Source organism: Colius striatus, chromosome 2 (assembly GCF_028858725.1).
Source record: "Colius striatus isolate bColStr4 chromosome 2, bColStr4.1.hap1, whole genome shotgun sequence".
In the NCBI taxonomy this organism is placed as follows: Eukaryota; Metazoa; Chordata; class Aves; order Coliiformes; family Coliidae; genus Colius; species Colius striatus.
This window is the reverse complement of record NC_084760.1, coordinates 239,404-527,761: the sequence shown is the minus strand read 5'-3', so window position 1 is coordinate 527,761 and position 288,358 is coordinate 239,404. Positions and strand designations below refer to the sequence as shown.

The 288,358-nt window shown below is 44.9% G+C and overlaps 4 protein-coding genes across 14 annotated transcripts; 3 read left to right on the top strand and 1 right to left on the bottom strand.

Moving 5' to 3' along the window:
* The first annotated feature begins 13,616 nt into the window (after window positions 1-13,616).
* PRDM1 (PR/SET domain 1) lies at window positions 13,617-35,615 on the top strand. 2 transcript variants are annotated; one of them, XM_061989777.1, is made up of 7 exons: window positions 13,617-13,674; window positions 15,069-15,317; window positions 22,359-22,478; window positions 25,647-25,899; window positions 32,945-34,047; window positions 34,356-34,484; window positions 34,816-35,615. In XM_061989777.1, the coding sequence occupies exons 2-7, from the start codon at window positions 15,135-15,137 to the stop codon at window positions 35,389-35,391; spliced, it is 2,364 nt and encodes a 787-aa protein (XP_061845761.1). In that variant the 5' UTR covers window positions 13,617-13,674; window positions 15,069-15,134; the 3' UTR covers window positions 35,392-35,615. The 2 variants fall into 2 exon arrangements, with proteins under 2 accessions (XP_061845761.1, XP_061845760.1); XM_061989776.1 differs by lacking the exon at window positions 13,617-13,674 and having other exon boundaries at window positions 15,036-15,317.
* Window positions 35,616-65,191: 29,576 nt separating this feature from the next.
* On the bottom strand, window positions 65,192-146,340 carry ATG5 (autophagy related 5). 8 transcript variants are annotated; one of them, XM_061991188.1, is made up of 9 exons: window positions 146,241-146,340; window positions 144,524-144,684; window positions 139,879-140,006; window positions 131,937-131,987; window positions 131,400-131,478; window positions 123,937-124,099; window positions 108,316-108,410; window positions 89,613-89,730; window positions 65,192-67,506 (listed from the first exon to the last, which is right to left on the bottom strand). In XM_061991188.1, exons 2-9 carry the CDS (start codon window positions 144,629-144,631, stop codon window positions 67,370-67,372), a joined length of 879 nt encoding a protein of 292 aa, XP_061847172.1. In that variant the 5' UTR covers window positions 144,632-144,684; window positions 146,241-146,340; the 3' UTR covers window positions 65,192-67,369. The 8 variants fall into 8 exon arrangements, 7 of the variants coding, with proteins under 7 accessions (XP_061847172.1, XP_061847176.1, XP_061847175.1 ...); XM_061991192.1 differs by lacking the exon at window positions 146,241-146,340 and adding an exon at window positions 145,656-146,096; XM_061991191.1 differs by lacking the exon at window positions 146,241-146,340 and adding an exon at window positions 145,542-145,633.
* Window positions 146,174-266,052, top strand: CRYBG1 (crystallin beta-gamma domain containing 1). Of its 2 annotated transcripts, XM_061991185.1 has the most exons (23): window positions 146,174-148,569; window positions 197,641-197,770; window positions 222,070-223,556; window positions 228,862-230,287; window positions 230,372-230,548; window positions 234,782-234,829; window positions 234,951-235,069; window positions 236,378-236,540; window positions 237,534-237,673; window positions 240,768-240,894; window positions 241,206-241,241; window positions 241,647-241,783; window positions 242,042-242,168; window positions 242,260-242,405; window positions 248,524-248,650; window positions 248,829-248,861; window positions 250,579-250,688; window positions 250,946-251,075; window positions 254,757-254,896; window positions 257,225-257,348; window positions 258,494-258,652; window positions 260,708-260,870; window positions 264,581-266,052. In XM_061991185.1, the coding sequence occupies exons 2-23, from the start codon at window positions 197,735-197,737 to the stop codon at window positions 264,667-264,669; spliced, it is 5,244 nt and encodes a 1,747-aa protein (XP_061847169.1). In that variant the 5' UTR covers window positions 146,174-148,569; window positions 197,641-197,734; the 3' UTR covers window positions 264,670-266,052. The 2 variants fall into 2 exon arrangements, with proteins under 2 accessions (XP_061847169.1, XP_061847170.1); XM_061991186.1 differs by lacking the exons at window positions 146,174-148,569; window positions 197,641-197,770 and adding an exon at window positions 220,809-220,886.
* Window positions 266,053-267,549: 1,497 nt separating this feature from the next.
* On the top strand, window positions 267,550-272,966 carry LOC133624970 (sperm-associated antigen 4 protein-like). Of its 2 annotated transcripts, XM_061990768.1 has the most exons (8): window positions 267,550-267,632; window positions 267,811-267,886; window positions 268,627-268,706; window positions 269,787-269,862; window positions 270,160-270,275; window positions 270,744-270,911; window positions 271,272-271,361; window positions 272,050-272,966. In XM_061990768.1, exons 4-8 carry the CDS (start codon window positions 269,811-269,813, stop codon window positions 272,179-272,181), a joined length of 558 nt encoding a protein of 185 aa, XP_061846752.1. In that variant the 5' UTR covers window positions 267,550-267,632; window positions 267,811-267,886; window positions 268,627-268,706; window positions 269,787-269,810; the 3' UTR covers window positions 272,182-272,966. The 2 variants fall into 2 exon arrangements, with proteins under 2 accessions (XP_061846752.1, XP_061846751.1); XM_061990767.1 differs by lacking the exons at window positions 267,550-267,632; window positions 267,811-267,886; window positions 268,627-268,706 and adding an exon at window positions 269,297-269,340.
* Window positions 272,967-288,358: the final 15,392 nt, after the last annotated feature.

Genomic DNA, 288,358 nt, shown 5'->3' with positions numbered 1-288,358 from the left:
TTCCTGAGCACTCAGAAAGTTTACTCTGTATCCCAGAATAAACTGAACAGAGAAGTGATAGAGAAGTTCGGGGCGGGGGGGTTGTTGGCTTAGAAGAAAAGAGTATAGGATGGTTTTAATACTTCAGAGTCTTCCCACACAGATTTCCAGTGATGCTTTGAAGACAACTGTGTGTCTGCAAAGGCTTTGAGCCTCCCCGGAAGATGTGGCCTGTCTTGTGTGCAGATCTGAGCGAAGCGTTTGTAGAAAGGAAGTGGCTGTCCTGTACTGGGGGCTGAGAGGAAAGGAAGACATTAGGGCTGATTGCAAGCTTCCCGTACTCCCTGTTGCCTGATTTGTGTGCACATAGTGCTGGTAATCTTAGGTGAGGAGTATGCTGGGATAGACTGCTGCAAGTTAATCTTTGAAGAAAGTATTTTCTTTTTAAATGTTATAATTTGGTGACAAGATGAGTCACTTGAGGATCTGGTTTTATCACAGCAAACTACTGCAATTAGATAGTCACCTGTTTGTTTTGTTTAATCTTGACAGTGATGAAAAACAACAGCATCAGCATTCGTGTCGTCTCCTTTGCCATTTCAGATGCAGTGTAAGAAAAGGAGCACCTCGTGTAAAGGTGCTGGTACAGGAACATCCTTTCTGTCTTTGTCAAACCCTGTCATGCTGTATAATTAATACCATTCCAGTGCACTGGCACGAGCTGCTCAGAGAGGAAATGCAGGCCGAGGAGACAGGGTTTCAGGCTATGCATGTGCTTGGTATCTGATTTGTGTGTGGTGGCAATACTCTCACACAAAGGAGGATGTTCAATAACGTGCCCCTAAAATTAATCCCAGGGGACTGATCTCTAATATAGGCAGGGCTGGTAGCATCACCTGTGGCTACAACAGACAGACCGCTGGTATGAGGAGATCCCACTTCTAGGTGCTCATAAATCTACCAGATTCCAAACATGTGGCTTGGTAGTTTCTTACCTTTTGCTTTCTTGAGGCTGTGTTTTCCCACAAAGTCTGTCCTGCCGTTTAGAAGAACCTGACTATGTCACAAACCCTGTGGCTAACACTGACTGTGATGGCTCACCTTTTGGAATGTAGCCTCCACCAAGACAGACCCCCTGTTTTGAGCACAAGTTGGCATGACAGGTTCTGTGGCCCAGGGGAGGGCAGTGTATGTGGCAGGGGAGGGCAGTGGCATTGGTTGTCGGGGATGCTCCAATACTGTCCCTCTGCCAGGAGCCTCTTCCCAGATCCTGGATCCGCACTAGGGCCTCACTTGCATCAGGTCTCTGTCAGAGTCAGACCAGGATGCACATCAGTCAGGTCCCAGCTCCATCCCTGCCCTGCAGCATTGCTTTTGAGGTGGAAGCCAGCCTACAGGACTGGCAGAGCAGCCCCCACAGCAGCTGTAGGAGGGCATCACAGCTTGCCTCAGCGAGTGAGCTTTAGAACCGAGTGCCTGAGCTGAGAGCGTGCCTACTGCAAACCATCCCGAGGCTACAGAGTCATCCAAAGGAGCTGTTGTTAAAAGCTTGTGGACAAGAGCTGAACCTGAGGGGATTATGAAAGAGGAGAGACTGTGTCTGGAGATCAGCAGTGTCAGGGAGGAGGGAAACTGAGAGTAAGGTTGGTACAAGACTGAGGGATTTATCTTTATGGGTTATTGTAGATGAAGACGAGCAAGCTTGGTGTTAAAAGCGGGTGGGATGTAAGCCAGCTCTGATCCAAAAGCTGCCTGACTGCATTAGCATGGTGCTAAGCCCAAGCTAATATATCCGGCTTCTCACCAGGGCTTATTAGCTCGGGCTCAGTGCCACACTAACATAGTCATAGGCCTTCCAGTTGGCTTGACACCGTGTCTGCTCAACGTGTGGACTGAGCTCACCGCTACGTGCCTGCAGAGGAAGCACCAGGAGGTGCCCAGAGACTTGACTACATCACGCTGCAGCCCAGGCTGCAGAGGCCAGGCCTGCTAGTCAGCAGGAAAGGGCACACAGGGATGGAGAGGCTAGCACATTTGTGTAGTTAGGTGGGGAAGGAAGTGCAGAGCGGATGAAGAACCAGGAGGGACTGAAACTGGCTTGATGAGAAGACTTGGCACTTGGAGCCTGCGTGTGGGAGTGGAAAATGGGAGTGACTGGAAAGGGAAACTACAAGAGGGGTCAGGAGGAACAAGGTGAGGACTTGCTAGGCAAGGAAACTAATCACAAGTCTGAGGTGAGGTCTGGAAGACGGGCTGAGACAGGAAGAGAGGAGGAACAAATGTCACACCAAACCTGGCATGAAACTGAGATGCCTGGGACCAGTCATTGCTCTGCTTCCGGCATGTCACTCGGGGAAACCCACCAGCAGAGAGTCCTGTCTCTTCCAGGGCTTGTGCCAGCCTTGCTAAAACCAGCCACGTGTGTTCTGAGCCAGGTCTGCTGCCTTCCCCGCAGAGGGCTGCCCATGGCGGGGCAGAGCATCCCAGCCCTGCCGTGATCCCTGTGGGCATCACACTGCAAGCATCTCTTGCATCTTCCATTCGTGGTTTCAAAAGCCAGTACAGAAACTGTTGAAGAACATTACTAAACTCACAAACTCAAGTTCTCCAGAGTTTAGGTTGTTTGCCTAACCCCAATTTGATCCTCTTATGCATTATGATACAGCCTTTAATTACTCATTTAATTACTGTTTTTTTCTGCTGGTTACTTGCCTCATTCAGGCATCAGACAAGCTTGCAAGGGGAGATGAATTGGGATGGCGTAATAAATGTTATCTTTAAGACAGCTCTTCCCCCCCATCTCATTTGCTGCAGCATAAGGAAGTAAAAGGGCTGTGGTACGAAGAAGTGTTGCTCTGCTTGGGGCAGGTGCACTTTGCTCCGGGGAACCAGGTACCATTTCTGCCCGTGAGTTAAGATTCACGCCAGTTCACCTCAGCAAAGCCTTTTGCAGGTGGCCATTACTTTTGACATTGTCCTGGGTGCCTGATGCGAAGTCCTGCACAACACAGAGCCACCGGAGTAGCCAGAAAGAGAAATGCTTTGAACGTGGGAAGTCACACACTGTGCTGAGTACCTCAGGTGCTCCACATCCCCAGATTCACCTACGCTGCTGATGTCTCCGTGGCCCTTCTGCAGAGCGACAGCAGCAATAACAGCTTCATCAGCATACGGGGAAGGTGTTGTGAAAATCACATTAGTCATTATTTGATATTTGTGAGGTGTTCAGGTGTTGTGACGAGCAGAGTGGAAAAACACAAGACAAAATTGGTTTGTCTGCCATTTGTACAGTCTGTGGTCAGAGTAAGGCTCTGGGCTGTCCAGGGAGAAAGAGTCACATCTGGAAAAAAATGACCTTTTTAGTCAGCACTCGTCTGTGTGAACACTGAAGGAGGAAGAGATCTGGTGGGAAAAGCGGTGTGTGATGTGCCAGGAGCGCAGAACTGAGTTTGGGAGTGCGGTTCTACGCCTGGCACCTCCTGCCGTTGGAAACAGGGCCTGATCCTGCACCCATGCTTTCTCCATTTGTTGTTGCCTTGGAGCATGTATCTCACTGCAAGGCACAGCTTCTTATGTGAGGCCGTTGTCTTGCAAATCTGGTGGTTCGCTTTTACAGAACTTTGACTCAGCTTCAAGGAAGGAGGAATGAAGAAGCAGAAGAGTGAACTTCTGGAAGCTGAAACCCTCCTTTCCCTGTGTTTGAGCAATCTGTGCTCTTATGAAACCTTTTGAAATCTCATTTGCTGATGTCTTTCTGACCCCCAAAATTATTCTTGTGCAAATGTTGACACCCAGCAGAGATGAAATCATTGACTTAGGAAAACATATTTAGCTTATCAGAAACTGCAGGATTCCAACAGTACACCAGCAACACCAGCCTCTATTTTTGGGGGGGGGGGGGTCCTGTCTTTTTTCCCCTCTCTCTCGCTTCTAATTGTTTGTGGTTAGTTGGCAGATGGCATTGTGAATCAGGTTATGCGTATCTGAAGGAGCAGAGTGGTTTTTTCAGTTCATATAAACCCAAATCCATGTCATATGCCAAACTGGTTTTATTTTCTGGTTGTCTTCTTCTGCTCGTGAATTTTCTGTGTACTTACGATTTTGATAGGTTTGCTAATTTCATGTTGACAGTTTTAATTGCACACTCCAAGAGTGTATAAGCAGAACAAGAAGTAGATATGTTTTCCAGTTGAGTTCAGGCTGTGTGTAAGTTTTCTGTGTGGGCTGGACTGTGTAGTTCACTGAAATCAAAGGACAACAAAGTTTCTCCACTGACCATCTGAAATCAGTTAGTCATCGACTGTTGTTCTTTTGATGGTACTGACACTAAATTTCTTTGATTTGATTGCTGAAGGAAAGTGATCTGAGAGTGGATGGGGAAACCATCAGAAAAGATCTCAGGCGTTGGCCTCCTGTATCATGCCAGGAGATAGCAGGCAGGGCAAAAGGAACAATTGCTATCCACTTATTCGTGGACATCTGTAAAGCCAGAAGATGCATTTAAACCTGATTTTACGTCTTAGATTTGTAGGGTCACAAAGTAATTCCAGAAGGGAGAACGTGGCGTTTGCTGTGTGTAGAAGGAGGAAGCTGCCCTCTAATAAACTAGTGAAAAACCAAGATGCTCTTGTTGGTCTAAAAGTGACAACTTTTGAGTTCTGCTGGTGAGGTGTGAGGTTTGGGGGGGGGTTTGTGTTTTACATGAAAGGTGTGGCTGGATGTTCATGATCCCTGTGATAAAAGCAGTAAAAACTGGTGCGGAAGGCTCTTGTGCAATAGTGTAATTTACCTTTATTTTAAACTGGCTTACACATTTTAATACGTTATGACAATCAGAATTATCGGGCCACCAGGCGGAGGGGAGTTTGTTTTGTTAATTGCTCTTGTTAAGCCTAATTACAGAACGGGGTGGAGTGGATGCAAGGAGGGGAGGGAGGGAGGGAGGGAGGGAGGAATCTGCTAGCGAGAGGCAACTGTGGAGTCCTGGGAGCAGGGCAGGCAGTGCGTGTTGGGGAGCGAGCGTGCGGGTGTGTGTGCGTGTGTGTGTGTGTGTGTACGGGTGTGAGAGGGAATGACAGGCTTCCCATATGGACTAAAACCCTGAGATGCATGAGCTGGAGGTGGGGAACCCGTGCCGTGTGGACACGTGAAGGTAGGGATGAACAAAGAACTGGGCTCTGTTTTGCTTTATGAATGAACTCCTGGGGTTTTTTGGGGGGGAGTGGTGGCACATGAAGCAGATGACTGACTTTGCTGTTATTTTATGAAGTCTGCTGTTAGATTGACTGTTGGGATGGTTTGATGATGTGACGTGCCACCCTTTGATGCCACGGGTTGCCGGCACAAGGTGTCCGTACGTAGCCCTGGGTTGGGGATCCTGGACACCTCTGTGCTGTTCTCCTTCTTCCCGGTGACTGCAGCAGAGCTGTGCTGCCCACGACCTGCGTGATTTGGCCAGGCTTTGCAATGGGAAGCACAGAGCCCAGGAGCCGCTCGGCCCTGCGTTCCTCCTGCTTGTTTGTGTGCCCGCATGGCGCGGCTGGCAGCGCCTGACCCGCTTTGTCAGCCCCTGCGCCCCTCGCCTCGGCAGCCGCCGGGACACGGCTTTCTGATAAGGCAGTTCTGAGCCAGCGACACCCAAAGCAAGTGATTATATATAACAAATCTGTGCTCTTCTCTGGGGTATGTTACCTGACTTGTTTGCTGCCAAGGTGGTTGTACTGTTTTGGCTGCTGGGTGGAGGGAGGAGACTGGGACAGCAGAGGAGTCACGCTTTTGTTGTGCTTAATTATAATGTAGGCTTTTAATAAAACCTTTTAGTGACATGAATTAAATGGCACTGCAATCCTGCACAGGAAGAAAAATGCTACTGCTGCTGTAGCTGACAGCTGAGTGGTTGGATGGCCGGCGTGGGTCTGGGGCTCAGAAGCCTTTTTCTCTGCTGGCTGGAGATACTGCTGGGTAAATGTGTTTACTTTTCCCGTAGTATTTATACTAGTTAATGTGTCGCACTAGATAAATCTACTTCCTGAGTCCATCTTTCAGCTTGCTCCCTTCCCTCCCGATTGACAAATGGTTTGAGTTTGACACCGTTTTATCAGCGGAGCGCCTGCTGGGTGCTGCATGCCCGCTTGTATCGGGAAAAGTGAATTATCTGCGGGATTCTGTTGCCATCCCACTAGCAGTTGGCAGGCCTTCCTATACGAACTGATTTAGATTTCAGCAAGGGGAGGCTGTTGTCTTTCTCCGCAAAGCCCCGTTGTCGCTCTCCAGGAAAACAAAAGATCCCAGAGCTTTCTGCACCGCAATCTGCCGCTGTCCCACTTTCAAGGAGGTGTTTTGTTTGTTGCGGCAGCTTCCTATCTTAAAATGGTAACCCGGGCGGACATGTGCGCTGCCTGAAACCTCCTGTCTCCAGGGCTTTGTGTGCACTTAGGGGAAAATGCATTGTTATGCGGTAGGCTCCGGTGTGATTTAAACTTGGTTTAAAGATTACAGAGCAAAAGGGAAAGGCATCGACATCTTCAGCAGTGGTAGTTTGATGAGGAATAGCTGTCAGGAGAAGAACTACTGACTTACCTCAAGTGGGCTGCAAATGCATTAGGGATACATTAATATTAATAGCAGAATAGACATTTCCTGTATTCCTTTGACATCTTCCACCACGCTCGTTTTTTTCCCCCTTTTCTTTTTTTTTTTGTTTTAAGAGCACCTTGGAGTGCAGTTTTAACACTTATTCAAGTTAATACAGGGATGATAAGCTAAAGTTAAACAGGAGGAGCCCCCTGAGTGTGTGGGGTCGATCTCTAGGAGTCTGGAATTTGGTGCTGTGCTTTAGAGAAAGGTTGTGGTAAACTCTGGGGTGAGGCTTTCAGGGCAGTTTGCAAAACGGGTCTTCTAGGTACGACTGTGACCAGAAGGAATTGCTGTCAGAAGAATTGGTTCTGTGAGGGTCACTATCACAGGGTTAGTGACTGGGTGGATGTCTCAGGTGGATGCAGTAGGGGTTTGTTCACAAGTTCAGGGGTGAAAAAAAAAAGGAAACCCAAACCATTCCTGAGTTTACAAACACATTGTGAGGTTGGCTGAACAGCTCAGTTTGAAAAGAAAACAGATCCAAGGTAATTTTTGCTTGGTTTTGGTCTTTTTAAGTCCTGCGATGCACGTTTTCGTGCTTCAGCTCTGTCACCGGCAGGCTTCCAGGATTTCTTCAAACCAACAAAAGGGACATTTAAGACAAACACCAAATATCTTTGAGATGTAAAGTAAAGCCAAGAATATTGTCGAGCACCTGGAGGGAACGTGCAACTGTGATGACCATGTCTCAGGGTCCTGCACAACACATCACATCACAAGTTCACTCCCTGAGCCCTTTAACTAAGGGAGCTCGTGGCAGGGACTTGCTTTTCCTGGTAAACACAGCTAAATGTCCCAGTCCCTAAGATGTCGAAAGAAGAAAGATAAGCCCTCACAAAGCACCCAGTCTGGCAAGACCAGTGATGCAGCAGCAGCAGCTACCACCGCAGAAGCACACAGGAGTTTGGCAGCTCTTACTGATAGGGCAATTTGAATTGCCTGTGTGCGTCTGCTCTACTTGTTGAGCCTAATGAAAAGTACAGTTTAATCACTGGTGTGCCAAATTGACCATGATTAGCTGTTATTGCAGATTAGTGCATTGTCTGGGGCTCCAGAATTATTGATCCGGGTGCTGTGCTCTGGTGTTTTCTGTGCCCTCTATCGTAACCTCTTCTTAATGCTTAGGGGAGGGAAGCAGGAAAGGAGAGTAGGAGGGAAGAAGTCCAGATGGGAAGAAAACAGGTCCTGAAAAGACCACATAGGAACTAGGTCAGGTACTCTGGAGATTAAAGAAGCATGCTTCATCCCTGGACGCAGGAGGCAGGACAAGTAGCATACAATTACGAGGAATTAGAACGGCAACAAGTAGTGCAGATTTATCAGCTTTAATTGTCTATTGTCAGGACAGAGCCCTTCTTGTAGATCAGGCGGCTGCCAATGCTTTAATACCTCTAATGGACTCTCTATTGTGGGATTATCTCTCCTAAGGACAATGTCTTTCTTAAAACTAGTTGTTTTGGGAGAGGGAGGGGAAAAAAAAGAAAAGGGAAGAAAAAAAGCAGTATCTGCAGCCCTTGCCCCTTTTTTCTGTCTGGTTTGTCACATTCTGCAGGAAGTAGCTGAGAGCCCAGTGTTGCTCTTCTGTCAGCAGCCTATTCCTTCAGGGGAACTGATAGATACCTATTGAACATTAACCCCCTTTGCTCCACCTTCCCCAACGAGCTCCTCCAGAAACAATAGCTGGTTGATAAAGAGCAGATAAGCAAGGACACCCGGCTTAAGAATCTCTCTGCTATCTTTATTTTAAAAGCTTTCCTGGGTTTTGCAAAGTAAACATTACAACATTTAAAGAAGGATAAGGTGTCAACTATTTAATGAGAAGTTGTGTTTAATAGCAGAGGAATTCTTCCCTCCCCCAGCCAACACACAGGTATGAAAAGACTGTTATTTCACCACCCTGGGGTAGGAAAGGTGGAGAAATGACAGCTCTGCTCTTGGAAGCTTAAAAAGTGGTCCTTGGGCCCACCCCTGCCAGATTCCCTAATCAGCTCGAAACACACAGTCACTATTTCAAATCCTTTGGTCCTGGATGCAGGGTAGTGGCGTTGCTGGATCTGTGATAATCTGTGGGTAAATATTTTCGTTTCCACCATATGTGCTTTGTCATGGTGTGTAGCTGTTGTTTCTGTTAATCTGTTTTGAAACGCACTCCCTCTGCGGCCGGTTCTTTGTCTGAGAAGAGTGGTGTGGTTCCACCCATGGAACCCGCAGCCCTTCTGCTGTGTGCATCAGCTCCACAAGACTTGGTCAGTCTGGAGAGTGAAATGCAAACTGCCTTGTGCAGGAGCAGAGTCCAAGGTGTCACCATGGTTCGTGTCGCTGTGACTTACCAGGAGGGCTCAGGAGAGAATATCCCAAACAGTGTCGTGACTGTCCAGCTGCGAAGAGACACAAAAGTGGCACGAACCCAGCTAATTTGGCATGGCTTTGTTATTTCAGATTGTTGTGAGCTGCTTGTTGGGCTGATGTCTTTGAAATACTTACAGGAGCGAGCCTTCTAGTGTGTCATCCCATCCCTCTGCCACAAGAATCTGGAAATCAGACTATTTGAAGGAAAATGTCCCAAAGCACACCTTTTTTTTTTCCAGTCCTCTGTCTCCAGTAAGGTTGGAAAGTGGTCGGAATGGGTTGGCCTGTTTTTGTTCATTTTCCTCAGACTCAGTTGCTATGGCCAGAATGTCCAAAAGTCTGTGTTTGGGATGTGGAAGGTGCATTGTTGTGCTCGGGTTTTCTTGTATGGTAGAGACTTGGGTTGGCAGAAACATGCAAAGACAACCGGCTGTCATCCCTACCTTTCCCACCGTGGCTCACAAGTGTGAAGGGAGTAATCAAGAGAGGAACATCTGTGGTCTTGGCTGAGGCATTTCCCTTCTTGGACAAGGAAATGGCTCCTTAGGTTTAGTCCAGACCCTGAGGTCTGCTGCCTTTTCCTACAATGAAAACAAGTGCAGTGACAAAGCCTCTGCTGCTGCTGCTTCCTCAATACCTTCACCCCAGCTTGCTTCCTGGGAAACACGAGCGAGCAGCTTCAGACTGTTTTGCCTTTGTTGCTCAGCTGCATTGGCAGCAGAGAAGCCCAACGTCTCCCAGTGACTTCTTGCCCTCCTGACAGCAGGCCCAGACAGCCTCAGCTCCTTCTCAAACTCAAGCCTCAACAAGAGGAAGCGGCTGAGGCTTAATTCTCACTTGTGTGTGCTGCAAGAATGTGTGGGGTTTTTTTCCATTGGAGAAGGGCTATTTTGGCTTGCTCCTAAGTCATCTGAGCAGTATTTTCATAAGGCCTAGGTGGAAACAAAAAGGGATATGGTATTTTGGTGTGACTCCTTTTTTGTTTTCCCCTCTCTTTTTAAGGAAAAACAACAGAAATCAAGAGAGATGTTGAGGCTTTCACTAGGCAGTAGCTGAGGGTGCAGCCAAAAGATGTCCTCTTGCTGCTGCAGAGCAGAGACAAAAATAAACGTAAAGGCATTTGGAAGTGCTACGAGGGAATGACCAGGGTGCTGTGTAATTAAAGGCAGTCCCTGAAAGCTGCATGTATTAATTCAAAAGCCTCCTAGCTACAACATACGCCACCCCAAATGCCCTTGCAAAAACCTTCATGTAGATTCAAGTGCAGTTTTAATTTCTGTCCTCGTAGGCAACACCGTGCTGAAGTAGTCTAGGGGCATATAAAGCCTCTGAGATCTTATCTGAAGCCTATAGGCTGTGTTTTGCAAAGGTCAGGCCAGTCTGTGAGAAGACTGTAACTGGCCTTGTTGCACAGTCACTAAAGCATGCTGGGCCTCTCTCTCGCTCTCTTTTTTTGATCTGACAGCAACTGTGTTTTCAGAAACGTGGCCCCAAAACACGAGTGTATCTCAGCAGAACTTGAAAGCAAGTCCTTCCTTTGAGTTCGATTTTGCAGTTGGCTCTTAAAAGATGTGCAGTCGTGCAGCTACATCATGTACCTTCTCCGAGTAATGACCACAACTGGTCCCCAAATGTTTACCAGCACAAGGATGCCTACATGCAGGAAGTGGGAAATGGGGGTGGGTCTGGTAGTTACCCTTGATGTGGTCAATCTGCCACTGACCTTGTTTGGGTAAGGGGAAGGGGAGGATGTGAAAATGAGACTCCGCTTTAATCTCTTGTGTGCATTTTATCTCCCCTCCAACTTTCGAAAGAAGTTTCATCTATTAGAGCCAGCTCCCTTCCCTCCTTCTTCCCCTCACAACTACAGCAGGCGTGGGGAGAACAGCAGCAGCAGCGCGGCGGCAGCTGAGGCCGAGCGGCTCGGGCTTGTTGTTGAGCTGAAGTGGTGATAGCATCAAAGGAAATGGATGGGGATTTCTGAGATCAGAGCTGTTAGGGCCATTCATGATTTGTTGCCAGGCTGAAAGCTGCTGCAGAGAGAGCTGCCTGAGAAATGCTGATTAATACAGTAATTGAGGTTTTCTATGAGCGAGAAGGAAAAAATGAAAATATGACTAAAAATGTTCGTTTTGAAATGAGCAACATTTTGAGATTGCAGATTCCAGACAATACAGGCTACTGGCATGAAAGATTGCTATAAAAGAGCAGAAAACTTCTGGTGGAGCATGGCATCTCTTTATGTTTCTGTATTAAGGAGGAAGGTCACAAGGTCAGCCTGTGTATGTCTTTAATGGCAGAGTTTCCTCTGCGATTCCCACTTTAGCTTGCTTTCTTAACGATTTTTTTGCCGTCTCTTCTTTCTCGATAGACTCAGTTCTAGCCCAGTTCGGGCACCGTTAGGCTGGACCCGCACGCCAGCCGAATCCGTTCTCCCTCCCGCGCCAGGGTAGTGCCGGGCTCAGCTTCACGGACACACCTGGAGCCAATTTCAGGATAGCCTCGGAGTGTGCCACAGAGCTGTTTGAAGTCCACAGGCTTCACAGGCTGCGCTCGCCTCCCCGGGTTTGGGGGAGAGAGCCACGCTGGCCTGGGATATTGGCATCCTCCTGCTGTCTTGACGAGTATTTCACTCACATCTGATCTAATCTCTGTTTCCTCTCCTTCAGCCTTGAAAGGCAGGTTTGCTTTTCCTCCTGCTCTGCTTCACATGAAGATCAGCCCCCGAAGGAGGGTTTTTCCCTGCTCCCCCTCCCCATTTTTTTTCTTCTTTCTTTCTTTTTTTCTGCTCTTTCAAGCTAACAGGGAAGTGAAAAGCTCTGAAACAGCTGCCTCTCAGAGTGAGACTATTTTTCGGTAAAATAATCACCTTCAGTATGACTACATTGTTTTTCTGTTCTATGTGGTGTGACTCAGCACCAGTTAATTAACCCAATCAAGTAGGCCGGATTTCTCTCCCTTAATGAATGGTTCTTCCTACTTCAGAGCCTTCCTAGACCTTATTTTGGATGTGCCTCAGTTTTACTGGGTATATCCAATTACATTTATATCCTCCTGCCCCGTGCTCGGGCCACCTCTCTTGTGGAATTACGCTGCGGTGGAAGTTAAGCCAGGACACTCACTTGCAAGGAGTTGCCCTACTTATGTGTGCAGCCACGAGCCCTCCTGCCTTAGCGCATACAGAAGGTCTTTACACAGATCTACTATTCTCAGCACCGCAGACCGAAAATGGCAAGTAATCCTTCCCACACGTCTTTTTATCAGAGGGAGGAGGAGCAGGTTAAGGGAAAGGGATGTGTGTACACCCATCAGAGAGATGGACGGGCGCTTGATTGCATAAACCTCGCTTCCCCCCCCCCCCCACCGCTTTCTCCTTTTTTCCTGTGAAGAAACAAGTAACACCCAGATTACCCCAAAATAAAAGCGCGCCCGGGTGTGTTTAGAAGAAATGTGAAACTAGCTGCTGTGTGAAGTGCCAGGAAAGCGACGAGAAACGTGCTTGCAGATGTGTGAGGAGGACAAGTTGCCTCGCAGTGAGGCAGCTAGCGTTGGTGCCGGGCTGTAGATGGCTATAAATGGAATTGTGCATCACCGTTCCTCCGAGCCCGAGGACGCCTCGCTGAAGAGACAGGACCACTGAAGGAAGTAAGGCATCTGGTTGTTTTGTAATGAGAAGCAGGAATGCTCTTAATAATAAACAAACAGGACATTGTATGCCATCATCACAGGATGTCCTTCCTTCAGCCGGCACGCTGGCTCGGCTCGGAGGGAAAAGAAATGGGGCGCGGGGTCCGCTAGTTGCTATCCCAATCGTCCTGCCATCCCTAACGGGAGCTCACGTACTGCCCCGCGCAGCATCGGCCGCGTTTCCCTCGGTGCAAGCGGCATCGCCCGTGGGCACGCTGCCCGCCCTGCCCCACGCTCCGAGCTTCCCCGCCGCGGCTGGGGAAGGAACGTTTCCCTAAAGGAAGAAGCAAAGGTGTTTTCCCTAATTCCTTTTACAAGCAGTGATTCGAAAAGAGACTCTGGAGGGGGATGAAGTCGAAACCCAGGAGCGGGCAGATCGCTCAGATGTATCCAATGAAGCACTCCCGTCATTGTTAAGGTGTGGGAGTCGGCGCTTTAAGGCGGGTTTCAATCGGTATCTCGGAACCCGTTCTCTCTTAGTCAAACTGAGGGAGAACGAAAGCGGGCACACGTGTCGGCCCTTGGAGCTTAAAATAGCGCGAAAATCAGGTTTCTAGTAAGAAGAGCCCGCGGCGCGCTTGTGGCGAGGCGCGGGGGGCCGGGCTCGGGCAGCGCGCAGCCCACCCGGCCGTGCCGCGGCGGTCGGGAGCAGAACCAAGCGCGCAGCCCAGCGGGGCCGGCGGCGTGCGCGGCCCTGGGGGCGCAGGTAGGCGCCGCGAGGCGGGGGGGAGCGAGGGCGGGCGAGGGGCCGGGCCGCGGGCGGGCCGAGGCGGGGCGGCGCGGCCGTGGCTGTGGCTGGGGCAGGCGGCCCCCCAGCGTTTCCCAGAGGCAGAGCAGGGCTCGGCGCGGCAGCACCTGTCTGAGCGGGGGCGGAGCTGCAGGGGAGCGGCGGCTGGAGGTGTGAGTCAGTCTCCCGGGGACCCAGCCGCTGGAAGGAAGGAGGAATGTTTACTGGGTAGAGATGAGCCAGGTCTGCCGCCGACGGTGGGCTCCGGTGTGGAAGCGCTCGCGGACTGAGCCCCGGTAAGGAGCGCGGGGCGCCGCGCCGCCTCCCCTCGCCCCCCTCACCCCCGGGATCCTCCTTCTGGCTCTCCGCGGCCGCGCCGGCGCCCGGAGGACGAAGCAGAAGTTTTCCTGGTCGCGTCCGGCGGGTCGGGTGCGCGGCTCCGGTCGGCGGTAACCCTCGCCCCGTTCCCGCAGCCCGGGCTTCGCGCCGTGCCCCCTCCGAGGCGGCCGCGGCTGCAGCGGGCCGGGGCGCGGGGGCTGCGGCCGGGGCGGCGGTGAGCGGGCGGCTCCGGGGGCTTCTCCGTTAGCCCCGAGGGAGCCCGGCCGCCTCTCCGTCGGAACACCGTGCTTTCTCAGCCTCGGCGTTTCGCTTTTTTTTCCCCGAGGAGGGGTGTGCGTGTTACGGGAGCCGCGTATCCGAAAAGAAGGAACGAGGGGATTTTGCGCCGGGTTTGAGCGTCATTCCCAGCTACCGGCGCGGGCACAGATTTTGGTCCTTCGAGAGCACTGTGGAAAGAGCCCGACGGAGCAGCTGTTTGGGGATGGGTTTGGTAACAGTGCTTCTGTCCTGAACAGACAGAGGGGCTGAAGGACTTGGTGGAATTGTCCTGAGACACTCTCTCCAGTGCTTTGAGATTCTCAGGGGTTCTCGGGAATACCACCAAAACCAAAAGGGATAGGAAGAACCCTTTTTTAACGAAAAGATTTGTTCCCCCCGTTTCTCTTCATTTTTGGCCCCCGAGAACGTGCTGCGGCGCTTTGTGCGGGGCTGCTGCTGCTCCAGGGATGCTGGCAGGATGTCGGCTTTCTCAGCCTTCCATGCCAAAGGATAAGGGGACGTCAGGAGGAGGCGGGGGGGCCAGGTTGTTTTGAAAGTTGTTTGTGTGTTGAAAGCCGGTGGGAAAGTTCAGGCTTCCCCATTTGGAAGAGGCAAGGCTGGGTTCCGCTCTTCCAGCATGCGCTTTCCATTTTTAGCTTCATTCAGACGCAGACAGCAGCTCCTTTCCTCTTCCTCTCCTTGTTTGTGACACTTTTCTGAGGCAGCTTTTCCACAGGCGACTAAGTGGTCTCGCGGCCCTGACCCCACATTTTCTTCAGCATGGAAGGTTTTTTTTCCTCTCTGAGGCACTGAGGAAGGGGGTCTGAAAAAGGTAAAAGGGTTGTCAGCACAAGGATTTTTTCCCCCTCTTTGTTTTTGTCCCCTCCTCGGTACTACTGAGGCTGGCGTTTTAAGGCACTGCTTCAGTCAGAGCAGCTTCGTTTACACTGCTTTTTGGCTATTACTCAACTGTACCAACTATCCTGCATACGCTTTTAAAGTGTCACAGACTACTGTATTAGTCACGCTGTCTCAACGGAAACCACAACACTGAAGGACAATGAGGATTAAAGGCTGTTTTCTTATTTTCCAGGCTGCTACGCAGTGTAGCTCGGACGCTGTGAGTTTCAAGAATCTGGTGAAAGGGAGAGAGTGGACAATGAAAATGGACATGGAGGATGCTGACATGACTCTGTGGACTGAAGCTGATTTTGAAGAGAAGTGCACGTACATTGTAAACGATCACCCATTGGATCCCAGTGCCGACGGAGGCACCCTAACTCAGGCAGAGGCTTCTTTGCCAAGGAACTTGACTTTCAAATATGCATCCAACTGCAAAGAGGTAAGCGGCAATGCTCTGGGGAAGGTTGGAGTCAGACAAGCCAAATCGCAGCGCTTTGGAAAGTGTGTGCTCACCCTGGCTTCCATTCTTTTAACAAACACACACACCCCCTCACCACCACACAACAACAAATGCTGCCTGCTGGCTTTTCGGACAGGACCCTTTTAAGAGACTGGTCATCTGTGGTGTGATGTCCTCGCTGGGAATCACAGCCAGCCTGTCCCTGGAACTGGTTCCGTGCCAATTTGCAAATGGTTAAGTTTTCACACAATTTGAACAGCATAAGCATATTTAAACTGTCGGGTAGTTCCCTGTGCCAGCTTCGAGACTGCTGTTTGCCAGGACCATTCATTGCCTCTGGCTCAGAGATTAAAGTGCCTCAGTTGTCCAATAAATAGCTTTAAAAAAAAAAAAAGCAGAGGAGGGGAAAAAAAACACACACCAAATTCCTGGAAATGTGCTTAATTGCTTCTTTTTGTTTTCCCTTTGGTTATGAAATTGCTTTATTCTTTTTGTGAGCTTGCTGTATTCTTGACTTCCTAAATTCTTAAAAACTCCGGTCAAGGAAGTGATGGCAGAACCGTAGCAAGCTTGATACAAGAGTGGCCATGGCTTAAATTAACCTTTGTTTATCTGGGACAGTATCTTCACTGGTAGCTAGCTGCGCGAGTCTGTCCTATCCTTGTCCCTGGAGTGGGTACATTCTTTGTTGTTGTTTCAGAAGGGCTGGAAAGAAATGAGCCCGGATGAGCAATTTGGTTTTGTGTTTACTCCTTCATATAGAGTAGCTATTATAGCTAGGTGTGATGTTCGGCAGGGTAATAACCCAAGGGATAACCCTTCATTTCTCCTTGTGCTGAGACTTGTGGTATAGCAGCTATTACCTGTGCTTCTGCTTTGGCTAAACACACTGACCACAGAGCTGAAAAGAAGAGGCACACTCATCCGTGCCTATCAAATATTTCCTTCCGAAGTAGGTACTTGTTTAATCCTGCGTACGGAAATAAGGCCGGACCTCCAGCTGGAGGGTGTTGTCACTGTGGAATTTAGTTTGGCAGTGCCTAACACAGTGCCTAGTAGGTTTGGTAAGAGGTTAAAGCTAAATTCTCCTTAAAATCACTCTTCCCATCTGCCCTGCCCTGCCCCGCAGAAGTTTGGCAAAGGAAGGACACGCTTCAGAAAAGAAGCGCGGAACCTCGTTTTGTGTTCCTGCGTTATCAGATGAGTCCGGCTTGGGCTGTGGGGGGGAAGGTGAAGCTGTGACTCCGCTGTGTGGTGTGGTAGGATTTCTTGGTTGAAGGATGAGCTTGCAGCAGCACGAGGGCTCGGGACGGTCCTTGGCAGCCGGCTGGTGATTGATTGTCTGCTCAGGCTGCTTGCTCACTCTGCCCCTGTTCAGTCCCGCTGCTGCTGCTGTGGGACTGCTGTCCGAGATGCTTCCAGAATTGCCAGCGCTGTGTTTGGAAACACCGAGGTGTAATTTCCTTACACTGTGAGCTCAGTCCAGTGAATCTGGGTAGGAGGATTGCTGCCATCGCTGTGTAAGGGGTGGGGGGGAGAAAAAAGTGCTTGAAAGAATCCTGGTTCTTCCTTGTAAAATGTGACCCGTGCAGCTCCCAGCTAGTGGGAATCTGCATATAGGACATCCTTCTTTTATTCTCCAGAGTTCTCCCTGGTCTTTTATGTGCTCTGAATATCACCTACTGTAAGGAGCAATAGGAGCTGTCGGAACCTGACTGTTTTAATCAGGTAGCTCTGACAGGAAGGGACCATCGTGTCCTTGTTTTTCTCCCCACCTTCTGTGACAAGCCCTGTGAGCATAGGAGCAGGTCACTGGTTTGCTGCCTGTCTGCAGGGTGAGATGGTTGGGAACGGTGTGCTCCGCTTGCCTTCTGGCAGCTTTGGACGTGAAGCGTTTTTGCCTGCCTGCCTGCCTGCCGAGTTTGGTTTTGTTTGGTGGGGTCAGGACTGGGTGCGTCTTGCCCTTGCACATCGGTGCTCGTGGGGTCAGCGAGGGGGCCTGGTGCTGGCTCTGAGCTCATGGAAAACCGCCGGAGCCCTGGCAGCTCGACAGGGTGGGTTTTTTTTTTCCCCTTGCGAAAGGATGAGGTAAAGCTTCGGGGGATGCATGCGTGTGTGTTTGCCAGTGGGTTTCAGATGTGAGCTGTCTTCATTGTTCACTTTCGGGAGAGCTGTGGCTTCATCTGGATGAGAGTCCTAAATGCTGAGTCAGTTTATTGACAAAAACATCTATAATACATGGCTTGTGAAATCCTAACGCTGTCATGATTAGATCATGAGATCCCAGTGCTGTCATGATTGGTATTGTATCTCCACTCGGAGAAGGAAAAGTACCGCCTGCCTGCCTGGGAGGGAGGAAGTGCAGCCGCTGGTGTTTGGGGAGGGTTGCCTTCTGTGTTTCTTTTCCTTGCACGCTTTGTCAAGCGAGCAGCTCCTCTTTAAAGGTTTATTGAATGTGCAATGGAGCCCATGACACGTCACAGTCTTGTTTATTCTTGGATCCTGATCGGGGATTTTTCTGAAGGACCCATTTTTCATGATGAGTTTACGGTATGCGTCAGCGTTTTGAAAAATGAGTTACTACTGCTTGCAACATTTCAGGCTGCTAGATTTACATGAGGTCATTTATTTCTATGTGTGAACTATTTATCCTTTCCTCCAGTGTCAGCAATTGACAAGAAAAGGATGAAACGCGGTGCCAGAATGGGGCTTTAGAAGGCCACATGTGAATGATTTTTCACGCAGACATTTAAAAGCACTTTTTGTTTTTCCCTTTGGTCTCACTCCTTAAAGCTTGAACGGCCCTTCTTGACAGAAAGTGACAGTCTCATCTGCTGACTTGAATATTGCTGGTGCCTCATACTGGTCCATGAGCTTGACAGAGAGAAACCTATCTCAGCAAACACACTACTTGTTGCATTTCTCTGATGGGGTGTTTTGTAGAGTCAGACCCTGGACTGGTGACTTTGGCAGCAGTGAATTTGAGCTGTTACCAAGCGTGCCTCGCTGGCCTCAGGCACTTGCTCTCCCCTGCTGCCTCTATTTCTTGTATGTGGGGTCACTGAGAAGGCAGTCTGAAAGCATTTCATGTAATGGCATCTCTTTTAGAAACCTGGTCACTGAATGAAAGGGTGAAATTTCCCTCGGCTTGTGTAACTGTGGTTAAATGAATAGATGGGTGTTATTCCAGGGCAGCACGATGGCCTTCTTTAGCATTTGCAGAGTGCTGCTGCCTCACTGAGCCCAGTAAGAGCTCGTTCGGTGGTTTTAAAGCAGTTCAGTGGTCTCATCACAAGACACCCTCCCCTTGCAGCATTACCAGGGGCCCGCGCTTACTTCCAGCGCCCGCTCCCCAGACGGAGATGTCAGACTCTTGGTCTTTCCGAGCGCCTTTTGCTGTCAAACGTGGAAGCGGAGCCTGCCCATGCCTTGTCCGGAGGCTGCGGGAAGCGCCCCGCGGGCCGCGCCTGCCGGGCCCCACGCGTGCCCGGCCCCGGCCGCGGCCCCCGCCGCCGCATTAGGACCCTGGTCAGTTCCAGGCCCGCTGCCGCCGCCGCCCCGGGCCGCTCCGGGCCCCGGCCCCGCGCCCGCCCGCCCGCCGCCGCGGACGGGCTCAGCCCGGAGCCGCCGCTCTCGCAGCCGGGCTGTGCCCGCCGGCCCGGCCCGGAGCCGCCGCTCTCGCAGCCGGGCTGTGCCCGCCGGCCCGGCCCGGAGCCGCCGCTCTCGCAGCCGGGCTGTGCCCGCCGGCCCGGCCCGGAGCCGCCGCTCTCGCAGCCGGGCTGTGCCCGCCGGCCCGGCCCGGAGCCGCCGCTCTCGCAGCCGGGCTGTGCCCGCCGGCCCTGCCCGGAGCCGCCGCTCTCGCAGCCGGGCTGTGCCCGCCGGCCCTGCCCGGAGCCGCCGCTCTCGCAGCCGGGCTGTGCCCGCCGGCCCTGCCCGGAGCCGCCGCTCTCGCAGCCGGGCTGTGCCCGCCGGCCCTGCCCGGAGCCGCCGCTCTCGCAGCCGGGCTGTGCCCGCCGGCCCTGCCCGGAGCCGCCGCTCTCGCAGCCGGGCTGTGCCCGCCGGCCCTGCCCGGAGCCGCCGCTCTCGCAGCCGGGCTGTGCCCGCCGGCCCGGAGCCGCCGCAGCGCCGGCAGGTCGCGGCCCGTCCCGCTCGGAGCGGGGGGCGCGGGCCGGCTCAGCCGGGGCTCGGCAGGAGCCACCCGCCGCGCACGGGACCGGCCGTGCCGCCTCGGCTGGCGTTCGGCTTCGGCTAGAAATGCCGTTTCATTGAAGGGAAGGAGGCGGCGGCGTCCCGCGGGCAAGGGGTCGGAGGCCGGAGCGTCGCAGCGGGAGGAGGTCGGTGTGTGCGGAGGGCTGCGAGCAGCGCCCGGGCCCTGCGGCTCGGCTCGGCGGCGGGCGCGGGGCCGCGGGCTCCGTGCGGGCAGCGCTCAGGGGAGGCCGCGCCGCGGGGCTCGGCGCCGGGGGACACCTGCTGGACACCAGCCCGAAATGCCTCTGCCGCGGCTCTGGGCGCCCGCGGGCGGCTTCCCCCTCTGCTCTGCGCACGGGGCTCCTTCGCCGTTTCGCCTGCAAGCCCTCGGCGGCTCCGTATAGCGTGGTTTCTTGTCAAGTCGGTCACCCTAAGCTGCCGCGGGGCAGGATCGCCTTTGGGCTGCAGCGAGGGGGCGGCCGGCAGCCTGCAGCCAGCCTGCTGGGACGCTGCTGGCACCCCTGTCCTGGGATGGGACCCCTCCTGGGCCGCAGCAGCAACCGAGGCTGAGAATTGCTGGCCAGAAAGCTGCCCCTCGGTTAAAAGCCGTCTGGACAGCCTTAGTGTGCTTCAGCAAAAGTTCAGTGCTGGCACACACGGATGTGCAGAACATCCTCTGCCAAAATAGCCTTTTGCTGGGTACAGGATGAGAAATCGTATCTGTGCTCAGCTGTGCCAGGAGCGAAGCAAACGCTGCCTGTAAGGTGGATACAGAGAAGCGTCTGCTGTGTCAGAGACACCAGCTCAGGGAGCGTTTCAGGTTGAGTAGTTCGAGGAGTGATTTCTAGAGATTCTGAGAATTTCATTAAAGTTGTTTTAATTAAGGGCGAGATATTTTAAAACCATGAAAAAACACTCGAGCTGCCATGCGGTAAAACTGGTAGGGTGTGCTGTAGCTTGGTTGTGAACTTTTCATGAGAGGGCAGATGGATGTAAATGAAGATATATAGGGAAGATGAGAAGAACATCTGCCTTTTTCAGCTCTCTATGAGAAATGTACAGGCAAGACAAAAATAAACCTGAGCTTGTTTCAGCTTGTGGTAGGTGTAGGAAGGTTTCTGGAAGTCCCTTTTCTCTCCCTTCGGTCCAGATGCACACAGATCAATGGAGCATTTAACTACCCCTACTGCTGACGTTTAGGGATTGTTTTTTTGTAGTGTGCTGAAACGCATGTTGAAACGCAGACAAGCACAAACAGCCACCACGAACACCCAGCAATCTGTTTCCGGGTGGATTACCTCCTTGGTTCCATGGCTGATGTTAGTCCCCTTTATTTTGACACTTAAGCTGGGCGTTAGCTGTTGCTGGGGCTTTTTGTTTTGGCCAGTACACAGGAAAGTGTTTCTCTTCTCTGTCTCCCTCCCTCTCGCCCACCGAGGGTGATAGAACAGAAGAAGATGTAGCATGGGAGAATCATAGGGCTTAGCTCATTGGTGAGATGCTCTCTGCAGTCCGGGGTTTTTGCTGTCCTTTGCTGCGGAGGAGCGTTACACTGAAGGAGCTGCTCGCTGAAGTGAGCTGTCTGCAGGGTCTGATGAGTGCTGATCTGCTCGGGTAAGAACGCCGGTTCCTCGCAGGGTACAGACAGCAGTAATCCCAGCTCTCAGTGTTTGTCAGCTGCTCCTGCCGTTCCTGAAACCCCGCGAGCAAGAAGCCAGGCAGCGCGTTGTGTGAAGGGATGTGGTTAATACACTTTGTCATGAAAGTTTGGTTGTAGTACCAAATCAAGGGGCTTTTTGCCTGCCTTTTCCTTCCCCCCCCCTCCTCGACTATCTGAGCAGCTGAATCAATCTTGCGAAGACTTGGGGTTTTTGGTTTACAAAATGGTTGGGTTTCAGACATTGTTTGGCTACGTTAAATTGAAGAAGATGGGGTGAGGAACAGAGAGAGACAAAACCAATAACTCAGCAGTGTTTTGCAAAGGGTTACTCCAAGGCACGTTCTTCTGAATAATGATGAATTGCTTCCTGATTTGTGGTCAGTGACTTTTTTTCTTGTGTGTGTGTAATTACTGTCAAGAAGGAAGCTGAACAACTAGAATACATTTCTTAGACCTAGCATAGTGGAGCATTTTCATCAAAACCCTTACGCCTTTTTGACCAAACCCACTTGACATGTGTTACCGGAACTGCTGCCTTCTTTCTATAAAGGAGGGTGACCTGTGAGTACATGTCCCAAACCCATTTCATGCTCTGCTTTGTATGCCACTGTATGCCGTTGAGAGACTTGTAGGTCATCTCTTTTTTTTGTTGTTGTTCTCCTTTTAGCTATCAGGACGGGTGTGGAGCGGAGAAGGTGGGAGTGGGGGGCAGGTTTCGTTTTGATCTGGAGGAGCAGTCATTCCAGTTCCTGACTTATTAGAAGAGCGAGCTCTGTAGTGGTGAAGTGATTGATAGCTATTTAATATTTTTGTGTGCCAGAACTAGGCTTTTGGAGGCTGCCTTTGATAGGAGAAATAGCTTCTGATGGTATTTGACAGTGTCTGTACATTTTGCTTACTGTTTGCTCTTGTAAATGTGCTTCCACAAAACACATTTTCCAGGCAGCATTGGTCTTTGGCTTCCATATGTTGCAGTAAGATGCTGGTATCCAGCAGAGCCGGTCACATCGCATCCAGCACGCTTACTGGCCTGTTGCTGGTTTGCTGACCTGCCACTGAAAACTTCTCTCACTGTTTGCTTTACCTTGTTGAGTTCAGGGGACAGGGACGAGGAAGGGAGGCTTGTCTGTTTCTGCTGGCGATGGACTGATCCTGTGCTGCTCTTCTCGTAGGTCACTGGAGTTCTAAGCAAAGAGTACATCCCGAAAGGAACGCGCTTCGGACCCCTGGTAGGAGAGATCTACACCAGCGATACGGTTCCCAAGAATGCAAACAGAAAATACTTTTGGCGGGTAAGCAGGAAAAAACAGCACCATGCTGCTGCAGTGAGCAGATCACTAAATGAGTGCAGCTGAGAAGCTGGGTCACTTCCTGCTTCAGACCTGCACCAGTGCAGGGGGCAGCTGCCGTGTGCTGCCGGGCACCAACACAGCCGGTGGGGTGAACGCAGCCCAGTGAAAGCCTGGCTGTCTTGGATGTAGGGGCTGTGTGGGTGGAGAGAGGAGAGGAGACACGCACAGCTCTTCTTGACTCTGTCTTCCAAAACAGATCAGTGCTTGATTCTGTAAAGAAATAGTTCTGCTACTTGCTGTAGGGGCAGGTTTTCATAGAATCACAGCATGGTAGGGGCTGGAAGGGACCTCTAGAGATAATCCAGTGCAACCCCCCTGCCAAAGCAGGTCCCACCTAGATCAAATCACACAGGAACGTGTCCAGACGGGTTTGGAAACCTCCCGAGAAGGAGCCTCCACACCCTCCATGGGCAGCCTGGGCCAGAGCTCCCTCACCTCACACTGAAAGAGGTTTTCCTCTGGGATTATGATACATTTTGTGGCATTTTTTCCCCCCGGGTTTTGGATAGAACTGCTGTAACAATTCTGCCGTGGTGCTCTTCAGCATGTACCATTCAAATCACAGGCTTTTCAAATCACAGGCTTTTCTAGTCCACTTTAGAAAGTGTTAAAAGAGCAGCCCGTGGATCTTAATGGAGGGAAAATTAGTGGCAGACAAACACTAGACGTAATGCCTAATTTGTATTCTGTAGTACAAGCTGGAAGGGAGCACCAGCCAATTTGTTTTGGCTTGGGAAGTGTGTGCTGGGGAATATGCTTCCAGTGTATCAGTTGACATAATCCTCAGTTTCCTTTACAGACCCATTATTAATTATTAGAGAACACTCCTTCAGCCCCCTCTCCTTCCATAGATTTGTTTTGCTGCCTTCTAGCCATTTAGGTTGTGTCTAAATCGCAGGATTTGGGAGTATATCCAAGCCTCTATGCCTCGGTGTCGGCCTGCCTTAGCAATATCCCAACCTCATTTCCAGGTGAAACACAGGGCAAGCACCAGCCTTCCCCACACTCCTCTCTTCCTACCCAATTGCATCACTTTGGTTTGCTCAGACCGTCTCTGTGCGATGCAACGTGGCGTTGCACCGTGGTTATTCACCTGAGCGTTTCCACAAACGGGCAGCTGTTTCAGGAGGCAACAAAAGTGGGGGGGTTCAACTGAATTCTTTTGGGTGCTTGTGCCCAGGCATAGGAGGAGAGCAGTACTGGCCCTAGCACTGCTGGTTGTTAGTGTCAGCTAACACTGGGAAGAGGGGCTGCTAACCATCTTGCAGGACTCCATCTATCTGTTGCAGCGAGAAAGGTGACATCGTTCTCATGATGTGACTTTAAGCCTTAATGCAGAGGGATCCTCAGAAACAGTATCCTGGGAGCCATCGAGCACCGCTGAGTTCCCTGTTGCAGTCTCTCGACTCGCTCGAGACAGGCTGCTGCACCCAGAACGAGTTCCTTCCTAGGGGTCTGACACAGGCTTACATGTGCAAAGGAAATTGCGGGAGATGACTTCCCACACGTTATTAAAGGCATCCCGGGCTTGCTGGCAGGAGCAGGAACATCTGCAGGGCGCGGGGGACGCTGCCTGCGCTGCGCTGCCTGTGCTGCGGGCCCGGCACTGCTGGGAACCGCGCCGTGACTCAGCACAGCCGGGCTCGCCTTCCCCGCACCCGGGGGAGCCTCAGCCCCCGGCGGGCACCGCAGCGGTGCAGGGGCGGCGGGGGAAGCGGCGGGCGCCCGGAGCCGTAGCCCCGCGTTCCTGGAAGTTTGCGAGCCGGGGTGAGCAGAGAAACCCGAAGGCTCCTCTTGATGCAGCACAGCTCGCCCCGCTCTCTTCTTCCATTTTCTCATAACAAACACACCGCAAAATCTCTCGCAAGCCGCTTTGATGAGGCCACATGTATTTCCCCCTTCTCAGTTTACAGGAAGTTACTCTTAAAGAAAGTGATTCTGGTGTTTACGGCCCGCGTTAAAGGGCCAGGCTGCCTCGCCCCTCCGCCTGCCGCTCGCCGGGGAGCGGAGCAGAGGGCCCGGTCTGGTCCCGGCGGGTGCCGGCAGCCAGGTAGGTGCTAGAGACAGTGGCCGAACACAGAGGCAGGACTGCTCTGTGAGTGCTTTCCCCCTGAGGTGCGCTCTGTCCCCCTTCAGAAAGGCATTTCCTGCTCAGTGAGGTGTGTTGTTGCTGCTGCTGCAAGCTGCTTCAAGGGCTGGCTTCTGCCTGGTCATCTGTTTTGTGACACCCAGGAAAACCTTTTCATCCAGCACCAAGCCTCTCCCCTCACCAAGAGTAAGGGATGTGCCTTTAACAAGCACATTTCCTGGTTTGTTTGTTTGTTTGTTTCTGTTCTTACCACTTTAGTAGCTTTGTCAGGGATTGGGAATTCTTTCCCCCCCTAAGCAGTTTCCAGATTCATCTTTTCTTTCCCTTCTGTAGACAAGCCAGAACATGTCCCTCAGTAGGAAAAGTGACTTCTCATGGGCTGGCTCCTCTCCAGGTCTTGGTTAAGCTATGGCAGGTGAAGTTCATCTTTGCCTCACCCAGTCTTTCTACAAAAGGGTTACAGTCCAACTATGAGCAAGTGTTGCTTTAGGACTCTGGGGGGGGTGGAGGTTGTTTGCATAGTTTAAACCTTTGGGTGGAGGTGGTAGGAAACTGCAAGTACAGAGGCCATAGAAAAAGGCGAGAAAGGCTCTGACGTAGCACAGCCGGTTTATACACAGGTGACTCAAAGCATTAATGCAAGCATGCACTCAGACCTGCAGTCATTAGCATCACTCACTTGTTGATCATAGCACCAGGAAAAGGACTCTTAAGGTAGACGGTTCACGCAAGGAGAGTACTCTGCATTCCAGACTCTGAGTCCGATTCCTACATGCAGAGGCACGGGGTAAGCAGGGGAAGAGGTGCCTGCTGAGTTGCCTCTGAATACACAGCTCCCTTCCTAACACATAGTTGGGAACGGGGGTTCCAACTCGGACTCTTACTTCATTTAAATCAGCTCATTAAAAAAAGGGAAAAGGCAGCTTATTGTTTTCCCCCTCCAGGCTCTGCACACGTGTTGCCTCTCGTGTGTGTGTGTGTGTATGTGTATATTCATAAACACTTCCTCTCTATTCCAGATCTATTCAAGTGGTGAGCTTCACCACTTCATTGATGGATTTAACGAGGACAAGAGCAACTGGATGCGTTATGTAAACCCCGGCTACTCTGTTCAGGAACAGAACTTGGCTGCTTGTCAGAATGGAATGAACATCTACTTCTACACCATCAAGCCCATCCCTGCCAACCAAGAGCTGCTTGTGTGGTATTGCCGGGACTTTGCAGAGAGGCTGCACTATCCCTCCTCCAGAGAGCTGACAATGATGAACCTCAGTAAGTGGATTACAGCATAAACAAGGAATGCTAGTAATGTCTCTTCTGCTCTTCTTCTAATAATAAGTTGTGTAATTACACAGCTGCATCATCTGTTGTGTCACAGCAGGTAGCTTGGAGTGGAAAAGGGGAATTAAAAACCCCAGCACAACAGATTGAGTTCCCCACGCCTGTTCAAATGGGAACAGATTATAAACAAATCCCAGCAGTTTCTGGTTTTACAGTCTTGAGTCTTATCTGATGAGATGACAGCCTGAATATACCTCTGCCCTCAGAACTGTAGGTGTTGGCTCACTCTCAGGCTTCCCAAGTCCAGATCTTGCAGTGTGTTGAGTTTGGTGGCATAAACTGAAGGCTGTCCAGTTGTGCTCTCAAATGCCCTCAGTGTACCAGGAAGTGGCGGTATGCCATGACTCTGTCTAGGTTTGTGACAGAGTATGTGTTGTCCGCATCGTGCCCTTTGAGCCTTGCATCTAACGCTCGCTTATCTTACGGGAGCAAATCTCCTGTGGTCTTCTCATCTGGCTACTTGGTTTTTAAGCGCAGTGTATTTTGTCCCTGGCTGTATTTGGCAGCTTTCGTTTTCTGTTCAGAAATAGTAGCACTGGTAGCAGGGGGAAGAGACATTTCCAGGGCCTTATCTCTCTGGTCCTCTGTGGTTTGTGACCATTTCCAGCCTGAGAGCTTAACTCGTAGCTTAATCACCGCCTATCACCTCGCCCAAAGCTCCTTGAAGAAAGGGAGAGGTTCTCGCTGATGCCTTATCCAGCTCTTAGGCTGCATCCTCTCCTGCTGCTCTCTCTGGTCTTTTAAGGAATCACAGAATCATAGACTGGTAGGGGTTGGGAGGGACTTCTAGAGATCATCCAGTCCAGCCACCCTGCCAGAGCAGATCTCACGGATTCTGTCATCTTTGCACATGTGTCATTTCACCACTCGCTGAGCAGTTTTTGTTCCCTGGTGTGATGAGCTGTTGGCTTTTCAGTGGGACCTGCAGGTGAGACAAGACAACAGCAGTGAGGAGTTACTAAAGATCCAGCCAGAGTCATTTGGACACACTAGCCAGGAGGATACACAAACACAGCCTACATCTGCTGGCATATTAGGTTGCCTTGCAGAAGTAGTGAGGAATGTATTTGTAAAGTCTCAACTAATTTCCTAGTTATTCTTAGGTCAAAACTGGAGGTGTCTGGGCACATGCAGAACAATCCATTTTAGTAAAAGATGAGTCAATATATGGATTTACAGAACTGTCGTTCTCGCTTCTTAAGCTCAGCCCTAGTGTTCAAAAGAGAACACTTTCGAGAGGCTGAGATCAAAATATCTCTGCTTCTTTTTAGAGATAATTCCATCTAAGCCATTTTTACAGGTTTTGTTAGCCTCTCCCGTCTCAAGAAAACAGCAGCTGAGCAAAAAGTCTCACTTCTTCTGCCTTTGTCCCTCATCTTTGTGGCAAGCAGGTTCACCCTAAAGCCTGCAGTTGGGCCAGAAGCTCTGCAGGTGCCACAAGGGTTGAAGTTTTTTAAAGTTTCCGTGTCCTTTCCTGAAAAAGACGGGAGGAAAACCCAGAGGTCTCCCAAGGATGCTTATTTGCTGGACGCCCTGTAACAACAGCACAAGCAGGGATGATTCTTCCAGCGTTAGTACTTGAACCCGATGAGTTTAAAGTGAACGTCAGCACTGCTCAGTTTTCTTCTTCCTCTTCCTTCCAGGCCACTTCTGCTAGTTGAATCTAAAATTAGTGGGCTTCCTGCAGCCTCTCTGTCGCAGGCCTGGCCAGGGTGTCCTCCCACTGTGTTTGCACTGGGAGTAAAGTGCCCAGAGCACTGGCATCCTGCACCTGCAGCAGACGTGGGGCTTTCCCCCATCAAAACTGCTTGACACAGTCGGAGGGAACCTGTGCAGGTCACCTCTGCCTGCTGGAAAGTCAGGCAAGCCCTCTCCAGCAAAATGCATTGCCAGTAATTTGGTGTTTAAAGTCACACAGCTTGCCCCAGAGGAACAGCCCAGCAGCACCACCTCTCCCAGCTCCTAGCTGCTGGTTTTGACACCCTCCGAAGGCGAGGGAAGGAGCGTTGGGGTCCAGGTCCCACAGCAGGCCGATGTCAGGGCTGTGTCTCGCTGGGTTTGCTCCCTGCACCGCGTCCCGGCTGTGCAAAGCGTGCCAGTGCCTGCGGGAGGCTCTGCAGCAGCCGTGCCTTGGCTGGGTGCCTGGCCCAGCACAGGAGACACACACCTACAGAGAACTTCCACTCTTGCCAACTTAAAATATAGGTAGCTGCTTTAGGTGCCTCAGGGGTTTGGGGATCACGGTCTTGGAGTTCAGCACCTCAGTTCCTCTTTAAGCACCTGAGCGGGATGGGCCTCTGGGGAAAAAATGTATCAGGGAATTTTCTGGCTTTATTTCCTGTAATTAGTGGCCTCAAAAATGAGAGAACTACCACTTTAGAGCATAAATATATTTACACATCCACACACAACATCTACTTGCCTCTGTAACAGCAAACTTTCAAATTAAAGGCAACTTCTCCGGCGTTAGTTCATTTGTGCCGTAGGAGGAAAGCAGGTTCAAGACAACAATTAGGCACGTACTTAGTTACGGGGTTAACGCTGTCCTCTGTGTTTTCTGCAAGCGGGGCGAGCGCAGCTACGTAACTTGGAGTGGATGTTGAAGTGCCTGCGAGGAGTTGCACAATAGTGGTAGAGGCAGGACTCCGCCTTATCCTGGTGGTGGAAACTCGTTTGAAACGATCCTCTTCTCTCTTTCCTGCCTGTTTTGAGGCCACTGATGCTGTTTGCTGTCTAGATTTTGAGATACCTCACCTTCAGATGGTGCCAGTGACCAGTAAACGGTTTTAAAATGTGTGATGGCACGAGATTTCTGCTGTGTGAAAACATCCTGCTCAGCCCCGTTCCTCCGGGCCCTCAGACTCTGCGTGTGGATTAGCAAACAGACCGAGGAGATTGGCTTCAAGGGTCCCGCCTAGCTCAGCATTTCATGCCCACCTCATCACGGAGGGTTGTTTTGGGATGGAGAGTGGAGAAGGCTAACAGTGCCTTTTTTGTTATAAGTAAACCCCCAAACAATTGTATTGACTCAGGACATGACTATTTGATAATAGCGTTCGTGTGATGCAACCTCCTGCCGCCCGTGTGGGTTCGTGTCCTCAGTCAGGTACTGGCAGGTGACATCTTCCCTTGGCCAGGCTTCAGGGAAAAAAGGTAGAGCTGGGGGAAGGCGAGCGGCCTGTTCACAAAACATTTGGCTGTCTTTTTGTTTCAGGTTTAACGAGGCGGCATTTGAAATCCTCCTGGTTCTCTGTGAAGATTTTTTAGTGCTTGTTTCTTAGACCTGCTTTATTCTTGTCTTCTTCCTGCTGGCCATTACACGCTGGCCATCGGCTCAGCCCCGCTGCTCGCTTTCCCTTTTGTTTGTAGGCAGTTTCACTTTCTGGTTGTGGAGCTTTTTCTGTTTGGATTGAGAGGAAACATCTGCACTGGCTTAAAAAAAAACATGCCTCCTGGAATCTTCAGAAGGGCTCAGGGGAATGATTTTGAAATGATAGGAAAAGTTGTCTTCGTACAACCAGAATTTGGGTGCTGCAGTTGGCTCGCTATTGAGGATGATTTGAAGGCTGCCTTAAAGACCTTCTCTGAGCAAAACGTTTTCAGGGGCATGTCACCCTGCCGTGGACACGTTCAGAAAACAGATGATCAAATTATGTACTTGTAAGTGTTGGTCTCCGTTCACATTTTGAGTGGGAACACTTTCTGTTTTGCCTGCTTCACAACTTCGAGGTTCTCTTTCTACTAGCAGAGCTGGTACTTAATTTAGACCGAAAATGTGAATCGGCACAATTCAGCTGCGCCGCTCGGGGTGCTCAGCACCACCTCGCTCCTGAAATTACTACTGAGGTTACTGTCTGCCTGCAACCGTTTTTCAAGTCTTTAGGAAAAAAAAAAGATTCACGTTTTTGTGAAGTGTTTCCCAGGCCCCATCTCGGAGCAAAGTGGGGAGAGCAGAGCCTACAGCTCTGCAGCAGTCTGTAGCTGGAACGGTGACAGCCCCTCGCTCCAGTTGTAGTCATACTTAAAAGTAACAGAGGTTTTGTCCCTTTTCCTCTTGCACACACTCACTGATCTCAGATCTGAGCAAATAATCTGTTGGCCTCGGTTAGAAGTGGATCAGGCTGCTAAAGAGGCACGTCTTGGGGGGGTTCTTTCTTTTTTCCTCCTCTCCCCTCAGATCAGTAACTTACAAATGCAGCTGCGCTGTTCTTGTTTTGTCATGAACCTCTTTGTGTCTGACTACAAGAACCCGACAGACCTTGGAAGGGTTTGTGGCTGTATGTAGTGTATGCACAGGTAAGGGGGTGGGAGGGAGAGATGCGTTTCAAGAGCGGGAGGGAGGCGTTGTGATCGGTAACTTTAACTTTGACATGTGGCTCCTTCAAGAGCAAAAAGACACGTTGTAAACCCCTCAGTCAGCTTCAGCCCTGGTTTAAATCCACGTTCGGTGTAAAGCCTAGGAGCCTCTCCTCGGCCCCCAACATTGCCTTATTTTACACAGCACCGACTGTGTAAAATGTTTGTTTGTGGTTTTATCTCTCTGGTGTTCCCAGGCATCCTTTGTGCTCGGGTAACGGGGGAAAAAGCCAAGAGAGGGTTTATGGACAGCCTGTGAGCAAAAGGCAGCTGTCACAGCTAGCCCTGAAAAATAATCCCCGAGTCCTGCAACTTGTGTCTGCACGTGGGGATTGGTGGTGGGGAAGGCTTCGCTGAGGAGGCTTTGAAGGGAAGGAAAGAGCAATTCTCTCTAGTCTGTCAGGTGGGGACAGGGGCCTGTTGCACAGGGGGAGTTCTGTTCTGTCTGTGAGCATCCTTTCTGGCGCGAGGCACGTCCGTCCTCTTGCCACGTGGGACCTGGTGCCAGCGGGCGCTGCAGCTCCGGCCCAGCAGCCTCGCTCGCTCTGTCACGGGTCCAGCAGCGCCAGCCCTTCTCCTTCCTCTTCCCATCCCCCCGCCCCTGCATTTTGTTTCTTTAAAAGAGAAAAGTGTCGATTTGAACTTCCTGCTCGACAGACCCCACTGAGAAACTGATACGGGCCCGATAAGCTGGTATTTATTTATCCTCTCTGCTACGAGGCTTCACTAGTCCCACTTCCCCCTCGTCCAGCTTTCAGTGCTTCCCAGTCGAGCTACTTCCCGATGCTGATAGGGTCACCGGGAATGTTTGCTCTGAGACGCTGTTGTGATGACAGGCAGCTGATAAGAAGGTCTAGATGATGTTATCCACAATGCCATTGTGGATCTTCGTGAGCCTGTAGGGCCTGTACGTTATACCTGTAAATCTGGGTGGACATTTAGAAAGCGCACAGACAAAACGACCCAAGGAAGCAGGTGATTTTTACTGCCAGGTGTTAGTTTATTTTTGAAACAGCTCTGTCATAAACTGGAACACTGAGAGAAGCAACTGGGAAGCTGTCTGCACGTGTGTGCGTGCCTGCTGTACAGCACGCCCTGCGTTTTGAACGGAGCCTTTTAATTCAACGTAACTCTCTTCAGTTGCATCTCGTCGCTGCTTGAAAACACACCAGCCGCCCGTGTAGCTCAAACTAGAACTGCTTGGGACTGGTTTGAAAAAGGATGCTGCTGTAGCTGTGGGTTGCTGTGAGTAGGAGCACGCTTTGAAAGCAGCTGCTTTCTTGGATACGTGTAGTAAATGTCTGTTTCTTTGCCTTATAGGGTAATGTTGCCTAATGGTAGATTCCGTCACGGTAGTGAATAGCGAACCAAAGAATCTGCGTTGAAAGTAGCGTGGCTATTGCCTCTTCCCACCTTCCTCACTGGGTCTAGCTGGTCCTCCAAAAACCAGAAGTAACTGTTTCTCATCTCAGTCGGTGAAGTAAGAGCAGTCAGTGACAAAAGCAGAAACTTGGCTGAAGGGCTGTGATCCGTTCGAGTCACGTACCTGTCGGTGTTGGCTTGTGCCTCCCGATGGAAAACCTTGCACATAGCTAACCACAAATGTGAAACCTGTAATAAAATGTCCTACAAGTCATCATTTCAGGATTATGTAACTATTAGCTTTGGGAGATTAGATAAAAGCAGGCTTCTTTTCCTATGGAAGACACCTTTCAGTATAGTGTTTGCATTAGGTTCTGTCCAGATAACAAGGTAGAGTGTTTGAGTACAAATGAGCTGAGTGCCGAGCCGGATGGATGCTAGCTTCAGTTTCCTTCTAAATAACAGATTCCTTTCCCCCCACCCCCCCTTTTTTGGGTTTTTTTTTCAAAGTACATTTCAACTTAAGCTGGAGCCAACCAGTCTTGCTTTCTTTTGCTTTGCTTCAGCATTTTTTTTATAAAGTACAGCTGTAAGCAGAGGAGTTTTGCATAGACTGAATGCCACAGAAATCTGCTGTAAATAGTCTGCTTTGTTGTAGATGTTCCTAAGCAGTATATTTAATGAGTAATGATCTGTTTACTGATGGAGAATACCTTCTCTTTGAAGGAGGCTTTCATCCTAGCCAGCCATGGCTTTTTTGGTACTGTAAGTAATTGAACTGGCTGGTGAAGTGACTGCTGCGGTTTGGCAAAAGCTGATTTGTCATGCCTTGTTATTTTACTGAGGAGCGTTTCTGGGAGCTTGCCTTCTGCAGAGTCCTTCTGTGAAACCTGCGTGAGGAACAAACGCTCGTTACCGCGTGCGTTGGAAATGCTGCTTGAGCTGGCGCTGGGCAGCGAGCAGAGACGTGCGGGTGTCAGGCAAAGGAAGGCGCAGTCGCATTGCAGAGTGGGGACTGGCACCCATCCAGGTCTGCACGCACTGGCTGCTATCCCTCACATTAACAGTGCTGCTTTTTTAATTGACACTCAATACCAGCAAGCATTTCTTTGCTCAGGAATTAGTTCTTTGGCCAGTGAAGCGATTGCTCATCTCTGAGAGTGGCCTTTCCTTCCCGCTGAACCTGTAGGAGTTAGACTGTGTTTTGAAAGGAGATGATGACAGCAGCGTATCTAATTACCTTGTCTTTGTATTTCAGCACAAACCCATGTTAATCCAAAGCAGCACAGTGCCGATAAAGATGAGCTCTATCAGAAGAGCATCCCAAAGAAGGAGCACAGTGTGAAAGAAATCCTGAAAATGGAGTCCCATCCTCCGAAAGAAAAAGACTTCTTCCAGACCAACATTTCACCACTTACTCCAGAAAAAGACTTGGATGACTTGCGTAAGAACTATAGCCCCGAGAGGTGTTTCTTCCCTCGAGTTGTCTACCCGATCCGACCTCACATTCCAGAAGACTATCTGAAAGCTTCGCTAGCATACGGGATGGACAGACCCAGCTACCTTATTCACTCGCCCATCCAGGCGTCTACTACGCCGAGTCCTTCCGGGAGGAGCAGCCCAGACCAAAGTTTAAAAAGTTCAAGCCCTCACAGCAGCCCAGGGGTCACGGTTTCACCTCTGGCACCCACTTCCCAGGAGCACAGGGAGCCGTACCCTTACTCGAACGGATCGTATGGCTCGGAAGGGTTGGGGTCTTACCCTGGATATGCACCCCCTGGCCACCTCCCGCCTGCCTTCCTACCGTCCTATAACCCCCACTACTCCAAATTCCTGTTACCTCCATTCAACATGAGCTGTAGTAACCTGAGCGCTTTGAACAACATCAACGGCATCAACAATTTCAATCTCTTCCCAAGGATGTATCCTCTTTATGGCAGCCTGCTCAGCGGGGGCAGCCACCACATGCTGAACCCCACCGCGCTCCCCAGCTCGTTGCCCAGCGAAGGGGGCCGTCGGTTGCTGCAGCCCGATCACCCGCGAGACTTCCTCATACCAGCACCCAACAGTGCCTTCTCCATCACGGGCGCTGCTGCCAGCATGAAGGACAAGCCCTGCAGCCCCACCAGCGGGTCACCCACCGCTGGCACAGCAGCCAGCTCGGAACACATAATGCAACCTAAACCTACCTCAGTGGTGTTGGCTGCCACCGGCAGCGAGGAAGCCGTGAATCTCATCAAAAGCAAGAGGAATGTGACCGGCTACAAGACCCTCCCGTACCCACTGAAGAAGCAGAACGGGAAGATCAAGTACGAATGCAACGTTTGCTCCAAGACCTTTGGCCAGCTCTCCAATCTGAAGGTAGGCAGCGGAGAAAGAGACGCAGCGGAGAATGAGACACGAGCCCTCTTGGACGGCTCTGGTTTCTCCCTGTGGGTTATCTGGGAAAAGCAGGGGCAGGCCTCCCTTGCTTGTGAGGCTGTTTATCAGTCCGGGCTTACTGCAGCAGGAAGCTGGGTTGTAAAGGCAGTGCAGTGCTTTAACACTGACGCCACCTAATTAACTAGATAACATTGTGTTTTGGCAGTGTCAGTCTTCCCCTGGCTTTAGGAAACATCTGAAAGCGCTTTTGTTGCAGCGCAATTGTTAATGGCTTTGTTCCTCCCTAGGTGCACCTCCGAGTACACAGCGGGGAGAGGCCCTTCAAATGCCAGACGTGCAACAAGGGCTTCACGCAGCTGGCTCACCTCCAGAAGCACTACCTGGTGCACACGGGAGAGAAGCCCCACGAGTGTCAGGTACGTAACACACCGCAGAGACGACCTCCCTGGGCGGCCACGGGCACGGCCGTGCGTGTGCGGGAGGGCTGGGGCGCAGCGGGGCTGCCGCTGGCCTGCACAGCGCCTCCCGCCCCGCACGGCTCTGCCATCGGCCCTGCACCAGATGCTGCTCTGCAGTATTCCAGTAAAAGCGGTGGGCATTTTTCTTTCTTTCTTTCCCCTGTGTGAGAAAGCACAAAGATGTAAGAGGCTGCTGCTTCATCCTGCCGTCTCCTCCAAGGTGTCTGCGATGTAAACCATAAAATCCCGTCCCGTTCACTCCCTGTTTCTCTGCCACCCCCCACATTAGGTTTGTCACAAACGGTTCAGCAGCACCAGCAATCTCAAAACCCATCTGCGGCTCCACTCTGGAGAGAAGCCTTACCAGTGCAAGCTCTGCCCAGCCAAATTCACCCAGTTTGTGCACCTGAAGCTGCACAAGCGTCTCCACACCCGGGAACGTCCCCACAAATGCATCCACTGCCACAAGAGCTACATTCACCTCTGCAGCCTCCAGGTCCACCTGAAGGGCAACTGCCCCGTGGCGCCTGCCTCCGGGCTCTCCATGGAGGACCTGAACCGGATCAACGAGGAGATCGAGAAGTTCGACATCAGTGACAATGCCGACAAGCTGGAAGAAGTGGAGGACAATATCGACTTAACGTCCATCGTGGAGAAGGATATACTGACCATGCTCAGGAGGGAAATGGAAGGAGCTAATCTGAAAGTGTCTCTGCAGAGGAACCTGGGAAATGGACTTCTCTCCTCAGGATGCAACCTTTACGAGTCGTCAGATATGTCAGTTATGAAGTTGCCTCACGGTCACCCACTACCTCTGTTACCTGTAAAGGTCAAGCAAGAAACAGTTGAACCAATGGACCCTTAAGACTTTTTGGCAAAGCGATTTTGCTTTTTTATTTATGACTTGGCAAGTCAGGGTGCCTGTAGCAGTTGCTTGTACATAGTTTCAATGCTGCAAAGCAATCTTGGCTTACAGTAGTTTCCCTACGCTCTCCAGCTGAAAGAAGGAACTCCAAAGTTACTGTTTTCTCAGGGCATAAGAAGAGGCAAAGGACTGTGCGTTGCCTCGCCAGTTACTAAGAGACAATCTTCTATCCATAATTATTTTTTCAATGATAGTACTTCATAATTTATTATGCAATTAATCATTCTAAAAGCAATAATTAGGAAAATGTTTACAATGACTGGAAAATTCATTGTAATTTTTACTTTAAATGTGTTTTTTTGTTGTTGTTTTATGGCCATTCTTTGTAGATATATTTTTTTTTTCTGCACATCTGTTTTAAGAACCTAAGATTGGGGTTTTGGTAAATGTGGTTTGTGTACCGATCTCTTTTAAACAAACGTGGCTTTTCCTATTGCCAAAGTTGGACATTCGACATGCAGAATCCGAGACGTTTGACACACACACACACACACACAACCCAGAGCTGTGTGCTGTTCTGTGCAGATCACCCCACTGAGAATTGGAAAGGAGGGAAAAAAACCCTCAAAAAAAACAAACCAAAAAAACCCCAGCAACCAGAGTAGCAGCAAAGCAGGGAAGAAACTGCTGCTCCTGCCTGTGTGAGGAGAGAGGTTCTTCTTCCCCCTGCAGCTCTACCTGGCGTGGCGGTGGCACAGCACACACCTACCTGCCATGCACCATACCACAGGATTTCAGGAAACAGCTCCAGCCCCACACACGTTGTCCTGTAACTTGATAACCAAAGGAATGCATCAGCTTAAAGCGGCTCTTCCAGAACAAATTCTCACATTCTTTTGTTTCCAAAAGCAGTTTAAAAGCAAACACACAAATATTCTTCATATTCTGCCCAAAAGGAGAGTTTTGGCAGACTCCTTTCTTTTTTTTTGGCCAGAGCTTTCCAGGGATTACAAAAACCCCCAAGACGGTCAGATTCCCTGAGAAAGAAGGGGTTTGGTTTTACTTGTATTATTCTCTCCCACTTTGCCTGGGTAGAAGTGGGGAACACAGTCCTTTCCTGGCACATACATCTTTTGTTTTTCCTTGTTTTTTTTCCCTTGCTTCCTGTACGACTCAGATTTTTCTCAGTATTTGTACATTTTGTGGTTAATTTAATTAAAGGAGAAAAGGGCATTGCAAAGTTGTTGAACAACAATTACCTCAGTGCTTGTGTCCAGTGGTGCAGACAATGCTGTTTTATCTAAATGCTTTGCTACTTTAGAGAAGAAACCAAAATGTGCACAGGGAAAGATAGAATGCACGTCCTTTTATCTTTTTGTTTTGCTAAGCCCAAAGATGATACGGTGACGTTTCGAGGTGTAGCAAAGAATACATGTATATTTATAGATATATTTATACCACTATACTATATATGTATATGTATATATATTTATACCACTTAAGTTGTGAGCCAAACCATGTAATAAAACCTATTTTTCATCTAAGTGTGAAAATGAGATGTTATCCAGTTGTGCACGTCCCCCGTGGCCCGAGGCACAGGGTCGTGCTGGGCCAGGCCCGCGCTGCCACAGCCCCCCGGCCGCCCACCCGGGGCCCCCCCAGGGACAGGGCTGTGCCCCTGCACCGGGACGGGGAAGGAGGTGGCTGCTCGGTGGACGCACACCCGGGAAACGTGACCGAAAGAACTGGAAGAGAAGCTAAACAGGCCCCGGGCGGGGTGTGCTCAGGCAGGGCAGCGCAGGAGGGGAGGGAGGTGGGAGAGCCCCTGCCCCGCTGGCTTCACCCTGCCGTTATCGAGGTGCACAGCCAACTCACCACAGTATAGGTAGCATTATCACACCTCTGCTGCACGTGTATCTTTTTGTCAGGCCGTAGTCTTACAGCTTTTACGGCAGCCCGCTTCAGCAATCCGGCATTCGGTCGTCCTTTTGCTGGTTTTTCTCAGCGAACCTCTTTTTAATGCCTTCTGTTAAAAACCAAACGATCCTGAAACACGAGTGTCCCAACACAGCTTTTGAAGGACTAGAGTTCGTTACATTTCCGCTCCCGCGAATTGTGAGGCTGACATCTTTTAAATGTAGCAATAGTTCATGGACATAGCACGTACTCGTAGGATAAACCAAAGCATCACTACCCTGTCGCTGGACACACACTTCCCTATTACTTGCCTGTAGTGCTTTCTTGTATTTCATACAGACTTTACAGGAATTTATATGCATCAGCTTTAAGAGTTGTTACTTCTCTTTACTGTTTCCCCCTTCCCCTCTTAGAAGTTTTACATGTGAATGTAGCAACAATCAACAGTGTTTTGGGGTATTTTTTTGTCTCTCTCTTAAGAAAGACTGACCAAAGTTAACAGGCTTTTTACTTTGCTAGAACAACAAACTTATGTTTACGTATTGGTTTACATCATTATTTATGTGCAAATTGTCAAATGTAAATTAAATATAAGTGTTCATTGCTTTACCATGCTTCCCTTGTCTTCACTGTCTCCGCACCTCCCGCCCGCAGCCCGGGGATACCATGTCCCCAGCAGGGCTGAGCCTGCCTTGCTGGGCTCCGAGGTTCCCGGGTGAAAGCTGCCAGCAGCAAAGCCGGGGCTGCGTGCCCTGGCTTGGTTCAGTACAGAGCACGCGTCACTTTTAGCCGAGACCTTTAAAAAGAAGAAAGGGGGATTTTTTAAAAAGGAAACGCAGCGTTTTCAGTGTTTCAGTGAAAATACGTGAATGCCATCATCCGCCTCACAGATCTGTGAGCGGGGCTCTCAGTTACATTTTTCCAAATGATTGTCATTTCTGCCCCGAAACCCTAACCACCGGGACCACAACGACACTCAGTGTCAGCCCGAGCCCACTCAGCCCCGGGCCGGCGTGGTGGGAACCGCACTCAAAACAAACGCGGGTCTGGGCTTGCTGCTCGCAGAGGAGCTGCAAACGCAAACTAAATCCAGGAGAAGGTCAAGTGTCTGCTCCCCCCCTCACCACACACCTCGGCCAAGAAAACAACAGCAGGCCGGGATGGCCCGGAGAGCTAATCCAACATTTGCTACTTCCATCACTGGCCGTGGGATCTAAACCAGAGAGGCCATGTGCTGCCCTGCCCTACCTGCCCGCTCAGGCAAGCGTGTTGCTGCTCATATTGAGACGCTCAGCGCTGCGCGATGTTTTAAAAGCGTTCCACTGTCCTCTTAAAATATTCATTTAAACATCTGTCCAAAGAATTTGAAATACTGCCAGCACCGAACTGTGGAGTTAAGAAAACCAGAGCCCCGTTGTCATAAACGTGCCAAATGCAGCATGTTCTATTCCTATCTTCAACAGAGCAATTGCTGTAATCATTTTCTTTCAGAAACCCGTAGGATCAGCGTTACCGCCATAAATCACACTCCATTACTTGGCGCAGCGCTGCGCTGCAGAGTTATGTCCCGGGGACACTTGTAAGCTTTAGAAGATGTTTAATAAAACATATTACATAAAAAGACAATGCACGTTACAGATCAGAGCCTGGCCAGGAGGCCGGGCCCGGCCGCTGCTGCCTGGGATCCTGGCAGCCCCCCGGCCGGCTGGAGCCGTGTGTGGCGACCGCGGGGCTCAGCCACGGCACCGCCGCCAACGGCGACCGAAACGGCCTCAGCGAGGTGCAATAGGAGTGAGGGGCGAGAAGCTCGTTGTTCTGGGTGCCGCCACAGCTCTGAGCCCTGCCAGGCTGCAGGCTCCTGGTACAGGTGGGGTCGCTGCCGGCCGTGCTGCCCGCAGCAGGAGAGCGCTGGGGGACCAAGAGTCGTGCGGCCAAGGTGACGTGCACTTCCGCGCCAGGGCTTTGCCAGCTGAGGCATCTGATGGGGCAAACTACAGAACCTCAGAATGGTGGGGGTGGGAGGGCCCTGCAGAGCTCCTCCAGCCCAAGCCCCTGCTAAAGCAGGTTCCCTTCGCCCAGAGGGCACAGGAACGTGTCCTGGTGGGTTGGGAAGCCTCCCGAGAAGGAGCCTCCACACCCTCCCTGGGCAGCCTGGGCCAGGGCTCCCTCCCCTCAGCACCAAAGCAGTTTTTCCTCCAGTTCCAGTGGAACTCCCTGTGTTCCAGCTTGTGTCCGTTATCCTTTGTCCTGTCACTGGGTGCTACTGGAATTACAGCTGAGAGAGACTCAAGCACAGATTAACGAGGATGTGTCTTGGTTGGTTTCTACAGCCCCACATCTCTCAGCTGGGTGCTGGGGAGACACCGCTACTTCCCAGTGCGGGCAACTACGACCTTGAGTTCAAAAACCGGAGCAGTGACTCACCAAGGGGCTCATACAGCCCTTCGGATTCGAATCAGCAGCTGCCGGTGCGCGGCTGCTTCCCAACACGAGCTGGGACCGCGCTCCGCACAGGACACAGCCCAAAACCTGCGCTGTCATTCAGAGCGAAATAGCTGTGGCTGTAATTAAAAGCAGCCAGGAAACGCTCGGCTAATTACTGCGTGAGCCGGGGCTGAGTGGATGTGGTGGGGCCCAGGAATGTGCCTGTCACACGGCAGGTATCTGCAAAACACAAACCTTCACGGTGGCCACAGGAAAAAACTCACCGAGAGCACGGCGGCAGCTGCCGTGGCACCCAGAGGGAGAGTTCCCTGCTCTGGGAGGGACTGGCAGGGAAAAGGCAGCTGCCTGGGCTGGGAGCAGCACATGGAAGTGCTGGCAAATCGCTGATGTGCACAACCATCGAGGCCACGTTTGCACTGACTGCAGGAGCTCTCAGCATTCGGCACGACTCTGCTCAGCTGTGAGAGACTGGGGCAGATTCTCCACAATCACAGCCGTGGCCAAAGGGAAGAGGACTCTTGCTGAGCCTCTGCTGCCTCGCTGCCTACTTTGGATGCAAAGTTGTATTCTTGTCCCATGCTAGAGGGGTCGGATGTCAATTGTTGAGAGGTGCACACAAGCAGACATTGCCTTCTACCTCAAAGCCAAGCTTCCTTACCTCCACCACGGCAGTTTGCAGCTTGGCACAAGTCAAATGGCAACTGGGAAACCCCAGCACAGTGAGGACGAGGTGATGCTTTCACTCTCAGGCAGCACAGGCTCAGCTGGCTTGGGCTGTCCGGCTCCGGAAACTTCAGCCTGCACGAGCTCACACAGGAAAGGCACCTGAGACGTAGCCTGGCTCCTGAAGTGCTGCCTCTCATCCCATGCTGATGTTCTCATCCCATGCTGATGTTATCCTCCTACTCACTGTAAAATCCAGCTCAGCACCATCTCACAGGGCAGGGCAACGCAGCCCGGTGCACCAGACAGAGCCCTTCAGAGGCACCCGCCAGCCATCACATCTGGCCACAAACTGCTCTCTGGAGCTGGGGCTGAGCAGGCTGGCTGCCCTGAGAGGTCAGCTCTGTCCAGAGCAGGATCCCAGCCGCGGGGCGAGCAGCTGGGGCCACTGTGTGGGGAGCACACAGCCCGAGGAGGAGACCCCTCCCCACAGGGACCCCAGCGGGCAGGGGAAAGCCCAGGACAGGGCGTGCAGGAACGCAGGGCTCAGGGCAGCAAGCTGTGCCCAGGGCACGGCCAGGGGCTGGTGCCTGTACTGGGGAGGGGATCTCTGGGACAACGGGCCGGGCACCCAGAGCCGTCGGTGCTGGCACGGACCAGCAGCCGGGCGCCTCGGTGGCACATGGGTCCTGCCCTCCTCCGCCCCGGCTGTGCGGGAACGTGGTTGGGATGCCAAAACACTTAGGTAGGTGTGACCAAATAGCCCTACTGAAGGGAGCCAAACCGGAATGACTTCTTTATTGTGCAATGATTAATAATGGCCTTCATCTCTTTTTTTCTGTCCCCATTAATTGTGAATAGGCAAGTCCTCGATCATTTCCTTATCCGAGGGCCGAGTGAGATTCCTTACAGCATTCCTGCCTCAAAGTGGCTGTGCTGTCCAGAGGAGAAGCCATTCCTGACACATGGAAACCACAGGCAGCAAAATCAAAGGCTGACAACCTCTGTCTGCGTTCCCCAGGGCCGAGGGCTCGGACGTCACAACCTGATGCCGGGCTCAGGCTCCGGGACACCCCAGCGTTCCTGCCCTCACTAGATGGGTCCCACGTGGTAAATCCTACCTGAAATGATCCAAGCAGAGAGAAGTTTTGGGCAGGAAGAATCCCAAAAGGGATTTGTTGGATATCTCATGGTTCCCAGGTTCCCTATAGCCTTCCCACGGCAAAACTTGCTGCGTGAGGCCCCCGCAAACCGCAGGAAACCTGCCTTGTGGAAAACTGCCCTGTGCAGTCACATGGATCTTGTGGTAGCTGTTTCAAAGGACAGGTCCTGTGTGCCTTCACAGGCAAGACCTGCTCATCTGTGCTGCCTCAGAGCCCCGTGCAGATGTCCTTCAGCGAGCAGGGAAGGTTTGGTTCCTCCTGGCCGCAGCGGGCCGTGCCCCGAGCTGCGGGCTGGGTGGTGTCCCCACAGGGTCTCGCTGCGCTCCCAACCGGCTGTGAAAAACACCAAAGTTAAAAACGTCGTAGAAACTGCAGCCAGGTGCGAAAGGGAGCCAGGATACATGAAAAGTGACAATTTACCTGTTTAATAAGCCGTTTCAAGTTGGTTGGGTGTTCGAGAGGGAGCACGCGCTGCCGCTCAGAGTCATTCAGAGAAGATTGTCTGCATGTGTGTGTGTTTTTAATGAGACCAGAGGGTGCAGGAGGTGCCTCCTTTTCTAACCTATATTGCAGCAATTTGAGCATGTCTGTAGCTGTGGGTGTTACGTGCTTTCTACTCTGAGTGGTAAGTTTCAGTTTGATTCTGCTCTCGAGAGCTGCGGGGACAGTTTGCACTCGCCTTATCAATGCGGAATCCAAACAACTTCACGGTGCGCCCGGCCCCCTGACACTGCAAACTGAGAAAATCTGCCTTCAGCACAGAAAACCGAGTGAGGTGACAACCAGAGGGCATTTTCTCACCACAGCATCCCAGCCTACCAGATCAGCGGGGCTGTAAGCTGCCCTCAAGAGCCACAACCTTGGCCCTGCCCTGAGAGGCCCCCTGGACCCCGAGGAGCAGAGCTGGGACCCCAGGGCTGGGGCTCTTTTCTGCCATCCCCATTGCCCTAAAACCCTGCACCACCTCCTCCGATGCACCACCTCCTCCTTGCAGGGATGCTCCAGCACTGGGGGCCTGGCTTGGCCACCACAAGCTGGGAAGCTGCAGGAGGGGCTTGTCCGTCCCCCTTCCTGCCTGGGCAATCCTGGCCCCGAGCCACTGACCAAAATTGTGCCCATAATTAGCAAGGGAAGGGCAGGGCAGGTACTTCCATGGCCCTTGGGAAGCAGGTCTAGTTTGGCTCCCAAGACTCGTGGCCCCACAGCACTCGCTGTGCCCAGCCGGGTGGCTGGTTGCCAGATGAGTGCCGCTGTCTTCACAAACCACCCGTCTTTTGGACTACACTGCTGGTCCCACCTTCCCCAGGACCACCTCCTTCATCCATGCCCCTCCTGCCTAGGGGTCCTCTGTGGCCACCAGCCCCACAGCAGCAGCCCTGGGATTCCATCACCCTTGAGAACAAGCCTGTTCCCCACAGACAGAGTCCCTGCAGCAGCCTCAGCACTTGCTGCTGACACCTGCCCCTCTGCATCCGGAGCCACTCGGCGCAGTTCTCCTGGGGTGCCCGGGTTCCTCTCGCCCTTCTCGGCTGCCAGGCACCACAGTTCCCTGGGAGCACACAGCAGCTACGACCAACACACAGGCTGCTCTGCTTTTGGTGCCTCCATTAACTGGTAGCGAGGTCTGGAACGAGTCAGTTGACCTTCCCATACGACACCTGACTCATTGGTAGAGTAGGTACAAGGCTTGTTCAAGTTGTGGTGTGAGACTAATACTTGTACCGTGTTTTGAGAGGCTCTGTTACATGTAACAGCATGTCATTTTGTTGTTCATAGACAGAGCTATCTGCAGGACCGTAACATTCAGGAGTCCTCGCTTCTGGGCTACAGCTACCCTGAAAGCAACAAAAACTCTCCCTGCCCCGAAGAGCTTACGAACGAGGCACCATCAGAACCCCAGAAAACCACACTGGCAAGGCGCAGAGCTCAAATTTCCATTTTCTCTCAGCGATTTCCCACGAGGGATTGCATGTGAGAGCACACAACAGAGAGTCAGATCACGCCCGGTTTGGTTGCTCTGGCATGCCATTTGGCAATACAAGAATGACATAAATTAAAGTGAAACCTCTTCACCTCAGCCTAAGTGAAAATGTGAAGAGCAAGGGCAGGGGGGTGAGGAGGAAGGGGGGATATTGATCCGTATCTACTCAACAGTCAGACCAGTGGTGTGGTGGCAACAAAAGACATGCCTTTGCTTTTTCAGTAACTAATAATCTATAGAGAACCATTTCCCTTTCTGCTGTTGAGATAACACATTTGCCACCTCAGCTGCATGCAAATAATTCGTGCCTCTGCTTAACTAATTTACGTCTCTGGTGCAGACAGAAGGGCAGCAACCTCCCGCCACCACCGACCCGCCTGCAGCGCCGAGGAGGGAGCCAGCTCACCCAGAACTTTCTGAGACGTTCAAATGGCCAGAGGACAACCGCACCAAATGCTCTGCAGGAGAGACACGGCTTTGTGAGATTAAGTGGGATATTTCGGCCGGTCTTCGGGCCCGCCTCTGACCCACATGTGGGCTGCAGGCTGGAACTGACATTATCCAAAGAAAAGCATTTGATACCTCTGTACATAGACCACAGCTGGTCAACAACTCATCCCAGATTTAAACACAATATATTAGCTCTCATCTGGTGCCAGAAGTACTACACGTTATTAAAAGCCCAGGCCCCAAGAAGAGGCTGAGACTGAGCGGGCCTTCACTTCACATCGCTTGGAAACAAACGGGTACCGTGTCAGACACGTCTGTGTCTGATGGAACCTTGTTCCAGCAGGAGGCTGGCGCTGCTCTCGCTCGCGTGCACACACCTCTCCCCCCGCACCACACAAGGCTGCAACGGCAGGCACCAAAGCCTTACGAAGCGCGAGCATCACGCCTGTCTGCACTTAAAGCTTCAGGAGGAGCCCCTGCCCGCAGGACCGCACCTGGGCTTGCCCACAGGACTTGCACCTCGCTCAGCGCACAAGGTGGGAGCTGCCTGACCCGCAGGGAGAGGGCAGGGATGCCATCCCTCTCCTCCCCTCTCCACACAGCAATTTGGGCTCTTACCCCACTCTCCAGCTGGGGCCAGCTGCTTCTCGTTGCGTCTGGTGGGCCCATCAGTGGGTGTCTGAAGGCTTCACCTGTGTCATTCAGCGTCTGCGAGGCAGAGTAAGGCGGTACCTGTGTGCACAACAAAGAAAACCCCTCACTAAATGGGAGCTGCAAGTCAAATATTACTGTTAGGTGCCTAGACCTTCCAGGGCAGTTCATCGCAGCTGAGGTGCTGTCTGACTGCAGCACAGCTCATCCCAGCTTCAGAGGTTCCTGGGAATCCCCGGCACCTCCAATCCCAGCACCTAAGCCCAGCGAGTACTGCCCCTCGCAGGCTGTGACCTTTTGGGTGAAGTGACTTTCTCCACGCTATGCACAACTTTTTGGGGTGACTGCCAGTGACACGCACGTTTTCCCCAGGCAGCACCCAGCTCCCTGTCTGAGACAGCCCCTCCACCTACCCCATCTCTTTCGCTGCGCTGTCTGTCCCGCAGCACGGCAGCAGGAGGCAGCAGGGCCAGCGTTTGCCAAGGATCCAGCTGCCAGCTCTGCTGCCGTGGCACCGGTACCAGGAGAAGCCTGTCACCCACAGTGCAGGCTGGCACGGGTGGGTAGTGAGCCCCATGCTCCTTCTTTCTTGTCCTCTCCTTCTCAGTGCCCAGCTCCATCCTTTTGCCTTCTGGGTGAGCATGTCTGGGGCTGCCAGCTCGCTGCTCGTGCTGCCAGCCCTGCCAGCACGCTGGCCATGGGGAAGGTGGGCAATGGCTTCTTCATTCCCCAGAGCCAGACCTCCTGGCGGAGGGAAGCACCGAAACTCCGCCTTTTCTTTGGAAAACCGGGTGCCACCTAAGTGAGAGGGACCCATGCAACTCAGGGCAAGGGTGAGAGAGAACACTAAGAGGGAAGAAAAAGGAAGAACATCTTTTCACAGTCTGTAGATGCAAAGCGAAACTATTTTGATAGATTCAGCTCTCCCGTGTTGAAAGGCCCAGAATTTCTCATCTCTGACCTTACTCTGAGGCACGAAATTTCACCCATGACTCGACAAACTACAGCATCCACAGTGCTTTGTGGCTCCTCAGAAGCCTGCTGCCACCCTGCCAAAGCTCATCTTCAGTGTTTTGCTGGGCTGATATTGCCAAATTACTCCCTTCTTTAGGGTTTTCCATAATTTGACACATCTTACTTTGCTAATGCTTCTCCCTGGAGCTGAAAAACCAGCCATCATTAGCTGGTGCTCTCATTAGCACTCTGACATCTCCATGGCTCGATATGGGCAGTCAGGGAAGGAAATAACTGGATCCACGCTAGCAAAGGGTCCCCTTTAGTGGTAAGTGATCGCCACTGGGAAAATCACTAAGCTGCTAATGGACACAAAACTCATGTGCCTTCAGCCTTGTCACTTAGCTCAGAGGGCAGATTCAGCTGGGCAGTCTGATTTCGGACAGTCTTCATCTACAACCCACAGCACAGTGGAGATTTAAATCGAGATTGGTTTATGCAAAGCATTACAAATGAAGAGAACTGTTTAAGTCTGATCTTATGTAAGCTCCGTCTTATGCTTGGCTTACTGTAGTTAGCTCAAAGGGTTAATAATTCTATATACTGCCTTTGAAATGATGCAGTGCTTTTGCTCTAGTCTGCTTTAGTAAAAGAACCATCTAGCTAGACAGAGGAAGGAATCAGTAAATGTTTCGGTCTGGACCAAGCATCTTTCAAAAGGAAATGAGGGGAAGGCTGTGGATGTGTCTTCCTGGGCTTCAGTAAGGCCTTCAACACAGACTCCCACAGCATCCTCCTGGAGAAACTGTCTGCCCAGGGCTTGGATGGACCTACTCTGAGATGGGTGGAAAAGTGGCTGATGGCCAGCCCCAGAGAGTCATAGTTAATGCAGTTGTTGGCTGGTCACCAGTGGGGTTCCCCAGGGCTCAGTGCTGGGGCCTGCTCTGTTTAACATCTGTTTCAATGATCTGGATGAGGGGATTGAGTGCAGCCTCAGTCAGTTTGTGGACGACACCAAGCTGAGCAGATGGATACACCTGCTTAGGGAGGAAGGCTCTGCAGAGGGACCTGGACAGGCTGGAGCCATGGGCCAAGGCCAATGCGATAAGGTTTAACAAGGCCAAGTGCTGGGTGCTGCACTTGGGCCACACCGACCCCGCGTAGTGCTACAGGCTTGGGGCAGAGGGGCTGGAAAGGCCCTGGAGGTGTTAGCCAACCGTGGCTGAACATGAGCCAGCAGTGTGCCCAGGTGGCCAAGAAGGCCAAGGGCATCCCAGCCTGTATCAGAAATAGTGTGTCCAGCAGGACCAGGGCAGGGATTGTCCCCTTGTACTGGGCCCTGGTGAGGCCACACCTCCAATACTGTGTCCAGTTCTGGGCCCATCACTACAAGAAGGACACTGAGGTGCTGGAGTGTGTCCAGAGACAGGCAACAAAGCTGGGGAAGGGTCTGGAGAACAAGGAGCGGCTGAGGGAGCTGGGGATGTTTAGCTTAGAGAGGAGGAGGCTGAGAGGACACATGATCTGCAACTACCTGGAAGGTCTCTTCCAACTGTAACAATTCTCTGATTCTCTGATTCTATGAAATGAGTTATCTCAACGAAGTTGCAGAGGGGTTGAAAGGAGTAGATGACAGTAGTTTGTATCATACAAGGAAACAATCAAGGATTAAAAATCCATTATTCTGGGATTACTGTATGAATTTTCTTCCTAGCATTATGAAAGGTTTCTGTTTCCTTGTTGACAGATCATCTTTGATGTTGTCTAAATATGTAGTACCTCACCTGCTCACTGTCACCGTTGTTACACCCTTTGATTCAGGGGAGATAAGAAGACATGTCAAGAAAAGAGGTGGCAGATGTATCACCTCTTCATGCCTAGTATGTTGTCTGCTGGAGTTGATGCTCAGGCACTTTGGATATGTTTCCTGCTTACTTCTCCCTTTCACTCTAGACAATTTCTTCTTTTTTGTCTCTGTATCATCTCGCTCCTATATGCTTTGCCCTGCTTCGGGGGTAACTAAGACACCCCTCTAGAATGGTTTTCAAAAGCCAAGAATGGTAAAGATAAGAAAGAAAGAAAACAAAAGACAAGCTTGATGCTTTGGGGACCTCTTGTCCTTGTACACGTGGGAACTAGATTGTATTTGTCTCCTCCCCTTGGTCTGAAGAGAGAGAGAGGCAGCATTAGTAACACAGAGCACATCTCTCTCCGAGCTCACTGTGGCTTTTAAATCATCGAGAGCAAATGGCAAATTCACCTTTCATCTCCTTTTGAAACCTAAGTTAGGCCTGACTGGTAACCAGTGAAATTAAACTGGTTGTTGCTGTTTAACTTCTCTGTGCTATTTCCCCACATGAATTAGTCATGATCAACGCCACTTGGCAGTTGTCCTCACAGAAAAAAAACCAAAACAGAACTGAGAGAAGGGTTAAGCACTCCCATACAATTTACCCAATAAATTTGTCATACCCCTTATATAGAGTTGTCCCTCCTGTTCTGCCTGTTCCCTAACATATCTGGCAGTTTGAACAATGTTGGCAATATTTGAGCAATTAGGCATTCCAAGTGGAAAGGTTAATATACCTTACCCTCAAACGCAGGGTGTGTTTTGTCTTGTGCCTTCAACCACCCTTGATGAGCATCAATTGCACAACAGCCATGCAGTAGGAAGGTCTTGTTTCCATTTCAGCATGGCCAATGTTGCTTTGGTTTCACAAAAGGCCAGTAGTCCAGTGGCTAGGATGAGGCAAACTTACCTTGAGTGCTAGCTATCGAGGCAGATCGCAAAGAGGGAACATCATTGCTGTTACCACTTTCTGAGAGTTAAGTGCTTTGGTCATACTGACACTGGTGCAAAACCAGGGCAAAGATAACCCAAAAAAGAAAACCTGACAGGAGGTTGTAGTGAGGTGGGGGTGTAATGACTGAGAGGACAAGAGGAAACAGACTCAAGTTGCCCCAGGGGAGGCTTAGATTGGACATTAGGAAGAAGTTTTTCCCTGAGAGGGTTGTCAGACACTGGCACAGGCTGCTCAGGAAGGTGGTGGAGTCCTCATCCCTGGAGATATGTCAGCTGAGGTGCTGACATGGGTTAGTGATGGGCTTGGCAGTGTGAGGTGAGTGATTCGACTCGATGATCTTAAAGGTCTTTTCCAACCAAAACGATTCTATGATTTTAAAACGCTGTGATGGAACCTGGAGTAGGACTGCTCAAGGAGACGTGATATTTGTGACTTATTCCCTCCTGTTTCGGCTGAGCAGCACTGGGATCTCAGTTCCTTTTTTTTTCACCAGTTCTTGGAGACAGAAAGACATTATTTGTTTGTGGTCCAAGTCCGGCAGGAAGATCTGGCCAGGACTGGGCAAGGCTGGAGAAGTCCTGAAGCCTTGTGCTGGGTGGGATCTGCAAGATCACAGTCTATCAAGACAGGAATGAAACCACCTTCCAAGCCAGCCAGCTCAGGAGAAAACATCCTCAGCCCAAACTCAGCTGAGGCTGGGGAGCAAGTGCGAATGGCAAACAATGGCCCTGCAGAGGAGAGCCCCAGGTAGCTGGGAGGCCGGTGGCTGCTGGACTGGTTGCCATGGGCCTCCTGGGCCGGCAGCTGGCATACCCCCAGCCAAGCCTGCCTGCCCTGCCCCATGGGGATGCTCAGCTGCCTACTCAGGACCTGGCTCCGTAAGACAAAAACAAACCTAAGCAGCAGAGAAGGAAGTTCAGCAGGTCACAGCCACGACTAGTGCTGCCCATCCACCCTGACCCTCCACAGCAGGCCTGGAGGGCTGCTGGATGAAGGAGGTCAGGTCCGAGACACCCTGCTCCCCAGAGGCCTGAATGGGCCTGGCTGACCCCATCTGTGTTGGGTGCTCCTGCAAGGGCCCCCACACCTCACCGGGGTCTCTGATGCAGCAGCCCTGTACCGGTAAAGAACTGCTGAGAGCTGGGCACTCGGCCTCTCCACTTGTGGCTGGTGGTATTTCCCCGTCTGGGGCGATGCTGATGTTCATTATGAAGCTTTGGCAGAGAAAGAGAGACATGTTGTAACCATTAGCAGACCACGTTTAGAATTTACCTCAGTAAAGGACAAAGGATAACTCAGCTTGATGGGGGTTTTTTTGTGCAAGTCCAGGTCTACACTTTCCATTGTAACAGCAGTCTGAGCCTTCACCATTGTCTTCCTCTGACCCAGAAACATTTGATTGTGAAAATAATGTTAGTTAGAAAATAATGGAACTGATAAGTCATTGCAGGCACATGTGTGTCTCATTACACATCAGTTCGGTTTCACTATATATTTTACACTATGTAACATAAATTTCACTATGCGCCACAAGTATTTCAATATGTGACGGTCAGAAAGTGGCAGTTTACACTAAAAGTTTCAGTATGTGGTAGGATATTTCAAATACTATAAATTCTCCTTTTAAATGAAATGCACTGTGTAGATTAGTGAGAAATGCAGTTGTTTTAGTCTGCCCAATGTGGTTTTCTCCCAGAACAGCGCTGAGCACTGCGCTGTGCAGTTGCTCTGTTTATCCTTATCATGCACAGTAATGGGTGATTAAGTGGAAAGTCGTGAAACACACACTGCACAGGGCTCAGACAACCCAAGTTCTGTCTCTTGGCTCTTTTCTCTCAACTCGGCTTGTACCACATTAGCAAAACCACCGTGTTTACGAAGGCCGTATGAACTAACAAAACAAGCTTCCTTTTCCTTGGCCTGGGGTTTTGAAAATGAACTCTCCTTCAGCAAGTAAAATCCGAGACCTGAAATGGCCTGGAAGGGTGAACTGTCAAAGCAATAAGCAGGTTTGCCAAGGGCCTGCACCAGACCACCGTTCCACGCAGCCAGCCACCGTTCCAGCCGGCTCCGGCAGCAGAGGAGCCTGTGCTGCCAGCACTGCAGTGCTGCCCATGGCCCTGAACCTGTTCACCAGCTGACTGCACAAGCGTGGTGCTCACCCGGCCTTTTGCCAGCACGCCCCTGCTCGGTGGCTGGAAAGGGCTGTCCATGGCAATACTACTGCACCGAAAAGCTCTGCCATGAGGTACCAGGTCATCGTGTTTTCACACGCGGTGTCCTTCAGCACCAGAGGTACGGATTACCTCTGAAAGGCATTTGCCATGAATCAAGAGCGTATCAAAAGCAGTGACACAGCCAAGGAACATCTGCAGCAAGGACCATCGGCTGCGACCTCAGTCAAAGCCACACCAACGCCTCCAGACCGGCGCAGTAAAGCAACTTCCCCACATCCAGCACCTACCATCAGAAAGGCAGAAAGAACAAACATTCAGCTAAATTGTGGCGATGAGTTCTCTCTTGCTCGTTCTCATCTCCTCTAAACACAAGCTACACCAAGAACAGCCCCATGCAAAGTTCTATTTTATTCAAAGCACCGTCCCAGCAGAGAGCATGAGGCAACGCTGAACTCCAGCCCAGGAGAGGAACACCAGCCCCTCCTCTGGCTTCCACCCCTCCAGGTATCACCACACATAATCTTTTAGCAGTTTTCAGTGGACTATTTAAAAAATGCTAATGATCTGTACTGAAGCTCAGTGTTTAGAAGAACTGGAGGCCTCACCTAACCCATCCTGCACTCAGGAGACAAAGGGTGACCCTGCACCGGCGTGACTCTGGACAAGCCACTTACAGTGTTACACAGGCCCTGGATTAATTAGGAATTGGGTCTTTTAACGTAACTCCTTGCCCCATGGCAGGCCTAGCAGACCTCATTGGCTCCCTGCCAAATAGTTCAAGCACCTATTAACCAAGGAAAAAGTAAAGAGCTTGGATTGGAACGTCCTGGATTTCAGCCCAGCGGTTTCAAATCTCCTAACCCGCAAGAGCAGCTTATCTGTGTTTGGAGGTCAAAGACCTCAACAAAGCCCTGTTAACAGGTGCACACTGGCACAAACTCAAACGTTCAGCTCTTCAGATTACAGGGATTCCTTGGTTCCTCACAAGTGCAGCAAAGAGGGTGACCAAAGTGGCCAGTAACACACTCGGGGCTGGCCTGAGTCTGCTTAACCTAATTTATTTCCCAAACCACGTCACCATGAGCCAGAACCCAATGCACTCAGCACACAGCTTGGCTACCCTCCTCTTCCAAAACTCAAATCCAAGGCCTACAGTACTACTTGTTTGTAGTCTCAACCTGCCAGGCAGGCCACAAAGCAAGGCTTGTGAGCTGCATCAGGTGTTCCCCAAGGACTGGGTGGAAGGGGGTGGGAATGTTTGTGTCAGATGTGAGGCATGGGGAGAGCCCGGAGGGCAGTGATCACTGCTTTTGTCCCAGGCAGGAGCTGGATGCAATGGGGGCTGCCTTCCTGTGCCCAGCCTGAAATCTCAAACCACGTCTCCCCATGATTCTCCTCTGAGGCAGCTTGAGAGCAGCCCTGCTGCCTGCCCCAGCGTCCCTGCATTAGGTGGGACGAAACATGGGCTCGTCCCTTTGTTCAATAGGATCATTTGGGATGAGACAGAGTTTTTAAGTGCATGTCTGCTTTTCAGCATGACCAAACCTCAGCTATTCCTGTTTGAGGAAAGAAGAGACAACAGTGTGAACTTTCCCATATTCCTATGGTAGATCTGGGCTGAGATATATATACCAAACTGGTGTTTATGCCCTAGATTCCACTGCCAATACTGCCAACAAAAGCTAAACTACAGTGATTTTCCTGTAGTTGGGTTGCTAGTCCAACAAGTTTGGAAGGAGGGAAATATATTACATAAATCCTTCAATCCTCCTCCTAAGCACTGTCAGGCTGTAATTTTAGCTTAGTCTCACTCCTGATCACATATAATTGACGTTGAGCCATTCTTGAGCCATCATGAAAGTTACATGACCCAAGCTGTTGCGTTACTTTCACTGGCTCGTCCTGTCCAAAGTTTTCAGCATTTCTTGACCAAAAAAGCCAAACAGCAACACAAGTTCACAGAGTACATACCCGCTCGTTTATCAAACCCGAACCTTCCCGTTTGACCCAATTAAGTTTCGCTTGCAGGCTGACACAGATGATTTCAGGAAGAGAAATTGCAGCTTATCTTGCGGTGTTGGCTGTTGTGATTTCAGAAGCAGATGGCATTGGCTTGCAGACCGTAGTTTCGTGTGCACCCATAACATTTAGCAGAGGACTTTTCCATCTTTGCTAACCGAAGAAGCAGGACCATTTGCAGTGTGTACTTGAGCTGCTGAGTTTCCGTTGTTTTGAATATGACCTACCTTTTCTCCTCTTTACTCAGCTATGGCTGAAGCTAATATCTGTTGATCAAAATCCTTCTGTTTTGAATCAACGCGTCTCCATCTATGCAAATCTGAGAGGGGAAATGCTCACAAGGCAGTTCATATTCCTGAGAGCTGAAGCATTCCTGCGGAACATCTCTGCCACGTCCGTGTTTCATGGGCATTTCTGTTTGAAGTCAACTTCTACAGCTTTTCACACAGAAAATTTTCATCAGCCTCATTTCCTCCAGCTTTAGCAGCAAAACAGAACCATCAGCATGTAATAGGCAAGAACCTTGTAAAGTGACACCTGAAAGAGAAAAAACTTGATAAAAAGGTTGTCTTGGCATGATGTGAAAGTTTTCCACATCAGCAGCTTCCTGCATTCTTTTCTGCTGATCTTCAAATCAGCCTTTCTTCCCTTGTTAAAAAGCCCAACAAATATTGGTGCTTCTTTCAGGTCTGATTCGTGACAACCGAAGATCTCAACAACACACTGTGACAAACGCTATTCTGTGGATCTTAAAAGAAGGAGAAAGACCGGTTAGATAAAACTTTCTCATTCGTTGCTGCCAAGTCTCTGCCTCTAACTGATGTTCTCTGAGGGACAGGGGGAGCAGCTTTCCTTCGCTGGTAAGGGTGCTTCAGCATTTCGGTGGGAAAAAGGGATGTCCCAGCCTCCTGACACCCACCCTTTAGATATTTGTCAATGTTAATAAGATCCCACCTCAGTCTCCTCTTCTCCAGACTAAACAGCCCCAGGTCCCGCAGCCTTTCCTCATAAGGAAGATGCTCCAGTCCCCTGATCATCTTGGTGGCCCTGTGCTGGCCTCTCTCCAGCACTTCCCTGTCCCTCTGGAGCTGAGGAGCCCAGAACTGGACACAGGACTCCAGATGAGGCCTCACCAGGGCAAAGGAGAGAGGGAGCAGAACCTCCCTTGACCTGCTGCCCACACTCTTCTTGATGCCCCCAGGCTGCCGTTGGCTTCTTGCCCACGAGGGCACGTTGCTGGCTCATGGTCAGTTTATTATCAACCAGCCCTCCCAGGTCTCTCTCTGCAGAGCTGCTCTCCAGCAGGTCACCCCCAGCCTGTGCTGGTGCATGGGGTTGTTCCTCCCCAGCTGCAGGACTCTGCCCTTGTCCTTGTTGAACCTCAGGAGGTTCCTCTGTGCCCAACTCTGCAGCCGGTCGAGATCCCGCTGAATGGCAGCACAGCCTCTGGGGAATCAGCCAGTGCTCCCAGTTTGGTGCCAGCAGGAAACTTGCTGAGGGTCACTCTGTCCCCCTCACCCAGGTCGTTGATGAAGATGTTGAACCAGAGTGGTCCCAGAACTGATATTGTTTACAAGGACAGTGAAGGCCCCCAGCTCTCCTCTGCAAAATGCTCCATAAATAGACAAAAGCTACAGAGGAGACCCAGCAGTGAATTTTGTAGCTTAAGCAAGATGGGCAGTGAAAAGGAACAGCTTGTTGGTTGAAAGGAGGGCTGTGAGAACTCTCCTGCAGTAGCACAATGCATTTTACCTTCTGGACAACTGCAGAGGATGAGCACATTTCTTGTTTAATACTGGATTTCCATACCTAGGTATCTGCTTAGTTCCCATTTGCTGTGAGCACAGCACAACACTGAGGACAACACAAACGTCACTCTACTGTAGTAACAGAAAACAGCAGCCAAAAGGAGGGCAGCACAGAAAAGTGTACTGTAACCAGCAGCTGTCTCCTCAGCTGGTGTGTCTAACAATTTCCTCCTGTTTTATGTTTTAATTTTTGAATTTAACAGTCTGTTGTTTTCGCAGAGCTGTCAGATCCAAAGAGTGGAACAGATCAAACCCAAACAACTTACTCACAGAGGCATCAGGGTATGCTGCAATCCTGGGATGTGTTTAGGAACCTGAAGAGCTGGAAAGGGGTTCTGCTATACAGGGCTGTGCCTGGGATCATGGCCTTTGGAAAGGATGTTGCTCAAAAGGCACAAACCAGTGCTGGTGTAAGGGGACCTCACTGGCCTGGACAAATTCCAAACCATCACAGCTCATGTAGAAACAGTAAAAAACAAGTGTTAAGAGTACTCTGAATTCACTCTCAACAGGTGTCATCACAGATCAGATTCACATCTTCTCCGAAAGCTGAATTTACATTTCTCTCTCATCTGCTTCTTCTATGGAAATAACAAAACAAGCCACCAAAACGACGTTCAGGAATCAACCCAGGCCCTCTTTGCGCTCCCACCAGGCACATGCTGAACCCTGGGTGGCAGGGCAGGGAAGCCACGCTGTCTCATTCAGACAGCAGTACCCCAGACCATACTGAAAGCAGTTGTTTCCATCTGCCACACACAACCTAGAAACCTGAAAATAGCTCTGCTAGTAGAAAAGTTAATATAGCAGTGAGCAAGCAGAAGCAATCTACTTGTGTCCTTCACAAATGGTCACAATGTTCTGGAGATGCCACAAGTATGGTTCACTGCTCTGCTAGGCCTGGCAGGGTGGATGTTTGGTATTGGTGTCCACACTGAGTAGTGTATCAAGCAGCAGGTAGCAGAAAACAGAAGCTGATAAAATGCTGACCCACTACAAAAACGACTCCCTTCTTTCCTTTTGGTCTGCATTTGAAAGGCTATTAGACTAGTCAAGTTTTCCCTCTCTTTTGAGGAAAATCTGGTACTTAACTCCTTGCAGAACGATAACTGCTTTGAGATCATGAAGTGTCTTGTGGAAGCAGCCACCACAGATAATAAACACTGAATTCAGGATAGGACTTCAGCAGGTACAAACATCAGTTTTAGTAGTGCAGGTCAGCTGCAGTTCAGCCCATAAAATCCCCAGACATTTACCTGGTCGCTGTTATTGAGATTACTGACCACTATCAATAAGAGCAAGGGAGTCACTCCAGCAATGCACCAGCACTGCCCCTCATTCCTATACATTTGCCTTTTAAGATGCTGCATCCACATGCCTGCACCATTTATCCCCCTTTTCAACAGGACCACAGTGCTGGGTGGGGAGGAGAAGAGAACGTAGCTGTAGGCAGCACTCCTGTAGCCATTTAAGCCCTAACTGTTTGATAAAACCAGGCCAAGTTCAACTGCTTTACGACCAACTTGTGCAAAACGCTCCAGGAAAAGCAAAGTGTTATTATCTGAAGGCACAACTTAACCTTTGAACAGCATGACAATTTTCTTCTTAACCATAAATACAGGGCTACATAGACCCATTCCCATCTTCCATAGACTGGTGATCAGCTATGGATGTTGTGTCTTCATCAAAAGGACAACTGAGCAGATCCTCAGTCTTTGTGAAGTACTGAGAAGTATGCATGCTAAAGAGGGAACCAGGCAACCCTTCTTCAAAAGACATGAAGTCTGGGATATGGTCTGGCATAGACTCTGGATGCACCCAAACTCTCAGCCACCCAAGCCAATCCTCAGCAGTTAAGACTCAGTCCCATATAGAGGAGACAGAGCTCAGATTAAGTGGCAAAGAGCAAGGTGCTGGTTTAGCAGGACCTGCAGAATTTTAAATTAAAGAGGAGATCACACACTTTTCTAAGAAAAAAAAGGGTCTCGGTAGCAAATGCATAAAGCAAAGCTCTCATGTTTGCTAGAAGAGATTTTAGCTGAAAAAAATCTGCAGTTACTAAACTTGTCACAGGATTCCCCACGAGTTTCTCAATAACTGGGAAGTGGACTGGCTAGGAGCAGATGGGCTAGGCAGCCACTCTCTCATTGTTAAACTAACTGGGGTGTCTCAAGATCCCCACTTAAGATAACAAACTAACTCTTGTGGTCTGATCCTGTTGAAATATTTTGGAAGTTCTCTGTTTCTGAGGTCCAAGGAATTCTTTTATTCCGCTTAACAAGAGAGGCAAAGCCAGGAGTTCCGCATGACGAATCCCCACATAACCACCCTCCGAGTCGGATCAGCGAGCAGCCTTGTCAGACTGCAAGAGTCATCCATCCCTTCTTATTTACAGGGAGCTGCATTTGCCAGACACTCTATTTTCCAGAAGGGAAAGTAAGATCCAGAACCTCCAATGCCAGGAGTGCCACCTCCCCCTAACCGCACACGCTAACCTCAGCCTTATCAAAGCAGTCAGGGAAATCTCAGGGTGCTGCGCTGTGTTGGTTCAAAACAAACTAAGCCAAGCAAAAGATTTTTAAAGTTTTATTTATGGGATGTGAAAAGGCTGCCTTCCAGTCTCCAAACCATAGTGCTAAATACCAGAGACACTGTGCAAGGGGCGCCGCTATTATTCAGAAAACACTTGTGTGCTTTCGGGACACTAATTGCCTTTAATGTTTTTGTTAAACACACAAATAAGCACAGTTGTTTGTTGCTGCTTCAAATGAAGCCAGAAAGAGAACAAAAGGCACTCAACTGAACCAATTTAGGTTTATAAACGTATTAATTTTAAGAGCGCTATGTGTACACTTAAAAATGAATTTAAAGCAGTCAACCTCTGCAGTACGATGCCCGGTTTCACTGTATCTAAATATCCATAAACCCAGATGCAAGTTGTCACAGGCACTTCTTTGGAGAGCATGTGAAGTTAAAAGTCAATGTTTCCTATTAATTAATAATCGTTTTCAGCTGTTTTGGCAAGTGATTAAAACAAAGTGTCTGCCTTTAATGTTACAGTATAAAAGTTTTCCTCTTCAGAGGCCTAAGTGCCAAGTGGGAATTGCATTTGCAGGAAGGTGCCATACGTGACTGCTTGGAACCTTTGTGAGCAAATGAGACGAACAGATATTGTACCTGACAGCACAACGATTTCCATACTGCGCCCACGGCAACGGGACACCGAGCAGCCTCGGAGGAGCATCAGATGTGAGAATCCACACACCGCTTCTCGTGCCAGTGCAGTGCCACGCTGTGAGAGCCATGCCACAAAGAACCACCCATACGGGCTGCACGTCATTTACCCAACTGTGGCACCCCGAGAATTCAATATCACAGGCCCTTGGAACTCTGCACTGTAAAGTATGACCAAGCCTGTCCCTTCCGAGCTCCAAACCAGCACCCAGATCTCACTGACAGGCTCGCTCGATGCATCAGCACTCAACATAACCACAGTTCTGACCAGCACCTGCTCCACAGCAGGATGAAACTCCACTTTGAGAGGGTCCTTCTGCTGTAGGTAGATTTCTAAACACTGCCTTTTATTCCCAAACCTCTACCAACTCATTCCCCCAGTAAAACATCAGTAACAGCTGTCCTGGAAAGTGAATTTCCACACCCCTGCAGAGGAAGGACAGCAGATTTCACCACACAAGCTGAGAAACTGCTTGCCAAGTGGAAGTCACTGATGTTAACATAAGCATTAGTAAGATCACCAGTTACCTTCCCTACCTGAACACCAGACAACTCACTGAGAAACTTCCCTGCTGCACCAGGAAGCTTGTGAAGTAGTGAAAGGGGCAGGATTTGAGGTCCTCTCTTTCTGGTACGTCATGGGAGTTGCTGCTAGCTCCTCCCAGCTCTTGGCTCTAGTTTTAAAACCTTTTAAGATGTTCTTCATTTGTTGAGGCAGGATTTGTTTTTTAGACTAAATATCTTACTTTCTCTCTGCAAGGCAATGAATTCAGATAAAGCCTCAGACTGTGATAGGCAAACAACAATGCATCTCTGCTTATGGAGTGTACTAGTGACAGAAATCAGAAGCAGCAGACTCAGGCTTAGGTCAGCCCTCATTTTGGGGAAGGAGATTTTTTCCACCGGTGCAACACCCTCACTACACAACCTGAATGGCAGAGGGATACTCCAGTGCTTCAGGCAAACAGTAACCCACCAAAACAATCAGAAAGACAGCACAAGATTAATCCTGTCTCATTGCACAGTGAAATCAAAACCCCAGCCGCTGATTTGCTTCAAATCATCAGCACCAATGCTGGCCAATTAAATGTCCTAAGGTGACTTCAAACTCCTGAAAACCCTGGTCGATACGAGTGACAAAGTCACTCAGAAGAAACCCTGCAGGTAACGATGAACACTCAGTCATTATTATTGGGTCAAGACACACATGTGGTTACAGAGCATCCGGCAAACCCACGGTACGTATTCATCCTCACGTTCTCCCTCCCTGGCCAATGCTCTCAGAGACATGAGTAACCTGTTTACCCTGAGACAACAGCAGCTAAAATTCCCCTATCTCGAGGCAGCTCTGGAAAGCTCACAGCTTGGTGGTAAACAAACCACATGGCAACCGTGGCACATGTCCATACGTTGAGATGTTCAGGATCTTCTCCTTTATCAACGGTATCTGCACTGATCTCAGCGAAGCACCTGAGAAGACATGAGGATCACAGCAGAACACTTAAGTATGTTTCAGCTCATTTCAAGTGTGTATTACAGTAAAGATGAGGAGTGTGGTTTTATCCCACCCAGATAATACCTCACAGCAAAGAGCCGCTTGCTGACACTGCACACTCGATGCCTTTGATTTCTTCAGCATCTTCTAACAGGCATTTTTTTTTCCCTTGGACTCTCGAGTCTCCTGACACCATCACATTGTTTTGGAACGGGAGCTGCGTGTGGCTTTGGAGCACAGTAACCGCCTGCAGCGACTGAGCAGGCACGGCAGCGGGAGGGAAGCGGTGTGACAGGCCTCTTCCACACCACCTTGCCCGAGTTTGCTTTTTGGAAGTATACAGAAAGGTGATCACGCAGAGACAGCAAAGCAAGTGTGGACAAAGGTAGGTGTCAGCCTTTGTAGATCTGCTGACTTGAGTGCCAGTTTTTAAAGACAGCGTACGTTACCTTGCTGGAAGCTTGCATGTTATCCCAGACCAGGTCTCTGTTAGAGGTGTAGCTCAAAAACCTGAAAGGCCTAAACTTCAGAGCCCTCTGAAACGATAGCTGAAGAACTGATCAGCACTGTCAGGAGCTATGGTTTACCTGCCCCATTGTTCAAAGCATGCAACGCCACAAGGAAGGGCCGCGTTAGGGAAAATCGTGGCGTCTAGTGTGGGGAAGGAGGGATGGAAGGGCACAAGTAGGCAGGCTTCAGAGAACTGATTTTTTTTTCCCCACCGAACTCAACATGATTATGGAGGCCACAGAGGATACAGCTCCCGCTGCACCTCCCCAGGGAAGCCAACTGCAGCAGAACTCTTGAGCACAGTAAAGTTTCAGCAAGAGATAAAGACCAAATAGTTCCTCTTATTGGCATATTAATTAAAACCACACAATATATTTCAAGGAAATTGTAAGCTGACCCATTAGGATTGTGCCCTCTTACCACTGAAATAATGCAATGCACAGCCAGAAGTAGGGCATCGCTAATTTCACTAAAAGCTGACACGATTTCTTAGTGAAGGGCGTCTGAGCAATAAATGGAGCTAATTTTTTAAATTGCCATTATGCTATTGTTCTACTGATTTCCTCAACAGCTGTCGAGTATAAATTTATATACAATAAAACAAAACTGGGCCGTTTTCATAAGGGAACAGATCTCCCAAACTGGCAGCAAAACTGCCTGGGTGGTTCAGCAAAAACATGCCTCAGCAGAGCGGCAGAAGTCCTTGTGTGTCTTCCTCTCAAAGGGTGTCAAGATGTAAAGTGCAGAAATGCTGATGATTAAAAATGACACGTCCTCTTTCTACTGCCTATATAGCCTATATTTTTCTACGACTAAACCCGATGTAATGGAATCTTAATCTGACTGGAAAACGAAACAGGAGAGGCTTTTGGCCAAAACTGGGTTTGGTATTTATTACACATGTTGAAAATGTCTTCTGCTGCTCTGTATGGAACAGTCATACCAGTATAAAGTAAAACTTCAGAACCATGAAACAGTGATTTTCATGTCACAAAGGTCCTCAAGTGACCCCAGGATCCATTGTCTGAATACAAAAGCACTGCCCATGATTCTGTTTTCCACAACATATTAAAGCAGTGACAAGGAGTACCTGTGTAAACGTCACCATTTTGGGCAGGGCCTCCTGATGCCTGGGATCTGCTGCAGAGGAAGAAGCTCTGAAGCAGTGTTTGTGAAGAAAGGCAACATGCTAAATCAGCACAGCTAAGCACACCCTGCCAAGCACCCTGCTCACTCCAAAGGGAAGGCAGCAGGCAGCCACAGCAGACGGTGACATCAGAGGTGCCAGACATTTCACTTCACAGGTGAAAGCCAGTTCGTGGAAAGGATGGAAAGCTGTAGGGTGATGACTGAATGAGAAACCTGGGTGAGATCAAGAATCCAGCTCTGTCATTTCACTCCCCGCAAAGTATTTTGAGCCCCACCTTCACTGTTTTAAATTCTTCTCATTTCTCTCTCCCTCCTCTGCACATTTTTGTCTGTTTTCCTGCAGGGCCACCCAGTTGGTGGCAACAACCAGCAGAAATGAAATCAAACCTCAGATGTCGAAGGAGAAGCTGTGCAAGAAGGGTCACAGAGTGCTCCCAGAGATCAGGGTTTTAGTCACACTCGCTGTGCAGTTACTGACAGCAGGCCTGCAAAGGAGAGATGGGCGCTGGAGAGCAGGAAGCAGGGCCAGCTTCATCCCAGCCAGCTCAGGTCAAGGATTAGCTAAGGAAAGAGAGGCTGCAAATTAAAGAAGAGTTTGCAAGTAAAGGACAGAGCTCCTATGATAAAATTGTTGCAGTGGAAACAGTGAACAAGCTGTACAACTTCCTGGGTCATGCCAGCACCTCAGGGCTCAAGGGCCTCCCAATGGCCTGAGCTCTGCCTCCCATTGGCCTTGTGCAGACTTGGATCAACTTTAAAATGAAGGGACACCACTAATTTCACTAATTCTGAACCACGGAAAAAATCCATTGAGGGGTGTGTACATGTGACTGATGGAAATCAAAGCTCTTGAGGTGCAGATGACTTTAATTACAGCTAGAAGAGCACGTAAGGTGCAACTTTCATCCAGACAGTTTCCATTCTGATCCTGAATTCTGTAGTAATGAAAACACTCGTTGAGTGCCAGCTTCTAGCTGAAAGAACTACAAGTTGTCTGGTTTACAGCACTTGGGACACTACTGACCCTAAGCAACGAAATCTCAATGTAGACAAGGAGAAATCGCATCCTGGTGTGAAATAAGACATCAGCAGCTTTTCCAAGTGCGTTCTCTTTGCATGCCTTTGACTGGCAGGAACCCACAGAAGGCAGAGGTTCAGGGAAGAATGACGCTTCTCTTCTTCCCCCGCCACCACCTGGTTTTCTTTGAACAGGGATGCAACTTCCTCTAGTTTTGAAGACGTGCATGTCAACTTGCCAGATGCATCTGAGCAAGTCTCACAAGCAATTTGCCAAACTCTGGCAGACACACACTCGGTCACGTCGGGCTTTAGGCTTCCCACTGTACGACACTCACAACTACCACGAACACCCAGATGAGAATGTAACGCGAATTAGTAACTAAATCACACACGTGTTCCCACAACATATTCATTTTCTTGTATCTGTTGACCTATATTACCGAAAGGATGCAAGGATTAAAGCTTCAAGCATCCTCGGTGGAAAGTGCTATTTTAAAATGACGCATTTTGGCAGTTTCAAGAGCAGTAAAGTCAAGCTCCTCCAACCTCCAGCCCTAACACGGCGCTTGACTGCCTCCCTTCCTACCCTAAGTGGTTTTTATCCATAGAAATACAACTAAAACCACGTGGAAAAACCATGCCTTTAAACTTCATATAATTGCTAGTTATTTTATACATATTAAAACCTGAACTACACAAAACTTCATGTACCTGTCTGCATAGCTGTGTTTGAAAGTTTTGTTTTCTTTAATCTGCTGTTTAGAGAGAAACTGGTGTTTCATTTCACAGTTAAAAGAACTTAATTACCTGAATCATGGAGACACGAAAGGCAAGGAAAGAAAACATTTCTGTCACTTTAAGCATCTCTTCCATAGCCTGATTTGATAGTATAACTTGAAAGTACAGAAATCTGAAATCTACTTCTGAGCATTTGAAACTTCACATCCTCTTACCTCTGTCTCAAGAGAGATTACTCAGGTTTAGCGTGACATTTTCAAATGTCACCGTCTCCGCCTCAAAACCAAAAGTTTTAACACAGAATAGACACCTACCTGCTTTAATTCAGAAGTCCATTCTACACGTGATGTGATATTCTAAGAACCTCTGTGCTTATCCTTTCTCACCCTGAAGAAAGGGGAAAAAAACCCAACATATCACTTCAGGAATCTGTTTCCTGTCCAAATAATCAGGAACTGCCAAAATCAATGGCTACAGTAACTTTCCAAAAGTCTTTTTATTCTGATATAGCCACAAATTTTGAGTCAAAACCACTTTTTGCCAGGGAATATTTACCCTGAAATAGACCTCTGTAATATCACAGAATCATAGAATGGTAGGGTTGGAAGGGACATTTACAGATCATCCAGTCCAACCCCCATATCAAGAGAAAACATTTTTTTTTCTAATTAAAGACAGAGTAATTTTGGTTTTCCTGGATGGTCAAAGTCAGGAATAGTGGTAGTACCTGCCAGACATCCACTCGATGCCCACACTTCATCCATTTGCAGCACCAGAACAAAGGCATCCACGGGAGCCCTCATGGCCACTAACACAGCTCTTCTTCTGGTGTAATTTGAAAATCATCTGTATTAATATTAGATTTATACAAGTAGTCAAGCTACTGCTGAATTTGCAAGCCAACTAACACCTAGGTTCTTTGAAGAGTTTAAAATCATGACTATAAAAATGTTAAATTTGGACAGTACTTACGACAGAGGTTAATCTATTGTTTTCTTGTCCAGTTCCTTGATTTGGTAAATGATCACTTGCAAGCTGTGAAACTTGCTGAAAACATTGTCTAGAGTGAATAGTCATTTGTAGGTCCTGTGAGTCTTTTAAGAGTGTGCTAATACTCGTGCAGCCAAGATGCAGATTTCCCTAAATATCGAAACTGAAAAAGCAGCATTGTTGTCAGTGCCGTAAGCAAGCTGTTACTCAGACATCACTCACCAGGTAAAGCAAGTGCATCAAAAAAAGAGAGCATCGTTATTATCCAGGACAGAAATAATACTGTAAACGATGATCAAGAGTCTTCACCAGCTGATAGGGAGAGCAGAGCATGCAGGAACACAGAATGGAAAGGAGTTTCCCAGCCATTGAGTCCCAGTGACTGCTACCACAGGCAACCAACTCTTGCCCTTTTCATAACTTAACCTTTGTATTGGCTTGCTCCACGGCTCTCAAAACCCATAGTGGAGAAGTAACTGGGTTTGCAGTAGCTCAGTAGTTTTCCCTTCTCTAAGTTCACACTACATGTTCCTGTGCCTCCCTTGTCCTTAGGATCTGTTATGTCCTTGCACTCCTGCAGGATTTCCCAGGCACCCAGCAGTATTTACACTTCTGACACTAAGGCAGCACAGCCTCTACATCAGCCTGAATCTGTCCTCTCTGCACAGTGGTGTGCAGACCCTCCCACAACAGCCCACGTGAGAACCGCTGCCCCTGCAGGAAAACATCCCCCTTTTCCTAACTTTTCAGTATCTAAGGGGAACAGAGGGTTGCAGGTGCTTCAGCAGTGCAACACAGCTTTGTACAAGCTCTACTCATACCCCAGCAGCAATCCTTCTCCTTAAGTCACTGTGCCCACTCTCTCTCTTCAGTTCCACATCTTTTCCCATTCTCCATTTGTCAAAGTTACCAAGCCCTCAGCTGTCCAGTTTAATGTTCTTCCCTGGTGCAGCAACATCACCTGGCTTTTTACTAGCAAGCATTTATTTCATGTAGGATGCTCCCTCCCTCCTGCCCCCAAGAAAGAATGGAAATTAATTCAAAACTCTAGTGACATATTTCTAGCACTTAATGAAAAGGCATTGTGTGCTGACTGACAGCGGGCTGGGACACAGCCAGTGGCACCAAAGAAATAAATAGAAAACTCACTCTTTTCACTGAGCATCCAAAAAAAGGAGGCAGCTACTGCCAAACAACATGAAATACAGTGAAGACAGCAACAAGCTCTGCATTTTGCTCTTTTTTAAACAAGGATTTAACTTGCTCACCAGATACCCTTAAATTCTAAATGCAGAGGAGTGTGCCTGCACGTACTTGGATCTTTTCCTATCACTGAAGTTTAGTGAGCACTGTTAGATTGTGACCCACAAAGACCAAATATTTTATTTCCAGAAGTTACAGCATTTCAAAGTGAAGGATTTAATTAACCCACAACACACCTTCTGTTGCCACTGTTATTCACACAACAAGTAAAAGAAACTACAAAAATGTGACTTAAATCACCGCTTCATTTCTGTGATGATGTGCTTCTGTTTAGATACATCACCCAACCAGCTCTTTGAGAAGGTCCCACTTATTAATTAATTAAATGTTTTTGTCGCTCCACAACAAAGACCCTTATTTAACCAGAAATAAAGGCAGACTCGAACTTTATTTCATTTTAAAATAAATGTTAAATAGTTAAATTAAGAGGAAACAGTGTAATTTAAAGCCAAGCTATTCCTTTGTTCCATGCTTGGCCTTAAAAGCTGGATTTACCTGCAAATACAGGCAGGAGAACACAGTATACTTAAAACGCTGGTGTAGAATACATTGAAACAGGCAGCGATTTACCCCAGCTTACCTTAGAACAAAGGAAACACCACCTTTATGTTTTTTAGAACATACAGCCTCTTACCCTGATTAATGCAAAAATCGTCCCTTCAAAAGATGTTTCTTCCTCATTTTAATATGAAGACTCTACAAAATATTTGCTTTATCCATTGGCAGGACTTTGAACTCCTCCAGAATATTTAGATGTGTCTGCCTAAGGAAGTTTATAAATGCCAATCCAACACTGTAACAGAAATTCCAAACAGAACTGGAAATTAGAATAACTCAACCAAATCATCCCACTATAAGAATATTGTATTTCAATTCTGCACAAACACACATCAGCAAGGCTTGTTTCGTTTCAGAAACTCTTCGTGATCTGCAGAATGCAGCAGAGGTTTATTTCATTATTACCTTGTCCTTCCCACTTCCTTCACATTTCCTCACTTACATCTGCCTTTGACTTTGCTTGTCCGTCCTCAGGGCTTTTTCTAGCCTCGGTTTTGTCCTCACACCAGGAGATCCATCCCCTCTTACTACTTACAGAGGTTCGTGTTTGCCGGATTGATTTTCATTTTCTTCTTTTTCAGATGCAGTTAAGCACCCTACCACAAAGGGAGCAGGAAAGGGACAGGGATAGCACCGGGAGCTACCGCAACATGCTCAAGCAAAGACTTGGAGCAGGAGTTTCAACAGTTACTACTTTGGAAAGAAAAATGTCATGCTTTCTTTACATTTGATAATATTTGACATATTTGACTACCACGAACAGAGCCCCGTGTCACAAACGGCCACAAACTGCAGACAGAGCAATACAGCAGAGCTTGATGGATTCGGCGTTACACGGAAAACAGCAGAGTCCTAGTAGCAGCTGCGATGGTAACAAACATTTAGAAGTCTAAAAATACATCTGCTAAACTAAGGAAATATCTGTGCAATGAGATTAGAAGCTTCCAATTTTCAGACGGATCGCTCTGGGACCACAGCAGAAAACTAAACTCAGATGTAAGGAAGCATTAGCTTTGGAAAAGCCTCAGCTTTCCGAAACCCAGAGTTATTGAAAAGCAATGCATCTGTTCATCATTCCACGATTTAACTGTTTCCGAGTCCATGGGAATAAGCAGCAGGATACAATCGCTTGCAACATCCGTTTATTTTATTTTAAAACTTCTTAAACTAAATTAAGAAAATATTCTTACAGAAAGAAAATTTGGATGAGCACAAAGAAATGCCACGGCACATCCCGAGGCGCTGCTTGCCCAAGGAAACCGGTCTGAATAATAAACATACCGCAGTATTCAGTGACAGCATACAAATCAAGAGTATTTGTGAATTACTGAGTCGTGCATGTTTTCAAATGACAAAACATGCTCACGGGGTTGGGATTTCGTTTAAAATCTCTCACTGCTTGTTATCAAAGTTAAAAGATCATTTGCATACCAATACGCATACTGTAAACATGAACTTCTCATTAAGGAAAGATGGGTTTACAGTAATTTGATCTTTTACAAAAAGCTATTGGTAACTGAATCTCTCAGTGTCTAACTTTCTAGAAAATTAAACCAATGTTTCCACTCTCAAAGCTGAAACGCTACCGCTTTAGGAAACAACCCTGTTTATTTGTTAATCAGAAGTACAATCAAGTGGCTCTTTCCATTTGCTCTTCGGCTGACGGTTTCAGCTTCATAATATTTTACAAGAAAACAGCAGACTCGCAGAGGTCCTGTAAATTCTTTCATATCGCAACTGATTTAATTACAGCGGTGGAGAAAAGCAGCGGTGATGCAAAATAAGATCAGCCCAATTGCCCTTATCTGACGACAGGATCTCCCTTCCTGTTTGGCTTGCAGCAGTGAGGACTTCTTGCTTGGTTTCTTTCGGTTTTTTGTTGCTTTTTTTTCTGGTCAGGTTGTCTCTGTCAAAACGACAGAAGCAAGAAGCTGACGTGCCCTTATAATCCCAGCTCAAGAACAATCCTCATACCAATACAGCCGAGTTTCAATCAGTAGGTCGAGGAATGATAGTAATGTGGAGAAAATTATCTGGATAGCTCATATGTTCGCTTAGCCACTGTATGGGTGTTTCCAGCATTGGCTCAATTCCATGAATCATCACTTGAGTCTTCTGCTCTCCATCTAATTCAAATAAAAAAAAGAAACAACCAAGAAACCACTAGTACAGCATTCAAAGTTCACAGAAAGATTAAACATTTACTTACACTTAATTTATGGCAGATTTAATTGGTGTTATGGAGTTTAACATTTAACAGAACAAAAAGCAGGAAATGTTGGTATGGAGAAAGCTGAGATTTCTATCATCTCAAACAGAAACTTTCAGTGAAATTAATTCCAAGAAAAAAAATGGTGTTAAAATGAAACTGAATGGAAGTGCTACTCTTCTTTATTAGTTACAAGGATTTTCTTCCCCGCAGTGGTCACAGCCTGGCGTCGATGCAGTTAAGGCATATCCATCGTGCCCAGCTACAGGACGTACGGATTTTACACAGATCATTGTACAGATGTGGAGCTTCCTAAAAGGTACTAATCAAGTTGTATTCTTGACACTGTGATCTCCTGGAAGAGCTGGGCTACCTGTAAAATGTCACACATGTAACACTCACGAAGTGATTTCGTTTTGCTAAGAAATCATTTCGGTCTCCAGCAATATTTCAGAGTTACTCCGAAGGCTGAGCTGGCACCAGCTTTTTCTCAGTTTCATCTCTTGGAAAAGCAAAGTTAGCAAATGATTCCCAGTATGATGAGAATATTTTCTAAGAATATTTCAACTCTTTTTATTTATACTTGTCCCGGAGGATGCAAATACTTTGATCCTTTGATTCAAATGATGGGAACCAGTTAAGGCAACCGACATAACTGTCATGAAATGAACCAAAAAAAAAACCCCAAACCAAAGAGAAGATTTATTTCAGAGCCTTGAGATGAGAAGAGCATCTGAAATATGCTCTGAATAATGGCTGGGGGGGGGAAAAAAAAGCAGGCGGTGACCTTTTACTGTTTTTATGCTATAGTCTGGCATCTCACATGGACCTACCACAGTGAAATCCACATTCAGTGCTCAAAATATTACTGTCTTCTCTAATTGGCATTTCATGCCCCCCTCAACTGACTGTATCACAGAACGAACCACCAAGCTCGCCCAGAGTTGCATGGAAGAGAGCAGAACCAAGAAGAGAAGACACCACTACAGGCTCTTTCATTCAGCTACCCTAGCCGTAGCATAATTCACATTTTATAACATCAATAAATCTTATTTGTTTGATAATCAAAATGATTTGACAGCTGTTTGAAGAAGATCGTATTATAACAGGGTATCCATGCCAGCAAAGGCTAAATTAGACGAGGAAGAATCATCCTTGGATGAGCTATTGACTTTATGCTAGCAATAATTCTTCCTGCAGAAGCAGACAGTTATGTTTGCCTATCAAAGCATTATATATTAGTTACATGTTACCTACATATGGGTACCTACGCTCTTTACAAACCGTTGATTGACTATATAAAGCTTGATTCTCTAAACAGCACATCGTACATGTTTTCACACTAAATTAAGGACAGACAATTGCTGGTTGCTGGTTTTGTTGCAGACAGGTCAGAAGAATGCAGCGCATCCTTTAAAAAAACAAACTAGTATTTCCAACCAAAGCAGGTATTAACCAGGTTGAAACATCACAAGTCAGAATGTCAAGACCATAAACTCCAACAGAAAAGATCTCAGAAACCAAGTTTTTACACTGAGAGGGTGACGGAACATCTGAACACACTAAAATCTACCGATGGTATTCCATAAATTGGCCACAGAGTTGGTGACTGCCCAATGCCACTTAGTTTTCAGAAACAACTAACTTGCACACACGGACAAACGCTTTTTTGGCATCAGTACTGTGCCAGCCACCTATACATACCTGACTCTTCTTAGCAAAAACTTGCACCAAAAACGTGCACTAATAGCTTTAGAACCTCAGTGTCATTTCCTTGCGACTGGTGGAAAGGCTTACAAGTGATGAACACTTCCTCTGGCTCTGCATTTACTGAGTGACAGAAATTTCTGGATGTGTGTGTGCCATGGGTACTAACTTGATGCTTCTTGCTTAAAAAACCGACGTGCAGGATATGCAGTCAACCTGTGCATCCCCATTCCCTGCTCCCTACCCAGCTCTGTCCCTTTCTCATATTGATCTTTTGTTCTATTTCCTCAGCCAACTGAGAAAGTCTCAGAGGCCAATGGAGAATTTACAGTTTAATTAAAGCCTAAATCTCTGCATTAGCATTGTTTGTGTTTTAGCATTAGCTCTGACAAAGCATCACCTCTCCTTAATTCCTGTTCCCCTTGAGGCATGCCTAAAGAGATCTTATCTACCAATTCTGTATTTACTGCAGCCTTCTTTCACAAAATCCATTGTTTTTACTTTAGCATTCTTCCCTCCTTTTGTTACTAAGAACCATAAACTCTTGCTTAAGTCACATCTACCCAGGCTTTCCTCCAGTTTCATGTTTTTATAGTTTCCCCATTTTGAACCAGGTATAGAGTCTCTCTCCTATTGATGGCTGCTCCGCTTTCCACAGCAAAAAGTAAACAGCAAATACACTAAAAAAGAAAAAATACTGTAAAACATTCTTTTTTCCACATCAGCTGCCTGATTCACATCCACTGTTACCACTGTCATCTGAGCGCTGGATCTGGACACACCAAGTGCTATTTATTCTCTTCTCCCCCACCCCTTATTCTATGATAAAGTCTTTTTGAGACTGACAAAACGCCTCTGTAAAAATGTACAAGTTGCCAAACACAACATGTACTTAAATGAGTGGTATAAGATTTAAGTGACTTAATTACAAAGAAGATTCATGCCATTCTATGTCACTGGACAAGGCCTGTAAAAATTAGGCCAAATAACTCTCCTCATTGGTGGCATATGGGGTCCAGACCTGATACTGTTACTGTCAACACTTATTTTACAATATTCAGCAATGTCGTAAAAACCCCAAGACTTCCTCAAAACCCAGGAGTTCAGATTTTCCAGTCACCTCACTGACTTCTTTTTTCCCTTCTAAAATCACAACAGAGCTGGTTACACACGTTAACCATGGCACGGTTAAAGAGGGTCTCTTTTGCTTTCTTTCAAGCTAATCTCGGGAAGAAGATAAAGTAGAAATATTATAAAAGCTTAGCAAGATGTTTCACAGGAAATGTTTACGTGTGTACACACTGACTAGTCCCTTAAAATCAGAGTACTTTTGAATAGCTGAAACAATGCACAAATGATACCATTTTGGCATTTACAAGAAAAACCCTCTCAAACCCAACTGGTTATCTCCTGTCAGAGTGATGGTCCCAGGATTAAATGCTTTTTCTTTGCTTTCCTTGGGGAAATCCATGAACACAGAAGGCATTCCAGTCCCCGAAAGTCACTGGTACCAAGTGATAAGCACAGATTATAACTCCATCTCCAGAAGGCAGATAACAGCGCTCACATGCTGTGTATTAAGACGTGTTTGAGGTATTGCAGATCATTTAATTTAGACACTAACTCAAAGGCTGCAACACTTGAAGTAGGTAGGTACCTGACCTGGGCTAATGAATCACACCATGTCAAGTCACAAGTCTTCCAACATAAAAACAAAGAAAGAAAAAGAGAGAAAGCGGCAGCTCTGAAGTGAAAGGTTTGGGAAAGGTCTGCTGCTCTGTCATCTATGAGGTGCCTCAGTGTTCCTGATCAGGAAAACGCCTCGATCCAGCCAAAGGAAGTATTGGGAAAGCACTCTCTTTTGCAGACAGGCATCTGCTGGGAGGAGGCAAGAGACAGTGGCTGTTGCATCTCAGCTGAGTCCTTGGGGCAGCTGCTCAAAGCACTCCTCAACCTGAGGCAACTCGAGTCCATTCTCCCTTCTTTAAGGAGGATGCCCTAACTACTACAACATTTGCTGTTTCCAATCCCAAGCTTCCTCTAAATATCCTCAGTGTTCAAGAATCAGTGAGACATAGAGAAAAAACAAGAGAAAACCTGCAGTCTTCAGAAAAGATAGATGTGTGATGTCATGGTATCACATGGTAAGATTTTCTGTGTCCTTTCGCTATATAATTTATTGCTTGCAAAGTAATAAATAATAATTTAAAAAACCCAAATAATTTAATCAGCTTACTCATCATCAGTTTGGATTGTTACATGTACTCCTAACACTACTTAAGTACATTTTTCTACTGAATTATCCTTTTTTCAATGTAGAAAGAATTACAGATGGAGGGAAAAGATTGCTTCTGCAATAGGTTTAATGGCCTCAGAGCAGTACAGCGACAGGGCACTACTTCTGGTACAGGTACGCATTTCAGCTATTTTTCACTGATTCACACAACGCTCACTAATGCCGCAGCTGCATGTTCCCTTTCACCTACACAGGATCAGCTTCTCCAGCCAGACTACATCTGTGATACACCACTTAAAATTCTTTAGTGAGATGAGACACCTCCCTTCTGATTTGTGTCCTCTAGCAACCACCTGTCAGAGCAGTTTAGCTGATGTACGTTTGAAAGTGTTAAAATATGCATTTTTTTGAGTGAGTTTAATATTGAAAATGTTTAGGTGTTCCCTAACTTCTCAGTGTAAAAACTTGATGATATATTGGACCACAATCAGCAAGACACACTGTTCAGCAGCCTCTGACCAAAAGCAAGAACATACAAAAACTTCCTCAAAACCGACTCTGAAATAGCCATGCCACAACAAAAGGTTCCTCTGACCTCAAATTTAGAAGCTGACATGTGACATGAAAGCACAAGATTGACTTTTCCTTCCTGCCTACTTTCCCCCCCAAGCCCTGGGGAAAGTCACTGATGCTGATTTCAGCTGAAGAACTTGCACACAGAAATATATGGTCAATGCATCATTCAGAACAAGCCTTTTTTTCTCAAAGTGATCCTGTATCTGGAATAGATTTTGTTCCAAACACAAGATGTGGTTTGGAGAATAAGAATTTCAGTTCCTGGATATAATCCAACTGCCCAATATAAATGTAAATAACCAGCTAGATCTGGTTAACTGGCAGCAGCAAGAACACATCTCTCGTATTAACCACTGGCAGTAGTGCGAGTTCCGTTGCTCAAACAGAAGGTCATGGTTTTCCTCAATATTTGTTCTCAGGTCTGAATATTCTTGATATCTACACATATATCCTAGTGAGCTTTTAAATATGGCAAGTCCCTGGCCTCAAAGATAACTAGTGGTAAATACAATCCACAGCTTCGTGTTTTGCTTAAAGATCTCTTTTAAAGGGCATGTGAATTTTTCACAGGTTTACTGAATGACTCCTTACTGATAAGGGGACAAGAGTGTTTAAAACCTATCTTTTTTTGACTCATTTTTTGACTTATTTTGACTGATTTCTAAAAAACTGTTTTCCAAAACACCAGTTCAAAACATCAGTCTCTGCATCCTGGAGTGTTCTGCCATTCACATTAAGTGTCTCAATTTCAACCTTACAGTGCTTTGACGCCCCTCTTACCAGAGCCCCTCATTTAAACTGCTTACTGCTTCTTAGTCCAAAATGCAAGGACAGAACTAGACCCTGATCAGCCTACAAAGCCAGGCAAACTCTACTGTGACACTGCCATGAAATCCATATCCACTGATTTAGCTTTAATTACTGATGTATTTCTTTACATGGTTTTGACACAGGCCAGTTGGATGAGCTCTACTTGATCTTTTCATGGCATTAACATCTATTTGAGTTTAGATATTTGTGTCTTACAGGAGAAGAAAAAGGTTTCTCTGTCACAGTTCTTAGTATGATTAGATTCCCTGGATTATACTCCAGCATAGTCCTAGCTTTCTCTATCCCCAAAATGAAAGCAGATGAATATGTAACTTTATCATCTACATTAAGTATCATTAATTAGTGAGATGAAATCAAATACTTGGCATCACCCCTATTCATCATTTTCTTGTCCATGCAATGGTTCCACTCTCAGTGGCTGGACTCGATGACCTTTAAGGTCTTTTCCAACTGAAACGATTCTATGATTACTTCCTGTCATCATCTACCTCAACTCTATCCTCAGGTTAGATTAGTCTGGTTTCTGAAACATAATAAAACACGTGGCTTGAACTAATCACCACAAGCACAAGTTTATTACACTTTGGAGCAGCAGTATGTAAACAAACTGGAAACTTTTTTTCCATTTCACTGAAAAAGTTCTTAAGAGAAACTGCATTTGGCCTCAAACACCAGCAAGTGCAGATGGCCCGAGCAGACTATTTCTAACAATTCTCTGTGAGGTCCCAAACAGTTCACACTGACAGCAATGCCATCTAAGATAACTGCTTCTGTGAAAGAGTTTATGCAGCTCAATGGACGAGGAGACAGAGGATGGAAATGAAAGCTTTATTTAACTAACCTTTGTTGTTTTGGTTTTTAACATTTTTATTCTCATAGATTTAATATAAACTTTTAGATGAGGTTGTAATAAGTTCCAAACTAATTTATGACAGAACTCTAAAATACTTTTCTTAAACATCCAACAGTTTGGTAGTTTAAAGGTTTTACCTTACAGTGACTAAGCCTGAGATGCTCCCCATCAAACAGCTCTCTTCAGGCAGGAAAAAAGAGAAATTGTATATGACGAAACTCCCAGGCAAATTCTCTTATAACCCTTCTTCCTTAGGATCAGTGTTTTAAACTGGCAGTAACATTGTGCTAGTTTGTAGAAGAATAGAGTTAGCAATTGAAGCTTGCAAAGCAATTTTCTGCAATACATCTGAGTTTTGCTGTGGATGTGTGAGCAAAGTTCAGCACAGATCATGCTGCTGTTCTGTGTAACGTGCAAGCACACAACACATTTTATATATACAAGGAAAAGGCAAGGTGTGCATTAAAAGATAAGTACTTGAATGCATGACAAATTGAGCCCAACTCATCCACAATACGCTTTCCATCGTTGAGGGAGAGCTAAATCACTTTTAGGAGTTGTGTAGCTTTTTAAAAGCAGGCATTTTGTCTTGCAATAAGTTAACTCCTTCGTGCACCCTGCCCTTATTTAGATTTGAGGTTTCCCTTCCCTCTAAACCATGTACAGCTGAGCCTCAGAAACTAAGGTTATCTCTATATAGAGCTAGGAAAAAAACCCACCCAAAAAACATTTGATAAAGATTTTTCTCTATAAACATGGTATAAAGCAAACCAATTTGCTGTAAAAGACTTCTTGTTGCCAATAGTTTGTGAGATGTCAGTTTTCACAACACTGTTATACCAAACAATTAAACAGCAAACTCTCTATACAATCATACTCTGTATTTCCTACGTATACGCACATTCACACACCTTTAACGGATTTTAATGGCATTCTTGAACTTTCAACCTCTTCTATTTAATTTTCAAGTTACTATAACTCACATCATGCCTGCAAATATGATTCTAATGGACAATCATCCTTTCTAATGAACTTTTCATCTAATTAAATGATGAACTAGTCCCAGCAGGCAAACCAAAGAAGGGTTGCTGTTGCTGCAAAGTCATCAGCAATACAGCAAAGACCAGCACGATTTCTTGTTTTCATCAAGCCAAAATGCTAATTGTTAGTTTATCTGCCCAGCTTAATAAATCAAATTCAAAGGTAGACACTGGGACATAATTACAGGTTGAAAACCTTCGCCTGAGAAGCGGTACACGACATACACAGATCAAAGGCTTGATGGTTGCTATTGCATGTTTTGTACTTTCCAACATCTAACTAGAGAAAAATAAATGGCTGTTGCCTCTTTTAGAATGCTAATTCCAGCAGTATTATTACGACATTTAACAAAGCAAACAACTTCACAAGCAAATACATGAAACGGGGATGAGCTATTCAATTAACCCCAAAGTATGGACAGTTTTGTTCCCTGTCTGACAAATTCTTCAACCTCTGCCAAGCTGATCAGTAAAAACTTGGCTAATTGAATCCATAGATGTGAAAAACCACAGGCTCAAGTCTGTACTGCATACATCAAGCTGAAGGATTTCTGCTTCAGCCACGGCGGTAATAGTCAGTGGGGTCAGGTCAAAGAGGGTTAAAGTGAGTCAGGATATAGCCAAAGGAATACATCAAACACTGATTTTAAAAGGGCAATTAATCTTAGACAGAAATGCTTCCTGGGGAATGAGATCTCAATCTTAAGAGCACGCTACATGATGTAGCAGTAAAAATGTACATATACAAGCTTAGAGAGCTTTCATCCTGTGATCACAAACAGAAGGGGAGTGCTGTTTATCAGAGAAATACAAACCCTTGCTAAAATACTTACATTAGCTTCTTCCGGGCCCTTACCCATTGAAAAATAAATTCTCTAACGAGCAGGCAGTAGGATTTGCACATATGAAATATCTTTTTCCATACGCCTACTGTAGGCTCTTTTGAACAGCCAGCAGATTAAAGTATTTTGAGACCTCTACTACAGCAACATTGAAGAATTTAGCCTTGAAAATGTCAGGAAAGCGCGTATAAAAGAGTAAAGGAATACCTGAAGGGATGTTTACCCTGAATGGTAACTTAAAAAGAGCCAAACCATGACCATCCCCCAAACAGCTACCTGTTAAGGCTGGAAGTGAATGTTTATCAAAAGTTATTCCAGTCAAAATTATGCAGAGGGCTGGCTTCAAAGGAGATTATCATATAATCTTTATTTTCAGTGAGAGTTTGACTAGTAACTGCACTTACTAGTGCAGGAAAGTTGATCCAAAAAACTGGTAACACATACATACAGCACGTGCAAACAGAATCTGCTTAGGTAGCATCGTTAATTACTGAGCCATATTGCCGGGGATCACTAACTACATGGACAAAACATTGCATGTACACAGCTACAAAATGAGTTGTGACTAATTTTGCTGCATTAGTTTGCGATTTAAAGGAGAATTGGCTTTGCAACCCCTCTTCCGTCAGAGGATACCGACCTCCAACATCTCAAGTGGCAGAATGGCGTCTATTTGTTTATCCGGTCCACACATTTGGCTTCTTTGCTTAAATTACCAGTGAATAAGCTTGCATTAGGACACTGGACTTTGTGAAGCTTCAAGTGTAGAACCACAGTGTTTTGCCATCATAAGTGTGCTGAGGACACCAACAGATGGAAGAAGGGCCAGGAGCACAACAGGCATTCAGATCTCCAATGACTACAGCATATCTGTGCACAAGCCAAGCCACTGCAGTAGGACTTTGGCTTTGACATAAAGAAAAGTCTCAGCTCTATTTTCTTTACAAATATTCTCCAAGTCGCTAGAGGTGTCAAATAAGACAGAAAGTACAATTTACTCACTGAATGTGAAGTTATCAAAGTCTCTGATTAAAAGTGAGGTATTCAAGAAGGAGACAACTAAGTACTACTAACAAGTGCTGCCGAAACCTTAAAGTATGACACAGTGAGTCATCTTTATTAGTGGATTGCTCTTCTTTACACTATTGGTAAGGCTGCTGGTTTTCTCCTAGTTATTTTTGTAGGTCCTTTAGTTTTTTAGGTTCTCCTCGTTTGCATCCTGTAAGATGTTTATCTCCTGGGAAAACCACGCTATACCTATACTCATCGAGGCAGAACAGAAAAAGACTGAAAGACAGAAGTAAGGAAGATGGGAATAATTTTACTCAGCCTCTCCTCTACAGAAACAGGACATTCACATGATTTGAGATACTGGTGTAGCAAATAAAATGGACCAGAATCCACTCTCCGGACTTCAGGGCAAATGCCAGAGAACATGCCTATTCAGATAAGTTATCTCCCCACCATATTGCTCACTGAGAACAGCCACCAGACTGTTCATCCATGAACACTGCTCACATTAATTAGCCTAGGCCAAAACGGTGCCAGGGAACTAATAGTCACGCAGCACAAAGGACACATCTTCTAACTCACTTAACATTTACTAGTGTAAATAAAGACACTGACACCAAAATGTCTAAATCAGGCTGTGCATTGCAGTGTCCTGGTTGAAAACTTCATGGTGCAAGTGAGGTGCCGAGGGACGTGGTTTAGTGGTGGGCTTGGCAGTGTGAGGTCAGTGGTTGGACTTGGTGATCTTAAACATCTTTTCAAACCAAATGACTCTATGATTATCACAGAGGTTTACTGCTGTCTCTTGAAAGCTTTGGTGGACCCACTAAAACGGCCAGTTACACTCGGACCACTGACACTAGGGGTGTCAGTGATTATAAAACATATGAATGTTAACAGGATGATGACCTCTACTGAAAAAAAGGAATTTTGGAGCAATCACACGTTTTCTATGAAACTAATGGTACGAAAGGTCCTGTAAGTCTATATACTTTGTGTAGTTTAGCTGTTGCTGACATATTTCTTTCTGTGAGCAAGGATACATGAGAAATTAGAAGAAAAGTTTGTTTTGTTTTGTTATTCTGTGAAGTGTTTGATGTCTCAGTCATACTGAGTGACCTCTGATCTCCTTGAGGTGAGATCATGATTCAAAAATATCCAGTTCTCAACTCTGCTACTGACCTTAGTATAACTAGAAATGCAAGCTCCATACCCCTCTCTGTGCCTCTAATTCCTCCTTCCTTTTTGCCCTTCTTCATTCATCTTCTGTCAAAACGATAAATTCTGTGTGTGATACCTGTATAGTGCATAAAGAACCTGAAATCTCCTCCAAACATACACAAAAATATCTATTTTTAAACTGAAAATCCTCCACAACCAAAACATTTTGTCAAGATGCTTTGATTCCAACAGTTTTCCCAAGACTAGTATGCATGGCATATTACTGACAGAAAACTTGCCCAATCTCCAGCAATTTTCCACAGTCTTTTCTTGACTGACTAGATCTTCAGATCCACAGCAATCCATCAGGAATTTGGGGGTAGGATGCAGATGCTCTACTGCGCACTATGAAGCAGACTGCTCTAGGATGAAAACTCCTGCCTCTCTTGCAGGGGTTTGTAGGAGTGTTGGCTTGTGACTTACAGAATAATCTCAATTTTGAAAAAGTCATTTTGCTCTGGGGAGGATTTTACTTTCTGCCTTTCGTACTACTACTGTTAATAATAGACTTACAGAACTTTGTTGTGCCTGAATAAAGTCACTGGCCTTCTCACAAATTTAAAGAGAATTTGGAGTCTGATACCAATAAAACTTGTTGGGTAGCTGACAGAACAAATTCAGCTGAAACTGAACAAACTTCCAAAGGCCTGCTCGAGGAACAGGATTATTTCCCTATTTGGTGTACCTCTTCCTACATTCCACCCTTCTGAATGTGCATGAATGTGTCTGCCTAGAAACCACTCCTAGTCACAAAGTAAAAAACACATTACTCCTGTGATACTGGGAAGGTTGCTGGATGGAAGAGGAAAGACTAAACTGGAACAGAAAGTTCATTTGGAACAGACCTACAACGACCATCTCGCCCCAATGTCTGCCCGGTTCAGGGCTGACCAAAAGTTAAATCATCCTGAGAAGCGCATGGTCCAAACGCCTCAAACACTGACAGGCTGCGGCATAGACTGCCACTCAAGGAAGCCTGTTAACAATGTTTGACCACCTTCTCAGTGAAGAAATGCTTCCTAAAGTCCAGTCCAAACTTCCCCTGGTGCAGCTTTGACCCATCTCCATGTGTCCTGACACTGGGTAACAGGGAGGAGGGCTCAGCACCTTCATTGCTCTCAGGAAGCTGCAGAGAGCAATGGAATCACCCCTCAGCCTCCTTTTCTCCAAACAAGACAAGCCCAAAGCCCTCAGTCTCTCCTCACAGGACATTCCTTCCAGCCCTTTCACCAGCTTTGTTGCCCTTCTCTGGATGCAATCAAAGACCTTCACATCCTTCTTAAATTGTGGGGCCCAAAACTGCACACAGCACTGAAGGTGAGGCAGCGCCAGTGGTGAATACAGCAGGACAGTCACCTCTTTTGACTGTTATACTGTGTTTGATGCACTCCAGATGTGGTTTGCCCTCTTGGCTGCCAGGGCACACTGCTGACTGCTATTGATCCTGCTTGTCAACCAGCACCCTCAGATCCCTTTCTGCTGGGCTGCTCAACAGCCGCTTCCCTCCCAATTTATACTTGTGCCCAGCCTTGCTACATTCTAAGTGCAGAGTTCAGCATTTGGACTTATTAAATTTCATCCCATTTGTCACTAGGAATGGGGCAGAGGGCTCACAAGCCACCAAACACATAATCCTTGTGTAGCTCCCAGAGGCAGAGTTGGAGCATCTCTCAAAATGAAGTTATGCTTTCTGTTTCCCGAGACATTCAATGCAGAAACAAACTCCAGATCCCCAACGTGGCTTTTTTTCTTTTCCTTTGAGGACAAGCAAGCCAGAACATTCTGCATATGCAGAAGCCTTCTCTGAACATACAAAGATCTTGTTTAGAAATGAAGACTGCTAACAAGAGGCCATAAACAGCAAAGCGCCATGCTATTAACTCTCAGACTATTTGCACCTTTCTGTGTAGCTGTAACAAATTAATTGTACATTAACTAATTCTGTAGTCGTGACTGTTAATTCTGTAATGTCAAGTCAACCTCCAGACTTCCACCCTTTTTGATCAAAAAGAACTACTAAATCAAAAGGCTTGCAATTTTAACACAGAAAAAAATCCTTCAACTTGAAAAAAAAAGCATCAGCCGGGGCAGGTAGGTGTGTGTGGGTGTGAAACAGTAAGAATGAAAACGTTCCAAGTCAGACAGATGAAAGGCAGATGCAGAAGGATAATCCAAACAGATGGCCTGGTTAGGAAAAGACAACAGGCACAAATAATGACTCACACCAGAAAGGAGATGAACATGATGACCTCCTCCAACATGGAGAAAGGACCATTGAGTCAAGGACTCAGAGTGTGAAATAGCTTAAGCAGTGGTCTGTGACCTGATTTAGGTGACCTGCTTTGGCAAGTTTGGTTGGACTAGATGATCTCTAAAGGTCCCTTCCAACTCTACCATTCTGTGATTCTATGAAGTTCAGTTATGACCTGCAAGCTGCCTCTCACAGTAGAGGAGAAAGTGGACTGGTATTCATATCACTGGCTAGCTTTTAATCATTACAAAACCTCTAACCCTTCACAATACTGTTATATCCATGTGGGATGAAAGTGTGGCTAAAACTGCCTAAAACTGACCAGGGCTTGTTATATTTCTAAATTTAGATGGCCTGGAAAAGTATTTCAGCACAACTGCACAGCACTGAAATGCAGAGGCCAGCCTGCAGAGAGCAAAAGCAGTCAGACTTACAGCTAGACATGCAGAGCAGAAGCTGCTGAAGTTTGCTCATCACCACAACTGCGAGGACCAAGATGGTGCTGTGCTGCTCCTTCCCTTGCTGTGCTGCTCTCATGGTAAACCCCAGGTCCAGCTCATTCTGACCTCAGAGCAAGCCCAACTATACTTCATATCAATCCAAAGACATCCATACTGCATGCATTTACCCTCTTCAATTGCACTACTTGTCACATCAAAATTAGGAGCCAACACAGCGTATCTAATCTAAATTCAGTTTTGTGTTTGACTAATTTACTGGAAGTCAATGCTTGGAAAACAGAGAGAAAAAAAGCAATTAATACGTAGTCTCTCATACCATATACATTAAAAAAAGCTGAGAGCTAATTGAAAACAGCTGAGCTCTAATTTTACAAAATCATCCAGTACAGCAAGTCTTAAGAGAAAAATCCTGGAAGTCCTTTTTGATCCTTGTTTTATTTCTGAAAGAACTAAGGACACTGCTGCAGAAAGAGGTGAGTTCACACAGCTCTTCTGAATGAACAACAATGCTGTGAAAACTGGGACTGATTGATAGCCTACTGTTTGCGTCATTATGTACAAATGTTTACCATTTGAGCCTTCAAGGAAGCATGAGACAAAAATCAAAACAAGTTCTATGAAGACTTCAACAACACTGGCAAATTAAAATTGCATCCAGAATTGTTTAGACATGATAGCAGTGGAAGAAAACTGTTTCCTTCTGCATGATACAAATTTTATCTCTGCATTATGCACAATGTCTTAAATTTCTGCTGTGGAAGAGGAAAGAAGTCTTCCCCTCTCCCTCCCAGAACAACTCTGTTTTCTATCATTTTAACCCTTTGCCTCTTCAAAGCATTCTGATGAACTCAACACTGTTTCCTCTTGCATTTGTTGCTCTGTAGTTAATGCAAAATCATACTGTGTTCATCTCCTTCTCCCAGTAAGATGAGTCGCCATTTCCAAGCGAACTGCTCACAATATCAGGATGTTCTTTTACAGGAACCTCATAAATATCTACTAAACAAATTATCCACTTTTTTATAACTTGATAAATCCTGAAGTCCAGAACTAATATCACTAGTTTTGGAAACAAAGGCCCTTTAACTGGAACAGGAACACCCATCACGAGATGCAGAACACAGGGGAATACAGCGACTTCTCCAGTGCGACAGATAGACAAAGATTTTATTTATCTGTCACAAACTATATTGTTGCTGTAAGCAGGCAGCCTGCTCTACCTGATCTCAGTAAGAGGTTACTAGACAGTAGAGAAAAATAGCCATGGTGCTCTCTCCTTGAGGCACAGATAAATAGTTCTGTTATTCAGTAGTTTTGGGAAGAACATCTGTAAGTAATGTGTTTTACTGCAACAGTTACGGAATCTTGTGCTATATTTTCAGGCAACAACATGGTCTTAACATTTCCACCTCTTTACCTGCTTAGGAACTATAACTGTGCAGTCTAAGATACCACAGACAATATCGAGGTTGGTCTTACCCTGTTCCTCCATGAAACACTACATCTTCAAACAGCAATAACTCACGTTGCTTAAAAGACCGCCTAATTTTCTGGAACTGGAACTACTGCTGACAATTCCACTTTACCACACAAGAACTGTCCAATTAAAGGAACAACTTTTGTCTGTGCAAGTGGCATCCACAAGCATAGGAAAAAAGATCAGACAATGAGTTTACAAGTTGCAGCATGAATAATCAGAATAATCTGATTCTAATCCTGGAGGCCTCATGAATGGGTGTTTCATATTAAAGCTACAATAAAAAAAAGACATCTGTCACGAGTCTGAATCTGTTGGATTCAGAACTACACAATGCACAAGCTATGAGAAGTAAAACTAAGACTTTGGATTGTTGGCTGGAAAGGATCTTTGTATAGTTTCAAGAGTGTAAAATAGTGAAAGAAAGGTGAGCACTGGACAATTTTATTCTCGACTTCCCTGAGTAACCAGGACATCAGTCTTCTTGGAAGACGTCTGAAAACCAAGAGATCTAAACTGGGAAACAGAAGAATGTTGATAGACAGACACAGTCCCTAGCTATCTAAATATTTGAGATTTTCATATCCAGCAAATTCCAAGAGAATTGTTGGAAAACTCAAGGAAACTGAAGTAGAAGTATAGATCATGAAGCAACACAGGACAAAGGGATGGAAAGCAAGAACAAAGAATTAAAGCAGAAGTTACAACGACTAATTCCTTCCCTGAAGACCCAGATCTATTTCTATTAGGAAATTAGCTAAAGTTTGAAAAGCTACAGAAATAGTTACACAAATTATGGAAAGCTCAGTCAAAGAAGAAGAACCTATTTTAAAGAATGCAAAAGCAGGTATTAGAAGAGCTGCAAAGTACAGCAAGAGTTACACATGACTAGAATAGAGGCACTGAACGAACACGATGCAGGGAAAAGGAACCAGCTGTAGAGCCAGTCATATGAAAAAAATGACAACAGAAATTAAAAAAAGGAACCCAAAAGTAAATGTCACTCTTCCACGATGCTGGCATCAAGATCAGAAATAATTAAACACTGCCCAAAACTTAAATGACCAGCTTGTCTTATTTAAGAACAATCAAGTAGGGAGAAACAAATACAAAACCAGGTACACCCTCTCCAACAGGATACGATCACAACTGAGAACTAAACACAGTTTAACATGCTGAAACTGCAGAATGTGCACAGTTTTACTTTAAAAAACGAATGAAATTGCCCATCTTCTAATAAGAATTCCCAGTAACTCCAGGAGGTCATGAATAGTAATCCGTGAACAGAGAGCTAAGTATTTTCTATACGACCCCAGAACTCGCAAGTTCGATTTCCATTCCATGCAGCCTTTGGACGAAGTAAACAATCATTATGGAAATACATTAGCAGTGTGCTCATACACAGCATAGGCTTATCCACAGTAAAATTTCAGACTGAGGAGTCTGTCTTTCATTTGTGAGCTGCTGTGTAACTTGTAAATGACAATTTATTATTGCAATAACTAAAAAAATAATAATGATGACTTGTCTTGAAGAGGGACTACATGAGGCTGCAACACAGAGGAAGTGATCACTGTGATTAGCTTGTGTTTGAGAACATTACTTTAAATATTTCTTAAACATGGCAAATAGGACTTCACTGCTTCCCAAACTTCACATCAGCACAGGAGGATCAGAGCACAGAAAGAAAGAATTGAAACAAATTAAATGCAAGGTGATGCACTTTCTGTAATAACTTGGTCTTACTATTTCTGTTGTCACAAAACCACAACCACTGCCCTTGAAGCAGCTAAAAAGGCACCAAGGAAAAAGAAAACCACTTGGCTAAAGAGAAAATACCTGATTTAACACACTTACTGTCTAAAATACTCACATAGACAGAAAACTAGAGAGGGTTGCTTGTATTAGATCAGTTCTAATCTAGCCTTCCAGAAGAATGTACTGTACAGTGCTGCAGCAGGAATGCTGTAAGATTAAAAAAGGAGCACCCTCTCTGAAAGCATTGTTATTATTCTTAAAGATGTTTGCTACTAATAAAGATAGCCATTCTCCCTGTTGTTCTAGAGGAACAGAACATTCTTTACAGTCAGGGTAATTAATGAAATTGCCAAAAGTCTGAAGAACACCACCATCTTCTTAGTGCTTGTTCTAATTCGAAGCACTACTTTTCTTCACACTTTCTGGTCATTACTTGTAATGCATAAACTGCTCAGTGTGTGTTCTGGCAAAGGGACAGACTCCAAGTAGAAGTCACTCTTTCCTTTGGTTTAAAAATACCCACGACAAAAAGCCTGTAACTTTCATCCATTAGTTTTCCTCTGATGAACAGTTTAATGAGAAAGGTGAGCACTGCACAGCATTCGTTAAGCAGCATAATCTCTACATAATTGAACAGAAGACCAGTTTGAGGAGAGTCAGGCGAGTATGGGTTGGGCTAATAACTGCTCAAGTTCGTATTTTATTTTTAGAGCACTTCAGGAGACAATAAAAGCCTTGAACAAATAGTTTCATAAGCTAATTTAAATAAAACGCAGTATCTAAACAGTCAACCACAGCCTGTTAAAGTCCTAAGCAATACTGACACAATATTTTACACAGACCATTCTTCACTATCAACAATTTAATGTCACTGTTCAACCTGTCCTACTTCTGACAATGTTCTTTACATCACGTTTCCAACAGTTGGTAACCAACATTTATATTCAATTCGCATAAATACATTTTTTCATTGAAATATTTCTCAGCACAGTTAAAAGAGACACTTAATTACATCCATGCTTCCTAAAGCAAAGGCATATAGACGCTGTGGGTGGCTCTTGAAACCCTTCCCTCCCACTTCTTGTGGTGGTCCCTAAGTATGTGGCAGCAGGAAGAGCTCACATATATGGCTACAAATGCTGAGTCTGAAAATCATATATCCTCCGAGTTCCCACGGCACAAAGCTCAGCTGCGGATGTCGCCACAGACAAGCAACCACCGCAATTACCATGAAGCTTCCAGTTGAATGAAAAGTCATTAGAAAGGAGAAAACCATAGAGGAAAAGGGGAAAAAAAAAGTTCACCAGATGGAGAAAAGCCGAAAGAAAGAGAAGCCCATATTGCATTGCATTGACAAAGAAATGCAGCTCATGTCATTCACGCAGTAATTCACTGAAGGGGAGGTTAAAACACAGCCTTGGAACAAACCTAAATTACTGTTTGAAAACAAGAGTGAAAAAGGCAGAACCCCCCGCCCCTTGCTTCACCAATATGTATCATACCTCTAAGCATCTTTGATAACTGCTTTTTTTTTTCTCCTTTGCTCAGAAAAAGTAAGTAGATGTAAACTTTAGTAACCCTGAATAAAGTCTGAAAATCCAGATGCAGAAAAGAGCTTACCATCATTTTCCAATATACCTTTGACAACGTATTCTGTTTCACTACAACGTTATTTTAATGCCTTGACCAGAATAAATACAGATTGCAAATTAAGACAAAACATACAAGTTTACAAGACCAAAACTTAGAAGATAATCAAAAAAAGGTCAAAGAAGACAACTTTTATACTATGAAATTCAAACAGTCTTGATTCACAAACTATTTTTCCTCCAGAAACTGCTTCATCAAGATTCTCCTGTGCAAAGAGATTGTATTATCATTATTGTATAGATCACATACTCATGTCAAAGGGACATTATGGCCAGAAATATCTATTTTTTAGAGTGGGAGAGACGAAGAAGAGGACTAGAACTTGACTTCAGAAAGTGCCCAGTGTTTTCACACTCGAAGCCCCACAATTCTCACTGATTCCTAGTACAAGCAAGCAAGCTGTTCAGCAGAACACTCATGGTCATCACTGGATTTTTCTGGTGGTTCTCTCTATAAAATGAGTGGTTTTGTAACACTCACCTTGCCTAACACCACATATGAATCAACTTTCTAGGGGAGAAAGAACTGAATTCAATTCCCAAAGGCAGTACTCAGCTGACTAAATGATAATACTTCCTGAAGTGCATTCATTCCCCATCCATCATTTCAACAATCAGGACAGTGATTTTTTCACCACACAGCCCTGATGCTGTAACATGCCCAGCCTGTGCAGGAAGACAAAAGCCTCACTGAAAACAGAGGTAGAAGAGAGGTGAAGAGTGATGCAATCTGTATAACGATCAATGTGCATGAGTATGGAACCTGAGACTGTACAGGCAGTCTACAACTCTGACATCTCCTAAATTTCAAGTACTCAACTTCAAATGGGTACAACTACTTTACAAGAAAAATCTTTATGCATAGTTTCACAGGTTTCCAAAAAAAAGCTTGCAAACTGAATTCTCATATGTCCATAAAACAGACAGAAGCACTCAGTTCTGTATCTTCTCTGCACTTTGAACTTATGGAGGGTTCTGGTGACATAGAAAGTTCATTAAACTCTCAGTGAACCAGTATCAGAGAGAAAATGAGTCGCTCGAGTAGGCTGCATGAACGCTTCAGCAGCACAAGTGTGCTGAGGTTCTGTAGCCTCAGGAGTCCAGTTCACTTGCTGGAAAAGGGATAAGTAAGTCATCGTTATCGTTGCTAACATGTCCATAGGCAAAGCTCAGAAGTGGCACTATGCAGTCTGGTAAGTCAAGTGGCGATTTTTAATAGCTCAATGTTGTATTAAAGCAGGAACACTTAATATGGTGCATTACTTCTGAATAGTGAATAAGTGGATTAAGCCAAGCAAGAGAATATTCAGAGTTCACTTATTGGCTAAACTGAATCATCAGTGAATAGAGTATGAATTGCAACAGTGGAGCCTAATCCAGTGCTGCCCTTCACACCTCGTAAGTGCACTGACCTTACGTGTCTGTGCATGTTTCTCTGCAGCAGGAATCACTGCAGTCATGGACATCCATCTTTTCAGTTAATTGTAAGTCTAATCATTCCTCTACTACTCCTCCACTTTGTCCCAGTTCCGCTGCTTCCTCTTCTATCTCCTATGTCTTTTATGTCTACGTTGCCATGCTTCATTTCCAGCCTGTATTCCTCTCTGGGGTGCAGTCTACTTGTACAGCAAACTCTGAACAAGTTTTCCGCAGTCCCTTATCTGACTGTCTCCAGTTTGACATGACCACCCATCCACCTGCATCTTCTCATTCTGCCAGTGAAAACTGCCCTTCTTTTCAGCTTTTGATCCATTTTGATTCTCCAGACCATCCAAATCACTTGGCCACCAGGACTCCCACTCCCATTCTTCCACAGATACCTTTCTCAGTCTCAGTGTATGATCCACATGCAATATTCTTCTTTTTCTCCCTCATCCCTTTACCATCTCCTATCCCACTTACTCTGTCCAGGTGTTCACAGTTATTATGTCAGTTTTTGGCTTTTGCCCCAATCTCTTTCATCCTGCCACATTTCTCATAGTCACTCTCCCCATCAACATTTAATGACTCCCAGATCTTTCATTTTCTTCCAAATTACTTGTTCAACTAGCCTGCCTCCATGTATCAGTCTACTCCCATATCTCTTCAAGAGTTCACATTATTTTTTGCACTGGGCTCAGACAGCTTGCTTTCTGCTACCTATCAGAAGAGGATGAGAACACTCAGAATATAAGAGCAACAGCTGAACCACACAATACAAACCCGCATTACAGGCGAAATTCTGCTGAATCCTAGGTAGCTCACACCCCTGTGAGGGATCAAATTTACTTCAAGTTTGCAGGTTGCTCAGTAAAATCTTAAGGATCAAAGATATTAAAATTTTGCTCAGTAAAATCTTGAGGATCTTAATGCCAAACTGAAGTAGATTTATCCAGGAATAGACAAGTATATTCCAATACAAAGAAATCTTTTGGTCAAATTTCAAATCACTCCTGCTAAATGCAAGGATAGTATACATTTTAGCTTCTTCCAAGTAATCACCATTTTTGCCCCTATTGAGTAAACAGTAAAGCTTTAAACAAATATGAAGCAAGTCATTACCACAGCATATTTCTACCCTGCTATTAAAGGCTGGTGCATTTGTTGACATCAGCAAAGAAAGCCTGCTAATGGAAAGCATCAAGTCACTGGTACTCAGGTAAAATTACATCACATTCACGCTGTTAACATAGGCAGCAACCGGCACATTCCCCACCTGCAACTTCTGCAGCTCCACATAGAAAATTACCATCCATTATATCCTGGAATACCTTTCATATAGATGCTTTTGTTTCTTTCATCTGGTTTGTGCTCTTGACTGCCTTCCACATCAAAATGAATCATCTTTCTTACTCGAGCATTTATTTTGTACATTTTCACTTAGTTTCCATTGGATCCTCACACTTGTGTACTTAAAGATGGATAAACTTGCTTGTGCTAACATTCAAGTATCTATTTGTATCTTGCTTTATCATAGAATCACAGAATGGTAGGGGTTGGAAAGGATCTTTAGAGATCATCCAGTGCAACCCCCCTGCAGAAGCAGGGTCACCTAGATCAGGTCACACAGGAACGTGTCCAGGTGGGTCTTAAAGACCTCCAAGGAAGGAGCCTCCACACCTTCCCTGGGCAGCCTGGGCCAGGGCTCCCTCACTGAAACACTGACACAGTTTGTTCTTATGTTTAAGTGGAACTTTTTGTGTTCCAGCTTCATCCCATCACCCCTTGTCCTGTTGCTGGCTACTATAGAAAAAAGGGATGTCCCAACCTCCTGACACCCACCCTTTAGATATTTGTAACTGTTAATAAGATCCCCCCTCAATCTCCTCTCTTATCTTTGGGACAGTTAGTGAAAAGCACTACCTAAAATTACGCTCAAAAAAATTTATGGTAGCTTTCGGAAGAACTTTGAGATTTCACTTGCTTTCGTTGGTCACCACACTTAAAAAAAATCCATGATAATCGATTTTGACTTAACACTTCTGAGTACAACATCTTTTAGATGTTTACACTGATTTCAAAAGTAGTGCTTCACTGTCAAAAGGTGCTGATTCTACACCACTAAATTCTGCACCAAGATCTCTAGAACATCAGACATTTCTCTAAAAACCCTGTGATTTACTGATTAAAGAAAAGTACACACACGAACTATTACATGCAACAATCTCTTTTCTGGGACTTTTTTTAAAGCTGAGCTTCAACAAAAGTATCCTGAAAACATCTTCAATTTGTATTAATTTTGGAGCTTTACATATGACAAGTTTATGCAATATAAAATTAATGATAACAAGTCAAGTTACTTTTGCATTTTTCAGGAGTATTATTAAAGCAACATCAACACAAGTTTTATTTTAAGAACAGCATGATATCAAAGGAGTACAGACATTTTAAAATAAAACTCCCAGAGATTAACTTTTCAGGAGTGCCTAAGGACCCAATTTTATCCTTTCCAAACAGTGTAAGTGATGTCTAATGGGCATACTGAAGGAAGGAGTACCAGGAAGGAGTGAAATCTGAAACTCTGGTACTGAGACACAGTTCTACCTCCAAAATCCTCATATTATAAAAAAATCAAACAATAAATCAACAGATACAAATTCTCTTATTGGACAAAAGTTATTTCTACAGTACCTTCGGGGGTGATAGCACTAGGACACACATCTTTTAGCAGATCTCCCAAAGTATGTAACTGTCCTCCTGAAGTAATTGGTCGAAATAGCTTCTGTATAAAAGGTCTCTCTGTTGTTGCCTGTTTTCATAACAAAATCAGCAGAAACAACAATTTAAGGACCATGCAAATACATAGTGTGACTATTTGAGACAGGCAGAAGACAGTACAGAACAAGAGGTCGCAGCAGAAGACACATCTGGCATTTCTATTTCTTCCCCCACCCTCCTTTGCATTCCACTCATATCATGAAACAGAGAGTTTTTGTTTGTTAACAACCAAAAGTTGACACTCCACAAAACTGAGGATTTGTAAACACTGTCATGAATCTAAAAGTGTTATTATTTTTTAGATTTAAATAAAAGCCTTTCTGTTATGGGAATAGGGTCTGCTCCAACAAAAACTTCCATGTATTCTTAGTTTAAGTAAAACAAGCAGTGAGCAGAAACTTACAAGCTCAACATACACCTGTTTGTTTTGCCAAGTCAAAGCAACACTGTAAGAAGTACCTAGTACCTTCTGCAGCAATCTGTCTTCCTCCTTTTATAAACACACCAAGCACTATCAGTGGCAAACAAGTACCTTTATAGCTCAAGCTCAGGGTCAGCAAGCATCTGACAGTGAAAGGATAGAAAAAGGTTTTTCCCCCGAAAACCCGACTTCTCCCAATCTGAGCACCTAAGTCAGAAAACTGAAGTTAAAAACCTCATATTTTACCAATCAAAAGAAATTAATCAAGCTCTAAACTGCTGCTGCACATTTCTGCTAGCAGCCAACTCCAGAATGCAGATGATGTGACTGTATGACAGGCCACTGGGCTCTAGTAAATTGCGCTTTAATCACAGAATCACAGCACGGTAGGGGTTGGAAGGGACCTTTAGAGATCATGCAGTCCAACCTAGATCAGGTCACACAGGAACATGTCCAGGCAGGTCTGGAAAACTACTATCTTAATTTGATAAAGTAATATAAGCCATTGCCCCTTCCAAACTTAGCTTCCTACTGCTCAGATAGCGGTTCCAGTCCTACTATAATAATTAAAAAACAGAAACAATACAACTCGACATCAATAAATATTTTATCTCTTGGTGGAGGTTTTTCTGAAAAAGTATTAACAAAATGACAACTTTATCACATCTGAAGCAGCAGGGCAAGGAGTCTTTTCCTGAGCAGTACTCTACCTCACAGTAATTCCAGGACAGTACAGTGCTCAACTATTGACACATGACTACTTAACTGTCTATCTGCTGCAGTCAATTCCGTCTCCTCAGAGTAGCACAATGTGGCTATCAACAGCACTAATGCAATGTCTGAGATTCAAAAGGTGATGGGAGGCAGCCAGTCAGCAGGATTCACCTCAGATTCACACTTGAGAAGTGAAACCTGGCACATTATACTGAAAAAGTGTACCTTCAAAACATAGAAAAAAGGACAAAAATGCTAAAATATTGTTATAGCTAAAACAATTTTCTACAGGGTTCATTTTTAAAACATAATAAATTGTTCACAGAAGTCTAATAGCAGTTCCCAAATGCTTACCATCTGAAGCAGAGGTGGAAATAAACATTGGAAGAAGAATGCAGACAAGCTGCTTATCACCAATAGATCAGGTAAGAATGTCTCAAGTATACACTGCAGTTTCTCTTTATTACTAAATTACAATATTTCTCCCTTGTTATTATAATTTAATGCAAAAGATCTATTTTCTGAGATCTCCCACATAGTTGCTGACTGCTGCAAAGCAACATCCTCAGCTGCTCTCATGAAACAAAGAATCACTCAATCACAGGATCTTAAGGGTCGGAAGGGACCTCAGAAGACCATCTAGTTTATATTTTAAGTCTTGAGCAATACAGATGTGGTAGTATAAATAAAAACCACTGTTCTCCATCAATGTTAAAATGATAAAAGTAACTGCACATTGTTTACACAAAGATTGTGGTTCACAAATAGGATCCTACAGGCACAGTATTATTCCAACGTGTATACACTTCTTCCCTCTCACGCAGCAGATCCTTTAGTCATTAAGAGTCGAAAAGTCCCACCCTACAATCTGGAATGTTTGTAGCATAATTTCTCAAGGAATCTTAGTCATATAGAAGCATAAATAATTCTAGAAAGTTTTTATCATTGTCCTTTTTGAAGTGTGGTAGCTAGGAATTCAAGCCCAGCTTGACCACAGCTTTCTATTCCAGTATTTGCTACTAAAATACACAAAAGAATAGCCAACATGAGTAATTGCTTACACAATGTTGTGTTTTGTACAACATTTGCTTAATCAATCAACTCACAAAGACATCACCAAGTAACTATTAACTCACAATGATTTTAAATAATCCACAATCAGGCCTAAGGTGTGTACTTGCACAGGATCTATCATTTTCTCCTACTAACATTATCACAGCTTCAACAAAATAGAGTGCTTTGAAATTCTTTGACTTTATGGTCTGGCGTCGGTGTAGCCGTGCACTGTTCAGAAGATGCTGATGTATCTGCAGGATACAGCAGGGCAGAGTCAATCAGTAACTGCTGATGACAGGTCTGCAGAGGAAATGCCTTCAAGTACGTGAGCACATGAAGACAATCATCTGGCTCAAAATTTGCAGCGCATTTTATACTGATCAAGTCCACAATTTAGTATCAAATCATCAAATGTTTATGAAAGGAAATATTAAACTCTTAACATATTTCATAAAAATTCAGGCCTATTTGGCACAACTAAAAGATCCCGTTCTTCTACACTACTACATAGCACCACAAATCTTCTGCTTTGCAGAACAAATGAAGACTTTACCCGTTTCAAAGAAAATGTAAACGGTAACAGTGACAAGAAAGTGACAGTGAAAACAAAATTACACCACACTTAAAAACAGATTAACATTCTCTAGTTGAGTATACTGGCACTGGGAAGAGTTACAGGTAAGGACAAGCTCCACGAAGTCCCACAGGATCAGACACAAGCTATACAGTTATATATTGTGCTGGCAGTCATAAGTCTTTTTGCTCCCTATCATCCCATAAAAAAAAATGTACAAAACTTAGTTGCCAGCTTGCCTGGCCATTTTCAGTATCAACAGAACATCAAACAGTACATGAAATCCACAATCTAATTAGTCAGGTACTTTACACAGGATGCATCTTAAAATGAAAAGCATAACTCATGAACTGCTGGGTTTCAATGTGGAAAAGTCACAGTTACCTTACATCTAGAGGAAAGGATTTGTATTTTTGGCCTGACCGCTCTGCTGCTACTCTAACACTATTTAAACAAATAAAAGCTACCATACACATTGAACCCACAAAGTAAAACAAGAATTCCTTACAATCCCACATGTGCATGAATAGGCAGCTTAGAACTGTAAAAGCTGAGACTTCCCTACATACTCCATCATATTTTCAGTAATTTGTCAAGTTCTCGTCTGTGCTGTTTCGTAATGAACTACTTTACACTAAAAAAATCTCTCATAATTTAAATGTATCATTTTGCTTAAAATAATTTAAAATCCACCAAGAAGCTTTAAAAGTAGTAATAAGAGTTTGCATGATTTATTTTATACAAAAAGGTACAAGAAAATTAACTGCTCTCTGAAAAAAAATTAACTACGTACATTTTACTAAATATTTACTCCAAAGTACATTTCCCCTGAATTTTCTGTGTTCTGCTTTGTAGCAATATGTTTTCAATTAAAAATCTCAATGCACAATGAAAAAGTACTAATTGAAAAGATGACAAATTGCAGCAGTCACAGAACCATCGTAATACAATGTCTGTCTGAAAGCAAGATACTGCAAATCCCATATGAAATATTGCTCTCTCACTGCTGCTGAGACACAGGCTTTCTGCTGGTATTCCTGGGTGTGTGTTTGGCTTCTTCTAGAAAAGGCGTAAGCAATGTTCCTGGGGTCTTGTGCCTTTTTTGAAAAAAGGCTGACTAGAAACTAGACAGGCAGGTTATCAGACTGAAAGATTAAATGGAAGTGGCAGCTAAGACTGAAAACCACCAATAAACTCAGGTAAGAAAGAATTTGCATGAGAATGGAAAATTATTCTTTCTGACTGTGTAGAAAAAGCGAGCTCCAAGGACATTGCCTAAGGTGGCCCTCCTGAACCTGCCCTACCCTCTCGTCCAAAGTTTTATGATTTTAATAATGTCGAGGGGTTGGACTGGATGATCTCTAAAGGTCCCCTCCAACCCCTAACATTCTATGATTCTACCTACAGCTGCTTCAACTGCTCTTTCACTCAGAAACTAGTCACATATTAAGAAAGGTGGCTGGGCTGTTAAGCTCATTTCATATACCCTGACACCTGCAGAAAAAGGCCAATAGAAACATTTGATTGGCTTCCAGAAAAGTAAACTGCTCATAATATTAATACTGGCTTCCTAAATCTTAATAAATTATGTGAATTTATGTATCAAAACGTATTATCACTCTGTATTTTCCTTATCTTATTTCAGCACATCAATTCCAATGCTAAAAGTCCGCATGCCAGGATGGAATTTGTAATTCTGTTATTAAATCATTTAAACTGACTTTTATCTTTATTACCTCCAAAGATTCTCCAGGAGCTTTTAAGCTGCCAGAATACAAGTTGTTCCAAGAAAATCCATTCTTTTAGCTTTTTATGCCCACGGGTTTACAATGAGACAATTTCAGGGTGAAAACCACCGATTTCATAGAAAGATGGGCTCAAGTTTATACCTCTCCTTGTGGCTTAGCTCGTGAGAAGGACGTAAGGTAACCATTTTGTAATTGCTGCAACACCCAAGATTCAGCAACATTCTCAACTAATGTTTTTAGGGTCTGTTTGCAATTCACAGCTTTCTGATGACAAGAAACACAAAAAAGGAGGAAATTCAAAGGCTCCTAATATTTAGTCTACTAGAATATTGAAACAAAAGTAGTTGTACAAGCTGTCCCATTTAGGGTGGAAAAAGTATAGCTTATTTCTACACAGAGGGAAAAGTCGTCTCTCCCTCTCTAGAGCACAGCACCTCATGCTATGTAGGAATTTCCAGTGACAAATTAAGAAGTTACCTTCAGGAAACTCAATGCTCAACCAGTATCAAAATGAAACATACTAAAATACCTCTCGCTTTTAATTTTTTAGAAGAATATGGTCCTCTTATTTTAAACAATTTCCTTACTAGACTGGTTACACTGCTGTCAGCACATGTAATTTATGCTTGCCAGTTTCTTTGCTGGAAGGAATATACCACTCTCTTAGAAAACACATTAGTGCAATCTGGACTGAAGAAACTCTCTCAACAGTAGTAGATCTCAAAAACTGATTACTCAGATTTCACCTTTATTTTTACACCTTTTCTGAGACTCGGCTAAAAATCATTAAGTGCTCTGCTCTATTTCCTTCAGCTAGTCTTCATCTGAAACATTAAAACATAGTTGTAAGAGGCATCCAAGGGGTCCCAGTGAAACAAACTAAATGAAGGTTACAACTCTTCCTCTGCATTTCAAGCAACACGTGCCCAATCTAATCCTAGCGCTAGCAGACAGTGATTATTTGAAGGATAACTATCTGAAGTTAAGCTGAGCAATATGTATGCACTCTGAAAGAATCTTCAAAGAACTTACTCTTCCCCAATCATCTATTAAAAACCTATAAACTTAATCTCTTTCATAAGGCAGCAAGCTTACCCTTGATTTTCAGCTCAAACAATTAAAATACACACATATAGAGAAAAAGAGGTAATTGATTTCTTGATCTGCAATGTTTTATTGATCTGCAATGTTACTTTTCAAATTCCATCAGTATTTTTTTGCGCTTCTGACAGCTGTAAAACACGAACAATATGATTTGTCTTTGTCCTGTACTTGTTGCTTGCCTCCCTCTAAATCTTACACAAGCTGTAGAGGGCTTATTCCAGAACACTCCATTGCTTTATTATATACTCAAGATGACTTTTCTATTCCACCTATCCTCCCAAGCTGTTAGGACTGGAAGGACATTCCAAGAAAACAAAAAAATTATTTCTGGTATTTCTTTAATTCGCCTCTGCAAACTCCATCTGACAATTACCATTTTGTGTGCTTTGCATAAGGCTGGCACTGCTTTTGTCAGCATTCAGAACTTTGACCTGCTTACCTGCAACGTCACATCAGTGTTCAGAGAGCAAGATACGTGACGTTACAAAAGAGAACTAATTCAAGTTTTTTTGAATAAAAGAACTGAGCAATGGCTTTATTGTTTTTAGTATTGGATATGTAAGACAAAAAGTATCAACATGCTCAAGATACCTATCTACAAAGACCAAAAAATTGACAGAATATGATGTGGGTTGCAGAACGAGCTGTAGAGTCAACATACAGAATAAATCAAATTACTTGTTTTTCCTATTATGTATTTTAAAACTGCTCTAGTGAATTACATATATTCAGTGGCTGTAAAAGTTACAATATATATCTGACTATAGCCTACTGAAAAAATGCATCCTTTCACTTTTTCTAGAGTTTGTATTAGGATTTCTGCAGTCACAGAAACTTTGGGTTTCTTGTTAACTTAAAACTGTTTGTGGTGATGAACAGGAACGTGATGCTCCCTAATACGGAGTGTTACGAGGTACACTTGGTGCATTTAATTCACACTAGCAGCAGTCACATAAATCAGTAGTGCAGAAATATATCGCTGGATGGAAGCTTAAGATAATTTAAGATATAATGTTTAAGATATACCTTACATACACTTTAATAAGGTCAGGAGAAATGTGTATGTGGATACATCTTTAAATCTTCTTACTCCTAAGATTTGTCATAACAGGAAAAGATATGAAAATAACACACATTGTTAAAAAAATATTGTATAACATCACAAACTAAATCAGTGGATCATTTTTCCCCCATAGAAGTGTGCATTCAGAGTATCTCAAACCGATTCTCTCACATTTGCATACCTTAAATGATCAAGAAAAACATAAACTCGTGATCAAAATTGTAAATTGTACACATATCAAGTCAAGCGAAGATTTTGTTATCCTTGAAAGCACTCCTGAAACAGCATTATACAAGCTGGAAATCCTTTGGGTTTTGAACACTAATGATCACTGCTTTAAAAGCAAGAACAACTGCATGAATTGTCCCTTGGTGGAAGCTTTAAATTGCTATGGTCTGCTATGTGGCAAATGTTATGTCATGAACTGATGCAATACTTAATTCCAGAATTAACTAGTATCTTAGGCAAGACTGTAAAACAATATTGAACAATTTCTGATCACCAATGGTTAAAGACTATTCTAATCATGTGTGGGCAACAGCTCATGTTCTTCTTGAAGCTTTTCACTGAACAGAGCAGATTGTATGAAGCAACTGCAGCTCTGTCCAATTCACAAGAATTTAGCATTATTACAAACCTACAGAGAAATACGGCAACTATTTCAGTAAATTCTCCCACACGTGTTGTTGAGGGTCATTATTTGCTCATCTTTGAAAAGATTGAAGAACTACTTAAAATATCACCTTTTTCCACGTTAAACTGGCAACATGCTTCCCTACAACCTTTTAGAAAAAAACTTTATGTAATAGCAACAAAATGAGTCATCACAACCATGAAAAGCATATGGAAGTTGAAGTCCTATTAACCTGAAAAAGATATGCCTAGCTAGAACACACCCTTTACCAAAATCAAGTCATTAAAGATGTAATCAGTTGTCTTGATTGTAACACAAGACATTGCTTCAGTTTCTGTAACTGTTTGTAAAGATGCCTCATGCTGTCCACGCTGATTTTTGTGCCCAGGTCAAACATATTTTCCTCACATTGTGTAAGGGCATAAAGACAAAAAAAGGTATAAACTTCTCTCAGATCCTTTTAGGAACCCTAGATTTTAGTGTGTGCTTTGAATTCAAAGGTTATTTAGTAAAACCTTTACAAGTGCAGACATTGAGACCCTTATGAAATGTTCAGAGACTGTACTGTCTTCCATTTGAAGTGGATCTGTCTATTTTATAAGAGTTCTTATTGTAGACTCTCAGCGACGCTGGGTACATTTGAGTCTACTGTAAGAGTGGTTGCAGATGTGTTAATTTAGGGCCATGACAGAACTACATCCCTTTAGAAGTAAGGTATTTTCATACTAATGTTTCTGAGCAAATCTGCAATCAGTTGATAAAGTTCATTACTGTTGGGAACTATGGTTTATTTAGTAGTAACTCTTCTTTGAAATGTGTTTTGTGTCCACAGAAAATCTTTGTTCTGTAAGTTGCCAAGTCATCTATAAAAGGACTGAGTTTACTCTTCAGTGCTCAACCAAGCATTTAGTATTTTTTCAAGGTTTCCCTGATAAAGCAGTGGGACAGAAGATGGGTTAAGAATGTACATCTGTTCTCCAGGATGTGTTAAAGAACAAACTTAAGCTGTGAATGACTCCAAGCATTATTCCTCACAGACCATGATAACTTGGAGAATGGTCCCAAAGTCTCCTCTTACATGCAGGCTGAAGCACCGCCTAAGACACATCATTTTAGTTTCCAATACAGGACAGAAATTAACAAATGTGTGAAGAATCTCCTTAAGTCTGCAAGACAGCCACTCATATTGCTAGAGCCAAAGGAGACACAACCCTAAGCATTACTTGTTTGCGTTTTGAACAACTTGGACGAGATTCTTAACTGGATGTGTGGTTAAAAAGCTATGCTGAAGCATCCAGGCTTTGGGGTGTTTGCTGAACAGATAAAGAACTCTCCTAAAGGACCCTCCCCAGGCAATGTCAAAAGACAAATCCCACAATATACAAAAAAAACATGCAGCAAACTTCAGCCTGGGATGCATGCAGTTACAGATAACACTGGCAACACAGCATCTTGAATCTTGACCTGGGAAAACTGCAAGTATTTGGGGTTGTCCAAAACATGGTATTGTTCTTCTAAGTAGTGATATAAGAAAGAAAATCTATAAGAGTCTGGCTCTTTTGATTTAAGGAATTGATGGGAGCTTTAATAATAGATAATAGTAACATAAGGACACTAAGAACAGACTTGCTCATTTGACAGATTCCCATAGAGGAAAAAAACCCTCACAAAACAGGAAAGAGAAAGAAATCAAGACCTCAAAGAAGCCTATCAGTAACTAAGTAGATGAAAAACCCTGACAAACTCTTCATCTGCAGATATAGAGCAGATACATCCAACTAGGTGATCTTTGCCAGAAAGGGATAAAAACTTCTATTAACTAAAAGGGTACACAATATAATCTAAAATACAAAGCAGAAACCTTACTTAGAGGCAGCAATTTTGCTTAACAAGGTAAAAACAAAAAAAAAGTTTTTCTATTGGGTGCCACCTGTCCTATAACAGCTGTCAGAACAAGGGATCACATGTAATACTACGAAAGCTAACTAGTATCTGTGTTGCAAGAAAAAAGGAAAAAGGTTTGAAAGGTGGTAATGATCCAGCTGCTTTACTAGAAGAAAATCAGATAGAGTTCCAGGCACTGAAATTATGAGGCAAGAGAGATAACGTACCAAAAATCAAAGGGTTTTAGAAAAACCTGGAACAAACACTCTCTAAAGCTTATCTCCTGTTACGCACTGTGGGTCATTTCTAGCAGGAGCGTATATTGCTGTAAGTCTCACACTAAAAATTGCAGAAGTACCACTCACAATCACTTTCATGTCAAAATACCTAGTAAGCATGGATGAACCACATTCTGGCTGTAGCCTGGTCTTTCAAATGCTCAAATTTGTTTGCATAGGGAAAGTAGCCCCTATATTCTCTGAAAAACCCAATTCCCATTATTTTGCCTCAGGTGAATTGTACAGGTCCTAGAAGCAGAAAAAAAATCAGCGTTCATGAGAAGGATAACACACAAAACAGACTGCAGGCAATCGTCTTAAGGCCAGAGACTAAACAGAAGAAACAGCTCCAAGAGACAGTTTTGTTGAGCTCCGAGAAGACAAAGACATCTACAGTATAAAAATGACCAACCCTGAGTATTAAATTTCATTTCTAGAAAAGGATTTTGTATTTGCAATTACTAAAATATGAAGGTGTCTGAAAAGTCATTGCCAACTAAACAATAGTGCTGTTGTCAATTGCAGCATCTGCACATATCATACAATCACAGAATGGTGGGGGTTGGAAGGGACCTTTAGAGATCATCCAGTCCAACCCCCTGCAGAAGCAGGGTCACCTAGATCAGGTCACACAGGAACGTGTCCAGGTGGGTCTTGAAGCCCTCCAAGGAAGGAGCCTCCACACCCTCCCTGGGCAGCCTGGGCCAGGGCTCCCTCACTCAAACACTGACACAGTTTGTTCTTATGTTTAAGTGGAACTTTTTGTGTTCCAGCTTCATCCCATCACCCCTTGTCCTGTTGCTGACTACTGTAGAAAAGAGGGATGTCCCAACCTCCTGACACCCACCCTTTAGATATTTGTCAATGTTAATAAGATCCCTCCTCAGTTTCCTCTTCTCCAGACTAAACAGCCCCAGGTCCCGCAGCCTTTCCTCCTATGAAAGATGCTCCAGTCCCCTGATCATCTTGGTGGCCCTGTGCTGGCCTCTCTCCAGCACTTCCCTGTCCCTCTGGAGCTGAGGAGCCCAGAACTGGACACAGGACTCCAGATGAGGCCTCAGCAGGGCAGAGCAGAGGGGGAGAAGAACCTCCCTTGACCTGCTGCCCACGCTCTTCTTGATGCATCCCAGGCTGCCATTGGCTTCTTGCCCACGAGGGCACATTGCTGGCTCATGGTCAGTTTATTATCAACCAGCACTCCCAGGTCTCTCTCTGCAGAGCTGCTCTCCAGCAGGTCACCCCCAGCCTGTCCTGGTGCATGGGGTTGTTCCTTCCCAGCTGCAGGACTCTGCCCTTGTCCTTGTTGAACCTCAGGAGGTTCCTCTGTGCCCAACTCTGCAGCCGGTCGAGATCCCGCTGAATGGCAGCACAGCCTCTGGGGAATCCGCCAGTGCTCCCAGTTTGGTGCCAGCAGGGAACTTGCTGAGGGTACACTCTGTCCCCTCATCCAGGTGGTTGATGAAGATGTTGAACAAGACTGGCCCCAGAACCCATCCCTGTGGAACTCCACTGGCCACAGGCCTCCAACTCGCCTCTGTGCCATTGATCACCCCCCTCTGGGCTCTGTCATTCAGCAGCTCTCCATCCACCTCACTGTCCACTCATCCAAGCCACATAGCCTGAGCTTTCTGATGAGGATGTTGTGGGACATAGTGTCAAAAGCCTTGCTGAAGTCAAGGTAGATGACATCTGCTGCTCTCCCCTCATCCACCCAGCCAGTTATGCCCTTGTAGAGGGCATCAGGTTGATCAGACAGGATTTCCCCTTGGTGAAGCCATGTTGACTCCCCCCAATAACCATCTTATCCTTCATATGTTCAGTGATAACATTCAGGATGAGTTGGTCCATCACTTTTCCAGGGATGGAGGTGAAATATGCAGACCTAAGCCCCACAAAGTAAACAATTGTATACTGATTATCTATGATTGCTATTATCTATTAACTATTTGAGAAATGTACTTATGTCCACAAAAGCAAACGTTACATTGTTTTGTTAAGAGCCATGAATAGAACAACACTTTATACAACACTTTCAACCTAATTAAAAGCATTAAACCCAATGATTCTCCTTAGTTTTCTAGAGTAGAAGAAACTATAGTCAAGGACAGCAAAATTCCAGAAATTTGTGTCTGTTAGTTAGGTGTCTTATCCCACTTCCTCATAGGTTTGTTCCATTCCACTTACCTGTGTACAATTTCCTTTCAGTCTTCTGCAAATCTTGGTATTTTTCAAAAACTTGTGTGCTATATTCTCTAATCCTCAATGCTGTGCAAAAGTGAACCTGTTTTATTTACCTATTGCACTTAAAGTAAGTACAAGAATAATAAGCTGGCATAGTGGTATTGACAAAGCAAAACAGGTACTGCTGTGACTTTTATCTATGCAGAGCTCACTTTTTGCATCTTCAGCATCATCACAGGCTAGGCCACGCCTTGTTCTAGTTCAATTTCTAATCAATAGGCACTGCATTTGCTACACAGCCACAGAAATAATCCTTGAAAATTACATTCTTCTTTCATCTGAAGAAAAAAATTCCACTACCTGCTTTTTTCCCTTCTCTGAATGCAAAGCAGTTCACCAACTTGGGGATTTTTGCTATTATCTCAGAGTACAAGAGTCAAATCTCGGGAGAATACAGCTCTGGATTGTAAGCTTCAGGTACCAAAAATGCCCCTTGCTCCAAAACAAAAATTTGACCATGTAACAAAGTATATAGTGAAAGCAACAAATCAGTTTGTGTTGACTAAACCAAGTGAAACAGAGAATTATCAGCTTTAATGATCAAAAGAAAGGCAGTATTATATTTAAGATCACTACATTTAAACTACCTCTACACAGACCTAATTCATTGTGTTCATCCCAGCCTCTAACCACGTTAATCATCTTAAGACTTAATATTCAACGTTGAGGTGAAAAGTGAAATTGGTTTTTAAACTCCATGCATAATTACCTTCCGTAACAAATTTAGGATTGAATACAAATACACAAGAGTACTACCTTATTAAAACAGTTTAGGGAAATGAAGCCACAAGAATTCAAAGCTCATGGTTTAAATTTGAATTTGTAGCATGAACATTTACATGAACTTATTTATATCAAAAGTTTGTTATGACAAGACAATTCAGAGAAAAGATGCCAAACTAGAAAATTTGAGCAGAAATAATTTACTAAAAACATAACTACCAATAGGTGCTTAGGGAATGCACGAGATATTTGCTAAGATTAAGGCATTTTCAAATCAGAACAGGCAATTTTTGTGTCCACCAAAACTGTCCATTACTTCATTGTAACTTAAAATGTATTTTGACTTATCTTCTGCTAATTAAAAAAGCCGTAGAACTGTTTACACAAAGTTAATTTATTAAGATGCTGCTGGGTCTTGGCACTGTAGATTCTTCTAAGATTTTGGAGTATCTGATATGACAAAAAAGGATTTAAAACAAAATGCTGCCCAATAGGCTGAATCCAGTATATCCCAGAATTGTTTTAAGGTAGTTACAATGTAATTCAGAACCTTCACAAACTACTTTTCATGCAAACAAAACTACCTTATTCTTTGTATGCAAAGATACATCTACATTCAACTCGGATCATAGTAGCTCTTATGGACAAGCCTGAGCTAGTTTAAAATTATCCAGCTTGGTAACAGTTCAACCATGGCTCAGAGAAGCTACTCAAGCTGAGGTTTCACAGCCCTGTCTCTTCTGTGCCTCTTAACCCAAGCACTATGCAACTTCTACAACAGCTTTCAACTAGGCAGACTGACAGTTTTGCAGATAACTTGGGCATATTTATGTAAACTTGTCACATCTCTGACAACAAACTCAGTTCATAATCTCAGGATTTTTGTTTTAAACTCTGATTGACAGCCCTTATCCTGTATCTTTCACATCAGGTCCTTTAGTCTTTTAGAACAACCACATGGATATTCACAGAATCACAGAATGTTAAGGGTTGTAAGGGACCTCAAAAGCTCATCCAGTGCAACCCCCCTGCCAGAGCAGGGCCACCTAGAGCAGGTCACACAGGAACTCGTCCAGGTGGGTTTTGATTCCTTAATATAAGACACTTAAAAAAGTGACCTTTAATAGTGTTGGTTTGACCTAGGCCATTTCACTTTGCACTTGATGGACCTGAAAAGCTTACCTGACTACAGAACCTCAACTGTAGCGACAGTGACCTTCAACTTAAGGTTACAACTTGTCAAATTGCTCCTGCTTCCAGCACAGAACTAAGCAATCAAACTCAGAAAACAAGTTCTCATAGCAATTTATGGATCATTCCGCCCATACACAATACTCGAAAGAAGAGCTGTAGGTTTCTTCCCAATAATGAGCCACAAGGAAAGATGTTTGCTTTTAATCTTTCTCATTCGTAGTGCTTTGTCTTTGAAGTAATTCAAAACTGGTGAAAGTGTGCTAGTGTTCCTCCAGTGATGAAACATCAGTTATTAGAACAAGTGATTTTACATTTTGTGTACTCGATGATTAATCAGAGTTCATAGTTTAACTTCCAGCACAGAAACTCAGCTGAGCACAGCATTATCACACAAACCAATCATCGTTTCACATGATTCTTTAAAAGGAAGGTTTTAAGAAATAACTTCATCTACATGCAGGAGGGTCTTTATGGAAATGTCATTTTTAATACGTAAGGAAAAAGTTAAATAAGGTTATTACACACAGGTCTATTCAAGAGCATTTTGCGCTGGCCAATAAGACACTGACATTTGCTGTGTTGTGTTGCCCTCTTCAGGTGGATAGCACTTACACCTCCTAGTTCTGCTTCGAGTCATTGCATTTCAACTTCTTTCACAAAAAACTTCACATTTGCTGTTCTGAGGAGCAGCAACTTTACCTCTGTCCCATCAGCCCTTCAAGTATTTTCGATCTGATATCCTATAGCACCAAACATTACTTTTGGCCTCACCATCTCCTTCACTTTAATACTAATCTTGAGGATTATGGAAGTATCACCTAGTGTTTTAAAAGATTGCTAAAAAAAACAACTGGTAAGCAAACTTCATGTCAAGAGGCTTAAAGAGCTCAATTGATTTAGCTTACCAAAGAAACCAGAAGCTTCTGAAATCACTCCGTAAGTGAACTTGGAGGTTAGAAAGCAAGAAAGTCAGTTAAAGCAGTGTAAGGCAAAACAGGATCTGCTAACTGAAATGTCATGGAGGCCTTTCAGTCAAAACAAACGAAAAAAGGTTTCTCATAACCTACTACGGTAAAAGGATGGGGTTTATTATCACTTAAACTTTACAGGTGGACCTGGTATCTTTCCAAACAATCTGTTTTGATCAGGTTTTGAGTGGTTGCTGTAACATGGACCAAATTGTCATGCCCATTTGCATACTTATAATGGGGTTTGCAGTTGATTACCTGAGCTCTGACAATTGATGTGGAAATGCGAATAAAACAGTCTTTCATTGCCTGGGAAAGGGCCATGCTTGGGCTTCTGATTCATTTATTGAGCCAGATATTAATAATGTCTCAGAATATTTAATTTCCCCCTCCCATCTTGCTATTTTTGAGGATCGCTGATGGTAAACATTTAAATGTATTTAGACATTTCTGTACTGAAACTTTGGCAGAAAGAGCAAAGTGTTGGATTTAACCACTGTATTATTAAGCACAGAGAATTTTACTCACATTATTAAGGCAGACAAACATCATTACTTGTGACTGTACAATTTAACCACAACATCTCAAGGGACTTTTCCAGTATTCCCATAGCGTGGCATGTCCTAGCATCCAAATAAAGCAACAAGCAAGCAAATAATCTAGGATCATCACCTTTTGGGCTAACAAATATACAGGCTTAATACAGCCTGTCTTAAGCCAAGTATGATTCTAAAAAAGCTCAGAAGAACTTGTCATGAATGGTTTTAACGTGCTTTCTTTCACATAGTTTTGCTCTCAATAAATAATTGCTATTTACAACACTAAATCCTATAAACTCATGGGGCAGATCCCAGAGGAAAGGATTGACAGCGAGAGAGCAAGCGTGAGCAAGTGGATGAATATGACACAGGGAGAGAGTAAAATACCAAAACTCAGGGACAAGTGCTAATTAAGTGCAGAGCAACTGAGACTCAGAGTGACCCCCATCTGCAGTGTAAAATAGACCGTAGTTCATCAGGGTAGTCTATCAGCTCGTACAGGCTCTTCTCCAGTGTCTGACTAATAATCCCCATCACAGCGCCTGGAGCCAAAGACTGATGAAAACTTCCTACTGTCTATCAGCCATATCATTTGTTCAATTAGAAAGCTGAAAAACATCTGGTCTTATAAACATGGGGAAGAAACCCTAATGCCAAACCAGCTCTAGTACTGTACAAGAAAAAGCAACACTCTTAAATGTATAATATACATTACTAGGATTTTATCTCCTGCTATTAAAGAACAAATGAAAAAAAAGCACTCTATTCAACAGTACTATCAGACAAAAAGGCAACACAGCTTTTGTCAAGTAAAGACACAGCAGCTTATACCTCTGAAGTGATACAGTAGGTCACATTATTTTCTGGATGGATGTAAGTAGAAGTGGCACAAAAAATATAATCATTATTTTTAAACTGCCTCTGGTAGAAAAAGTTTCCACCTATGTCAAAGGTTCATCTGTTGCAAGTCCCACATGACACAGTTTAGATCATGACAGCTGGTCATAAAATCTTTAAGATCTCCTAGCTAACATTTAAAATTGCAAATCAATCGATCCTAGTAAGGCTCAGGGTTTAGTTTTTTCACCTTCTACAGTAGATGCCAAGATTCTGGTCCTCAGCTGCTACACTTAAGAGGTGCTGGACATGGGCTTTTAAAATTACCTGTGGTTAGTTTAGTTCTGACTTACTCAAGTACAACGTTCGTATTTCTGCCATCTCTGTCTCCCACACACACCCACACACTCAGATTTGTATACCACATGAGGTATGATTCATCTTATTCTTTAGAAATGTATTTTAATAGACAAGCTTCACAATTATAAGAACCTTTAAGTTTTGAAAACATCATGCCTTCAGTGAAAAGCATTTCAGATCACTGTATTGCACGCAATTTTCTGCAGTAACTTTTACCAGTCATATTTAACCCTTGCTAAGACTGTGATATCAACTAAGAAAAATTAATCTAGTACATTTCTTTGAAGGTAAACAAATTCATCCACCTCATACTGCCAAAATACAACATTTCCTCAACAGAATTTCCTTCTAATAAATTTGGGGTAACAGAAAGTATTGAGACTTGCCTCATTGAAGGCAGTATCTAGTAATTTCCTGTCATCCACTTGTATTTCCTTGAGTATCTACAACCACTACACGAAAGCACACAGAGTAAGTGTCCACTGTAATAAAAACTCTGGCTTATGTGGCTTTCAGGTACTTATGCAGGGAAACAAAAGCAACCAATTCGAATGCAAAGCTGACTTCTACCACCACTAATGGAAATGAAATGCAATCAGGGTGGAGGTTAAATACATCTTAAGGATATTTTTGAATCAGTTACTTCAGCCTATGCAAGTTTGCCACCAAGTTCTGCAAAATTATGTTAAACCTACAGGAAACACGTCCTTGCTCAGAATCAAATTATAATCTCACCCTTCCTAATAGTTTCTGAAATTCCTTGAAATACGTAAGACTTTTATGATAAGCAGTAATCAGTGCACTAACCCACATACCAAACAGAAAGGCTACAAACACCTGCATCCACTCTTTAATTGAAGAGAGGAACGCTACTGAAAATATTTAGAAATATCAAGAGCAGCATAACTGAAAAGAATATACATGAACCTTCTCAAAGGGTGTCTCAGTATCATCTTTGTGTTTGGTCTTCTATTGTTGGTTAGCTATTTTGGGTTTACACTACAGCAAGTAAGCTTCCAATTGAAAAGGTAATGAGAATCAAGTTAAGTAGTACTGGCTAAAGGGATAGATATTACTGAATTAGATTTTTTTTTTCCTTTTTTTCCCTTGCATGGAATTGTATGGTATCATTGAAATTTTCCCTTGGGGCTTAAAAGTCTGTACTTTTCAGACATTAAAACCTCCATTTCACAAACCCGTTTCTGTGATTTCTGTAAAGAGACCTAAAAAATAAAACACTTATCAAAAAAGCAAACAAACAACATAGTAACAAAAAAAATGCTGTGAGTGAACTACTTTTCCCGATACATAGCTTTATACAAATCTTGCCATCTGCTATGATCTCTGACAAAATAACTGACTTCCGTTCTCAGTCTAAGGTTTCACTATGATGGTAAATGTCTTACATCTAACACTAAAAGTTAGTTCAGTCCCTCAGAGGTTTGTATGGTCATTAAAATCTGTAATAAGAAGTAGCAGACTATTTTGTACTATGAATAAAAGACTTTTTTTTGATAGTTACAGATGCAAAACTTAAATGTAAATAGATGAAAATGTTTCAATGACAAAACAGAGCAGAACTATTTCATTTATGGAGATGTTACATGAATTCTGGTTAAGCTTTTATCAATACTTAATTCAAAACTTCATCACGATTTTCATGCTCTAAAAACGAAGAGGACATTGAAAAACTGTAAGGATTGCAAGGAATATGGCTCCAAATAAACCACTGAGAAAAATAGCACACTCGTTTATTAAAAGAGTAAAAATATTCAAAGCTGGTTTGGATTTATCAAGTACACAATCGTAAGGCACAGGTAAAGCCTAGATGCGAGGCCTCTGCCGTTACTTTCACCTTGTAAAGCCACGAGAAAGGAAGACTACACAGTGGTTGAGGGAAAAGTGTTGTCCCTGAACCAGATGACTTAGACCTTTCAGAGGCATTTTGCATCCAAAGCAGTCTTCACTTTTAGCAGTTAACTTTTAACGACAGAACCAGCTTTTTAAGCAAAGAAACAAACAATCTATATCAGCCGCAGCTCATTCTCAAGTATTACATTACACACTCACAACATAAACGGTAATTACTTATTAGAATAAACACACTTTGGTTTGTCTTTGCTAATTCATACAACTCAAGGGTCCAACAAAGATGAGCATACAAAAGTTTTACCATAAGGTTAAAACATAAGGAAAACATATTCTAAAAATAGATTAGGATATATGACACCTCAGTAGAAGAGACTGGTAAAAGCGGTTTTATTTCATTGTCTCCTACCTGATAAATTCTAAACGGGATGTATCGAAATCCACTGTCTTCTGGAGGATATTCCATGAGTTTTCGATTTATTGCCCAAAACTGCTCAAATTTATCTGTGGAGGTAAAACCAGATTTTGTTAATACTATGTATTCTTTTTCACCTCAAAGAGGTAAATGAGACACAATTGGAAAAACATGCACATTTTTCTTAAAGACATTTGACATGTATTAATTTGTTTTCCCTATTTAGCCTGAAGCCAAAGGTAAGCCACCTGCACTGCCCTATGAAAACAGTGATGGGGCAACTTATCGAACTGAAAGAGAAAGCGACTTGACTTCAGAACATTTCACCCACTGTTAGGGAAATACTGGGCCACAAATCACAGACTTTATTACCTCAATTACCAGTGCCTGATTCTCCACTCCTTGCTGCTACTGGTCCACACTGTCTCACAGTTTGTTAAAAACATCTAATTGTTCTTAACTCTTTACAACTGTTGTTCATCTATAAACTAAAGCAATAGAAAAGCATAAAGGAGTTTACATTTAGATGTGTAAAACTTGAAATAATCTGCAACAATGTATGATATAACCAGAAAATATACTGCTAGTTTCACAACACAACCAGAAAATAACTGTTTACATTTGGATGACATTTTTGTTAAAATTATCCAAGTAACTAGGTTTACTAAAGTAGCCTGAGGCAGCACACCATTTTATCCTGCTCAGACACTACAAGAACTGAATAGTTTATTGCACTTAAATTGTATTAAGGACACCACAGGTCTAAAGCAACAAAAGCTTTTATATATGCAAATCAATTACTGGAATCAAGCAAACAACGAATACCAAGAGTGACAGAAAGGAACATGAAGAGCTAAGATGAATAAGGCTGCTGCTAGCCTAGTGAAGGCAGCTTTAGAAGGGAAGGAGCAAGGGAGAACTTTCCTTAAAGGCCTTAACTCTCCAAGACACCAAACACAGCAGATATTTCTTCAGAAGGAATATGCAATCTCTAAATTTCCTTCCGCGGCACAATGTTCAGCCAAGTCTCAAGAAGCCTGGTGAGATAAGAACTCAACCCCCTGAAGCAAGGTAAAAAAATCAGAAATCTGTTCACAGAAGCAAGGTTCTTCTGGCTTCCAAATAACAGCTAAAGCAACTGCAGAAAATTAAGAGTCCGAGATCTGCTCCGCTCCAGCATACAGCACAGATGCAAGAGGCTCCTACAGACTGTTGATGACAACATCCAGTCACAAGTGGCTGAGGAACCAATGAGGAGAAGTGTGCTACTGGACTTGGTGCTGAAAATAAGGAGGGTCTGGTTGTGATGGTTGGAGGTAACCTCCGCTGCAGCCACCACGAGATGGTAGAGTTCAAGACCCTGTGTGGAAGAGGCAGGACACAAAGCAGGACTGTGACCCTGGATTTCAGGTGAGCCAACTTTGGCCTCTTCAAAGATCTACTTTGGATAGATCTCATGGGATAAGATTCTAGAAGTGCTCAAGAGAGCTGGTTAGTCTTCAAGCACCACTTCCTCCAAGCCCAGGGTGTATCCCCACATGTAGAAAAGTGGGAAAAGGAGGCAGAAGCCTCCACGGATGAGCAAGGATCTGCTGGGACAACTCAGGCAGAAAGCAGCCATCTATGAGAGGTGGAAACAGGGGCTGGCTTCTTGGGAAGAGAATAGGAACATTGCCAGGGCATGCAGGGGTGCAACCAGGAAGGCTAGAGCCCTTCTAGAATTAAACCTGGCCAGGAAAGTAAAGGAAAACAGAAGGGTTTGTTTTGGGTATGTCAGTAGCAAAAGGAAGATTAGAGGGAATGTGAGCCTGCTACTAAACACAGAGGGTGCCCTGGTGACTTGGGATGCAGAGAAGGCCGAAGTACTGAATGCCTTCCTTGCTTCAGTCTTTGTGGCAAAGGCTGGCACTCGGGAAGGACAGTAGGATGGCCTGGACAGCAGAGGACTTGCCCTGGGTGGAGGAGGAAGAGGTTAAAGACTTGGTCCATGGGTGCTGATGGGATGCATCCCAGAGTGCTGAGGGAGCTGCTGATGTGGTTGCTAAGCCCGTCTCCATCATTTTTGAACAATCATGGAGGACAGGCGAAGTGCCTGAGGACTAAAAGGACAATGTCACTGCTGGCTGCAAAAAGGACAGGAAGGACGACCCAGGAAACTACAGGCCGGTCAGCCTCACCTCCATCCCTGGAAAGGTGACGGAATAACTCATCCTGGATGTTATCACTGAACATATGAAGGAAAAGGTGGTTATCAGGGGGAGTCAACATGGCTTCACCAAAGGGAAATCTTGTCTGACCAACCTGATGCCTTCTATAAGGGCATAACTGGCTGGCTAGATGAGGGGAGAGCAGTGGATGTCATCTACCTTGACTTCAGCAAGGCTTTTGAGACTATCAACCACAACATCCTCATCAGAGTCCTGCATCTGGGAAGGAACAACCCCCTGCACCAGCACAGGCTGGGGATTGACCTTCTGGAGAGCAGCTCTGCAGAGAGAGACCTGGGAGTGCTGGTTGATAATAAACTGACCATGAGCCAGCAATGTGCCCCCGTGGGCAAGAAGCCAATGGCAGCCTGGGATGCAGCAAGAAGAGTGTGGGCAGCAGGTCAAGGGAGGTGCTGCTCTGTCCTCTGCTCTGCTCTGGGGACGCCTCATCTGGAGTCCTGTGTCCAGTTCTGGGCTCCTCAGCTCAAGAGGGACAGAGAACTTCTGGAGAAGAGTCCAGCACAGGGCTACCAAGATGATCAGGGTACTGGAGCAGGGTACTGGAAGGGCTGCAGGACCTGGGGCTGGTCAGCTTGGAGGAGACTGAGGGGGAATCTCATTAATATTGACAAATATCTAAATGGTGGGTGTCAGGAGGTTGGGGCAGCACTTTTTTCTGTTGTATCCAGTGACAGGACAAGGGGTGATGGGATGAGGCTGAAACACAAAAAGTTCCATTTAAACTATTTCAGTGTGTCAGTGAGGGAGCCCTGGCCCAGGCTGCCCAGGGAGGGTGTGGAGCCTCCTTCTCTGGAGGTCTTGAAAACCCACCTGGACACGTTCCTGTGTGACCTGATCTAGGTGAACCTGCTTTAGCAAGGGGTTTGGACTGGATGATCTCTAAAGATCCTTTCCAATCCCCTCCATTCTATGATTCTATGCCAGTCAGTGCATTAAAATACATAATTAATACATATTTCATGGTTTATAACATGCTGCTTTTCCTGACTCAATGTGTCATAAGGCAGGAATTTCGAAGAAACTGTAAATAATCTCCTGCCAGCTATTCTGGTGGAGCATTTCCTAATACTTATCTTGGAAAGTAGTTCCACACCCACGTTTCCCCATAAGCAGCAACCATCTCTTGACAAGCACTTACCTGAGCTGCAGTCAGGACAACCATGCAGGAACCTGCCTGAGATGTGGAGCTGCCTAGACTCAGGTTGCTGGGAAGTGACAACTCTAGAGCTGATGTACCCAAGAAGCCTGCATTTTGGAACCCCAGCCTACAAAGTCAAAAGTTTGCTCTTACAATATCTGACACAAAGACTGTATCCTCTTTAAGAATCCTGTCAGTGGGAAGATGAAGATTTAGTACACTTCCCTCACCCTTGGAGATAGTGTCGAGAATGGTTTTCGCTACAGATTGTGTGGACAGGCATCCTACAGTTGCCATTGATCAATTTACACTTCACTTGCCACTTCTGACTATAAACTCAGCTGATAAACTATTCACTATGCAGATAAAGAAGACAAAACAATCAAGACCTACTTAAGCTAGTGAGCTACAGCAGACTCCCAAATAAGGAATCTACATATTTGGAGACATCCAACCTGAACAAAAATGAAACAAACATTAACTTCATTTACTTTTTTAGTGTTCATATTACGGAAACTAGGAAAGGTGGCTGAACAGCTTATTGTCCTCAAAATCCAACAGAGATAAGCAACACACCTTATGGATCAGAAGAACCAGAGATTCTGAACAAATAATAGATTCATGGTAGGAGCTGAAATACATTGTCCCCCGTGGCATATATGGCAAACAAAGAATAAAAAAAGCTAAGCAAAGGTAATGTACAGTTAACTCACTTCTGCGCTTCATTCCAGCTTTCTCACCTCCCAGAAATCACGCAGCTAATCTTTTTTAAGAGAGGTAAATGTTCAAACTTATACTTCTCAGGATTATTCTGTGAACATTCAGTCAACGCTCAAGACAATCTGTTGTTCTCTGAAGATGTTTAGATTTGTAATAGTTTCTGTAGTTTCTAAATATAGCAGCAATAAATCTGCAAGAGCTGAATGACAAACCTGTTGCATTTTCTAATCAAGTACCTTCTGTCAATCCACCTGATATCCTGAGCAACGAAACATTTTCTACTAAATTAGCTAGACATAATGAATTCAGACATCTTAATATACATCTCCACCTCGTGCACAGCAGCGCACAAAGCTATCTAAGCTAACTCACCCCCATAACCTTATGTTGTTGTTCTCCAAACATCTTCCCACGGATACAGCATTTTTACTACGGGAAACTGAGTTTGGTGTAAGAAAAGTAACACGAATTTTTAAAGCAGGTAGCAGGAAAAGGCTATCCAGTTTGCATCCTGACACACATGACCTGGTGAGATCTTTCATCAGCATTAAGAAAATAAGCTGAATGCCAGAATTTTAAAGCTCCCAAATCCAAAAGTAACTGCTTTTGCAGAACCAACTCAAGGCTTACAACAAATTAGAAACCTAAACACCATCCAATAACTCCTTCCTGCCCCAATCTCCTTGAAAAAAATAGGCAAAAGGATTAATCATTCTCCCTTTTTTGCGTCTCAGTACACCCTATTTCTGCTAAACAGACTTTAGGAAGCCATTAATGATACGATGGGATAGAAGAATTTATTAGGGCTTTGGCTTCAGAAGACTTAAAGACAAAAGGTGTTGGCTGAAAGTTTGACAATAAAAACAAAACTGAGTTTTCATCATGCCAGTAAACAAGGAGGAGTTCTCTACCTACCAGCAAAAGCTTTTTACACATTTATCTCCCTCCCTCATGAAAAGCTTCTGCAGTCTATACGGTATCTTAAACTCATGTAATAGTCAGATCTGACTACTTTTGTTTACAACGATCCTTTTGTTTTTTAAGAAAGTGCTTGACCGGTGTGTTACAGAGTTTCTGTATTAGCAAAAAACCGTACTTGCAAAAGGCAGGTGTTCATATCTGAATAACACTATTTGAAGTCATGGTAATAAGAGTCAAACAGAAGCGAGATTAGTGACAGTACACAAGTTTCAGATGACTGTACTAATCATATTGCTTCAACAAGAAAGGATGGTTTCCATGCAGTTTTGCCTAAAGTGAAATATAAAACCTTTTCTCTATTTATTTTATGTAAAAAATCAGGAAGTTAATAACCAAAAGACTGGTGGAGAGACGCAGCTGAAAAAGCCATCAGCTAAGTCACTTATATTTATAAATATATCAATTTATTAGAAATTCAGTCACTGAATGCCCAAACACCAGAGATTAGCCTTCAGTACTACAGAGATGCACAGAATCTCAGGAGAGCTTTGAAAACATCTATTTATATATACTTAAATAATACGAGTTGGCAAAACTACAAGGACTTAATGCCACGTGTTAATAATAACCCCAAACACATTGCATTTGTAAATTTATGTTTGACATTTAACTTGTTGCTTAATGAATTTGTGTACTAAGGTTAAGAAACCTGTCACTGAAATCGTTCATGTCTTTAAAGCATCCTTTAAGACAGCTTAAAAAAAAACCCATTAGAGGGAAACAGATTGATAATTGTTGTTACCTCTACTAAGCAAGACTGGAGATCCTTCAGCAGTCACCAAAACTGATCCAAACTTACAACTGTTAGAATAAAAAGTTGTTGGTAACTCCAGTCACAGTTTGTTTTCAATACACAGTAACTGCTGAACGTTTTACTATTAAGCAGTGTTAACTATGGATTAGTCCAGACTGAAATTCTGAAGGCCAAGCATCCTGCTCAGGCTGAGATCCAGGGGCAACATTCTTCAGACAACCGGGAAAATTGGTTTCATTCGTCCTAGCATCTCACAGCCATTCCCTGAAACACAAGTGCTGTCATGCTTCAAACAACTCAACATTTTGCACGGATCTTGATGTTAGATGCACCTCTTCCACTCATCTGACTATGAAAACAGTAACCAGGATGGCTCACTGACAGGGCACTCAACATATGCATTTCAGTGCAGCTTAGCTTGAAATCAGCATACATAGAGAACATGGGCAACTATCACAGAATGAGAAATACCTACAAGTAACTTGCAGTAAGATACAGCGGTCACAGCATATGGCCAGCTAAAATGGAGTTCCTGCTGTAAGACTGAGCAAAAGAGCTCAAAAAAAACACCCTAATTTTTAAACTTATCAACAGAACTATCTTAACAACCACCGATTTTTCTTTTTCCTGTATTTGACACTGGTGCAGCTGCTATCAGAGTATTGACTCCAGAAGTGGATTTATCTCATAAAGGTTGTAGAGAGGGCTTAAATACAGAATATAAAATTTAAATAAGGAATTAATGCAAAAAAGCGAAAGAGTGTTTACATTTAAAAAGGAAATGGCATTTCACAGTTTGTATCTTCCAGTATCTTTTTAGAAACTCAAAGAAGGAAGCAAACAAGTGTAGTCCATGCACATTATTTTTTGTTTGGACTATTCATGTAGATGTATGAACTAAAAACAGACATAAGTGCTTGGAACTGAATTTCATCTCTAGCTCTATGCAAGCAGTACCAGTTTGCAGCTTGCATAAAAATGTGTCCCAACCTTGAGTTTAAAAGACAAAACTGCTGTCTATTCTCAGTGTTCACATCTGCCTATTAACCATACAGATGATGCACAGACAGAAGTACTTGGACAGAACCAACCACAGTATTAACTAAGAGGACCAGAGACTCTCCAACTGTTGTAACAGAACCATAGAAAAACTTTAGATTGGAAGTGCCTTTGGAAGTGAAGCTTGGAATAAAAGCTCCTGCCAAAAAAGAGTTGTCTATGCAAAGTGCATTGGGTTTGCTCAAGGCCTTGCCCAGTGAAGTTTTGGCTATCTCTGTGAGTTTCCACTCAATCACTTTCACTCTTCCTGCCCTAATAAATCTGACTCCACCTGGTCTACAGCTCCTTCTTCTAGGTAGTAGAAAGCAGCTATTAGATCCATCTTCAGCCTCTTCATCTTTAGGCTAAACAAGGCAGTTCCCCTGCTCTCTTCTAATATATCATATGCTCCAGTCCATCATCATCCTAGCAGCACTCTGCTGGGCTCCTTTGCTTTAGCCCACATTTCTTTTCTCCTGGAATCCCAAAGAGGACACAGCATTCCCAGCAGTTTTACAAGTGCTGACCTAAGGGGAATAACTACTCACCACCTGGCACAAGGGCTAAAGCACCTCCCTGGTTCATCTCCATTTCTGCAACACTAAGTGACAGACTTCATTCAGCTTGTTGCTCACCACTACCTACTTCCACAAAGCTGCTTCCCAGTCAGCCCCTAGCCTGCTCCAATGTATGAGGTTTTTCCAGTCCCTGGTGCAGGTCTTTGCATCGTGTCTGTCTGCTCCAGGAGGCTCCTGTACGCCTACTGCTCCAGCTCATCATGGTCCCTCAATGGCAGATCTGACTTCCAGTCTTTCAGCCCCTCCCACCAACTTTTAGTCATGAACAAACTCATCAAGAGTTTAATCCATTCCCCATATATAATCAAATAAACTGTATTGTACAGAGAGGTACATCTGCAAGCCAAGAACACACAATGTATTTTCTTAACATTAAAGCAAGTTTTCTACTGACTTGTGCTCTAAACATCGAGTTTAACTGCTACAGTCAGAATGGAGTCTGCTTGAAATTCACCATCAATTCTACTTCCACATTGTTTCCAAGACCACCAAGACTCTACATGCAATCTTACAGAAAGTTACATTTTGTGCCCTATGCCTCAAGCATGAAGCAGCTTGACAAAAGATAAATATTTTAAACACTTCAAAACCAGCTATACCATGCTATTCAGAAACACCATTTCCAACGGATTATTTTCATTTCTCTGCTATTTCAAGATCTGCCTCTAAATTACATTCGACTATCTAAATTCATTGCTCTTATTCTCGTACCGCAAAGCCACAGATAATTACAGTCATCAAGAACTTCAGGATTACTCAGATATGTGCTGTCGACTATGACAGTCCAGTGCCAGTCTTTCTGAGAACAGTTTTGAAGAGTAACATGGCATCACTAAAACATACTCTTCCCTCACCCCCAATTTTAAGCATTGCCACTATCACACTTAAAATATTCTTGCTATCAAACACTTGGGTTACTTGGGTATTTTGGCAGATCACCCACAAGTCAGGAAGGCTCACAAGATTACTGTTCTTCTCAGGATCTTAAAATTCTTGACTTAATATAACAGAAGTTAACCACAGAAATATTCTTCATGCTACAGACAGCAAAGAAACAACATTCAACATGAATGTACATATCTGAAGCAGTCCTAGTTTTGCCTTGTTAATACACAATGGTCATTAGCTGAAATACCTTCACCACATGATGCACCTGTTAATTTTACATACCCTCCAAATTTGCATTCAGATGGCACATAACTATATAACACCACAGGAACACATTAGATATTGTAAAATTTGTAAGTAAACCCAAATAGGCTTTGCCTGGCTTGTCCATGCTAAATAATGCATGGAATCACCACAAAAATAAACATCATGCTAACTAGCTAATACTACCTAAGTACAATGGTTCAGACCTCAAGGCCGGCTACCTAGCTCTGTCACTCCCTTTTTGTACTACTATCGTGTCTATCAAATCCATTCAACTCCTCTTGTCTACTTGTGCTATAACACATTTCCAACTGCAGTGTATACAACTAGAGAACGACCAGGAGAAAATTCCTTATGGATAGTTAGTTCTAAATTCTAGTTTTAAAAAAATATTAAGTCACACTATAAACTGAGCTACAAATGAAGCCCAAGAAAAAAATGGGGGAATCTCTCTCCTAATACTGTACAGTTAGGTTTGAGATCTGTTGTGGTTTTGCTCAGCCAGCCAGTATTTAGTCTTATGATGCAATTTTTCTTTTAGTTTTATAGTAGTGTTCTGAAGATAAAGAAATATAAAAGCATATTGCTTTAAGTTTTGCAGTATACCAGGACATTTTGAAAACTGTGTGACACTTTTTGGATTATCATAGAATCATGGAATGGTAGGGGTTGGAAAGGACCTTTAGAGATCATCCAGTCCAACCCCCTGCAGAAGCAGGTTCACCTAGATCAGGTCACACAGGAACGTGTCCAGACGGGTCTTGAAGACCTCCAAGGAAGGAGCCTCCACAACTCCCCTGGGCAGCCTGTGCCAGGGCTCCCTCACCCTCACGGTGACATAGTTTTTTCTTATGTTTAATTGGAACTTTTTGTGTTCCAGCTTTATCCCATCACCCCTTGTCCTGTTGCTGGCTACTATAGAAAAAAGGGATGTCCCAACCTCCTGACACCCACCCTTTAGATATTTGTAAATATTAGTGAGATCCCTCCTCAGTCTCCTCCAGACAAAACAGCCCCAGTTCCTCATATGAGAGATGTTCCATTCCCCTGATCATCTTGGTGGCCCTGTGCTGGCCTCTCTCCAGCACTTCCCTGTCCCTCTTGAGCTGAGGAGCCCAGAACTGGACACAGGACTCCAGATGAGGCCTCAGCAGGGCAGAGCAGAGGGGGAGCAGAACCTCCCTTGACCTGCTGCCCACACTCTTCTTGATGTCCCCCAGGATGCCATTGGCTTCTTGCCCACGAGGGCATATTGCTGGCTCATGGTTTATTATCACCCAGCACTCCCAGGTCTCTCTCTGCAGAGCTGCTCTTCAGCAGTTCTGATTAAGGCCTTCCCCTGTTTTCTTTCAACATACACAAGGGAGCCATACCTTACCAATATTATTTTCACTTGTTAAACGTACTCACGAAATGGAGGTTTCACTTTAAGTACACTGTTGCCTTAACCCCACCTCCCTTCATTTCTAGGTCACCAAGTTATGTGGAAAAGGTTCAGAGGAAAAAAATCATCAAGATAGACTACTTTCGTTTATCCAAATATGAAAATGCATACATTGTTTTCTGTATAGTCTAAAAGCAGGTGATCTCAGTAGGTACTGTCACTTAAACTAAAAAGAGAGCTCTGATAACTACTAAACAAAAAATATGCAACCCATTTCCAAACACATAACTCACAGGTTGTGTAGGAATAGAGCTGAAGGGCTTGTTACAGACTTCCCCGAGGAAGTCAAAGTCAATAGGACTCCCGATATTTTTACACATTCTCCAGTTACCTGCCCCAAATGTAGATAATCTGGAGATTTTAGTACTTTCTTTGCCTCTGATTATGTTGCTTATATACATGAAAAATAGAGCACCATATCTCTATACAGTTTGCTAGCCTACTTTGCTTTCCCCATACTATGCTTTCTAAAACACAGCTTTTCTTAAAAGATAAGGAACCCATATTATCAATGAAACTGTCAAATTCAGGAGTTTACCATCAGAAAGCAACTTACTAGCATTTCAAAACTGCAAAGAAAGAATACCTTCAGCAACTAAATAAGAGTTTATTTTCAAAATGAAGTCCATTCTTTAGAGAAAGTTTACTCTGAAATTTAGTAAGACCTTACATGTCTTTGAAGAAATAACATGTTTTGAGGGAGAGGAGAGGAGAGGAGAGGAGAGGAGAGGAGAGGAAAATAGGAGACAGTAAGACGGTAAAAAGATAAATACAAGTTCTGCATCACTTACACCAAAGTAAATACAGAGATACACTGTCAAAGGTCATCTCAATCTGAATCCAAGTCTACCAAGTAGAAAAAAACTACAGAAGACAGTAGCTGTAAAGATAAAGAACCAGCTTATTTGTGATTCCAGTTGAAGACAGAAGGTAAACATGCTTCAACAGGAAATCTGGAAGGCTGCAATATTTCTGAAGAAATGGGAACATTCCTGGAGGAAGAGAGTCAAAGAGAAAACAAAACCAAAATCCTTGAAACTGCAGCAGGTATTCAAACTCTCCAGTACATATGGATAAATCACACGGTTTGTAGATTACCTCTGCCAAAGATGCAGAGACATCCAAGCTTATTCTCTATATTTAACGGTTTTCGTTAGGTTTGTAGATGTCTAACTCAAGATGCAGAAAACACTAGGAAGCATCTGTGTCTCCCTATCTTCAGGCAACCTCCTCTAACGGTGGAGATGGCAGAACGAAGAAGGATTGTGAGTGCTGGGTTACCTTGTGCTTTCCTCCCTTTTCTGCCTTTGTGCAGTTCACATCCTTTTTGAGACCCACCAGCTCTTACCAGCCTCAAACACAGCAGCTGTGCTCTGCCTCCCTATTGAGAGGGGAACAGAGAAAGCCAAGGAGGGGACTCAGACTGTCATCAAATCCTCAGCTTTGCACCACACAGAAGGGCAGCTTTGCAAGCAGGCACCAGGTCAGCACAGAACAGTAACTGGCAAAAGCCAGTTCTGGGGGGATGACAGCACAGAATCACGATATTGTGCCCAGACACTGAGCATGATTTCAGTCATTTGTGCAGGAAGAGTAACAGGCCAGTAAACACTGCAGAACACACACCCAAGTCTCGGTCACAAACTATTACCAGAACTCCCCGCTCAACAGCCAGTCAAACCCCAAACAAATACCACCACCACCAAAAAACATCCCCTGGGAAGGCCTGCTTTGAAGCATTGGAGTCATTCTGCAGGGCCAGCCGGTACGAACATAGCCCCAGCTCAGCAACAAAGTAGTGCTGGGATGACGGGGCACCGCTATCTGATGTCAACACTGTACACCCTGGGTTCTGTAACGCCAGCAACACGACTGTTTGCTGTATTCCATCCTTGTCTTAGCTCGAGAATCAACAGGTGTTGACATGAATTGTAAGAAAACTTTAGTCTTCCTTCACAGTTAACCAAATCTCTACAGACACAGCCATTTTGGTAGTGATACAAGGAAGAATTGTGTGTGATGTTATTTCTGACAGCTCAAACATTTCTAAAGAGAAATGTGGTAATGCAGAAGAAAATTCTGACCCTCAAAAACCCAAGGCTTGTTTAGACAATACAAGACAATACAGGTCTGATTCCACCAGTAAGACAACAAAGAGATCCCATGCATTAAAATATAAAATATTGCCTATTCTGAATGTCTACAGGACATTTCTCCTTTAACTAAAGAACAACTCAATATGGGCACTTAACTCTTGGTAAGCTCTACAGCGTGAATAAGGAATACATTCATAATAGTCAACAAAATTATTTCATTGTATCTTAGAATATATAAAGAAGCCTTAAGAATGGCACTCATACATTAGAAATAGAAGTCTAATCTTCACCAGTTATAAAGGATAGCTGTGAAAATTTCAGGATATGGCTGCTTATGTCTCTCCACAACTGAGGAAAAGCACCCAAGTTGAATTTAAAATCCCTCCTTTGCCAGAACCATTATATACTGAAGTTACATTAATTCTTTTAACCATGGAAAAAACACAGCTGTCCCCTTAAAAACAGTTGCAATATCATTTGTTCAGTCCTGAGTCATCACTAGTCCCACAGAGTCTTAGTGTCTCAAAGCTGAAAGCCTTTACTTTTCCACACAAAAGGCAAGAAGAAAAAAAATCCAAACCACTCACTTCGAAATCGTCTTTATCCATGATAATAATGGCCATGACACTATTAAAGCAAGAATAGTACTAACATTTTCCATCAATTCTTTGACCAAACAATTTGAACAATTCTTACAAAGGAACAGAGGTCAGTACAGCCATTTATTGCTTTTATTTGCTTCCCTACCACAGTCAGGCATCCATGCTGCTGGTCAAAATTAGGGCAACACGTCCCAAAGAAGCGTTCTAGCTAAGTTGGCTAAGCAAAGTCTGAAGAATAAGCAAAACCACAACACATGACACTTACAGAAAACTATGTTTACCTTCCTGATTTGGTAGCAGATTAACACTAAACCAGAAATGGTGGGAGAAGAGATGTAAAGGTTGTTATGGATACCTACCAGCTGTCACCATCACAAGATTTTGCCACAAACTCACTATTACAGCTCTTCCCCTAAAAGCCATCTCCAGGCAACTCAGCAGTTTTTCACGCTACATGTCAAAGTACTTCCTTCCCAGCAGAAACATTTATACCAAATTACACTTGTAATTGTAGTTACATTTCTCCAAAACTGGACTTCCTTTCCCCAACATGCAAGTTTAATACATGTCCTGCAAGTACTGCTATCACTCAAACAAATAACACTTCCTGTATTTAAGAACTGAAGAAAATTGTTTGAAGTTTCACAGTAAAAAAACCCTGCAGATGTATCATTACTTACAAGGCAGTTATCACAAATGCTACTTTCTTTTCTTTTTTGTGGTCATTCATTCTGTTTCACAAAGAGGTTTAAAATTATTACATCTCAAACGAAAGCCTATAAAAACACATTGAAAGATACAACATGCTTAAAAAGAGTTTTCTTGGTTTCACAAGCTTTTCTTGTTTCTCTTTTATGAAGAGCTGAGAAATTAAAATTAGCATTTGAAAGTATTCAAAAGATAGTTTAAACTTCTCATTTAGGTGTCAGATTCCACAGGTGCAATTGCTCATTAAGTACAGTGAAACCTTCTTGAAATCAACCTTTTTAGGCAACCACTGCTCTTCACATTATAAAGCAAAACAGAAAAATTTCTCTACAATTGAACCACAGAATGGTTGGGATTGTGTGGCCTCTAGACGCCATCTAGTCCAACCCCCCTGCAGAAGCAGGTCCATCTAGATCAGGTCACACAGGAACACGTCCAGCTGGGTTTTGAAAACCTCTAGAGAAGGAGCCTCTACAAACTCCGAGCAGCCTGCGCCAGGGCTCCCTCACCCACATACACTCTTAGACAAACCATCAACTAAACGACAGAGCCTAGGATGAGGAAAGACCATACTGCACACCTGTTCTCTTACCTTTACATATTGAGTGTATCAAGGTCCTATAATTTCTAGTTAAAAGATCTTTAACTCATACCATTTCATCGTGTAGTGAACTGACACTATATTATAACTCACTATACTCATGTCAGAGCATTCTATTACAGCAGAATACTTTTTTCCACAGAGTTATTGAAGTTTAAATTTAATTGTGACTATGTAAGCTTTAGGGAAACATCTATTTTTACATAGGTCTGGTTTCCAGTGGACCAGAACTCTTTTATTTATTGCTAATTCACAGAAGTGAATATATTATCAGTCAGTTTGCTAATATCTACACAAAACAGAATCACTCAAGTAGTACTTTGAATCGAGTCAGAAAAGGTAGAATTTCTTACTTGATAAATTTTGCAGGTATGTACAGCATCCCTCAAGATCCTACCACTCAAGTGGCAAATTAAGATAATCCCTCAATTTCTAACTCTAATCAAACAAAAAATAGAAACCACAGTTTGTAACAAGCCCTCAGTATTCAAAATTATTACAAGAGTACCTTCAATACGAAAGGCAGTACCAGCGAACAACAAAAGACATAGAATACCAACAGGCTCACTAAATACATTGAATCCAAACTAATTTGGAACCAGACTATCTAAACCAAATACATACCTCAAGTCTTCTTGTATTCAAAGTTTCTCCTATTTCATTTTTCCTTATAAATGTATGGGAAGATGTTAATTCTAAGTGCTTAGTGTTTTGTATCTCAACATAGAATAAACATTTTCATGTTTATAGCTTCTGTAAAACAAATCTACCAGTAACAATGTAAATGACAGCCTCAGGAGATGAGGAAAATGCATTGAAAGTGGCATTACTTTCCATTGCACATAGCAGTTGCTGAAATAATTACAAAGCTTTTTGACTTACAGGGCTCTAAGAACCATAAGAGGAGACACCAAATTCCCCCAAAAGATTCAAGTCATCTGTGCACAGTAAGAGGATTAATTATTTTGGACCTTCCTGTTCTGAAGTATTTTGCTGACTTGAACAAGTCAATACTTATCTATGCAGAAATATTTCTGAAAGCCATCATAATACCAGCAGTAACAAAACAATAAATTTGACAGACAGAAAAGTAAAACTACTCATCTGCTGGGCAACTTTTCTGAAAGTTTATCTGTATTGTTTATCAGGGTCAATCCTTAAGTATTAACCAGAGTGGAAAACATTTTCCACTTTTAAGGTCCAAGACTGTTAACATGAACAACACTCACAGCCCAGTCGTCTCCCAGATAAAGGCCAGCAGCTGCACAAAAGTACACTTGGCAATATTTATTTATATTGTTTTGTGGCTAGTTTTGGTTTGCTATAACAGAGTTATGACCCACTTCAATTCTGTGAGTAACTCAGGCCACATCTGGATTATCAAATAGACAGAGACTTGAAAAATTTTTTTTACAAAATCCACCTTATCCACCCCATTAGACTAAATTTCTGCAGAACAATGACATTTTATTCCTCTACTATAGCTAAACAGTTATTATACAGAGAGAGGTTGAATAAATTGTTTATTAGCATGCTAGATGTAAATATAGGTAACAGTTGCTGCATTGTATTTACCATTCTGTAATCCCATCCACAGCTGCTTATGATCCTTTTTTTGCATCTCATTGATGACTTGGCTTTTGTGCTTCAAAGCATCTGCTTCTTTTATGCAAGCCATAAAATGAGCTTCAATCACATCCTTAGAATGGCAGTGTAGAAGATCTTTTTCTGGAAAGTTCTAGAAGGAAAAAGATAGATCAAGAGAAATAAATGTATCTCCTGCCTTAGAAGGTGAAAAATTAATTAGGATTTTAATCAGGTTTAAATTTATGCAGCACACTGGAATCTTCTGGAAAAGGGTAACACTCATTCTCTCTCTCTGCTGGCAAGAAAGGTTTTTGTAGTGAAATAAATTTCAAGAAAAATAAAAGTTGAGCAACTTTCTATGTAAACCAGAAATCACTCCAAATCATCCAACTAGATAAATGCATTTTTATACATCAGTGGATGTATTTAGACCCTTACACCCAAAATTCAGGAAGTGTTTTAACATCTTTTCAAGCAGATGCTCAGTTCTCTGGCAATGAACAGGAGAAAAGGGGGAGAAGCATGCATCAAGCACCCAGTTCCTGTTGGCTCTCTACAGCAGTTCAACACCCATTTCGATGTAAGCTTTTGAAAAACGTTTCCTCCAAGTATCGTCACCCTCATATATGAACTATAGCACATAGGCCACTTACAAACATTCTTCCTTAGGGATACTGGAAAGCCTTATTACCTCCAACTTTACCAAATACATGTGCCTATTTCTAGTTCCTGTGACTTGACTCTAATACCTCTTCTGTTTGGTTAGAGCTGGAGCACTGATTCAGTGTTGCAGGCGCAAAGTTACCAGTCCTCAGGTAACTTTTAGTCTCTCAATAAATGACAGTTACCTTTCCCAATTCATTTATTACAGAATTGTAGCAGTAAATCTTGTTGAGGTACAAAAAAAGATTTCTCTGGAAATTATCTCATCACAAGTTCAGCACTGTACAGGTACAGACTTGGGGTTGTTGTTCTTCTAGGTAATTTTCTTTTATCAACACAGTATCACTTACATTTTACAACCACAAGCATTCATCGCCACAAATTCACTGTCTTCAGTTTTCAAAGGTTTAAAAGCCCAGCATGCTTTATGCCCTCCTTATTCACCTTGTTTTCACGGTTGCTTATGACCACGCTGAGCAGAGCCAAACCAGAGGGGCATCATTAGCACTCCTCTTTATAACAAGGGCTCACCACATATTGTTATAGTTTAATTCTCGTCTGTTATTCCACAAGAGGACATTTCCTCTTAACTTATTACAAATTGTCTAAAGAAAGCTTTGGTGAGGGACTGTCAAAACCATTCTGGAAATGCAAGTACATATAATAGAATACTTTTCAAAGGCTTTTACAACAAAGATAACACGTCACAGAAGGAGCAATATAATGGGGGAAAAACCCATACCTTCCCTTCTCCACATAAAACCAGGAAAAATAGTCAAGGCTGCTTCAAACTACAGGAACTCAAAATATCCAAGAACAACTAACAGTTGGCAATATGAAAGGGAAAGGAAGACTGCCTTACCTGAAGGAAATTCTGAGGACAAGAATGATGATTCCCTTTGCATTAGATTATTGAAGAGTTGGAAATTAAATAATGAAGTTTTATACAGTAATTTCTCCTTATGACAGGAACCTAAACTCTCAAAGCTGGGTCAAAAGGATGAGTATCTTCAAAAATCAGGGATAAAACGAGAGAGAAAGCTGCTAATATCTTTTTCATTAAAGTATATGCAGTTTGGTGCTGAACTCAACTGGAGTGCTACTTAGGACTCTTGTATATGGAAACCTAAGGACAGAGTTAAAACTTGTTTCTCATAGCTTAGCATAAAGACATTAAAGAGGACAGAAGAGAAGGGAGAGTTTTCCTTCTAGGGCAGACCTTGCTTCCTTTTTTTCCCCCCTACAAAGCTGAGTGTCTCAGCACAACTGTGCCCATGGTGAATGGAAAACATTACTGGGATAACTTGCCAGCTGGCATCTGCACAGGCCTGTAAAATACTGTTAGAAGTTTAACTTAGTTGCTCAAATAAAAAATGTCTGGTAACCAATCTGGAAGAAGAGTCAGAAATAGCATATTCAAGATCAAGTTCTTTGTATGCCAGAACTCAACGTGAGACAGTGGCATCCCTTAAAAAAAAAGACAATCGACATGGGAATCTAAAAACTGACTTGCATGGTTAAGGGCTGAAGTTTTAGCTACCTTTATGAAAATAAGAGGTTTGTTACAACAACTGTTCTGTTACACATATGTCTAAATACTGAACTGCGGGGTGTTCTTTTTGATATTCCTGTCTTTCTACAGGTAGGCATTTCCTTGCTGACTTTATTCCAATGAATTTCAAATTACAGGGAATGTCATTCCCTGGGGATGTGTTCCAGAGAGACAGAGACTCTGGTCTGCAGGAAATACTGAAAATTGGTCAAAGCTAGCTAAGCTAGTGGAAGAAATCTATCCACAGTAGTAAAAATGTGTGGCATGATTAATCTTCCCAGTTTCTAGGGGGTAACACTGTGGAAGACTGGACAGTACTCCTAGTGTCTACTCTTTTCTTTGGACAAAAAAAACCACAGACACATTCCTACATAGTACTGTGAGCAGACGCTGAAAAACCTAAATATGAAAGTGATAACGTATAAAACAGCACTGCTGCTTCTGCAAGAAGCATCTGAAAGTTTCACATACGCAAGACTAGCAGCAGAAAATACAGTATCCCCATTGATTTATAAACTAAGGCACAGAATAGGAAACTTTACACTTAAACACAGAACATGTTCTTTTGGTTTTGGGTTCTTTAAATTTGGCTTGCTTTCTTTCTCCATGAAGAAACAGTGATCAAATGTAAACAACTTTATTCAGTTCCCTGAACTGAGAGATAATTGTAAACAAGCTGGTAGTCACCCTTTGCTATACAACTATGAGATTTGCAGAAAGTTTTAACAGATTCCATAATCAGCTTTAATTAAAATACTTTTATTGGTGATGCCTTACTGTGTTCGTATTCTGTATCTCTGAAAGAAAAGTTATCAAGTGTTAACTCTGATATTCTTAGAAGGCTCAGCTAGTACTGGTTTTGTTTCACGTATCAGTAGACACTTGCAGCATGAACTAAGTCAAAGAACTAGGTATTATCTATGCAGACAGGAGCACAAACGACGTCTTACACAAAACTGTTCCAAAAACATCACATGCAATTTCAGCAGTCTGGCTTCATAGCTCCATTCCATCCATATTTATCTATCAGTTCTAGTTCTCAAAACATCTCTTTATACTGTGACGGTCCAGTTGCATCTGACTACATTTACAGAAAATTACAGCAATTAAAACCCATAAGGAACACACCCAGCAGCAGGCAGAGAACCTCCTTGGATTTATGTTTGGTTACCATCAGTGGACTACTTAACCCTCATTCATACTTCTGACTTCCACAGTGCCTCTTAGCAGTTTCACAATTAATGTATGTGCTACATGGAAACACACTTCTTTTTCGCTCTACCTGACTCAGCTGTTACACAAAACCAGATGCAGTCTCTCTTCCTCTACATCAGGTCATAGGTGGAGGGAGGCACCAGCAGGTAAGGGTTTCAGCAGAGGGAGAACATTAGCCTTTCCCCTGGCACACCTCATTTCCTCTCCTCCAATGGTGCTACCATGTCCAGAGCGGTCCACCATCTCCTATCTATTGCCTTGAATCTGGAGAGTTGGTTAATGTGTTAAAAACATGAATAGTGCTGAGCGTGCCACAGGGTAGCATGAAATGAGTTTAACAGGAAGGGATAGTTTCCCTCCACTCTGTAATGCCACACCTGGATAACAAAAGCAAGTTCCCAGACTACAGCTTCTCATGATTCTCAGACCTAAACACTCTGTTCAAGCCCATCCTTCCACAGCTATTTACACAAATTGTATTTCAGTACTAGAGATGTGGATGCATATTATTTTATTGCATAGCAGAAGTACAAATGAATGAACTGATTTTTCAAAGGAAACAATACCTATTTATTACTTGGTCGGCATACATAACAGGAGGACAGTTACAAACATCTGTCATCTTTCAAACTTTTGCTGAACAGAAATGAACTTTTTCACATTTTTAACTTTAAATAAAGAAAATAAATGAGAGAAAAAGTTAAAAAAACATTCTTTACAGAGGCAATGTTTTTGACTGCGTGCTATGGTAAAAGGGAGAAAGTCTTGACAGCAGTGGTTTAACTGCAGAAAAATCCAATACTGTTCAATTGAGCCAAAACAGAAGTTAATTATTTTTGAAGGATAACTATGCACAAGTGAAAACAACAATCCAGTTGGGAATCACACACCTAAACTATTTAGCTGTAAGAAACTGTAACACATGAAAAAGTTTTCAATATTTTGACATACTTTGATGTATTTCAGTTATGTTTTGACTTTAGGATTAAGAGGGGTTTATATAAATAAACTCTCAGATTACATGAAAAACAGGAAGAGAGATTAAGCAGGTGCTTAATCAAAGGCATTGTATTTTTAAAAATAAATTACATCAGCTTTTGTAACAATACTGCCTTAGTAGTGAATTATTTCTGTTGATCTTGAAGATACATCTTTGAGACAAACTTAAATTAGCTGATCTTTTGGTAAACAGCAACATAAGGACATTAGAACAACAGAATGGTAGGGGCTGGAAGGGACCTTTAGAGCTCATCCAGTCCAACCCCCTGCAGAAGCAGGGTCACCTAGATCAGGTCACACAGGAACGTGTCCAGGCAGGTCTTGAAGACCTCCAAGGAAGGAGCCTCCACACCATCCCTGGGCAGCCTGGGCCAGGGCTCCCTCAGCCCAGCACTGAAATAGTTTTTTCTTACGTTTAAATGGAACTTTTTGTGTTCCAGCTTCATCCCATCACCCCTTGTCCTGTCACTTGATACAACAGAAAAAAGGGCTGTCCCAACCTGCTGACACCCACCCTTTAGATATTTGTAAATGTTAATAAGATCCCCCCCTCAGTCTCCTCTTCTCCAGACTAAACAGCCCTAGGTCCTGCAGCCTTTCCTCATATGAAAGATGCTCCAGTCCCCTGATCATCGTGGTGGCCCTGTGCTGGCCTCTCTCCAGCACTTCCCTGTCCCTCTTGAGCTGAGGAGCCCAGAACTGGACACAGGACTCCAGATGAGGCCTCACCAGGGCAGAGTAGAGGACAGAGCACAACGTCCCTCGACCTGCTGCCCACACTCTTCTTGATGCATCCCAGGATGCCATTGGCCACGAGAGCACATTGCTGGCTCATGGTTAAACCAGGAAAGCTGATAAAATCAGTTTATGTTACTGCATGAAACTGAAAAGCACTGTGGTGCTGCAAGTTATTTCCCAAGATGGTTCTACTTTGGGAGGCAACATGCTCACACTGCAGTTGTTCATATCCCAGATTTCTCAGAACATGTAACTATTAAATCATGATTTATTAGACGAGATGCCCTACAATTTGTTTAAAACACTCTGGAAGTTTCTTTAATCCTCTCCAACATGTATCAGGCAGAAGCACAGCAATTAAAATGATTTCAAAGACATTCTCAACTTTAGATTCATTCAGTCAGTCATTTTAAAAGTTTAAAGTTGAAATACATATCACAAGAATTTATCATTTCAGTGAATTCTTCCAAAAAGAATCAGTCTACTTGTGTTAGCAAGACCTTTTCTAAGATACCTTCAAGAGAACTGTTTGAATGAAAATGTTCAACACAACTGCTTCCCACTACACTTTCCATCTCAACAGTCACATACTGAGGTCAAGCCTTTTAACCTAACATTTTCCTTTGGATCAGTTCTTCTGCTGCATTCAGTTCTCCACTGTAAAAGTTCTGAAGACAAATACCACAATTTCTAGTTGTGATTGACTTAAAAATGTACCTGGGACTATCATCCCGATGCATTTCATAGCACAAAAGAATCCTGCACCAAAGCTAACCCTGTGCAAGTATTCTTCTGAGCAAAGATCAGTAGTGCTGTCATGTCATAATTGTTTTACAACATGTAATCAAAATTACGTCTCCCTGTGACTGAACTGTCACAAGACCAAACTAATTTCACTCAGTTCTCCAAAGGGAATGACAATGACGTACAACATTATTCCCCGACTTCAAGGATTTCTACAGTATGTCATATCCAATGCTCGTGTCCTTAAAAAGGATGAACACTTCTCAGTCTTCCCTATCTTCAGTGAACTCAAGTTCAGTGAATTAAAAATATTATATAACAAGTTCTTCACTTACATCCACTTAATTTTACTGGCAGTCTCATAACATCTTGAAAAGCAACTTCAGATTTCAGATTATAACAGAATAATTCTCAAAGGAAAGCAATTGGAAAGCACATACATTCTCACTGAAAACAGCTGTTGATTTACAGAAAATTTTAGATGATTCCTGAAGAATTAATATTTGATCTGGATGAGGGGACAGAGTGCATCCTTACTAAGTTTTCAGATGAAACCAAATTGGGTGAAAGGGTCGATTTGCTTGAGGGCTGGGAAGCTCTACAGAGAGGCCTAGACAGGCTGGATGGCTGGGCCAAGGCTAATGCCATGAGTTTCAATAAGGCCAAGTGCCAGGTCCTGCACTTGGGCCACAACAACCCCCAGTAGCACTACAGGCTAGGGCAGAGGGGCTGGAAAGCTGCCAGGCACAGAGGGACCTGGGAGTGTTGGTTGGCAGAGGCTGAACATGAGCCAGCAGCACGGCTAGGGGGCCAAGGCCATCCTGGTCTGTGTCAGGAACAGTGTTGCCAGCAGGAGCAAGGAGGTGATAATTGCCCTGGACTCGGCTGTGGGGAGGCTGCACCTCGAATCCTGTGTCCAGTTCTGGGCCCCTGTCTACAAGAAGGACACTGAGGTGCTGGAGAGGATCCAAAGGCAGCTGCCAAGCTAGGAAAGGATTTGGAGCATGTCTTGTGAGGAAGGGCTGAGGGATCTGGGGCTGTTGAGCCTGGAGAAAAGAAGGCTCAGGGGAGACCTTCTCACTCTCTACAACTACCTGAAAGGAAGCTGCAGCCAGGCTGGGGTGGGTCTGTTCTCCCTAGGAACAAGCAATAGAACAAGAGGAAACAGCCTCAAGTTGCACCAGGGGAAGTTCAGGCTGGACATGAGGAGGAATTTCTTTGCTGCCAGGGCTGTCAGGCATTGGCAGGGGCTGCCCAGGGAGGTGCTGGAGTCACTGTCCCTGGAGGGGTTTCAGAGCTGGGTGGATGTTGCACTGAGAGAAATGGGCTTGTGGGTGATAGGGCTGGGACAAAGGCTGCACTCCATGAGCTTAAAGGGCTCTTCTAGCCAAAACAATTCTGTGATTCGATTCTATGATTCTCCCCTTCAAGTTATACCATTCACTTATTCATAAAATAATCACGAAATCTTCTCCAACCTTCCAGATTTCATGTAAATACACATTTATTTTTCTGAGCTCGAGGTGTGTTTAAGTTTTACCTTGAAATGCACTGTGATGCTCCAAGGAAGGGCTGTATTGGATGCATGGAGATCAAACAGCAAACCAATTGGGTAATGCCTAAAAATGAAGAGATATTAAATAATTGTTAAAAGCTGTGCATTTACTTCTACATATAACAATTAACATACCTGCATTTACAAGGAAAAATTAGCCATTTGACTCCCATAATTAACACTCATTATTGCTTATTCAGAAAAGTTACACAAGCAGGTATGAATGACTGACAGTTTCTGTCAGAATCAAGTCTGGAATTTACATGTTCAATATCTAAACCAGTGGTCTCCAAGCTGTGCCCACAAAACACTGTTGGTTTTCTAATGGCCTACAGCTGCTCTGTGCAATCCTTCAAAACAGCACTTTTAACTAAAAATGGTAGGAAGAGCTGGTCCCAACAAAAAAGGATTCATGCTTTCAGATATTTAAACACTACAGGTTTATCTACACTGACCCTTAATATATCTTCCCTCTGCCTGCCTGATGTGGAGAATAATTAGTCAAGTGAAAAAGCAACACACCTGTGAAAGAGCTGAAATAAGTGATCAAGGTGAACTCTATGTGCTGTCAAACTGACAAGGAGAAAAAGATTAATTGGCGTTTTGTATTTCAGTGGTATTTTGGAATAAAGGAGTAACTATATAAATAAACCCCTTTCTCCAAACAGTCACTTTTGTCTCATAGCCTTTTCTCCTATAAATTTTATTTAAAGATGATGCTGCCTCCAGCAACAACAGGAATATTTATCACATGCACAAAACTTCCACAAGCACTCTAAAAAGGTCCTTCTGCAATTTTCTCACCAGTGAACACCAAGTGGGGGATTTTTTACATTTGGCATACCAGACTCCATTCTCTCAACTAAAGGAGCCTTGCTAGCTTTTCATCCTCTGAAGAGGTAAACACACACTTAAATGTAAACTCAGAAGCCTCACAGAATTAAATATGACTGATCAGAGGATGCAGAACGAAGCACGTATCCAAGTTTTGAAAGTCAGAGAGTAATAACCGAGAGCATTGCTCTAAAAGCACTTGTGCCAAACCAATTTCCTGACCTGCCAAACTCTCACACAACAGTGCTTTAGCACCCTCTACGGGTGAGCAAACCTTGACACTAAGACAAAGTCACAACAACAAAACAAAAACAAACCCAAAACAGTACTACAGTTCTTAGTTGTCTATTTGCAATCTTTCAAAAGACAGAACAAGGAGAAATACCAAGAAAGTACCCAGAACTGTGTTTTCCTGAGAAATGGAATAAAGAATATAGATAATGCACTGTATACAGATTTATCCTGATCCACTATTAATGCTCAGGTTTTTACCACTAGGTCTTCTTACGAAACACTGACAAGTAGAGAGTACTTCAACAGGGATTCAGCAAGAGTTCCATGAAAAAAGTGGTTTTCCAGATCAGCTGAGTAATAAAAATAAGATTTCCTTTGGTAATTAGATGAACATAAACAGTGACTTCCACTTACTATCAATTCACACAACAAAATAGCTACAAAACACACCCACTTCTTGGCCCTCCTCTATATTTTCTACTTAGCTGAGATTATAAAATGAAGTTAACGTGCTCAAGCTTTCTTCAGTAAAATCCTTGTGCTTTGCACAGCTGATAGATGGTTTTTATTTTGAATGAGGACAGCCCTAAAGTAATTTTGCTCTGTAGCAGAACACAAGATTAATGAAGACAACAGACCATGAGATAAACTGAATTCTATTCAGAAGCACAGTCTTCCATTAAGAGTAAAGTTCACAACAAGAGCGAAGTAATTCTGAAGACATATGTCCCCCTTCAAATTCCAGTTCACCAGAATGGAGAATTAAGAGCAAACAGAGAAGTTGAGAAGAAAAGAGGATTTCATAGAATCATAGAATGGTAGGGGTTGGAAGGGACATTTAGAGATCATCCAGTCCAACCCCCCTGCAGGAGGTCCACATAGATCAGGTCACACAGGAACGTGTCCAGGTGGGTCTTGAAGCCCTCCAAGGAAGGAGCCTCCACACCCTCCCTGGGCAGCCGGGGCCAGGGCTCCCTCACTGAAACACTGACACAGTTTGTTCTTATGTTTAAGTGGAACTTTTAATAAGAAGATGTTCCATTCCCCTGATCATCTCGGTTGCTGTGCACTGGCTTCTCTTTAAAATTTCCCTGTCCCTCTGGAGCTGGGGAGCCCAGAACTGGACACAGTACTCCAGATGAGGCCTCATCAGGGCAGAGCAGAGGGGGAGCAGAACCTCCCTTGACCTGCTGCCCACACTTTTCTTGATGCATCCCAGGCTGCCACTGGCTTTTTGGCCACGAGGGCACATTTGCTGATTTGTGCATTGAAAAAAGCCCCAGCATTCTCTCGCTTCACTCTTAAGCCTGTATCTGCCTTGTGCTACGGGCCAGTACTCCATCATAAAGACCTCGCTTCTAGTGGGATTGCTGCAATGCTGTTTCTGGCATTACAAGTAGTACACAAATGCTCCCTAGAACCTACAGTAACCAGGAGAATTTTTAAAAGTAATTCAATAATCCAAGAGAGCCTTTAAAGATTTACTCATTCCCACAAATATAAACAGAGAAAAAACCCAGAACAGCAGCTAAGGTAAGCAAACAGCCAGAAAGCTGTAACTCTATGAAAAAATACTATTAGATTGCTGAAATCAAACTGGTCTTAACTACAGTAGGAGACAAGGACAGGCAGATTTTGTAGAACTTTCTCAAAGGAAATATTGGAGAAAATTATCAAAGTGTCTATGAGACCTGTCCTGGTTTAGGCCCATCAGGGAACAAAGACCACGATTTGCCTCGAGTACCGAAGTGGCTGAGAATTGCTCAAGGGCAGGGAGAGCTTAATTGCCGCTGAAGGTTCAGGACAAAGCAGACCAGGCCACTCGGTTTGGGGAAGAAAACAGAAAAAAAAACAATTTAATGCAACATCAACTAAAACAAACCCCCAAAAAACCCGAAACATAACCAAAATGAAACAACACAGAGCAATACATCAATGAAGAGTCCAACCAGCCTTTTGAAGAACACCTTCTTGCCACCCCTCCCCTCTTCCCGGGCTCAGAGCCCTGATCCCGGGGTTTTTACCTTGTCCCCCCCCTGAATGGTTCGGGGGGGCAGGCAGTGGGGGTTTCAGTCAGCCTGTTCCCGATAGCTTCTGCCGTTTGTCCCTCCTCAGGACGGGCCAACTCCGCACCAGCCCTCCCTGCGAGTCCGTGGGGTAACTCACGCATGGCAGCCCTGCACGGGCTGCTCCGATGCCCACTGACTCCAAAGGCTGCAGCTCGTCTCTGCCTCTCGTGTGGGGCTGCTCTGCGGCGTGCAGGCTCTCCAGCACGGCCTGGGCCATGGCCCCTCTCCACACAGTCCCTCGCCCGTCCGGGCTCACTCACATGGAGCTGCTGGTAACTCTCGGTCCTGCCATGGATCTCCACAGGCTGCAGGGGCACAGCTGCATTCTCGCCATGGCTTGCAGAGGAGTCTCTGGTCTGTTGCTTCTCCTTCCTTCCTCCTTCTCTGGCTGAAGGGTCCGCGTGGTCGCCTCCATCTCGTGTCACTCTTACACCTCCTGCCTCGCATTTCACATTCCCGTCCCCTAAATAGTGCTGGCAGAGGCGCCAGATTGGCCCAGCCGGGCCGGAGGTGGGTCTGAACCCAGGAGCCGGGGGAGAGTCCGCAAACTCTTTACCGGGTCTTCACTGCAACCCGCTCCCCCTGTTACTAAGCCAAAAGCTGCTCCTTGCTAAACCAGAACAGACCACAAATCTCTTTTTACAGGTTGCTACAGTAACGATTGGTTCTGGAAAGTCTTCAATCTATACACGTGTAACAGCACCTTGACTTCTTATTGTCAATTTATTACTTCTTCTATTGTTATACAGAAGGTGGTTTCAGAGTGAGAGAGAATACTTAAAATACTTAAAAGCCTTTTGAAAGTGTCAGATGGACAGCAAAAAAAAAAAAATTACTACTTTTCTACCAATTTCTTTGTAAATCCAGGACAGAAAGTGACAGCATGAGTTGGTGAGTTGCTTTCAGACCAGAATATTTTACTGTGGTAATTCAGTAAGGCATGCCACACAAACTGATAAATTCAGGACAAAAAAACCCCCATGTTCCAGAGCTGTCTGGTGTGCTAAGTGCATCAAATGGCCAAAATCTATGGTTTACTTGTTTCTATAAGCAAATGTCTCATTGCAGGAAATCTTGGATGTGTCAGAAAATAGTTTCACCTTTTCCTTCAGTACTCAGTAAGAAATAACTTCTTCTCAGGTCACAGCATCACTGAATCTTAAGGGTTGGAAGGGTCCTCAAAAGATCAAGTCCAAACAGTACATCAGCTATGTCTGACCAAATGGTGCTTTGATCTTTTGTCTTCCACTGATTCCTGATTAGGGTCAAACATCCATCCAGTTGGTACCAGAGGCACGTATGCACTACCAACGTCAGAGCACAATCCACAGGAAGGGGACAGAAACTCTGCTGAAGGCCATGTGCAAGTGCTCAAATGGGATGGTAACAAGTTACCCAGTGCCACCCCCTAGCCTTTGCTGAAGAAACCACCCCCAGTACATCAGAAGCCTCCATTCAGGCAGAGCTCTTGAGAGAGGATGCAGCTCTCCATGTCTTAAGCTGCCAGGATAGCCTGGGACGTTTCCTGAGGACTGGGGCAAGCAGAGGAGATGTCCTTGCCTAGAAGAGGTGGGTGTTAGTGGAAAGGCTATGTCACCAAAGAAGGAGCTGAAAGAGGTCAGCAGGCTGCACAGTGTCAGAGAAGATAAAAACAGATCAACGGCACCTTCATTGAGACCTTGCAGAGATGACAGCCTGCACAGAAAGAGGGTCTGCAGTCATTGGAGTGGTGAGTGGAGACTCACAAGATGTGAAGACCAGAGTCTTGAGACCTCTGACAGAAGGCAGGTCCTTTCTGCACCTGCAGGCAGTACCTCAACGGCAGACATAGGGCTAGAAGTTCTGAGAAAGCATCAGAGCAGTCTGAACAGCATATTTACACCCAGAGGAAGCAGTCAGCACCACAGGAGACTCCTTCCTACAGACGAGTGAGCTACTCCCCATCTGTCAATATCACCTGCTATCTGCGAAGATTTGCTGCCTGTTAAGAAATTGCAGACTGACTGTCCTATGCTTGGATTATTAGCCCTTGCTGTTGAACCACATGGGCACAAAGCTTAAGTGCTGGGAGGGAACCCTTAAATGTATCAATAACAACTAAACAGTTCCAAGGGCAAGGTGCCATCTCCACAATTTCACCATTGAAGGAGAAAAGCTCAGAGAGGCAAGAATACTGGTCAATAACTGCAGGTCACTGACTGGTGGTGCAGCTCATGTGACAACAAGGACTTGGCTTTTACTTGGGGATAAAGGACTTCTAAGGAAAGATGGAATCTACCTAATCAGGGCAAAAATATCATCATCTTCAGGTTGGCCAGCATGGCAACAAGAGCTTTAGACCATAAATAGGGGTGTGAATTAACAATCCATAGACAAGTAGAAATTAACAGGCATCGGTGGAAAGCAACTGATTAAAGGTGACAGCTACAAGCAAGATCTCAAAAAAGAGAGCAGAAGAGAGTCTACCACAAGTCTATATGTACATAAATACACACAGCTTGAAAAACAAGCAGGATAAACTAGAGCTCCATAAGCAGTGACACAGATAACTGTGAGTGTTGGGCTACTTCAGATATGGTGAGACAGTTTGCACAACTGGAATGCTGTTGTGGATGGATGCAAGTGGCCCAGGAAAGACAGGCAGGGCAGATGAGGGAAGAGGGTCATCTTCCATGTTAGGGAGCAGCTTGGACACATGAAACAATGGGACAGATGACAGGTTGGTGAGATCTTGTGGTTCAGGATCAGAGGAGTGACTAGTAAGGGCAACATTAAGGTGAGTTTGTTATAAATCATGCAATCCAGGCAAGAAAGGAGATTAAATCTTCTTTAAATGACTCCGAAAGTTGCTGCATTGCAGACCCTGGTTCTTGCTAATCTCTGACATCTGCTGGAAGAGCAAACAGTGGGACACAACAGTGGGGGTTGGACTAGCTGATCTCTAAAGGTCCCTTCCAAACCTACCATTCTATGATAAGTAGTCAAGATTTCTTGATACAGGCATTGGATAGACCAGTGCTGACCTGAAAGTTGAATCTGTTAGTTACTAACAAGATAAAATAGTTCAGACCATGAAATGGCACAGCACTGAACCTTTCCCTGCAGTTACAGAAATGCAAGTGGACAAAAAGCCTTCTTCCTGTAACCAGAAGTCAAAAGCTTCCAGCCCTTCCATATCTTAGGAGACTTTTCCAATCACAGACTCTGACTCCATGTCCTTCAGTGTAGTTGCAGGTTTAGGCTCCTGCAGTGGCAGGGTCTCTGAGATTTGTTCCATTCCCTTTTGTAGTCTTTGACGCTGCACAGTCTGACAACCTCTTCCTGCAGCTCCTTAACTTGGTGGCACAGGCTCTCCCTCAGCACACATCTCCTATAGGCAAGGAGACTATCTTCCCCTGCCCCAATAACCTCAGTGGGAGGCCCCAGACCCCTGCAACTCCAGATCTAAGGAGAGCTTCTTCCTCTTTCAGGAGCCTTACCCAAGGGCTTCAGACCATGAACTTCAAACTTACTCCAAAATCTCGCTGCAAAACAGAAGAGCTGCAGCTGAGAAGAGAAACACTGCATCTCAACCAGGTATGATACCACACACACTGTAAGCAGTATCATCTCACAGTGCCAGCTAAAGAACTAGAATAAGCAATGTTCTAATAAACAAGTTCTATTTGATTCTGAATGCAGAAGTTATGCTTCAAAAGATTAATCATTAATACTCACTACTCTTTCTCTACAAACTATTAGCTCAAACTAATCCTCAGTTCTGGTATTTGGGTCTTCCCTGGAACAAGCTTCAGCTATATCAGGAATTACCATTCTCAGAAAACAATGGTTTGCATATAGCATTTTCCTTAGAAAAGCAGTTTCGCTAAAATCAGTGGAGCTCTTCCTGGCAGAATATGCTTAGAGTTTTCTAAAAGATCAGAGCCCTAACTAGCAAATCATTATTACACCATTAACGTTCATGTCACTATTCAATGAGTTTACTAAATCTTCACTTAATTTTAGAGTTATGATTTATAGTTTTATAGCCTATATTGTTTTTTTTAATTCTAGTTTAAACATCACGATACTTGAAAACCTATAAAACATACAGACCTGTTTTGGGTTGAAGTAAAAAGCCCCTTCTTGTTACAACATCAGTGAAAACTTACAAACTTTTCCCTCCCGTTATCTACCCAACATTATGAACCCGCGGGACAAACTTCTGGACGGTACCCGTGACACGAGGTCACTGTGGCACACCAAGAAACCAATTACTGTTAAACTATGGAGAATTTGAATAGATGTCTAAAGCTAGTTTTGTCAATCAGTTTTCAAAAAGTGAAAAAAGCTAGATATTACACTTTTCTATTTACATATTTTCAAGGTTTACACTAGGTTGGTCTTGAAACAAAAGACTAGAAGAGATCTACTGCATCACCAAGTCTAAAAGGAATGACATGATGCTTGCTAATCTCAAGATAATACAGGTTCAAGAAACAAAAAAACCTGTCACCAGTAGTTTTCTTTCCTATTAGGACACAGGGAATATAAAGAGATACAAAATCTCTCTTCAGCATTCAAAACACTACATACTTTCTGGAGAACGGAAGGTACACAGAGCTAGCAAACATTGCAACTCTTAAAAGGTTCTCTCAAACCCGTTCATCTCAGGAACAGAAAGAAACAAAACCTGATGAACACTATTCATGAAAACTGAGTAAATGAAACAATGTCAGTCTGACTGCCCAATCTCTCAGAAAAAAAAAGGCTTTTAATAGACCATACAATAGAACAAAAGCTGGCTGAGCAGTACTTTTTTTCAATAAAGTTGAACTAAATGAATTCAACAAGAGCCTGTGCATCAGTATTAGAATGTTTTACAGTGTAAGCACATGCCATCAGTGAAAAGTGAAGGTTGTACATGTTTTATCTGTGAGTATATCTCTTATTTGCATTCAGATTCCAGAAATAATACTTCCTATCTGTGTTATTAGGCATCTTTTAAGAAGGAAAAAAAGTTAAATGACGATTTGTTTGGCGATTTGTTCTACTGCAAGAAACGGTAAAGCCAAAAGCACAGGCATTTTGTATTAGAGTAACACCTGGAACAAAAACAATAGCTGCAGCACAATCTCGGCCTTACACATATAGCAAGTGTGAACAGAATCAAAAATATGGGCATCATTAAACCTTTTCCATTTTTTTCCAATCAACACGTTTTTCTCACCCTGCTCCTGTCATCTTTTAATTCCAATGAAGTGGTTAGTTGAAAAGTACTGACACTGTGCTGAACATGGGGTTTTATATGATAAATTGAGTACAGGTATGAAGTTAGATAAACTCACCATTTCAGTGGTGTACCTTCATATTCAAACCATATTTCAGTAGCTTCTTCCTGTCTCATAACCTTCTGAAAATGTTTCTTCACTTTGTCTGTCACCAGTGTCAAGTAGCTTATTCTTGGCAACAGCAACTAGAAGAAGAAAATAAAAGAAGCTTTAACTATATATAAAATTTACTAAATTGATTAAAACTCCTAACAAGTATGCATTTTCACGACCAGAATTCAGTCAGCATTCTTGCAGACAGTTTACTCATTAATGGTCAATGAAAGGCTATAAAATTATGTACTCAGAAGATGCAGAAGAGCAGTATCCAAAATACACTAATGCACTAAAGGAATAGTAAAAAAAAAGCTCTTGATTGTATGGATGTGGTGGGAGGGAGGAGACTGGAGTTTAATTTCTGGTTTTCTGTATTTAAGCAAGCTGAAGAATGAAGCCTTCATACGAACAAATAGGAACATGCTCTAACTTGTAACTGAATATAGTCAGCAACTGTATATCACCTATTGCAAAATGGAAATCCCTACAATACTTTTTTAAAGTAGCTGCTTAAGGCTTTGGTTTGCAAATGTGTTTTGTACTCCCAGCAGTTGTTAACTTCCATTTTCTTCACACTGGGTTTGCCAATTAGACATGCTAGTCAAGGTTACTATGATCCTTCCACTACTTAACCTTTGCCCAGATACTAACATCAGAAAGAAATCTGTCCATATTTTAACAGTTGAAACAAGACATTTTCTTATAGCTGTTTGGCACAACACCTTTTTTAATAGTGGTGAAGTGGATGGCATCAACCAGTGCACTGAGCAATGGCTGTGCTGTACATTTACTTAACAGGAATTAGGCCATAACAAATGATGCCTTTCAGTATCCCAGTGAGAAAAGATCAACCTCTCTGTAAAATGATATTTAGCTGTGGAGCAGGCATCTTAAATTAACTGTATTCATCCTGTAAAGTTATTGCCATTTCTAACTATTAATAAAATAGATGGGTCTAAGGCATAAAAAGCAATACATTTTCTTTTGCGTATTCAGAGGAACACTTGTTTTTCAGACTTCCTCATAACAAGTGTTGTTTCCTTAAATATTTTAAAATATTATCAAGTAATTTTAAAATCTGGTATATAAACAAAAAAATTACATAAGTCCCTTAAAGTAGTCTGATGTGAAGTCAAGTAGATGTTCACAGCCAGTGAGGAACAGGTTGACCATTGCAGCAGTAATGAAGACAAGGTAAAGAAATTGCTCAGTAGGAACAATTAATTATAATATCTTTAGAGAACACAAAAAAGTCCTAAAAAGAATTCAGATGGGAATATGAACAGGTCAGTTGTCATACCCAATCTAATAATTTAATCTCTTTAAATAAACAGGTACTAGTTCTTGATTAGAAATAAGACACTAATCAACTGCTTTTGATACAAATTCTAGCCTTAGCTTTGAGAGAAACTGAAATCCACAAACCAAAACAGCTATACAAACCTGACACAAAGCAAAAAAATAAGACTAGGAGTCCTCACTGAGAAAACAAAAGTAAATCTCTGAACACAGTACCAAGCAGAATAAATCTGAGTGGGCATGAACATGCCATGCCCAAAATTACACAAACTACAACACTCTCCTCTTGCATTTTGTGTACTGCTACTGTGTTTAATCACAATAACCAGGAACGCTTTCTGTAGAGGTTAAATGAGACACAAGGAACCCATAATGCCTAAGTAAAAGCTTGCAATATACCTTCATGAAAAAAAAGAGTGCCTTTCCAGCAGCTATCTCCACAGGTTTTGTTGCAGAGCAGAATCATAGAATACAATTTTACACACAAAACAGACTACAAAGCAGAAAAAAAATATCTAGATTTAACAGGAACTGGAGTAGTCTCATCACCAACATATCCAGGACAAAGAAACAAATCATTCTAATATGGAATGATTTCATGGTGCTTAGTCTTACAGTCATTTTAATAAAACAACCCTTTTGATGCTGGGGAAAGTTTAAAAATTGGCTCAGTAAAGGGTAGTCCTTGGTTAGAGTATCATTCTAAGACTGCCTTCTGCTGTAAATTTGGGTTTTATATGCCTGACAAACCTCAGCCAGTGAGTACTCTGCCTCCTGTACACATTTTATTTCATAGAATCATAGAATGGTTTCAGCTGGAAGAGACCTTAGAGCTCACCGAGTGCCAGTCTTATATACTCCTAGACCATTTACCTCAGTGCATCATCCACCCAGCTCCGAAATTCCTCCAGGGACACTGACTCCAGCACCTCCCTGAGCAGCTCCTTCCAATGCCTGACAACCCTTGCAGCAAAGAAATTCCTCCTCATATTCAGCCTGAACCTCCCCTGGTGACACTTGAGGCCATTTCCTCTTGTTCTATTGCTTGTAATTTTAAATCTTGTATCTCTAACTGTTGCTTTCATTGAGAGGCAGACAGTGCCCATTTTAAAATTAAAATCATGACAATTTTAGGACTAGGGGAAAAAATCCCATAGTTCAGCAAGAAAGGTACTATGCTTCTACTCCAACACAAGAATCTGTAGGAAACACTCCAAAGAAACTTGACATACCCATTTCCAGAGTACCTCACAGAAACCTATCTGGCTTGACTACAGCAAAAGGACAGTTTTACCTGAGCTGCTTAGTCTTGATGTCACTACTTTTTCCAAAAGATAGACAAGGTCATTTTAAATTAGCTCTTGTACCCTGACACAGTGCCATAACGCAACACACACATACATCACTCCTGTGCTGATACACCTAACAGACAAGGGTCTCCTGTCACGCCACTCACCACAAACTGAATCCATCACACAGATTCTGGTTTGTTTTTTCTAACCTTTCACCCTCCAGGTCTACATATTCCTCATCTTCATAAAGCAAGTTCCTCAGAGGAGAAGCTTTTTTCCTTCTCTTAACAGAGCAATGCCAGTATTTACCTTCCCGTCCAGCGTTCCCATTTATGGTAGGCAGTCTGGAATACAGAGGTTGTATCTACATTAACAAATACTGAGGTGGGATGACAGGACACATGTAATACTGAACAGCTGGAGTCAAGGGCTTGGAATGTTCACTACCTACACTTCCATTACTTCAGTTGTAGGGGTTTTGATGGTTTTTACTTCAGTTTAGCTCCAGTTCGATCCTGTACACTAAATGTCCACTAGCAGCTGAAGCACACGTTCTGCTTCAGTTTCACATGAAAACGATTCAGCCTGTGGACTTCAGGACTGCTGTGTGATGCAAAGCTGGGCACTGTTGAGTGGAAAGGATAAAGACTTGCTTCAGAAATGCACTCCAGATCTGAAGGAAAACATTAACATAGATGTACTCTGAAGCTATGAGAACTAAACCATAATTTAAAACCTTGACTGCTATTCTTTTACTATTACAGATCACTGGTCTGTCCCTTCAAGAAGCAAAGCTGTACTACCAGCTCCACATAACCTGAAAAAGGAAGCAGCTAAAATTTTAGATCTGCAATCTGTGAATTACCAGACTTCACATGTCTTCATATTTAAGTTCACACATTCCACACACTTGTTCTACAATATGCACTTATATATTTTAACTCACATATATACAATTTGAAGTCTGAGACTTCTAGATAGCTCAGATGCATTTAGCAATAGGTCAATCACTTGAAGTAAAAGTGTTTTATCAGCAGTGAAACTAAAACATAGAAAGATGAACACCATCATGACTGAACAAAAAGCACTAAAGCTTTATTAGGTTTCAAAAACTCACTGAACACACACGTAAATACACACGTAAATCAGCAACTGATGACACGGAGATGCTATTAAACACAGAAAAAAAAAGCTATCAGTAATATTTTCAAAAAGAGTAGAATGTGATGTGACAAGATTTAAGGATTTCAGAAACACTAAAAATTCATAGTAGAGGATTTTCCTCCCACATGCTTGTCACAATTCAAGTGTATGTCTCAGTGAATCAGCTAACGTTATCAATCAAATGTCTACCAGTGCCAAAAGAATGAAAACTGCTGAGTATACCATATGACTACAGAAGGCACTTCAGTTTACAACTCAAATACATCCATCACTCACTCCTATCATCAGCAGGCAGGCCAGTTCAGGCACTGTATTGTTAAGAGACTATAGCTGCTTCTCCTACATCTGAGCTGAATTTCTCACAGCAGATGGCATCTAAAAAGAAAACTAGCAGAAGCTGTCCATGAGCAGAAATACAGGAGCCAGCATTTGAGTTACAGGAGTGACTGATCTTAGTGCTTAAGATTACAGAAATAACTAGAGTCAGAGCTTTGTGCAATATGGTACATAACAGTTCTCTCCCTTCCTCTGTTTGTTATCTAAGAATACATAAACTCCTCCTTTGAGAACATACAAACATACAGCCTACTCCTTTTGCCAAATTACTTGTTTCTCACGTATTTTGAAGATCTTAATTACTTGTGGTCTCTCTCACTAGTGGAACAAACTTAATTTTTAATCTGCTGTGAAGAGAGTCATACAGTTTACTTTCGTAAGATGCACCTGCTTCGGCAGGGGGGTTGGACAAGATGATCTCGAAACGTCCCTTCCAACCCTACCATTCTATGATTTTGGTTTTTTTTCACAATGAGAGTGAAGGAAACAAACACAACTATGTCTGCTATACTCACATAGTAAGGTTCAGCTTCTCTTTCAGTTATCTCATCCTGATACAGAGTGAAACAGGTTGGTATTCGTCCAAACCACACATCTCGAAGTACATCTTTGTCATCTGTCATTCTTCCAGTGGATAGTGAAGCACATGTAGATCCGTTTGTTTCTTCAGCTAGAACTGTAAACCCATTCCCCAAAAGAAGAAATGAGTCAGTATGACTGCAAACAAAATGCATCTTGTTAAAAGTTTCTTCCACAACTCTGTTCCTGCAAGCACTATCCACGCTGTCACCCAGCCAGCCAAATGCATCAGCTTGTACAAAGAAGAGGGTGTGTTAAGGCCTCCGAGTTAACACTTTCCCAACCACAAACACGCAGCAGATGAGGAGTAAATGGGAATTTTCTAATCCTGCATCACATCCCAACCGCAGAGAGAGACGGACCTTTCCAGTTACGTCCTTGCGGTCATCCCGCAGCTCTCACACCCCACTGAGCCACCTGCCCGGCTTCACCGCGGGCGAGCAGCACCGACCAAGGGGCTGCCAGCAGAGCTGGTGTCCGCAGGCCAGCAGAAGAGACTCTGTTGGGGCTGGCCCAAGCATGCGGGGAGCTGTGGGCCCCAGCGCCGAAACCCGGGGGCAGCCCGCCGGGAGGCTCAGGGCAGTGGCCGCCCTCCGCAGCGGCCCCGCCAGGCCTTGCGGGCTGGCTCTGTCCATGTCCCTCCCTCCATCCCTCGCCGGCGGCCGCCCGCGGTGAATCGGCGGCGGTCCTGCCTCATGGGGCCGACGGAGAAGCGCTACGGCCGCAGCCCCGGCGTGCCGGCAAGGCCGAGGGGCGTGCCGCGGAGGCTCCGCCCCAGCCCCGGCGTCCCGCGGCAGAGCGGCGCGGAGGGGAGCGGAGCGGCCGCAGCCGTTACCTCGGGCCCGGCGTCCCGCGGCAGAGCGGCGCGGAGGGGAGCGGAGCGGCCGCAGCCGTTACCTCGGGCCCGGCGTCCCGCGGCAGAGCGGCCCGGAGCGGAGCGGCCGCAGCCGTCACCTCGGGCCCGGCGTCCCGCGGCAGAGCGGCCCGGAGCGGAGCGGCCGCAGCCGTTACCTCGGGCCCGGCGTCCCGCGGCAGAGCGGCCCGGAGCGGAGCGGCCGCAGCCGTCACCTCGGGCCCGGCGTCCCGCGGCAGAGCGGCGCGGAGCGGAGCGGCCGCAGCCGTCACCTCGGGCCCGGCGTCCCGCGGCAGAGCGGCCCGGAGCGGAGCGGCCGCAGCCGTCACCTCGGGCCCGGCGTCCCGCGGCAGAGCGGCGCGGAGCGGAGCGGCCGCAGCCGTCACCTCGGGCCCGGCGTCCCGCGGCAGAGCGGCCCGGAGCGGAGCGGCCGCAGCCGTTACCTCGGGCCCGGCGTCCCGCGGCAGAGCGGCCCGGAGCGGAGCGGCCGCAGCCGTCACCTCGGGCCCGGCGTCCCGCGGCAGAGCGGCCCGGAGCGGAGCGGCCGCAGCCGTCACCTCGGGCCCGGCGTCCCGCGGCAGAGCGGCCCGGAGCGGAGCGGCCGCAGCCGTCACCTCGGGCCCGGCGTCCCGCGGCAGAGCGGCCCGGAGCGGAGCGGAGCGGCCGCAGCCGTCACCTCGGGCCCGGCGTCCCGCGGCAGAGCGGCCCGGAGCGGAGCGGAGCGGCCGCAGCCGTCACCTCGGGCCCGGCGTCCCGCGGCAGAGCGGCCCGGAGCGGAGCGGAGCGGCCGCAGCCGTTACCTCGGGCTCGGCGTCGGGCCCCCGCCCGCGCGCGGGGCCAGCGGCGCGCGCCAGCCGGAAGACAGCCGCGGCCCCGCTCCCACGCGCACGCGCGCCCGGCCGCCGGAAGCCGGAAACCGGAATCAGGAAACAGGAAACCGGAAGAGATGCGTGGGCGGGAGGGAGGGTGCCGGGGCTCCGGAGGGTGCTGCGGAGCTGCCGCGGCACAGCCGGCTGGGGCCGAACCGGAGGTGCCAGCGAGCGGCTCAGCCGGCGGGACGAGCTTCTGCCCGCGCGCGAGCTGCGGAGCCGTAGCGCTGCCGGCTGTACGTGCTCACCGCTGTGCGTGCTCCTCTGAGGGTTCCCAGCACAGCCGAACCACTTAAGCCCTCTGCTCACGCTCGCAGGATTGCTCTGTGTAGCCCGTAGTACGCGCCTCGAGTTTGTACCACGCTCGCAGGACGGCCAGGTGTACCTGCTGCCGTCCGGGTGTCTCTTACACCACAGCATCGCCCGGGATCAATGTTTATCGCCTCAGTGCGTACAGGAGGTCACACGGAGTTCCATTACCGCGTTTTAAAGGACATCTACGAGTCTTATCACTCTGCAGGTCCTCATCTCGATGTCCTGTATCTGTGGGAGCGCACGTGAAGGACATCGAGGGATGGAACAGTAATTCCAAGGAGGATCTGTACCGTGGCATCCTCGCCGCATGCGTCACACGATAGCAGTTGTCAAAGCCGCGTTGTTCCGTGGCCAGACGTGCAGCTGTAACAAATGTATTGCCACTCGTATTTTGGCAGTTAACGTTTAGAAGAAAACGATTAAAATTCGTTTTTTACCCGCCGTGGATGGCACACGCTGCAGTTCCGGCAGTGCGATGTTCTTGCTACGCTGGCTGTGGCCAGCAGATGTCACGCTGAAGGTGTCGTAAGGAATTCCAGAGCCCCAGTTACTACTGACTTTTTGTGGGTTTTACCCAAAGACTGGCATTTCAATGAATCCACACGTTGCAGATTCAACAGCAAGATTTGGGGAACTCTGGTATTTTTTTCAGTCATCTGAGAGACGTCTGAAGAGCTCAGCTTATTTTTTCCTGTTTAAATAAGAAAAAACTTTTTCTGTTTTGTGTGGTTTGGGAGCCACACAGCAAAGCCTTCCCTACCAAGGGTTTTGGTGACATATTAACTCAAAACACAGGTAAACTGTAAAATGCAGTAAACCTGGAGTAAACTTCATCTTTGGTATAGTCTGCCCCAAAGCACAGGGAAAGATGGCACATAGCACTTTAGGCTCTCAAGTGACCAGTTCCCTTAAGCTCCTAAATATAGGCAACTTGCACTTGCCTTGGGTGCATACTCTGGGCTGCACCTCTGAAGGGCATGCTAACACTGAGATGATGGAAGGGTAGAGGCTCCTCCAGAAGTATTCCCTGTGTACTCACAACAGTGTAGCTAGTGGGGACAGTGTGGAAATGACTGTCTTGCAGACCTGGGATAGCAGAAACTTCTGAATGTGGAAGGATATTTCCATGAAGACCTGTGCAGAACCGATCCCACAGTCACAGAGGTGTCCAGCCCACAACCACTGGTCCATGCAACAGGCTTTGTGCGTTTCTGCAAGGAACACCAGGCCTGTTGAAACCAGTCTGATGAGGAAGCATTGGGCAGTGGAACTGCTGTGAGGTGCCAGCACCACTGGGGAAAAACCAAAAAGTTTACCCTGGTTAGAAGACTTACACAGCTTCAGAAGGCTTTGCACATATGCATTTCCCAACAAGAAATCGAGGACAACCACATGTTTATTCCTTGCCCTTTCCTCCTATGAGCTCCTCAGAGTTTTTCTGTCAGAAAGAGTTGCTGCAGTAGTGCTGAAGGGCTTGACTGATCCATGTAGCAGCATCAGTAAAGACAATGCCAGCTTGTATTGAAAGAAGATGGCCCAGGAACAGGCACTGGCACAACTGCTCCTACTCATTTTTTCCTCAGGAGCAGGAAGCAGTCTGACAGCACTGCTATTAGCAATAACACTGATGGTGTGTATATACTGAGGATGTGACCCATCCTTGACTGTGCCTGTGCTTACCTCCTGAGGTCTTACTTAACTTCTGCTGCCTCAGCTCTTGAAGCATGCCATTGCCCAGCTAGGCTGTGCAGTCAGCAGGCTACTGATAACTAATGACAACTGCCAGCCAAATTCAACATTTACTTTTGCATTATTCTGCCATGGATCATATAAGGAACTTTGGCCTTTGACTCAAGCATATGGATTCCACTGCGTGGGCTGCCATGGAGTGACCAAGCCTTTTGCTGGATCTAAATACAGGATGCTAAGTAGAGGATAAAACACAGTAAGTTATCAAGTGAGGCAACTCACTACTTACAGTATCTTCCTATTTAAGCATCCTAGCAAACTGCTGATGGAGTTACCAGACACAGATGCAGTAAGATGCATTGTAAAATCAGTGTGAGATTATAAATACAACAGCTCTATAGGCAAATGAGGCTCTGCTGCTGAGATGCACTTGGTTGTAGATAAATACATGGGGTATAATGTAACTACAAAACAAATAAACTAAACCTAAAGTGAATACCAACTTTGCTGTTAATATAACTAGAAATAATGAACCTGAATGCAAACACTCAAAATATCTGCTGAGCTGGAATGTCAGAACAGATGCAACAAAAAATGAATTACCTCCTTTGGCATATTGTTCTACACATTGTTATCTAATGCTTCAAGTTGCATCATCACTCAGCAGAATGGACCAGTCTAAATTGGGAGGGGAAGAGCTCAACAAACATATTTCCAATTCCAAAGATAGTCAAGCAGAATTCCCCCATTTTAAATGCCATCACCAGACAACACACAATGAGTCACTGCCTAATGGCACCTGAATCAAAACACGTGTTAGTGAGTACATCTGGAATGTGAAGATGCTTGTAAAGAACAAGATTATAATTAAAGATGTAGAATTCTAACAGAAGTAAGATAAATGTAACAGATGGTTTACATATTTGTGGGCAGTTATGTTTTTGTGTAATGGTAGTGGGGACGACAATTTGTAAACAGAATCACTGTCTAATTTAGGTTGGAAGGGATCTGCGGAGTCCTTTCCTGACCTCTAGGCCAACACCCCTTCTTGAAGCAGGAGTCGCTACTAAGTTAAATCATGCTGGTGAAGGCAAATAATGCCAACATTTGGATGTTGAAAAGTTACCTGAAATAGTCTTTCCATGTATGTTTTGCTATAACAGAGATAACTGATGTTCATTGCTTTGATCCCAGGGAGCAGTTTAATGCTGCTTTCATAAAACTGGTATTTTATGGCACCTATGCATAAACAAGGTAAGGATCATTCATATGTATAACAGGAGAACTCTGTCAGGTGGGCTAAAAATTCATTTTACTCAAATCTGTCTCCTCTGTGTAAAATCCTGACTCCACTGAATCCATGGCAAAACAGACATATGTGAAATTTAACTTAGCTTAACTGGTGTTGCTCTATTAGGAACTGATCAATACTGATGACTTCCCTTCATTTCCCTAACAGTTTTCAACAGAAAGCAAAACAAGTTGTGTTTTAATTTCTTAGCTATTGTCTTTTGAGTATGTGAACAAAACCAGAGGGTGAGAATCATGAATGTACACCTTTTAACATGCAGCAGTGAGTAAGAGTCAATTGAAACTATTAATGCTGCTATTTATATCTAAGTAGTTCATTGTTGTCTACTCCCAGTGAAGAATTAATTTTAATAATTGCATCAGAAGCTGATTCATTCATCTGGGGCCTGTCTGGAAATATTGCAAGATAAAAGTACCACGTCAGATGGCACTTAATGTTTTCCAGATACAATTTTAATCTATATATTTGTGGAAGCAAAATATCACTCTTACATCCATATACTTCCCCTTTCATGCCCTCTTCACTGACTAATATTTGCCTTCTATAACAAGTGAGTAGGTTTGGAAATATTCTAGCCTGGTTTTAAACCCTTTCTTGTCTAAATTACTGAAGCGTGCTGACAGCTGTCCTAGTTTTCCCTCACAGTAGTTAACTCTGGTTTACTTTGCTCATTTCTTATTTTAATTCAAACTTAAAATCCCTAAGTTATATTTCAGACTATCAAAATAATATTTTATTGCTAGAACAAGTATCTGAACGTTAGGAACTCCTAGTTCTAAGTCTGTTTTGTGGCTTAACCCCAGCCAGCAACTAAGCACCACACAGCTGCTCACTTACTCCTTCTGCTCCCAGTGGGATGGGGAGGAGAATCAAAAAAGAATTAAAACTTGTGGCATAAGATTAAGAGCAGTGTAATAACTAAAACCAGATTAAATATAATTACTACAAGAATAATCACAAATATATAATAATCATAATTGTCATGTAAAAGAATATCACAAAAAGAGAGAGAAAGAAGAGGGAAAAGAGAGCCCAAAACCTCAAGTGATACAAGTGTGTAGTTCCAGAGAGAAGACCATCTCTTTGGCTAGTTTGGGTCAGCTTTGCTGGTCACACTCCCTCGCAGCTTCTTGTGCACCTCCTCACTGGCAGAGACTGGGAAACTGAAACAGCCTTAACTCATCATGAAGCAAAACATCAGCGTGTTACCAACATTATTCTTACACTAAATCCAAAACATAGCACTGTACAAGCTACTAAGAAGGAAGTGAACTCTATCCCAGCTGAAACCAGGACTGTCTGCTGCCTGGCAATTACCTTGAACAGAATTTCTTGTGTTAGCTACTTTCTCGTAGCCCCATTGAGACATCTTGGTCTTAGTAAGGAGGAAGGGAAATACCCCTTTTAAAATACTCACAATATGTATATATGGAGATTTCTTATCAACACAAATCAGATCACAAGCTTTCTTTTAAGATATATTAATAGTGCCAACTGCCATGTGTTCACTTAGCTAGATTTTCACACCTCTGCATGTTAACTAAGTAATACTTACTCTGTCAAGTATTGTCACTTATCAAAGAGGAGTACCTGGTGTTCAGAAAGCAGCAGGATGATGATGATGATTACATATTTTTCTGTTGGGAATACTGAAAGAAAAGTTATTGGCTTTGTCAGTTCTATCTTGGTATGTGTCAGGATTGGCTCCGTCTATGTTTGATACATAAATTTATCTGTTTATGGCCAAGGATCACCACTAACTTAGTGCTGAATCAAAACAAGGCCAGGAAGTAAAACAAAAATGAGAGGAGGATAATAGAATAACCCTGTAGTTAGCATTTGCTACATAATTATTTTATGTAATATAACCCTGCAAGCTTCCCCCTGCCCCTTTATTAAATCTGTTATCCCAGAGGCGCTACCACTGTCACTGACGGGCTCAGCCTTGGCCAGCAGTGGGTCTTTCCTGGAGCTGGCTGGTGTTGGCTCTGTCAGACATAGGGGAAGCTTATTCCAGCTTCTCACAGAAGCCACTCCTATAGCATCATCACAACCAAAACTGTGCCACATAAACCTCAAACAACCTTGAACCATTAACCACTACTCTCTAAGTCCAGCAGCCTATCCAGTTTTTCATCCACTTTCCAGTCTGCATCTAGTCAGTTTAGCTGCCAGTATACTGTGAAAGATTGTGTTGAAAGTCTTGCTTCAGATAAGCTGTACCTGTAGCTCTCCTTTCATCCATAGTGTCAGCCATTTCCTCATAGAAGGCTATCAGGTTGGTCAAGGATGATTTAACCTTGATAAATCTCTGCTGGCTGATTCCAGACATCCTTCTGTCCTTCATGCACCTAAAATGGGGAGGATTTGTTCCTTAATTTTCTCAGGTGCTGACCAGGTTGTACATCTTCCATTCTTGGCTTTTTAAAACACTGATGTAACATTTGGCTTTTAGTAGTAACTGAGGAGTTCCTCCAGTTGCCACAGCCTTTCAAAGATGGTAAAGGGGAGCCTCACAAAGACATCAGCCATATCAACTTATGTAGATGCGTCTCATCTGGTCCCATGTCCAGAATTACTTAAGTTCTCCACAACTCGATCCTCCTGTACGGTGGATGGTATCCCATTCCCCCCCAGTTTGCTACTATGCCCAGAGACCTGGCCTTGTTAGTAAAATGAGGCAAGGAAGGCATTAAGTACTTCAGCCTTTTCTAGGTAGTTGTCACTGGGTTCATTCTAGCTTGCCTGCACTATTTAGCAGGGAGCTTCCACTTGCCTACACCTTTCTATCAATGCCACTTACCTGTAGAGGGCTTCTTGTTGCCCTCCACATTCCTTGGTGGTTTCGACCCCAGCTGTATGTTGCTCTCCTAATTTGATCCTTGCATGCCTGAGTGATGCTGCTAGAATTCTTATTAGACTGTCCCTGCTTCCACTTCCCACGTACTTCCTTTCTGTGTCTGAGCTCAGCTAGAAAGTCCCTCATCAGCCAACCTAGCCTCTTGCCATTCCTGCCCATCCTGCACAATCATGATGGGCAATTCTTGTGATTCAAGGAGATTTTATTGAAGATCATTTCTAATGGGATCTTTTTCTTCCTTGGGTTCCCAGAGATTCCCACCTACTCATTCCCTGACCAAACTGAAGTCCACTTTCTTGAAGGCCAGGTCTTTATGTACCTCCCTCACTTCCCTTAGCATCTGAAATTCAACCTGTTTATCCACTTTTTTTTAGGCTTTGATCTCCATACTCTGATGAACCTGCTTAAAAGCCTTTCTCAATAGTTTAGCAACACTGTTGGGAAAGACGCTCTTGCCTTTCTTTCTCACGCTGATGCCATCACTTCCCACCAGTCCTTCATCCCAGAAGACAATCCGTGGTGTCATGGTTTAACCCCAGATGGCAACTTGCTCACTGATCCCAGTGGGGTGGAGGAGAGAGTCATGAAAGTGAGAAAAGTCATGGGTTGAGGTAAAGACAGTTTAACAGGTAAAGTGAGAGCTGTGTGTGCAAGCAAAGCAAAATACTGGGGCAGGCAGGTGTTCAGCCATCCACAGCAAAGCAGGGCTCCATCACACATAACAGTTACTTGGGAAGACAAACACCATCACTGCAAATTCCCCTGCTTCCTCCTTCTTCCTGCAGTTTTATATGCTGAGCATTATGTGGTCTGGGATATCCCTGGGGTCAGTTGGGGTTTGCTGTCTTGGCTGTGTCCCTTCCCAGCTCCTTGTGACGCCCCAACCTACTCACTGGTGGTGTGGGGTGAGGAGCAGAAAAAGCCCTGGCTTTGTGCAAGCACTGCTCAGCAATAACTAAAGCATCCCTGTGTTATCAACACTGTTTCCAGCACAAATCCAAACCATGGCTCCATATCAGCTGCCGTAAAGAAAATTAACACTACCTCAGCCAAAACCAGCACATTCTCCACTGACAAGGTGCTGCCTGTGACACCAGCCTGTGACACTGACTTTGATCTGCAAGATACAGCCTCTCCTACTGAGTCCATTTCCTTGACTGAAGCGAGGATCAAATAGGAATACCACCTTGGCCCCTTTACCAGAGCTGAGAGCACAGCAATCATCTTTGATTTGCTCAAAGTCTCTTTTGTCCAGAGGAGTAAGCAGAAAGAGTAATAGTGCAAAGACAAAAATAGATAGTCCAAAGATCCCATCAAACCTTCTGTGGCGTCCCACATGAGGGCCCAGGACAAGCAATCATCTTCCCAACAGCCCTGGCTCCTAGAGAAGGAAGTGTCAGCTGCTGTTACCCACTCCTTCATCCTTATGGTGCTGGTTCCAGCCAGTTTGGGTTTTTCATTGGATATCCCTGGAATCCCCCATGAACTCTAATTTCAGCTATTCCTCAAAATGTTCTCTCATATGAGTTTTTACCGTCTTGCAACATACAGCTCATCGATAAATATTTTAAATAAGAACAAACTCATTAGAGATGTTTAAGGAAGACCATTGCTAGTTTCATCTCTATTGACTGTTCTTACTGTTTCTGTTGGTCTATGACAGCTCTTTTTCTGTCAACCCACAAGTAAGTACTTCCCTTGATAACCTATTGGGAAGGGCATGGTTATAAAGACTGAATAAATTTCAGCTTACTTATTCTCCTTCCTCTACTTTTTTGTACACCAGCTAGTAGCTGACTCCCTAATTATTGTTTATTGATGGTAGAAATTCATTGACCTGCATTCTCACAATCACTCTCTGTGCTTGCTTTAAATATTACGTCCTTACTCTCTATCATCGCCACTGATTATCATGTGAAAAACAAATCCTGACTAACAGCTCTGCCACATCATCCTTCTACTCCCTGGGACTCCTGATAACTGCTTTACTTCATCAGGCTGTTTCAACACCTCCTTCTTTGGACAACTTTTCATGGGACAGTATAAGGTTTACAGAATCACAGATTCAGAGAATGGTGGGGGTTGGAAAGGACGTTTAGAGACCGTCCAGTCCAACTCCCTGCCAAAGCAGGTCCCACCTAGATCAAGTCACACAGGAACGTGTCCAGGCAGATTTTGAAGACCTCCTGAGAAGGAGATTCCATGACATCTCTTGGCAGCCTGGGTCAGGGCTCCCTCATCTCAACAGTGACATAGTTTTTTCTTATGTTTAAATCAAACTTTTTCTGTTCCAACTTACCTCTTGTCCTGTCACTGGACACTACAGAAAAAAGTGCTGCCCCATCCTCATGACAAGCACCTTTCAAGTACTTGTAAGTGTTGATGATAATTAAAAATAATTATTTTTAAATTTTGTTGTAGTTTCTGTTTTCCTCTTAAAACTGAAAAAGAAAGATCCCATCCTAACGTAAGCCATGCTGGGTGATAGACTTCTGGGAGAATATGATAAAAATACAACAGAATGGAACTGTTGATTTACTAAAAATTCAATTTAAATTTTTTCTCTGAGGTGACAGGTTTCCAAACTAATTTCGACCTAGAGAATAATTAAGATCTGGTCAGAATGCAAAATAAGAACACAAGATATACCTTTGCTTTTGGGCAACTATAGAAGAGTAGCAATACTATGCACATTAGCTAGTGGTAAAGCCATAAAATACTAACCTGGAAATAAATGCATTTCAGCAGAGCTATACCTGCTCAGGAAGACATGTGCACGTCTTGATAGTAAACAGTAAATTACCAATTTGCCAGTATTATATTCCTAATGCCTCTTTATTATGTTAATTTTGGTATTTTTTAATTGAATTGATTTATGGTCTTACAAGTGTGCCTTTAAGTTGTGATTACAGGAGAGCTGAACACTAGAATTAACTTTTATTAAAAAATAATCATCGAAGTCCAGAGGAGCTTGGATGCACAGATGCACAGAGCAGCATGCTGCTGCCCATCAATGGCATCCTGCCCTCATTAGAAGCAGCATCTTCTACCTCCCACCCAGTTTCTATCAGTCTACAGAATCACCAAGATGGGAAAGAAAATTTGCCACAACATGTAGTCTTCTTTCCTCTGAGCAGCATCCACAGCATTTGTTTCGGTCTGGTTATGGGGTCTGCTTTCTCATAGCTGTTTTATCTTCCCCGTTATGATTTCAGGAAGGAAAAAACCCTACTTATTGAAACAACTCAGATACCAAATAAATGCCATAGTGAACCAATATGGGCATTAATCTGGTGTGAAAAACACACATATATGTAGTGTTTTACAGATTTTGGTGTCCAGCTTGAGCCCAGGCACAGAATCTTCATGTAAACTCTTTATGCAAACTGACAAGTCTAAAGACTGAAAGTTTTTTTAAAGAAACATTGAAATGAAAAAATGTACAGAGAAAAAGGCTGAGGGAGCTGGGGCTCTTTAGCTTGGAGGAGACTCAGGGGTGACCTCATTCATGTTTACAAATACATAAAGGGTGAGTGTTGGGAGGATGGAGCCAGGCTGTTCCCAGTGATGGCCAATGACAAGACAAGGGGCAATGGGTACAAGCTGAAAAAGAAGAGGTTCCAAAGCAACACAAAGAAAAACTTCCCTGTTGAGGTGAGGGAGCACTGGAAGGAGCTGCCCAGATGGGCTGTGGAGTCTCCTTCTCTGGAGACATTGAAACCCACCTGGGCAAGTTTCTGTGTGAACTACTCTAGGTGGTTCTGCTCTGGCAGGGGGGCTGCACTGGATGAGCTTTCCAGGTCCCTTCCAGCCCTTGAGGTTCTGTGATTCTATGATTCTGTGATCATTAGTTTTTACAGGGAGGGCTGAAAAACACAATACTTGGATGCTCAGGTGCTGTTTTGTTTGACACTGCAATTCAGTGAAACATTACTAAGAGAAAAGTAACAACAATTTGTCACAAATGGATGAGAAAATTATGTAGCAGTTAACAGAGCAGGAAAACCCCAAAAGAAACATTTTCTGTGGGACAGTTGTTTTGGGGTTTTTTAACTGTGAACTGATTAGAGGAGGAATGAAAACTACTACTACTGTTGTATTAGCAAGAATAAAAGCGATATCCTACACTGAGAACTCCTCAGCATTTCATAACTGAAATCTGTTTGGCTATCTGCCTGAATTCATGGGTTGCACCTAGCTGGCATTAAAACCAAACAGAGCACTCTCACTGTTAGCACCACGATGGGAGTATTATGTGAAGGTAGCAACTAAAGCAGAAGTAGTTCATCTCCACGTTAAAAAAAAAATAGGACGTCTGGACAGCACTGTAAAACTCCCTGCTGCAGTGACAGATGACAGGCTACACCTTGGCCATGTTATGGGGCACTTTTAATGTGTACACACTGAAGTTATACATCCTCACAAACACACAGGATTATTTTGTTTCCTTCCTTCAAGCTCTAGTTTTCTAATGCAAAAACCTCCTTAAAGGCCCAAAGACAGGTAGCAGGGCTCTGAATAGCTGACAGGAGGTGTGTGGGTAGCAGGGGGATCAATATGGTACCTTCCATCTGTGTGAATGTCTATGCGACAAAAAGGCTCAGATAAACTGTTTTTGTTTTACAGCAACAGTAAGAATAAGCAACCATGCTAATCCTGACTTGAATAATTGAACGTGCTAATTTTCCATTACAGAGTCTATCCTCTCTGCTGTGGGCTACTCAGTTTAAGGATTAAAATTCTTAGCATATCAGTGGGTTCAGCAGAATTATCCAAGACAAACCATATTAAAAATTAAGCTGAGCCTATCAGAAGAAAAAAGCTGAAATCTTGACCCTGACACGGGTCACATGCATTTTTTACTTGATCTGATCAGTAACTACCACCTAAAAGATGGGCATTGCATGCTTTCAACAGAAGTATCAGCTCACAGATGGGAGTCAGATGCCAAAGATCCCAAATTGGACCACGATGGGAATGAGCCAGCTCAAAATGAGACCAAAAGCATCCAACACACACACAGTTAAAGCACTGCCTGAAGTAATCATGCAGTGTGTACAAGCAAGAAGAAATTCAGGGCATGAGGTCATGTAAATTCATCCCTACTCCAGTGTCCCTCAGAGCCTGAGGTGCCTCCATCTACTTCAGCTCCAGTGCGTGCGTGCTCACCTGTGTGCGTCCCCAGGCATCCAGCCACACGCTGCCAGGCAGCCCAGGCTAAGTCATGGCAACTGGCACGCCAGTAACCTTGACTAAGTGACCCTTTGAGCCTGAGTGATGTTTTGCCCCACCTACCAGATACGTAAGGCAATCCCACAAATTCTCCTTGGCTTCCAAATTTACTTCTTGGTTGAAGCTGAAATCTGGGCTCTCACTTCTAGATTCCTTAGCCCTAGTCTTATTTAATCTCTGCTTGCTACTCTTCCCAAGTCCTTCCCTGTGGTGTGGACTTGCTGACCTTTATGGGGTTTGCCCTGCTGTTTGTTTTACGGGTCTCTCAGCTTCTCTGGCTTCCCACTTGTTGCCATGGCTGCAATTCTGGATGGCACATTCCTGAGCTAATGTAGTTCCTAGCGTTGTCTCTCCCTGGTCATAACATTCAGCTGTATTTTCCATTTTTGATTCCAGGTTGTCTTTAACCACTAGGAACAATCACCCCCATCCTGCCACATCTGATGATTTGCTGAGGACATGTATTTATGCCACTTTTTTTCAGGGCAAGGAGTGGAACTCACTCCTTTGTTTCCAGGTATAGCCAGGGAACCTCTGCTCTTACTGGTCCAGAAAGAAAACGTTAGTGGTGATGTGACTGTGAGGCAGAATGTCCCCTTGTACGTGGGATATTCCTGAATTAAGGCTACTATTTCCATCAGTATTTCTACATTGTACCTTGGACTATTGGGGTAAAAAAAAAATAAAGTGGAATGCAGTGCAGCATTCTGTACAGAGCCTGCTATTACTCTGTGTGTTAAACAAGACACAAATACGCCAACCACAGGGAGTCCCAGCAGAGATTCAGGCCAAGCAATACCTAGGTTTTAGCTCTTTGTCAGACTTAGTCAAAAAGCAGGCACTCAACACTCAGCCCTGTGAAGACTGAGACAGTTCTGGGCATGTGAAGAGGTGAATCCCTAAGTACCTGGGGCACTTTCAAGACAAACAGGGAGGCACCCCTGGAATTTAGGTGCCTGTAGGGTTAGGTGTCAAATGAATGCGGGATTTCAGGACCATAGTTTGGATGTTACGTGTTTTATGTGGGACACGGACAGGATTTTGGTCCCTGCACACTTTAATGCTTTTCTACCACCAGCTCCAAAGTGTCTCCAAAGCGCCACTGCCTCTGACAGTGATTTAGTTCCCTCAATCTGAAACGTTTGTTTGCATGAACTGTTTCTGGAGGAAATGTCAAACCGCTGTTGTATTTGGAAAGGAGACAAAATATCTGGTGACAAAGTTGATGAAAGCCCATTTTTATCTTTCTATAACTTGCTTATGGGCTTTAGATGATTTTTTCCCCACATATATTGTGCCACATATCAGAGCAGTTTGATATTAGGACAGTGCTTCTGTTTTGAAACAATAAAAAAGGAGCATCAATGACCTGAATAAACATTATCTCAACTTGTGTCTTACTTAGCTCCTATAACAGCTTTAAAGATTTTGAGTCTAGATTTCATTCTCCTCGTAATTCCAACATTTTTTGTAAATCTCACACACACTGTGCTGTCAAGCTAGCTGGCTGTTGAACATGATAAACCTATTCTTTTTCACCGTGTTGGAATGAAACCAAACAAGAGAATAATTTATTGCATAACATCTTCCTATAGTACGAATTACTACGAACTGTTGCAAAATTGTGTTGGTTCAGATAAAAGCCAGACTGACTTGTTCTGTTGCATATGACAGAACTGCTGACATAAGCATGATCATCATTTAAAGTTTCCTAAATGACTGGCTAATTCTAATGAATTTCTATCTTAATTAATGGTCTTAAAAAGGCCTTTCCTGAAAGAAGAGGTCCAGATCTTCTAAATAGGTCTAAGAACACGTACTGCTACAAGTACTGAGCCTCCACAAACCGGCTTGGATTGCAATCACCTATTCAGATAGTGCCATATTTAAGACTTAGACTTTAATTTTGGCCAAAGTCTGAACAAGTATTATCAACCAAATCCCCTTCACCTCCTTTTGTGTGTCAGAGTATTGTGGCTTGTGTTAGCACTGAAGCAGAAATGCTGGATACTCCGAGGCTGATGTTGCATGCTTACTTCCCCAATGGGTCACTCCAGAGAGGTACTTAACTCTGCATGTGTTCTAGGTACTCGATGACGCTAATGTTGATCCAGACCCTGCCAAGAGAATCTTAAAGATTTGAAAAGATGCATGTCTTGCACTTATCTATCTTCTGTTCTGTGATTTAAACTGTGTGTTTGCAGGCCACACATGCCTGGTCTTTCGGTGTGTGGTACAGGTCTGCTAAACATGCCCTTGGCGGTCTGGCCTGCCCAGAACCACAGGTACTTGGTGGGTACAGGGACAGAGAGAGGAGACACTGGGACTGCAGTCACCAAGACATCTTCCTCACCCCTGCTGTTTAACTGAAGGGGCTCACCAATACCAATTTGTTCACCTTTGCTCTGGCACAATGGAATCCTGATAGATTTCCTAAGCCGAAGTATTTGGATCTTTACAGTCTATAGCCAGTGTCTAAAAATCGTACGTGGATATAGGAAACAGGACATCCTGCTTTGTTCCTAGCCATTCGCCAAGAACAGCATGCTACCTGTCATTCAGTCTCCTGTCTCTGCCCTTGGAGATACCTGAAACCCAAATGGATGTGGTCCTGAGTAACCTGCTCTTGTTGACCCTGCTTGAGCTGGGAGGCTGCACTAGAAAAGCCTTCAAAGGTCCCTTCCCATCTCAAATATTCAGTGATTCTATGATTTACATGCCTATACAAATTGCTTTGCTGAAACTGCCCTTTTTTCCCCCTTGATCTCTTATGCATTTCCTGAGGGTACAATTGTCTGCCTTTCCATTTCTTCCCAATATTGTCATGACGCATGTTTAATTTTGGGGAAAATCACTTTCCTTCTCCATAGATCAATCTGTTTATTTAATCACTAGTCAAGTAAATTGCACACCACTCAGGAAAACAACTGTATTCGCCCCCCAAAGAGATGTACAATACTGCTTTGGGTAAAACAGTAGTATAGGTAGTGCTGCACTGCTCAGCCAAACACCTTCTGTATTTTGTTTTCATTTGCCTTGCTCACATCATTGTCCTCCTGCCATAAAAATCCCAGCATTAATTTATGTCCATTTCAATTTATGTACTTTGTCTGGAGCCCAAGTCTGATGAGGAGCATCTCAGGGAGCTGGGGTTGTTCAGCCTGGAGAAGAGGAAGCTGAGGGGAGGCACGATCACCCTCTACAACTACCTGAAAGGAGGTTAAAGAGACATGGAGGTTGGTCTCTCCTCCCCACTAATGAATGATAGGACATGAGGGAATGCCTCAAGTTGCCTCAGAGGAGGTTTAGATTGGAGATGAGGAAGAACTTTTTCCCTGAGAGGGTTGTCAGACACTAGCACAGGCTGCCCAGGGAGGTGGGGGAGTCTCCAGCCCTAGACATGTTTACAAGATGCATAGCTGAGGGACATGGGTTAGTGATGGGCTTGGCAGTGTGAGATTAGTGGTTGGACTTGATGAACTTAAAGGTCTTTTCCAACCAAAATGACTCTATGATTCTTTGCTTCATTTATAAGCTGACAATGACCATTTCATAACAGTGAATTTAAGTTTTTCCAGCATACTGACTTCCAAAATTTTTATTGCATTAGCATTTTTAGCAGACATTTATAACCTCCACATCCCATCAGCAGCAAAATCAGAGCAAAACACCCTAGAAGCTCCTTATATGCTCAGGGGACTGGAGCATCTTGTGAGGAAAGGCTGTGGGAACGGGCTGTTTAGTTTGTAGAAGAGGAGATTGAGGGGGGAATCTCATGAATATTGACAAATATCTAAAGGGTGGGTGTCAGGAGGTTGGGGCAGCACTATTTTTCTGTTGGATCTAGCAACAGGACAAGGGGTGATGGGATGAATCTGAAACACAAAAAGTTCCATTTAAACATAAGAAAAAACTATTTCCCTGTTCTGATAAGGGAGCCCTGGCCCAGGCTGCCCAGGGAAGGTGTGGAGGCTCCTTCCTTGGAGGTCTTCAAGACCCACCTGGACACGTTCCTGTGTGACCTGATCTAGGTGACCCTGCTCCTGCAGGGAATTTGGACTGGATGATGTCTAAAGGTCCCTTCCAACCCCACCATTCTGTGGTTCTATGAAACGCATTTAGGACAGTACTTGGCAGTGCAGAACAGAAAGTCTCCTAAGGAAAAGCTTGAGAAGACCTCAGGGTCATGTAATAGAAGGCTCCTAAAAGCACCGAGGGATACGTGAGACCACCACGTCCTGTCAGGGGCGGGTCGCGACACGACGTGCCGGGATCCTCCCGGCTGGAAGCCAGCAGCGGCGCCTGCCCCAGCCCGGCCCTGCCCGCGGCAGCTCTGGCTCCGGCTCTGGCTCTGGTTCTGACTCCAGCTCTGGTTCTGGCTCTGGCTCTGGCTCTGCTGCTCCGTGAGCTGCCGGCTCGGCACGGCTCGCCTCGGCGCAAGCAGCCACCGGCAGGATGGTTAGAGCCAGTTTATTCCCACGGAGAAGGATAAGCAGCTAATTAATTAATGTCGCGGGCACCGGACAAAAAGCAGCGCTGGAGGGTTTGGGGTGTGCGGGCTCCCGAGGAGCCCCCTCGGCTCTCCGGTGGGGCGGCCGGGCCGGGGAGGATGAGGCGGCCCCGGCGCTGTCCCTGCGGGCGCGCAGCTTTTCCCCGCCACTTCCACAAGTGTCCGCGGAACGGGGCACACCTAAGGGTTAGCAGAAAACAAGATAATCGCCCCTAATGCGCACCCTGGGCACGGATCACACGCGGCCGCTCCCTTCCTGTGCGAGCGGCGGGCCGCCTGCCGCGGCGCGGCTCGCTCCGCGGGGAGGGACCGACGCGGCCGGCGGTGGGCAGGAGCGAGGGAGGGAAGGAATCGCCTTATTAAACGCATACAGCGAGGCGGTCGCTTGCCACCGCCGCCCCGTCCATGCCTGCGGACAGCCCGAGGCCGCCCGGAGCGCCGCGCTCCCCCTGCTGCCGCTCCTGCCCCGGCTGCCGGCGGGACGGCACCGCCGCCGCCGCCTCGCACAGCCCCGCCACCCGCCGCCGCGGCGCGGAGCCCGGCATGGCCCGGCGCGGCCGCTTCCACCGCCTCTTCGGCCGCAGCGAGTCGGAGGACTCGGAGCCCGAGGGGGCGGCCGCCGCCCCCCGCCGCCGCCCCGCCGCCGCGCCCAAGCGGCGCCCCGCGTTCCCGCACTGGCGCCCGAAGAAGAAGGAGCAGCACCGCCGGGGGCACGGCGAGGCAGCTCCCGCCGGCACCGCGCCGCCCGCAGCACCCCTCGGCCCCACGGCCCCGCGGTAAGCGCGACCCGCTCGCGGCGGGCGGCTGCGGGGGGCGGGACAGCGGGCGGCGGGGGGTGCCGCTGGTGGCTGCGGTGCCCGGCGGCGGCAGGCAGGGCACGGCGGCGGGCTGCGGGCTCTTTATCTACCGAGGCGGGCAGCGGATGCCCCGCAGCCACCCTCGCGTGCCGCGTTTGCCCCAGCCTTCGGCTGCGCCGCGCCTCAGCGGTGCTGACCAACAGCAGCACCTGCGAGCCGAAGTAACAGCCGCCCAGTGCCCGGAGCAGAGGGACTCGCCGGCTCTTGGGAGTAGCTTTTACTCTTCGGTAGCAGTGCGCTTGCTCTCTGCTCGCTTTTCCTGGACGTGGTAAAGGAGGGAGGGAAGAGACAAGGGCTTGACACCGGTTTTCTACAGTAGTTGCCGTACCCGTCGCTCCCCAGTGTGGTTCGAAGTCTCCTGTGGGTAATGACCACCTAATGCACGCAGGTTGTAGGTTCTTGAGGACACAGGCATTCCCCGGGGGCTGCTTACAGCCAGCCTGTGGCCACGGCACAGGGAAGCTCAGTGAGACTGCGGTTGCCGAGCCGTAGAGCCTTCCGTGAGCTGTCGTGCCTTCGACGTGAAGGTAATTCACAGCAGGGTATGGTGAACTTGCGGTTATGGCAGGAATTGGTTTGCTTAACGCTGCACGGATTTGAACAGCAAGTCCCAGGCAATGGGAAGATAGTGATACCCGAGGGTTTTTTTCTTGAAAGTTGTAAGTCGTTGGTCTCTTCGGTGTTTGGTTCAGACTGAGAAATCTGCAAGCTACAGAAGGTAGTTCTGTGTGTTTATGTATTTATTAGTTATATAGAAAATGCTAGTAGTTGCCTCAAAATAGGAGTGTGGTCTTGGATCAAGTATAGCCTAATGATGTTTTTTTTTCTATTTGCAATTGAAATGTGTTATGAAAAAAAATTAAACACAACATCTTTTATGAGAAAAAAAATATGCTTATATTTACATAGTTATAGGAGAGAGAAGTCTGCTTTTCAGAACTGCTAAACCAGGAAATGATGTATTTCACAATGTTGTTGAGCGGCCAGGCTCAGGCTGATGCTGCAGGTGACTTCAACCCAGAACAGTCCTCTCTACTGCCTTCCAAAAGCCAGATAAAACAGAACAGGATCACAGTGTAGTCAAGCCTGGAAGGGAGCCCCAAGCGTGGTTGGCTCAGAGTTCAGACCGCATGTCAGTTGAGTTTTGAAATCTCCCAAGAACAGAGAGTGCACAACTTGGGGGTAAGCTGCATCACAGCCTACATATGTGGAAGTTTCTCCTGGTACGAGATTGACACATCTTTCAGTTCATGGCTCCTGTTCCTCCTGCCATGCTCTACAGAAGAGCCTCTCGGCTTTTCTTGGTGACCCCTGCATGCACATTGACAGGCAGATGATGGGTCCTTTCTGAGGTCACCTCCTCCTCAGGCTGAACCAGCCCTATGCCCTCAGCCTCTCCTCTCAGGGCAGCAACACCAGCCCCTGAGCATCCTGGGGCCCTGTGCTCAATTTGCTCCAGTTTATCAACATCTGTTTTGTGTTGAGAGAGCCCAGAACTGAACAGGTTATCTAGATGTGGTCAAATGAATGGCAAGAAAAGTGAGATAACTCCTCCAGGTGTAAGTTCCTTTTTCTTCCAGATACCTTGCTAGATCTGTGCTGCCAAACAGGAATATAAATGCCAAATGGGATTTGAGGTTCAATTCTTACACCTGGAAAACATGGAGGATATATTTGCTGCATCCATTTGTTGTCAAGTTCTGTGCCCGAAATACAAATGAAGTCTAATAACTGTAAGGCTTCTGAAAGGATGGGGTTGTAACTCCTGTTACTCCTGTTACAAAATATGGGGGGTTATTTTCCTTTTGGTCAGGGTCTTTTTGTTATCAGTCCTTCTATTGATAACAGGTTAGGCTTGTTGGATCATCTTCAGAGAGCACAGACCGCTCTTGTTTGTGTAATTTTCTACCAGCTTCATTTTTAAAAGAATGGAATAATGAAAGCCTTTAATGTACAACCAAAACACTTGATGCATGTTTTTAGAGGATGGTGGCAATTGTTAAAAGATGTTGTCTGAAGTACCTTTATTTTTTATTACATGAACGGTGGGCTGTTCCACATGGTTGCAAGAATGCTGCATTGGCCAAATAAAAGTGTGCTTCTTACAGTGGTGCTTTTAAAAATTTGAGATGCTTAATAAATGACCATGGCTTTTACTGTGAGAGAGACGTGGGTTGATGCATAATTAGCATGGCAACTGGCAATTTGAGGACACCTATTTGTATGATACTCCAGTTTAAAAACTATCTGGTATGCTGTTTTTCTATCCTTATGTTATTTCTTTAGGTAGCCAGTACTTTTCCTTGCTGTTAGCTACTAATCTTGAAAAGCAGCAGCCAATATGGCATAAAAAATATCACTGTGAAAACCAAACAAGCAGCCGCTCTCTTTCAGACTTGAGGCTACAAGCGTGCAACTCTCCTGCCTTGATGGAGTTCGTGTTGCACTCCTGCTGCTTGTGGGTGACTAGTGTTAAGGAATCCAGATGAACTCCTCTGGTCTCTTTTTTCACTGAAACCTTATAGAATCTCTTTCCTGAAGATAATGGCTAGAAACTGGAGTCCCTACACAGAAAAAGGTTCAGTGAAAGAAGAATGAAAAATAATAGTTGTCACCATGCTGTAGAAAACTGCACCACATTAAGAAACCAACTTTTACGTTATCCCTTGGAAGTTATGCCTCTGCAAAGTTGTCATGTCTTGGTCATTGAATGGTCTCCACCCAAGGCCAACTTTAAAAATGAAGATGATGATTTGGATTTGAGCTTTGAAGCAGGAAGTTGACTACAGGAGGACAAAGAAAACTGTATGTCTTTGAGGTGTGATTGTTTAGCAGTCTTCCTCCTATGAGTTTGGAGCTTTTGGTATTTGGTGGTCAAGACCAGACAAGTTACTTCAGTCCAGTATGAGTTGGCTAACTCATGAATGGCAGTAGCTATATTCATGCCCAAAATGTATCAACGTAATCACCATGAAAAAGAGGACATTTTGGCTGCTTATTACTTCCTCAGTTTCATGAAACGCTGATAATGTGGTGTTGACCTTGGTGTTGAACACACCAGGACTGCTACCGTCAGCATCACCCCTGTTTTTAACTACTTTCCCCTGTTGAAATTCAACACACTAAATATGTGAAGGCAAAGAAACCTATGTGACTGTTATTCTACAATGATTTCGCAGGGAAACAAAAATGAATTAGTGTTCAGTAATAGCGTAAAAATAAGCAAAGGGAAACAGCATTAGGCTACATCCAAGGAAGGTTAGGCTGTGGACTAATTATACCTTATCTTGGAGAGGAGCACACACATTCAGGAAATAGGTTGAAGAAATGTTGTGCTGCAAGTGGAGAAAGTGGTGGCGAGATCAAGATCTGGCATCTCTTCCCTAACTCTGTATTCTCTGAGTTACTTTTCTTTGGCTTCTGTATTAGAAGAGGTGAAGGAGTTGTACTTCACGGCCTGCATGTAACATCACATATTGCAGACAAATGAAGAACAAACGTTTCACCTGTGGAAAACTGAGCTTATGATAACACAGACCATTAGTAGCTTGAATGATTGACAAGAATAAAATGTAGAAATCTGTTATAAAGGCAGCTGTGTTAAATAGTGAAATGTAAACCTTCAATGAACTTTGTGTGTAATTTCACATTTGTGCGTTGTCTGTTTGAAGGAAAAAGTGGAATCATTCACCCGTGTTCTTTGCAAGATTGAATGTGGATGTCGTTGAATGTTCTTGTTTGCACTTACTTTATGGGAGGTGGAAATGGAAAAAGGGTAATTATGTTTGCATCATAATTCGTAGTGCTCTGTAATGTAAGTGTAATGTAAGCCTTAGGAATAAAGATTTATTAGTTTAATTTCATTTTATAGAGGACAGAAGTTTTCTTGTAGTATCGTGATTGAGTGGTTGCATGCAAAATGCTTTTTGCTCAGATTTTATCTATACTGCGACCTAATGAGGAAATCAATGCTTATTAAAAAAAATACTCATTTATTGAAAGATATCAAGATAAGACGGATGGGCATTCACTTACTCTAGTTGCATTCCTAAACAACATTGTCCTGTGAAAACCTACATAATGACGCTGTGACAGTAGTAGTCTGTCTCTCTTGCATGGATGGAAACCCCATCAGATGGTGTTTCTTGCTCATTTTGCAGGTTTGGTGTTTGTGAAAACAGCAGTGTGAAGAGTGTTCTCTTTTTCATTTTGTCCTTTTAAAAATCAAATGACAATCTGAAAAATCTGAGCCAGTAAGACTCTGCCAGTGCCTTCCTGACCAGTTTGCTTGACTATCAGTGGAAGGGTAGAATCTGACAGAGAAAAGGGGGATCTTGTTCCTGACTTTTGTAGTGCAGAAAAATTGCTGACTTCCTGTGTATGTTTTTTCCCTTAACTTAGAAACAATGATCTTAAAAAATAAAGGGAGTCAATGGACTCATGCCATTCACAGGCAAGGATTTTTTTCCTTTTATTTTTGGGTTGCTTCACCTTTGTTGCATTTTGATTTTAGGGAGATGGTCCACCCTACTGTACTGATGTGAATCAGACCCATGGTAGTGCTGAATAGTTAAATGTCCGTTAAAACAAGGACTGTTGTGAAAAAGCAGGTTCCAGCCTACTCAAACTAAGCGCCAGTCTTGACACCTTTGGTTTTAGTGTGTCAAATCCACACTTTGAAGTGGTAACAGAAATAGAAGTGTTTTGAGAAATTATAAAACACCATCATGGAAACCACCCAGGGAAGTGCATAAACAAAAAGTTATATTGAATGCAGGTACAGACAGTGGGCACTTAATAATGCATGGAGTGCTAAACCCAATATTAAATATTGAACATGTACCAATTCAGTGAGGACTGTTTGCCTACAAGAAAAAACATTGGTTTTCACTCTCTCCTCTTTCTTAACGCTCCTATCTCTCACCTCTTCCTTTTCACCTGGTCATGTTCCCTTGTTCCTACAATTCTCTGTCCCATCTTTGGCCTCCCTTTTCATCCTCTCAAGGTTTGCATCAAGCAGTTCAGTCTTCATTCTCTAGTGGGATCCTGCTTGCACAGAGCAAGCAGAAGAGTGATGCTTTCTTGTGCCTGTGATGTCCTCAGAGCACAGCAGGAATGCATTTCTAGGTAGAAGTTAATATCTGTTTTTGAAATAGTGAATATAATTAGTTTGACTTGCTTCATGTAGAAGTGCAAGATGCGATCCATATCCTCTAATTTCTGATATGTGCATCTGAATTAATTACTTCCTTTATAATCAAGGAAGACAAAATAGGCACGTCTGGTGTGCAATTCATATCACCCTAAGGTGAGTGTCTAAACCAGGCTAAATGAATTGCATCTCGGAAGTGCCAGTTTTTCCTCGTTGACTTTGGAACCTGCCTGAAGGTGCTGCCTCCAACATTTGAATTTGCGCAGCAGAATTTCATCCATCTTCTCTGATGCAGGGGAGTCTACAGGCTGATACTTCCATGCAGAGAGTGCTACGCTACGAAGTCAGAGTCATGAGCTTCAGAAACTGTTCTGATTTTCCATGTGCAAATTTAAGGCACTTTCTTTGTTCACAAGCAGACTGCTTTTAAAGACTCCGTTTTGCAGAATTTCTCTATTATTCAGTTGATTGAGATTAAGAGTTTTTAAGTTTCTTTGGGGAGCTGGGGTTGATCCTTGCTTCTGCTGTGTTTCCCAGGCAAAGCTGGGCAAGTCATGGGAAAGTTGTGGGAAACAAACCTTTCACGGATGATTACAGAGACAAAACAGGAGAGGCAGGAGAAAAAGGAGAGCAGACTACTTGACATAGAGTCTGATGAACAGAATTTTAGCCCAAATGGCAATACTTAGGAAAATGAAAGGCTGCTCAAAGTGGAACCTTATATAATAGGAAAGATAGGGGAACTGTTAACACCAGGTAGTTCTTCCTTTAGCAGCTTGCGTTTGTAAATAGAGTAAAAACGTGAGGATCTGTTCTATAATCAGTTTCCCGTGCAAGAGAAAAAAATTCTGTTCTTCTGCTTTCAAAACAGACAGAGAAATCTAAGTCCTCACTGATTTGCATGCATGTAATGTACCTGATAATAGTGTACCTTTGTATATACTATGCTTACATTAGTCACTTCTTCGACCTAGCAAGCTTTCTACTGTACAGTTTACCTTCTCACGCGTGTTTGTTCAGGCAGCCACATACTGTGAGCTAATGCAGTCTGTCATCAAGTATTTCATCATTTGGTTCTCCCTGAAGACAGGAAGGGAAAGATAGGAGAAGACTGATCAATGTAAGGGATTAATTATCTCCTTTGGTGCCTTCTGAAAAAAAAAAACAAACAACCAAAAAGCATAGTGTTCATTTGAAGAGAATAATCATCTTCCATCTTATCATCCATATCCTTCATCCCAAGCAGGCAGCAGTATGGTAATTTTTCATTAGCCTCCTTGTGGAACTGTACTTGGAAATTCTGAAATGCAAGAGTGAGAGTTGGATAAAATAGCACTTGTTGCTGTATGAGTCCTGTGTTTATATAGAATTTGCAGTTATGAAGTCAACCTTTAAAAGACTGTCCTGAGCTATGAAAATTTGTAAAACAGACATATGTGATGAATTCCTCAAGTCCCATGTTCTGGGTAGAGCCTGACACCAGAAGCACAACTGCTATTGTGACAAAAACAAAAGTGTTTTTCCTTAGTAAGGGTAGGATACCTCATGTTTATTACAGTGCTGCTTGCACTGCTGGAGTCACTCCATAAGTACTTTAAGAAGTGCAGGTAGGCAGAGGAGCCTCAGTGCATCCACTAATCGGCTTTTTTATAATTACTATTTCGTCTTTGTAAGCTACTGTTATGTCGTCAGTGTTTTGAACTGTTCCTGATGCCACCGCTGTGGTACTGCTGTTGAGACAAGAGGGTAGGTCAAGAATGCTGTTTGATGGCATCGAAGTCATTGAGGATCAGTGCCCAAGCTCACAGAACTTGATCAGGCTGTAAACAGCCAAACAGAAAACATTTAAGTTGCATGGCCTGGTGGAAACCACCATTGTCCATTTGATCTTTCTTCTGTGGCTAGGAGCAGGTGCCAAAACACACTCTCAGGGCTCATGTAGAGTCACAGATGGCTTCTAATTAGAGCTCAGAAACCAGGAGAGAACTTCTGGTATCGATGGACTTAGGAGGAGAGTCTGCTTTTTTAGGAAGTGAGGACATTGAATGTGTCAGGAAACCAGCAGAATTCACTCTTTAGAATCATAGAATCCTAGAATCATTTTGGCTGTAAAACATCTTTAAGCTCATGGAGTGCAGCCTTTGTCCCAGCTCTATCAACCATCAGCCCATTTCCCTCAGTGCAACATCCACCCATCTCTGAAACCCCTCCAGGGACGGTGACTCCAGCACCTCCCTGGGCAGCCCCTTCCAATGCCTGACAACCCTGGCAGCAGAGAAATTTCTCCTCAGATCCAGCCTGAACCTCTCCTGGTGCAACTTCAGGCTGCTTCCTCTTGTTCTATTGCTCGTTACTAGGGAGAACAGACTCACCCCTACCTCACTACAGCTTCCTTTCAGGTAGTTGTAGAGAGAGAGCAGGTCTCCCCTGAGCCTTCTTTTCTCCAGGCTCAGCAGCCCCAGATCACCCAGCTGTTCATCAGATGAGACGTGCTCCAAAGACTTTTCTAGTTTGGTAGCCCACCTCTGGATGCTCTCCAGCACCTCAGTGTCCTTCTTGTAGGGAGGGGCCCAGGGCTGGACACATTTTTATTATACCAGAGGTAGAAAATAGGTTGATTTAGGTTGGAAGAAGCCTCTGGAGCTCTTTTTAGCAAACACTCCGCTAAAAGCAAAGCCAACTGGGGTTTTAGATCCCATCTCAAAGTTAGACTGGATTTCTCAGTTTCTTGTCTAGTCAAGTGTAGAATACCTGCATGGACAGAGACTCCACAACTTCTCTGCGAACACTGTAAAAATTTGTCTAATCAGAATTTCTCATGCTGCAGTTTTTATCCCTCTCCTCTTGGTCTGTCCCGGTGCACCTCTGAGGAGAGTTTGGCTCCTGTTAGGTAGCCAGTTTCTGCTCTTTTAGGTGCCTCTTGTACCTTAATAGCTCAGCATCATCTTGGAGGCCTTTCTCTATATTCATGCCATTTTGTACACTTTCCTTGTAGCCGAGGTGTTGAGGTAGCCATTGTTGTCACAAGGGCACACTGCTGATAATGTCTGCTAGCTGAATACTGTTAGAACTAAGGACTTGCAGAGGATCATCACTGAGAAGCACAGGGTAGTTCCAAGTGTCATTGTGAAACCTGTGGACTTTTGGGATAAGTGTCTATAGTTTCTTATTCTTTGACTTCCAGAAGGTTTTAGTGATCCTTTTGTTTTGGTTTCTGTAATTTAATTCCTTGAAACCTCCAGTTGGGATTTCACAGTGGATATTCCGCAACAGCCAGAGATGCTCTGTGATTAGCAGTGCTGACACGTTTCCGTGCCCTTGGCTGGGAATATTGTGCTGTTTATGAATCATTTAGTGAGTAACTGGCAGTTCTTACGATAGAACATATATTTAGAATTTTGGGACAGTATGAGCATGTTTGGCTTAAAACCCAAATAAACCAAACCACATGATTAGTAACAAGAGTCTATAACACTATAGTGCCGTCTCTGTCTTCAAGGAGAGTGTTTTGATGATTAACCCTTGATTACCAATTTTCAGATAAAGTACAAATAATTAATACTCTGTGGTATAGAGAGGACAACTGTAGGTACATCCTGAAACTTACCTGCTGTCCCCTGTTGAAGTGTCTTTGTGATCTCCCTTAGCTATGTGCAAAAGCTGAAGCAGTGGGGGAGAAAATAGGAATGGATTAGAAAACAGAAATGGAATTCTGTTTGAAGAATATTGGTGTACTTGCCAAAGAAGGAATTGGCAAGTTTGGTTTTTGTAACTGTATTTGACAGTAACACTGTAGGTAATTTAGTGGAACTACTGAAATGGCAGCCCTTGTGTTACCTTTGGTGTTAGCTCTGTATTCTTAGCCATGCAGAGTAGGTTGCAAGAAGAGGTATAGATTTACTCATGCTCAGTCTTCTGGATTAGAAGTTGTCTAGGAGCAAGGTACCTTCTGTATGGTAGCAACACAAATGGGCTAGTATAGCTAGAATGAGACAGACAACTTACTCTATCACATTCTGTAGAGAGGCAGGCTGAGTGATTGATTGGACTAATTGATTAATTTTTTGCAGCATTGAGCATAAGCTGCCATATTCAGCCTGAAAGGACAAACATGCAGACGCAGCACCTAACTAACATAGTGATATGGCTTGCAAACTAGAACTGCTCTTTACCTGCCTGATTTAAACTCCAACACATTGAACTACCATGTCTGTCTGCCCCACCATATTGCCATATTCTGTGTTAACCTTGTGAGATTCTTGTGGTTTGTGGCTGGATTCCTGAAGGTACTCAGTGGAAGGTTGCCTTGTCTATCTGCAGTGTAGGCAATAAGAAATTTTTTCTCACACTGTTTTCTGTGTCCTTAGTTTACTGAGTAGTCTCTCCCAGGCTGTGGTGGTTTGTGTTGTGTTTATCAAATGTCTAGGACGATGGAGTCTGATTTTGAGTATGGCTTTTATATGCAAATAGTAAGTAACAGCACAAAGGACCAAAAAAAATGTTGGCACCTTTCAAAAGCTCTGCATGAATACGTATCATTTGCTGTTTCAGAATGGAACTCATCAGGCTTTATAGTCCTTGTGTAATTTAAAGGGTGTGTGTGAGGTGAACAATTAAAAAAGAAGCTGAGAGGCCTATAAACATACCACAGGGATATATTTTAAATACAAGTGTTCAAGGCCAGGCTGGATGGAGCTTTGAATAATGTGGTCCAGTGCAAGATGTCCCTGCCCAGGGCAGGGAGTTGGAACTAGATAGTCTTTAAGGTCACTTCCAACCCAAACCATTCTATGATTCTATGAAGCTCCTGTTTCTGTTCATGCTAATTTGGCTGCCTGGTTCCTAATGAACAACTTGTTAACCTGTGCCAGCCAAACCTAGGACACTGATCCTGTCACATTGCCAGAAATTGAGCATAGCCAAGGCTCTTCTGTATTTGGGATGAAACCTGGGGGTGTTTTCAGGAAAATGCTTGTCTTTAAAGTTCTTACAAATCTGAATTATTGAGGTTTCTGCTCTCTCTGTTGGTAGGGTAGAAATCCAAAGGCAGACAGAGTATTACTATTATTCATGGGAGTCTGTCTCATTGTTGACAGTACAGTAGGCCACTTATCTGTGGGTTACAGCAACTGGTAATTGAACTAACCAGGTCTTTAATAAGATCTAGCTGCTATCTTCCTTGCTTGGGATGAAAAGAAATCTTTACTGTATACAGCCCTTGAGGTAAGGTACAGCTAGTCATTTTAATGTAGGATTTTTAGTGTTTTCTATGAGATAAGTTTATGAGTACGCTAAATTCTGTTGTTGAGATTTAATGTTCACGCTATAATTCACTATGAAAGGAAAAAAATGGGTGGAGATGCAACAGTATTCTGTACTGGCTCGTTACAGTTATTAAAATGCTTTATTAAAATTAAACATTTAAAATATTAAAAATATTAAAAATACAGTTATGAAAATATTGAGAGTTGGGCAGAGAGGGACCTCCTGAGGTTCAACAAGGACAAGTGCAGAATCCTGCAGCTGGGAAGGAACAACCCCATGCACCAGCACAGGCTAGGGGTGACCTGCTGGAGAGCAGCTCTGCAGAGAGAGACCTGGGAGTACTGATTGATAAAGAGCTAAACATGAGCCAGCAATGTGCCCTCGTGGGCAAGAAGGCCAGTGGCATGTTGGGATGCATCAGGAAGAGTGTGGGCAGCAGGTCAAGGGAGGTTCTATCTCCCTCTCTACTCTGCCCTGGTGAGGCCTCATCTGGAGTCCTGTGTCCTGTTCTGGGCTCTCCAGCTCAGGAGGGACAGGGAAGTGCTGGAGAGAGGCCAGCACAGGGCCACCAAGATGCTCAGGGCTTACAGGGAAAGGCTGCGGGAGCTGGGGCTGTTTAGTCTGGAGAAGACTGAGGTGAGATCTCATTAATATTGACAAATATCTAAATTGTAGATGTCAGCAGATTGGGACACCTCTTTTTTTCTGTTGTATCTAGCAACAGGACAAGCGGTGATGGGTTGAATCTGAAACACAAAAAGTTCCATTTAAACTTAAGAAAAAACTGTTTCAGTGTTTCAGTGAGGGAGCCCTGGCCCAGGCTGCCCAGGGAGGGTGTGGAGGCTCCTTCCTTGGAGGTCTTCAAGATCTGCCTGGACATGTTCCTATGTGACCTGATCTATGTGGACCTACCTGCTTTGGCAGGGGGCTGGACTAGATGATCTCTGAAGGTCCCTTCCAACCCCTACCATTCTGTGATTCTATTGTATGATTCTAAAATGAAAAAAAAAAAAAGCCTAAATGCAGCTTTTTCTGTCAAGATACCTGACTTCTCATCTTGACTTTCAAGAAGCGTTTGTTAGTTCAAGCACACTATCTTTGGATGAAAGCACAGGTTAGAAAATATTTAACTTTTACAAACTTAAGTTCAGAACCAATCAGAGTCTTATCCTGAACAACTTTTACATGTGTATCAAGTAAGTTCAAGTGTCTTCTAAGTTTAAAGAAAAGGTAGAAAATCAACACATACTTCATAATGTAACTTTTTGGCAGATGTAAATCTTATCAGATGACAAACTCTAGTCTGTCTTTCTGTAAATACTGAGCACAATATGATAGTAAGGCTTCTAATTTGAAAACATGAGCAAAAGGTGACCTCGATTATGAAAGTTTACCAGTATGTGAAACTGTGTAGTAATTTAGACCCAAGTATTTTTACAAATGCTCTGCATCCTAAATGAACCAAGTTTTAATGGGCTGTAAATCTTTCCTTCCCACTTCAGCATGCAGTGCTCAGAAGCTGGACTGAGCCTGTCAGGAGCTGGCAAGGTGCTGGATCTGGATGAATGGCCCACTAGCTGCTAAACCAGTGGGGCGGCATTGGAAGGAGTAATAATAGTTCAGGGCTTACACGGAGGCATTCGAGTGATGGTTATACCTTACACGGATGCCTGCTGTAACTGCTGAGGAGGAATGGAACAGGAAGTATCCAGCAAAAACCTGGCAGCTCCAAATTCTGGGTCCAAATGAGCTCTAGTGAGTGCAGATATTGAGCACAACAGTATTTTTGGTGGCATTGTGTGTCACCTGATGGAATCAGTTGTTTGTGATGGGTATTTATGTTTTGATATTCTGGCAAGTTTCTTTTAAAACTAAGAAACACAATTACTCTGTGAGGAGTGTTAGACTGTTAGAAAGGCATCTGAATCACTTCTTACTGCCTGCTGTGTTTGGTGGTCTAGTTTCTCTTTCTAGGCTTATTTAGCAGTTGTTTCCTTTGGAATTGTTTTGAATTTTTTGGGGGATGACTTTACTAAATATCAGAGTGACTCCTTAACACCACTACAGTTGTGACTAACTTGCTATACTTGACAGTTTAGTTTTGCTCGGGTTTGTTTGTTTTTAAAAGAAAAATAAACCTCTTTTATACCTGTTTGGACATGTCTAATCTCCTCTAAGGTAGATCAGAGTTATTTGCCAACTTCTGACATATTTCCTTGGTGTAATTCTGTTAAACAGTGTTTTCCCTCCCCGTGCTGTTTTCTGCAGAAGTGATGCTTTTCCCGTGTCCACCTTAAAGCAAATCCTTTGTGCTCTGAAGGCTCCACATTTTGATAATTTGTTTCTTTGTGGTTCATAAAATTTATCAAAGTCTAGAAATTCTGTTTTCCCACTGTTCTTTGCTGTGGTCCACAGATTTCCTTGTCTTCCAGTAATGGATTGGATATGCCTTTCCAGTTGAAGTTGAACCCTGCAGTCATTACCCTGGGATGGCTGCCAGAACAGTGAGCTATTATATACTCATTTCTTTCCACAGTGAGAGGTACCAGCTCTGACTTTGTTCCACAGATTGTGAGAGTTGATAGAATTAAACGTTTCTTTCCCAATGGTGCCTCTCTGTAAATAAGGCAGATTTCTCTCTCATCAGTAATACTGCTAAGTTTTTACCAACATACAGTTCCTTCAGTTCTTCTGGGCATAATATTCCCCAGACTGTCTACCATCTGATCTGTTTCTCTCATGGCCCGAAATACATCTTTTCTACTTCCAGAGCACTCATTGATTTACAGCCTATATTGCAGTGCAGATACGTAGAGTTTTCTTACTAGCAGGATGTCTGTAATGCTTGAGAATGATTATAAATGAATTTTGCTGCTGATGACAAATGTGATGTTTATGTCATCTAATTAAGCAGCCATGTGTGACCAGCCACGTGTTGGCAGTAGCAGGCCGTGCTGTGTGAGATACATGTACTTACTTTTCTACTTACAAAAGGAATCAGTGTGCTTCTCCAAGGGTAGATTTTGGTTTTTGGTGCTTTGTGTGTGTGTGTATGTAACATTCCGTCTAGTGGTTGAGTTATTTCTACCTTTGAAAAGCGTTTGAAGCCTCTTCCAAGTAGCATCTTACTCACTTTGTTGGAAGAATATGTGCAGTTGCCTTTACCTCTTCAGTCTCATTTTTCATTTTTCTGAGGCAGCACAAGATCCAGCTCTCCCTTGGAACTCTCTGTGGGCATATTAATCTCTGTCAGCAAATTGTGGTATTGTTGGTAGTGTATCCCTTTACTTTAAAAAAACCCTCACTTTATATGATGCCACTCATAAAACTAAAAAATTCCCACACTGAATTACTTCTTAACACCAAACGTTATTTTATGGATATTGACCGTCATGAAATCAAATACGGTTTAAGTGAATACTGAAATGTGGACAGGCTTACTTAATTCAGCATTTCTTATATCTTCCCTGGGTTGCCATTGCTTGCTTTTCTTTCCTTGTAGTTTTAACCTGTGAACACACAAACTTTGGAGAGTCGTTTGTCTGAACTTCAGGATCAGTTTTTTACAGGAGGTGTTAGACATTTGGTCAAAAAGTGAGAGATGACCACCATGAATGGCTCATAAGAAAGAGGGTTTGGCAGAACCTTTTATTTCTCTTCACAAGTATTTTAAATAGACTGCTTTGCTTTTGATCAGTAGTCCTCATTCATGATGAGGTGTGGATGTGTGTGTGTGGGTACTGTGCTCAAACGTAAGGACTTTCTGGTCTAGCAATATCCACAGGTGTCCATAGATCTGCTGCTGTCAACTTGTGCTTCGTAACGGAGGAACAAAGTGCAAAATGTCTTCATATGTTTCAATCACTCCTCAGCCTTAGTGGAAGTTTCTTGTTCTTGGGGAGCTTTTAAGTTCAGTTTTCATTAGTCTTTATAAACCTGAGTCCATGGGTTTAGTTCCTTTGTCGCAGATTTCACAGAGCTGAAGAAGGACACATGAACAAGCAGGGCAGCGATCAGGGGCATCTGGAGGAGTAGTGAGCACCTCCCAAAACTGGAAGCATAAATATTTTCCAGTGGTGCTCATGCAGCTTCTGATGCTGGTGACCTGGTTGCGAAGTGCCTGGCTGAGGAGCAGGTGCTGCGGTGCTGCTGGTGCCCTCTGCTTCGCTCCCAGGGCTGAGTCACGGACAAATAACAATAAAGTGTCGGTTTGGGCACTGACACTCCCTGTGGCACCTTATGATCTGATCCTTGTTACCACTGTGGCTTTCATGGTGTGCTGGCACAACCCAGGATGCCAGATTGTATTTGACAGAGAACCCAGGATACATCAGGATGTCTGAGCAGCAGGTAGGCCTGACTAATGCTACAGGACCTGAAGCTGCATTGCTGACAGCATTCAGTTCCCATGATGGCCCTGCTGCCTGTGGCACCCAGGTTACTGCTGTGGAGGAAGGGTGTTGCCTTTCTCTGACTCCTCACCATTTGTGGGAATCGAGGAAGGTGTAATGGACGTAAATATTCATTGTCTTTGCCAATGAGTGGGTTCTGGAGAGAATAGATGGTTTCTGAGGCTGTCTAGGGATGCAAAGCATTTGTGCTGGACAGGGTGGCTCAATGAAAGACCCTTCATCCATGCAGGAGTAGTCCCCAGGGCACAGAAAGCATATGAAGGACAGGGTTTGAGTTCACAGGTGTTCCCAGCCCATCATCTCAAGATGAAGGGATTGTCTGTAGACAAACATTTTACAAAAAGATTTCAGAGAGTTAAGGTCTAAGACATGATGGAGTGGCAACATACCACCACATCAGAAAGGCAGACAGGATTGGAGGTTCAGCAAACAGCCTCTGGATAACTCACTTGACAAACTGACCAAGGCGGCTGGGACTCTGGAAGCAGCACCTCCAGCACGGTCAGAAACTGTATTTATCTTATTGAAGAGTTCAAAAGGACAGTTTTAGAGTTGCACATTTGTAAAATAATACATGGTTTCTGAGGGCATCCAGATTTGATGGCATGTTCTGCCAAAGAGTCTATGAAGTCTCCCTTCCACTTCTCATTTCTGAGTTGAGTAATTATTCCTTGTAATTATTCACATATGTTCCTGTGGACAACCACAAATAAAAGAAAGGAATTTTTTAACCTGTGTTATTTCACTTTCCTGAAGATAAGTTGTCCTTAGGCAACCACTCTTCACAGATAAGACAACCCGGGAGCATTTGCTCATGAGGGAACTGAAATTCTGGCTGTGCTTGCGCTTTGTGACAGTGATGCAAAGAACATTAAGCTGTGTACGAAGAGCATCAAATGTATAGGTACTGCTACAAACAGCTTATCAAGTCTGAGTATTTACAGTAGTGTGTGTATTTCTGTTGGAGCATACATCTGGCCAGTCCTGGTTTAACTGTGGTAGCTGCTTTTTTGTTTTTCTTTTGGAAGAGTCACACAGGATTGCATTAAACCAATCTTTTTGCTTTAAGAGAAAGAAGTAGTGCAACATGATGGCATACTGAAGTAAAAATGGGTCAATGTGTGTTTGTGCATGATAACCAAATAATAGTATGCATTTCACAAATAGGCCTCTGAACATACGTCACCTGAGGATAGGTTGCCGTGAAGGAATGCTAATGCCAGCCCCATAGAAAGGACTGGACCTTGTGATGGGTTGACCCTGGCCAGCAATTAAGCATGCACAGCTCCTGCACCACACTAGTGGGACGGGGGAGAGAACTGGAAGAACAAAAGCAAGAAAAAACTCATCAGTCAAGATAAAGATAGCAAAGGAGAAGAAAAAAAAATCCTAAGTGATGCACAGTCAGTCACTCTCTCACCAATAGATGGATGCCTAGCCAGTCTCTGAGCAGCAGCTACTTTGGAAAAACACCCCCCATCACCACACCAGAGTTTTTATTGTTGAGTGTGACATTATGTGGTGTGTAATATCCCTTTGATTGGCTTGGGTCAGCTGTTTCCTCCCAGCCTGCTTGCTGGGGGGCAGCATGAGACGTGGATAAAGCCTTGGCACTGTGCAGGGATTCTTTGGCAGTAGATGAAACATCCGTGTGTTACCTGTTTTGGTTGCAGATCTAAAATACAGCACCGTAGAGGATGCTGTGAAGAAAATTAACTCCATTCCAGGCAGACCCAGTACATGCTCCTAGGTGCTTATCCGGAGTGATTTGTTGTTCACTGAAGTGTGTATTATATCAGTTTGTGGATTATCTTACAGAATCATAGAATCACAGAATTGTTACCGTTGGAAAAGACCTTTAAGATCATCAAGTCCAACCCCTCACCTCATATTGCCAGGCCCATCACTAGACTAAACCATGTCCCTCAGCACCTCATCTATATGTCTTTTGAACATCTCCAGGGATGGGGACACCAGCACCTCCTTTAGCAGCCTCTTCCAATACTTCATAACCCTCTGGGTGAAACAGTTCTTCCTAATGTCCAACCTAAACCTCTCCTGGTGTAAATTGAACCTATTTCCTTGTGTTCTATTATTTGTTACTGGGGAGAAGAGACTGAGCCTTCCTTCACTACAGTCCTGTTTCAGGTAGTTGTAAAGAGTGATCACGTCTCCCCTGAGCCCCCTCGAGGCTAAACAACCCCAGCTCCCTCATCTGCTCCTCATCAAACTTGTGCTCCAGACCCTTCACCAGCTTCATTGCCCATCTCTGGACATACTCCAGCACCTCCATGTCCTTGCAGTGAGTGCCCCAGGACTGGAGACAGTATTCGAGGTGTATATTCAAGCCTCACTAGCACTGAGTACAAAGGGACAAAAGGTATAATGGTACTGAAAGGTCAGAGGAAGAACCATGATAGATGTGTGATGAGTTTTAAACACATATACGCTCAAGAAGAATGAGAAAAAATAGCTGTGATTGGAAGATCAGAAAGGTCGCTACAAAGTAACCCAAATTACCAAAAAAAAAGGTGAAAACACGTTCTTTATAAGATAAATGCTATTGTTTTATATATGTTTAAATGAAGTGCCATCCTTGATACATTTGTTATCCTGGAGGTTACTGAAAATGCCAGCAAATTTGGATGACTGACACTGTTGTCTCATGATCTTGATTTGAAAGATGATAGAGGTACATATGTTGTGTATCACTTGGATGACTCCCAGGAGCTTGACCATATCCTATCAGTTGCCTTTGATGTTCACACCTGCTGTTAGCTGCTGTTGATGCCTCCTGCCACAAGTCTTCCCTATCAGATGTTGGATCTTGGAGGTGATACATCTGATTAAACTGTTCTTAAACTGTTAGGATAACTGCAGATGTTTCAGCATAATTGTGTCTCTTACCACTTACATGACATACCCACTTTTTGGGACAGGACCTATGACAGTGTGACTGAAGATTCTCAGCATAATTGAAATGCAAATAATACTAGATTTTTTTCTCTTACACTCTTTTTTTGTTTTGTCCTTAATACAGTTTACCTGTTGATTACATTGTATTGCTTAATACTTGGGTCTGAGTTTTTTCATGGTGCCTACATAGCATGTATGCAAGAGAAAATGAGGAATCATGAAAACTAGAATCAGTGCAGACAGTATTTTAATATATTTACAAGTTTATTTTTCCTAAAACTACTTTCTGTTTCCTCCAAGAGTAAGAAATATGTGGTTAAAAAAATGGCTTGAGGAGTCCTTCTTCTATTACTTTCTAAAGAAGTCTTCACATTCCTTTCATTTTCCTGTCTTAAAATACTTTTCTCATCTCCCATACTTTAAGAAGTGTTTTAGTTCTTTCACTGATTTTTCTATGTCTCATATGCCTGGAACAATCCAATTATTTTCATCTGCTCAATAATCTTTTGTCTCCCTGCGTCTGTTTACAAATGTGCTAATTTTGGTTAGCTTTCCACCCCTCCTTTTATGCTACTCTACTGTCCTTTAATCTAGCCCAGATTACAGTTTAATAATAAAGGTGAGGGTTGAGGAGGAGAGGCAATTCAAGTTTCAAAAGCTGGTTGTAAAACAAAACCCTTCAGTCATCTTGCACCTTCTGTTATTGCGGTCTAGGGTTCAGTCTGCCCAGGCTTTTCAGAGCGCTTGTTTGTTTTCTTGTACCCAGTGAAGAAATACAGCTCCATACAGTTTACAAAAACAAAGAGGAATTTAAGCTTTTCTTTAATGAAAACTGTGTGCCCTTTTACTAGGGACGGGCAGAACCTTTAAACAGTTTTCTAAGTGCCTGCCAAAGCTTCTGCAGCAAAACTACTTTTTCAGCCAAGTGTTGAATATTGGCCTGGTAGTACATTAAAAAACAATGACTGAGGACACAGAATTAAGCTAAAAACAGCAGAGTGTAACATAATCATTTTTTTCCTGCTCCTTCCTGTATTAATCTAGCAGTTGAAGGCTTCTATATTTCCTTCTGCGTCATTGGCACTAACTGCTTTTAGGAATTTTTGTTGTGCCAATGAAGATAGGTGTTTGGCTGCACTGGCCATCCCTTGGCTGTACCTTTTGTTTTAGGAGACTGACACTGCATTTTAACACGTTTTGTGACTTCTGCACAAACATCAATACTGGGAGGGTAAAAAGGGATTTTGGGTACTACTTAAATTGCACAGACCTATTTTAATGAACAAGTTGGTTTGATAATGAGGTGGGTGTGTTAAAGTTATTAATTATACATTTTTGTACAGAAATTTGTAAAGCTTGATTGCTGTTTATTGCCTTCATTTTCATTAGTCTTGTGACATGTCTTTCAGGGAGGAGAATTTTAAGCATGCTTGTGTAAGTTACTTTGTACAACTGGACTTACCCCAGAGATCATGGCCTGGGAATGATAGCGTCTTGCTTAGAGGTCCAGCTATTATTGCTCTGAAGTTCGAAAAAATGTTATTGCACGTGTTAATTAGCAAGACCTGAGTTACTAAAATGATGTTGAACTAGCTTTAATTAGGGGAAAACAAGACCTCAGTATCCTCTTGTTTCTGGAGCTCCTGTTTTTTCCCATTAATTAGTGAAAACATTAACAGAAGACAATACGTTTCTTTTACTTTTTTTTATGTGGCAGAATTGTAATTAACAGACGTACAGTCTAGGCTGCAGTGCTGCCTTGTGATGGAAACGTTCAGATCAAGTCTTATAGTAAATTCGTTTCTTTATGATGCAGCAGCAAAATCATCCCATTTTATTTTTACGTCTATAATTCAGCAATTTACAGCATTTGAAGTAATAAAATTATCTATCTGGAAAACAAACTTCAAATATTTAGGAATTACTTATCATCCTTACTTGCCCCTTCTGGATCCTTTGCTTCTCTAAGTATTATCTCATTTAAAGACAGAAAAACATATAGATCTGCATTACGGGTAATGAATATCTCTTGACAGAGATTTCGGTCTGTGTCTTTGCGCAGAAAGGAACTTTGCAGCCCCAAAAGCCTGCTGCCAGGGTAACTGTGTTTCAAATGTCTATTTCCTAAACACAGCAGCCTAGAGGAGGCTTTTAGAGCACTTGAAGGTCTGGGGTTGGAGACCGAATCCAAAGATGTTGAAATTGTTTCCCTGTGTCTGTAATGCAACAAAACTATGACAGCTTTCCTTCTCTTGCCTTCCATTACCCATTCTAGTAACAGAGCATTGATTACTTTAGTTTACTCTTGCTGGTTTTTGGCGATTACTTAGGGTTTTGAAAAGAAACTTGTGGCTTCTTTAGCTAGGAGAAGGTTTGGTGTTTTTTTTTTAAGAAAAGAAAAGTTGATGTTACCCTTTGAAAAATCATCAATGCAAAGTACTCTGCTGTCTAAGTACCAAAAAGGGTTTGCCCCCAGATCCCGAGGATTTATCTGTGGGAGATTCTAATGTCTTTGTCCCTTGTGAAGGAGTCCCATCTAGGTCGCAAATGACAAGATAAAATCCCGTGTTGAACTGGTTCTGGCTCTTAGAGGGTTGAAAGTAGGTAAATGCAGAAATTAAAATAGAAGGGTTTAGCAGGTAACAACAGAGTGGCTGGCAGATGACTCTGTAGTAGGCTATTGTAAATACAACATCCTAAATGTCTGAAGTCGGTCTTTGAACTGGCTCCAAAACAACTTGCATTTGGTGTGTAAAGTCCAAGACTCATAATACATTTGTACCAAATGATGCTTTAGGTTAAAGTTTAATGTGTGAACTATTTTAAAATTAAAATGTGATTGAAATTGCAGTAGAACTATTTTATGTGATTTGAGATGTTTACTTACTTACTCTTTGTACTCAACTGAAAATGAAACCTCCTGCATAAGGCCTGGATCCAAACTGAGCTATCTTACCTACTGAGATAGTAGCATGGCATAAACTCCTTTGGCTCTAAAGGAACACCAGAATATTTATTATGTGGTGCTTTTGTTTCTTTGTTTTTATATGATCACATGGTCTTTTTAACACCAGCACCTTTCAGGAGCTCACACACTGTATCAGAAGTATCAGAATCACCGAGATAGTGTGTGTGCAATATTGTCACTTAGTGCCATATAGAATCACAGAATCTTAAGGGTCGGAAGGGACCTCGAAAGATCATCCAGTCCAACCCCCTTGCCAGAGCAGGACCACACAGAGTAGGTCACACAGGACCAAAAGAATTTGTTTCTTGATGACAAAGAACTGAAGCATGACACTCACTGGGATGAAAATTACTGCCTTCAGCAAGCACAGTGGAGGTTACTCCTGCTAGGTTAAGAGCAAGTCAGGTAGACGTGATAAGAATATGTGATACTATAGCTGTAGGCTAGTAAGAGCAAGTTCACCCCCTAAAGTTTTTCTTCAAACACAACCCTAGTAATCTTAGAAATTTATAGATGGCATCTTTAATCAAAGATAAAGAGGAGTACATCTAAATTTCCTTGTCACGTGAAAAGGGAGCTTTCATTAATCATAGACTTGACCCAATCAGAGTAGGTGTGGCTGAAAGTTAGTGCTTTTGATGGACAAATCAAACCTGTTTTCACTCAGAAGTTCATGTGCATTGAGATTAGTGACCTCTGCTCTGGCTATCTGTTTGTTACATCTGAGAGACGAGATACATGTATTTTTTTTATAGAGATGTGGCCACAGTAAAGTTCAAGAGATAGAAATAAAGTTTGTCTTAACCAGCTTCCTCAAAGTTAAAAATGTACTTATTTTTTTCTTAGGATTTTTCTTCTGTATAATGCTCTCATTATAGGAGCACATTGTTTTTTACTCATTACGAAGAGTCTCGCTGACTGCTTTTCTATGTTCAGAACCACCTGGCAGGCTCCATCACAGACATTAAATATAATTAACTTGAAGGTGTTTCCTGCTGAGGAGGTATTTAAGCATGTTAGGATGAACAAACATTGAGGCTGGAAAATGAGCTGCATAACCAGTAGTTGAAGGCCTTGTGGTTTAGTAATCCATAAGAGAGCTGTTAATGAGCGAAGTGGAAGCGGCATCAAATAAGTGTACTGAGTTGGGATAAAATGCTTGTAATTGTAAATAACAAAGCCTTATACAAAATTAACTGGGCTGTCAATGTCCCACATAAAAAAAAAATTATCTGTAGTTTGCCTGCACCTCCTTTCCCAAGAGCCTCTCATTCTTTCTTAATTTCCTTTTTTTTACATGCTTTCTTTTCTCTCACTGCCTGCAAGGTCACTTTTGATAACTGTGGAAAAGAGGTGAAAGGGGGGGAGTGATAAATGCGATGAGAGGCAAAAATACTGTCAGGAGATGCTTGTCATTCCTCAAAAGGTTAAGTAAAACACTCTGAGGGTGAAGCCCATTATCTTCTGTCTCTGTGGAGTTAAGATGAAAGTAGGCTGCGGTGCAGTGAGCTTGTATCCAAGAGGAATCCTGAAGTCTGGTGCCACTTTCTTTGTAAGCTAGTCTTAAGAAGCCAATATGACTTCAAATAAGCATTTCATGGCGTAAGTCAATGTTAACGATGTCTGTCGGAGCTGACAGAAAGCCTGACTTCTGTGGAGGTATGAAGAGGTATCCACATCCAAATATTTATTTAGATGTGTAACTTGTTTCAATTTAAATGTCCGGATTAATTGCTCTCACAAGAACGCAAGAATGAAGAGTAGTTGTAATAATCTGTAGGGCTAAAGGAGGCACTGTGAAAAGGTATCTCATTTGGTGCTGTGCTATAGTTTCTAATAAAAACCCTTTTTATGCCACATCTGTGACTGCAATTCATCCATGTTATTGTTGAGTCTCCTTTTCCCCTTCTGTATTGTTCTCCTGTTAGAAAGGCTTAATAATTCCCAAGACTTCCACAAACTCGTGACTTGAAAAGCCATAGGAATCATGAAAACAGATTTGTAAAAGTTGTGTTTTAAAATATGTCTATGTTAAAGCATATTTAAATTGTTTTAATAAATATAACTGTAAGTACACATATGAGATGAAGATTGTTTGCTGTAAGACATGAGAGTCATGGACCTGGCCCGTTGAACACGTTCATGAATTGTGACTGAGTATTGTCATCCTTTAAGACACGATTAAAACTTCACTCCAATGTTCCATATAGAAATATGCAGAGAATTTGAATGAGGGTAATTAGTGGTTTCTTAAGCCAAAACAGTAAAATGTTAAGATTGATATTAAAATCTGCAGGTATATGTGTTTAAGCAAATGAGAAAATCCATATTAATATCTTCTGCAATAAAGTTATCATTATTTGAAACCTGAAATTATGCAGTCTATTATTAAGTCTGAAAGCAACAAACCATCTCACATTACATGAGCTGACTAATCTAACTTCATGTTTTCCTATTACTTCTTACTGAATATATAATTTTAATTCCATTTTCCATTCTTGGCATCCAAAAACATTTGCTCAGTCATTGCAATACATTTTACTTCTTTCTACAATGAAATTTTAATGGCAGCTTTTCACAGCTAAATGTCTAAGTCTGCATTCTTAACTGATGTCTCTGTAGTGCCACTTTAAAAAAAAATGCTTTTTTTCTGCAGCATGTTTGTAACTGTTTCATAGGTTTCCTAGGTATTTAGATTGATGGTATTCAGAAATGACAAAATAAAGGTATCATAATGCAATCTGTAATGACAAATCTCCATTGAATGTAAGCCACTGTGTTATTTTCTGAGTAAAAGGTGGCTCAGTGCTTTCTTTCCAAAAGTCTGATTTTTCATTAGGCTTAGCATAATTGATGTGAGTGTAAAATGGCTAGTACCACACTAGTTGGTTGTTTTTGTTCTAGGCAGTGGGCTAATTTAGCTCATGAAATCAAATCATTTTAGGTGAGTTCCTTTGCTGTAATTGCAGGGTGTGGTTTATGAAGAGTTTGATGAGCAGATAAATTGATGAGTTTGTTCAGCAATAGCCAAACCTCACAAGTCCTTCATGCATCTCATTCATTTGGCCCTTTACTCACTGTCTCAGGAGGTGCTGCTGGGGATTCACCCTGCTATGCGCCACTTGGCTCACGGGACCTGCACAGGAGTCTCCTCATTGACCCAATGGGTGCAGGAGAGGCAGGAGCAGGGGAGAGCTGGAGCATTAAGGTGCTGAAGGGCTGCGTAACCCTCCAGGGTCTCATGCTGAAAGGGACCTTCTCCTGTAAGCTGCAGTCCCCAGCCACAGTCTGGTGCTGTGGTCATGTACTGCTGTATGAGAAGATGTGGCCCGACCACAAAGCCTCGTGCTCAGGTGTGTTAGCTAGTGCATCCCTCCCTGATGCCTCTGTATCCATCCTGCACAGGCTTTCCTGCATTTGGCCAGTGGGAACTTGAGAGGCCTGTTACGGTATATGCAAACCTGTTTCATCCTGTCTTGTGGGCAGAAACATTTTTCCTAAGAATTAAAGACTTTCCTACTTGCAGCTGAAATTGCGCTTTATTTGGAGATGCCCAGATGAGTCAGACTTTTTCAAAGTGGAACTTTGCTAAATTTTTTCCAACTGTAACTTTGAACCAGATGCTAATACTTGTATGAAGGACGGGGAGGAAATACTACAAGTGTATATTGAGTCTATGTTCAGAAGTACTTTCATGTCTCTGAATTTGTAATCACCTTTCTATATCTCTCAGTGTAGCTACAGAAAGCAGAAAAAATATGTGGTAACAGGATTTTCTGTTCATCAAGTCATGGTGAGTCAGCATGAACAAAGGAAGAAAAGCACCATGTGTTTAAAGAAATGAGTTATGCTGGCTTTCCGTCACCTCAGTCAAACAGCTTCATCTGGTTCTTTGAGCTTCTTACTATATAAAATGAGATATTACCTTTGTTAAGTAAGTGAATATGATGATTATTGTTTATACAATGCTTTTTCAGCTAGGTCAGGATATAAATATCAAGATGAGCTCTACACTTGGTGAGATACTCCACTGCAGCATAGTTAAAAATTATCTCAGAGTGAGCATGATGGTGATGTGTATTTGTTCATTGACCACCAAAACTGGGATTGGTCTTTGCTTGGACTTGCTGGATTCTACTGCAATGTCAGACATTGTTTGTTTTACATTAATATGAGGCAACAAAGATTGTTATATATCTCCCTTGTCATATCTCAAAAGTTGCCAGCACATATTCAAAGGAGCAGGTTTCCACTGATGGATTATCACAGAGTCACAGTATCTTAAGGGCTGGAAGGGACCTCAAAAGCTCATTCAATCCAACCTCCCTGCCAGAGCAGGACCACCTAGACTAGGTCACACAGGAACTTGTCCAGATGGGTTTGAATGTCTCCAGAGGAGGCTCCACAACCCATCTGAGCAGCCCCTTCTAGTACTCCCTCACCTCAACAGTGAAATTATTTTATACAGCTTCATTTTTCAAAATAATTGAGTAGAAAAATGAAACAGGAATATTTGGCAAAGTTAGTTTTTAATAATGATTTTTATCTGTCTCCCAAAGGTGGCTGCGTAGGCAGGGCTGATGCAATGCCAGTGCTTGGCTGTCGGAGGCTGGAGTGGTTATCAGGGCAGCATGCGTTTGTTGGGGCATTTATGCAGAGGTGCCATCCAGTGGCCATGTGGTAATAATGAGGTTTTCTGGGCAATTAAAAAGGAAAAAACCCAGCATGCTCAAAGGAAGGCACCTTACAGTCATCTTTTAATAATTACTAAATTTTTTTAAACCTTCACAGTGAGCACATGGGGTCTGGTTTCCTGATAAGCAGTAACTGACACAGTTTGTCAATGGCCTTCGAACTGCAGGATGAAAAAGAACTGCAGTTAATTCAGAAAGCCTCCAAGTAAACAAACAACAAAAGGTGTTCCTGTTGAAATCAGGTTTCAGAAAGCATAACAGTGTATGTTCAAGTGTACTTGGTACCAAACCAAGGAACTATTTTTATTGGGTTTGTTAGACTCTGTTTTTTTCCTATGCAAACAAGAGCTAGAAGTACAACTGAAGAGAAGTGATTGCCTGTGGTAGGTGTTAACTGAAATTTATGGTGCATCTCCTCACAGCAATGTTGATACAGAATGATAATCATGGAAACATAGAATGGTAGGGTTGTAAGGGACCAACCTAGTCCAACCCCCCTGCAGAAATAGGTCAACCTAGATCAAGTCGCATAGGAACATGTCCAGGCGGGTCTTGAAGACCTCCGAGGAAGGAGACTCCACAACCCCTCTAGGCAGCCTGTGCCACTGCTCTGTCACCCTCACAGTGACATCGTTTTTTCCTATGTTTAAGTGGAACTTTTTGTGTTCCAGCTTCAGCCCATTACCCCTTGTGCTGTTGCTAGCTACTATAGAAAAAAGGGATGTCCCAACCTCCTGACACTCACCATTTAGATATTTGTAACTATTAATAAGATCCCCCTCAGTCTCCTCCTTTCTAGACTAATCAGCCCCATTTCCTGCAGCCTTTCCTCGTATGAAAGATGTTCCACTACCCTGATCATCTTGGTGGCTTGTAGATATAAAAGGGAAAAAGTGGAGTTGCTGCAAAAGTTTTTTATGGTGCTAGCAAGATACAAAATTAAATCTACTACAATATTAAATCTACTACTAAATTCCTTAGTTGAGATTAACAGGAGGCAAAAGTGTGAAATGGTGACAGACGTCTGGTACACACCTGATGTAGATCAAAGACTACAGGAGCTCAACTCAGAACTACAAAGACATCATGAGACTGTGCAGGGAGAAAATTAGAAGGACCAAAGCCTAACTAGAACCTAATCTCGTTGCTGCCTTAAAAGACAATAAAAAAAGTTTCTATAAATACATTACCAAGAATACTCCAGGAATACTGAGGAGATATTCTGTCCTTTACTGGATGCAGGGGGAAGCATGGCAATGAATGATGAGGAAAAGGCTGAGGTACTTAATGCCTTCTTTGCCTTAGTTTTTAATAGTAAGACTAGTTGTTCTCCAAGTACCCAGCCCCCTGAGCTGGAAGATGGGGATGGAGAGCAGAATGAAGTCCATAATCCAAGGAGAAATGGTTAGCAACCTGCTGTGCTACTTAGACACACACAAGTCCATGGGGCTGGATTGGATCCACCCAAGGGTACTAATAAGAGATATGTAAGAAATGCTCACCAAGCCGCCTTCCATCATTTATCAGCAGTCCTGGCTAACTAGGTAGGTCCTAGAGAATGACAAATGTGACCCCCATCAACAAGATGGGCCAGAAGGAAGATCCAGGGACTTGATTCTGGGGGAAGTTATGGAACAGATCATCTTGAGTGCCATCATGCGGCATGTACAGGGCAACCAGGTAACAGCATGGCTTTATGAAAGGCAGGTGCTGCTTGACTAACCTGATCTCCTTCTACAACAAGGTGACCTGCTTAGTGGATGAGGGAAAGGCTGTGGATGTGGTCTACCTTAGCTTTAGTAAAACCTTTGATACTGTTTGCCACAGCATCCTCCAGGAGAAATTGACTGCTCATTGTTTGGATTGTTCATGGTTGGATGTCCAGGCCCAGAGACCGGTGGTGAATGGAGTTAAATCTGGTTGGCCATTGGTCACCAGTGGTGTTCCCCAGCGCTCAGTGTTGAATCTTGTTCTGTTTAACATCTTTATTGATGATCTGATGAAAGGACCCTCAGTAAGTTTGTAGGACACCCAGGCATGTTTGTCCCCAGCTACCTGAATATGAGCCAGCACGTGGCTGAGAAGGCAAATGGCATCCTGGCTTGTATGAGAAATAGCGTGACCAGCGGGACCAGGGAAGTGATTGTGCCCTTGTACTCAGCACCTTGTGTGAGGCTGCACTTCAAATTCTGTGTTCAGTTTTGAGCCTCCCACTACAAGAAACACTAAGGAAGGGCAGTGAATCTGGTGAAGGGTCTAGAGCACATGGCTTATGAGTGGTGGCTGAGGGAACTGGGGTTGTTTAATCTGGAGAAAAAGAGGCTGAGGCTTATTACTCCCTACAACGACCTGAAAGAGTGTTGTCATGAGGTGGGGGTCGGTCTCTTCTTCCAAATAACAAGCAATAGCATACGAGGAAATGGCCTCAGCTTGCACCAGTGGAGACGTAGATGGGATATTGGTAAAAATTTCTTCACTGAAAGGGATGTCAGGCATTGGAACAGACTCCCCAGGGAAGTGGTGAAGTCACTGTAGAAGACATGTAGAGGTGGTGCTTAGGGACATGGTTTAGTGGTGGGCTTGACAGTGTTAGGTTAATGGTTGGAACTGATGGTTTTAAAGGTCTTTTCCAACCTAAATTATTCTAGGATTCTAAGATGTTGGCTGTGTACATAATGGCTGTGTCCAGGTGCAGCTAAAACCATTATTCACTAAATTTTCAGTTTATCTAGGAGATAGCTACCAAGTTATTCTCAGTGTGAAATGTCCGTATTTGGTTTATTTCTCAATTAGTGGAGGTGCTAAAGAAGTTAACTTTCAACATAATGAATAACTGCAAAAATCTATGAGAGCACGTCTTTTTGTTTTTGTAAAACGGAAAGGGGTCCCTTTGAATAAGAAACCAGAAGCTTCTTGGATTCACTATGTTAAAGATTTGGCTACAGAGCAACACTCTGTATCGGTGTTAGGGCTTGGGAAAACATGTTTTGAAGGACTAATGACAGTAGTATTTCCAATTGCATGCTGTTTGAAGTGCAAGAAAGCCAGAAGCTTGAAACCATGAGCAGTTGCTCAAAGCTTCAATAAACTGCCAAATGCAAACAAATACATTTAATAACCAGAAATTAATATATTGTACTGGGAAGGCAGTAGGGCTGAAAAAACAAATGCATGTAGGTATAGCAGTGGACAACAAGTATGACAAGTTTGTGGTGTTACAGTGGCTCAGAAAAAGCTCTTTGTGTGTGCAAATGTGTCGTGGAACAAAGCTACGAGGCAGCAGACCTGCTCTACATGATTTTTGGTGTGACTAGGCAGACAAGATTGTGTCTAGCTCTGGATGCATCTTTGCAGGGGAGATGTTGTCAGAAGGAAACAGAGGAGAAAACAGGACTTCATTTACAAAGGGCAAGATTATGCTAAATAATGGCTGAGAGATACATCTAAAGCCTTGCAAATATTTAAATGGTGTGAATTTGCCAAACAAAGGAATTATTTAGGCTGACACAGTGAGGCAGAGTGGAGTAACTACAACAAAGGGTACGTTTAGGTGAGGTATTAACCCTGTTATTAAGACGTATGACAAAAGACTCTAAGCCAGTAGGAATACATCTGCCCTGACAAGATGTGACCTAAGGTAGTTTAAACAGACTTTTCTATCTCCAGGATCTGGAAGGGTGGAGGCAGAAAGGTTTCTAGTTCACTTGTGAATCTGAAGCCTGGCCATTAGATGGCAGGGTGCTGGCACAAGAGAGTGTGTGGCTCCCGCCACTTGGTAATGGCATGCCTCAGGAGGAGCTGAGAGCTACTCAGCAGTCCTAGGGCATGGGAGAAGTTTGACATTCTTGGTTTTCCTATAAAAATCACACACACGCCCCTTGTCGCTCCCATGGCAGAAAAATGTGTCTTAAGCACATGTCTCTTCAAGGATGTGTGCAGCTGCTCTGGCTTTTCACTCAAATGTGTGAGTATGTAGGTAGGTACACAGAGGTGTTTTGTTCCCCCAGTGTAACAAACCACTTTGTCTAGGGGCTGAGGTTGGTTCGAGTCTGAACAATGTCCTAATGAAGGAAAGAAAAGAACCTCTTCTATAACTGAGGATACAATAATGGGACTGCTGAGGCAGTGATGTAAAGTGGGAAGGTGATGTAAATGTGGTACATAGCTTGCTGCAGACTGTTCAGGAAGTCCACATACTAGTTTTGTGGAAGAGATGACAGAAGGCATAACAAGCAGTAGCTTTGTATGGAAAACTTCAGCCCAGAGCAGGCTGTTTGAAATGCTTGAAATACATTAAGACTGTAACTACAGCAACTCATTGTGCAATAAAAACCCCAAACTTGTTTAAAATACTCTGCACTGCTAAAGGATCTGCCGCAGGGAGCAATCCCGATATATGTATCCACACCTCTCAAGATTACACGCCTCTAGAGTGAACTGTCTGTGTTTGTGCTGCCTAACATTTGACCCATGTTCGATGCCCCCGTGGCTCTAAGACCATAATTATATTTTTGTGGCTTCAATTCAAAGTGTCTGGGGTAATGTGAGGGCTGCTTTGCTGCCTGCAAGACTGGTGTTTTTATAGCATTATGCCAAAGGTATGCTGCATGCTGTGGGGTGTGAGGTGGGGCATACAGGGGGTGTCTGAGGGCAGGATGTTAGCTCGGCTAGTGGAGGGCAGGAGGAGCCAAAGGTGGTATAGCCCCATCCTTGCTCTACCATCCTTAGGCCAGTCTGTCCACAGAGCTGCACCTTGGCTTTTCCTTGGAGGCAGTTACTTTTCACCAGAGGAGACTCCAAGCACAAAGTGATGCATGTGCAGTATGTCTGACAACAGGACCGGGACCAGGGAATGAAGCAGGGAGGTAAATTATTTGACAACATAGGACCTGAGCACTTAGGTGGTGAGTGAGCTGGGGGAAAGCCCTTTACTGCTGTTAATGGTCTTCTATGTTTTGCTGTAAATCTTCAGCACAGGCAAATTGATATATCAAATTGATATATGCTGGTACAGGGAAAAAATTAAGTGCTAATATGACGTGGGGGGGGGGAGAGTCGGCAGAATATCTGAATAAACAAACTGTCTTTCCATTTTAATCGGGTTGCTCTTGCTCATACATGCTCTCTCCTTTTTAAAACATGATCTCATCCTGTGTAAAAGTGTTGATTGAAAATGGGAATTAATATGCAAGTACCATCTACCAGGTACAGACTAAAGACTGTTCTGAAAAACAGCAGACTGTAGATGGATATCGGGACAGAATAGGATGGGTTATGAGAGAAGCCATGGCTGTAAAATTATAAGGATATCAGTTTAGTAAGTATTTTTTGAGTTTTAGATGTATGTCAATCTCCTTTTGCTTTGTGAGTTGTTTGCATATTGGTCTTGACTTTTTGTTGTTGTTGTTGGGTTAATTCCTTTCAAAATTATTTGTCATTGTCATATTTTCAAGACAGTAAACAGCACTGTGTTGCTACAAAGGACTTGGGCACAGACAGGTATGAGCAATGGGGCCGAGGTGTGTGGTCTGCAGCATAAAGAGAGCACTCCCCAGGTTAATTGCTATGTGATGGTCTCCTTTTAAAGTCAGTAGTTGTGCTGTGAACCAGTATTCCTGTACTGGTAAAGAGAAGATGTCTGTACGTACAGAGCTTCTCCTTCCTCCTTTTAGTGCCTCATGCTCTCTTAAAAAGCTTGGTAATTTCAAAGGCCTCCTACCAGCTCTTCCTTTGCTTCACTGTAAAATTAGTTATTATTTTCATTAGCTATATGAAAACATGCCAGACACACATTGCTGTAGACCAGGTAAACATACTCTGAGTGTTTTTGACATAATTAGTTGTACTATTTAGCAGCCAAACATGTAACAAACAATAAACTGCTCAGTCTATCATAAATATTCACCCCACTATTTTTCCTGATTTACGAATTCTTACTTCCACAGACAAAGCTCTTCTCCAAGTGCCTCGACAATTGATGGGCTTTGCAAAACGTTGGTGAGGGTTTCAAAACTTGCCTAGCGTGTTGCAAGCACCCTTTTTCTCCCAGGCCCTCAGGGCTCTGAGCGAGTGGGTATGGTTACACAAACACGGTATGGTGAGGAAAGCAAGGGTGTGAGTTGGCAGTGCATTAGCTTCTCTGTGGTAACTGTCCACCCGTCTGCCCTTGCCCCTCACTGAGTTGGAGCGGGCTGCTCCACATCTGGGCTGGAAGGAGAGGATTTGGCTGGGCAGTTATGGCAGCGGAGGCGCGGCGCTGCACCTTCTCGCCCTGGCGTGCCCCCGGGAGCTTGTGTGCGTGCCCGTGCCTTCAGGCGGGAAGCGTACTGCAGCAATTCCCTGGAAAACTGCCCGATACCATAAAGTAAGGCTTTTGTGAGGCTCTGGTGAGTTTAGCTCGTCAGCAGATTGTTGGGAGGATAGACCTTAAACCATGAAGAAATTCAAAGAGTGTCTCTTCTCACCTGTTTGGAAATCTGGAGTCGGCTGCTTTCCAGTGTGCTGTCTTTGGGTTGTAACTTTTCATGCTGCTTCTGTCAGCTCCAGCTTTCAGTGTGAAATTGTGTCCTTTAAAAAACAGGTATCTGAAAAACCAGTGCTGCTTCAATGTGTTCTGAAAGCAACACCTTCCTGACTGCTGCGCTGTGGACCTGCCAGCACCTTGAAGCCTTACAGTACTTGAAGGACTGCTGGCCCATGAGGAGCGGGCCCATGAGGGCAAGGTGTGAGAGTACCTTGCCTCCAGTGCTGGAGGGGAGCCCACAGGTGCCTCCTGGTTAGATGTTGCTGGGTCGCTTGGGGACCAGCACAGCCCCCTTCTACAGCAGGGCATGGGAGATCCTGGGGAAGCATCATGACTTCCTACCTAGGAAGCATTTACGCCCAGAGCTTCCTTCTTTTGGTGTTTTGATGTGTGGCATCAGTAGCATATTGGTTTTTGCTATAAGTCCATCATATGGCACTTGGGGTGCAGATGCTTGGCACTAGCGAATGGCGACCTTTTGCAGAGTATCGGTCTCTCTTCAACTCAGGAGAGCTCTTTCATGTGCTTCCCATGGTGTGCCGTCATTTTCCTCCTTACATGGACTTCTTACTCAGACATCAACCAAGCGCCTTCCCAATCTCCTGCACACACTATGTCAGTCATTCCACTGCTCTGAGTCATTGAGTTGATAGTCTCCATGCTGCTGTTGCTCTGTTGGGCAGTCTTACAGAAGCTCCCACTATATCCCTTAGACAAGGTACGGTGCAACAGGAAGTTTCAGTACCAGTTGAACAGATGGTTAACGTGAATTTTGAATTCGCTGGTATACAGTGTGTGTGGAACCATCCCAAAAGCAACCTGCATTGGTGGAGGCAGAAAATGAAAATCATGATGAACAACTCAAAGACGTCTGTGGCTTGGAGAAGGTAATCAGCTACTGAAAGCAAATAAACAAAATAATTGCATATGTTTATTGGAATATGTGTTAAAATGTGAAAACATTTTCACCATAATTATGCAATAAAGTGAACACCTCTGTAAATATGCCTGAGGCTTTTTTGCTGCCATATTTACTCTTTGAAAACTCTATATGACAATCAGTTATAAAACTAAATTTGCAACTAATGCTGTACAAACAGAGCCGGATTTGGAACTTCATGATGAGTCTGGAAAAGAAGCTTATGTGAAAAGAAGTTTTGATCCAACTGAAACAGAAAATATGCATATTTTAAGGGAAAAACAAATGCATTTTCAGATTTTTTTTTTTTTCCTAAAAGCAAAATATTTGAGGAAAGTATTTTCTGCCTAAAGATCTCTTAGGGTTTCAAACCGGGGTGAGTTTACCAGACGGTCACCAACTTGGTCAGGGGTTGCCTATAAGGCTGCACTTGCCCTGTGAGGAAGGATGGAGAATTTGGGCGTGTTCAGTGTAGGGGAAGAGGCAGCTTTTTGGGGAGTGATGACAAGCCTGGAGACCCCCCAGTACATGTGAGGTGGTTACCAAGAAGATAGTCTCGTCACAGTGATGCATAGCTGGAGGGCAAGAGATAACAGGCAAAAAAATGAGAAAGCAAAGGTTCAGACTGGATGTAAAGGAGAACATTTTCACCATTGCCCAGAGAGGACGTGTTGGCTGTGTTTTAGCATGTTTTCAAGAGTTGACTGCTTAGAGGCCCCAGGAACCTGGTGTGATCCCATAGCCGACCTTGTTTTGAGCAGGACGTTGGACCAGAGACCTCTGAAGTCACTTCCAGACAGAACTGTTGGCCTATGGCCTATATTGTCCTGTGATCCTGAGAGAATACAGTCAAATTTTGAATTGGAAATATCAAAATACATAAATTTTTAAAAAGCAATGGATTTTAACTAATTGTTGAATCCCCTAAAGGACTAAATATATAAAATGCATTTTTAATAAGCCTTTTTAATGAAACTGTATATTCAGAGAATTCTGCATTCTTGCTACCTGGATATTTCAGACAGTGAAATAAAAGACATGATACAAGTTGGTCAGTTTTTACTGTTTTTTTTTCTTATCTTGAGACTAAATGAACTTTTCCATGTTCTCTGGATTCAGAATTTCAAACGTGACACTGCAGAATAAACATAAGCTGGGTCTGTTAAGCTTTAGGACAGACTTGCTAAAAATTAAGGTACAGTTTTAAAGACTGTATACGCTTTCATTGTGGCAGTGTCTTCCCAATAAATGGCCTTCTGTTTTGAGAATTCAACTGATTCTTTACTGAGAGCTTCCAGAAGGAAGGTGAACAGCATGTGTGATGTAATGTGGAACTATAAACTCCAAATGTTATAATCAGCTATGTCTGTAGAGATGGAGTGACGTAAGATAAGCCGACTGATTTTTCTGCCTTGTGGCTCTGATGTGGTTATCCTGCTGAATATTGTATTTGGTTTAGGTTGTTTCATTATCAGCAAAAAGCTGACGAGTTTCAGGCAGCTAAAGCAGATGGGTTGGATTAATGTCCAATGAAAGGAGGACGTAGTTTGGCTAAAATAAAGCTATAGATTTTAGAAGTTCTAAAAACCTGCAACTACTACAACAGGAGAAAATGGCTTAGTGTGTCTTGTCAAGAAATACAGCAGATACTAGCTCAGACTTAATTTCGCTAGGATGTATTAATTGAAAGGCTTACTCTCTTTTCAGGTACTACGATACATCAGGCAGACGCTATACTGTTCAGGAAGACCAAATATCATCGGTAGCCTGTCCACACTCTTACATTCTTCCATCGATATCAATGTCTACTGCCTCCTTACCAGCAGCACTTCGAAAGGTAAGAGAAAACTAAATATGTGTGTTTACTGAAAATGTGTGTATACATATGTATGCACACGCTTACATGTATCATAAAGAAGATGACTATTCTGAATCCAGAATTTAACACTAGGTATAATTGTAATCTTCCTTTGAAAGGCCTGTGTTTGAAGTACTGGGAAATTTTCAAATGAATATCATATACGGAAATAAGGACGGTACATAATGACTAAAGCTGGCATGGAGAGCCAACAAAGAAAATGGCTCGAGGAGATCTTCCACATGCTCGCACAACCCATATGGCTTTTTCCTTTTGTTCATAAAATATGTGTAAACCAAAATAATAAAGGAACAGCACCTACACTTCTGCAGTTTCTCACTTATCCTGTACTGTTTTCTATGTTAAGTTTTATTCCAGAGGAGAAACGGCTACGCGTTTGTTTTCTTGTGTTCATTTACCTCATGCAGTGTTACTCATTTGCTTGGCAGCAGCATTACTGCATGGAAGCAAGCTAGGGAAAATGCTAATTACTTCTCTTCTAATGTGAGAACTTAATTTCAGATTGCAGACGAGGTTGCTCAATGCCATTCTTGTCTATTGTAATCTTTCCATGGAGAGAGAAATACTTCTTTTTTCCACAATAACAAAATTACCCAGAAGGCCAGCAATTAAAAGAGTTGCTTTATTTTCTGGGTTGTGGAACTAAAATTCATCTGAATAGATTTGATGAAGGCTTAAAACATTCTGTCTTTAAAACGAATAAATTTACTGTCTAGGATTTTCAAGCTAGCAAATCTCATCTCCTAATTTCAATGTAAAGCCACTGGAAAGGATTCATTGGTCTTTAATTGAATACACAAATAACATAAACCCCAAACATCCTTTGTGGTCTCATTGAGCACCTTATTTCTATTGATTATGCCTACAAAGAGATCTCAGTTCTTCAGAGATCGGAAACAGCGGGATGGGACAGTACTTGTTATGAGACAAAATTTCTGCTGCAGTATAGCTAGCTGGGCACTGGGCTTTCCAACAAGAAAAAAAATGCTGTTCACCCTGTTTCTGTCTTGGATGGACTTGTATATTAACTCATTGCAAGGACTTCTAGAAAAGCAAGTAGATGTAAGTGTAAGAAGGGCAGAATTCAGCTGTTTAGTGAGCTCTAAGTTTGTATTTTGTTCTTCTTTTGCAATAAGTTGTTCATACTAACAATCAAGTTAAACTGTTGGGGTGTTGTTCCACTTACCCAGAATTGATCCATTTGTACTAAGAATGTTTAAAAGTCTTCAAATGAAAGATCCAAAAGAATATCAGAGCAGACCACATAATTTTATACATTGGTGCATAACACAAAGATCTGATTGTTAGATAAATCATAAAGATCAAGGAAATTGTGTATGTGGTGTGTGTGAATTCAGCACTTTATTCTGCACTGGGATAATCTGTTAGTGTATGTAGTAATACAGAGTCATTTGCTGATGATAGATGGTTTCTAGGGATTGGAATTTAATGAAGTCTGCTTTCCCTCAGCATTTCTTATGGGAGACCAGTAGAAAATGGTGCTTAACACAGAACATAAGCTCTTTGCATCAAGCTGCTCTCTATTGCTGTTCTCTCTGTGGAAGTCTGTTCATAAGCCTTTCAGAGGTGAATGTACTAAGTAGAGTCTTGCAGACTAATTTACACAGCCTCGTTTGTATTGTATCCTTTTTTTTGGCCTAATTTAGGTTATTTTCTTTACCTCAGATAATTAAGACCCGACTGCAGCAATTACTAAAACAGACAAGCTCTCCTGCATTCTTTTATTAATTAAACAGTCTTCCTAAGGAACTTTGCTTATCAATCTCTGAAGATAGTTAACATTTGCATTTGTTTTCTGACAAAAAAAGAAAATTGTTTTACTGCTTATTTTTCTGCATTTATAGGTGCTGAATGTTTGCACTTTGACCTAAATTCCCTTCCATGTGGGCTCAATCATGCCTGCTACTCTGCAGAAGATCTAAAATAGCCACTCCCTTAATGATTTTCTTCACCTCCTGAAGAAAAAGCTGTCCCCAGCATATTCCAAGAACTTGTTGGACTGTCTCTGTCTTGTATTTCTTTTTCAGCAGCAGAAAAAAAAATATTCCAAGAAGTAATTAAAACCATCAGGTTCTGTCCTTTTGGATGCTTCCCTTGCTTGATCAAAAAACAGCCTTCTCTCCACCCAATTAACTAGTGTATAATAAGCTTCTATCATAATATACCATTTTTCTCCTTTCATCTTCTTCCAGGCTTGTTTAACAAATCTTCATCATAGCTTTTCCTGTAGCTCATAGCAGACAGTAGTTCTTGACAGACAGTGCAACCTCTCTTTGGTTTTGTTTGACTTTCATAAATGGTGGTGCTAAAAGAGCAGGAAATTACAAAATGTTTAGAAACACTTGTTTCGTGGTGTTGCTCAGTGAGTAATTGTTCTGTTGCCCACATTATAAGCCAAAACTATTTCCTCTTGTGACATCATTTTATGAAAAATGCAACATCCTTCTATAACAATCTTGCTTTCTCATCAGATATCTCTGATGCTGATTCAGATATACTTCTAGTTCTGTACAAAGATTTAAAGTCTGTTTCCCTTTGCAAGGTTGTCTAGAATTTATCACTTTGTTTTATGGTAAGTTTCTAAAGAACTGAATGTCAGCTCTGTAACAATGAAAGATTTTCAATATTTTTGTCAAGCAGATAAATAGCACAGTTTATTAACTCACTGGAGGGAACTAGATTTATGAGAAATTAATAAATCATCCAAATTTGAAAACACATTTCATTTTGTTGAGCCTTCTAGCCTTGTACTATTGAATGTGCAAAAACATTTGTTTCAAGAAAATGAAGGCTTGCAGTTTGTCTTTTGGTATTTTGGCACATAGAAGTTTGATAACACAGTATTAAATACTAAGAAACTTCCCAGAAATAATTTCTAGATGTCAGTTCTGCAAAATGTTTCATGACTGGATTTCTAAAACTCATTCCTTTCCACAAATAATGCATTGCTTCCCTGGTTACATTTGCACAATCCACTTTTGCTCTGTGCAGATAAATAGGAGTCTTTGGTGTCTGAGTTTGTTTACAAGTGAAGGCAAAATAGCTTGATTAGATTCCCATTTATATTTAGAATGGCTGCACAGTCCACACTGAAGACTGAGCTGTCATGTAACCTATACTACATGAAGCAGATAGCTGTGGCCATAATTTTATGACAGGGTTTTTTTACATCTTTAAGACTGGTTGGTTAGTAAAACGATGTGGCCTACATTCTCGTTGTGAATGAAGAAAGAACTTCATGAATGATTGATTCATTCTGTTCTCTTTGAATAAATAATAACTCGATTTGAGGACCAAATCACAGATAAATATATATTTTGCAGTCATATATCTTCAACAGTGAAAATATACTAATACCACTGGAGACCTGTGATATGTCAAACTCAAATGACCTTAAATTATGTAGTTAAAGACTAATACACTTTAAGCTAATAGGTTTCCATATGCTGAGCTTGAAAGGTATTTATCCCTGCAGAGAACACTTTAAAATTTAGATTGGCTTCATTATTTATACATCTACTGTGCACTAGGAATAACGATCACAAAATATATAGACTTTAAAATAACATGTGAGATAGATACTCAGGTCTAAAACTTTTTTCTAAGTCATATCTATGTGCTTTAATGCTATCTCTCCTCTTATATTTAGGTGTTGATTAGTCATATTCTCAGACCTGTAACCAGGTACCCATCTGAAGGTTTCTCAGGATTCTCCATCTAGATAAGAGTTCTCACACCTACTTGCTACCTGAACACAGCCACTGCCTTTCACACAAAGATTCAGTCCTATGACATGAATATTTAAGGAAGGAAACTGGGTGGGGTGCTTCTTACACCCAGGTGTGGCTGTGGAAGCCCATTTTGATTCTGTGTCAAATTAAGGGATTAAATGAGTTTATTCTGTCATTGCCTTTGCCATATTCCTGAGGCAGCACATATGCAGATTCCTAATTCCTCCTGCTCTTTTAACTTATCTTTCAAGATGATAACTCAAGGTCTGGGATATTTTCGGTTCGGGATTCCTCATCTGCTTGATTTCACTTTTGACCTGCTCAAAGAAATGTTAGCAAGACATCCAGCCCAGGTTCTCACATTGCTTTGTTTTCCTTACAGTGCTTTGTTTTCCCAAGAAATAACATAACCGAAAATCTAGTTGAGATCCCACGGGGTTACAAAACCATCTCCTAAAATTATGTTTAAATGGTAGAAACAGAGCATTTTCATACTGCTATTTGGTAAACTTTCAATACCAAGTAAGTGAGAAAGTAGGTGAGCTACTTTCCAAAGTAACAGACGACAAAATTATCAGCTTGTCGGTAGGTGAGATGAGGCTGCCCTGAGGAGAACAGTCTTTGCCTTAAGGTTCACCACAATTTTCATTAGATGGGGCCTTTCAGCAGTTAACCAATCTCCTCCCAAAAGTTGAGACTGAAAGATGAGAAGCTATCTTTCTCCGTCTTGGAATCAGAAAGCTAAACAAAAGTCCTGTGAAGTATGTCATACAGAGAGCGAGAATATTTACTGGTGTAGGTTTTCTAAAGGAGAAAAAAACCCCAACAGTTTCAGGAAGGCACTGGCCTGCCTCATGCAAAGACTGAAGGGGAAAAGGAAAGGGAAATTATATGATGCTATAGGATTTTTTTCTTTTGAGGTGAAGGGCAAGTATGGCACCTAAGAGGTGCCTAGGTGGGGCAGGAGGGTAGGCATGCTCTTGATTTTGTTCTGTTTTCTTTTAAAATCTGGGTAAGTCCTCAACTGTTTGGAATAGGTTATACCTTTCCAGTTCATTAAGTGTTGCAGTGGGACAAAGTTTTATTTTATTACCTGAAAAAAAAACCAAAAAACAGAGTACAAAAGCGTGCTCAGTGCTGTGCTGGATACCTGGATTCTTGGCAAAGTTTTTAACTGCTTAACTACACTTACACTCAACTTTTATATAAAATATTGCACTTTGATCTTTCAGGGTTTGAGTTTTTTCTTCTTCAGTACTCCTCCTCCTCTCCTCTGTCCTGGTGAGTCCTGTGTCCAGTTCTGAGCTCCTCAGCTCAAGAGGGACAGGGAAGTGCTGGAGAGAGGCCAGCACAGGGCCACCAAGATGATCAGGGGACCGGAGCATCTTTCATATGAGGAAAGGCTGCGGGACCTGGGGCTGTTTAGTCTGGAGGCGATTGATTGGGGATCTCATTAATACTGACAAAGATCTAAATGGTGGGTGTCAGAAGGTTGGGACAACACTTTTTTCTATTGTTCCCAGTGACAGGTTAAGGAGTGATGGGATGAAGCCAGAACACAAAAAGTTCCACTTAAACATAAGGAAAAACTGTGTCAGTGTTTCAGTGAGGGAGCCCTGGCCCAGGCTGCCCAGGGAGGGTGTGCAGCCTCCTTCCTTGGAGATCTTCAAAACCTACCTGGACATGTTCCTGTGGCAAGGGGGTTGGACTGGATGATCTCTAAAGGTCCCTTCCAAACCCCACCATACTGTGATTCTATGATGATAAGTATTGTATTCTTTACCTGGTAAAATTACTGTTAGTCCTCCTGTGGGAAACATTCCAGAGGTAGCTCAGTTGGCTTGTAGGCCTCACTGATAGCACATGTTCATTGCTACTGCACAATGCTTCTGGTCATCCTCCTCCCCCAGGTGTAATGTGGTTTTCCTTAAATAATGGTCACATTTCCTATCCCCTTCCCAGGCTTAACAAGTATAGTAATTTTCTTTCCTTTTTTCTTTCTTTTTGTTCTTTTTTCATATCAGGAGTTTCTCCTTGTTCCTAGACAGGGAGATTCAAAACCCCTCGATAATCCCGGTGAAAAGCTGGCATTCACTTACACCATTTTCCATTAGTCGTGCTTGTGCTCCCCCTGCTAGGGCTACTTTTTCATCATGTTGCTCCCCAGTGTCATTCCTGCAAAGGAGAGACTAGCCTCCCATGTTTAAATTTGAAAGCATAACTTTTAAGCTCTTTAAGTAGCCAGGTCTGCCTATGAAAGTCACCTACGTGTTGTGTGCCACTAGTGTACTGATTTATGGGAAATCTGGAGAAAAGCAATTCTTTGTTTTACATCAATCAAAAAATACAGCAATATGGATTTTTATAGGCTAGACTATAGATAAGAATTTTATTTACCTTTTTTTATATACATGTATATAGATATATATGTACAGATGTATATTTAAAGGTATGTATGAACTGAAGAAAGTTTGGGGGATGTTACCCATAAGCCATGGATTTGGCATAGCTGTCCTGATGTATTTGTACAAATTGAAGAGAAGAATATATACAGACAATGAGAAAAGATGTAACCTGATCAAGGTGAACCTGCTTCAGCATGGGGGCTGGACTAGATCATATCTAGTGGTCCCTTCCAACTCTGACCACTCTGTGATCAAATGTGATGAAGCACAGATCACGAGAGCTCTGTGACAACGTTCAGAATAACTACATTTTTCATTATCTGTATGGCTTTTAATGTGGATTTATTAGGATGTTAATGTGTTGGCCAGCACAGTAATTCCTAATTGTGGTTTAAAATGTCTGTGAAAACATGAGAACATTACAGTAGTTTATCTAAATTGGAAATTGGGTTTTTTTTCCTTTTATCGTATCATTTGTTCCTGTTCTTGGGCTGCAACCATGCTATGATTTGGGCAAGAAAGTGATGTTAATAGGAAAAGAACACTGAAGTTTTTACTTTGAAAGGGGGTGTAGTGGTGTGGGAAGAGTGATCGAATTTTCAACCCAGACAGGTTGAGTAGGGTGGAGAGATGTGGGAAGGGAAAAGGAATGCCTCATTTTATCCTGGCCATGCCAGCATTTCTGACATGGTTGACAAAGGATTTATACACCTAGCAAAAATGTTAATTTCCTCCAACCTTTAACCTTTTTTACAGGATGTTTAGCTCTGAGTCATGCTGTGTTTTGCAACAATTTGAGATGATTCATACTGAAATAGCATTTCAGAATTATTTAGTTGATAAAGATGCAAATCATAATAAAAACACAACACCACCACAATCAATAAGAATGAAACAGAATTTAAATAGTACTGACATCATTGTGGAAGCCAGAAAATACAGAGCTGGGACAGAATTTAAATGCTAACCATTTAAGTCACAGTAATGTCTCCCATAAGACCTGGTGCTCTGAGAAGCCACTGTATTTTAAATTACTTGTCCATGGTGTTTGGTGAGTAGCAGCCTTAGCTAGTTACCTAAAATGATATGGTAAAATATTAAAATCCACCAAGTACAGAGGGAATAACTTGAAGATAGCTTCTATTGAAGCGCTTTCCATTGAGAGAATTTTTAAGAGCATGGTCTACAGAGACATAATGGCAGTGTTGACTACTGCAAGTGTATTTGACAGAAAAGGATGCTAAGACTCACGGAAACAAAGCCAGACTGGCATAGCACATATAGATAGTCTTTGTGTAACACCACCTGCTAGCAAGAATCCACATGTAGGCCAGCTCTTCCTAAGGAACAGTACTAAGTAACAGTGGAAGAGTGAACTACATTTCTGTTAATTCTTTCAGTTTTAGTAACTTAGGGTGCTGTCTTTAAATATTTCTCAACATGGACACTAAAAACTGTAGAATTAGCAGAGCCCTATACAAGCGATTTACTTTCAGTAGCACATGGGTACTGTTGTACCTGGGGGAAAACTGAATCAGGACACTGGGATGGCCATCTGTAGCTGTAAGTCACTGCTGGCAATGCTTCTCAGCCTGACAGAACTCGGATATCATGTCTTCTTTAAAGAAAAAAAAAAGAATATGAATATGCGTACATCAAGCAGTTTTGCTTTTGAGCTGTGATAGTTGCATGTCTGTTGCTTTATCTGTGTCAAAGCCTCCATAGGAGGAGGAAGAGTGGACAAGGGGGGTGACAAAGAGGAGAGACTGAAAAGCTTGCACCAAATCAAGCCGAAAATTAATTGTTTGTGGATTGCATTCACAGCAGATAGGAAAGAAAAGGAACAAAAAAATGTAAGTGGGATTATACAGAAGACAGCATAAGCTGTTTCCATCATTTAAGTGCTTTCAGTTACCTGACACCAGGTTTATGTTTTACTAGGATTCTACTGTAAGTCTGGTTTATTTTATACCTCTGATTAAAGATTCTGGTAATTGCAGCCCTAGAAGAGTAAGCCATTCATAATGTACTTTTCTTTCTAACATCATTGACCTGTATCAAGCATACAACAGAATTAAGAATTCTGAGTGATGAGTATCCATAATGATATGGACTGCCTGGACACATTCCTGTGTGACCTGATCTAGGTGTGACCTGCTTGAGCAGGGGAGTTGAACTGGATGATCTCTAAAGGTCCCTTCCAACCCCCAGCATGCTGTGATTCTGTGATATGTACCTTTGGTTAAGCATCATTCTGCCCAGATTTCCCAGGACACAGCCAGCATCCATAGCATTGCAGCAGAGATGCTTTGGGTACAAAACTATAACTCTTTCATAGAAGAAAATGCCAGGTATGCCCTCAATTCAACTGCGTTTGTTAATAAAGACAGAAGCATCCAGCAGCTAGTTAGACACACACAGTTGTACTGACTGCGTAGACAGAGACCAAAATTCTGAGAAGCTCCAATGTCAACGAGCTTGGACATCAGGTCCACTATAAAACTATCTGAATATTATAATTTGCCTTTGTAACACAGCTCCCAAAGGACCTGCTTATCCTTTTATCTTCCAGAAAGCGTGGACATTTGTGACTAATGACAGCATAAGAGAGGTTCTCATCTGTCCATGACAGAACCTTTCTGAGTATTGCTCAACAAATTACTTCTCTGCTTAATAAAATACCATTCTGCTGACTAGGCTGATGGCATCATTGCAGTTTCCTTGTTGGTCCACTTTTTTTCCATAGTCCCAGCTCATTATTCATCTTATCCCTATTTGAACCACAAATGCATCTCAGTATTAAATTTAAAAGGTTTTCATTTTGCTGATTCCAACCTGGCTTAAGACACCAACTCTCTTATTTCTGAAAAATAACGTCGGGGATATTTCTACTTCTTACAGCTAGTTCAGAGAGACCTTGAAAACATCTTTCTCTTTCGTATTCCTGCTGCTTTTTGGTGAGGAGTTTAGCAAAGGAGCATTTAAGCTGTGGTTGACAGGTATACGGGACTAAAGCTGACAGCTCACATGGACTTTAGAGGAGTGCAAAAGTCAGGAGGGAAAATGACATGGAGTTACTTTGCATTTTCATAGAAGGAACATAGCTTCTGGAATATTGGCCCAAGAGTGATCTGTCTTATAGTCTAACACTATAGGCATTCAAGGTGGCAGTGGATGTACCTGAGTCGAGAAGGTTTCTGCCACCCCTTTAAATACAAATAAATTTGAAGGCAGAGCAGGAATACTAGTAAATTCTTGTTCTGATAGACATTTTGCAAGTACTCACAAAGTTTATTGAGGAGATTATTGTGTCTTTCTACATGCAGTTTTAAAAACCAACAAACTAAACTGTAGCATATATGAGATAGCTGGCAATTTAGGACAGATGCTACTAGGGAAACTATCCTTCCAAGCAGTTCAACACATCCATCTTGATGCAGGAGAATTATAAAAAGGCTATGTCCAACTTTATGTTGGACTTGAATCCTGCATAGTCTTTATGTTTGGAATTGAATTTCATCTTAGCTATTACATGGTTCATGTAATACTGTGAACAAATTTAGAGACTGCAATGGGTGAAATGTTGGAAGGGGTTGGTAACAGCTTAAAATACAGTCACATCAGCAACAGTCCAGCAACATGGTCATAGAATCATAGAACCAGAGGATGGTAGGGGTTGGAAGGGATCACTAGAGATCATCTAGTCCAACCTCTCTGCTAAAGCAGGTTCCCCTAGATCAGGGGACAAAGGAAAACGTCCAGGTGCGTTTGGAAACCTCCCGAGAAGGAGCCTCCACACCCTCCCTGGGCAGCCTGCTCCAGGGCTCCCTCACCTCAGCAGCAAAGAAGTTCCTCCTCCTGTTCACGTGGCACTCCCTGTGTTCCCACTTGTTCCTGTTACCCCTTGTCCTGTCACTGAGCGCTACAGACAAAGACTCACCCCATCCTCTTGACACTCATCCTGTAGGTATTTACAAGCATTGATAAGGTACCTCCTCAGTCTCCTCTTTTCTAGGCTAAACAGCCCCAGGTCCCACAGCCTTTCCTTGTAAGAGAGATACTCCAGTCCCTTGATCATCTTGGTGGACTCTCTCCAGAAGTTCTCTGTCCCTCTTGAGCTGAGGAGCCCAGAACTGGACACAGGACTCCAGATGAGGCCTCACCAGGGCAGAGTAGAGAGGGAGAAGAACCTCCCTTGACCTGCTGCTCACACTCTTCTTGATGCCCCCAGGCTGCCATTGGCTTCTTGCCCACGAGGGCACATTGCTGGCTCATGTTTAGGTTATTATCAATCAGGACTCCCAGGTCTCTCTCTGCAGAGCTGCTCTCCAGCAGGTCAATCCCCAGCCTTTGCTGGTGCATGGGGTTGTTCCTTCCTAAGTGCAGGACTCTGCACTTGTCCTTGTTGAACTTCATGAGGTTCCTCTCTGCCCAGCTGTCAAGCCGGTCAAGATCCTGCTGAATGGCAGCACAGCCTCTGGTGCTGAGGTCTTCAGGGCTGGATTGATGAATAGTCTACATACAGTCCCCCAAGCACTGACAAAATAAAAGGTCTGTTGAACCTGGGCACAATACTGCCCTTTGCATGAGTGAGGTAATGTGGATAGCCACATACTGAGTGTGGCATTCGCCCTGGGAAGGCAATGAGCCATTCAGGCATTGCAGAGTGTTAAGGAGGTGCATTGTTCAATGATCAAGCATGGTCTGGTAATGGTGACATGGGAGTGTGAACCAGGCAGTCCAGTGTTATCAGTGGCCATCCTTCATCTGACTCGCCTTTGTATATCATCATGCCCAACACCTAGCTACAGAGCATTTCAACATTTCAGTGTGTTGCTCATGCCGGTGTGACACCAGGCACTTTACTGCCTTCTTCCCAAAGGGCATACTCGTCCCTTCTCTTTTCCTTGGTGAGTACAGTCCTGTGAACTTGCTCTTTGAATCACCAGGGGTTTGCTTCAGGCCTCACTCGAGGCTACTGCACAGTGAACTGTGTGGAGAGCTGTAGACTGTTGGGCATCATGCTTTTCTTGTACTATTTCCACACTTGTGCAATGTGTTGGACTGGTTTTCAGGACCTTGGCAGCTAGCTGTGCTCTCTTCTTGGGCGGGACCCTGTTCCCATTCCACCACGCTACGTGACCAGGTAGCTCAGCATATGCACAGTGCAGCTGTGCACCCTCAGATCTCAGAAGATTGCGACACAAAGCGTTTGATAATAATTCATTCCTCCCAACCAGGCTTTTGCCACTTTGTACCCTATATAATGCATATGCTAATTAGGAACTTCCCTTCATATATACAGATGTGTGTAGTTTGTTGCTCTGTAGTTGCAGCTGCAGTATAATAATGGCTTTGCAAAGGATAGTCATGAAAAACTTTGTCTTTCTGGCTTTATTCTCCCGAGAACTGAATTACAGTAAATGAACTGGAATGCTCCTTCACTTCTCTCTTTAAAAGAACCACTCAGTGGCTATGGCTCAAGATCTGCAAAAGCAAAGCGTGATCCACTTTAATAAACTATTGCCTAAAATAGTGACTAAGATTTACAGATTCTGAAAGAAATCTGTCATTCCTGCAAACTAGCATTGCTCATAGGACTTTCAAAATCACAGTGGGTAATATTTCAACAGGTAAGTTTTGAGGTTGTTGTTGCTGCAAACAACATCTAAAGATTTAAATACAATACAATATTTTGCTCTACAAACATTGCTTTTTTATAATGGAACTTAACGTCATCATTTCCTTTGGATTATACCTTATGACATGCAAAAGAAAATGCAGCCTCTTTTCCTCTCCCATCTTCACAGTTCCCCCGCTCACTTTTTTCTCTTTTCCTTTTACCAGTTTGATTTCTCAAGTATATTTGCTGAAAAAAGAACAGTTATTGGGATTGAAAAGTACAGCTTTGGAAAAGTCTGAAAAATCTGAACAAACTACACCATAAATGTTTAGCAACCAGAATTTAGATAAAAAGAACATAAGGATCTGTTTACTTTGTATCTCATCTGGAGAAACTTGTGATTTTAGAAGGTTTATCAGAGTAATTCTGGATTTTTCTCTTCCCTCTTTGCCGGGGGGTTTTGATTGTTTCTGGGAATGCTGAGGGTATGTTTTTTCTTTGGCATGTAAGACTTAATTTTTATCAGCTGAAGTTCTGACTCTTGGACCTGAAAAAGAAAACCACTGACTCTTGGACCTTAAAAAGAAAACCACTTCCCAAACATTAAAAATAAATAAATAAATAAATAAATAAATAAATAAATAAATAGATAGATATAGACAGTCTGTGAGGGCTTTTCTTCCAAGTGGCCACCCAGCAAAACAGCAGCTCACCCTGCTCATTGGTGGCTGCTGTGCAGGGCCTCGTGCACAGAAGGGGAACGGAGCAGATTTGTCGGGTTCCTCACACAGCTGGCTGGGGAAACCTAAGTTGCAGCAGAGACTAAAGATGGAGTCACTTGCAGACAAAAAGAGTAGGTAGCTGGAGGAAAACCATTCAGAGGAGCAGAGATATGTCTTCCCACCCACTTTCCCACCAGATGCCAAGAAGGTGTGGCAAGGAAGGAGTACACTAGAAACAGGAGAGAAGACACACACTTGCCTACTTTGTACAGAAAACACTTGTTGTCTACCTGGTTTTGATGTTAGAGAACCAATTCCTTCCTGTATTCACAAGCACTGACAGATAATAGAGTAAGCATATGCAAAGTGGTCCCCAAGAGTTGCTAGTGGAGTGGTTTTACCATATTTGATTTAGAAAGGATCTAAAATAGTTTTGAGCCCAGCACTATAACTGTTGTAGTTAAAACTATGTTCAGTTAATCATGATAATTTTAAGGGTTACCTTTAAAAGTACCTTTGTAATGTTTCTCATTCTAAGACACAGACAGCAAAGCCAATCCTAGAGTGTGTTGGATTGGCTTATGCCCAAACTAATGTCTTACTAAGAAATTCAAGTGCAGAATCGATAATCCTATGTATTTCTTGACATTTCTTGAAAATGCTAGTATTTCTGAACCGTATGGCTTCAATCAGTTTGATCCAGTTCCCTGTTGCATAATTGTTAATGAACAAAAATTATTTCCAGAGGTAAGACCTGATTTTTCTTTTTTTATGGATGCCAGGTAGGAATTAATTAGAACTTCCATGCACTTACCCACTAGTAAGAGCAGCGAGATTTAAATGCTGTTGTAGTTACATCTCTTTAGCAGCTAATGTTTAGTAGCTTGGGTGCACAGCAGGATCATAGAACATGTCTCTAATAATGTATCTGTAATATCGGGAAAACAGACATCTCCCTTTTTCTTCAGAAGTAATAACGTGTCTGTTTTCTCGACAGACACATATTGTTTATTTTAATGATTTATATACTAATTAGTTCTGTTTGGAGCCTAAAATAAACACACCTAAGAATATAAACACTTTCATTAGAATATTTTCTCTTAGAAGTTTCTTTTGCCTCATAGTGAATATTAGGCGATACTGATGTAATCATGGGATTAAGAGCAGAGACTGCAAGACTATTCCACTTGATTTAACTTTTGCCCATTGCACTGCAGGGAACCAGCAGGACTTGAGTAATTCCTATCTTCTCTGTACTCGTTTTATAAAGTTTATTCTAATTAATAGTAAGGCAATTCTCTGCAATAATTATTATAATTAGTTTTAGGAAATTCTGGGAGCCTTAGGTGAACACTGTTATTTAGAATAAATGCTAAATTATAACATTACAAATCAAATGTAAAATGATACGTCCAGCCATTTTTATAACATCACAATAAGGTCTTTTTGTCATAGAAGTTTGTTGCACTTAATGCTTTTCATCTGTACATGATGAAAAATCGGTGCATCAAAGAAATTATCAAGGGGTATAAATTCAAAAAGGCTTTTTGAAGCACATAGACTTTCCAGAGCAGCTGCTGTATTGGGTGCCTTCCTGCTGGAGGGTTTACTTGAGACACATCGTAGTTGAAAGGGTCAGTTTGCTTAAAGGTACCAAAGCAAAGGTACCAAAGCAGGTATGGCTCCCTGGCATAATGTGTACTATCATGTCGTGTGATATTTATCTGTTTCTTATCTGACTTCTATGGAGAAGAGAGATTCCAATAATTTCATAACTGAATACACTTTGATGAAATATTGTCATTTTGCATCCCACTAAGTGGGTTGCAGAGTGATGAACAGGCAGTGGGATTTTTTTCCTGCTTCAGGACCATGATATCAACCTCCCAGTGCAAGCATGTCAGCTGTGCAGGTCACTCTGTAGTCTGTGAAATTTAGATTTGGTCAGATGACCGGCCCAATGTGCAGCTTGTTTACTTTTTTTGTTCCTTTGCCGTTTTGCAGTCTCACGTTAACAGCCCAGTGCTCAGAAGGATGGCTTTCTGCCTCCTGCTTGTGACAGCCTGTCTTCTGCAGTGCCAGACCTGGGGAAAGTCTTCACGTTGCTAGCAAAAAGGCTTTAAATTTTCTATGTATAGTTTCAGATTGTCTTATTTACCCAATGAAGAGAACCTCAGTTTTCTAAATTTCAAGTGACATAACAAGTTACTTTTAGGTATCTACAGCTAAAGACACTGAAGGACTAAAACACTGATATGCTTTAGTTAAACTAACTCCTAGGCATTTTTTTTTTGCTAGACTGAATTAAAGCTGCAGGTAAGGACCTAGGTTTCCTACCCAGTGCACACAGGGAGGGAGATAATCTATGTCCTTCATTTGCTGAGCACTTAGAGCTAGCTAACAAGAAAGACTGGGCACAGGAGCTTACTCTTGTGCTACATGCAGGATCATGTAGAGATGCCTGAGCTAGCCCAGGAGGAGCCAGCTCAGTTAACCAGCACAGAGTAGCCACATCAGTGCCATGTTTGGCAAAGACTAATAATATATGTGGCTCCTTAGGGTTATTTCCTCTTTGTTCCACAATCATTTAATGTAAAAATGTGTAAACAGTCTTGAGGAGATGGATTAGAGTATCTGGAATGAGATCCAAGGATTACAATCAGCCTGACAATGCGGTTTGCACAGTCTGATTTCAAAGGTGTTTTCAGTGTGCATAATTCCTCTTCTGGGAATATGTATCCATTTTACTCTTATCTTAGTGCTTAGAAAAGAAATAAATTCAGATGGCTACTTAAAATGCTTTTTCTTAGATGAGAGCAACACAGAGTGGAAAGAGTTGTCACTTGAGCATTTTTAGTTGACCTAACCATGAGTTTTTATTGGACTGTAAACTCAGCAGTAGTATTTGTGAAAACTGTCAGTTTTGGTCACAGATTTTGTGTTGCTCTGGGAATTTACTGCTGCTTTTGTGAAATTCTCACATATGCTCTGAAATGCTGCAAAACTTTTTCAAATGCCATATATTTTCACGATTTCGGAGCTCCAATTTTGCATGAAGGCAACGGGAAGAGGTCAGGATTGATGGTGCCTAACAAAGAGCTGACTTCCAGAGATTTATAGCTTAGTCTGTCATACAGGCACGCTTTGCAGCAAAAGAATCCTATTCCCTGTCTGAAGTAATTATACATAAATATTAATCTAAAAGGAAATGGGAAGTGTTAGGTAAGCAACAGATGTAAATTTGACAACTTATGTTAAACCTGTATTTACCAATATATATCATTTAGAGTGATTGACAGGACACTGTACTCTCTCATTAAACAGAAAAGAGACTTACAAACCCAGAAGAAAGAGATCTAGTCAATGCAAAGCCATTTATGTTACAAATTCACTGAATCACACAGAATCACAGAATGGTAGGAGTTGAAAGGGACCTCTAGAGATCATCTAGTCCAGTCCCCTATTAAAGCAGGCTCCTCTTGATCAGGTCACACAGGAATTCTTGATCATTCTGAATTGCATTCAGAATTGAAAAATGGAAAGGGGTAACATTTATTAGTTGTGGCTTCTGGTTAGGGAGACCTGCAAGACTTCCAGGCCCTTCCCCTCCAAAATTCTTTTGTCATTTATCCTCTGTAGCACTTCTGTAGTACCATCTTTTAGAAGAAAACCCAAATAATATATGTTTATTTTCACGTTTCACTTCCAAAGAGGTCATGTCTTGTTGAACCCTTATACCGAATAGATTATCTAATGATACAACTCTGACCCAGCAGCAAGACCCCAAGAACAAAGATGTGAGGCTAATTCAGTTCAAACTTTCTCACTTTCTCTTACATTGAGCCACAAAGAGTTACAAGTACAATAATTTATGTTAATGCTGTTTTTTGCATATAATTTTCTTACTGGAAGTCTTCCAAGTTCGGGAGACTTTAAATATTCTCTCAGTTCTTCAGTGTTGAATGATCCCTGCTCCTGCTTTTGGTGCTGCTTGTTTTCAGTTTTTTCAAATTCCTTGTTAGTATTGCTTTTCCACAAGTCTCTAGAAAAATGCAGATGCAATATTCCAACTCAGGGATCCGGAGAACCACAGATGTCAGAATAAATCAATCTCTTGCTGAATAAAGGCACGAGTGATATTTTTTTCTTTCTTTAGCCATCTTAAATGTGGATCAGAAAACAGTCATCAAGTTTGTGAAGACCAACGTGTGTGGTATATTTTTTCCTACTGTTGCATATCTGCATTCTAATATTACATGTTAATTAATGTACGCAAGGCATTTGCCCAACACTAACTTCACAGTTCTTTGAGACAGGTTCTTCTGTGGAGGTGCTTACTGAAGGACTTGCTGCCGCCCTTCTGCAGCTCCTTCTCCTATCCTCTAATTGAGTCCCTTTCATTGGTATAATTTGTCTGCCAAATGACTTATCGGTTGGAAAGGCTCAAGTCAGATATTACTTCCTTTTTTGCTTGTTTTTAACTGAGTGCTGCCAGAAGAAAGAAGGGGTTAAATCGTGGGAGGATTGCTAAGAAAAAGGGTTTGGTTAATGACACACAGGACTGCATCTCACGCACCATAGTTTGTTTATTCTTCTGTAAGCAGCAAAAAGAATTATCATCATCATGGTAAGGCAAAGAACACTTATCTTTTTTTTTCTCCTCTCTTTAAACCCCACTGGAAATCTTTGGGTTAATACACAACTGATTTTTTTAAATGATTAAATGAACTGATCTCCCTTATTATAGAGCGTCTCTTTAACTGGCAGATGATACTGTTGACAGAAGGGGAGGGGGTAAAGATCTTAGTATATGGAAATAACTAGCTCTGGGGAAGAGGAGATGGGAGCAGGCATGCCTTTCTGACATGCCTGTTCATTTTTACTAGCCTCCTTTCCCAAATTCTCACATAAGAATCTGTTCAGTGTTTATTTGTGCTGCTTTGTCTTTCCTGGGCTTTTCCAAAAGATGTCTGTTCATTTGATTTCGCATTATTTGCTTCTTTCAGTTTTGCTTGGGGTTATTTTTCGTACCTCCAATATGTAAATCTCTGTGTTTGCACCCGAGAAACGGTCAGGGATTTATACTTACATCTGTGCTTCTTGAACAGGTTATTTCTTCTCAAAAAACCAGTTAAACATGCAGGCTCAGTATTCTCATTAGTCTGTATGCTGTGGCAAAACGGTCCATTTTTAGCGTACATTTAACTAAAAGTTTAGGTTTACAATGAAAAGGTGAATTGGAAGAAATGGGTCCTGTTCTCTTGAAGACACGAACTGCTTTGTTAAAATATCCTGATTGAGCAGACAATAGAAAATAGGGTTTGTGGAAAAGCATGACCGTTAAGAAAAGCTGTGTTTGTTTCACTTCACCATGCCCAACAGTCTAACATACACAGCTCCTTAGTTCCTCAGGTAAGTTCTCTGATCTAAACTACATTCCGTGTATACAGAGCTGAGGTAAAGATGAATTTAAATTCCAGCTGTTGCTGTTTATACCCTCTGTAAGTATAGCAGGCAAAGAGCTGGAAGAGACAGGCAGTAAATTCTGTGCTAGAGTGCACTTGTTAAAGTGTATTTCCTTCTCCGCCTCTGAAGAGGACAGTGCAAACCTAGAATCTGATATATTTAGAAGAAATGCTAAAAGAGTGTAATGTGTAAAGGCTAAACTCTTGGTGTTCAGAAAAAGGCAGTGTGTGAGTTACTGTAACACAAGCCCTACTTCCATAATAGTGACTCCTTTTTTGTGGCTTTCTGAAGGGTCAGCATAAACAAGGAAAAATTATTATAGTGAATTGAAGTAATTCAAATCTAGTTGACTGAGAGCAAGGTAACTGGTTAAGGTTAAAAACTGTTGAGGTTATAACTTGAAATATAGTTGTTTTTTTTCCCCCTCAGTGAATCACACACACACACATAAACGTTTCTGGTCAGATGTTTTGCTAAGTGTACATTTTGCCCATGCCTTTTAAAATAAGAACACAAGCAAAAGCAGCAAGCCTTTATTTTTCCATCTCCAAGTCCCTCTCTCTCTCTGACAGCATTGATGGCACTCACCTGTAGGTGGGCAGTATGAAATCTTCTCTCTGCAGGACTTGAAACGGGGATCCGAGTGGGTCTCATGCTTCATAGGCTTTTCTCTCACAGCTTTGATTTATACACCTTTCCTTCTACATTTCCTGCTCAGATTTTTACAGCATGTTGTGCCAGCAGTATTGCAGATGAGCTTTCAGCCTAGCAAAGCCTGGCAAGGCTAGTGTTGAGTATTTGAGTCTGAGTTGCTGCAGAATGCTAGAGCCTGAAGAGCATTAGTTTGTTTATTTAAATGGTTTTGGCTAATGCACTTTTTGGGTTATCACGTGACTTCTAGAACTCCAAGGCCTTCTGTTTCTCATGGCTGTGAGAATTACGGTACTGTGAGTTAAAGATGTCCAAAGTTACTGGTATTTCCAGCAGGAACTTAGAACTGAGTCCTACTTTATTAGAACTGTTCAAGATAGAAGAGTCTCAAAGTCTTCATGTTTCTTGAAATCTAGTTATTTATGACCTTCTAGTGAATGATTATGTTCAGCCTTAAGTCTTCACTAAATGATGTTCATTGCTTTTTTCCCCTTTCTGAAGGTGAACATTTGCTGGCAAATAAATGTTGTAATTACAGATCTGTCCACACTAGATATTAACATTTATTAGTTACCACAAAATTGCTAATGAGCAGTAAAAATAGTACTTTTTTGTATAATGTGCACTCCGAGAAGTCTTTTCAATCATGTTCAACTGACTCAGATGAACTACTCTTAAGAAAATAATATCCAGTTGATCCCTTGAGACACAGCCTGAAGTTCTGATTCAACAAATCAGAGTAGCTTATGCTTTCTCTCCACTGGAGACCAGCAAAGCACATGTTTAATTACGTTGTTAAATTAGGGGTTTGGCTGTGGCAACTTAAACTAGCTAATGAGGAAAAACCCCAGCCAAAAAACAGAGGAAATATTTTAATGCTAACATAAACAGGTATGAATATAAATACCAGTAGGATTTACATTTCTTGGTTAAGAAGATAGCATTTTGCTGTCAGATTAGAACAGTGCTTTAAAGATTGACGCAGTGTACTCGGCTGACGGGGATGTTCTCTGTGCTGCCCGAGGAATGGAGAGGCCAGTCCTCTGCTTTTATTAGTTGCTGATGCCTTTGATCAGGGATTTCTGGAACAGCTCAAGGGTGTGAATGCTTGAGCAGAAGGATGTTGAAGAAGCCTGATCTGCAGAGCCAGGATACTTCTTGCCTTCTGAAGAACAAACATTGCTGTGCTGTGCTCTGGAAATCAAACATTGCTGTGCTGTGCCAGGCTGGGCTGGGCTGCGCCGTGGAGCCCCTTGAGCAGCTTGGTCTCTGTGCCCTCTTGCACTGGCAATACTGGCTCACCCACATTTATCTGAGTTGAGATCGAAGCTCTTCAGGGCAAGTACCCAGCCTTTTATGTGTTTTGAAAGAGCTGTATATAATGAAGGTACTTTGTATGAAGAAATTACTTAAAAATAGTTTACATAGGGCAGCTATTTCAAGATGAAGAAAAAATGTTTAGCCTGATTGCCTGGGGAAACAAGACTTCTGTGACTGGACTGGCTGGCTGTCCCTCCTCCCTTCCATCCAATACCTTTTGAACTTGTTGGACAGTTTAAACTGTATTTTAAAGGGGGAGACGTCTCAAAGATAATTAAGTTCCCATGGACTTTATGAAAATCAGCTGCTGGGAAGAGAGAAATCCAGATCCGCCGTTCAAATAACTTAATTTTTCCAAGTGTAATCTTGCACACCCAAAGCCTGACTGAGCCTAATGACGACTGTCGGGTTGATAATGTAATCCCAAGTAATTTAGAGGACCAACGGCTATTATGCCTCCAGATATTACTATGCAGATTGAAATAATGAAATTAAACTTCCCCCGTATTGGTGTTTCACCAGTTTTTAATATGAACAATATAAACATCCTCCTCACGTTTGTAGTTACTGGGAATGTGCAGAGAAATTAGTGTCACTCATTGCTTATTGGCTTGCTTTAAGCGTCGCTGAAAAATCAGTGGTTTTACTATTATTTTAGCTAGCAGTGTTCATTAGTGTCTCCTTATCCCTCTCCCTAGAACTAGTTAGTACTGGCAATACACATGTAGAATCAAGAAATTAGGCAGTAATTGGGCTGCGTGACTCAGGATTGTTGCATCTGATAGGGAAATTTATAGTAGTTTTTTGTTATCGCAAAATCCCTCTAACAATCTGAGCTGTGTGAACTCAACGCAGCCCTCAGTACTCCTCTTGAATTGTTGCAGGTCTGCTGGCTGAGAGAAGTCAGCAGAGAGGGAAGCAACATACATCAATTTTTCTCATTTGCAGCTTATTTCAGTATCTCAAAAAACCACTCCCAACAACTCAAAAACTTCAGCTCAAGGTCATGATCGTGGACTTGCCTATTTAAAAGCCACTGGAGGAAGATCACTGAGTGCACAGAGACAGTACTTTGCTGGTGATACAACTGCATGTCACTTGTGTAACATGTGAGAAGGGAAGATAAGGGTTCCCGTGGGGTTTTGTTTGCTTGCAGCATGATAAACTAACTCTACATATTGCCCGGTGTCAGGGTTTAACCCCAGCCAGCAGCTACTCACTCACTCACTTCTCCCTGCCCTTGGTGGGATAGGAAGGAGAACCAAAACCAAGTAAAACTCGTGGTTTTAGATATAAACTGTTTAATAACTGAAATGAAAAACATGAATAACAAAGATAACGAGACAGGGAAACAAAACCCAGGAAAGATGAGGAATGTATCACCACCCACTGACCAACAGGACCCGAGCAGCAATCAGCCCCTCCTGGCCAGCTGCCCCAGTTTATCTGCTGCGCATGACATTCTGTAGCGTGGAATATCCCTTTGGCTAGCTCGAGTCAGCTGTCCTGGCTGTGAGCCCTCCCAGCTTCCCGTGCACCTGCCTGCAGGTACAGCATGAGAATCTGAGAAGTCCTTCACTTAAAAGATAAGCACTGCTTAGCAACAACTAAAACATCAGTGTGTTGTCTACGTTATTCTCAGGCTAAATCCAAAACGCTGCCCTCTTACCAGCTACTAGGAAGAAAATTAACTCAATCCCAGCCGAACCCGGGCCAGGCGGTTCAGGTGTTGTGTTATTCCCTGTGTTTGGGCAAGCCCCGCAGCTGCACGCTGTTTCGCTGGCAGTGAGCAGTCTCTACGGGGCTCTCCTACAGCACAGACCATGTTTCACAACTCACTCGGGGGAGTTTTAGAACAGACGCCAAGTATTAGTCTGTTGATGCATCAAAATTAACTAACTTAAAGCTTTTCCGCCCGGAGGCAGAAGCGACCATGTAAAAAAAAGAGGCCCTTATTTTCTCCAGTAGCCGGAGGGACAGCCGTGCCGCGGGCCAGGCTGCGCGGCGGCCCCGGGGGCTTGACCTGCCGTCTGTCCCGGCCCCGCGCCGAGCCCTCAGAAACGCCGAAGCGAGACTTTACGTGGTCCTTCCTGTCGAAGCTGTTCCACTTCATAGAAGTAATTAAGCGTTAATTACAAGAGGAGTAGTTTGGCATTCATTAAACTCTAAATACTAATTGAGCGCCTGGGGAGAGCGCCGCCACCATTAGGCCACGGAGTCATTGTCACGGGGCCGGGCGCGGGCGGTGGGTGCCGCCTCGGCGTGGGGCGCCCGCCGCCCCGGCACAGCCCCCCGCAGCAGGAGCCGCGGCCCGCGGGCGGCAGGCGCAGGCAGCCGCGCCCGCCGCTTTGCGAGCTAGAAAGCGCGGGTTCATCGCCCCGCGAGGGCCCGGCCGCCCGGCGGTGCCAGCCCCAGCACGCCTACCCGGGCAGCGCCTGCCGCGGGCCGACGCCCGCTCCCGGGTTCCCGCTGGGGCTCGGCCCCTCGGCGCGACCGGGGCCGGGGGTAGGCCGGGCCGCCGCCGCCACACGCGCATCGCGCATCCCGTCCCCGCAGCTGCGGCAGGCGGCGGGACCGGCAGCCGGTGCCCTGGGGTCGCGCCGCCCCGTCCGCTAGCCCTGACGGAGGCACGGCGCTGTCCCTTCGCGGGGCCGGGCAGCCCTCGCTGCTGCCCGCCACCGCCGCGGCGACGTGACCTGCCCGCCTTCGACCCTTGGCGCGGTTCCCTCAACATCAAACATTTGTCGGTTTCGCCCGCGGCGGCGTTTTGCCCTCAATAACGAGGAAGCCGCCGCAGCGCGGGCTGCTGGGGCGCGCACGGGATGCGGCGCCCCGCTCGCACCCCACCGCCCCCTCCGAAGCCTCGCCCGCGGCTGAGGGCGGTCCCTTCCCCGCCTTCCTCGCTGCCCCTCAGCCTTCGTCCTCGTCCCTCCCTCCGCGGCCGAGGGCGGCGGCCCGGCCAGGTGGAGCCGCTGGCTAGGGCGGGGGCTCGGGGCGGGCCGGGGCGCGCTGCGGGGCCGGGCCGAGGCGGAGCGCGCAGACAGCTGGCGCCGGGGCAGCCGCGCGGGTAGCGGCGCGGTGCGTGCGGGCGGCTCCACGCGGGGACCGCTGGCCCGAGCCGCGTTGGGCCGGGCGGTGAGTGCCGCGGCCGTCGGCGGGGCCCGTCGCTCGGAGGGCTGGGGAGGTGCGGCGCAGGCGCCCGCACCGGCATAGCCAAGCGAGGGTGTGGGGCAGTTGAAGCCCTTCGCGGCTGCTGTCTCCTGGTCGTTCCGTTCTGGGACAGGGGAGGATGGCCGGCAGCTTCGGGGGGCTTCTTCCCGGTACCGCGCGGGCCGGAGGCGGCGGCGGGCGGGAGGCAGTGCCGGCGCGGCGCTCCGGGGCCGTCGCCGCGGGGAGGGAGGCGGCGGCGGGGGATGCGGCGGCCGCGGGGCCGGGCGGGGGGCGCGGGCAGAGCCGCCCGGGCGCTGGCAGGCGGTCGCGCCGGCTGCAGCGAAAACAAGCTGACAGCGCGCCGAAGCAGCCTCCGTGCTGCCGGAGGGACCCGCGCTCCTCGGGAGGTCTGGTCCGCAGACGTAGGAAGTATTCGTGGTGTTTTGAAATAGACGTCTCAAAACAAGTGTTCATCGTGCCGGCATGTAAAAAGGGCTAATGTATTAAAATGCAAATGTGCATGTTTACTCGGTAATGCTGTTGCGTGTTTCCTGTTTACCATGTTAATTAGAAGTTGTAAGGGAAAACTTCACCGAGAGTAATCCAGGGCAGTATTTGACCCAGTAACGCTCGTCAGATGATGCAGTGGCTGTTACAGTTCAGGGTTTTCTAGCCCAAAACAAGCCAAGTATGTCTATACTTCATTAATGAGAAGTGTATAAATTGTAATGCAACTTAGGTCTTTGAAACTATACTAACAGAAGTGACGAAACTAATTCAGCCAGTGTGGAAAGTTGAAGTCCCCACTCTTGTTTTTACAAGGACGATTTTGACCAAGCAGCTTATTTCGTCTTGCAGAAACCAGGATGCATTCCTGTATTATTTTGAGTGGCGTTAACTAATTATGCAGAAATGTGAGATTTGGGACATATAATGTTGTTATTGTTGGGTGAGATCTTCATACTTTTAAACAAACACAGAAACATACAAAAAGACATTGGGATTTTAGTTGCTTTTCCTGTTGTTTTTTAAGAGTGAGTGTTGTTCAGTATGCTGTGTGGTTCCTGTTTAGTGTATCCTTTTAATCTACAGGTGGTGCTAACAAAAACAAATACATTATAGAAACAATTTTGACATTAACCACATGTTTGTTTGTTTGTTTTTCTAGTCCACCTCGCAATTGCCAGATTCTTCTAGAGAAGAGAATAAAAAGAAACCAGTTTTGGAAAGACTTGGAAATTTGTTTGGTACAGGGAAAAGGAAGAATGTCAAAAGTTCACTAGAGCACGCTTCCCATCGGAAAGGAGAGAGGTCGATTTCTCCCCACAGAGTGCTGCCAATTTACGGTGGGCACATCCAAGAAGGACACGAAGCTCCTCAAGTACAGAAGCAAGTGAGAAACGTGACTGCCGTTTCTGAGGCGCAGGAATACAACTTCAGTAGGGAAGTAGGACCACTGTATCACGATACCATTTCAGAATGGAGTAGCAGGGGAGTGTCTTCTGACAGTGAGTGGTCAGCAGACTGGAGCAGCAGCAGTGAAACCATTAAAAACTCTTTCTTTGAGAGCAGCCTGAATGTGGAAACCTTAGAACTGGAGAAAGAATCCATCACAGATATAAATAATTCCACAACTCCGGATTTCATAAAGAGCTTGAGGAGTTTGTCTAGTGAAGACTTAGAGAAGAGTATCTTAAGCCACAAGCAGCTGGTGAACACATGGGTGTCTGAGGAGCCTGGGCATGCAAAACCAAAGGAGTTGCCATACAAGTTGGAATCTGCAGTGAGTGAACACGCACATTCTGCTAGAGTGTTAACGGTTGATATATATCTAAGGAAAACAGACGAACTCCTTAATGAACCTGTGACTGTTACATCAGAAGAAAATTGTAGTGATTTGGACACAATGGATAAAAAATCTACTAACAAAAGATCTGGAAAAAGGAGGAAATCTCAGTCGTCCAGTGACATTCCAAACGGAGAGAGAAACCAGAGTGAGACTGCTGCAAGAGAAGAATCTGTTTTTGAGGATGATGTCTCTGCTGAGGTATTTTCAGACAAGATAATAAACTCAGAAAGAAAAGTGAAGTCTCCTCAACAGACTCCTGAAAGGAATTCCTCTTCCCCAGGTAACAATCAAGACCTAAAAGTTGGATCTGCTCACAAAGTAGCATCTAAAGCTGAAACTGACAAAGGCAAGCAGCAGATCTCAAACACATCTGCAAGGAGAAGATCGTATAAAAAGAGTCAGTCAGATGCTGTCCCCATTTCCCCTACTGGTTTGAAGAGTCAAGTAAAAGATTATTCCTCAAAAAAGCAACCGTCACCATCACCAGAGAGTAACCCAACGACAAAAAGAACTTCGGTGGAAAAGGGAATTATACCTGTGGCTTTTGGGGAAGACAGCTTGGAGTCTGCCAAAGTTTCTTTGGCTGATAAGACAGAAGACACTGCCTTGGTGTTTGCTGATGGCAGAAATGAGACCAAGGCAGCAAAGCATGGCAATGGTTCGGATGGAAGAGCTTTCTTGCGTACTGATGGGATTAAAAATGGAGACCTGTGTATGTCATCTGAGAGACAGACAAATTCTGATTTAGACGGCTCAAAGCTGAAGAGTTCGGATGCTTCCAGAACAGTCATGACAAAGATTAGCCTGTGAGTAACATAACCTAGCTGTAATTTTGCCCGTGTCTGTGTTTGTTTCTAGGAACACTAGCTATGTGTCTGTTATCTATCTAGAGTAAGGGATGTGTTCAAGTTGCTCTTTGAAACAGTGTTAAGTTCTGCTACTATTTTACGAAGAAATGTAGGGTGCAGCAAAGAACTTGATCCTTCATAGGGTATGAGAAGTCACGCCGCAGAAATCTGAATGCATACGGTTGCTCATAAGTACGTGCAGGATGAATCATGTTAGTTGTTGTGCATGTGAATATGCACAATTCTGCAAATGCCTGATGTTACAGGATTTGGTTTACACTCAAAGAAATCCTCATCTGTCACTCAGAGGTGATCAGCGCTTTCCTCAGGATTCTAAAGAAGTCAATGTAACTTTCAGTGTAATCACTGCTGTGAGGCCAGCAATAGATTTCATGGAATCCACTCCATTCTCTTGTGCAGTGAATCATTTTATTACATTTGCCACTTGTGTCGTGGCTCTGTGCTGTGTGCTATTGCTTTACTCTTTCAGGTGCATTGATTTATAGCTGTCAGAGCACACTGAATCTTACAGGTCCCCCTGTGGTTCAGAGCTGTCGTTCAGTCGTGTTAGAGGGATGTGAGGGTTCAACACTACAAGGACACATCCATTTCCAATTGCAATTCCCACATCTGAGCAGCTCAGGAGCATTAGGAACAGTTTCCTTTGCACTATCTGTAGTACTCTGTATCTGGTTTGTTCGTTCATAACTGAATTGAAAACACCTGGTAAAGTGGTGATGTTTTGGTACATGGCAGCGCTTTGCCATCTGAAAATATACATCACAGATCTTAAGCGCTAAAGTTTTATGTCTTCACAGCTTCAGAGGGAGGGTAGGTTTCATATTTTTGCCCTTTGTGTCACAGTCAGTAGTGATGGTGAAGTTATAAATGCTTGCATAGCTGGATTTTGGTTTTCAGGGTTTTTCTCCCTGTGTTGCTGTACAGTGAATTACTGTATGAGCACAGCACAGAAGAACAGACAGGTGTCCTTTCAGACACATTTGATTTTAATGAATAAACCACCCGTTGTAATTCACCTGATTTTGTGGAGTGTGTGGCACTCTGTCTTGGCCTTATCTGCTGCTATAGGAACTTTAGCCCTGGGTGGGGACTGCTGTGTTGCATGCAAGGTTCCTAGTGCATCTGATAGCTGTCAGTGCACAGTACCACACAGTGTCTTTAGCCAGACAAATTGATACGGTCAGATTAGCTGGCATACCTTATAGTCATTCATCAGAACACATAAAGTATAAACCTGGCTATGGACAAAGCTGCTGTAAAATGGGAAAGAAAAAGGTAATGCTGTTACTAGGAGAAGGTGTGGTTTTGTTCTCGCTTTGAACTAGAAAACAGGTAACTTTCCCATTTTCAAAGGGTAATAAGTTATTGTCAGATACTTCACATGAATCCCTTTCAGGCTGAAAAATACTCTCCTGTAAGAGGGAATTTTTATCATCAAGGTAGTTTTCTCTTAAAAAGCGTAATATCTCTTACCAGTGGCGTTGTGCCAATTCTGAGGATGGAGTTTTACTAGAAACAATGTAAAAAGAAGTCGATTTTGCTGGTTCTCTACAAGTAATCATAGCATTTTCTGTCTTTGTTCTGTTTATATCTGTTTTCTGGTCAACTTGGTAGTCACAGGATACTTTGCTTCTAGCTTTTGAAAGGAAACCTATCAGATTTGAGTCTAAACTGAGGTGGATGGTATGTCTTAATCAGCAAATAAAAAACACAGCAGTAGTTACTTTGATGGGCTTAGCAGAAAACTTGGCTTCAGTTGTCACATTTGATGTTCAGACCTGGTTTTGTAGTTGCCTTTGCATATATCTCCACTTGTTGAATTACTCTGTTAACATGCCATTTTTCTTTGCTCACCTCAATCTGATGTTTTGGCACCAACGTTTTTTGGCATCGGTTACATGCTTGACACGGTCTGTTGGATAATGTGCTTCAGCTATGTGACTCACCTTCCTTCCATTTATGACTATACTGTAAGAGGTTTAACTGCTTGCTTCCATGGTTTAGCTGCAAGGCGTAGCCAAAGAGAAGGGCATCAGTATTTATTTCTCTTGTTCCTGCTTGTTTCTGGAATTGCAGATCAGCAATGAGTAGTAGGAATCAGCTGCACTGGGCTGCTCATAAGGAAGTGTTTGCCCTGTATGTGAATCTGTCTTTTAGTGCTTTTCCCCCATGTTGAAAGGGAGGGAGGCTTAAAGGATACTCCAATAAGGCACATCTTTTGGCTGTATTGGAAGTCAGTACTTCTTAGTGTGGAAAAAGGTATAATGAAAAGATCAGTTAGAGGAGGCCAGCTGTAGCGCATGGAGCTCCAGGGCTGAACCCTCTGTTGCTCTTTGATCTCTGCTGTTTTTCTGCTGCTGCTGTTCAGAAGTACTGAAGAATGTAAAATGCCAAGTTGCTGAAATGGTTGTTTCTGCATAAATGTGCAAAACTTGAAACTATACCTTTGAGGTGTTCATTTAAGTCGGGTTTCAGGTGTGGCTGATAACTGTCAGTGTTAACCATTAAACTTGGTTATGTCAAGGCACACAGGGAGAGATGGATTTTATTGGGAAGATATGAGTTGCTATGTTGAAAGGCATGTAGTAGTGCAAGAGACTGGCTGACAAAAGGATGGTATGGCTATGAGTACGTTAAGATAACACAGTTGTTAACGATACTTCTTGAAAAAACAAGTAAGAGGAGAGGATAAGTACCCTTTTTTGATGAGAAAAGAATGTGAAGAGTTCTGGTGAACAGCAAGTCGTTCTGTGTCAGTAGTGAACTTTTGTAGCAGATGAAGGCTAAGCCTGTACTGGGCTACATGGTCTGGAGCATAGTCAACAACTCACAGGAGAAGATATCTGGTGCTTATGAGCGTACATCTGGGGTATTATATCAAGTTGTGCCTCTTCTTCCTTTTATAACTCTCATCTTCTGGTACAAGGGAGATATTCACAAATTGAAATGAGTTCAGTGATGAGCCTTTAAGAAATGATGGCACTGGAGCATACCGTGTATGAGGAGAAGCCAAAGAAGCTTGATCTGTTCAGCTGAGAGAACAATATCAGCATACCTCAATAATCTCTCACTACCTATACAGGTATTAGAGAGAGGGCAGATTAGTCTCTGAGATCTACAGTGATGGGACAATGGCCATGGTTGCAAGTTGCAGCAGTGAAGTTTCAGTGGGATACAAGGCAAAAGTAATTCACAGTGGTAGTTACTGACCTGTTGCAGTGCTTTCCTAGTAAGGCTGTGAAATCTTTGGCCTTTGGTGATACTCAGAACTACGTCAGACAAAGCTTTCAGCATCTTGGTCTAACGTGGAAGTTGTTCCTGTTTGGAGCAGAAGGTTAGACTAGCTGACCTTTAGAGACCCCTTGCAACTTATATTCATTTTTAAAAAAGAACGAACATGGAATAATTAACAAGTTCAGGAAAAACAATTGTACTGAAATTGTATCTCTAAAAAAGTGTCAAAGTAATGTCTAAATATTTTATGCTCTGTGGTAGTTCCCCCCCTGCTGTCCCCCTTTCTCTTTGGAGAACAGATCTGTCTTTGAGGGGATGGTGGGCTCCTTATTGTTCATTATGTCTGACTGATAAGTATTGAGGACATGTGCCCTGCATCTTCACAGCTGTTCATGCTGTTCCTGCAGTGGCAGGTGACATGAGTCACAGAATCATAGAATGGTGGTGGTTGGAAGGGACCTTTAGAGATCATCCAGTCCAACCCCCCTGCAGAAGCAGGTTCACCTAGATCAGGTCACACAGGAACGTGTCCAGGTGGGTCTTGAAGATCTCCAAGGAAGGAGCCTCCACAACCCCTCTAGGCAGCCTGGGCCAGGGCTCCCTCACCTAAGTCTCCTCCAGACTAAACAGCCCCAGGGCCTGGACCTTTCCTCATCTTCATCAACAACCTGGATGAGGGGACAGAGGGACCCTCAGCAAGTTCCCTGCTGGCACCAAACTGGGAGCACTGGCTGATTCCCCAGAGGCTGTGCTGCCATTCAGCAGGATCTCGACCGGCTGCAGAGTTGGGCACAGAGGAACCTCCTGAGGTTCAACAAGGACAAGGGCAGAGTCCTGCATCTGGGAAGGAACAAACCCATGCACCAGGACAGGCTGGGGGTGACCTGCTGGAGAGCAGCTCTGCAGAGAGATACGTGAGAGTCCTGATTGACTGTAAGCTATCCATGAGCCAGCAATGTGCCCTCGTGGCCAAGAAGCCAATGTCATCCTGGGATGCATCAAGAAGAGTGTGGGCAGCAGGTCAAGGGAGGTTCTGCTCCCCCTGTCCTCTCCTCTGCCCTGCTGAGGCCTCATCTGGAGTCCTGTGTCCAGTTCTGGGCTGCCCAGCCCAGGTCCCTCAAGAGGGAAGTGCTGGAGAGAGTCCAGTGCAGGGCCACCAAGGTGATCAGGGGACTGGAGTATGTTTTTTCCTGGATGTAGGTATTCAGAGGAAGGAGGCTTAAACCCTTCAGCTGCATGTTGTCAGCCTTCTGCCATAGTGCATGAATACTGTGTGCTGAGTAATTTCACACACTTCTCTATCCACTCTGGAGAAGTTTCTGTAAGTTTTTCATAATTCAATTCTTGTAAAATTAGCAGGGCTATTTTACACAATTTAAGTTGTTACTCGACTTTACCTGAAGGAAGTGGCAGAGTCCTCACATGTGGTATTCACTTAGCCAAGTGGATGATGCAGTGAAGGGGGATGGTGACCTTTTCCACCAACACTAATGAGGCCAGAAGAGGCTTTTCACTCTAAGATTGCTTCTGCAGCAGAAGGGCTGCAAAGAATCTGGGCAGATGTCTTCCAAACTTGTTGGAGAGGTATATTCAAATGTTAACCAACTCATTATCACCATAATGAATTGGGATTTGTTTCCTAAACTCTGTAGGGAATTGCATGCATATAATTTATTCTGCCTATTTGCTATTAAATTTTAATGTCTGTCAGTCATTAGGAGTGAAGTTCTCTGCCTCAATTGCAGATGCTGTAGGCTGCTGTGTTTTTTGTTTTAGTGGGCATTAAAGAACTACATGTGTTTGAAATGTATTCTTCTTACTTAGTATCTCATTTTCTGTTGTTGTTCCTGTAGTTATTTTTTTTGTTAATTCCTTTTGAGATATCAACATTTAAACCAAGTGACTACGGAAAATAATCATTATAATGCTACTTTGTATTATTTTGAAATAGTTACAAGTGTCTTCCAGATTAATCAAAGGTGTAACTCTATCACTTTGCCTCTTGTAGCCCAGCTAAGCCGAAGAATGTTGAGCTGAATTTTAAAGGATCTACGAATCAAGACAGTTTAGAGAGTGAGCAGGATACTCTTGAAAAACCAGTTAATAAAACTAACAGCAACATTGCCAACAAAATTTCCTTGTTTGAAAATAAATGTGCTAACCAGAGCCAGAGGCCCGCTGACATCTCTGCTTCAAAAAGCAGTACTGTACCAAGCATGTTTGTGGGCAGAGCAAAGCTGAAATTTGGCAAACAACCGAAGGAAAGCGAGCAGCCTGATAAAATGTTAAATAAGCAAAGCAGTCGCCAGAAGTTATTTGAGAATGGCACAGCAGAGAAAGAAAGCACTGCGGAATTAAAAGGCAAAAATGAAGAAGGCTCTGCCTTAGAACTGAAAGTAAAAGCTGCAATATCCCTCTTTAACCAAAGCAGCAAAGTTGATGCTAGCGGTTTCTCTCTGAAGCAACCTGATCCTGAATTAACCACAGCTAAAAAAGAAAGTTCACCTATTAAACTGTCTTTGCCCTCGCCCACTAAAAGTGACAATGCTCAAGATGTTTCCTACCAGAGAAATAACACAGGCTCGGAATTCCACAGAAATGAAGAAAAGATGCAGCCAAACACAGAGGTGTTGTCACCTTGCAACGATGACAAATACGCTCTTTCTAGATCAGAATTTAAAAAGATGGAAAATGGAGATGAAAAGGCAAAGCCAGGAGATTTGAGCTTTGCAGCACTGCAGTGTGATGACAGCAGTCAGGACGGTACATTGATATCCGAGCACAATGCCGATACACAGAAGAGCCCAGACAAAACCTGTAATGGATCTGCTGAAGATGACAGCATTTTTGACTCCCCGACTGACATGCAGAAGTTTGCTGAGACAATAAAAAACTTGGACAGCTCAGTTTGTTTACCCCAGAAAAAGAAGAGGTCAAAGCTTCCCAAATCCCCAGCACCCCACTTTGCAATGCCTCCCATTCATGAAGACAACTTGGAGAAAGTATTTGATCCTAGCATATTTACTTTTGGTTTGGGACTGAGGAAGGAAAAAACACAGGATCTGTTACCGACCCAACAAATTAAAATGCAGAGCCTGGAAACGATAGCCAGAGTCAGGCCCAAGCGTGCGTCAACAGAGCAAAGCATCGTATTCAAAGCCTTGCAGTCATGTAGTAGAGAGGAACCTGCCTTTGCTCAGGAAATGAATGGAAAAGAGAACACTGATGGTACAGATGGTGAAATTAAGAGATCCCGACTCGAAAAAAGCTCCCTCTTCTCAAGCTTGCTGTCATCTACGTCTAAAGAGAAGTTTTTGAGTCCTTCCATCACCCCGGTAAATGCCAGCGCAGTATCTTTCGCAGCTGACTCCTCAGGGATACCTCCTTCACAGCAGGAGCCTTCGGGGCCGTTTGGCATGCCTCAGAAATCTGAGGTAAGAGTAGTCATTCGTGAAATGCCAGTGTGTACAACTTTGTCTGCCTGCTGAATGACTGTTAATGTTGATATTGCAATTTAGTCTCTTTCAGATGTGAAGTTTCCCAGTTTTGTGGAGAAGTACATGCAAGCAGATGGTGTGAAAAAAGAACTAAGTTTACAAATGTCTAACTATGGGAACCCTGAGAAAAATTTTTCCAGCTGGTTAGGGACAAGCAGATATGAATCTAATGTCCCCCCTGGTTTATTAGATGTGGATGTAAGTAATGTGTTGTTTAAAATGTACCTGAAAAGTTACCCAACTTTTATATTTTCTATAGGTAATGCACATGTGTTGTTTTGTTCTGTTTCCCTTCTTAGGGACATACAGAGATTACAAATACATAGAGGTGAATGTAGATGTGGTACCAGTTTCACATGATGTTGGCTACATGTGAAAATGAGATGACATCTGGCACATTTATGTTTCTGTATGATGCCCTTGTTTTGAGACTCTTCAAAAATATGAATTGAGTGTGTATGTTTGAATATCACAGAATCATAGAATGGTAGGTGGTTGGAAGGGACCTTTAGAGATCATCTAGTCCAACCCCCCTGCAAAAGCAGGTTCACCTAGATCAAGTCACGCAGGAACGTGTCCAGACGGGTCTTGACCTCCAAGGAAGGAGCCTCCACAACCCCTCTGGGCAGCCTGGGCCAGGACTCCCTCACCTCACAGTGTTTAAGTGGAACTTTTTGTGTTACAGCTTCATCCTGTTACCCCTTGTCCTGTTACTAGCTGCAATAGAAAAAACGGGATGTCCCAACCTCCTGACACCCACCATTTGGATGTTTGTCAATATCAATGAGATCCCCCCTCAGTCTCCTCTTTTCTAGACTGAACAGCCCCAGTTCCTGCAGCCTTTCCTCCTATGAAAGATGTTCCAGTCCCCTCATACGTCTTACGATTCTGTGATTCTATGAAAGAGATCTCATGCTAACTTCTTGTTGTGAGTTGGTTGAATGCTTTCTGTGAACTTGGTAAAACTTGTGTCTGTTTTCTCTCTCCTCTTCCAGCCAGACATTCAGCCATTGCACTGTTAAATGAGTAACAGAACAAACTTTTTTTAGCCCACTGTTTTTGTTCCCAGTAGTCCAACACATTTGATAGAAAATACATGTTCTTTAGGAAGTGGATAATAGTGATTGTTGAAAGTGCTGCTACACAGTGGAAGGCTGTCCCTTTGACTAGTCATGAGCATTTGTTGATGGCGATGCACTTTCCTTTAGGGGCAGCTTTATCCTAATGTCAGGGAACTTGATAATTTCTATTTTCAAAATGATGAACCAATGTTGTATAGTGTCTGCTATTTCTGTTGATGTGGGCCCTTACTGTTACCTGAGAGGAAAGCTATAATCAGGATATCTAAGAACCGTGGGAAGAAATACATTCTCCAGAGCTCAGTGGCCCCGTTAATGTGACCTGTGGAATTGAAGCAGCACGTAAGAAGTTTGAGAAATCCTTTTCCAAAGCTAATGGTTGTCTGTCATTACAGTTCTACTAAAAGGAGTGAGGGAGTAGTAGAAATAACTCCTTTTTTTCTTCACCTTGCAGAAGGAAATCAGCCATGGTACTCTGCAATTTTGAGGGTGTAGCTTTTTCTTTCATGTGAAATTTTTAAATTAACATGGGGATGAAAATTAGGGGAGTTATTTGCAATGGTGTAGACTTAGACTTTTGTTGATGTTGCTCCTGGTTGGGTTTCAGATTTTTATTAGTGTGGAGGCCTGATGTGTCAGTGGGCTATGTATGCACATAAAACTGCTCTTGAGGGAAGCTTATTGGGCTCTGAAGGGTTCCGAGACTTCTGAAGCACTGTTGCTGGCCTGAATCGCCTTGCTCAAGTTAGACAGGAACTGAAAATGTTTGTATGGTGTCTATCTACTATGCATCTTCCACTGACTGAGGAAATGATGATGCAATTGCTAATGGCTAATGCGAAAGGAAAGAGCAAGGGCAGCCCAAAACAATGACTTTGGCATTCCTTAAAACACAGAGCAAGTTCTAACTGGAACTGCAGCACAGGCTAAAAAACTAGTCATGCTTCAACATGTCTTGATGATGCCTACAAAATTCTAATGGTGGTTAGGAAGTCTGTCCTGAGACCACTGCCTGCCCTGTGTGCTGACTAACGTGTTCTCATTAATTCCTTGCACGTGTTGCTGGTTACCTTGGGCTGCAGTCTATTTAGGGGCAGGATCTAGTTAGGATCTCTGTTTGTATGAATGGTGACTAGAAGAGTGGGACCCTATCCTGGAATGCTCATTCCTGTTCTTGCTAGGAAACCAAACATGTAATTGCAATGATCTCTTTATTTAAGATGACACGATATAAACACACTTTTCCTATATATTCTATATGGTATAATTTACCACTGACTTCATCATTGTTTTAGGTTTTGTATACCTCAACATCTTCTATTTATTCCTAGCATTTTTTAGTCTACCACTTATTTTGCACAATCTCACACTTTTTTATAGAAAAAGACCTTTAAGATCGTGGACTACAACCACCAACCTCACACTGCCAAGCCTGTCACTAACTCACAGCCCCCAGCACCTCATCTACGCAGCTTTTAAATATTTCCATGAATGGTGACTCCACCAGCTCCCTGGGCAGCCTGTGCCAGTGTCCAACAACCCTCTCAGTGAAAAAGTTCTTTGTAATGTCTAATCTAAACCTCCCCTGGCTCAGCTTCAGGCTGTGGATGTTGTCTACCTTGACTTCAGTGAGGCATTTGACACCGTTTCCAACAGCATTCCCTTGGGGAAACTGGCTGTTCTTGGCATGGATGAGCATACGCTATCCTGGGTGAAAAACTGGTTAGATGGCCAGGTCCAATGAGTTGTGGTCAACAGAGTTAAATCCAGTTGGTGGCCAGTCACAAGTGGTGTCCCCTAGGGCTCAGTACTAGGGCCACTCCTGTTTAATGTCTTTATCAATGATCTGGATGAGGGGACAGAGTGCATCCTTAGTAAGTTTGCAGATGGCACCAAGCTGGGTGGAAGTGTCAATCTGCTTGAGGGCTGGGAAGCTCTACAGAGAGGCCTAGACAGGCTGGATGGCTGGGCCAAGGCCAGTGCCATGAGGTTCAATAAGGCCAAGTGCCAGGTCCTGCACTTGGGCCACAACAACCCCCAGTAGCACCTCCAGCTTGGGGAGGAGTGGCTGGAAAGCTGCCAGGCACAGAGGGACCTGGGAGTGTTGGTTGACAACAGCTGAACATGAGCCAGCAGCGTGCCCACGTGGCCAAGAAGGCCAAAGGCATCCTGGTCTATGTCAGGAACAGTGTTGCCAGCAGGAGCAGGGAGCTGATCATTGCCCTGTACTTGGCTTTGGTGAGGCTGCACCGCAAATCCTGTGTCCAGTTCTGGGCCCCTCTCTACAAGAAGGACACTGAGGTGCTGGAGAGGATCCAGAGGCAGCTGCCAAGCTAGGAAAGGATTTGGAGCATGTCTCATGTGAGGAAGGGCTGAGGGATCTGCGGCTGTTGAGCCTGGAGAAAAGAAGGCTCAGGGGAGACCTTCTCACTCTCTACAACTACCTGAAAGGAAGCTGCAGCCAGGCTGGGGTGGGTCTGTTCTCCCTGGGAACAAGCAATAGAACAAGAGGAAACAGCCTCAAGTTGCAGCAGGGGAGGCTCAGCCTGAATGTGAGGAGGGATTTCTTTGCTGCCAGGGTTGTGAGGCATTGGCAGGGGCTGCCCAGGGAGGTGCTGGAGTCACTGTCCCTGGAGGGGTTTCAGAGCTGGGTGGACGTTGCACTGAGGGAAATGGGCTGGTGGGTGATAGGGCTGGGACAAAGGCTGCACTCCATGAGCTTAAAGGGCTCTTCCAGATGAAATAGTTCTGTGCTTTCCTTTTGTTCTGTCACATATTACTTGGGACAAGAGACTAACCTCCACCTCACTACAACCTCCTTTTACCTGTTGCAAGGTGTTTGGCACACAATTGATTATGCTGGGTTAGTTCATACCTATATTTGCCATCGTAGTGTTTTCATACGTTCCTTCCAAATTATTTCATGCTTTACAGTTACCTGCCATTTAAACTTCCACTAATACCGTTACCATTGTCGAGCATGTAATTTATGAATGCGTTTTTTTAAATAGTCTGTTGTTAGGAAACTCCTAGAATACATAGGAGGCTGATAAGAAGGATTTTAAAGCCTGTCACATCTGAGGTTAGTTGTCTTTGGTGAGCTGGTAATTCAGAGCTAAGAAGAAAAAAGTATGTAAGTTTGTACATTTGTGGCAAGACACAACTGTTCAGGAGGAAGATGGAACTGGAGCATCACATAGGTATAGATGGAGTGTTACCAGCTTTTTACTGTTCAGACTAATTTCTGCTTTGTTTCGGTAGGTCTTTGTTTTATATAGCTGAGCATCTTTATTGAGCATATTTTTGGTTTGGGGTTTTTTTGGTGACATTTTGCTCTACGCTGTCTTACTAGGCACTTTCAAGAAATGGACAAAGCAAAATTAATCCCAGACCTGGCAAGGTGAGATAATTTTTGTTATCTTTACTGTTCCTCTCTGTATTTACAGCATAGCAAGATAGAATTATATGTTGTTGGTGGCTTGGTTTTGTGTTCTTTTTTTGTCTTTGTTTTATAAACACAGCTGGTGATATACTGTGAATCAGACTATCAAAAAAGTGGTATTGAAGTTTTCCATGATGTTCTGGATTGCAGTTCTTGGGTTCTGTCTCCAACAATTTTAGTTAAAGTCGTCAGAGGATGGTAAGAGATTAATTTTTACTCCTTATCATTATTCTGTCAAAAAAAGTCTTCTGAAACAGAACCAACATGTGACTGACCGTGAGTCTACCTTGCAAGTGGCAGTGTAAGGTGGACACCCAAGAGCAAGAAGCATGGCATTTTGTCTCTGCGATAGGAAGGTCTGGGCCAGGAAGCTCATTGAGTTGTCAGATGGAGCACGTGTTACCATCTGGAGGGGTGCAACGTTTCACCAGGCATAGACATGGGATGAAATGACAGATTTCTGTCCAGCTATGCTGTCCTTTGACTCCTCACCCCTTTGTGGGTTCTTGCACAGTATTTGGATTGGACTAAAAGACTAGCAAAGGATTTTAAAGCAATGTCTCACATGGGTTTGGGTGCAGAATATGAATTCCACATCCAAAGGTATGTGGTGGTGCTGTATAGTTGACTGTTTCTCTGGTAAGTCCAGAGGGAATTTTTCTCCAGAAGCTAGATTGCCTAAGAGTGATTCAGAACAAGTTGATCTCCTGTGTTCTTTGTAGCATTAACAGAACAGCCGTTATTAGTGAAGCAAGTTAAGCTGTGGCCAGTCAAATAGCAGGTTCTGGAAAGTAACAATCTGATAGTAAGCTGCTAAAACAAGAGCTAGCTGTAGTAGAAAGTACTGGGAAGCACACTGATTGCTGTTCAGCTTCAGAGAACTGGGATGAAAATCTTCTGATCTGTGTGAAACCAGGTCTTTTTTCCAGCATGAACTAGAGGATTGGGTCTCCCTGCAGCCCCCTTCAGCTGAGAGCTCCAGGGGAAGATTTTGTATTTGCAGATGAATACAGTTTCTGTCTAGTTAAATATCCAAACCTGCCATTAAAGTTGTGCTTGTCTTCTGAGCATCCTTTGGCACATCTATACGAGTACCTGTGGGACTCCAGGTTGACGTTTACAAGGTCCAAGTAGCTCATCTGTTTATACGTGATACAGTGCCAGCATTTGCTGAGCTGCAAGTTGGTTCTCATTAGCGTCTCATGCAAAAGTCTGGTATTGACAGACAGCAATCTTGTTGCCTCAAATCAGTAATTTTAAAAGGTGGAGTTTTTTATGAAATTGCAGGACAACAGTAGCTATATTTGTCTTTATTGTGGCTGTTAAAAGTACTGCAGAGACCAGAAATGCCTTGCAGTAGCAGTGGTGGAGGAATAAGCTGTATTGGGGTGGCAGGAAAGGTCTGAAATAATACTGCTTGTGAAGAGGTTTGTTAAATGAGAGCATGATTTTTGCAAATCACATCTCATAAATCACCATTAAAAATTCTAAATTTTTATTTTTAAGCTGGATACTCTATGAGAAACCAAATTTTGAAGGTCCCTCCATTCCTTTGGAAGAAGGAGAGTTGGAACTACCTGATATTTGGGGTTCAGATTCTTCTGAAGAGCAAAACGAACGTAAATCTCGAAAGCCTGCAGTAATTGGTTCAATAAGACACGTAGTTAAGGCAAGTAAAATATAAGGAAAGAAAAATGTTTATAGATCTTAATGTTTGGTGATGAGTTTTATGCTGATACAAAGCCTGATTGTTGTATTAGGGCACAACTGTAACACGAGTTGTAAATGCATGAAACAATCCTCCATGTTGAATTTCACATTTAATCACAAAACACATGTAGGGGCTCTTGCACAGTGAGGATTGTGGTAACAGCCACTGGAAGGATAGGGCAGGAGGAAAACATAGCGTTCTGGGGGTTATTCTGATAAACCCCACTGTGTACAGCATATGCTTTTTAGCCTAGTCAGTGTCTCAGGAAAAACAACTGGAAAACCATCAGAAATTCTACAGACTCGTATTTTCAAGAGAGGTGTGTGCATTATTGGTTTGGGTTTTTTGTTTTAAATACAAACCAGATTTACACTCAACGTGGAGCTTTGGTGTCAAACATCAAGCCTTGCTTAATACTCAGAAAACAGCCCTGTCTTTGCTAACTTACCAGAGAGTTTTGTGCATGGTAGAACAGCCTTTCTACATGCACTTTTAGCCTACCATTAAGCAGTTACCATTGCAGATTGCCAAAACAAGCATGAGCTATAAAGTTATTGACTAGGAAAGGAAAAAAAAAGGAGTCTATATTGCTTGTAACTACAATTTCTGTTTAAACTGCAATTCTCTTCAAGAGTGGCTTGCTTGGTTTTATCTTGGGATTTAATTCACTAGAGGAGATGTTCCCTGATGAAAGAAGACACATTCCTGTCTTGATGGCAGAGAGTAAACAATGTAAATGCTGATTAGAAATAGACTGTCTGTCTTGGTCCCAGCAGAGACAGGCAAACTGGCCTCACTATACTTTCATTACAGGCACCTAATGGCAGTAGCAACTGACAAGGGGGGAAACAATTTAAGAAAAACAGATGTTTGAAAACCGATTTAGTTGTCCACATTAATTACAGGACTTGCAGCACAGGTCAAGTGATGATGGCAATCTGAATTTTTCAGGATTACAGGGTTTGCCGGATTGATTTGTATACAGAGCCTGAGGGGCTGGGAGTCGTGACTTCGTTTTTTGATGACACAGAAGAGACGGGGGTGTTTGGCACCACACAGAAGACGTGTTCTATCAAAGTACACTGGGGCACGTAAGTGCATCCTTCTGTATGAACGTGTGCTGCTATGAAAGGAATTTGATAGGTGTAACCAATGGTTTAAAGCAGACATGCAAGCGGGCTGTACTTACCCTAGTTCTGTGTTTTGGTAGTAACTGTTGATGGTAGCATTAGTACATCATTGTAGTGCCTCATCCTTGGAGAGGCTGACCCCTTAAAATGTTTTGTTAGAGCCAGCTTTTCTTCTGCTTGCATGTAGTAAAGGCAGAGTAACGCTTGTGTATTTGTAGCAAAGGAGTCAGTTTGCTTGTCCTGTTCTGTCTCACTCGGGCATGCTTATTCTAAATGAGAGGGGGGATGACCACATTTCCCATTTGCCTTCCTCTGAGCTTGTGCTAGAAGAAAATTTTTGAGCCATTCTGTTACAGAGCAAGACTTAATGTCATGTGTGAGCTCTGGAAAGTCTGCTTGTATTTCACAGTGCATTTTTAATCAGTGTTTTTACAGCAATGTCTGAGACACGTGTGTTAAGTCACCTGGAAATACCTAGCCACCTGAGTTAGGAGTGTAATGTGTGTCATGAACAAGTCTTTATGAGAATAAATAGTGAAATAACACAGTTTTTGGAAAGGAAGCAAGTTTTGCATGGGTGTGACAGCAGTTTTTGCACTAAATCCGTGTAAACTGTTACAGTCTTACTTTCTTTGTGTTGCATTTGGATCCCTTAAGGGAAGGCAGACTAATAGTTGTACCACGAAGCAAAATAAGACAGTTGAAAAATAATCTTTATGAAAGCATTCATTCGTTAGTCCAATGTGGAAAGAAGTCAGTTCTGCCAGTTGCTTGCCTGAGAAATTTAGTAAATTGTTACTGCTTTTTTGCATGCTGCAGGGTTTTTTCTTTCCTTTAGTTTACAGGCACGGCACAGTTCACTGTGCTGGCAGTTGAGGGAGGCTCTGGTTCTGAGTCACTTTGCCATGAGGGTGTGGTTGTATCTTCTTTAAGTTTCCCAGTGTTCATGTTTAATTGTTGTTTACTGAATGCTGCCAACAAAAATGAGTCAATGCACCTTTATATTCTGATTGTACTCTTAACTTGGTCTTGCATGGGTTTGAAGTCTTGCAGTGAAGTTAGAATCATAGAATTAGAAAAGACCTTTAAGATCATGGAGTCCAACCACTAACCTCACGCTGCCAAGCCCACCACTAACCCGGATCTCTCAGCACTTCAGCTGAGCGTGTTTCAAATATCTCCAGGGCTGGAGACTCAATCACCTACCTTGGCAGCCTGTTCCAGTGCTTGACAACCTTCTCAGGGAAAAAGTTCTTTGTAATGTCCAATGTAAACCTGCTCTGGCTCAACTTGAGTCTATTTCCTCTTGTCCTATTGCTTGTTATTTGGGAGAAGGGACAGACTCTCGCCTCACTACAACCTGTCCTGTCAGGTAGTTGTAAAGAATAAGGCCTTCTCTGAGCCTTCTGTTCTCCAGGCTGAGCAACCCCGAGCTCCCTCAGCTGCACCTTACAAGAGACCTTTCATTATCTTCATTGTCTTTCTTTGGATGTGCTCCAGCACCTCAATTTCTTTCTTGTAGGGAGGGCCCCAAAACTCAACACAGTATTTGAGGTGCAGCCACACTCAGTCTTAAAGTTCTTTCTGAACCTGAACAATTCTGTGATTCTTTGAGTACAAGGGGACAATCCCTGCCCTGGTCCTGCTGGACTCACTATTCCTGATACATGCTGGGATGCCCTTGGCCTTCTTGGCCACCTGGGCACACTGCTGGCTCATGGTCAGCAACTGTTGGCTAACACCTCCAGGGCCTTTCCAGCCCCTCTGCCCCAAGCCTGTAGCACTACCCGGGGTTGGTGTGGCCCCAGTGCAGCACCCAGCACTTGGCCTTGTTAAAACTCATGCAATTGGCCTTGGCCCATGGCTCCAGCCTGTCCATGTTCCTCTGCAGAGCCTTCCTGCCCTCATGCAGGTCTGTGCATCCTCCCAGCTTGGTGTCACCTGCAAACTGACTCAATCCCTTCCTTATCCAGATTGTTGATAAAGATACTAAACAGAACAAGCCCCAGTGCTGAGCCCTGTGGAACCGTCTGTAAGTTGGGACTTACTGAGCAGTGTGATTACAGGATACACAAAAGGTCAACCGTTTGTCTATAGACAGCAAGAAAATTAAAGCTCCTTGTTTTTTTCTTGGAACCATATATCCGTAATGAAACGGTATCAACCTCTGGCAGTTTGTATCAGCTTGAAATCTGCCTTTTAAGAGTGATGGATTAACACTTTCTGATATCACCAGACTTACACATTATGAGTCTTACATGATTAAAGGGTTGGCTGCATAAAGTGGTTCTTTGTAGTATTTTTTTTTAATACGGCTTCGTGTTGCTCTTCTGAGAGACCAGAAAATTTAACTTTATTTGGAAGAAATACATTGTCTTCCTTTCACAGGGATCAGGAGAATCTTGCTTTGTTTCCAGTAAGTGATTATTGTCTAAGATTTTCTAAAAAGGCTTTGACCAACTACTATTGCTGCCTCAATCAGGAAATTTTGAAGGTTGTTTTTCAGAGCAGATTTATTAGCAGATACAAATCCCGAGGAAGTAGATTTCTAAGGAGCTGTCATGCTTTCCGTTGTATTAGTAAGTAACACTAGTTTAGGTATTTTTTCTGTTGAACAGATTCTGCAACAAATCCAAGTCTAAGTCAGTAGAGATCTTTCGGGTTATTGAAAATTGGTTCTGTGTATTTAACAACTATTCTAAAAATAATACAGAGTACTCCAAAGTCTTGACACTTCAGTCCAAAACTTGGATTGCCTTCAAATAAAACAGAGTCAAATTCTTAACCGTCTTTTTTTTTGTGTGTGTGTGTAATAATGGGGTTTTTTTTTAGCCTGTTGAAACAAAACACGGGCATTATTGGTAGTTCCTGCACAGGCACAGAGATTTACCAGTGTGCCAGCTTGCAGTTTGCAATTTCGGTGGTAAAGGAGCAAAGTTTTATTAAGGGTGTAATGATGTATTTTCTGAAGCATATGATCTTGTTCTTCACTGTTCAGAAATGTTCTGGGGTTTTTAATCTTTTACTTTCATTCCCCTACTCCTCCCACTTTTAGATGGCTAATTTATGAAGAACCTGGTTTCCAGGGAGTGCCTTTAATGTTGGAGCCTGGTGAATATCCTAATTTAGCATTCTGGGAGAAGAAGGAAGCCTACATTAGGTCCATGAGGCCCTTGAAAATGGTAAACTACTTGCAAGTTACTTGACCTATGTTTATGTGTTAGAAATAATGTTCTAAAGTGGCTGGATTTTTCAGGACACATATAACTCCTTAAAACCAAACATGTTTAGTCTATATAATTCTTAAACTTTTAACATTCAATTGCATCTCTTTCTGCCTTAAATCTGCCTTCTTTTTTTCACTTGTTTTCTTCAAGGAAGGCCTCATCTTAATTGTGTCTTTTAGTGAAGAGCCAATGACTCTTAGAGTTGCTGTAAGTTGTCCAACTATAGTCAACTTATTTTTTGCCTTTTTTATTTTGTGTTCTAACAGGGTGGTCGCAAAGTTGAATTTGGTGGAGAGCCAAAGGTAAAAGTCCATATTTATGTAATTGTCCAAAGATATTTAATAACAGATGAACTACTTGTAGGTGGATAAATAAGTCTTGATCATATACCAACGACTGATGGTTTAGTGGCTGGTCCTGCTGTAGGTGACCACACCGTGAAGCTGCAGCTTCTGTCATATTTATGCATCAGTCACACACATATCTGACAGTGGTAACAGCCATCTGAATTATGCTGATGAGTAATGAACATTAAAACTCTCAGGCTGTATTTTTAAGGGAAGAACTTCTTGAAGAGAATAGAGGTAGCCTGGTAATTAGTTTCTATAATCTCCTACTGCCTCTGTGTGCCCATGCAATAGAAACTGTCTGTTGTTGGAAGACCTCACGCTTTCTGCAAATTTTGTTTTCTTTCTTCTCTGCTATAGATAATAATTTATGAGAAGCCTTTCTTTGAAGGGAGACACGTGGAAATAGAATCGGAGATCTTTACGCTTGGTGACAAGGAAGCAGAAGAGAAGACAAGACTTACATCAGTGGGATCCATGAAAGTACTGGGAGGAGTGTAAGTGTGGGAAAATACCAGCAGTATTTCCCCTCCAGCTTCCCCTTCTGAGCACTGGAAATTGCAGTGGACAAATTCAGTACCTGTTTATTTTTTTCTGTTCTCTTAGTTTCTGGCTTTAGATACATGCCTGAGTTAACTTTTCAAATATTCACAGCAAAAGAGACAAATTCCCCACTTCTGTGTCTGCTCCTTAGCAACGCGGAGTGGCGGTTGTCCACTTTCACACGCAGACTGACTGTTGTCGTTGTTGTTTAGTTGGGTCGCTTACGAGAAGCCCGGGTTTGAAGGCCATCAGTACCTGCTGGAAGAAGGAGCGTATCGGGACTGGACAGACTGGGGTGGCTACAATGAGGAGCTGCAGTCACTGCGGCCGATCATTGGTGTGAGTTCCTGGAGCGTGTGGTAGGCACCTGCTGACTGCACCAAGACAGTGTGTTGCGTTTTCCTTATGATGCATCTCTTTGTTTCAACAGGACTTCACAAGCTCCCATATGATAATGTACAGTGAAAAAGACTTTGGATCAAAGGGTTCCAATATTAACGTGTTAGGAATCATTTCCAATTTGAAAGACACTGGGTACGGTCTGAGGACACAATCTATAAACGTGCTGAGTGGCGTGTAAGTCATAGTTTTAATTATCATTTAATTTTGAATGTGCTGTTCTTTTTAGAATTTGATAATATTTGCGGTTTTTCAGCACTCAAACTTCTAATGTCTATGTGGAGTCTTCAGATAAAGTTTTCTGCCCTTGACTGCCGAATGTGAAAAGTAAAGTTTTTGTGAAGATGTACAGTAAATGGCTTTTCTTCTCACAGTAAGATGAGATGGTCTCAGGAAATGTTGGCTCACTGATACACAAAGTATGAAAGTATGACATCAGAGAAGTAGAAATAGCTTGTTCTCCTGGCTGTATCTTTTAAAAGTGTTTCAACAGAAAAATTGCTATGGAACTAGTTTCCAGTTTTGAAACTATAATTTCCAGGTTTCTTGCACTTGACCAGAAGCGAATTCCTTGTTCTTTCTCTCAGTTGTGTTGTAAAATGGAGATAATTCTTGCCATGCTCACTAATATATTCTGATATTAAGGAGCCTTTAACTGTTCTGAAAAGTAACATTGCTTTTGCAGTGGCTCCTGTAGGTTAGTAGTGGTTGTTTACTGTGGTGTTGTTTAGCACAGTGGTTTCCAAAACTTTGCACTGGTGTGGACATGAACAACTCCTACTCTTTGTGCCCAGTGTGTTGTCACATGCAGTTGGTAAGTTGACAGACTTTGCTGTGTGATTTGTTCAGTGCATCAGTCACAGATTGAGTTTAATAGCCTTGCAGATGGCATCAAAGTATTTTGGAAATACAAACAACTATTAACAATTACATCTCCAAGATTACTTACTCAAAATTGCTTAGAGTAGTAGAACAGCAAGAGCATGAGATGCAGAGTCTGTCTCCCAGCTTGGTATGCAGGTGATTTGCTGAAAGCTCTGCTGAACCCAGCCACACCCCAGCTCTTTCCGTATGGTATCTCTGCAAGTTTTGTCTGGATAAAGATTGCAGAATCCATCTCGGTGCATTCCAGAGGACTGCTTTTAATTTGGGTATGAATATGGTGTGACAGATGCGTTTTTTCCTGCCTGGTGACTTTTGAAGCCACTGTGCCTTTTTGGTTTCTGTAATGTACAAGGGAGATTCATGGGAAAGACTCACCTTTGCTGGGAAACAGATTGTGGGTTGCCTATCATGCCCTTTGTGTGGTTGTTCTAGTAAATGTGCCTGTTGCAGCTGAGACAGGAATCACACTTGAGTTTGGGTTTGTGTTCTGGTAATTAAGAGTGACTCTCATACCCTGATGGTAAAAGTGGCTAGAAGTCATTATAAACAAAACTCTTGTCCCACAGACTCTGCTTCTGTCATCTCCCCTGACACATAACTTGTAGCAATAAGCTTGTTAAAAACTGAGAGCACTCAACTCTTGACTGTCCTGTACGACCCTCTTGTTTCCAAAGTCGTCGTGAGCGTGTCTGGGTTTTGCGGTGGTGTTCTTTCTAAGTGCTGATGTGGCAGAAGGGTGGAATGATTCACGTTAAGTTGTGCTTGGTAATGAAACGCTTTACTTTTAAGTGTTAAGTAACTGTTCAGGTAGAAAAATTTTACGTCTTTCCTTCCAAGAAACCAGTCATAGGATGGTGAATAATCCATTGAGCAATCTCCTGAGCTGTTTAGACCATAATGTAGATGATGTCATAGTGAACTGTGACAGATTCAGTAAAAGCTTGTCATAGTATTTAGAAGTAACCTTCCTGGTATCATATTCAAAATACTTCATTAAAAAAAAAAAGTAAAAAAATGTAGAAGGCCCAGAACCATTTTTTTGACTACAGGTATCTGGGGTAAGCAGTTACAGCAGTAACAGGGAACAGATGTTCTGTATTTCCCACGTAATTCATTTGATGGCTCTGTAAATTAAAGGGCATATCAAAGAAAAGAAAGCCTGATATTGCAGTGCACAGGTACTGAACAAGTTGTAAGCTAAGTTTTATCTCTAAATCTGTAGACTGAAGGCAGCCCAGCTTTGCATTTTGGGGTAATTCGGTGCTAGCTGCATTAAAATGTTTGGCTTTTGTGTTTCTGCAGAATGGTTCCAAGCAATATTTTAACATGTTTTCTAATTCCATTGTAAAGACACCCCCCCCCCAAAATATTCTAAGGTAATGAGGGTTGATTTCTTTAAAAATCAAGATGTTTTGCTCCTGAGCATTCATGAGAGACTGGCCAAGCATAAAATCCAGGATATTTTATTCTTCCGCCATTGGGAAAGCAATACGAGAAAGCAATCCAGGCTGCCTGAGAATAGGAGAGGCCTTTCTTTTTTTAAATAGGGTTTCATCTTTACTTCCAAATTGGCAGAATTTTAAGTGGTGGAAAATGGAAGTATTTACTAGCAACAGGTAACACCCTTTACAAGTTTAAGCAAGTACCAGAATCAACCGCTGTATAATTTTGATTTCCTCTCTGCTTAAAACCTCTTCAAGCTTATATTGAATAGTGATCAAAATCACAGGAACTGCATGTTTTAAATATGCCTTTCCTTTGTCGGTAAACACACCAAACTTTTGCCAAAAACACTGGAAAAACCCCTGTCTTTTAGTTGATCCTTTTGAACTTAGTGGAAAGTAAAACTCTGTTTTACTTACGTAGGCGTTTGTTTTGCTGTGGTGCTGTAATCACTCTGGTTTTCCCCTAATTTTCAAGTCCACAGTGCAGAATTAGCTGCTTCTCACATACGTATGGATGGTGATACTAAGGAAATGAGTAAGTGATGAGTGGTTCATGTACAAGAGCCAGAATCTAGATGCACTAGGGAAGGTAACATGGGTGAAACTAAAGAGGCATAAGGTACAAGAAGATACCTCCACTGGGAGCTGAAAAGGGAAACAGCCTGTGGGTACCTCACAGGACAGCACTTCAAACAAACCCCACTTCCTTCCATCTCTGAACTGAGCTGAACTGGCCTTCAGAAAAACCTTTCAATGAGTCAGGATCTGAGAGTTCGCAGCTCCCTGGGATACTAGGAATCATAAGCACCAAGGGGTGTGATAAAGAACCTGGTTTCTCACTTTCCTATAAACAGGATTTTTTTGGCAGCTCCTCTGTTAATCACTCTGCAAATCTGCAGGTGCCACTTTTTAGCCCCTCCTCGTCTATCCAGTTAGCATGTAAAGGACAACTGAAACCCATTGTCTCCCTGTAGTATTTAGCCTTTAAAGATTGCGGATTCTCTTTCAGACCTGAAGGAGTGCTGCTGTGCCTGAAAGCTTGCTTTTTACCACTATGGCACTTAGTTTAATGAAGGTGTTGCCGTTTCTTCTGTGGCTCAGCGAGAAGGTCCTTCCAGGACTTTAGTTATCGGTCCCATCCTAAAATTAATCAGAGCAATGCAAAAAGTGGGGATTACCCCTCTTGCCTAAAGTTAGAAAGAGCATACATGATGAGAAATAGGCAATGCTTTGAAAGATAAAGTTAGGTAAGATGAATGCTGGGCTAACCATGGGCAAAGCTGATTTTAGGCAAGGTATCCGTGTCTGGGTTCTTTTTTTGTCTGTTCTTCCAGACCCTGTTTGGAGCTGCACTTCCTAGATATCACATATAGAAGACTTTGGGGAAAGATACTGTGTGTGTAATCATAGAAAGGTAGGAGTTGGAAGGGACCGTTAGAGATCACCTGGGGGGCCTAGATCAGGTTGCATAGGAACATGTCCAGGTGGGTAATAGTACTAACAATACATAAACAACACTTTTCTCTACATCTCTGGTTCCAGGAGCATGAATGGTGCAAGGGGAAGAAAGTCTATAGCACCATCCTGCAAGTGACCTGGAATGAGGTTGTTGCTCAGCCAAACTAGGGCAATTTGTAGTGTTGGGGGTTACCAAAACTGCTGTGTTAGGAGAAGTTGCTCCCTGTGGGGCAGGATTGTTGTTGCCATGCTGCAGAGCAGTGCTTCAGTTTCTGTGGTGCCTGGCAGCTGGGATGTGACTCTGTTGCTCAAATGCAGAGGCAACATCTTGCTCTCCACGACTTCCTGCTAAGTTAGAAACTGGATTAAGGCACTGCTCCTTCCTTGGGGTAGTCTTGAGGTCTGACAGGTTTAGCTGCTGCTGAATTCAGCTGCCTGCCCTTGATGTTGTCATTATTGCTCTCAGCAGCTTATATGACTTTCTGAACAAAGTGGAAAAGCACATATTTCACCAATAAACCCCAACTCTAGAAACTCTCTAACTGCGTGCATGGGCTGAGGTGCATGGAGAGTGGTACTTACTTATTTAAATCCTGTTGACTTCAACATGAAATGTGCAAGTGAAATATATTGATTACTGCAGTGTTCGGGCTTCTTTTTAGATGGAGGAAGTGAAATTAACTCGTATCTAGAGATCCTTAGGAGGCATCTGACGTGTTTTATCATTCACTTGAGATCAGAAACGTTTTAGATGTCAGTGGAGTTAAACTGTCATGCGCTGCAGTTGTACCTTGGCATTTGTGCATTGAAAAAATCTAATGAGCATCTGCTGAAGAAATTAGTTAAAGAAGTCTTATTTTTACAGCTTTTGGTATATGTGATATATAGGTGTAGACACACCTGAGACATTTGAACTGTCTGCTCAATTTATTGTACATACCAATGTCGCTTTGATTAATTACTATGAGGTGATTTTGAAATGTGCCTTGAAATATGCCTTAAGTAATTAGTGCATAACAGGTTAGGATAATTTATTCTATCTGAGGCAAATCAAGAGATGTGAATAGTGATAAATCTGAATCACTATGTGTTTGCCATGGAAAAATAATACAAAGTTCATACTCTCAGCACTTACGTGTTGATGCGGCTTTATTTCAGTCTGAAGTTAGCCTGCTTTTTCTATCTGCAGAGACTCTGGCGTTTGTTCTTGGAATAAAACAGCAGCTTAATAGAATCCAGGTGCTTGACACATGTAGATCATTTTATGGTGAATTTAGATGGTGAGAATTAGCCTCCTCCGCAGATTATAAATTCCATGTCACTTTAGAGCTTCATGGTGTAAAAATTTTTGTTACTGATAAAACTCTGTTTTAACTCTGTTAAAACTGCAATGAAATGAGGTTTTGACATAAGTTAACCTACGATTGAGTTGATGTTGGAACACAAAGCACCATGCAGGCACTCACTCACACCCTCCCCACCCCAGGGGGATGGCGAAGACAGGCGGGAGAAAAAAGTGAAACTTGGGGTTGGAGATAAGAATAGTTTAAGAACTAAATCGGACCAAAGTGCTTTATCTGGGCTTCAGTGTGGAGCAGGGTTAGGAAAATGCTGCAATAGGGTGTTCATTAAGTGCAGTGGACTATGCGCGGCGAGACTGGCTGGTGAGGGATACTTTGGAAATGAAGTGCCACGGGTTAACAGACTATTGGAGAGCTGCACGTAGTGATGTGATTACTTCAACAGTACTGCAAGTTTGTGTCTCAAAAGTTCAGTGTTTTTTTAAAAAAAGGAGTATTCTGACTAAGGTGAAAGTTAAGGCTTGATGCAGAAGTCTGAGTTTGTGGCCTGTGTCAGAGATGAGATCTGACTGAGTAGCTGTAATAATGGCTTCGAATTTAGATGCATTAGCCTGGTCAAACCTGTGATGGTTTGAACACTTAACTTTCAAGGATGTTCTTCCTTCTGATGTCTGTGACTTCTAGTGGGGAACAGCCTGCTCTTATTAGTAGGTATGTCTCTTGTTGCAACTCAGCTTCCTGCTGGGTTGTGCGTTTGCTTAAAGGCAACTGAACTGTAGGTACAGGCAACGTTAAAATCAGTATTCCTATCTTTACTGCCCAGATCATTCTGAAAGTCAGCTTTAGCAAGAAAATGCATTCTGGTATCTGTCTGATTTTCTAGAGAAGAACTTGATCTAGATAAAATAATAGAATTGTGAAATATTTCAAACTGTAACTGGAGGCAGCTTTCAGGATATCCAGCAGGTGGTGTGTTTGAACTTGTGGTCTGCTTTAGCTAATTCACTCTGGTTCATATTGACATGGTAGGGTGAATGGAATCAGATACATGAATTTGGTTAGAGTTTTAATAGCATCACAGTTCAGTACTTGAGGGGAGAAATTTTTGATTTGTTCTTACATTAAGACAGTAATAAATACACATCTCTCTACTTTGAAAAAGCAGTGTGACCTCTACCCATTGCCCTCTCTTTCTGCCTCTCCTAGGTGGGTGGCTTATGAGAATCCTGAGTTTACAGGGGAGCAGTACATACTGGCTAAAGGGCTATATCCCAGCATTGAGGCATGGGGGGCGAAGAACTGCAAAATATCTTCAGTTCAACCCATCATTATGGTAAGGAGTTGATTTTGTACTTGTTTTGTAAGCTTCTCTGAAGTATTTGGAGCTACACTTCTTCTATAAAATTCAATTTATTTACATTATTTAAACAATAATTAAGAGTAACCTTTTGTATGTTTGTTATTGTATCACTGTTTACATTTCTTTCTTTCCCCCCTCCAAACTTTTGCAGGATATTGTTGGAAGTGAAAGGGGTAAAGTCAAGGTAAGATGCTTCTCTAATTACATTAAACATACTGTGTAGTGTCTGTAAGAGGTATAAAGAAAGAAAGGGCTTTTTGTCTAGTGCAACACTCAGATATTTGTGTAGATGGTTGACTAGTCACACAAAGAGTGGGAACTGCAGGTAAAGGAAGGCTGCATTCCAAACCTCTTGAGTAAGGCACATGAAGGCCTGAGGAAGGTGGGATTTTATACACAGCTGCCATCAGAACTTTCTTGGGGCACGGACAGTGTTTTTGTTCAGCAAGTGAGCTGCTTGGGGGAATCGATGATTGTTCTGAGGAGCTGGACCCACAGCCCTCCAAGCAGAGGTGCAGGTCTACCTGGGTTCAGTTGCTGAGGTGAGGGCTCTACAAGTTAGATGTTTCTGCTCATGGTACAGTTGTGACTTAATTCCTTTTGAACCAAGTTCTTTGGTTAACAGTTTTGCTAATGGTGGTTGCACTTAGAGGGCTTTTGCTCACAGATACTGCTGAGTTGTGATTAAAAGTTAATGCCATCTTTGTCAATATGAGAGAGAAGGACATGGCAAGGAGAGCTTGTCTGTTCAGTGAGTTAACATACTTACATTAGACCATGGCCTATGTGCAAGTGCTAATACATAGTTTGGGCAGTGTGACTAATGGGTGGCTTTGTTCATATTCTCATAACTCTGAAGATTTTTGTCTTTGTCCCTGAACAAAGTTAATTCTATTTTAATTTCAGTTCAAATGCTGAGTATGTCATGGAACTAAAAATCAGGGAGAAAAGTCTTAGCTGCCTAGCTTTGCATTCTTAGTTAATGACATGCCTCACTGGAACCTCCTGCGTAGGGGTAATGTGTGAACTACAGGGAATAAAAATCTCAAGGCTGCTTATTTTCAGCTAGATGCGTGAAAAATGATTTGCATCGATATTTTACGTGCCTGTTAAGACCTTACTCTAAAGAAACAGAGAAGTAATGCCATGTAGTCAACAGACCGCATCCCGCGTCAGCGCGTTCCTCTTCGGAGAACGCTGTACGTGTCCACACTCGTATCTCTCTTAGGAGTTAATAAAGCTGGTAGGCATGTGATAATGTGAATTGACTTGTGTGTGATCAGGGTTAATTACCCTCCAAGCAAATTAGCAGGTTTGCTGCTTAGAATCTTTTTTTATTTTTAAAAAGGACAAAAGACTCTGGGTGACAGATCCTCTTGTCCTCCAAGCAAAGAACTGGCACGACCGTAACAGGCACAGAAAGCTCATCTACTCTGGGAATATGCCGAGTACTTTGCCAAGATTATTATGCACCATTTATCTTCTGAGAGACAGATAGTTTTCACTTAGTGGGAAGAGTATGTATTTTGGAGATTAAATGGGTTAATAATCTAAACCAAAAGCGTTTATGGCCCGTTACTGAAGATGTGGCTCTTTTATCCATTCTGTGGGAATTTCTAGATCTTCTCCTGCAGACAGTCCAGGGAGCCATCTTGGTTAGTGTTGGTTGGTTTGTTTTGTGTGTTACTGAGTGCTTTACATCCAGAAGTAAATTTTGGTATTGTTGTCTTGCGGTCTTGAAGAAGGATTGCAACACTGAAGAGGTAACAAAAAAATGCTTATAACTGAGGAAATCTGGTGTTTTACGTATGTTTTGATCTCGTTATAGAAGTAATGGTAGAGACATGTTGCTGAAGGTTGAAGAATGAATCGTTTTTAAATATGTTTATAACTTTTCAAAGGTCCAGTTATTTTCAGAGCCTGAATTCAAGGGCAACTGCCAAATACTTGAAAAAAACACAAGATGTATTAATTCATTTGCTGTGAAATCTTCAAAAATTTTAGATGGCGGGTAAGTTATTGAATTAACATTGCAAAATCACTAAAATGATCGTTCTTTTAAAAAACCAAACAGCTTTCTAACACTGAAGTGGTTTCATGTGTGGGGCACTAGAGAACAAGGCTTTGCTGTTTATGCATCAATCTTCAGCTTGTCGGGACAAAACATTGTAAATAATGTTTCTGTCAGTAACTCTTCCTAAAGACTGAGAAACACCAGCATCGTTTCCCTTGCACAGAAGTCTTAAGCGGCGATTCTTGTTCTTGCAGCTGCATCGTGTATGACCAGGAAGAGTTCTCTGGTAACCAGTACGTGTTAGAAGAGGGAATCTACCCTGATCTGACGGCAATGGGTTGTTCGCCCCAAACAGTTCTAAAATCTTTACAGATTATCAGCACTGTAAGTAAAGCTATTGGAAATACTGTAAAGTACATTCGTGAGACTGATCTCCCTGTTGTTTGGGGCGGTGAAAACGCTAGTGATGCACAGACAACAGAGGAGCATCTTTATCTCTTCCCCATGCAGTGGCAGTTGGGTGTCCTAGCTGTGGTCACGTTTTTTGACCTCTGTGCTGTTTTTGCAGAGGACATCACAGAGGCAGCTGACTGGCATCACCATTAGTAACAGCTTATAAAAGGACACCTGTAAAAAGGCTCAAGGTCACGTCAGATAGACTTCTTATTTCCCAGGTCATTTAGAGTGCGTTGAGAAATGTCAGTAGGACAGTGTGAAGAAATAGTCATACTGTGGACCTTGTTTTTCATGCACATTAAAAAAGCAGACTGAACTAAGCAACTTTGCATGAAATACATATAATTATAAACCACTGTTGCTGGCATCAGGGAAGTGCAATTTGAGTTAATCACAAAACAGTGCACCCTGCTAGATATGATAAACACCTGGTGTCATTTGGCAAAATCAGACACTTGTTGTTATGTGTGGGGGATACAAACTAAACATTGGCATGTTTTGTAACACATCTGTGGAAGGGAATGAGTTTGCTTGAGCCTATAATGAATTGTTGTGATGGATCACTTGTGGAACCTGAAGTATCTTTTAAGATCAAAGTAATTACTAGCAAAATGTGGTCAAGAATCCAGGAACTTAGGCAATATGAAGGGATGGTACTCAGTTTAAAAAAGGAAGAGTACACTATTGACTCTCTTTATTGAATTTGGCAACCTTATTGCACTCCACTGCAATTTTGGTAACCTGTCAGTGATACAGCAGTTGACAAAGGAGAACTAAAATGTGTTGTCCTCTTTCATATCCCTGGTGCATTTTGATTTACAGTGTAAACAAACGTGCAGCAAGGATGTCTGCCTTCTGAACTCTTTGGCTGTCAAGTAGACAGATCCTATTAAAAACAATAGAAATGTTTCTAGCCAAGCTTGGTATGTGACCACCATGAATTAAAATAGTCTCTTTTGTATGTGACAGTATCAAGCTTTTTTGTTTAAAGGCCTTCTTTCAAGCTTACATTTGGAAGACTATTTGTGACAGACACTGTTGTGTTAAAACAGTGAAATGTCAGTTCTACGTCTCTTCATTTTATTTTTATAACTTCTGAAACTTGATCTAGCCCTACCATTTACCACACTTCAAACAGCAGCATAGAGCTGCATCTGTTTGCAAGTCACATGCTTCTGCTTCATCCTTCAGAGGCTTCCTACCTGCAGAGAAAAGGAAAGCGGGTTGCTTTGCTCAGTGATTTATTAGCAAACCAGAGCACAGAGAACAAGAAGTTAGGTGGAAATGATCATACTATACTATTCATTTTTGACAATTTCACAAAAGCTTGAACCTTAGTACCTAGAATAATGGCTTCACCTGTCAGATGTATTTTGGGACTGTTCTTTTGGCAGTACCAGTCTTAATTCCTCCCCACCATCTGCCATTCCCATAACTTTCCTCATGATTTTTCTGTGACATTTCTATACAAGAAGCACTTTTGCTATTAAAAGAAGCCACATATCAACTTTAACTCCCCTTTGCAGGGATCTGTTTCTAAGGGACTGTAAAAAACAGAAATGAAAGGGATATTTGATGAACTGGGAAGTAAAAGTTAAAAGGGCTTTTGCTCATAAGCTCAAGGGGTGCGTTTTTTTATAATGCTGTATCTTTGGTTGATTATGCATGCTCTGTGTGCTTCACATGGTTGTGTTGCAGATGGAATAGCATTTTTCCTTCACATGGTTGTGTTGCAGATGGAATATAGCATTTTTCCTTCTTGTATTTCCTACATGTTCTTTTTCCTGAATGTACTATAGAAGCAATTATGGTTTGTACTTGAATAGTTATGCTGTAAATGTCTGTTTTTATTGAGCAACTCTGTGGAATAACTAAATAACTCTCCTGGAGATATACAGGAGAACCACCTTTGTACAGGAAGTACTGAAGGAAAAGTTGTGACTTGACCTTGCACTTCTCTGTGTGAGCAATGTTTTATATAAGAGGGTTGCTGCTAAATCTAAGGTATGCCCAGACTGGAAGGTGTGGCAAAATGTGGGAGGATTTCCTTTTCTGTCTGTATGTTTTTCTTTCTAAGTGCATTATTTCTGAAGCACTGCATATGACTGAAGGGCTGCTGCCTGAACAGTTGTATGTCTCAGAGTGCAGGGCTGTAGAAGGTCTGATAGATCTCAGACACTGGGACATCATCCTGGTGCAACTGTTCCTATTGGGCTCTCTACTTGTGGTGGCAGCTAACAGTATGACTGGTGTTCACCTGTCATGGTGGGGATGAGTGAGCTGAAAGGCCTCTGCTGGTGTTTTCTGCAGGAATCGTAGCTCAGTTGCTGTGTGATAAGTGGGGCTGCTGTGGAGATAGTGGTGATGCTCACACAGCAGTGTCATCCAGGCTCTTAAACACATGAGGGAAGATTAAAGAAGAATCTAAGCACCGTCTAGAAATTAGTAGACATCAGGTATTGTGTAATGAAGTCCCAGAGAAGCCTGGCCATCGGCGACTGCCCGCTCCCGTGTGCGTATGGAGCCATCTCTGCCTTCGGGGGCCTGTTCCCAGGCCTGAGGCCAGATGAGTGTCTGTCGAGACCTCGCGTCATGTCGGGTGTTCCCGATCTAGTTGCTGTGTTCCAAGCATGATGGACACATGCTAGCAGGAAGGAGCTTTTCTGGGCATGGCGTTGGTTTTGTGCTGTCGTGGCTGGAAGACCTGTGAGAAAGGGAGTGGCAGGGTCATTGACATCTACGAGAACTCTAAAACTATATAAACTGTAAAACCAGGACACTCGGACTTAATTTACCCTGAGGAATCTCAAACCCTTACCTCCCAGCTTCCAGGGAAAGGTCTTAATTGTGAGAGGCTGTTTTCAGTTCACTTACAGGTACCTTGCCACACAGAAAAATGTCCAGACTTTGTTGTCCAAAGGTATTTAAAATGATTTAAAAGTGATGCAAGGAGCTTTATGTGGGCAGAGCCCCTTTGACACCAGAAGTGTTTCAACAGAGAAGAATCATCTCCCCACAGCAATTGGGAAGATTCAGACGTTACAGTTTTAGCTTGAGTCATTTCCCCTCAGAAGTATGAACCTTGAAGCTCTTGTTTAGTCAGAGATTGATGTTGCCATAAGCTACAGTAAGAGTTACAGATCAGAGCAGTAAGTGGTAAGTAGCGCTGACAAGGCTGTCGTCTTTCGAAGCTGTAGAAATTGATGTTGTCTTACTGCTTGTTAAGGTCTGAAGATGAAAATTCCTACGATGAGTGAGGTTTCGTGCAGTGGAAGAGAAATATGACATTAATTAAAATGTATTTCAAAACTTAAGATATTGTGCAAGAATCCACCACAGATTAAGAGACATTTGCATGTGCCTTAAGATAAGAAAGTTTTATGTTTCACGCAAGAAGATCCCTTCTGTGTTTTGTACAAGGGCTTTTGTTACTTCTTAATTCCTTTTCAGTAATCTGTTGTAAAGCAAAATCATTATTCAGGATCTTTGATCTTCAGCAATCAAGAAGGAAGGAACATTTGAAATAAAAAGACTGTGTGGAGTAATGATGTTCGCAGTCACCATCTGGAGCTCTAACACCTTCTAAAAGTGTGCGTCTTCATTTTGCAGGAGCTGTCTGAGCCATGCATAGCTCTCTTTGAAAAAGCGGGTTTCCAAGGAAAGAAAATGGAATTCAGTACAGAAATCCTAAATCTCCAGTTCCTGGGATACAGTCCTCGGGTAGCTTCAGTTCAAGTCCTTGGTGGCATGTAAGTTTAAAATGGCTTTTTGATTCTCTAGAATGATGTACTTACTCAACAGAACATTTACAAGTGTTAGAAACCAAGGGGTGTGAAATTAGAGTATCATGAGTGTGCAGTGCTTTAATGCAACTGCTTCTTACAGAACACTTTCTTGCTCTCTTTCTGACAATGTTATCACTGACTGCTGCCCTGTTCTAGAAATGGAAATGAATAAACCCCACAAGAAAACTGTGTCTTCTCAAGCCATATTACAAAAGCCAGCTTATGTAGCATCCTTAAAATCAACTCCTATGCTCTTGGTTTAGGTCTCGATCACAAAAAAAGCATTCAGTTTGTGATCTGTTTTATAGGTTTAAATTGGTTTAATAAGTCTTCACGTTCATCCTTTTACCTAGATGTTATGGGCGCAGTGGTACAATCAGGTCATGATCTGGCCCCTTTCAGCATCAGTAATAATCTCTTTTACTTCAGGAACTGTCTCAGGCTCCTGGTTGTAAATCTAGCAGTTAAATGCTTTAGCTGTTTTTCAGCAGTTGTGTTCTCTAAATTTCCTTTTGAGGATCAGGTGAAAAAAAATAGTCCAGAGTGACCATCTGGGAGCGTTTTGAAAACTACTGTGCTGTTTTCTGCCAGTGTTCCAGCAGATCTGTTAAATTTCTCTCTTTGTGTTTCTCTTGTTCTTAACCTCTACCTCTAAGACATGTGCCCCAAGTATATGTTCAGGTTTGAAGAATGTGACTCATATTTGTGATGATAGATCCATGTTACTGTTGCTTTGCATTTGAACGTGTTCTTTTAGATAGGTAAATTCCCAAGGTGTGCTAGAGTGATGTTGAATAGCTTAAGGCTGCCCTGAAGTGGATAGCTAATACCAGGCCTGTAGAGCAAACCATCTTCCCCATCTGGATAAGCTGGTCAAGGGGTTTCCTTATCACTCCGAGCTGAACTTTGAAACGTAAAGGTCATAAGAAAAGGAACATGCTCCGTATTCTGTAAGTCTCCTGAGATTTCGGTGTCTTCTACTGTGACCACAATATAGTTCATTCTCTCTTTCCGTAACACGAAATAACATGAAGTCAAACGTTGTTTCTTTGCTAAGAACATGGATACTGTGATTCCAGGCAGTGCAGTCATGAATTGTGCGTGTTTCCTTCCCAGTGAATCAATATGTGTTTTCGGGTTGATCGCTGGAAGTGTATAGAGTATGATATGAAAGTTCTGATTTCATTATAACAATGTCAGCTGCTGCACTGTGTCAAAATACAGGTTTCAGAATGTCCTTGCCCTTACTGCTTCCCTTATTGAAGGGGCTTTTGTCTTCTCTTCCTTTGCTAAGTGACATCCCTTTATAATTCTCTCAATTTCATACCTGGGGGTAGATGTGTATTAGGCTGTGAAAAAAGCACAAAATTAAGGTGAAGGTGCTGCTTCTGGGTATACATCTGCTAGCCAATCAGAGGAAAGAGGGTAACAGGAAAGTGTGCTTATAGAGTGTTCATGTACTCAAAAACCTCTGGCTCCTGGCCAGTCCCAGCAAATTAGGATGAGAAAACAAATTGCACTTTATTGCAACCTGTTTCAAAGTCTAGTCGCAATTTACCACCTCTGCCAATAATAGAGAAGCAGAAGTCTCTCTCCTCCCCCACCTCTTCCCCAGGTATTTGTGAAGAAGAAAGGTGTTCTGAAGTAAAACCTCCATCTAAAAACTTCCATCCCAGAAAACTTCACCTTTCTGCAGTTCCAGTTAACTGCTTGTTGCAGTCTGCATCCCTGTTAGTTCTTTTCCATGGGAGTCAGGCCTGTCCAGATTAAGATACACAGAGAGAGCCATCTAGCATCTACAGCATCTTAGCACACACTTCTGTCCTCCTTGAGGAGTCACAGGACCATCTGAAAACAAGCAATATTTAGATGTTGGACTCTCTTCAAGGCAAGAAGATACTTTGTGTTGTTCAGCTTCTAACTTTTAAATGATAGGACATGAAAACGTGGACTCCAGTGTACTCACTGAAATGTGGATGACCTAAACCAGGACAGAATTTTGTTATGGGCTGCCCAGATGGGCTGTGGAGGCTCCTTCTCTGGGGACATTCCAACCCAGCTGGATGAGTCCCTGTGTGCCCTGCTCTAGGTGGTGCTGCTCTGGCAGGGGGTTTGGACTGGATGAGCTTTCAAGGTCCCTTCCAGCCCTTGAGATTCTGTGATTGGCTTTGTAAAGCTAAACACTACGACTTTGTGGGGTGTTTCTGTTAAACACATTGAGTGATTCCACAGCAGGACTTGCCAGTAGCAGCATTCCGTCATTTTGACTTTTTCACTTTGTTTTTCTTGCAGGTGGGTGATTTATGAGCACAGTAACTACAGGGGCCGACAGATGTTGTTATCACCAAGTGAAATTCCAGATTGGTATGAAGTGAGTGGCTGTGGCCAGATAGGTTCTCTGAGGCCTTTACTGCAGGTTAGTGGGCTCTGACGTGGGATTGTCAGATACTGATGGATATTTTGTAATTGGACTGTGGGGATGTTATCCAGTTTCCATCTTGCTTCGTGTCACAAGCTTCAGTGATGGCAAGTGGTGTGAAGAAATCGCTCTGCAGTTTCACTTGTAATAAAACCTATTTGGTTATGCTGCATGGCTTTGCAGTTCTACTGCTTAAAGTATTCATTAAGCACACTTCAAACCAGAGGACAGAAGACAGCATGCAAGGACTGACTAAACTATTTTAACAAACAATGGCTATAATTACTGTATGTAAATGATTTTGTTTTATAATTAGCACCTAAGCTGGTCACTGGCACACTGTCTATATTATTTTTGGAACAAGAAGAAAATTGGTCAACAAAATTGTATATTTTAGTTAGTAGTGATTTTGTGTTGATTTGGGGGGAAGGTCCTTCCCTGCTTACAACTTGGCAGATTAATTTGCAAATCTAATGTGAAACTTCCTCTCATGGCGTCCCTTTCATTTTGCTCTCCAAGTCAGGACTATGTCATTTGGTCCGGTGCTGCAGCAGTCCTGGGAGCTTTAAGGTTTGAGGTTCTTGCTGAGAAAAGGAAGCAACTTTTTCTAGTTCACAGATGACTTGCACCTGTAACCAAATTGGTTTACTATCATCACACTGTCATTGTATAGCCTAAAGCAGAGTTAGGGATAATGCATTTTGACTGCCTTGGCTGGGAGCTTGTCTAAATAGAAGTGTTAATGTGTCACAAGCTGCAGCATAAATGTGCAGTGTAATGCTAGCTGCCAGTGAAACAAGCAGCACTGCACGAGCACTGCCTTAACGAAGGCTAAGAGCATCTGTACAAGAAGTTACCAGAGAAGTGAGTGCTGCTCTGCATGAACTTTGCTTTCCACCGTGTGCTGATCTTGAGGCACGGGAAAGCCTCAGACTCTCCATCCAGAATGGCAGGTTCTCAGAGCTTGTCTCATCCTAGACACTGACAGGCTTTGGAATTAAATCCTCAAATTGAAAAGTTAAGCTTCCTGAAGGAAAGGAGGAGGCATGGGGTTCAGCACTAAGTAGTTGCTCTGAAGTTAACCAGAGCAGACTGTGTTCTGTGCCTAGATTGTGGTCAAAGAGTTCACTTGTTTTCTGCAGAAACGTGTGTGCTTCAGGCTTCGAAACAAGGAAACGGGAAAATTCATGTCAGCTGATGGAAACTTAGACAATCTGAATCTTCTCAGAATACAGGTTACAGAAGATACAGAGTCAGATGACCAAATCTGGGTTTATCAGGATGGATTCATAAGGTGCCGGGTGAGGTTCAAGTCCAATGTAAATTGTCTCTTTTCCTCTCCAGTGCTAGGGCTTGCTGAGTTAAATTCCTGATGTACCACCTTAATTTATTTTGTAGCCTTATTCCGTCTCAGCTGTAATAGAATCTTTTTGTGTGGGTTGGTTTTGTTGGTTTGTTTTTGTTAAATTCTGGGTTTTTGGGGTGATTTAAACTAGTTGTGTGATACCTTTTTGATGGAATTGAAATTTTAGTTACGATTTACTTTTCCCTCAGAGAACAGTAGCCTTGTAAGTACAGTCAACACCGGAAGATCATTATCCTGCTCTTGATGAGCTCCTTCCATTTTCCATTTTGCCTCATGTCTCCTCAGTGAAGTTACCACAAGTGTCAAAGCAGGGGAGACCTTTTAAAATGCAGATAACGTCTTGAACTATGCATGCTGTGAGATAGGTTGATCAGTGTAATGTAGGTTATATCCCCTTCTTCACCGAGGCAAGCTTCAAGATAAAATCCCGCTCTTTTGGGGTTTTGTGGTTGTCCCTGCATCCATCCCTCTTCCCTTCCTCTGTCCAAGTTTCCAAATGAAGTCCTGCTTTTCTCACAGTCTGCGAGACTCATCATGTGTGAATTGTCACTGAGGTGAGCAGAGGTATGCACAGCTCACAATGGTTAAGCATGAGCAGTCTTGGGTAGGAATGCCAGCCAAAGAAAATTAAGTTACTTTAATACTATTAAGCAGCTTGACTGCAAAGAATCATGTGAACTTTTTCTGTAGGATTGTATAACTTCAAAGGAGCCCTTTATAACTATGTCATCTATGCTGGAGGGAAGAATCTTACATTAATAAGCTAAGGCATTGTTTGGGCATGTTTACAGGACACATGCAGTAGTAAAAGGGATTTACGCAGACAGCAAAATGATGCGAAGTAAGCCAAAAGCTTTAATAGTGCTCACAAAAAACTTCTGTCTTGACAGTGCCTCTCAAACATTTCACTGAAAGTATTCATATTGAGACAGCGTGGTACTACATGGCTCTGGATAAATGTGGTATTACATGGCTCTGGATAAATGCTCTTGGATTTTGTCCCCATCTCTGTATCTCATAAAGCATTTTTCCTGTGCACAGAAAATACACAGCTTGTGCTGCAGAGCTGTCAGGTAGTGCAGAGTGCAAGCTGGCAACATCGGTCACAAATGACTGAACCCTTACAGACCTCTGATGCCTTTCCATTGAATGGCAGTAAATGTATTTTGCACTAAAAATTGTTATTCACCACATTTTAGAAAGCAAATGAAACTTATGGGTGGGTAGGTACGTGCACACAGGCAGACATGGGTCATTGGAAGAGCTTGTGCCTCTCTTCTGGTAAGCTTAGGTCATCTGGCTGTGTGAGTCACAGCACTTCAAGGTTTTCAAGGAAGGGCTGTTCTAGGGAGGTGAGACAACCATTGAGCAGGATACAACAGTCATATAAGATACTGAGATGTCCCTTAAAATAAGGGAGGGAGTGAGGAGAACACAAAATAAACCTAGTAGATGCCTATCAAATTATTTTTTTAATTTCATATTTTAAATAGTATTAGTAGCTAAGATTGGAGCTGCTTTGCACAGGAGGGTGCTTGTATAAAAGGGTTATGCTGATCTTGGTGGCTAGTGACTAACAAATTCACATATGGGACAGAAGCTGTCCAAGTATTAAAGGTACCAGCTCTGCATTGCAAAAGTCTGTAGGCTGGGAGAGATTGCCAGGAGCATAGTGCATACAAGAGCAGAGTGATATCATCTTCCATGGCATCTGTGATTGACCACTGCTTGAGGCAGGTGCTAATTGTACCTTTTGATCTGATACAACATGGTTATTTTAATGTTCTCACGTAGTGGAGAGTGTCGGTAGGAACAGGAACAAAAGAAAAATAAGTAGTGTTGGGTTTGGGGCAAAAATATATTCCGTTAGGGAAAGTGGTTCCTAGATTCTCTTCTCACCTGTTGACATCTGTCCTATCTGATGAAAAAACAGAGGATGCTAGAAGTAGGGCTTTTTTGAATAATTGCTGTTGCCTTTCTAATGATACAGATGGCAGAGGACTGCTGCTTGACAATTGTTGGAAATCTTATAACTCCTGGCTCTAAACTTGGTCTGTCATTTGAGCGGAACGAAGACAAACAATATTGGCATATTAGTCCTGATGGCAGGATTTACAGCAAGATGAAGCCCAAGCTGGTTTTAGATATCAAAGGTAAGCAAATGTGTTATCTCATTACAGTGTCTTAATTACATGGCATTTGCACTAGGATAGGCACTAAATGTGCCTGTAAATTAAGGATGGTGTTATAGCTACTTTAATCTAGAATCAAAAAAAAGATCCAGTTACCTAGTCTGACCTCCTGAATTATACGGACTGTAGGACTTCATTTCATAGTTTAGCAGCTCACAGTACTTGCTTATTTGTATTCCCAATGTCCACTCACTGTAGGTATCCTCAGTTAATTTTATGTGGCACTGGGTGATGTGAATACTCAAAATGCTGAAGCAAGAAAAACCAAGCTTCTCATTAACTTCAATCTGTATAGAGAAAATTATCTTTTAAACAGTAGTTGTAGATGCAATAGCCAAAGGATATTGGGAAAGTAAAGGCAGGCTTGTACCCTCATGTGATCAGATGCAAGAAGTTTTTACTTAATTAATGGCTATACCTTTATTGCAGACATGAGGCCTTGCCATAGGAGCCTAGAATCTGTGCATACCGGATGCCTGTCTTACTGTCACTTTTGTCACAGCAATTTCATTCTTGTAGATACCATTTCTGAACCTTATTTTCATAGTTTCGTGAAAGTTTGAAAAAGCAACAAATAGAATCCCAGAATCACAGAATGGTAGGAGTTGGAAGGAATCTCTAAAGATCATCCAGTCCAACCCCTCTGCCAAAGCAGGTCCCACCTAGATCAGGTCACACAGGAACGTGTCCAGGTGGATTTGGTAACCTCTGGAGAAGGAACCTCCACATCCTCCCTGGGCAGCCTGGGCCAGGGCTCCCTCACCTCAGCACCAAAGGAGTTTCTTCTTGTGTTTAGGTGGAACTTTGTGTTCCAGCTTTTGTCCATTATCCCTTGTTCTGTCACGGGACACTACAGAAAAAACTATTGCCTCATCCTTTTGACATCCATCTTTCAAATACTTGTAAATATTGATGAGGTCTCCCCTCAGTCTCTTCTCCAAGCTGAACAGCCCCAGGTCCTGAAGCCTTTCCTCATAAGGAAGATGCTCCAGTCCCCTTATTTTCTTAGTCCCTGTTCCTCTTGTGCTGGGGAGACCAAACCTGGACACAGGACTCTAGGGCAGAGCAGAACCTCCCTCGACCCGCTGCCCAGACTCTTCTTGATGCATCCCAGTATGTCACTGGCCTTCTTGGCCACGAGGGCACATTGCTGCTCGTGTTTGTTTGCTGCCCATCACCACTCCCAGGTCTCTGCAGAGCTGCTCTCCAGCAGTTCGACCCCCAGCCTGTGCTGGTGCAGGGGGTTGTTCCTTCCCAGCTGCAGGACTCTGCCCTTGTCCTTGTTGAACCTCAGCAGGTTCCTCTGTGCCCAACTCTGCAGCCGGTCGAGGTCCCACTGAATGGCAGCACAGCCTCTGGGGAATCAGCCAGTGCTCCCAGTTTGGTGCCAGCAGGGAACTTGCTGAGGGTACACTCTGTCCCCTCACCCAGGTGGTTGATGAAGATGTAGAACAAAACTGGCCCCAGAACCAATCCCTGTGGAACTCCACTGGTCACAAGCCTCCAACTCGCCTCTGTGCCATTAATCCCCACCCTCTGGGCTCTGTCATTCAGCAGCTCTCCATCCACCTCACCTCCACTCATCCAGCCACATAGCCTGAGCTTTCTGATGAGGATGTTGTGGGACACAGTGTCAAAAGCCTTGCTGAAGTCAAGGTAGATGACATCCGCTGCTCTCTCCTCATCCACCCAGCCAGTTATGCCCTTGTAGAGGGCATCAGGTTGATCAGACAGGATTTTCTCTTGGTGAAGCCATGTTGACTCCCCTTGATAACCACCTTTTCCTTCATATGTTTAGTGGTGACATTCAGGATGAGTTGTTCCATCACCTTTCCAGGGATGGAGGTGAGGCTGACTGACCCGTCATTTCCTGGGTCTTCCTTCTTGCCCCTCAGCTCTCCTGAAGTCCAGGGTCACAACCCAGCACAGTGCTCTGCTTCTTCAACACAGGATCTTGAACTCCACCATCTCATGGTCACTGCAGCCAAGGTTGCCGCTGACCTTCACATCCCCAACCAGACCTTCTTTATTTGTCACCACAGAGTTCAGAGTTCAAGGAACCAACCCTCCTTGTTGGTTCCTTGACCGCTTGTGACTGGAAGTTGTCATCATCATTCTGTAGGAACCTCCTGGACTGTGTGTGCTTGGCTGAGCGGCTCATCCCCACACAGGCAGAGCTCAGTGCGCTCTTACTGCTCTCTCACATAGAGAGCAACTCCACCTCCTCACCTTCTTGGCCTGTCTTTCCTAAACAATCCATAGCCATCCATGGCTGTGCTCCAGCCAGGCGAGCTGTCCCACCACGTCTCTGTAACTGCAGTGAGGTCATGGCCTTCCATCTGCACCCACATCTCCAGCTCCTCCTGCTCATTCTCCAGGCTGTGTGCGTTGGTGTATAGGCAATGCAGGGGCTTACTCAAGCACACGAGTTTCCCTGGATGGTGTAAGAGGATCCTTCCTCATTTGACACTCCCTCGGGGCAGTCAGCCTTCTGCTTCTGGTCTTGGTGCAGAGCTGAGGAGCTCTCATCATTGCATTTCCTGCTCTGTCCTCTTTCGCTGTTAGATGGGATGGCACACACTTTGTCATTTCGCCCCCTGAGCCCACCCGGAGTCCTTGAGTTGAATGCCTCTTAATGAGGGTGGCCAGGCTGTTCCCAAAGATACCAGTGTCCTTGTGAGACAGGTGTATTCCATCCTGCCCTATCAAATTATAGCCATCAAAGAAGGTCCCGTTGTCTTAAAAACAGAAACCTTCTCGTCAGCACCAACCTCTAAGCCCAGGGTAAACTCATGTGATTCTTCTGTTATTAGCTGTGTTCTTTCCTCTCGGGCAGGATGTATGAGACAGTAACTTGCCCCCCCCACCCTTCACTTCCTTCCCCAAAGTTTTACAGTCCTCCTTGATTTTGGTCAAGTCATGACTCATTACATCATTCATACCCACGTGGAAGAGGAGCAGGGAATAGTTGCCCACATCCCTGACAGTAGCACCCTCTCAGCCACGTCTGGGATCGCAGCTCCCAGCAGGCAGCACCTCTGGCCACTCTGTTTCTCTCAGTGCCTAAATGGGATCATTAGCAGAATTAGCACAATCAGATGTCCTTATAAAACTCTTGTGTTTGGGGGCAGTAATTGTTTTCTATAGCAGTTCAAGGTTTTTTAGCTGTTTTAAAATGAATTTTGCATTGATGCTGCCACATTAATCACAGAAGATGAAAACAAGGAAGATAAATGCCAGAGTCAGCAGTCAGCACTTCAGAACTAAAAAAGGCAGGACTATGAGAACTGAGAAAGGGGTTATCTAATAACGTCTGACCGTAACACAACACTGGCACAAATGGTCACAAATTCTCTTCATTGCCGTAAAAAACTTCTGTGAAGTGACAGTCTTCAGGGAGGTACAGCTGGCACATTACAGTGTTTCCTTCCTTTCCCATTTGGGCTGAAAAAGCCAAGGCACTGAATTACTGAAGGGGTGGAGGGGAGCACGCAGGCTGCCTTGTTTCAAAGTCATCCCAAAAAGCAGGCAGTGCTGAAAGTGAGTTTATCTTCTCAGTGCCTTAGGGTGAACAGAAACTGTCCACACCAGCACTTGTGAAAGCTGCCCTGAAACCTAGAGTAGGTGCTTCTTATTGCAGGTGGTCTGAGCCCCGGCGTTTCTCTTCACAGGGGGTGCACAGTACGACCGCGACCACGTTGTTGTCAACACGGTCAATGAAGACAAGTTAACGCAGTGTTGGGAAGCGCTAGTGGTGTAAACCCGGACAAACAGCGATGCGGTTTGAGTTCCCCACTGCTGCAGACACTGGGCTTGGCACTGCTGACTCTGAAGGATGCGCAATCAACCGTGAGGCTGCTGTCTTTGCAGCTTTAAAAAAGAATGAGCAACAGAATGGTTTCCCCTGTCTGAGACTTACCCATATAAAAGCTTGATTATCTCGCAACTTTTTTCAACCTTTTTTCTTCCTTTTTTTTCCCTGTATCTCACATTGAGTTGTAATGATCAGGAGTGGTAGTGTGTCTCGGGCTAGACTAACAGTGGGAGAGACTCCAGTGTGTCAGAGAGTAGTTAATCCAGAGTACTAAGTAAGCATCGTTCAAAATTATTTTTAAAAGGGAAGGCTGAAACATAAAGCTTCTTTTGTAAAGGAGTGCAGTGTGTATGTGGGTATAGCAACGTAGACACACAGGCTGTACTATAGAAAAGTACTCACTAGTGGAGATTAATATATTTGTTTTACTGGGACAAACTGAAGTTTATGGAGAGTTTAAAGGCTGCATATCCACGTAAGATGTGGCTTCAAATATAGTTAGTGTGCTAATATATGGGAAGTCCTAAATTAAGACATAAAATTCTAGGTCTTCTAATGTAGAGACAATGTAAATTAGCAGGTATTTGTTAGAAAAAAGGAGGGCTGGGAAAAAGATGCATCAGAGTGTGAAGAACTTGCCCATTTTCTAGGCTGCTTGACTTACTGAGTTACAGGTAGTTTGCTTCTTTGCCAAGTCAAATTTCTTCCTTTGAAAACAGTTACAGGAAGTGTAGTCACACAGAACTTCAAACTCACACAGAAAACAAGAATTCTTGTGGCAGGTATCAGCCAAGCTGCCTGCAGCAGCGCCCGAGTGCTGTGCACACTGCGCTTTCAGCCCCTGCGCATTGGGCCTGGGGGACACAAGGCCTGGGCCTGTCCAAAGCGAGGGTTACTGCTTCAGTAAAGAGCTGCGGACAAGTCAAACCTCCTCTTGAGAGCAGGAGGTGGTTCTGTTGCCCGGCTCTTAACCCAGTTGCATTAGTTTTCCTTAATAATGTTGGCAAAAAGGTAAAACATAAAGTCTTGCAGCACGCTGCTGTGTTTTGTTCTGGCTTAGACCAGCGTTGCTACAAGCTGCTCCTAGGAGCATACGGGCCTTTGTCTTGTGTAGGAAGTCTGTTCAAAGTTAACACTGTCATTACTACTGTATTGCCTGAAAGGATACTGGTGCTCTTATTGTTTCCGCCCTCGAGGAAGTGCCTTAGCAATTGTCCTCCTGTTGTACAGAAGTACCAGAGCAACCGCGTTCTCCGTTCCAAACAGCGGAACTTTGTAATATTGATGTGCTCGTGCTATATGGAGTATAGCATCTCACAAATAAATGGAAGTGAGGTAACTTTTTATTGAGATGTTTTTTTAAAGGTGGAAGGCTGCCCCGGTCTGGTTAGTTCTGCTTCTGCTCTGTAGTCCCTTCTTGTCTCTTGGTCAGTAGCTCCTCCGTCACAGCTCACGAGGAGCGAGCGTGTGCTGTGCAGTGCCTGAGCAGCCTGTCAGAAGCCCCGTTCCCCATGAGCATCCCGGTTCTAGTCCTCGCTGCTCTCTGTCGGGGGTCCCCCTGATCCTAGACTTTGGAGATTTCTCATGTACAGACCCCAAACCCCCAGCCTCTTGCTGTTTTGTTACAAGCATGATCTGGACCTGGAGTTGAATGATGAGAGAATTGGAAGCACAGGGTTAAAAGTATTTAAAAGCCCCAATGCCCCCTTATCTGCTGTGCAGACACCCGTGAGCTGAGGCCTTCAAAATCAGCCTGGGGGGCGGCTGGGGGAGAAATTCAAAACAGTTTCAGTGAGGCTGCAGTACCCAAAATAAGAGAATCACTTCATTTCTCTGATGTCTATAAGGAGTGTTCTTTCATTTTGCAGGGTGCACGTGGAGTGGAGCGATCCCCCGTGCACTCAGCGCTGCGAGAAAGAAACGTCTGCTTCCCTGAGAGGGCTGTCAGCCCCTGTGCCAGGCTGCCCAGGGAGCTGGGGGAGTGCCCAGGCCTGGAGAGATGCCGAGGTCTTGGAGCTGAGGTGCTGAGGGCCGTGGGTTAGTGGTGGCCGTGGCAGGGGGAGGGGAGGGCTTGAACTCCAGGAGCTCATAGGGCTTTTCCAACCCAAATGACTCAGTGGTTCTAATGGTACGTTGGCGTTGAGGAGTCTGTTCCCAATATCAGTGACACCTTTGTGCCAGGCAGGAGGCAGCCTGATGCCCAGGGAGCCCTTGGGGCTTCTCCCCCTTCCTGGGCCCCAGGGAGCCCCACTGTGATGTCAGAGTCCTCTGCCCACAGCCCTGTGGTTAGGGTGACGAGGGAAGGAACACTCAGATGCCATTTGGCAGTTACCCGGGGCAGTCGCTCCTGGAGAGCTGCTTTGGCCTGACCAGGCAACGACTGGGAGTGAGGAGGGAAGCGTGAGCAGGCAGCCTACCTCTGCCCAGAGATGCCAAGAAGAAGGGCAACCATGGTGAGACGCCAACGGGTCGTCGGCAATCTGGAGGAGGAAGCAGTGGAGCCAACCCCCTGCCAGCAGAGCAGGTACGAGGGGGAGCAGGGAGGGATGAGGGGAGGATGGAGCTGGGCTGCTTGGCTGGGCTGCTGCCACCTTGGTTCCTCTTCTCCTGCTGCAGGCCTGTAAAGCTTAAGGATGGGGAAAGGAGAGGGGAGAGTCCTGGAAGCAGCCCGGCCTTGCTGCCCTCTCTCTCTGCAGCTGGGACATGCCCTGGGAGGCTTCCAGAGCCCAGCTCCTGGCGAGGGCCTTGGCTCACACAGCCTGGGGACAGCGGGTAACCGGCACCTGTTTTTTTTTCCTGCCATAGTACGGTCTGTGTAGAGCCAGATGTCAGCTTGCCACCAGCTGCCGGCTCGGACACTGCTCGAGCGCAGCCCGAGGCAGGGCACCACAAAGGCCGAGACGTTGGAGGTAAGCTCAGCACTGGTGCTTGCTCGGGGGTGAACTGGGTGAGCTGCGCTGTGCCAGCGGCAGGAGCGGCAGGAGAAGCGCAGAGTCCCCACAGGGAGACAACAGACGCCTCGGCTGGGCATCCATGAGAAGAGGCCTCGAGAGACAGGCCTGACTTTTCTCCGATTTCTTTGCCCAGGGATGATCTTCAGCCTGGCCTGTACACTGGCAGTCTGCCTGTGGAACCGGCTGCAGCACTCGCACACCTTTGCTAGGTACGTGCTACGTGGTTCTGCTGGGGACGGGGGGAGGAAGGAGAGGCCTGAGGGCCAGCACGAGCCAAGGGGAGAGCAGAGAGGCCTCCCCAGGCAGCTGCCCCGTGCTCCGCTCTGGGCACTGAGGCTTGGACACTGCTGGGGCTGCGGCCATTCACAGGGAGAACCAAGAGCAAAGCCCCTTGGCACTCTCACTGCCACATCTGCCAGAGGCCCAAACTTGGGCCACGGTGGGGCAGTCACTAGCCAGACACTTGCACAGGGAAAGGGTTTTCCACAGCTCTGGCAAGAGACCGTGCAGGTCTGGGAGGGCCCCGAGAGCAGAGCCAGACAAGGCTCTTGCGCCTCCCAGCTGTGCAGAAACCCCCCTTAGAGAGGACTGTGTGATGGCAAGCGAGAGCACGCCTGCATTCTCAGCCAGAGAGAGGGAGCAAGGTTCACAGCCAAAAGACTGCTGAAATGCAGTCTCCATGGTCTGCTCGACCTCTTTGCTTCCCAGCACGATTGTCAGTGGCTTTTGGAAGGTGCTCCTGGAGCCCTTCCTTTGGGGGAGAGCTGCTGGCACTGCCGAAGGGTGAGGATAGAGTGTATTAGTCCCGGGCGCTGCTCTGCCAGCTCTCTCTCTGTCAGCGACAGGCTTCCAAAGCACAGGCTTTTCAGCCTGAAAAGGGGAATCTGCCTGTGAAGGGGTTTGCTCCAGCCTTGGCTCGCTGACGGCCACGAGGCTCCCTCTGTTTCAGGCTGAAGACATCCCTGGGGAACAAGAGGTTCAGGGCAGTCCTGGAAAACAAGTTCTTGTTGGTGCTCGTACTGCTTCTGGGTGAGTTGGCGTGAGCAAAGGCCTGTCTGTGCTGCACGGCAGCCTTCAGATGGCCAGCTTTCCTGTTTACATGTGGTAATTCTGGGTCCCAAGTGCTTCCTGAGCGTGTCCTTGACTGGGGCTGGCTTTTGGACTGCCACTAAGGCTGGTAGTCTCCCCGGCACGCTGCTGCTCTGGCCAGCGAGCCAGAGGGCTCAGCCTGTGTCGCCTGTGTCTGGGAGAGAAGGGCCTATGTATGTCCAAGCCTGAACTGGAGACGGCAAGAGGGGCCGTGCACGGGACTGATGGAGACGTACCTCTCCTGGTCCCTGCAGCCTGGTCACAGTGCTCAGGGGAGCAGGGAGGGGAAATGGGGCCCCGAGCACCACGGAGCCCGGCGCTGCGCAGCCCCTGAAGCCTGGGCTGATGGCTCCTGGGCAGAGGCGCGTGGCCTTTCTCTGCACCCCTCACCGTTCCCCACCTCCCCAGCCAACCTGCTGCCCCAGCCCAGGGCAACAGGGAGGAGACAAGGGGCGTGTAGGTCTGCTTGCAGCCCCAGGCAAGTAACTGTCTCTTGCTGATGTGAATTGCAGTTGGCGTTTACTGCGGGACCTTGCTGTCAGCGCGGAGGATGCAGGCAAAGGCAGGCACAGAGGTTGGTGACACTCATGGGATGGGCACCTCCTGCAAGGGAGCAGCCAGGGCCAGGCCCAGGTCAACGGGCTGCTGTGGGCAGCTCAGGACTCCTGATGTCCTTTCCCTTGTAGTGCCGGTGCTCTGTCTGCGCCCTTGAGGCAGGGGCGAGAGCCAGGCAGGCTCAGAGGGCCAGCCGCCGCCGCCAGGGCCTGGGCATATCTCCTAGCTGACCTGGAGAGCATGGAGGGTGGCCGTGAGGGTGTGGGGCCCCTTGTCAACCCAGCTCACAGCCACAGCCTCAGACGGTGTTTCTCAGCCTTTGTGGCTCACGTCAGCAGCAGCGAGTCTGGCGGCTCCGTGGACTCGCATTGCTGACACCGAGCTTTTGCATCTCTGGGTGCCAGTAGGCACGCTGAGCAGCCTGCTGATGGGATTCTTTTCTGTGTTCCTTCATGGCTTTCCCAGGAAGACGACCAGGGAGCATTGAAGATGGCTTTGGAAGGCAACATGAGGAAGTCTGAGTGGGCCCTGAAAAGCTTGGGTACGGACACAAGCAGCCCCGTCTCCTTGCCCTGTGCCTGTCTGCAGCAAGCCACAAGGAGGCTGTGCTCCAGGCACCGCTCTCCAAAGTAGGGGAGCCGATGTGCTCGGTGCAGCCCAAGAGGAAGGCTGTGGCAGGGTGGCTCTCCTGCTGCCACACATGTTCCTCCCGCTGCTACCCTCAGCCTGTCTGCCCCCACACGCGTTCCTGTGCTGATGGAGGGACTCTGCTCCGAGGGGACTCGGTGGGCCTCCTGGTCTGTGGCTGTTGTAGTCATCTACCCTCCCTTCCTCACAGATGCCACCGTTGACATGACGAGAACTTCCCAGACCTACAAGTGCGGGTGGAACTGGGTCTTCAATGCTTTGCTGAACAGAAGGTGCACTGAGGATGGGCCCAATACCATCTTGCAGGTACTGTAGCAGAAGCCACCAGCGCTGCTTGCCTGTCTGCCTGCCTGCCAGTGGCGCAGTGGAAGCCCACAGTGTTGATCAGGTTCCTGAAACCAGAGCTCCAACACAGGGCAGAGCTTGCCAAAACCCAGTGGTTCCCCTCAGGAGGGGAGCAGAGCAGGACTGAGGGGCCCTGCTGCGACCCTGCTGCCCCCCTCGCTCCTACCAGTGCTGGTTTGGGGGCGTAAGGCGGGGGCCCTGGCCAGGACGGTTTCACAGCCCCTTTTCTCCTCTTTTCCCTAAGAGGCAGAGCCCCTGTGGCAGGCAGGGAAGATGCCTCCCGCTCCTGTCTGTTTCCTGGCAGGCACCTCCTCCCGGAGCGGGAGCAGTGCCCCAGGCACACAGGCGCCTGTGCTCCAGGCCAGACGAGCAGCTGCACTGGCCCCGGCACGCACTCCTGTCTCATTGCTCTCCTGTGCTGCTTTGCAGATGGACGTCTCCCTGGGCAAGCGCTGGTGCTTCCATGGGCGTTCTGGCCAGGTGGTCATCAGGCTGCCAGCCCGAGTCCACCTGACTGCCATCGCTGTGCAGCACGTCGCTGAGGAAGGCTTGCTGTTTGTGGCTGCCAGCAGTGCTCCCAGATCCATGGCTGTCTATGTAAGTCTGTGCTGGGCGCTTCTGGCTCCATCGGGCCTGGGGGGACGAGACAGGAACTCGCTTGCTTTTGTGCTCCCTCTGAGGCTGCTGCCCCGCTCTCTCCTGAGCATTGCAGTGCCCTAGAGACAGGTGCTTCAAGGGCTTGAGAGCTTTCATCGCTGTCATGACTTACTGAGGCCAAAGCCCCTCAGGGTTCTTGACCAAAGCTTAAGGCGGAGACTGAGCCCATCCCCGGCCAGCACTGGGCTGTGGCTGTTGCCCAGGAGAGGCCGGGTGGGTAGCAGGGCTGGTGCAGCACGTTTGAACATTCCCTCTTTGTCAACATGAGTCTGAGCTCTCTCCTTGTGTTTTGCCCCTGAGGGACTGGATGCTGATGGAGATGAGGGAACTTGTCTCGGTTTTTTCACGTACGATGTGGAAAAAGAAGCCATTCAGCCCTTGCCTCTGAAGGTACGGTCTGTGCAGGGGGGAGAGATTCCACGGGGCAAAAGAGGTTTGCCTGCAAGTCAACAGCAGGGAGGGTGGGAATGCTGTCTCCCTGAGCACTGGGTCGCTTTGAGAGACTTGGTGGGGTTGTGAGGGCTGAGCAGCGTGTGGTAGTGGCAGCAAAAGGACAACACGGGCAGGATCAGGCAGGTGGGAGCACAAGCTCCGAGAGATCCCTGGCTGCAGCCGCTGCCTTCAGCGGAGCCAGCTGCACACGCAGACGCTGCACCAGAGCAAGGCCTTTGTGACCTGCGGAAAGAGGGGTGCCCGGTGCCAAAAGCCCTCGGGCAGCCCCAGCGCTCCGTCCTGTGGCCGTCCTGTGGGACAGTGTCCTCTCCTCCCCACGCAGCCCCTTCTCTCCCCTGCCCTCAGGCTGCCGGGGGAAGGCGAGCCGAGGGGACAGCGGGAGCTTGGTGGGGTTGCCCAGCAGCCGCCCTACGCATCGCAGTCCCTCCTGGGCCTCTCTGTCAGCGCAGAACAAGCAGCAGAGGCAGAGGGTGGAGGGAAGGAGACGCAGCCCCAGCAGGGCCGGCGTGCACAGCATGCCCAGCCGCTTTGGGGAGCCTGTCCCTGAGCAGGAGCAGGGCTGGCAGGGGGAGATGCGGTTGCGCTGTTTCTCTGAACATCTCCATTTCCTTTTCTCTCTTCACAGAACACGCTGCACCCCAGAGCCTTTTCTTACATCAAAGTGCTTGTACTGGACAACTGGGGAAACTCAGAGTACACCTGCTTTTCTCGAGTGTGGGTCCACGGGAAGATGGCAAAACCGGAGAGCCCGTTGTGAAAGCCGAGAGTCCAAATGTTGTTGGGTTTGGGGGAGACATTTTTTCTTTTTTGATGGTCTCAGTAGTCCCTAGTGGTTGTTGAAAAGCTGTCTTGCAGGTGTCTTGAGCCCTTTCCGTGAACTCTCAGTTCCTTCTTCCAAGTACGGTCTTTGCCTTAGGTCCCCTGTTTGTAGAGCTCTCGGGTTTCTTATCTTGGTCTTGTTGGGTCACCTGCACACCCTTCCCCTGGCTCTGAGTTGGGCCCCCCTCCGTCTCAGGCCGGGCCAACCTGGCACCTCTGCGACTACTGTTTGAGAAGGGAAGTCTGCAACCCCTGCAAAGCACGAAGTGTGCCAGTGGCTCTGAAACGCCCTCACAGCCCCGGGAGGACCCCACAGCGGAGGCCCCGCGCCACGTGTGGAGGCTGCTGGAGCCGGCCGTGCTGGGCCGGGGGCCGGCCGCGGAGCAGACCCACGCGGGAGCCGGCTCTGAGGCGCTGCAGCCCTCGGGACGGACACATGTCTGGCTGACGTGTGAGGAGCCCGGCGCTGGGGCAGGGGAACTGCGAGGAGCCCCCTGCGCGGAGGTGAGACAAGAGGCAGGAGCCATCGGGGAAGGACTGACTGCAAGTCCCTTTCCCTGCCTCCCTGTGCTGCTGAGGGCAGCAGGGAAGCAGAGCTACGGGGACCAAGTGTCTGAGACCAGGAAGAGAGGATGGATGGGGGAAAGACTGTCTGAAGGGACTGATCCTGCTCTTCCTCATCATCCTCCTTTGTTTTGCGTCTGTTAATTACTTTTTTGGTTGGTGGCCGATTAAACAAAACTGCGTTTTCTTCCCCAAGTCAAGCGGTCTTGTCTGTTTCACCTGGACTGTCATGGGTGAGCGAGCTCTCCCTGTCCTGGAGGACTTCCATGAGGCCGTTAACACCTTTTCTCTTCCCTGTGCTACCACGGAGAGTGAAGGACAGCGAGCGAGCGGCTGTGTGGCTCTTGTGCCTGGTTGGGCCTAAAACCGCAATGAAAAAGGACAGAAAAGGAAAACCAAAAAGGGTGGGAGGGGATAAATGATGTGTCAGTTCAGATTGGTGTAGATTTGTCTCTGCAATGGAGCTTAGGAGAAGTGATGTGAACAAGGAAGCTGTGTGAAACCTCTCCCCGAGGCACGTGCTGCAGGGCCTCGCACCCTAAGGCAGACTGTGACTTCACAGAGCAAGGCCTTTGTGCCCTGCAGAAAGAGGGGTGCCCGGTGCCAAAAGCCCTCGAGCAGCCCCAGCGCTCTGTCCTGTGGCCGGTGGCAGGTGGGACAGTGTCCTCTCCTCCCAGCATAGCCCCTTCTCTCCCCTGCCCTCGTGCTGCCAGGGGAGGGCGAGCCGAGGGGACAAGGGGATCGTCGTGGAGTTGCCCAGCAGCTGCCCTACGTGTCACAGCCCCTCCTGGGCCTCTCTGTCAGCACAGAACAAGCAGCAGAGGCAGAGGGCCGAGGGAAGGAGATGCAGTCCCAAGGATGGCATGCAGAGGATGCCCAGCTGCTTTGGGGAGCCTGTTCCTGAGCAGGAGCAGGGCTGGCAGGGGGTGATATGGCTGCACTGTTGCTCTGAATGCGTCCGTTTCCTTCACAGAACACACAGATCTCCAGAGCTTTTTCCTCCATCAAAGTTCTTGTGATGAGCAACTGGGGAAGCCCAAAGTACACGTGCATTTCTCGAGTCTGGGTTCATGGGAGGATGGCATAACAAGAGAGACCCGGATAGAAGGCAGAAAGTGGAAAGGTTGTCCTCAGAGAGATGTTCCTGGCTTCTTTTAGAACACTTGCTCTGTACGAAGAGTTTGGCTGTAGACACACAATTGCAGAACCTGGAACCAGGGGAAGAGCCTGCGGACACCCTGCAACTTTGATATATGACTCTGGATGACCAATTACTTGTCAGGCTTCACCACTTCCTCTTCCCGTCTAGGAGCACGTCCCCGGGAACGTGTCAACATGTGCCCAAGCTGGCATGGCACAACCAGCTCTGCTGTGGGAGTCATCGACCTGTCCCACCCCAGAAGCACTGTGCTGGAGTGGAGAAGCCCTCCCAAGGGGGCTGCTACGGGTCATCCTCTGCAGTGCTGTAGGGCACTCGCTCTCCATGTGGGCGTGGAGAGGGAGGACGAGCCTTTTCGTTGCCTCTCGGGCCACGTGCTGGGGCTTACTCACCTTGCGGTACAGGAAGCACGGGCTAGGGAAGGTGTGAAGCCCAGTTTCTTACACCTTTGTGTGTAAAGGATAGATGTTTGGTGCCAAGTAAGTTGGAGGTGATCTTGAGCAAGATCTGGACGGGCTGAGAGTTGGGCAAAGCAGAAGCTCATGAGGTTCAACAAGGACAAGTGCAGAGTCCTGCAGCTGGGGAGGAACAACCCCATGCACCAGCACAGGCTGGGAGTCGACCTGCTGAGGAGCAGCTCTGCAGAGGGAGTCCTGGGAGCGCTGGTTGATAATAAACTGACCATGAGCCAGCAATGTGCCCTCGTGGGCAAGAAGGCCAGTGGCATCTTGGGATGCCTCAAGAAGAGAGTGTAGGCAGCGAGTGGTGGGAGGTTCTGCTCCCCTTCTGCTCTGCCCCGTGAGGCATCATCTGTAGTCCCGTGTCTAGTTCTGGGCTCTGCCAGGCTCCAGGGAACTGCTGGAGAGAGGCCAACAACAGGTCTTTGTTGTGACTTTGCAGTCGCTGTTCTGATTTCTCTTCTGTGTCCAATTTCATATCTTATGCAGCTATTTAAGTGTGTTTCAGAAGTAATACAAATTGTAGCTGTGACTGGTAAGCAGAAATGGATTGAAGAACAAGAGGCAATGCCTGTACGCTTAATGCCTAAATTTAAGACAGAACTATTAGTGAAGATAGATGCCATGAGAATGTAGGCCTTTGCTTGTTCGGAGGCAGACTGTCAAGGTCATGAAACCAGGTGTCTGGCCTTGTGTGAAAATACATGATCAGAGCCAAATAGGGAAAGAAACTCCTTTGGTTCCTCCCTGAGGCCTGGCCAGGCTCTGGGCTGTATGTCAACAGAGTGTGAGAGCAATGTTCCCGCATTGGAAGTGATGTGATGATGTTGATTTGAGAACAGAAGAGCTGGGCCCTCTTGCAATGCCTTTGGACTAGTCCTTTGCGTAGGACTCCCCAGTTGCTGGGACAGGTTCTGCAAATCCTCGCTGCACCTGGGGCTCCCCAGCCACTGCAGGTCTGGGTGACGGTAATTCAGGCAACTGGCGATGTCTCTTAATTACTGTCAGTAACTTCATGTAGTTAGTGTATGGAATGTAGCGTGCGTTATGCTTTAGACATAAGTAACAACCAGCCTGTTTCCTTTTGACTCGGTGCACGTGTCCTTTGTGCTGACCCCACTATTAGCAGAACAATTCTTGCTATCCCGACAGGGGACAGGAATATCTCTCTGGGAGGAGGAAAGGCTGAGGGACCTGGGACTGTTCAGTCTGGAGAAGCGGAGGCTGAGTGGGCTCTTGAAAATGCTGGTGGTCCCTAAAGGGTGGGTGGTGAGAGGGTGGGGCCAGGCTTTGTTCTGTGGTAGCCAGGTGACAGGAGAAGGGGTGAGCGGTACGTGCTGGAACACGGGAGAAGACACCTCTTTGCTGTGTGTGCTGGCAGAGCCGAAGGGCATGAAGCTGGTGCTGTGGGTGCCCCGGTGGCTGGGGCTGCTGCTCTGGGGGCTTTGCCACTGCCCCCCTTGCTGCTCCGCGGCCAGGGGTCCCGTGCTGGAGCAGCTCTGCTCTGTGCCCGCGGGGGGGCTCGGTGCCGGGGATTTGGAGGCTAAGTGCTGCCGGGGGGATTGGTCTGGGCAGAGCTGCTCCCAAAGCCCCTGTGTGAGGGGAAGTGAGCGCAAGGCGCCAGGGCTGCGTCTGAGCAAGGGCACTGGGAGCAGTTTGGGGTGGCTGGTCGGAGCAGCTGAGGGCAGGGTGAGGAGCGGGAGCGGGGGCCGTGCCGGGTGTGGAGGCGGCGGCGCCGGGCAGAGGCGAGACGAGAGGCAGGAGCCATCGGGTGAGGACCGCCTGAAGCTCCCTTTTCCCTGTGCTGCTGAGGTAACGTCCGCTCCGGCAGCCAATCAGAACGTTCCGGTAGTGCCGCGCCGCCATTTTTAAGCGCCGGCCAATCGGAATCGAGAGTCGGGCGTCGCTAGGTGACGTCCGCGCCAGCGGCCAATCGAGACATGGCGGCAGTGGCGCCCCGCCATTTTGCTGTTTCGCCCAAATGTCTTTGTCACCGCCTTGTCTCAGCGGTTGTGTTTATTTCGAGCATTAAAATAATTCTGCCCAACATTAGATGGAGCTGTGCAAAACCAGGAGGAATTCAGATTGGTTAAAACCTTACCGTGGCACTCAAACACAGCCCTATTTTATGGGGGCCAAAACCTCCTTTTAAGGCAAACAGCTTTGTTTTATGACAAAAAGGAAATGTACCCCGTGCAAGAAGAATAAAACAACCCTACTTTCCATTTATGGCAAAAATCCCTGAATGTCTTGCTGGCACATTTTCAGTCTGGCCAGTGACAAAGTGAGACATTTGCAGAGAAAGTCAGAGCGGTGAGCTGACTGAGAGAAGGAATCATTTGAAAGGCATCAAAGGGAAGAAAAGAAACGTAAAAAGAAGATTTTATAAGCAAGGGGAGGGGTGGGGGGGTGAGAAAATGGATTTAAAATACCCCAAACAAACCGAAAGGAGGGACAGCAAGTTAAAAGTTCAGTGCTCAGCCCTCCCCTGCCCAGGTGTGGCTGATAAGTGCCAGGTGTGACGAGGGGTATATGAGCCACGGCTGCTACTGAGGGAGCTCGTTTTGCTCCCGGGACGCTTCTGCTTGTGTGCTCTGACGGTGGGTTTGGAGGCTTCTGAGCTACGTATGCAGAATGTAGTAGTCTGCTGAATGTGTTGTGTGCACTTATCTGGAACTTTGAGAATTTCTGTCTGATAAAGTCAAACAGATTAAACTTACAGAATTTCTGAGTGATACAGTACTGTGCTGAAACGCCTGTGTGCGCTTACATGAAACTTCAAGAATTTCTGTCTTGTAATTTTCCTGTTGAATCTACTTTGTGCACAGACCTGAGACGTCGAGAATTTCTGTTTGATAGGGTCCTCTGCTGAATCTGCTGTTTGGACACATCTGAAACTTACAGAATTTCTGTCCGATTGTCCTGGTTTGAGCTAGGCTGGAGTTAATTCCCATGAGGAACCAGGAAAGGGTACAGCCTGAGCAGCTGACCCAGGCTGGCCAGCAGGTATTCGATACTATCCTGCCATCATGCCCAGTATATAGGTAGGGAGCTAGCCGGAAGGAGTGCTCTTCCGGGGTCTTGGTTTTCTGGTCACGGGTCCGGAGCGGTCGGTTTAGGTCGGGTCCCGGGTGCTGGGCGATTTTGTCACTCACCGGTTTCCTTTGTAATATCCCCTGATTTTTGTTGTTCCTCTTCAACTTTCTCCTAGTAAGTTGATCTTATTTCAATTTACACGGGCTCTTTTACCTTTTTTTCTGATCCTCTCCACACTCTGCCAGGAAGGAGAGGAATTACGGTTGGTTTTTTCTCCTTTGCTCTGGCTGGGCAAAACCTCGACGCTGATGGAGGACTCTACTGAATTTATTGTGTGCACACAGGTTAAACTTACAGAATTTCTCTCTGATAGAGTATGGGGTGAAGCTGGAACACAAAAAGTTCCACTTAAACATAAAACTATTTCACCGTGAGGGTGAGGGAGCAGTGGAACAGGCTGCCCAGGGAGGGTGTGGAGGCTCCTTCCTTGGAGGTCTTCAGGACCCGCCTGGACACGTTCCTGTGTGACCTGATCTAGGTAAAGCTGCTTCTGCAGGGGGGTTGGACTGGATGATCTCTAAAGGTCCCTTCCAATTGCACCATTCTGTGATTCTATGATAGAGTACTCTGGTGAATTTTCTATGTGCACACGTCCAAAATGTACAGAATGTCTGTTGCTGTGTGCACAGATCTGAAACTCTGAGATATTCTGTCTGTTGAATTTATTATGTGGACATATCTGCAACTTACAGAATTTGTTGTATCAGTAAAAGAAATGTTATGAGGGCTGAGGTGTAGGTCAAAGAACCAACGAAAGTGCTGAGGCCTGAGCAACAGGCCCCAAAAAGCTGACCTCTAGATGAACCTCTGTCGTGGTTTGGCCCAGCTAGCACAACAGCACCACGACAGTTTCTCGCTCGATGCCCCCATTCACCCCCACCCTCGTTAAGATGGTGGAGGACCCAGCGAAATGGGAGTAAAAAGATAAGCAAGATTGTTGTGGATTGAGACAAGGGCAGGGAGGGCTCACTGCCAATTATGGTTCTGGGCAAAACAGACTCCAGTACTCGACTTAGAGAGGAAAGTAGGAAAGTTTATTCTACAAGAAACAGAACAGAATAAAAGCAAAAAGGGAGCAGGATGATGAGAAAATTACAACCAGCACTTTAAGATCTCCCTCCCCCATCCCTCCTTTCTTCCTGGGCCCAGCTCACTGCTCCCGATATCTCTACCTCCTCCCCCCGCAACAGCTCAGGGGGGCAGGGAATGGGGGATGTGGTCAGTCTCTCACAGATGGGCTCTGCCGCTTCTGTCTTCTCAGATGAGGATGACTCCTGGCATCTTTCCCCTGCTCCAACACGGGGTTCCTCCCCCGGAACACAGTCCTTAACAAACTCCTCTGGTGTGGGTTGTTCCCAGCAGCTGCGGCTTCTGCCCATACAGGGTCCCTCACACGGGACACAGTCCTTGGTGAATATCTCTGACGTGGATTCTTCACCGCGGTTGCAGTTTCTGCACTTGCAAGGTCCCTTCCTCGGGACAGGGCCTGCTCCGGCCATAGTGATAAAGGGCCCCTCCTTCGGGACAAGGCCTCCTCCGGCCAAAATCACTGTCCCTGGCTTGGGGTCTTTAAAGAAATGAAAATAAATCTCAGCTTCACCAGTTCTCTCCATAGAATGCAGGGGAGTCTCTGCTCCAGCACACCTCCTCCCTTTCATCACTGACCTTGGAGTCCGCATGGTTGTTCCTCTCACCGTTCCTACTCCTTGCACCACCACCAGCCAGAAGAAGAGAAAAAGGGGCAGAAGAAAGAAAAGAAGATGGAGGAAGACACCTCCCCTTCCGGCTTCTTCTTAAAAAGTGATCGTGGAGGCGTCTAATTGGCTCAGCCCCAGAAGTGAGCCTTTTCTGAGCTGGGGAGAGTTGTGAGCAACTTCTTGCAGGAGCCATCTTTGCAACCCCTTTCCCCATACCAGAAAAGGCTGTCATGTCAAACCATGACAACCTCACAGCCAAATAGCGTATGAAATCAGTGTCTGACTGGTAGTGAAATGTGTATGATTATTAGTGACAGATGTAGCTCAGACAGAACTATTAGTGAAGAGCATAGAACTTTGCAGCATATAGACCTGCTATAGATTTTACTTTTAGCACAAGTATAATAACTTTGTTTGTCAGCTGTTCTTTTTTTCAGTGTATAAGCAGCAGCTTACCAGGCATGAGTTGCTAAACTAATGTGCAGAGTGTCCTTGAGCTGCTCTCGACTGTGAGAAACGAAGAAGAAAAAATACCTACGAGATAACAAGTTTGAGCAAGGTGGAGGCTGAAGCAGTATGTGAAACCGCAAGGCTTATCGCAGAAAGCGCAGCTGGTTTTTAGAGAAAGGACCAATTAGAAGTAGTATAAACACGCTAGCTTTGCTGCTGATTATAAAAGTCTGATGCTTGTCAGTAAAACTGGAGTTTACATGGACCTACCAGCCATCCCTATGCACTGAGCCACGGTATCCGTCACACTAGCCAGGGACAGGCGATCGTTGAACGCCCTCACATATTGAGTACAGCTCAACTGTCTTAGGGAGGGGAGAGCATGGGGCATAGAAGATATAACGGTCTACCGAGTCTCTCTTGCGGATTGACGTGTTCCGCGGAGCGCTCACCGAGCAGATCGAGATGGAGTCACTCAACTATTGGTGAGATTGAACAGTGAAGTGGAACACAACGAGCACCTGTTCATATCTTCCCACAACCGGCTCAGCTAGCACATGTGCTGGGCAGACACGTTATGTATCAGCCCCTGCCACAGGACACTGGAGACATTGAGCACGGGGAGGGGGAGATGTGGTAAGTGTCCGGAAGATCTCGGGTTGTAACGTGAGAGGTGGAAGGTACAGAAGAGGTGGGCACGGGGTGGAGTGAGAGGAGGTGCTGGTGGTAGCAGATATAAGCACATGGTGTAAACAAGGGGTTGGAATAAAGTATCATCCATGCTGAGTGTGTGGTGATCCACACAGCAGGGGGGGCTGAGTGATCCGTGTGGGCGGCCTGGTGGTGTTGCTTGTGGCGGCAACAGCGATTTAATCTGTCTGGAGGCTCTTGGCTTGCAGGCAATATTCAGATGGGGGGGGGGGGGGTGGAAAGATGGGTTTCCCTTGTGCCTGAGAGAAGGATGCATGGGCAATGTGGGCACAGCAAAACTGCTCTGGTGCACTGGTCCTGTTACAGGGCCCATGATTAGTACTTTATAAACCAGCCTTGCTGTCAGCCATGGGCTCAGTGAGAAGCCTGTCGGCTCCAGGCCCTGCGGAGCCGATCTCTCAGTGTGGGTCTGGAAGAAGCTGTTTTCTCTACAGCTGTAAGGATGAGCTGGGTTTGAGCCGCCAGGTTTGAGACTGAGGAGCTGACATCATTTCTCATGCTTTGAAGGGCTGAAAGAGCAGAGAGCAGAACTGAGATCAGAGCCTGGGTCTGCAGGCACCCCAGGAACTCCTCCTGCCAAGGTTCCCCTCCAGCCCTTCCTGTGGCCCAGAGGGAGCAGGGGCCAACGGCATCAGCCAGAAGGTGCTGCCCTCAAACACTCAACAGGCCCCTGCAAGCCCTCTCTGCTCTACCCACACCACCCCTGGTCTGTGCAAGAGCAGAGCTGTGCCTGGCTGGGGCAGGGGTTGCAGCTCCTGCCCTGGGCCTTTCCTCCTCCCCGCCAGCCCCCACTGACACCCCCCTGCCCTCACTCACCCTCACGGATCACCTCAAGTTCCTCCTGCTGATCTCTCAGGTGCCGCCCGGCGAGCCCTGGGAACGCACAGTTGGTCACAGCTGCCCAACACCAGCCCAGCCACACCCCCCCTCCCCTTGGCAGGGCTGAGCCCAGGCTGTTCTCTGGGTGCGAGGCCCTGGGCAGGGCTGGGCGAGGGTGCAGGGAGTCCCACGGGTGCCGTGGCCTCGCACAGGGCTCCACAGCCACAGGCCCGATTCTTGTGGCCGTGGCGTGGTGGGGGCTGGGGCCGAGCTGCACTGGGGCAGGACTGACAGGGGCTGAGTCTCACCCAGGAACCTGACGGCCGCCTCTCGCACGGACTGCTTTTGGCTCTGCAGGCACCGCACGGCCTGCTGCAGGGACTCGATGGCTCTGCTGCGGCACTCCGAGAGCTGGAGAGAGCAGGAGGGGAGGGTTGGTGCCACCTTTCCCTGGGACCCAGTGGTCCCTGTGCCCAGCACTGGCCTTCCCTGCCCGCACAGCCCCGAGGCCCAGCCGGCAGCCACCAGTGCTGGGGCTTGGCAGGAGCAGAGGGCTGGGTGCTGCCCAGGGAGCTGCAGTGGCACGCTGCTGCCAGAGCCCAGCTGAGAGCTGGGCTGGGGCTCCATCGGCACCCCTGGCCTTGGGGAGGGAGAGCAGCCTGGAAAAGGGCCACAGGGCCACATGTGCGAGGGAAGGGAGCGTGTGTGGGCTGCAGGCTGAAGGCAATGGGCTGCAGCAGCGGACACAGGCACAGCTTGCCCAGGCTGGGGCTGGGGTTTGGGGGCCATCCTTACCAGGCACTCACCCACCGCCCATGTCTGCTTCTTCTTCAGCACCTGTCTGAGCCTCTTCTTCTTCAGGAAGGTGGCAGCTCGCAGCAGGGTTACCCGAGAGGCCTGTAGAGACGCAGAGAAGGAGATAGTACTGCTGCCCAGGGCACAGGACCTGTGTCCCCTCGCCTGGGCAGGGCTCAGGGCTGTTCCTGGCCCCAGCTGGGAAGACACAGCAGCCAGGGAATGCGTCTGTCAGGGGGTCTGAAGCTCAGGCAGGGAGCGGGGCAACCGCACCTCAGGCCCCTGGTGCTGCCTGTAGCCAAGGCCAGGAGAAGGCAGGAGCACTGCCACCTGCCCAGTGCTGGGACAGGAGGCAGCCAGGTCACCTCCTGTGGGCACACAGGCAGGTCAGAGAGCCTCACCTCTGCCACATTATGGTTGTCATCATGCAGGAGGCAGAGCAGTGGGACCAGGCTCTGCTGCAGCTGCGCCTTTAGCTGCTTTCTTCCTTTGTTGTTGACAAGCTCTATTATATGTTGGAAGAGCTGAAGGGAGAGCAGCTGCACAAGCCTGGTGCCCTGGTGGGAAGGAAGAGGACAAGACCTCAGCACTGGCTGCTGCAGGCTCACCTGGGTACAGGTCTGAAAATGCACAGAGCACAGTTTCCTGGCAGCACATAGGTGCTGGAGGGCACAAAGCCTTACATGGTCAAAGAGTGGCTGGAGCCTCTCAGCCAGCTCCAGAGCAACGGTGCTGCAGTCTGGGCTGTTGATGGACCAGAGCATTTTGCTGAGCACGGAGAGGGTCAGTCGGACCACCTCCCCATCTGCATCCCCCAGGAGCTCCTTGAGCCTTCTCTGCAGGGTCCACATCCTTTTGGCCTGTGTGGAACACGATGCTTGTGGTGAAGCCATGAAAAGCTGCACTGCCAAAACCTCTCCAGTGGTTCAACTGCACGCTGCTGCCTCGGGGCCCAGTAGCCAAAGGCCTGCCCCAAAGGACTTAAGGAGGCAGGAGGGCTGGCAGCAACTCCCAAAGCCCAACCAAGCTCCAGCTACTGTGTCTCCCAGCACCCCCTGACCCAGCCCCACACCGCCGGCACAGCGCTGCCTGTCTGCCCCTTGCTCACCATCACAGGGCTCTTGCAGAGGGTGAGGAGGGCTCTGAGCACCAGGCGATGCATCACGCTGCTCTCGCTCTGCAGGTACCTTGGGGCCAGCTGCAGGATGTGTTCATCCCACACCATCATGGGCAGGAGCTGAAACACACGGAGCAGTGACGGGGATGCTGGGCCAGCGCTGCACAGGGCTGTCTCCGGCCCGCAGCACCAGGCATGGGCACCATACCAGGCAGCCCAGCCCAAAGGCTGCGCAGCGCCTCCAGGCTCCTGCCCTGCACTGTGGGCACAGGCGCTGGTCACTCGCCCGCTCCACTCTGTCCCACAGCCCCCAGCTGCCTCACAGAGCGGGGCCTTCCAGGAGCCATGAGGGGAGAGCGAGAGCTGGCACGAGGGTGGCATGAAACACAGGGGAGGGACAGCGTCAGCCCAGCAGCCAGGGGCCAACAGCACGCAGCAGAGCCCACTCTCCACCCCAGCCCCGCCACGGCGGCTCAGCAAGGCCGCCCTCACCGTCAGGCTCACCTCCACCAGGAATGCCATGGCGGGGACGTCCCAGCGCGGCTCCTTTGCGTTGAGCAGCTCTAGCAGGCACCGAGCCATCTCGGAACGCCAACTCCTCGAGATACCACTCGTCTCTCTGGCAGGGGGAGAAGGAACTGTTGACCCGAGCAGGGCAGGCAGACCTCTCCCAGGACCGACTGACTCACCAAGGGAAGGTCTTTCCCCACCAGCCCTTGCCAAGAGAAAGGCAGGACCCAAGCCCAGCAGGCTGCGTTTGGGCAGCAGACTGGAAAAGCACGGGGCAGCCATCTCTGCTGGCTCTGTCTCTGGCCCTCAGCTCCTTCCCAGCCCTGGGGACAGACCATTATCCTGTACAATTGGCACAGGCCCCACCGGAGGGGACACTGGCACTTTGGGAGGTGTCTACTCCTATACACCCACCTCTCCTGGGCTTTCCCAGTCTGCTGGGACAGCCCTTGGTGATAAGCCCCTCGCACCCACCACCAAGGGGACTGGGGGGGCTGCCCCGTCTGCAGGGGAGACATAGTTTGGGCAGCAGGGAGAAAGGGGCTCTCACCTGGCCAGCAGCCCCACCGCACAGTGCCGGGTCTCAGCATCAAGGAGTGTGTCCCAGCCAGCCTTATGCTCGAATTCAAGCACCACATCCTCATGGCCCAGGCAGCAGAGCAGTGCTTTCAGGGTCTGCACTGCAAACCTGTGTGCAGAGCAAATCCCAGGTCACACTGGGAGCCCTGGCCCCAGCTCCGGGCCGTGGAAGGGATGGCAGGACTGGCATGGGGCACCTGTTGGGAGTGGTGAGAAGGTGGCCTTCCTGCTGGCGTCTCCTCCAGATGGAATTGGCCTTGGCAGACATTTGGTCTGTGCAGAAGAAAATCTGGAAGAGCAGTGCCAGGAATAGCTGGGGAAAATGCACAGTCAAGCTCTCCGGGCACACACGCATTTGGAAGATCTCGTGCAGCACCCTGGTTGCCTGCAGAAAAGAATCACCCAGAGACAGCACTTAGTGCCGAGATGTCCCTGTGGCAGGGCCTGAGCCTGGAAGCGAGTAGGGTCGTGGGTCAGAAACACACATCCAGAGCAAAGATGTTGATGCTTTTCCCATCGGAGGTGGATGTTCTGTGCAGGGGCCAGTCCTCTATCACGCAGAGCAGCTCCTGCAGCACTCTATCTGCTCTCTTACTCATGGACATCATCTCTTTCCACATGTTGGCAACAGCTCTGCAGAACCAAAGATCAGTGTCAGCGGGGTCTCAGCCCCTTGCCAGCAGCAGAGCAAAGGGGCCTCGAGGGGCAGGGAGGGAGCTGGGCAGGGAGGGAGCTGGGCAGTGAGCTGGGCTGTCAGGCCAGCGCTGGCAAACACAGAGGCCAGAGGGTCTTGAAAATCTCCATCTGCCCAGTAGTCCCCATGGGACAGGCCCTACTGCTGCTGAGCCCGGGGCTCTTGGGGCAGGCGGCCACATTACCTGTCGCATGAGGGGGTACAGTGCAGGAGGGTCACGACTACATCATGCGTGTCCTCAAGGGTCAGCTCCAGAAGGCTCTTGTGCACGCAGAGCTCACCAGACGAATCACTGGGCTGCACTTCTACCAGGTCCCAGTCTGGGTCAGACAAAGAGTGAGCTCAGGCAGAGCTGAGGGGAACACAAGCGAGCCCTGCGCTGCCCGGGCAGAGTCAGCCCTGGCACAGAGGCTGCTGGAGACGCTGACCCGCGTCTCTCTGGCTGCAGTCTGGGACTAGGGGTGCCCAGAGGATGGAGCCTGACCGTGGGGAACAGCCCTAGCCCCTCTTTCCCTGGGGATGCCCAGGGGTGATGGGACAGGGCCCAGGCAGCTGCAGCCACCAGCGCTGGGGCCCAGTTCAGCCACTCACCCTCCTGCAGCAGCTGGACATCCTGCACCTCTTTGGACTGCCCTGCTGCAGCAGCCCCAGACACTTCCTGCTCCGGCTTCTCCTCCCCAGTCATACAGGCCAGGCTGGGTGAGCTGGGGTAATGCTCTGCCATCCTTCTGAGCCCTGCCCTCCTAGGCTTCTGCCACGGGAATGTCTCGGAAAGGACCCGTGAACGCATGTCAGTGGGGAAAGAGGGGTCTGCATAGGGGCTCCTGGGAGCCACACTCCGTCCCATGCTGTCACTTCGCCTCATCCTGGCACTGTGGGGTAGCCACGGCACCGCCAGTGCCTACATCGTGTCAGAGAGCCAAGGGCTCTATGATGCGCTGCCACCTCCTGTGGGGCCCCTTTTCCCCTCAAACCTGCCCCAGTCCAGCCCAGCCCTGAACGAGCTCCCTGGCTCAGCACTTTGGAGCCCTCCACAGCCCAGAAACAACACACAGGTAGCAGAGGAATGACAGAGGAGTGTTTGTGGGCATCTCCAAGGACAGGTTTCTCAGGGATCCCCACAGCTCAGAGATCTGCCCATGGGCTTTGTTGCCCAGGGAACCCTTGGGGCTTCTCCCCCTTCCTGGGCCCCAGGGAGCCCCACTGTGATGTCAGAGTCCTCTGCCCACAGCCCTGTGGTTAGGGTGACGAGGGAAGGAACACTCAGATGCCATTTGGCAGTTACCCGGGGCAGTCGCTCCTGGAGAGCTGCTTTGGCCTGACCAGGCAACGACTGGGAGTGAGGAGGGAAGCGTGAGCAGGCAGCCTACCTCTGCCCAGAGATGCCAAGAAGAAGGGCAACCACGGCAAGACGCCAACGGGTCGTCGGCAATCTGGAGGAGGAAGCAGTGGAGCCAACCCCCTGCCAGCAGAGCAGGTAGGAGGGGGAGCAGGGAGGGATGAGGGGAGGATGGAGCTGGGCTGCTTGGCTGGGCTGCTGCCACCTTGGTTCCTCTTCTCCTGCTGCAGGCCTGTAAAGCTTAAGGATGGGGAAAGGAGAGGGGAGAGTCCTGGAAGCAGCCCGGCCTTGCTGCCCTCTCTCTCTGCAGCTGGGACATGCCCTGGGAGGCTTCCAGAGCCCAGCTCCTGGCGAGGGCCTTGGCTCACACAGCCTGGGGACAGCGGGTAACCGGCACCTGTTTTTTTTTTTCCTGCCATAGTACGGTCTGTGTAGAGCCAGATGTCAGCTTGCCACCAGCTGCCGGCTCGGACACTGCTCGAGCGCAGCCCGAGGCAGGGCACCACAAAGGCCGAGACGTTGGAGGTAAGCTCAGCACTGGTGCTTGCTCGGGGGTGAACGGGGTGAGCTGCGCTGTGCCAGCGGCAGGAGCGGCAGGAGAAGCGCAGAGTCCCCACAGGGAGACAACAGACGCCTCGGCTGGGCATCCATGAGAAGAGGCCTCGAGAGACAGGCCTGACTTTTCTCCGATTTCTTTGCCCAGGGATGATCTTCAGCCTGGCCTGTACACTGGCAGTCTGCCTGTGGAACCGGCTGCAGCACTCGCACACCTTTGCTAGGTACGTGCTACGTGGTTCTGCTGGGGACGGGGGGAGGAAGGAGAGGCCTGAGGGCCAGCACGAGCCAAGGGGAGAGCAGAGAGGCCTCCCCAGGCAGCTGCCCCGTGCTCCGCTCTGGGCACTGAGGCTTGGACACTGCTGGGGCTGCGGCCATTCACAGGGAGAACCAAGAGCAAAGCCCCTTGGCACTCTCACTGCCACATCTGCCAGAGGCCCAAACTTGGGCCACGGTGGGGCAGTCACTAGCCAGACACTTGCACAGGGAAAGGGTTTTCCACAGCTCTGGCAAGAGACCGTACAGGTCTGGGAGGGCCCCGAGAGCAGAGCCAGACAAGGCTCTTGCGCCTCCCAGCTGTGCAGAAACCCCCCTTAGAGAGGACTGTGTGATGGCAAGCGAGAGCACGCCTGCATTCTCAGCCAGAGAGAGGGAGCAAGGTTCACAGCCAAAAGACTGCTGAAATGCAGTCTCCATGGTCTGCTCGACCTCTTTGCTTCCCAGCACGATTGTCAGTGGCTTTTGGAAGGTGCTCCTGGAGCCCTTCCTTTGGGGGAGAGCTGCTGGCACTGCCGAAGGGTGAGGATAGAGTGTATTAGTCCCGGGCGCTGCTCTGCCAGCTCTCTCTCTGTCAGCGACAGGCTTCCAAAGCACAGGCTTTTCAGCCTGAAAAGGGGAACCTGCCTGTGAAGGGGTTTGCTCCAGCCTTGGCTCGCTGACGGCCACGAGGCTCCCTCTGTTTCAGGCTGAAGACATCCCTGGGGAACAAGAGGTTCAGGGCAGTCCTGGAAAACAAGTTCTTGTTGGTGCTCGTACTGCTTCTGGGTGAGTTGGCGTGAGCAAAGGCCTGTCTGTGCTGCACGGCAGCCTTCAGATGGCCAGCTTTCCTGTTTACATGTGGTAATTCTGGGGCCCAAGTGCTTCCTGAGCGTGTCCTTGACTGGGACTGGCTTTTGGACTGCCACTAAGGCTGGTAGTCTCCCCGGCACGCTGCTGCTCTGGCCAGCGAGCCAGAGGGCTCAGCCTGTGTCGCCTGTGTCTGGGAGAGAAGGGCCTATGTATGTCCAAGCCTGAACTGGAGACGGCAAGAGGGGCCGTGCACGGGACTGATGGAGACGTACCTCTCCTGGTCCCTGCAGCCTGGTCACAGTGCTCAGGGGAGCAGGGAGGGGAAATGGGGCCCCGAGCACCACGGAGCCCGGCGCTGCGCAGCCCCTGAAGCCTGGGCTGATGGCTCCCGGGCAGAGGCGCGTGGCCTTTCTCTGCACCCCTCACCATTCCCCACCTCCCCAGCCAACCTGCTGCCCCAGCCCAGGGCAACAGGGAGGAGACAAGGGGCGTGTAGGTCTGCTT

Bases quoted from the DNA above. Each gene is read 5' to 3' on its own strand.
- CRYBG1 (XM_061991185.1), top strand. From the start codon at position 197,735: ATGTCTACTGCCTCCTTACCAGCAGCACTTCGAAAG. The intron at 234,830-234,950 runs GTGAGATAATTT...TTATAAACACAG, and splicing joins TTAATCCCAGACCTGGCAAG to CTGGTGATATACTGTGAATC. The intron at 241,242-241,646 runs GTAAAAGTCCAT...TCTCTGCTATAG, and splicing joins AATTTGGTGGAGAGCCAAAG to ATAATAATTTATGAGAAGCC.
- LOC133624970 (XM_061990767.1), top strand. From the start codon at position 269,317: ATGCAGGCAAAGGCAGGCACAGAG. The intron at 269,863-270,159 runs GTACGGACACAA...CCTTCCTCACAG, and splicing joins GTGGGCCCTGAAAAGCTTGG to ATGCCACCGTTGACATGACG. The intron at 270,276-270,743 runs GTACTGTAGCAG...GCTGCTTTGCAG, and splicing joins GGCCCAATACCATCTTGCAG to ATGGACGTCTCCCTGGGCAA.
- PRDM1 (XM_061989776.1), top strand. From the start codon at position 15,036: ATGAGGATTAAAGGCTGTTTTCTTATTTTCCAGGCTGCTACGCAGTGT. The intron at 15,318-22,358 runs GTAAGCGGCAAT...CTCTTCTCGTAG, and splicing joins ATGCATCCAACTGCAAAGAG to GTCACTGGAGTTCTAAGCAA. The intron at 34,485-34,815 runs GTACGTAACACA...CCCCCACATTAG, and splicing joins AGAAGCCCCACGAGTGTCAG to GTTTGTCACAAACGGTTCAG.
- ATG5 (XM_061991188.1), bottom strand. From the start codon at position 144,631: ATGACAGATGACAAAGATGTACTTCGAGATGTGTGGTTTGGACGAATA. The intron at 140,007-144,523 runs GTGAGTATAGCA...TTCTTCTTCTAG, and splicing joins GAGAAGCTGAACCTTACTAT to TTGCTGTTGCCAAGAATAAG. The intron at 67,507-89,612 runs GTACTGTAGAAA...TATTTGAATTAG, and splicing joins TAGTGCTATCACCCCCGAAG to ATGGAGAGCAGAAGACTCAA.